We start from the raw sequence: 258207 nt of genomic DNA on the forward strand, positions 1-258207 counted from the left end.
TGCTTCAACATCGGCTGAAGTTGAGCTACTTATTCTTTCCATAGAAATAAATTACTCCATGTCTCTTAGCTTGCTTATTCTCACTTTGTCGTTGGTGTATGCAGACATATGATACTGACATAATGAGAACCTTTCTGATGGGTGTGATGCAGGTTTTATGATTCCTGCCATTTTAACTTAAAACTTTTACTATACACTCAATGAATTTAGCAACTTTTAAATAACATAATACGCTATTAGTTACTGTGAATATTAATTTATGATTATCAACCCTTTAGCTAAATCTAATCACCACATAATTACTGAAAAGAGATGTAAAATGTCTCATTTTGTAAGACTGGGAAATTAGGACTGTTTTATATCCTGGGGAAGCTTACAGCTGTGAGTCAATCAGACTCAAAATTATGAACAATAATGATATTTTGTGCCTCTTTCATCTTCTTAAATCTGGTGCATTGTAAGAAACGATTTACAACATATGAAAACCCACGAGTTTAATTTTTAACTCAATGTCATTTCATAATCATAAATAATATGACACGAAAAGAGAATTCTTTCCATCAGTACATATTATTACCATAATATTGCACATTGAGCTTCGTTAAAATGTAAGCAAATAGCCGAAGAGGGTGGCTTCCTGGCATGAATGTGTTCACCAGAGAGCGCGCGCATTCAAAGAGCATTCAGACGCAGTTCTGCGTCTGACACCTAGGCCCACAACCTGACCAGGTAAAGTGTGAAAATGTGTCGACACTGGTCGCTTCTGCTTTTCCTCCAGATACGTGCGAGTTCTTGCACAGCTGAACAAATGCCGTGTTCTAGCGACATATATTTAAACTTGCGATATGTTCTGTAAATATAATAATGCGGAAATTACGTTGAACTCCAGAGTAAACGTTGAATGTTGTGGTACAGGCGAAAGATCACCTGAGCTGTATAGCTTATTGTACGCTATCTTCACGAGCAAACCTTTTCAGTCACAGAGTTAAAGGGCTACGTGTTCTGTCAGCCAGCCTATAGCCTACATCATTTGATATTTTGTTTGCTGTTGGGTGGATGAATCTGTAAAAAGTTCATCGACAATCTTGTTGTTAGTCTGAATAATAACCGACGGTGACTTTTATTAGTCTGTCCCAAACGGTGAAATTTCATGTCAGTTCAGACGCTCATAAAAATGATTACATGGTAAGCGCTGTTTCAATTTTAAGATCAATAAATCACACACAGACCTGTGAAAACACTGAACGGGAACAAGAACCTTGTCCCAAGTCTCTCTCTCTCGCTCGCTCTCTCTCTCCCCCCCTTCTTAATTCTCGAGGCATAACAGGTACAAATGGTTATCACACACCATCTAGTGGCTACGATGGGTTAAAGAAGTCAGAGAGGACAGCTTGCACGAACCCCGCTCCCAAAACCCCATTCCCCCTCCCCTTTCCCTCTTTGTCCTTATGAAGTGGTATTGTTTCTTGGCGACTCACCGAGCAGTTTCTAAATCACATCAAGGAGATCCTCTGCCAGGTTTAATCGTCTGGGCTTAAAGAGAGACCTGAAATGCCATTTTGAAATGCACTCGGGTCACGTGGCAGAAAGGGAAAGTAACGTAACGGAAACCCTAAGACAGGAAAACAGTCGTGTCCATGTCGCCTATATGAAATCAGACAGACAATAATAATAATAATAATACCTTGCAAAATAAATAAAATAACACGTTTATTCTAGAAATGAAAATGGTATGTCTACAGGTCAATTGTCCATAAGCTATAGCCATATTCACATTTGGATTGACGCCTGGTACCTGAGCAACCGACTGTCCGTTAAGTTTTGTAGTAGGCTACAACTCACACACCCCTGATCACACTACCGCACGACATTAAACAATGCAATGCAAAAAGTATTTAATGACCGACGATTTTCTATCCATGATTTCAGAATAAGCCTGCAGTAGCATACTTTCCACGAGTATGACATATAATTTTGGCTGAAAAGGAAAATTTCCCTTTTTTCTTTTTTCCTTGCTGCGTATGAATTTTGGTCCCTGGTATCCGGCACCATAAATTACGACTCATTTGTTATATAGCATATACTGTATTCCTAACACGTCTTAGTATCTGCATTTTTCCTGATTCCAAAACCTCTCAGCTCGTCAGCGAAACACTCCAACCAGGTGAATGCCAGCGCCAGCAGGAGGTTAAGTGTTTAAGCATTTTCCCTACAAAACATAAATTGCATTTCCATTTAGAGCCGTCCCTGCCTGTGGCGCTTCCACCGCAGGGTGATTTAAAGAAAGCCGAAAACGATATTGCGCAGAGCTTCTCTCCACTGAGACCTTTCCTGGCCGCATGAAATATAACCCTGAAAAAGGTAGTTACGGCAGCCTGCATTTCCCACTGTACCGAGGAGCACATCCGAGCCGGGTCAAAGGTGTTTCTACAATGGCAGAATGGCGAGGGACTCTCCGGAACCCCATACACTGGTCTCCAATCCTTTGGTAAATATGCGCATTATTTAACAGAAAAAAACTCAAAATTAAGTTTCTTTTTTTTATAGAAATCAACTTTCTGTTTTCTCATTCATATTAATCAATATTGATTCTTGTTCACTGTATTACTGTGGGTACAGAATTTTTTGAGTTGCAAGTATGCAAGCATGTACGCATTTTTTTTATTAAATAAAAATAATAACGACAACAAAAATATTGTTATTATTATTATTATTATTATTTAGCTAAAACAGCTTTAAAAAAGAGTTTAATTTATTGCATATAAACTGTCGAAAATAAAACCAGTTGTACAGGTAAAAAAATTTTTTTTTTTTTTTTGCTTTTCACAGCTTCGACAATCTACTGCCTTGTGGCCATATTTCTTGTTAATATACTCCAAGAAGGGTACCGCATTGTAAATATATATTACATTCACGTTTTATAACGAGTAGTAAACCATTAATTCCACTGTAACTTTTCCCAAGAGCAGTCATAGATCAGATACCAATGTGTGGTCACATGACACGTGATCCATCGCAAGAAGCGATTCTAAGTGAAGTTTCACATCGGCCCTGTGAAGTGAATGTGGTCTGGGTTATTCAAGTCATGAAGATGTTAGTCTGTGTGAAGGTACCACCCTCTGAGTCCATTTATAACTTCAAGATGTGGGCCCTCGATACCTCGCATTTCACAACACCATTATCCCATTCAGAGCTGATCCCCAGTGAGCCCCATTGTGTGAGAGAAACGTCTTTTTCCCCCCCTCTCGGAGAATAAATGCACAAAATTGATCTCAGGTCTCCAAAGTGGGATGTGCTGTTTTCAGCCACAGATGGGACCGGTTAAAGTAACTTCTGGGGGCAATTTGCATTTTGAAAAATAATAATTTTCTTTCTTTCCCCCAAGAAGCTGTTGGCCAGAAGTATTCCACCTGTTCCATAACCTTGTAACACTGGAAAACTGATATTCTCTCTCTCTCTCTCTCTCTCTCTCTCTCTGCCTCTCTCTCTCAGAATTTGTGCTTTGTGTAAGTTGCTCTCGAACAGTCTGCTAACAATTCACCCCTTTCTGTCTCACAAGCACGTCATGTGGAGTGCCTGTAATATATTGTGACTGTTGCTGTCAGTGATATTTCATTCTAAAATTGGTCCTGCAATATTAAACCTCAGACATCGTGGTGTTTAAAAATGCATACATGCAGTAAGCACTTACATTATATGCAGAGTGTGATACGCTGCAGTGTTTGCCTTGATAGGTCTAACGAAACATTAAACAAAAATCTATATATTTTGTGACTCTAAATGAAAGCAGAAACAGACGTTTAATCTTAAGGTAAAGCTGAATATTGTAGTCTTAATACACTCAGGTTTTGAGAAAAAAATTTTTTCCACCAAGTGTACCTAAGTTTATAGTTATATAGTTGTGGTGTTTTGGGGGGGGGGGGGGGGCGAACCAGCATTGTTCCTAATTTACAAATGTCCATTTAAAGTCAACAGTACCGTTCCAAGTTATCTAAAACGGAATGATACGTTTATATGCTTATATAGGTCTGAAACGAACTTGTCATCATTGTACTAGTGATAATTGTTTCAAATAAATGAACCTTTTGCTGCAAGGTGCTAAAGATCTGATAGCATTTCCTGGCTGTCTTATTCAAAGGGGTGGAGCGTGGAGGGGTTATGGCAGAAATGATGCGCAGAGTGACGCAGTCACCTTTTAATATTGTAAACAAATGTGTTCTCTGTGAGACCTCACTGCTGGAGGTGAAAGACTGTTCCAGATGCGAAGTCTGTGTAGAACAGGAGGTCTCCCTGTTTTCACATTCTCAACCCAAACTACAGCTAGTGAAAGAAAGAGGCAGGAACCTCACTCGATTCTTCAATGGCAAATGTCTTATAGATCGGACATGAAGTTACCTGGTACTGTTTTACGTCAGCATGTCCCAATGTACTGCAAAGTGGAGAGATATCACGCTGAGGATAGATATCTCAAATTGGATGGGTATTTTTCTAGATATCACTGAAATTTCTGCATTCATTTTTTTGTTTGAAGGATCTACATGTCCATATTCTTATGCCGAAATATACCAAGCTTGCTATAGACACACATAGTATCTGTGATAATTCAACCAGGTTTACATATTAAATATAAGAAGGACATGCATACATATTAATTTCCTGAGAATGGGCGATATGGTAATTGTTCACATGCAGTTTATCACAGAAAGAAATACAAGCTTCAAAATGTTATGTTGCAGCAGATAATAGCGACCGTTCATGCTGTAAATGATATAGAGCAGTGCACCATAAAAAAGACAAACATCATCTGTAGCTTTACACAGTCTTTCTAAATTCATTCAGTGTGCACACACATTTCTGGGTATGTGGGTGCCCCAAGTATGCTCACTTTTTACATGTAGGAATACTGATGGGCCTAATAATGCTCAACACCTTGTCATTGTATAATAAATCAGACCAATATTTCAGTCCAATAACTATTACAGATGTGCCACTTGCAACATGCATTGCTATTCATTGAGGATTCTGTTTGTACATCTTTATCTTTGAATTCAGCTTTGTAGATGTAGTCAATGCATCTGATTCATTACATAGAACGGCATAAAACCATTTCTGTTCTTGTGAAATATTTCACCAAGCAACGTGAACAGCCCCTGGCTCTCTGACTCCAGTCAATGACCTGACTGTGGGCAGGAATTGGTGAGCAGTGGAGGGGCTGTGGAACTGGCGGGTAGTAGAATAGTGAAGGAAAGCCCAGCACTGGCTGAAATAGGCCAGTGAAATAGCCAGGTGGAATGGCCTGGTCTAATAGCCAGGTGAAATAGCCAGGTGGAATGGCCTGGTCTAATAGCCAGGTGAAATAGCCAGATGGAACAGCCAGGTGAAATAGCCTGGTGGAATAGCCCGGTGGAATAGCCAGGTGGAATGGCCAGGTGAAATAGCCAGGTGAAATAGCCCGGTGAAATAGCCAGGTGAAATAGCCCGGTGGAACAGCCAGGTGGAATGGCCTGGTGGAATAGCCCAGTGCCGCAGACAGGCAGCGCCGCTGTAAGAAAGCTGCAGTACTTTATGTGAGGTGGTAGAACCAGGGGTGGAAAATCCAGGTTCAGAAAGTAGAAGTCCTGCCCCAGTATTTTGTTCCAATCGCCTGGATTTGCTCATTAGCACAACTTTAGTCAGGAGGTAGAACTAATTAGTGAAATCAGCTGGCTGAGTTCATGGGTGGAAGAAACACATGGCAGGATTTCCACCTCTGAGTAGAAGGACCGAGCCCAGGAGCCAGGAAGGACAGGTAGCAGCAGAGTAATATAAATGTTAAAGAACCTGCAGGACCAGGTTCATAAGGCCGTGTGCCATGTAGGAGAGCTGGTCAACACTTGCTATTATAGTATTTATCATCTATCCATTTTCCTAACTGTTTATTCCTGGTCAGGGTCACTAGAGTCTATCTCAGGATGCAGTGGGCAAGAGGCAGGAATACAGCCTGGACAGGCCGCCAATCAATTGTCTGTCACTAACACATTCATACCTATGGGCAAGTTAGAGTATCCAGTTAGCCTGCTGCCTGTCTTTGGACTGTGGGAGGAAACCGGAGTACCAGTGGAAATCCATGTGGACACGGGGAGAACCTGCAAACTCCAATCAGAAAGGCCCTTGGTTGGGGTTCAAGCTTAATGCCTTCTTGCTGTCAGGTGACAGTGCTGTTCACTGCACCACCGTACCGCCCTATTATTGATAATGTTAGTAGAAATAATCCCCTAATAACACAAACAATCTTAGCTTCTTGGGAACCTGCTGTGCATAGATGTAAATACAGCATTACTCGCTGTGAACTTACGTTATTTTTTATTTTGTGGCCAATCAATGCTTGTTTCCATGGGAAAACTGGAACTACGCTCGGATCTGCTACTCCATGTGAAATCCATGCAAGCAGAAACAAAGCTACTGACAGATAATTTTCAATGTTATGGACTACTTGCATGCATGATAATGTTCAGTTGTGAATCAGAAGATTCTAGAACTCTGTGCAGATTGTATTCTTAAAAGAGGTGGAGTATTCCAGTTACATTTCCACTAATATAGGAATGCACACCAATTAAAATCATCTATAAAAAAAAACAGAAGCCTTGATTTGACAAATGACTTGACGTGTTTGTGCGTGTTCACCATGACTAAGACTGTACATACATCTTTGCCCAAATGTTGCCAACAAGCAAAGATTTTCTGCATTATTAGGGGATTATTTCTACTAACATGACAAATAATAGCAATTAATAGAAGTTGTAAAAACTGTAGGCGAACTGGGCCCCTGGGGATAATGATGCGTGTCACGCCAATTTCAGCGTTTGAATGTGTATATTACTTTATTCTTCATCTTTTTCTGCATATGCCCTGAAACTATCAATGGTGTATAACTTTCAGCGAGTATGCAAAGGGCACATAACACAAACGGATCGTTAATATAGAGATGTACTCCTTACCCGGACAACTTCACATGGACTAGCCCAAAATAAGGAATTCTGGAGCTCACCGAGTTCAGGGCAAAAGACACTGTTTAATGAACAGGGGAGAGTGACATTCCAATGTGTACAATGTCTTCCTCAGGGTCAAAAAGCCTTGGATCATTAATTGATTTGTAATTGTATAGTATAGCATTTCCTGCATATAAACATGGTCACAGTAAATCATTTCAGCCAGCAAAAGGAGTGAGGTTTCTTTCAGGAGACAAGAAAGAAGAACTGCTTCTGAAAACTGTAGCCATTGTTTAATACAGCAAAACTACACAAAACTTAATATGCTAACATGATGTAAATATATCACTGCTTCAGTACTTTTTTCAAAACTAAATAAGAACGCCCGATTTCCTTTTCTATTTTTATTCTATCTCTCCCTACTGTTTTCTTTGAAATCAAGGTTTAAAAAAAAAAAATCCATTCGAATCCAGATGACAAGTGATGCAATCCCTGCGACTGAAGCCCGAGATTCATTAGGCGCTTTTAATGTGACTGAAAGCACTTGAGCAAATAAACAGGCGGTTACTCTCGATGAAGAGGATTCCCCGGGTTCGCGCGCGTAGCGACCGCGCTCGGTTCCAGCCTCGCCATTTATCTTATTAATCTCGTGCCGTGTTGTAGTTTGCAGGTCTCTAAAAAGGCCTTATAAATTGCGTCTAATAGGCTCGGAATCAAGCGCTAATTAAAAGTGCATTAACCTTAATGAAAGGGGACGGCTGGAGATGGGAGATGTGTTTATACAAGAGCTCCGCTCCGATAATACATGACGCAACGCGGCGTCGGAGACGGCCCCTTCACTCCTAATGCAAACCTCCTGTGGGCGCCCGCGTGTCAATACGCCGCCATTAGCCTACCCTTCTCATCACCAGCCCCTTTTTTAAAGAGGGGAACTCGGCTACATTAGGGCATCTTTAGCGTCAGGAGCGCGGGCGGAGGGAGAGCTTGCCAATCAGCGTCACAGGTGCTGGTAATAGTCGAGTTAATTGCTTCATTATTTCTTTCGGGTCCCGGGCTTGTTTTTGTTGTGCGCCGCGCGCGGTTTCCAGCCCGACCCGCCCCGCGCCGGAGCCCGGCTCTCCACCGGCCTCAGAACTCTCTCCTGACTTTAACATGTATCTGCTTGTTGCCTTGATTTCCCCGGGGGGGAGCCTTTATTTATTCACAGATTCCAGCTGAAAAGCCCTTTAATGAAAATGCCCTGGGAGAGAGAGAGAGAGAGAGAGGAGAGCTCCCACTGCCTCTGACACAAGCTGTCGGCCGAGGAGAAGAGATGGAGAGAGAGAGAGGAGAGAGAGAGGGAGAGGGAGAGAAGGAGAGAGATAGAGGAGTGAAAACGCTAAAGCCACCATGTTCAAACTGCTCTTTTTACGGTGTTCCGTTTAAATCACGGCCCCAGCGAGGCTAGCGGGTACGTTAGAGTCGGTACGTTTTGAGCGCGTTGGTAGCGCGTTTAGGGTTCCGCACACGGGTGCCAGCCCGAGCGGTGCCTTCCCGCACCTGTCCCCCCTACCTCCCGTCACCTTCGCCCAGCCCACGGGAGCCTCCCGGGGGGCCTGCTGTCCTAATGAATTCTACACCACAAATTAATGAAGTGCCGCTGGAAAAACATTGTGATTCTCAGTCAGCCAAGCATCTGCAAACGTGCCAGATTGACAGAGCCTTGTTTACGACATGTTAAGGTGTCAGTTTGTTTGCCCATGACTTTTTTTTCCACCCTTGCTTTTAAGTAGCAGCATCGTCTGTGTTACCACTTAGGACATTTACAGAAGTGTTTGGTAATTCTTTGTTGTAATTGCTCACAATTGTCTATTTAATTAGTTAATTTTGAAATGAACAAGAATTAAATTCCAGCCAGTTTGCGCAATTTAAAACTGATGTATTCAGGCCAGTCGTATAGAAAATACTCTCTGAAATCTTATAGTAAATCTTTGAGGGCCTTGTGAACTCATACTTGTCCGCCCTGCTTCTACCCGTTTTTCAAAGAACAGACACACACTCATCTCACCAATGGTTTATTTACACAGACCTTGTTATTAGTATAATAATAATCTCTATCATATCTTCAGGTGTAATACCAGTGGTTTGGTTGTCATGGAAAACACAGAGAACAGGAGAAAGAAAGCTTTATGGTTGTCCTGTTTGGCCAGACTCAGAAAGAAGCAGAACACAAGTTGCATGTAATGCCTTATACAGTTTTTTTGTTTGTTTTGTATTCCATTATAAGCAAAGGCTCATATTGTCCGAGACCCTACACACACACAAAATGATTGAGAAGGTTCAGCTGAGGAACCCTGCCCAACCCTTATAATATGGGCACAGTTTCGTAAATGCTGCCTATTGCTGCAGTTGTGGCTGCTGTTCTGATGGGCAGCTGAAGTCCTGAACTCAACCACACCTGGTTGTGTTGGTTCTCTCCTTCCACACTGCATGAGCATCTAAAAGATATCTGACGTGTTAAATTTAATTTAAATTTGGGGTGTGTCAGTCATGAGTGGTAGTTTCCCCGTGTCAACACGTGTATTTCCAGAAACTTCTGCACACTCCTGGGCCACGTCTGTAATCGGGGATTTCTGAACTGGGACATTCCCTATTAATTCAGGGACTCAGCCCGCACTGAAATTTCACAGCCTGTCCTGAGACGTGGACGGGCATGTCTGGTAATTTGTGCCAAGTGTCTGGACAAGAACACCTCAAATTCATGTCCATATCTGACAGACCTGTGGTTTGTGACATTGACGCATGCCACACTCGGCTGTAAGTGTGTTTTCGGACTTGTGTCCTCCTGTAAATGCTACTTTTCGTGCAGTGCCACATGGCATCCACTGTCCTTAGATGAAATACCTTGCGTCACCCTTGCAGTACAGCATCACCCCAGTGTGCATTATATGCAAAGCAGAGTACCTGAGATGTACCTGAGGTGCACAGAGCCATCAGGTGTGCAAATGTCAACCCTGCCGTTACCCTGCAGAGTCTCTGGGACCTGAGGGTAGCCCATCAGTCTCAACATGTCACCTTTGAGAGGAAGGGAAGGCCAGTCAGCCCATCTGCCCCAATATGAAAACAAAGGCCAAATATGACAGGACAAAATAAGAAGGGGTGCGGTAATCTGTATAGACATAAATCTTGGCATGGAAGGATAATGGCTGCCAGTGTAATTTGTTTGAGAATAAAAGCCAAAAAGCCTGAGAGACAGGAAAGCATTAGAGAGAGAGTATTACAGCTCCAAGAGATGAAGTGTTACACACGGGAATGTTACCTCCCACGACCCTGACCAGGAATAAGCGGGTATAGATAATGGGTGGATGGATGGATGGGAATGCTATTGGTAGAGTTGGGGAGAGGAGAATGTTCCAGACAAAGGAATGACGCAAAGGGATGAAGGTTACAGGGAAGACAGGAATGGTGCGGAACGAGGGACGATGCGGAGATGGGTGCGCGGAGCGCCCCTTTACCCGTAAAAAGCCGGGCTCTCCCTGTCAGGCCGGGAGAGTAAACGGGGAGGGCGACCCCAGCGCGTGAGTCACCAAGGGGCGAGACGCAGATGAGAAACAGTTTGAGCCATATTGCAGACATCGGCCCCACGTTGCCAAGGCGTCGCCCACACAGACCTGATTTCCCGCAGGAGCCATTTAACGTCAGCATCCACTCCAGCGCTCACCCCTCACAGCCTCTGAAACCCCCCCCCCCCACGCCCCCACCCCGCCCGTCCTCTGGGGAGAAGCGCACGACAGTACCCAGACCCTTAACATCTGCAGAGCCGAAAATAAACCCAGCGCCCAGAGGCCTGTCTGCTTACCGTGGCCCTGTGGGGAACTGAGAGGGTTAATTAAATTACAGACTGTGTAGCCCCCGTCTTCTCCTTGGCCCTGTCAAACAATATGGAGCAAGCCCAAACACGAACGACGCACCGCGGTCTCTGCTGGTACAGGGACCGTCCTGTTCCTGCTTGCCTTCAGAGGCACAATCACAAAGGAGGCTTCCTCTTCGTACGAGGGAAAAAAAATCATAAATGTTCACTTAAGCTGAAGTGACAAGTGGTACATTACATTTGAAACATGCCATATTTAAATCAGCTCACAGATTATACTGTGAAGTCAAAGGAATGCATTAGATGACTAAAATGCCTTGATTCCTTTTAGGCTGATGTTTATATTTGTGAACAGACTTGCATTTTTTTTGTCTTGCAATCTTGGTGTGATGTAAAAAAAAAAAAAAAGCGAATGTGTGGTTGCATAGCGCAGGATACAAAACAGTCAGGATATGACAGATATGACATCCTTAGTCCTGATGTTTTTTACTGTCTCGGTATTACGTAGGTAAATATCATAGAGTCCCTCAGCAGTTAAAGAAGTTTAGTTTAATCACAAGATGGATGAAGTACAATATGGATACCTTCCAGAGTGTTTTTAGTGAGAGCATACAACTGACATCCTCTATTTTTTTTCCAGTTCACTGGTGGCCCAAACGAACACTGATTCATTTCTGACCACAGTAAAGTTCAGTGATGTGAGGACTTCCGTGACCATGGGGGGGGGGGGGTATGCGGGGGGTGGCGGGTGGCCATATAACACAATTCATTCATAAATATTACATATTTATTATCACAATATTTATTTGTAACATTCCATTCTCAGCATTGAGGGACAAAAATGGGGAATCGGTGACCCCACCCCTTTCCAGTGCCTGTTGAGCATGTGATTTGCCATTAGGAAGAAATGTAATGGATAAATAAGAAACTCACACGAGCGCTGGTGGGCCAAAGCCAATTGTCAAACTGCTGTGGATGCCCTGTCTTCGGTTTATGCAGTAAGCCCAGACCACATTGAGACCTAATAGGCCCTTCTTTTTTCAAAAAGAGGCTAATATACTTGCAGTGTTTCATTTATAGCAACAAATAAGTTAGGAATATATAAGTAAATTTTATTAAAAAGTCAGTGGATGCGTAGAGGCTGTGTTATATCGTGACACGATACTGACACTACGTTAGTCGCGATACCGGTGGAGTCACAGTCGCGCAGTGACGGAGATGAAAGCCCACAGCAGTGACATCACCGCGCGAGGCCCGCCACAGCAGTGAAGGACCCGGCCGAGCCAGAGAGAGGAGAGCTTCGGAGCGTTTCCACGGAAGCCGCCAGCGCGCGGAGCGGTCGCCCGGGTGACGTCAGCGCGTCTGAGGAGCGGGGGAGACGCCGCCGCCGCCGCCACGGGCGCCCGGCAGCTGGTGACTGACGGGAAGGGGAGGAACGCCCCGATGAGTCAGTCATTGTTAAATTGACACAGCGGATGTTTCAGCAATTAGGCCTGCCAAAGCACGCGTAATTACAGGAGAACACCTGTTCACAGGCGGCGAATGTCCCCCAGCCCTGGGCACCTCCGCACACAAAGGTTCAGAGATGACTGAGGTGTGGTCAGGGTTTTGTTGTTGTTGTTTTTTTTGCCTGTTTTTTGTTTGTTTGTTTTTTTATGGATGTTCGTTCTGCTTTTAGGTCTTCATCAATTTAAAATCATCAATTGTTCTCTTTGACTATACAGTGCATCATTAAGTTACTTCTTGTTGTCACAAACAACAGTTTCCGACTGAATATACCCGTAGCTTTCCTGTTTGTAGTACTCGTAATTATACTGATGTTCTCAATAAGTCCCCTTTAGTAAGTGTTCGCTAATTTAGTGCACATTCAACATTGCCAGGACTTCTTCGGGGATAGTTCATGAGTGACTCTCTGCTCATTTCCAGAACAGAAAATAAGATAATTTTGATGATTCATTATGGAGTCTTGTCCCCAATACACTGGAGTCCCATGATACCATGCATGGGATATGTGAGAGAGAAGTGTGAACAAACAAAATGCTAAATGCTAATTAAACATCTCATAAAATGATAGAAAGTTACATTAAAACTACATTAAAAAGAAGTGACATTGTCCCTTCTACCATTGAAGGATGGGAAGATAACATGAAAGAGTGGCAAAGAATTACTCACAGGAGTTATTTTATCAAGTCTGTAGCTAATGACAGAGCTATGAGCAACCTGAAAAGCTAAGAGGCATCAGTACCTTCATAGAAGTAAGGTTGGATGGGTTCGGATGAGAATGGTAGATAATTACATTCATTTAAAAGCAAATGTGAATTTTGTATTAGTTAACGAGATTAGACGCAATTATGCTTGCTAGTTTACAATCTTGCATCATGCAATGCCTAGCAAGCAACATAGACATACTGTATCATCATATCATAAACAGGCAATAGGCTACCTTGCAGGGCAGGACATTTAAAGTAGCCCCAAGCTATTAATCTATCACAAATGAGCAGTTTTGGCTACATTTCTTTGCTAACCGCCAGGCCAGGCCAAAGTTACTAGTTTCCATTATTTCAGTAGTTTAGTACTAAGTATGGTCATAATTAACTAATGTTAGCTAGCCAGCTAGTTTGGTTCTTGTAGCATCTAAAAATGCAACTAAATGTGATAAAGGCACAACACCAGAGTAAACTTCAGCAATTAAAGATAGTAAGTAACATAAAAGAGGACAAAAATAGTCTTTGCGCACTTGATCATGTTTGAAAAACAGGTGGCTAGTAAGATTACTAGTAAATATAAAAAATAATAACTCCCACATACTATTGCATATTTATGCTGCTAAATTTTACCACACCTCCTCCTGAAAGGGCAATTTAACAGATTATTTTGGACCGAGCCTTGTCCCACACTTCCAAATGTATAATGATATGTGTAACACTCTAAAGTACAGTCACCAGTAAGGATGTCAACCTGCATTCAGCAAAGAGGTGTCAAATTATCTTTAAAGCTGTGAAGAATGATACCTTGCACTGGCACATGTGAAAACGCTGCTAATATGTAGCTCGCGAGATAACGTGAATGTCTCGTGAGATATGCATGATAATGTGAGAAAAATAGCCACAAAGTTTTTAGGGACTTCATGTCAAAACACATGAATGATATGATTATATACTGTAGTTATCAAACTACAAATTATGCAAATCCTTGGAATGTAACATTTGGTTTTACTGTCCAAATTATTTTCTTCAGAGGATTTTTCATCAGGAAACCGTGTAAACAGGACGTGACTTCTGGGCCTTGTTCTATATAAATATATAAAGCTGTGTCATGTTGCTATCTAACCTGATTATTTTGACTGAAAAAAAAAATGGTGAAATATTTCATGTTCCTTACAGCTTGCGTGCAATACGCTTGGCAAGAACACTGCAGTTACGGAAAGTGATTTATTTTCTTAAAGCAATTAAATGCCGACTTGATCATTTTTCTGGAAAATATAAGAATGTGGCAAACAAATTAAAGGAACACTCCATGACTAAATCTATCCCTTGGATTGGGCAGGACACAAATTTCAAAACGTTTTTTCTACTTATTTATTTTTTCTTCATCTTCAACTCTTGGTTCGGAAAACAATTTTAAAATGTGTATTTATGTTCGCCGCAATTTATTAATTTCAGTTTATATAACCCCACTTACTCCCACTGTTTAATTAATGACGCCTGTTATCCGTCGTGTTTAAGCAGTAATGGACAATTGCTGAATTTTGAGTGTTTACTGCACAGCAGCAAAATCCTGCCTAACCCCTTTGTAATGCATTGCCAGTAAGCAAGAGATTAACAGTATTTGTCATTCTGCCTGCTGCTGTTTTATAATGCAAAACAAGGAGGAGAGAGAAAAAAAAAAAAGCAATAAGCATGAGATAATTTAAATGGTGACTTGAAATAGCTACCGTGGTCAGGAGAACTGGCATTGCTCTCCGTCGTCTAATCCACTCCTTAATTCTTTATCTAATTAGAGGGAGACTCCGCGCCAGTCCCGTCAGAAAGGGAGAGATTAGGGTTAAGAAAACATCATTGTGCGAACCCCCTGCAAACCCCAATCAGCCACAGACAAAAAAAACGCCCACTCCCCTCCTCCGTGGTCTGGGTGGAGGCTCCACGCTTTCCTTTGGAAGTTCGAAACTCCACAAAGCGTCCTTGAAGAGCAGCTCCCAATTTATCCAGTAAAAAAAAAAGAGAATGGTTGAGCTAGCCTAGAGTTGCAGTGCTGGGTTTAGCTTATGAATACGACTGGATATACTGAATTTGGAGAAAGTAGAGGCCTAATTCAGCTGTACCCTGTTCATGAGGCTGTACTGTTTCCACACAGTCCTGTATTCACTAAACTCTCCGCACTACACTCACCAAGTTGTCCTGTTCTCACCCTGTTCTCACCCAGTTTTTCCCACATGGGCATTTAGAGGAAGAGATTGTGAGGTTTGAATGGGCTTCTGCTGTGCACACTACACACTTACCTATTATTGTACAAAATTACAGCTAAGGCACACATACAGGTAAGACACACTTACAGGTAAGACCCCTATTCCTGCCACACATACAGGTAAGACACACTTACAGGTAAGACCCCTATTCCTGCACACACTTACAGGTAAGACCACTATTGCTGCACAAACTTACAGGTAAGACACACAGGTAAGACCCCTATTCCTGCACATACTTACAGGTAAGACCACTATTGCTGCACACACTTACGAGTAAGATCCCTATTCCTGTACACACTTACAGGTAAGGCACACTTACAGGTAAGACCACTATTCTTGAATAACACTGCTGTAAGGTTGTAGTAAGATTTGAATGACATACATAGCACATTTAATTCACGTTTTAACAAACATTTTAACATTTTTATGCCACTCCCAAACAGCTACATTATAAAATAGGTCCATATTGCGTGCATACCTTTGTCCACAGAATAGAACAGTTATGCAAATGTAACAAAGCTTTTATTTAGCTAGTCAGGAACTATCCAGAAACAATTTAAATAATAACCAGGAGCTTTCAGAAACGCTTAAGTTTCCATTGACTGTGAACATGTTCTGTGAGCATTGGAATATAAATAAACCTTTATTTAATTTTCAGAGAAGATACATCGATAATGGACCCTCATTTGCTATGATAAGAATGTTTATTGTTGATGAAGGGCCTGGTCTCATCATCAAACAAGGTTGTCTGATGTGCAGAACAGGCCCTTAATCTCAGCTGGGCTCTTTTGCTAGTGCGTATAGAGTAGCACTGCATCAAGCCTAGCGTCTACTACATCCTGGCTTTGGAAGAGGGGACCCATGGGGAGGAGATGTGGTATCAGATCCAACACTGGGAACTGCTGGTGAGAGGATGCTCTGGATTTGCTCTTTGTGAACTTGAAAATGGCCGCACTATTTTAAATCATGTGGAATTGTTTTGAGCAATAGTTGCGTATACAGTACATCCACAATGTACACCAGCCACAGAGGACAACAGGTACAGAAAATGAATGATGAACTGAAAAAAGTCATTAATTCATTTGTTCATTCATCCATTCATTCATCTGTCCACGCATCCGGCCTAATTGATTTTCAGATATCTTTATCCATAACCTGAACAGGGTGCAGAGAAAGGAGGATGTGGTGAAGAGATATGTTACTGGAATTTAGAAAGCATTGTAGACAGGGGTGTAGAAATATGGTGCTGAGACGTAGAGATATAAGGGAATAGCAGAAAGAGGGGTATGTGGCCTGAAGAGAAAAGCAAAGACTAGCAACACAAGCAATATTTCTGGAATAAGTTAAATAAGTTCCATTCAATCACCACCTTCTCCAAAATAAATGCTGACACCAACATAGATGCACAAATAAACATATTGCACATCAGTGACCAATAACTGTTCTTCATTACATCAGAGTGTTATAATATAAAACCTACTCACAAGCATGGTGCTTTCTTTATCACAAATGAAGCAAATTCAAATGGGATTGGGCTTGCTGATTTGGGCAATTTAAATACATACAGACACATTCTACAGCATATTCATGCAGATGAGAACATGAAGGATAAGGCTCCCACAGAATCGTTTCAAAGGAATTTACATAAAATGGAGCCACATTGAGATTTCACATACAACAGTGTCACACAGCCTTAGCTGTTATTTAGAGATGCATTTTGAAATGCAGTATGCATTTTTGTACACCCTATTGACAGGTCCCTGGTCTTTATTTTCATCCCCTATACTTAGTAGTTACAGCACATTAAATACAAATGAACTTGGAACTGATCGGTACTTTCAAGAGGCAGCAGAGAATCTGTGTTAAAATGGATGCCACAGTTGACGTGTAGTGCGTTCTCACGCGCAGGGATGCACGCGTTTCACTTACGTTTAGCCGCAACCGCAATTATTGTGCGACGCAGAATGAGGAATTGGAGGCCAATCAATCCCAGAATTAACATAATTCAAAGACAGAGCCGCAATAAAGAGAGGCAGGAAAAACAGGATTATTGAACGAGCTGAAAACAGTTTACTGTGGTATAATCACATTTTGACCTACTTAGCTTTAAAAAAAAACACGGGTTTTCTTTACACCATGGGCCAATCGAGCAGAAGATCAGGAGCCTTTGATGCGACCCAGTATTTCAGGATATGTACACCTGATTTAATAATGTATGTTGTTTTCCTCATGTTCCAAAATAATGTATATTAGAATTTGTAAATATAATTTTCCTCAGTAATGTTTGCATAAAACTGCATACAACTAGTGTTACTACAAAGTTACTGAAGTGGGCCAACGTTTTAGGGGTGTAACAACTTTTCTTTCCAGAATTTAAAAAGAGTTTTAAAAAATTAAGAGGATGGAGAAGCTGAGATGCACGGAGGGTTTTAAATCAATAAATTCTGTGTTTTTCGTGCATGGATTGTCCATTGTCTTTCAATAAATCACCAGACCCATTGTCATATTCAGTTGCAATTGAAACAATGTAAACCTGCAGTTTAGCACAGCAAACAGCACAAAAGACCTAAATCCCACTATATCGGGTTCTAGTTTCTAAATATTCACTTTTGGAGACAAAAAAAAAAAACCTTCATCAGTGTCCTCCTTTCTCCCAATGCCAGTAGCAGCCAATTATGACAATCAAGCAATTAATTATAAGCATTTGTCATTTCCCATAATCAGAATCTATTAAAGAGACATGCAGATTTGTGATAATGCGCTTTTTGCAGAACATTGAGCGAACTGGAACATTGTTTACAAATTCCTATGCTGAAGCTGACTGCTTTCACTTAGTGATTCACTCTGTCATCCATTTCAGATACTGAATCGCAATGAGTACAGTTACTTCTGTTTAAAGCTCCTGTGAGCACTTTCCAGAACAATTCAAACACAAGACAGTGTGCCTGTTATACCAGCCTGGCATTGCGATGACTCATTTCCCACCCCTTACACCACCAAGCTATGGCCCCGGCCCAGTCCAGTCTTAATCCCTTTAACTTTTCTGTCCAGCCCAGCGCTAATCCTGAAAGAAAAACACCACCTTATCATTTACCTGACTGCATATAGAGAAAAAAAAAAACAAGTCACAGTTCACACACTGGATGAATGTCACTGAAACAAGTGAGCAGGAAAGATCATCATCTGAGTCCGTATAGAAATAGCCTTCACACGGAGGGAAAAGCCTTCAAAAATACATAAAATACCTGTGTCTTTTTGGGGAATTAGAATCAGTGATGAAATTGGACCAAGTGATGAATTGACACATTAGCATCCAAGTTAGCAAAGTCATGTGTAAATAATCTTGTAGTACATGTAGCTAGCGCTGCAGTTAGCTAAGCTAACTGGTCGTGAGCACCCAACATCAGTCTGTTAGTCAGTGAAAAGAAGGACTAAATTGCACAAAGGCCTCCAAAGTACAATTTCGCCCTCTGACCCAGGAAGGTGAGTGCAAGGGTAGGAATGGCCTGTTGGTGAAAAGATTCGAGGATAGGCCATGCCTATTGGGCCAGGTCAGCGTGATCTCTGACCTCACTCACACTTAAACTTATAGTTCACCCAAGACTGACGTAAGCATAATGCTTTGCCTTTGAATACGATGCATTGTGCACCTGAACAGAATTTGCAAAACAAATTTCCCCCATGCTTGTTCCCTGTATCATATGTAACTGAACCAGTTTCATGTGTAACTTACTGTCCACACCATTTCCCTGTCTCTGAAAAAAGGCCTCACCATACACACCCTTTCCGAGTGACTGTTGCGTGGCAGTGAGGAAAGCAGAGAGAGAGAGAGAGAGAGAGAGAGAGAGGGAGATAGATAGAGAGAGAGAGAGAGAGAGAGAGAGAAAGAGGGAGGTAGAGAGAGATAGAGAGAGAGAGGGAGAGAGAGAGAGAGAGAGAGGGAGAGAGAGAGAGAGATAGAGACAGAGAGAGAGAGAGAGAGGGAGAGAGAAAGATAGAGACAGAGAGAGAGAGAGAGACAGAGAGAGAGAGAGAGATAGAGACGGGGAGAGAGAGAGATGTAGAGACAGAGATAGAGAGGGGGAGAGAGAGAGAGAGGGGGCTTGCTGCGTGGTCGCTAGTTTAGTTAGCGAAGAGGGGTTCTGCCGTTTGCTAACGAGCGAAAGCCACCCGCCGGCCCCAGAACGCTCAGCGAGGAAGGTGGGTCAGTCACAGCCAGGCAGACACAAAGGCTTAGTCATTGGACAAGCATATTAGCGGAAATTAGCGGGGCCGCGTCGCTGTCTCTGTCAGGATGCGGCGCAGGAAGAGGGCGGGTGGCATCTCTTTAGCCTACTTATCTGAAGGCTGTAATTACGAGGTTTATTTGATAAACAGAACAAGGAGAATCCTCAGATGCTTTGCGAAGATCCAGAGGGGATTCCTTTTTCACTCCTCGAAAAACAAATCGCTGGTGGAATCCCTTATTTTAGTCTTTAATCGCACACATTAATTAGGAGCAATAAGGGCGCTGGATACACTTGGCGTTTGAGATATTAGAGGAGGAAGGAAAAGGCAGGCATTATCCCCCCTCCAGAGGAAACAACAGCTCATGTTCTCACTCAGAATGATGACCTGTGAGAGCTTGTTCAAGAACAAACACACTCACGCACACACACATTCACACACACACATGCACACACACACGCATGCACACACACACCCGCACACACACATGCACACACACACACTCACGCGCACACACGCTCCCCTCTTCAAGCAAAGTGCCATTATAACACCTCAGAGGTTATTTTCAGATGTTTACCCAGATTAGCGCCTAAAACCCATCAGACAGGAAAGAGGAGAGAGATCAAACGTGAACAGGTGTACGTGTTTAACTGCGTGTGATCGTGTCTGTGTGTGACATGCAGGCAAGTTGCAGGGCCCTGAGCAGGGTAGAGACGAGCGAGCAGTAAGACTGGGGAGCCCAGATTAGTCACACTGTCCCTAACCTATGCAAAGCAGGTTATGCACTGTCCCACAGACCCCTGCCCATGTGACCACACTGTGCCCCGCCCCACAGACCCCTGCCCATGTGACCACACTGTGCCTCTGCCCCACAGACCCCTGCCCATGTGACCACACTGTGCCCCGCCCCACAGACCCCTGCCCATGTGACCACACTGTGCCTCTGCCCCACAGACCCCTGCCCATGTGACCACACTGTGCCTCTGCCCCACAGACCCCTGCCCATGTGACCACACTGTGCCCCGCCCCACAGACCCCTGCCCATGTGACCACACTGTGCTGCATCACCACATGGAGAAGAGGAACTGCAATGGGATGTGCTTCCATGATTAAGGTTGATTAAAGGTTTTTGTTAAAAAAAAATTTTTTGGTAGAATTTCACATTTGAAATGTGAGGTTGAGTCCTGATAGAAGAAGGGGGGTGGTGGGGGGGTACAGGTTGGAGATGATGAAGGCACATTTATTACAGGTAGTTTTCATGCAGTGGTTGATGAATGAAACAGTTCACCGGGACCCGCAGAAACATCTGGAATGTGAGGAGCAACCACTGAACTATGGCCGGGATTCAATCACCATGGGTCCTTAAAATCAGATAACAAAACAGGTTTCACAAAACAGAACAAATAAAAAGCACATTCTGAATAAAAAGGCAAACCACAGGACACATGAATCCAGGTGTGTGACAGCACAGGTTTGGTTAAAAAGAACAAACTGCAGAGAGAGGGACAGGGTTTTCTCTGTTGTGTGCACACGCTAAGACAAATACTTCTTCTCCATCTACTCAATCCATGTAAATTATAACCCAGTTTGTCTGTGGCCTTTTCCACATCAGTTCAACTTCAATTTGCTTCCCTCCCTGAATAAATCCCTGAAACTCAGTTTAGCCCACCACACAGACTCATTCAGTACACACTTAGAGGAATCTCCAGTCTTGTCCAGCTCTTTTCCCTACAGCTCTGTCTTACAGTAGGCATACAATCTATTAAGTGCTTTACTTAAAGAACATTAGCAAGCTTAAACTGTCTTCTTCACCTGCTAGTAGATAAACCCATTATGACTAATACATGTATGGCGACGCCTTCATTTATTTCACATTGAACAAATGAGAATCTTCACTTACATATGACCTTGCAAAAGTCTTTTAAAAGTTACACGAGCTGGGTTCTGGGTCTAGACCACAGGCTGTCCCATCAAACTCACACAAACCCTGAAGTGCAACTGAAGAAATGTGGCTGCCAAAATAAATCAATAAATAATTAATGATTGTACATAACGTGTGAAGGAATACACTGAATTTACCAATACATCTACATCTCTCATAGTATGTCCAGCAGGAATATGCAATATCCTGTAGTTGTACCAAACTTGAATAGAGCTACTGGAAAAATACAGCCGCTATATGCAATACAATTGAAATGTTTGCCAATGCTTAATTAACATTTCCTCATTAATCACTGTACTCATGTAGCACAGACACTGGATATATACAATCCTGGGATAGCCCTTCATAAAGTTTGTCACTGAGTAGTTTTGTAGAGACAACATTGCAGCTACGACAAATCATATTGCAGGTAGAGAGGATGACCCATATATCCAACATTATTATTTAGAACACATGAAACTTATCTGGTTTGTGCACGTGATAGAGATGTGTCTTCATGGGGTGCATGCAATTTAAAATGTTACATTTTTATGGATGGACTTATATTTCCCTTTTTTATATTCCACTTTTTCCCAAGATGCAGCAGACTAGATCAACAGGCACATGAGGTTTAATTTAAATGCTAACTAATATTGCATAATAAATTAATTACACTTGTAATTATATAAGTCCGCCATGTTTTTTATTAGTTAGTACTCGCTGGGGTATTTAAACATGCTTGGCCCCCGTAATTGCCGCTTGAAGCTATATTTTGATGATTGCATTGTTGTCTTAGCCAAAAGAGAGGCAAAAAACACTCTATGCCAGGATCTTCAGTGCATTGGTATGGCTGAACAGCAGCTGTTTAAAAAAAAGTGAAAAAAATGTCCCATTTAAACAACAGTTGAAACATTTGGCATAGCTATTTTACTAACGGCATGCCATAAGATAAATATTTATTTTAATCGGGCAAAATAAGGACAACAGGGTTTTCTGTTATTACTTCTGTTATTATTACTTTAGAGTAAAATGGATGAGAACCCAAGCTGATTAATTACATATGTTTGCATTCATTTATACACACACATAAAAAAAAACAATGAAACACAAACACTAGCTCATACAGACACACATGCACACACACACACACACGCATAAACACACACACACACACAAACACACGCGCACATACACACACACAAACACACACGCACGTGCACACACACATGCACGCACACACACACACCCACACAAACACATACACACACCCACACACACAAACACATACACACACCCACACACACACACACACACACACACACCTTTGAATGCATTTAGCCCATCCACTCCCTCTCGCTCCTGTTTTGATCTGCTTATTAAAGAGCGTCTCGTTTGTTTAAGATAATTACTACGTATCCTCCTTTCCCGTCGGCTCAGACTGCGCTTGAAAATAACCGTTCCTTCAATCAAAGGGAAGAATGAAAAAGGGAAAAGCAAAGAGGAAGGAGTGTGTATGGTGGGGGGTGGGGGGCTGGGGGGCAGTGGGGGGGGTGGGGGGTGGGGGGGGGGGGGCGCGAGACAAACAGAGCTCCCTCTCTGCATGAAAAGAAAGGGCCTGGCTCTGATTAATTAGTTGGAGTTGGTAATCAGTTTAATAAGTCTGAAGTTGACGGTGAGAGGTCCCATTTGGCGGGATCGGCTAAGCTGAGCGGGCGTCCGGGGCCCCTCATTCTTCCGCGGAGTAAACACACAGCCTCTATTTACATAAACTGCGGCTTCCTTTCTAGTGCGCGGTCGCTGGGGCCGCCGCGGAGCCGCACACCACTGCTTAAGTCACTTCCAATGAGGGAGGGCAAATTCATGAATTTTTCAGGGGATTTAAGTGCTAATTAAATCCGCACTTTCCACAAGAAACGCGCGGGCGAGGCGCGGCTGCTCAGGCCCGGCTCGACAAAGGGAGTCCAGAGCGTAGCGTATTCAGCGCCATGACATCAGCCGGCTAGAATTCGCCGCTTAAGAACCAGGAGGGAGCCCGCCCGGGACTTTGTGGGAACCGTTAGCCGCTCTCGCTGAGGAAATATTTTGAAGTCTGATTTTTTGGAGTGCCGCAAATCTGAATGAAGACTGTGTTTCGTTTCGCCACAAAGGGAGCTCTAAGACTAGACCTTAACACTTAGCCGCTAATCAGAGCGCTCGCACTGTTTATACTGTAGCTAAGAGAGCCCTGAAAGGCGCCATTAACGCTATGAGCACTCAACACTTTGTTACACAATACGCTGGAGATTTTACCCACCGTCATACTTCAGAGATGTCAATTCTTAAATAAATAAATAAATAAATAAATAAATAAATGCCATTTTGACTGTTGAGTACAGAGAGACTGACATATTTCCAATAATCCCATCAAATAATACCTGCGGTGGGGGGGTACTGCAGGGTGTTCCTGCAGTTTCATTGCTCAACTAAATTACTGCCTTTGCTGCATTTAAGAGAGACATTTCCCAGACTCGGGGCTGTGTTTTGTCCTTTTTTATGTTTGCATTCATCATTTTATTGTACGTGTCAGCGTTGAACACATCAAACCCGGGATAAAATTCTAAAACCTCCCAGTTAGTGAATTATCGCGCCCTTTGAAGATTTATCATCTCTCTGCTCACTTTATTGTCTGTCTCCGCGCCTCAGCTTAAAGCTGTAAACCTCCGAATCTAACAAGAGCTTCTTTTTTTTTTTTAAAACCACATTTTTCAGCGTCGGGGGGTGGAATCGCTAATTATCACTCTGCCGACTACTAAAAAAACAAGATAAAGGGAAACATTTTAGAATAAAAACGGCTGAATGATTGAATTATTAAAAAGGTGATGGAATCAGGTTAGGTGGCTTTATCAGCATGGCGCCCCCTGTGGCCTCGGCAAGAACAGCAGGACTCACAGGCAGCCCTTTGGAGAGGCAGGAGGGAGGCATGCGCCCTAAGCACTTCTAAAAACCCCTCTTATTGTAATATTAAACTAATTATGAAAATACCACCTCCCATATATACATATATATATATATATATATATATATATATAGTATATCAGTGGCATAAGTCATAATATACAGCTCATGTCATCATCACAAATGTGAAGAACAGGGGTTGCAGCCATGGTGCATGTTCATCAGGAGGCGTAGACGTGTGTGTTGTGTCATGTAGTTGAAGATCATTTCCACTGCTGATTTATGAATCAATAAACCGTTTTCAAATGCAACCACACATGCATTAACCCTTACACAATATAAATAAAATTAAATTCACATGTAAGCATCATATGAGCACAGAGCACTTATTCTCTAAAAGGTATATAACTATGATGCATGTGTAGCCCCAAATCTGTCCTAATATATAGCACCCCGGTAATATATTTCATACAAAATGTTCATATTCTTTTTAGCTCACAATTCCCCCATACTGTTGTCCTTAGAGAAATTAGTCTGCAGCCAGTACAAAAGGTACATTTATAATAGAAGGAATACCATGCATTAGAAATGGCCGAGGTTCTTATTCTCGGGGAAAGTTGAGGGAGTTAAAATATTTCCTTCCAGACTAAACTTGCAGGCCTCACTCAGGAGATGATAAGGGACTGCCCATAACCCCTACCGTTAATGATAGGCAACAGTTACAACACAGCGCAAGTAGCTGATAGCGCACGGAAATAATTAAAGCAGTGTTAAGTGGCCTATTGTCATTCAAATGATAAATTATGCTTGGCAGAGGTTTTAGAAAGGCTTTTACAAAGCATTGCTATTGTTTGTGCCGGGGCAAGATTTTAGGGAGCCTGAATTGAGGGAATTACTTTGGAGAGTTTGCCGAAGTTCCTCGGGGCTCGGAGACAAATTGGCTGCACACTCATCCCCCTCCCTGCCCTCAGAGCAGACCCCGGGTAGGAAAACAGAGCAGCAGAACTGGAACGGAGTTTTAAAAAACCTGCAAAATTAACGAGGGAGAGAAAAAAAAAACAGCAAATTAAAGAAAGGCATTGTATCGCCGATTTTTCCCTTGTTTCGTTTGAACTTTCTCGGTAGTTCAACGCACAGTTTCATTTGAAAAGGACGCTATATAATAGAGCATAGCACTCTAGGTAGCTCAGCAAATGTGTTTTTAGGTCCTGGATCCGTTTTTTTTGGGGGGGAGGGGGGGTTGTGTCCGTGTATGGCATTAAAATTAAGGACAAAAAAAGGGCTTATTTCGTTTTTCTTAATTAAAAATGTTGGCAGCAAATATAGCAGACAAACAAATACAGGACAAAATGTAATCAGCACAAGACAAAAAACATGGCAGAGGAGAGTGAACAAATAATAATGTATGAGATAATCAATGTGATGTCAAAACTATTTCGTCCAAACCCAAAGAATAGAATATTGAACATTAGACTATTAGACGATTTTGAGGGGGAGACAACATGACAGGGTCGCATAGTCGCTCATAGTCTCCTTTCATATACCTCAGGGTCTTCCCCACCCTCCAGCCCCCATGATGCTCCTTCCACAAAGACTCCACCACAAGTGCATGGCACCCACTGTGCTGTCATCCTGCATGGTATCTAGGCAGAGCCCCTTCACACCTGAGGACACACACTCCAGAACTTACCATTCCTTTGCCTTTTTCAGTACAGTCCTAAATGGAACCTCTCATAGAAGCATGCGCTCATGGCTCTACAGAGCTCCAGTGCACCCTTGTCTTTGTTTAGAAGGGCAATGCCACCTGCGCCCGCTCAGTAATCCTCTGTGGGTTTTATGCCTTCGTGGTTTATGGTCCCTGCATAAGATGGCTGCTTTTGCCTGATTAACGCCCACCACACCAGTCCTCTGAAGGGCTCTATCTTTTAGGGTGACTGTGAAATCTCAACCAACGTCAAGGGTTCCCCACTCCTGTCTTAGCCATTGGGGTAGCCATTTTCACATCACCATGTACAGAAGCCACCGGAAGGTTTTCCGATGAGCAGGTGACTCACCCTGTCACCACCCACTGCCTTCTCAGAAAGAGTGGTGATGGAGTTTTCCATTTACAGGGGACCATAGCCTATAAATGGAACTTGTTTCAAATAGGGACTTCTTTGATATTAAAGACCCACACAAACAGAGCATCTCTGCCAGAGCCCAATACTCATCCACTGACAGGACTGGTGCAGTTCAGCTGCTAACAGAACAGTGCTTATATGCATAACTCTTGTTTCTGGGTGACACATTGACGGAGGAATGAGACAGGAAGTGAGATGTGGAAACGGTATTGCCAACGACATCCACATGCTGTCCACTGGAGCTGCAGGAACACCAGAGGCGAAACATCGCTCACCACGAACCAAATCTATCCCTGCAGAATCAACCACAAATATACAGACAAAAACTCCAATAATACTAATACTGATACTAATGCATGTAAATATTAACTCACAACACAGACAAACTGCTCAGAGTGGCAGGACTCATCTTGTGCAACTAGAGACCAATCCGAGAGAAAAAAACACGAAGCAAGTTAGTTCCCCTCCATTTGGAATGGAAGTAGGTCTGTGGACTAGTGTACTGCTATCCTGGGCTTGTGGGCTGATCAGGAAATGCTGTGGCACAGTAAATCTGGAGCACAGTAAATCTGTGGCACAGTAAATCTGTGGCACAGTAAATCTAGAGCACAGTAAATCTGGAGCAGAGTAAATCTGTGGCACAGTAGATCTGTGGCACAGTAAATCTGGAACACAGTAAATCTGGAGCACAGTAAATCTGTGGCATAGTAGATCTGTGGCACAGTAAACCTGGAGCACAGTAAATCTGGAGCACAGTAAATCTGGGGCACAGTAAATCTGGAGCACAGTAAATCTGGAACACAGTAAATCTGGAGCACAGTAAATCTGTGGCATAGTAAATCTGGAGCACAGTAGATCTGTGGCACAGTAAATTTGTGGCATAGTAAATCTGGAGCACAGTAAATCTGGGGCACAGTAAATCTGGGGCACAGTAAATCTGTGGTGGTGAAAGGTCTGGACTCCTCTAGAATCCTTTAACTCCTCCTTTTCATCTGCTGAAGAGGAAACAGAAATGTTCCCATGTGCAGGACAAGGTGCTTCCTTTCAGTGCCCTAGCACCCCAGTCACTGGAGCTGTATAATTTATAACAATCTCTTCATTTATCTCAATATTTTCATAATCAAATCATTTAATATTACATCCTGAAAGCATTTCTGAAAGATCATATTTAAAAATGCTACACAGAGGTCAATATGAACTATCCTATATTCCTGAAAGAAAGCACTGCGATAAACTAGTCGAAAATTTACAATATATGAAAAGCATGCCTCCATAATCTTTGCTTTATACAAGTGTGCAACATGAATCATTCTTTGTCGTGTTGTTTCATAAGATCCCAATGAGCTCACAATTTTTTGTTTCCTGCTGAATAGACAGTGACTATGACCAATTGTGCACTAATGAGGTTTCTTTGCTCATTGAAGAGAGCTAGTCACAGATATTTATTTGAAGTTGGTACTGGAAAACTAATGAGGTTTTCTAATTGGTCTCACAGTAATTATGCAAGGTTCTCCAATGTAATGCTCACTTTTTTTGATGGTTAACCTTTTTCCTCAGACAATTTCTCTTCATCAAACTTTTTTTTGGTAGGAGGACATGCGTGTGCCTCTACGTTCCCATGACTACACCAACCACCAGTGGTTGTTTTTTAATCAGGCCGAGCTCCCTAATTAACTGCGCAGAGATGGGCATATTTCTCTTTTTCAGGATCGAGAGGATCGATGACAACGAGCAGCTGCTGCAGGACGTCAGGCCCACCGGACACAGGGGCTCGCCGAGGGCAGCTATCGGTCACACCAAGGCGACGTTACTCTAACGTTACTCTAACGTTAGTTTGGGTCGCCTCAGCGAACAGCCCCAGGGGGCGTGACTGCCGACTGCTGTCCATTAGTAAGATGGAGACGTTTCTCTGGCTCTCTCGCCTCTGGCTCGGGGCCTGAGTCTGCTCGTCTGGCGCAGGTGTGTTTACACAGGAAGCCGCTGCTTTACTAGGTCATTCATATCATTCCACTTGCAGGGTTGAAAAAAAAATGATGGACCATCCAAAGATGAACTCACTCGAAAAATGTAGTGGGCAGTAGACAACCCCTGCGGGTTAATTTGATGGTAAGGATACAATTAGTTGGTTTCTTTGTTCTTTAATCAGAGCATAAGATTATACAAATGTTACATCTTTTTACCCTAACCCTAGCCGAACCCAAATTTGAGCCCTAAAATCTAATTGAAGAGCTATAGGTACCTTTGAAAACATCTGATTACTCATTTATAATTGATGAAAAACAAAGTCAAGATATTGTTACCATTGACTTTCATTGATACGGGTGGCTAAAACATCTATACTTGAGCCAACCACACTGACACTGGTGCTAGTGAGCAACGACAAGACAGGACAAGGAAGTGAGCCTCGAAACCACAGCCCGGTTTTGGCTGCTTGGTCCAGAGAGATGTGGCCCGGGGGAACGGTGGAGGCGCTTAGCGGGTTCTGGCAGGGTTGTGGTGCGGCACTGCCGGGACGAGTCCAGCGAGGAGAAGCACGTCCGTTAGTCTCCGCCTGCCGTGTTTTTTGACGGCGGAGGTGAGGGCGACGCCAGAGGCCAGCGACGGCAGCATTCTGCATTGTTTAATGGGCTTGGACCGTTTTTAAACTCACTTTTTGTTTCGGTTTGGGGCTGTTTATCCTGCAGGCTGATTTGCATGCATTTTAACTTCGTAATAATAAAGATGATTTTATTTTTTTATGTCATGTCATACTTATGTCATAACTTGTTTCCACATTATGTCACCCACATAGGAAAGACATACTGTACGATCGCAATATTGTGATGCTGCGATAGTACCTATCTATCACAACTATCACAATACTGGGGTCACAATACTGAGACACAATCACTATCTGTTTGGCAATCTTGCTTTCAAGCAGTCTAACATGAATTTCTTCCCATTTTCACATTCCACAGTGACTTACATCTACCACTGCTTTCATTAGCCTCAAAGCCATACCCAAACATTCAGCTTGTCCTCTTGGGTCCATCAGACTGCAGACTTACTGATCTCATCAATACTAAAAGTACAATTATGTCATCACCAACAAAGATCACAATTCATAGGTCTTGAAAGAGAAGTCTGATCAAGGCAGGGTTGATGTTTTCTCTGGATATAAAGATGGCCAAATGTAGAATTTCTAAAAATATACGTGTTTTCAAATGAACATGGAGTATTTTCTAACAGCGAATATGTTTTTCTAAGCAATGTATAATTCAGACACTGTTTTGTTTTTTATTCCATTGAAAGCCACTTTTGAGACGGGGGTAATGCGATCCTGTATGTACAAAGCATCTTTCCACAGGATGTAACAACTTGAATTCTGGAAGAAAAACTTTTGCGCTTAGCATGGCTAATTGAAGCAGGATACATTGGGAATTTTTCCTGCCTGGTTTCAGTCAACCCGGGTATTGGAATTTATCAAGAACGCCAAACTTTAATTAAGGAAAATAAATTTGAAATGACACGCGCTCATAATTTGATGTGAAGCATTGTGGGTACTCGTGAGGCGTGCTCTCCCAGCTGAAGCGATCTGCTCACGCCCGTTTCATTTCAACAACGTAATTCATACAAGTCTCAGAATCAGGCGCATGTTACAGTGATCAGCTGTTCAACTGTCTGCAAACCCAGAACTCCATATTTACAGCCATAAATGAGGAAGCAGACGTGCGAATAAAACAATTTTTAAGTTATGAAATTATAACATCTCTAGTATGCCTACAGAATGAACAAAAACTGATACAAAATGAAAACATCAATCAGTGTATGACAAAAAGCATGAAAGAATACATGCCTTTATATACCCCTTTACATTTCCTCATAATTTGTTTTAGTCATTACGTTCATGCGGTAACAACATGCGCATCTATTTTAAACAGTGTGGGCGTGCAATGGGGACGATTTTTCCATCCAAAATATGAGCTTCAACATTCTTAGCAGAGCAAATAACACAAACGATATGGACAAACACGGTTACCTTATTCCATTATAAATACAGTCATCTACTCCCTCTGTGTCTGTCGATACGGTTGATTGTCGTGTTGGCCCAATGTTCTGTGGGACTTTCCCACACAGTGAACCGTTGGAAACGCCACTGAAAGGCTTCCATGTTCTGGACACACGTTCTCCTTTTCTTTTAACGATTGTCTCCAATTTAGCTTTGTTCACAAGCCTGGCTCACAGCTGGCACATCATTGCACATATCATGTCAAACGGGAGCACATCACACAGGCAGAGGGCAGGGCTCAATAGAAAGAGCCAGTCTTCACATGGGCATACTGCAAGATAGAACAATAGAAAAAGCCAGGTTTGACATGGGCAAACTAAAGGGAATACAAACAGACATCACACGATGAGACACCATTTAGTACGTGTGCATGGTGGATGATGCTGATGATGCTGCCGGGTGGTGCCGAGTGGTTCTGGTGGTGGTGCTAAGTGGTGTTGGTGATGGTGCTGGATGGTTCTGGGTGGTGCTGGTGTTGGTGCTGGATTGTGCTGAATGGTTCTGGTGGTGGTGGTGGTGCTGAGTGGTGTTGGTGATGGTGCTGGGTGGTGCTAGTGTTGGTGCTGGATTGTGCTGAGTGGTTCCGATGGTGGTGCTGAGTGGTGTTGGTGATGGTGCCGGGTGGAGCTTGTGATGGTGCTGGATGGTGTTGGATTGTGCTGGGGAGTGCTGGTGCTGGTACTGGGTGGTTCTGGTAATGGTGCTGGGTAGAGCTGGTGACAGTGCTGGGTAGCGCTGGTGATGGTGCTGGGTAGTGCTGGGTGATGGTGCTAGTGATGTTGCAGGGTTGTGCTGGTTGATGGTGCAGTTGACGGTGCTAGGTGGTCCAGGTGGATGTGCTGGGTGGTTCTGGGTGGTGCAGGTGGATGTGCTGGGTGGTTCTGGGTGGTGCAGGTGGATGTGCTGGGTGGTGCTGATGATGGTGCTGGGTGGTGCAGGTGGATGTGCTGGAGAAAGGGACAGAGACAATAGAAACTAATTTAACAGAAAAATACGAGCCCCTGACATAATGAAGATAATGAAAGACACAAGAAAATCTTCAGGAAGGAAAAAAAGTGCAAATTACTAAATACTGTCAGACCAGTCTTTCATTGAGGAGAGGTTAATTTAGCTTTGTAATTAATCCATTTTTTGTCTTCTAAATAATCTTTGTCTTGACACCAGTTACTATTTAATTATTGTTGCCACAGAATAAATGACATCTCTTTTTCATTATTATTCCCAGCATCTTTACAAACAAGGCATGTTAAACAACCCGGTGGCCTTTTTCAAGAGCGGTGATTACACTAATTAAAGCTGCAAAACATCTGTGAAGACCAGACGTGCCAGAATAAAACTGTTCATTAAATCAATGGTGGAGAATGTCAACATTTTCATAGGCTCCCTGTCTGTCTCTTCAAGACAGCCTTTCTTTAAAAATAAAACGCTCTTCCTCCCACAACAGACAGGAGCCCTTAGACGACGGCGTCTTCAATTTGCACACTGATCACATTGCAGCCGTGAGCGACTCGTGATTTCGAACACGGGCACCTCGTCAGTTTACGACGGCGAAAAAATGTAAAATCCACAATTAAAGTTCCTAGATCATGGAGATCAAAGAAATCAGGGACAAGAAATATAAAATGTAGGTTGTGAGAATGAAAGAGAAACATTGTAACAGGTAAAGGTATTTAAGGAAAAAAAACAGATACTTATCAGTGAAAAATTGCAAAATTGAATTAAACAGCATGCACAAAAACAGGATATAAAGCTTTTTTCATGTGTTACTAGGAATTTTTAAAAGAAAAAACTATTCAGCAAGTGTGGGTTGCACAGGTTAATTCATGAACTACCTTGGTCCTGAAATGACAATTATAATTTTCCCACGGCAGCCTGTTTCCAGAGATTAAATACCTGAGCCCTCCAGCCATCCTGCAGGTGATGAGGAGCGCCGCGAGGAAGAGCCAATCATCTCTCGGGTCGCCGCTGAGAGTCGCGTTTACGACTCTTAATTTATCACGTCAACATCTGAGTCCAGGATGCTGAGATTACGCACTCCAGGATTCAGGTTCGTGTTCATATTTCCGCGTTTCGGCGTTTTGTTCCTCTTGTTGATTACACGTGCCATTGATTCCTGATTACGAGGAGGGGGGAGGGGGGGGGGGGGGGGGGGAACACGTTCCTCTTTTCACGGCGAAAGGCGCATTTGAACGGACTGAAACCCTTTTAAAGCAGTTAACAGGATTGCGCGTGTTCTATCCTCTTCCACGGCGGTGTAAAACACGCCCTTTCCCCGCAGTGCTTCACCACGTCCTGTTACCCGCTTCTCTTTTCCGATTTACCGCGAAACAGCGGAAGGTCAGAGAGCAAGCCTGGCCCGCAGTAAGCAGCCGTGCTGAGCGGCCATTTTGAGGAGGAACGCGATGAAAGGGAATCCGTGTACTGAAGAGCGGCGTGTCCTGCGCTGGCGGCTGTCTGGGATGTTCAAAGGGACCGCGGAGAGATGCCGCGGAGAGATGCCGCAGATATGAACGAGTGAGGCTGTGTGGCTGTCTCATCACCCCAAGGCTCCTCTGAAAGACCTAGATCCTGAACGAAACACGCAGCGACATCGTTCACCGCTAAACCGACTCTGATAGATTACAGTTCACTCTGAGTAAATGTTATCCGTCTTAAACCTGCCCAACGCAGAAATGTCACATTCAGGCTTTTTAATCCAAATTTTGGAGGTCCAATCATATTCATCAGCGGTGCTCAATGCTGCAACCTCCGCTATCAGTTTGGGAGAGCTTAGAAAATCAAGTGTTTTCATCCTTAAGCACAAGATGTCTTAAGAGGCAGGTGCTTCTTACCAAACTGCAGGCTACACATCCAGGCTCACATAGGCAGTTGAAAAAAGATAGACACTACATGAGGAGTTCATCAGGTCAACCAGCAATGGTCGCTAATGTGCAGTGACATCCCAGCTGACATCTCTCCCCCAAGCGACGCTAAAGGCAGCCGTTCAGCCAAAATCGGCACTGGCATGGTGCAGCATCATAACCAGGCCTTGGGGCCCATCCATGCACTAAAGAGCGTGGGGCCCATCCATGTGCTATAAGAGTGCCTTATGTAGGCCGAGGGGCCCATCCATGCACTATAAGAGTGCCTTATGTAGGCCGAGGGGCCCATCCATGCACTATAAGAGTGCCTTATGCAGGCCGAGGGGCCCATCCATGCACTATAAGAGTGCCTTATGTAGGCCGAGGGGCCCATCCATGCACTATAAGAGTGCCTTATGCAGGCCGAGGGGCCCATCCATGCACTATAAGAGTGCCTCCTGCGCAGGATACTTTTAAATGCTGGAGAAACTGCGGCTGACAGTCTCCTTGTGGCGTCTCACATAAAGGGATTAAAAGCGCTGTCGAGCAACTTGCGGTGATTTAGCCACCAGCCTTCGATGTTAAATTAAAGCAGTAATTATTGCAGTCACAATTGCTTTCATTTACTTTCATTATTTATTAACAATGCTACCTCTACTGCTACTGATACTACTACTACTACTACTAATAATAATAATAATAATAATCAAAGTAGAAACAATAATCATAATATATTATATTTATATAACCGTTAATGATCTCAAAGCACTTTACAGTGATGGGGTAAATTCATCTTAATTTAACCAGCAATGTGTAGCACTGTCCCCTCCAGGGTGATGTATAACAGCCTTTTTATTTCAGAACGCTCACCACACATAAGCTAAGATAGAAAGGGAGAGATTATCAAACCAGTTGAACAGTTTTAAATTAAACAACATTCCCCTTTTATTGCAAAGTGTGAGACTGGCCAACAAAAGATCAAATGTTATTAAGATATTATATTAATTACATGATATTGTTATTTCATTTGCCTCCTGGTACACCCTGGCCTACACCCCCACAAAGGAAGCTGAGGTGACAATGCAAAGGAGCAACTCCCTGACTGGCACATAAAGTCAGGGCAAGAAGCAAACAAAAATTTCAGAAGCGAGGCCTCGCAGTCGATGCATATTCATAAAATAAACAATAATTTCAAAAAATGATGATTGAACAAATGAAAAGATTAACCACCCACGGAGGCTTACTCGATGCAACCCGCGAAGACGGTCTTGGCTAAAAACACCCCGTCGCTGCATGGACGCCAGGTCAGGAAGAGGCCGTCCTCCACCCCGAGCCCCGCAGGGCTGCGGTTTCATCAGGTTCCCTTGAAATCGCCAGCGCCCTCTGACCTGGGGAGGGAAGACGAGGGCCTTCCGGTCACGATTAAGATAAGTGGAGTCGGGCGGTTAAACAGGGGTGCGGACCGCACCCTCTCCGGGAGCCCCGAGCCTCCCGGGAGGGAGCGCCGCGCGATTCCGCGAGGGCGTACTACGCACCCCGGGTGTTCTCCCCGGTCCCGCCACCTGGGCTCAGTTAGGCGTCAGCGGTGCCAAGATTCCCGGCCTGTCGAGCAGGCGGTTTTTATTGCGGCGTTTATAGCTGCTTATTACCGCACCTCCTAATAAAACAGCTCTCGCTCTGGCGCTCCCTAATTACAGCTGAAGGTTATTGAGGAATGTGCGACGCGTCTCCCTCTGAGGACAAAGGAAGAAGGGCGAGCGCTGTCTGCAAGCAGCCGACTCTCACGGAGCCGAGCGAGCAATCGGCACGTTACCGTGTGCAGCCGCGTGCGGCGTCCTGCTACTGACAGAGAACATGGGTCTCTTCAGAGGGAATGTTTGACGGGGAAATGCAAAATTTAAATCCCCGTAATTATCAACGCTGATAAGTGAACACCAATGACCTCAAGCATCAAAAAACCAAGAAGTACAGTATTACAGAAAATACAGGAGGAACTAGAGTCAAGAATTATAGGTTATAAATGCAACAGGAAAGGACAACAGACAGGAACTGTAACAGGAACGGGTACCATAAAAAGAGCTAATGGCCAGAGTTTGACATGTATTAGGTTTTAAAGTTCAAACTACAATAGCCTTCAATATTCTTTTCATTCTCTTTTTGAATAACCAAAAACAAACAAAACCTAAACAGGTACAGTCACAGAGCCTGCCACAGCCAGTCACACTGAATGGTTTTTTTTTTTTTTTTTTTTAAATCTATTTAATTTAGATTTCATTCAAAGTGGCACATGCAATCCTTTTCCAACTTCAGAATTGTGAAACCACATCCGAAAGCGGTGTCAACAGGTACGGTTGAAAAAAGCTCCGTCTTCACAGGAATCCTCTCTTCGTTTGGCACGGAGCTCGCGCCGGTCCCTATCTGGCGCTCGCGTTGACGGTTATATTGCGGAGTTGAATTTACGGTAATTGATTATAGCTTGCTCAGCTTCGCTCCTTTAGTAAGCTGTCATTATAACTCGCAGGCCTCTGGATCACTTCCCTGTCTCGGGGCGAAGCTAACATGTATGCACACAGTCAGATATGACGCTAATGCTGGTAGCTGCTGTTGAAGATCTGTGTATAAAGCCTTAAAACGACTATTTGCTGGTGACTTGTCTGAGGTCTATCCCTCGGGGATTTAACGCATAAATCACAGGTATTTAAGACAGACTTTCTTACCCTACGCATCCTGTATTTCAACAACGGGCGCTGCCTCTGCGTTTTATGGAATGAGACTAACAGGTTACAAAACGCCTGTTTTTCACCGTGGCGCCCCACCAAGGGCGCTGTTCTGTCAGACTGATCCCTATAAACAGCCACACGCGGTAAACAAAAGGGCGCACACCCCAAGGCAGCGGCGCTCGTGGAGCCGTGCTGGCTGGGTTTCTGTTAGAACGCCCCTCTCATTTCACCCTGGATTGCTAAGGACAGCCACTTTACGAACCAGGAAATAAAGGAGCATCCATACAGCCATGAGAAAACTCCACTGTATGTATAAAAAGTGCTGTAATTTCCACATGGCAAAACCACAATATATCAATCAATCAATCAATCAATCAGACTTTATTTGTATAGCACTTTTCATACAAGTTAAATGTAACACAAAGAGCTTCACACAATACAACAAACCCCCCCTCCCCCCCACCCCCAATTCCATACATATCCATATATATAAAAATACCCTTTAATAAAAGCTGAGAATCTGCAACTTAACCAAATGTGAATTGTTTGATTACAAATCTAAAACTGTGGAGTACAGGACCAAATCAAAACAAAATAGTCTTCGTCCCAAACATTATGGAGCTCACTGTATCTATTTTAAAATAAATACTCCAAACCACCAGAAGGGCAACTGTTGTTCATTAAGAATTATTCACCAGAGAAAAGAACACTAGGCCACCTTTCAGTTACATTATAATGGTTAAAGATTATTTCTCTGCTCAGCACGTACTGTTTAAATGGGGTCACTGGGGGTTAGGAGGAGAAGGTTCTTTATGCAGTTAAGAGTAAGCGATGGTCATGGAAACAGCAGTTATATCATTTGTACACAGCGAGCGAAGGCAACCTTCCAAAACACTGTAGATCTGTTGAACATTTTCCATGTTAAACCACAGCTTTCCAGTAGTAAAAAGGTCCAGGTCACAACTATACCTCATTCTTAGCGAAAAATTGACTTAAGGATGTGCTTCAGGCTTTCTTTTTTAGAATGTGATAATTCTGTGCTCTTGTGATTTCGTCAGGTTGCAACCAATTATTAATATTTTAAAAAGCTAATTTCAGGTCAGACTAAAACATGTACTTCTATGTATGTCCACATACAGTTAAAAGTAATAAAAGTATCGGGACTGAACACTCCGAGCACATTGGATTTGAAATGAAACAGTGGATATGGAGTCAAAGTGCGGTTTTAGTTTGAGGATATCTATATCCATATCAAGTGTTCCATGTAGGAGTTACAGCCTTTCTAGAAATAGTACCCCATTTTAGTGGGACAAATGAACATAATTGGAATTAAAATCATATTTAGCACTTTGTTGCCAATCCTTTGCCAATTTGTTGCTTTCGATGACTGGCTGAAGTCAGCGACCCTTATACATCACCGGACACTGGGCATCAACAGACGCTGATTGTTTCTGGGTCGTTTAGTCTTAAATCTTGTCTTCAGCAAGTGAAACATGTCTTCAGTTGGATTCAGGACAGGTGATTGACTTGGCCAGATAAATACATTTCATTTTTTTTTTTCCTAAAAAACTCCTTTGGTTGCTTTAGCAGTATGTTTGAGTCCAATGAGTTTTCATGGATTTGGCTGCATCTGAGCAATTAAGATGCTTGTACACTTCAGAATCCATCTGGCTGCTGCAGTCAGCAGTTACATCATCAATGAAAACAAGCAAGCCAGTTCCAGTGGCAGCCATACATGCCCAAACCATGCTACCTCCACCATGTGTCACAGAAAGGGGAGGGGGGTTCCATGGATCATGGCCAGTTACTTTCTCCACTTTTCTCTTCCCATCACTTTGGTACTGGTCTGATAAGATAATCGTCTCATCTGCCCAGGAGAATTTTTTTTTAGCAAACTCTAATCTGGCCATTCTGTCCTTGAGCCTTACCCGTGGTTGGCACCTTGCGAGGAACCCTCAGAGGTTATTCTGGTGTAGTCTTTTCTGTATGATAGTCTTTGACGTGTCTATGCCAATATACTGGAGAGTATTCTTGATCTGTTTGACAGTTGGAAAGGGGTTTTTCTTCACAACTGAAAGAATTATTTGGTCATCCACCTACAGTAGTCTTCTGTGGTTTACCAAGTTATTTGCTATATCTGAGCTCACAAGTTCTTTCTTTCTTCCTAACAATCTATTCAACAGTTGATTTTGACACACTCAATGTTTTGCCTACGTCTCAGATTGGTTTATTCTGATCTTTCAGCCACATGATGGCCCGCTTTACTGGCATTGACACTTAATTGGTCCTCATGTTCAGAGACAACAGCAACAGACTCCAAATGCAAATTCCAAACCTAGAATCAACTCTAGACCTTTTGTTGGCTTTCTTGCAGATGAACTAATGACCCAATAAATAGTTGGCCAAGAAACAGCTGAGCAGCCAACTGTCCAATTACTTTTGATCACCTAAAATGGTGTGACCATGTATAAAATGGGCTGCAATTCCTACACATTCACCCGATGTGGAGTTAAATACCCTCAAATTAAAGCTGACAGTCGGCACTTTAACCTTCATTTCTCTTTAATTACTGTTCCATTCCAAATCCAATGTGCAGGAGCATATAGCCAAAACAACAAAAATTGTGGCACTGTCCCAATACGTTTGCATTAAACTGTATACTCCCTCCGTGGTTTGTAATGAATTCTACGTATTTTCGTTTTTATAATGCAATCTCAAGCTTGGTACTGTATTACAAAGTAAACACGATCCACAGTTCAGAAAAACACAAAAGTTAGCTCCCTGTACTGCTTAATTGGCCGGCATTTGTTCGAGACATTTGACACCTGAAATCAAAAATGCTCGGGTGACGTGCTCTAGAGTATGTGGGGCAGGCATACCAGTGGCTGTAGAGCGAAGAATCATGAGGGCTAAATCCAAATTGCCTTCCAGCGAAGTAATTATTCTTTGCTGGGACAAAATAATATGCGCTTAAGACCAATGCAAATTACCCCAAGAGCACATTTTTCTGGTAATTAGTAATTATTATAATGATTATTCCACTGCATGGGGGCCATTTGGAGACTTCTCCTACTGCTGAAAGGTAAGTCAAAGGCACCAAGTTGAGTTCAATAGTGAAAAATAAGTACCAAAAATAAAATAAAAATAGCAAACAACCACTGCCACTGCACGTGGTTCGGTTCAATAAGAGCGCAGATTCTCGGATCTTACGCTTCCCTGTGATGGCTGGAGGATCGAGAACAGTGTAGCAGGGAGCCGACTGAACCCCCACCCCCCACCCCCTTCCGATCACGCGCATTTTTTTACGACTACTCAAAACCGTTTACAGCGGCGAGAAATAGATTTTGGACCGGCAAATCCCCCTCGCAGCGTCTCCTTACATTACATTAGCTGTGTAATCTCTCCCTCCTCCGGAAGATTCTCCTCCACCAGGGAGGCACCTCCTGATTAACGAGCTTACGGAAACAAACGAGACGAGCGACGGCGAGACGTGCACCGGTTAGCATTACGCTACGTTTCACACGGCACGCTCAACGCCGTAACAGGAGCAAAGCAGCCGCAAACGCTTAACACGCCCAACAGGAAAGGGAAGTTAATGCTGCCTCAGAGTGGGGCACAAAGAGTGTTCATCCAAGTCTCCCTTTCTGATGCATTATCCAAGATCTGAGAGTGAATTTTCCCTCCAACAGGAACCATCTTTTCACCTGTTTTATTTATAGAAATGTACCAGATTTATGTGGTAACAATAAACAGTTTCAAATGATGGTATAGATTTTATTCCAGTTTCAGTAAATGTGTTTCATTGGCCCACGGTTTCTGTGTACGATGAAAGATATTAAATATTTACAGAACTTTCTGATGACCTGCTAGTTTTACAATGGCTGGTGCAGTGGCATTATTGGGTCTGTGCGGTTTAAAGCTAGGAAATAGACTTCAGGTAACTCCAAATCAGCTTTTACAGCAAAGTTATGCCTTCACAGGTCATACATATACCACCCATTAATTCTGCAAAAATAACATTTCAGTTCAAAACATTTCCTATGGTGCACACAACCTAAAAAGGAAAGAATTACCAGCACAGCATAAAAATGGATATTTACATTATTGTGAATAAATGCTATAAAATTCTGCAACTGCTTTTTGGAATTACTTGAAACATATGTTCTTGCTTTTCTCCATGAAGTATAAATGCTATACCAGACACTGTAATATTAGCTATCAGAAACTTGAGTACATATCTTTCATCCCACAGAAAATCTGGCCCAATTGAAAACACACATTAAGCATAAATATACAAAAAAATCCCCAGAAGGTGAACTATTAGTATGGACAGGCTTTTTCTGTAAAGGAGAGATGCGTCTGATGTCGTACTGTCTTCCAAGTCACATGTAGCCCATGTTGCTTTTAGTTTCCCATCGTTTCTTGGCTTCAAATCTGAAACAAAAGGAACATTCTGGCATTACGGAGCAGAAATAAGCTCAAAGATGCAAGCTAGCTTAACGTGAACAGAGCAGACAACATAAGCAGCAGTGTGTACGGTCTAATGAAATTTTAAGATACTGACATTTCAGAATGTGCTATACATTGATACGAGCAACACTAACCTTCAGTACTGTTTAACTGTGTGATTTATTGTTATAGACACAGTATAATTAAGCCGTCCTACAGGAGGTGCAGAGCGAAGGTTTGACATTGCTATAACTAATCTGAGTAAATACATTCACACAGTCTGAGCCAACCACAGTTTAGCCTTAACTGGGTGCAAAATGCATTCTTAATTTTATGCAGGGGCATAAAACTTACAGGCAATGCAAGTTAGCTATGTGTGCAGCCAGTGTCCACTAAATATTGTAAACAAACTGTAAAACGACATCAAGGGGACTGTGGGTGGAGCCTGCACTGAGGCTACGTGATTGTGGGAGGAGCTATAAATGAGGTGGCACGGCCGTGAGTGAAGCTAGCAATGAGTGTGGTAACGGTGGGCGGAGCCTGTGACGAGCCAGAGTGACAGTGGGCGGAGCCTGCAACGAGGAATGATGGGAATGTGAGTGCGGCTGAAGGCCTGTGTAATCAGCACAGAGGCTCCCTTCGGGCTTGTACGATTGGGTGAGACAGTCACATGGTTCGCTGTGAGGCGCTGCCCCTACAAGCGACACATCCCAAATCCTGACCAGGCCGCACCACCTCCTGACAAACCGAACGGGCGAGGACGGATACGTCCCCGTCCGGGAGAACTCTCCGGAAGGAGAGCGGGCTGCCGAGGCGTGCGGAAGGCGTTTTGATTTAATGAACGTGCGAGAGATAAGGAGGCGGCTGTGACAGACCCCCAGGGGAGCTGCTTCTTGCGTTTCTGGGCTTCCCGCGAGGCCTCCGCCCGCTGCCTGCTTTCCACGAAGTCACGGCAATCTGCGGCTCCCGCGATCCTCACCGCCAGCTATGCAGTGGGAGACAGAGACGAGCCCCATTAGCACATGTAAATCACCCAGCCTGGCACGAGCGTGCGAGCACACACACACACACACACACACACACACATACACACACACACACACACGCACACACATACACACACACGCACACACACACATACACACACACACACATACACACATACAGACATGCACATATACACACATACACGCACATACACGCACACACACACATACACGCACACATACACACACACGCACATACACACACACACACACACACACACACACACACAGACACACACACACACACACATACACATACACATACACATACACACACACGTACACACACACACATACACATACACACACACACACACACACACACACACACACACACACACACACACACACACACACACACACACACACACATACACACACACACACACACACACACGCGCACACACATACACACATGCACACACACACACATACACGCACACACACACACACACACACGCACACACACATACACACATGCACACACACACACGCACACACACACACATACACGCACACACACACACATACAGACATGCACACACATGCACATACACACACACATACACACATACAGACATGCACACACACACAGACACGCATACACATACACACACACACATACACGCACACATACACACATACACGTACACACACACATACACACACACACACACGCGCGCGCACACACATACGCACACACATACACACATGCACGCACACATACACACATACACGTTCACGTACACACACACACACACACGCACATACACACACACACACACTCATACATACACACATACAGACATGCACACACACATACAAATGTGTGTGACATTTTTAGTCTGATCAAGCTGGTGAAAACCTTTTCATACTTACCATCACACAAAAGATCAATCAGTCAATGATAAAATAAGATATATTCCCCCTCACAAAATATTTTGAAGAAGTTAAAAAAAATTATCTATTTTTTTAACTGGAAAAAAAACTGATTATGATTAAAATGATTACCACTCAGAATATTCTTTCATTTTTAGGGGTACAGGGTTTTGCCTTTGAAGACAATAAATGTAGAATGCAATATTTAACATGAGGGTTGACACTATACAGGAGAACAGACACAATCACACAAATCACAGCAAACTGTGTCCAGTTCCCCAGTCAGAGAGAGGGAGAGAGGGAGAGGACAGAAATGGGAGAAAGCCTTGTCAATCCACAGACCCTCCTGAGATGGGCACATTCTGAAACCCCAAAAAATTCAGATAAACGCCGAACAAAATCACCAAAAAAAAAAAACCTTTCGGTAATTCCGTACAATATTAATAATGGGGAAAGAAAAAACAGAATGGATTAATGTGCACAAAAGGGGGGAAATAGTCTTTAGGTAATGAAGAAATGTGTCACCGTTTCTCTACCGGAAAAAAAAACCCTGGAAGAAAAAAAAAAAATAAATGTTTCAATTATAATTAACTGGGATAAACTTTATTCGAAAGACATGCTGGGATTAAGCAGGTCAGAGCGAGCAGTCAGGAAAAATTAAACTCTAAAGGCTTTTTATCACCATATTTCAGGAACCAAGAGTGTAAAATGTTCTAATTTGGGATACATTAAAAGCCATAAAGGTCTTTCAGAAAGATTAATGGTACTTTGCTTGGATTTAAGATAAGGGCTTTAGCTGACTGCAAGTACTGGGCTCTGCCAGGGCCCTCTGGGCATTCATCTATACAGTCACTTGGAAGATTTGTAAAAGCGTCTGCATAACCTGAAGCTAACACATTGTGACAGTTTTTTAATTCCTTGCCATTTTTATAGGTTTAAAACCCATAAATCATGTTTTCTAGTCAAACGTTCGGAAAAAAAGCTAACTTATAATGGCCGATCATGCTCGTGTTAAGTGTAGATTTGCAAGGGAGATAAATCTCTTTTTTTTTCCTTCTTCTTCTATTTTTTTTCTTCTTTTTTTCCGCTGGAGGTTTGGGAGCGCCGTGTAAACCGGTGTAAGGTGCTAAACACGTTTTTCTTGGCAGCGGCAGACGAAGAAGAGAGAGAGAGAGAGAGAGAGAGAGAATGAACCGGGGGGTTTATTGAATTGTCGTCGATCTCGACGCGAGCCCCGCTTTTATGTCTGTCGGAAAAAATAAAATCGTCGCGAAAAAGGCGCCGTTCCGAGCGAAGATCAATTTGGAGAACGCTGAATGGTTCTTTTGAGGTTTAAGCCCGGAGATTTTTATTGTTCTACACAGGGATTACCCATATTAACCCGCTTTCCGCGCGGGGAAGATCTCCGCATGCGAAGGTCTTTAAGACATTTCATCCCAAACATTTCTTTCCCGCAACCAAAAATATAAACCCTTCAACATTTCCTCCCCTCTCTTTAAAAAAATGCAGAGTGGGAATGGCGACTGTGTTTGAAAGCGTTAAAGGTCTTTAATTTTTTATCAGTTCAGTCTACAGTCCCCTGATTGTCTTTGCCGAAGCTCAACATTAATGTCAACCAAGTTACCTAGGAGACGGAACAGATCAAAGAGACAAAAAAAAAAAAAAAAAAAAACCCTCAAAATGTCTGATTAATCAAGCCTGCAAACAGCTTATTTCTTTTAGCCGGCATGCAAGTATGAAAATGAGATTCGGGGAGCAGTACATTGTGCAGATTTGTTCATTCTTATCAGAACAAAGCCAGAGGCAGCTTATTTCATGGATCAGTGGCGCCGCCGCCGAGCGGCACAGAGCAGGTGACGGCTCCTCTTTCTGCGGCGGGAACAAAATTAGCAAAAAGTCGGCGCAAATTAGCCTCTCATATTTTCAGTAATATGACATTATTTTTCATTTACTTTTTTGATCCACTTTTCAGGATTTCCTCTCTCTCTCTCTCCCTCTCTCTCTTTCGCTCTGTCTCGTCCCCTCCTCTCACGCGCGCACCGCTTACCGCCAAATCCTTTCACATCACATAACTGGCAAGGACGGAAATGAGAGAGAGAGAGAGAGGAAAAAAAGAAAACAAAGCGAAAGAAAAAAAATTAAAATGTGAACGGCTCAAAAAAGGACTCGTGCTTTCTTTGTTCTGCGCAGTTGTCCGAGCCTGCCCCGTGTGGTTTTTTTTTTTTAGGAAGACCCGTTACCCAAGATGCTTTTTGTTCCCTCGCGTTCATTTTAAACTATAATTTGTTCTCGTGTCTGTGTCTGTCTCTGAGTGGCTCCCTGCTACAAAAGGGATTAATGCTATGACCTTTAGAAGGGCTAAAATGAGTGCGTCCGCAACACTGCGCTGCAGTGACACGGTCTGGCCACTAGGGTGACATGTCAACAATGATATTCCATTGTCACGCGGATGTCTCATGCTAAATGCTTTATTCATTCTTGGTAGACAGATATGCCGGCTTGATTCTTCAGTCACCTCTAAAGAGACAATGAACAGCCTTTCAGAGAGAAAACCGGCATATATTTATGTTTCCTATCACAAACAGCACAGGGTCCTTTAATGAAAACCAATGCCGCAACAGTAGAAAAAGTGCAATAAAGGCACACCAGTATTATCGATCTTATTCAACATAAACACCAATTTTGTGTCAATTATACAACCTCATTTAAAATATTTCAAAGATTGAAGTGGTGGAGTCATTCATTGTGAGCAACCCAATCCAAATAATTCTGCCATGATAGAGTACATGCACTGAACAATATCTGGTTGCACACAAAGTTCATCTCTGCGATCCTCTAATGCCATGCAGAAGTGTCACGTATGGACAACACCAGGTTTCAGGAATGTAAGAGTGGAATGCGCAAGACAAAGATATTGAATCATTTCATAATTTTCAACATTTATTCTTTTAGCCACACCCACTTACAACAGAGCCTTTCACATGGTAAGCAAACGCCCGGGAGCTAAAGGAAATGAGAGGTACTGTTACAATCATATGAGGGCCTAAACGCCACTTCAAGGTGCCTGCCTCAAGGCCTCAAGAGATAGCAGACAAGGAGGGCCAGCTTTATACATACACCAGCTTTGAGGGTTCACGACTTTTGAGTTACAAACGGAGGCCGAGTTCAATTCGTTTTTTTACCATTAAAAAGGCGACCTGCAGTCCACAGGAAGCCAGAAACACCGTCGCACTCTCACGCCAATGACAGCGAATTCCCATTTAGCGCAATATTGTGTTTTGCTTGAGGGCAGAGCGAGCTCCAGGACTGTGGTCCACAATCCACCGGCTCTGTCTATACTGTGCATAAACGCACTTTCAGCTCCTGGCAATAGGGCTACTTCATCTATTATCACGAGTGGCTGACAGAGTCAGAGATTACTGACTGGGAGAGGAACAAATGCAGAGGACAAAATGGCCGCTCCACTATGAGAGACACATTTCCACACAGATATTATTCAGATTTTTTCGACAAGGGCCCGTTCCATATCTAGAGCTTTCCGTACCAGAAAATTTACACTCTACTGTCAGACCCAAGCAGAACTCCACTGAAACTTTATCATGTTGTTTTTTTCCCTCTAAAATAACCTGTATCGTTGGTGACATGTTACAAGTGACACGTTGACTACATTCAAATTAACTGCTTTTAATTTCTTGTTAGTTGCTAGGCTGCAGACAAAAAAATAAAAAACCCTGTCTAGGTGGGTGATGAAGTTTGCCATGCTCATGTTACAGTATTAACAAGCTCTTCAATTTTATACCTCGAGCACTTTAACTGAACGTATTAAATGCGATTCAATTTGCATGTCGACACATTCGAATTTGACCATAATGACCAACTCCACCTCAGTTGTTTTCTACAGGGTCCTACTTTCCTTGTTCAGAAAATTCATTTTGGCTTAGACGGTGCATGGCAGTAGTACGTTTTAATACATAACTCAACGGTTTTCCCCCTAAACATCTCAGCTGCGTGACTTGTATGATAGCGGATAGCTTGTTGGTCTGATAAACACAGCACTGTGGATTTAATACGCATTCAAGGGCCTGTCCGCCATGTGAAGAACACTGATTTGATGAAGTTTAATCGAGCTACGTGATTGGTGGCTAAGTAGCTACGCCCAGAGATTGATATCCGCATTCATATTGCAGTGCCATCGATGTGTCGGTCGTGCCTTTGTTCATCCACTGTATCCGCCCATTCATTGGACAATTAGGATAAACCTGCTGACTGCTGGCACTCTGAAACTGCTGGGTTTGTCAATAACCAAAGTGTTTGCTGTAATTGTACTTTGGGCACTTGGTATCCTCATAAACTTGTGCAAAACATTCTGGACAAGCCTCCATTTTGGATTTTTTTTTTTTGTAATATATTTTTTGTAGCGGTATGCCAGCCTCTCTCTTTGTCTTACCGTTACGAGCAATAAGTCACTTTACGGGTTTGGTTTGGCGGCCAACGCCATGGCATTTACCAAACAAACGTAGCATTCAAAAATGAAAATGAAGGACAAAAGGCATTCCGTCTGTCTGAGTGAATGCGGGCCTTGGGACGGCCTTTACGGGCACGGCTCATGATTACGGAGCGCGCCGGAACGCTTCCGATGTTAATGAGGAAACGGAATTGCCTCCGACGGCTTTGGCTGCTGGCACTGGCTGGCAGAGCCGGGAGAGCCAGAGAGAGAGAGCGCGACCCCCGTCTGCCATCTGGTCCCCGGTATCACCGGCGAGCACCGCGACGTACCGCGCCGTGTGGAAGCACTCAGGAAGGGAACGCGGGCCGAGCGCCGCACAGGGGGGAGGAAGCCTCAAATCAAAACTAGCGAGCGGAAATTCTATTGAGCCTGCGAAACGATATGAAAACATCGTTTCGTAGCCTTTTCGCTAAATTCATATCTTTTCCTCACGTTACACCGATTATACAGGGCGTGGCTGCTCAGAATGGTATTCTATGATGTCTGGGTTGGTTTCAGAGGTTGAAGAATTACACCTATAGGGAAATGTTCGAAGGAGCCTGAATATTCTGGATATCCAATAAATTAACAAATAAAGCAAAATAACTAATGATAATGAATAATGTTTTTTTTTTCGTAACGAGGTACTCGTGCCTCTCAGAAACTTCATTAAAAAATTGCATGATTCTTGAAGTCATTTCTGTTTGCCCTTTACTTCAGCTCCAAAACAAACTGCAATTAGCAATACAGAATTTCAGTATCGGGAGAAAACGCCACTGAGGTTCATTCATTCTGAAAGTCAAGTGAACAAAGTACTGTAGGCAGCGCACCCCTGGGTAAAGTGTTGACATCTAGAAGTGGAAATGCTCTTCTGAGAAAGCAATAATAATAATATAAAGAGGAATAATATAATCATAATGTTGATTTCACTGTGAAAGTAAAGCTCACCTTGCGATTGCCACGTTAAGAAAATAAAGACAGTAAAAAGTAGCAGCATTGTTCTGTAGAACTATAGAACAGAGAGCACTACCTACACGTGAAATACATAACAGGTTTTAGGAAGGAAAAGGCCTTCAACTCATTCACAAATGCCCTCCTTACTGGGGAGCTGCCTGCAATTAAAACTACGAGAGGCGGATTAATGGGTTCCCAGAGCTACTGGGGCACGTTGGAGGTGTACATCATTAACGGCCAGCCTAATTCTCTTATCGCACTACCTAAACGTCTAAATAGAGTGGCCCAGGTGAACCTGGAACAGAGCAGCTTCAGAAGGACGGGACGAATATCTCATTGCGCTATTTCCGAACAGGTTCGGAGGACTGCCATTGCCCTCGGAGTAAGGAAGAGTGGAGAGGGGCTAAGTTACGGCTCGTTTTTTTAAAAATGTTTCCAAGCCGAGGGCCTACAGGGACTGGTGTTCCAGAACCCGGAGTTTACTCCCCAGTAGTGCTGAACAGATGTTAAGCAAGGCACACGGTATTACTGCAGGACTGGGTTTCCTGAAGGATTCCACCTGTAGGCCCTATAACACGACCACCCTTCGGCGGAGGAGCCTGGTCTCGGCCAAACGGCGGCTTTTTATCGAGCGGTAATTACAGTCGGCCGAACTTCAGATCGGTGTAAACGAAACGTTTGTTAATGTGGACCGTCGCAGAGAGAAACTCCGCCCGGCCTTTGGCGATCGAGCCGCAGACCGCCTCTGCCGTTGCCTCAGAACGCTGGGGAGCAGGTCCTCTCGGAACAAACCAGGGCAGAGATGGCGGTTGACCTGAAGACTGTGCCGAGCCCACAGCGGGGTGCACTGCCATCACATGACATCACACGCCAGTTGTTCCGCCCTTAAATTTTAGCGCTGTGCCCTGGGTTGCATATAGGACCCTTTGACCCGGGCCCAAGGACCCTTTCCATCCCGCGGACTTGCTATAATACAAACCACACACGGGGTACAGCGCAATGTTTTAGAGCCTGAAACCAGAGTAAAGGCAAAGTTGCTGAATAATCATTCGGATAGAAGGCACGCTACCACGAATAGCATGGGCTCAATGATTCAAAACAAAAGGGAAAACTGAAGTGATTTTCCTTACTTTTCCTCCCTCCAAAAGCATCTTCCATGTCCATTTGCCTCAAAAACACACTCGGAAATTAAACTGCGATCTGGCACGAGACATTTGAGGGAAGACGAGCCGTTTGACAGGAAAGCCGTTCGCCGCGGGTTAACTGAAGGTGTAAATCATCCCTCCTGCAGTTACCCAGGATACAGTCGCTGATCTGACTAATAGAGAGCAGCGGTGGGTTAGGAGGCAGAACACACGGCGCTTGCGTTATCTTGACGCGCTTGTGTCTAACAAACAGCATTACAGAGGCTCTGCACAAGTTCAGAGGAGCACTCGTGGGAAGTTGTAACACGCTCTAATACAACACGCCGCTCTGTTTTCCGTTTAAATAATCTGATTCTCCCAACATAAGACACGATCATCTTCAGGGAATAAAAAAAAAAGACTCTGAAAGTTGGCCCGCTTTGTGCTTGTTTCTTTATCTCGGCTCTTCTGAGTAGGCAAGGCGTATTAACAAGCTTTGAACTCACACTTACAATAATGTGCCATCAACAGTTTTATAAGCTAATTAGAAAAACAGTTTAATTAATGACTGACTGCTAATAAAATGGCAGCGATGAAAAAAAAGAGAAAGCGAGGTGCTAAGCTTCTACTACCACCAATTAAGGGCTAATTACAAACAAATTATATATGTGTTTTGCTGTGGGCTTTCATTTTAAAAAATGGCTTTAATTAAAAGAGAAAACATGCTAATTAATTAAACAGCACACACACACACAAAAAAAATCTACACTGAAAAGTATGCTTTGTCTGTCAAGTAATTAATGAAATACAATAATCCAAATTAGATTCCGCGGCATTTGATAAAGCCGAGTGTGACTCCGTTTGAAATGAACGGGCCGAACGTAAGTTGAGTCATCCGGAGATATAATGAAAGTTCACAGGGTGAGAAATCGCTTCCACAGCAGGGGGAGAAAGACAAAGAGGAGTCTTCTCTCGCTCCGTTCCTCCTGTACCCTCAGGCCTGACAGGAGGGGTGTAGGAGGAGGAGGGAGTGGGGGGGGGGGTGTAGGAGGAGGCCCCCGCGTACAGAAATATTCCAAAATCTGATAATGGCTGTTTTCCACAAACAGAAACGCTCATTAGCATTTGATTACTAACAAGCCTTGCGCGCCTGACAATGGCATTACAAACAGCCAAATACATAAATAACATGAAGCCTTCTTAGCACAGTTTCCTTTTGTCTTCCTTAACCTGCCGTGTCAGCGCACACAAAGCGCAGTCTGACACCTGTGTTTCACAGGCGTTTAGTGACGCTTCGCCGAAACGCAGGGCTTCACGGGCGGCGGCGGCGGCCCGCAAGCTCTTCAAACTTTCCCGTCTGTTGGGAAAATAAACCGGAATGCTGGAAGCCCCCGCAATCTGAAGCCGCTTTGCTCGACAAACTTTTAATATGACGCAATAGCACCGCATGTTAAATGCAACCCGATGCATAGACGTCCAACTGTATGGGATAAAAAGTGAAACGAAGCAAAGGCTTGAATCAGAACTGCTTTCTTCCCTGAGCTCCCATAAATACTGTGTAATGTACAGTTGCTAAGAGATTTGATGAAGTCGTTAAAACGGAACCAAATGACATTTAGACAAAGAGACTGGAGGGTAAATAGTGAACTCTCCAGTGAGGGCATTACACCACTGTGAATTTGTTTTTTTCTTTTTTTATATTCAGCCCCACCCCTCAGTATCTGCCATGAGAATTATAACACAGGGTTTTCACATTTGCTTTTTTCTTCATTTACGTTATTCGATTTTAAAACCTCTCTCTTCTATTGGCCTAATAACTTGCATTATCCATAAGGTCTTCGCGGATTAAGCTGTCTGCTAAATGGATGTAAAATGCACTTGTCATGCTGTAGTCAGTGTTCTCACAACAGCATCAGCTCTGTCATTTCATTAGACACGTACCACAGAAAACACCAAATCAAAAAAATATAATATATCCAGGATAAAAAAAAGATCAAATCCTATCACATCAGTCTTATTTCTTGTGAGGATGATTTATAGTATACCAAAATGTATTAAAACCCCACCCTTTGTTTAGTTGTAAGCACAAGTACTTGGTTACACTGGCAGGCTCTTGAGAGGGACCACGTTACTCATGGCCTACAGAACAGCGACTTTGCACAGTATGTTCAGAGTGTGAGTGCGATCGGCAACGCGAGGGACTATCCCCCTAGCGACAGTACATCCTCGTTCCCTAGCTGTTGTATGTCCTTGTTCCCTAGCAATCGTACATACTCGTTCCCTAGCAAGCATACATCCTCGTTCCCTAGCAAACATACATCCTCGTTCCCTAGCAAGCATACATCCTCGTTCCCTAGCAAACATACATCCTCGTTCCCTAGCAAGCATACATCCTCGTTCCCTAGCAAACATACATCCTCGTTCCCTAGCAAGCATACATCCTCGTTCCCTAGCAGTCGTACTTCCTTGTTCCCTAGCAATCGTACATCCTCGTTCCCTAGCAAGCATACATCCTCGTTCCCTAGCAAGCATACATCCTCGTTCCCTAGCAAACATACATCCTCGTTCCCTAGCAAGCATACATCCTCGTTCCCTAGCAAACATACATCCTCGTTCCCTAGTGGTTGTACGTCCTCGTTCCCTAGCAAACATACATCCTCGTTCCCTAGCAAGCATACATCCTCGTTCCCTAGCAAACATACATCCTCGTTCCCTAGTGGTTGTACGTCCTCGTTCCCTAGCAGTCGTACATCCTCCTCACTGTGTTTTGCGTTTGGATCTTTCAGTGCATCGCTCCAGTAATTTCCTTCAAGTTTGAGAAATCAGAAATTCTGAGGACCAGAAAACCCTGAAAAACTCATGCACTCCAAGAAAACATGCCACAAACTTTAAAAAAAAAAACTTGTTCTTAGTGAGAAAATAAGAAAAAAAAAACCTGTTTAATTCTTTCCTCTGATATCCAAAGAGCCCTTATTTTTAATATGTGCGGTCGGATCATATCACTCCTCATGAGACAGAAACAGAAAGCGAGAGAGTTATATATAGTAGTCACTTAATGTTATGCTAATTAGTGAAATTAATTACTCCTTATGTAACTTAAAGCTGTGTAAAATAATACCCAGTAATAAAAGAAGAGAGACTCTTGTTTCTTAATTTCAGGGCTGCCATAATTTAATCTGCTAAACCAATATGAAACAGTATCTAAGCAGCCACAAGCCATTCCCCGCGCGGAGCCACTGTTGGTCTGCTCTCTGCGTTTGAGAAACAGCGAGAAGCTCCTCCGTGAAAACTTAATAGCCTTTAACGCTGCAAATGCAGCCCTCTCCTGCTGTATCTCTCTCACGCATAATCAAAAAATTTCCAAAAATAAATACCTAAACAATTATCGGACAACTGCAAACAGTTGTTGTGTTTATTGCATATATTTTCTATTTTATACAGTATATGCAGTTATGTGTTCCTATGGTCATCAGCTAAATGAGAACAATGTGAGGTATTCTTCGGAGGTAGCAGACGACGTTCATCCTGATATAAAATGCATTTTTTAGGGATAAATGATGGTAAGATTATCACGTCATTGACCCCATTGTTTCCACAGGGTAAGCTCTTCCTTAATACATGCCACGGCTCAAACTTGTGAAATGTTTTATTCACTTATCATGAGTCATGTTTTCATCAAGTTAACTGAGAAGGTTTCCTTTTAATGTCAAGCTGATTTCAAAGTGACCAGTAAGATCCTTTCTTGCCATTTCAAAACTTGGCCGGACTAAAAAAAAACCGATACATATTGCACACTTTGTAAAGATTTTCGAAAGGTTTTACAAGGTTATTCTAATATGTATACGCAACAGAATGGAACAAAAATTAATTTGATGCATAAGCTCAAAATTCAGCAGAAACGAACAGCTTTGTTATTCCAGACTTTGAAAGCTGACTCGACATCTTTAGTGGTCTCAACGGAAGAACACCAGGCCAGTCTCTCGCTATATTAGAGATAAATGCACAGTGATGTTCTTAATGCGATACAGAGCATATGTCCCACTGTAAACCTTCAGGTACCACAGTTAGACTTGGAAGCAAACTCAGCTCTAATGCTGGGTGTTGTTGTGCTGTGCCTAACCGAAAAGCTGATAAGACAGCCTAAATCACCAAATCACTGAGGGCATATGGTGTGCATGGCTGCGTTATGATATACCACAGCGATGGCATGCGCAGCATATTACATTTCAACCCTGTTGCAATGAGGCGTTTTATTTTCCTGCGGATTCTGTGGGAAGAGCACAGATGTGTTTACCTCTCCGTCACTTCCACACCATTTACCAAACACGCGTCACTCCGCTAACTGCAGGGCTAAGCGCTAATTAACATGAGAGAGATTATAAATTAGGGCGTAAAATGCTTTACTAATACCCGCAATGTCCCCAAGGACCTTCTATAATGGCAACATTCATTTCTCTAAACTTCAATAATCTTTTGCCTCCAAACATATGGCATCTCTGTAGTTTAAAAAAAAAAAAGAAAGAAGAACAAAGCGTGACCTGACTGCGTTAGCTGGGACTGCGCTGAGGAGGCTGCTGGAGTGCTCAGGTGCGGCTCCCTGAGCGCCGTGCCGCGCTGCTGGCGGGTTTTACGCTCGCCGGCCCTGGAGTGGACACGGTCCAGCCACTCCAGCCCCTCCAGCCCCTCCAGCCCCTCCAGCCCCTCCAGCCCCTCCAGCCACTCCAGCCCCTCCAGCCCCTCCAGCCCCTCCAGCCCCTCCAGCCCCTCCAGCCCCTCCAGCCACTCCAGCCACTCCAGCCACTCCAGCCACACCAGCCCCTCCAGCCCCTCCAGCCTCGGCCATGTGCAAGACTGAGGACGGGCCTTAAAGAAGCACCGGGTGATCCCCCTCTCAATAAGCCAGCGAAAAAGCGATTATTTTTTATTTTTATTTTTTTAAATAATAATAATATAGCTGCTAGCAGCAATTACGGAGTCAATCCATATTTGTTCATATTTGGAAGTTTGTAGTGCATGACAATGTGAATACCAAGTTACACCATATTATCTTAAAATATTTGGGAATTTTGAGGATTTATGTAAAAAAGCCACACGTCTGCATGTCCATTGGCCCACCTATTATCAGAGCAACCCTGTCTTTGCAATCTTTCACCAGACAAGTCAAAAGACATGCTTCTACACACTTTCTACATTAAGCACACTTAAAATACAAACGAAGGTCTGGAATTATCCCTCTCACGACTCCAAAAGGCAGGAAGTTCTGCATGGCGGATGTTATGGGTCCTTGAGGCAAATGTGTTCTTTGTCAGGACATACATCTGTGTACCAAATTTTAGGACAAATTATTCAACGGGGCAATGCATTTAAAGGTTTCAATTTCAGATGACTACTGCAGCACCCCTTAGGGTCTGAATACCAGCATATTAGGGTGCCGGCCCTTGACACTGGAAAGGCCATTACTGTATTCATGCAAATTTCAGGAGGGTACGGTACAGTGTACTATAAGCAAGTGGGTTTTTTTTTTACTTACTGCAGGAAAGCACAAATAAACCCTCACAGTCACAACTGGGTTCCACAACCTTTGGTGTTTGGTCCCCACACAATGGTATTATTCACAATAATAACTTTAGCACTACACATCATATTATAAAGCACTTCCTGATGAAATACATAATAAAGCTACACATGAAGCTCTGAATATTACATTTCTTGGATTTCTTTTGCAGTCCTTCTTTAAAGCTTATCACAAATCCACAGATTGTGCACAAATTACTGGACCATGTTGCTTTTTGTAGGAAATCGTGGTTTTTTTGTGATTCAGATGTTTCTGTGAAATTGAGAGGCAATCTGACATTAGTTTGTAAAACTCTTCTGTCTGAGTCTCTGAAGGAGATATTGTACTGATGAGTCACAGATGCAAAGACACAATGACAGACATACAGACGCACACACGCACCAAATAATACTGGTCATGTATGCTAGGGTTGCACAGTAATATTGCGGTTATGTCGGTACTGGCTGTTAACAGCCTGAAACAAACTTAGCAGCATTGGGATAATACCAACATTATGGTCAATACAATGCAGACATTCAGGTGTAAATTCCCATTACAGAATTTACATTTCTGTGCCCCACCTCTGAGGAGAAAAGACAGGGCACAGACCCGTCCAGGTCTCACTTGGTTACTGACTTTGCTGAATCTGGGACGACTCCGCTGAATCCAGCACACTTCATCATTCAATCTGACTCAGTTCCATCCATAAAGGCTTTGCTTGTTCCACTGAAGAGACATAATCTCTCTTTTGTGTTTGCAACTTAGTATTTGTCAATTAAGCTTCACATCAGGCTTTACAATCTTACCCTGTAACCATTCCTTACAGTGTAATGCACTCATTGTAATACCCTGTAGCCATTCCTTACAGTGTAATGCACTCATTGTAATACCCTGTAGCCATTCCTTACAGTGTAATGCACTCATTGTAATACCCTGTAGCCATTCCTTACAGTGTAATGCACTCATTGTAATACCCTGTAGCCATTCCTTACAGTGTAATGCACTCATTGTAATACCCTGTAGCCATTCCTTACAGTGTAATGCACTCATTGTAATACCCTGTAGCCATTCCTTACAGTGTAATGCACTCATTGTAATACCCTGTAGCCATTCCTTACAGTGTAATGCACTCATTGTAATACCCTGTAGCCATTCCTTACAGTGTAATGCACTCATTGTAATACCCTGTAGCCATTCCTTACAGTGTAATGCTCTCACATTACTGCTCAGGCCTACCCACTCTGCTCAGATCATGAGTGCTAAGAATCACTAGGTAACTTGGTTAAGGAGATCCAACTCCATGCTTTGAAGGCACATTTGTACAGAGGCTCTATTTGACTCTTCACTGACATTTCAGACATTGTTGGAATTCCCAAATGTAACTTATTTAGGAAAGTATGACGCACGGGTGCTTTCTCGATTTCTGTTTGAAGGGTTTCCAGAGATCATTTTTGGAATGTTGAGCGGGAAAACACTTGACGACATTGAACCGACAGGACGCTGGCATTAAGTGCGGGAGTGTCAGGTTCAGGTAGCAGTCATGCTACATTCCGTAAATTAGGCTCTGCCACAATGGAGGAGTGGGAAGCATCGCTACGAGGAGAAGCACGGCTAACTGAGCACTGGCACGGGCCACAAAAAAGCCACAGACCTAAAAACATTTGTCCACTGAAGAACTTACCGGAAATTGGTACACGAGACCTTTGACTAAAAAGTTACAGGAACTTCCACGTTGGCTTCCCCCCTCCCCCCTCCCCCCTCCCCCCCCAGAGAAGTGCGCGTTTCTGCCCCAATTATGCGTGTGTGAGGGCTGCATTTCCGCTAAATTAGCTTCAAACCGCAATGCATTCAGAGTCACCCGGAGTTTCGAAACTGCAGGCAATGCATTTAGGACATGTGAACTTCAAAGGGAGCCTCTCGTACCTTGAAACTTTTAACAGTCGGCTTGAAAGCAATATACCCTTCATTAAAACAGAATCAAAGTCACTTTAGACACTGCTGAACTTCAGAAACGCAGAGGAGGAGAGGGATTTTCCATTAACTCATAAACGGCTGCAGGACTTCTACATCCTTTTTTTTTGTTTTTTTTTTTCCCCCGCACCCGTCCGTCTCCACTGGAGGAGAATAGCCGCGGACCCATCAGCGCGATTTGTCACAGCGGGAGCGCCCCGCGATGGCTTATCGTCGCTACTCACCTCTCGAGTGGCGAGTCTGTCACTCAAGTCCTCCGCTTTCCCATAATCCCCTTCAGCGATCGCGGAGTCGAGGCTTTTTTCCAGGCCCGTCTAAAAAAAAAAAAATAATAGAAGTGAATTTGGAGGGAGAGAGAGAGAGAGAGAAAGAGAGAGAGAGAAATCAAAGACGGGAGTTTAAATAAAATCCCCGGGCTATATATATTTTTAATATGATTACTTTAACTACAAATATGTAGATTTCTCCTCACAAAAGGAAACCTTTTTGATTAGATATTAAGCGCAGCATCTAGAAATGCTACAGGAGATTACCGCCCGTAAATGCGCCACTTTAATTACACATTTCCATTACAGCCGCACACAGACGTCCCGGCTGCTACAGGACGCCGCGTCTCCCCTCCCACGAAACGCCGACGTCGACCGCGCGCCGCGCGTCGCGCATCAAACGGCCCGCGCCTCGTCCTCGAAGCGGACGCCATCGCAGCCAGAGAGACGGGCGGACGCCGAAATTAAGAGCGCTTTCGCTCGACGGGGCCGGACGAGCGTGCTTCCAGCCCTTCTTTTAATTTGAGCGCAGTCGTCCTTTAAAAGTGTTTCCTCCACCTTCCTGCTCCAAATGAAGCTCTTTTTTTTGTGTGGCTTTTTTTTTAAAGTCACCACATGTAACTCCCTCTCGCTATCCTTGACGCATTTAGGCGGCAACAGTACATAACGAAGCAAAGCGGTTACTTTAAAACTTAACGTGAAACGTTAAAATAATAACAACAACACTAACAACAACACGATAAGTGAGGGAAACAATTTGATGGTCATAACTACTCGTGTCTGCAAATTAAATCTGTGACAGAAATCTCCATTCAAAGACATCTGCTCTTCAGAAGATAATGCTTTCTGTGCCATGAACGCGTTTCCATGTCCATCTCTAAAGCGCTTCTGAACTCTCCTGTCCCCCCCCCCCCCCCCCCACCCCTCACAAATTAAATTCTAATGGTACCAGGTTATTTTCTGAATATTTTATGAAGAGGGGGGGCGGGGGTTATTATAACACTCGAGCCTCATAATCGCAATGGCAATTTACAGAAAACCTAAAACCTAACATCAATGTGAAATAAACTCTAACAATGTGAACAAAACCTAATTTCCACTTCTAACTCATTTTGTCCATTTAAAATGTACAGGATAAATATATCAGAAAAAAGGGCAAAGCAACACAGTTGTGTCACCTTATTTTCACTCAGACTTGCATATATCTGACTAAAAGTTCTTATATAAATAATTAAAATATAAATGACTGCATGTTCTATTAATCTGGGCTATGCTATAAATATTTGAAATATGAAACTAATTTTCATACTGGGACATTTTAAATGAAGTTCTGTATACCCTGAATTAAGGAGATATTCAAATGTGCATTTTAAATGTAGTTAGTTTTGATAAACATGAGAACAGAGCCTTCCGTGTTTTAAATGTCCTTATTCATAATTTTGATTGAAATTGTGCAATTAATTTCTTCAAAATTTATTATTAATGTTTTCACCTCAATAATATATTGCAGACACTATTTTTGAAGACCAAGCAAAAACCAAAGAAAACTCTTAATTTTATGCTTCTCTGAGATAAATTACACTTGGAATAGCATTTTAAGAAAGCATTTGAAAAGATTGTTTTAATTGAATTACAGAATTTTTTTTCAATTTAAAAGAAATTATATTGGCTATCGTTTTCCGTACATGACAATTTACAAATTAAAATAACTGCAGACAAAACACTTTCTAGTTCTAATAAACCAAATTGATAAGTTTTATTCATGGTGTTATTGCCTAAATGGCTTCAAGTGAGAAATAAATTAGTTCTATTTACCAAGCTATGAGCTGGAGAGCTATTTTAAGAAAGCTTAATCAGACGTGTATATTGAGACTGCTCAATTTCAGTTTCTGTGTGATGGCTATTTAGTATGCAAACTCAGCTTTCACTTCTTAGTGAATACGCACTATGCATAGGCCTACGACACACTGTTCACACACACTGACCTACACACGCACACGTTAATTTGTTATTTGAGACAAAAGTAAAAAATATCACAAAGAGCCCAAAACATTTTTTAACTGTCTTGGACCTTGTAACTACTCAATATCAATGCCCAAACAGTAGGAAAACATGTTAACGCACATGCTAGGCACACAGACGATCACATACACAAATGCACAGCCAGGAATGTAAATGCACGCAAAAGCACATGCCCACACAGTATAGTATTAGTACGGGCCCCATTTAAGAGCACAAACTTGCTTGCGAATGCAGGTCCTAGCACCGATTCAACAGAGGTGCTATGTCTATGCACTATGGCACTGTAATGGCCACCATCCCATGAAGCAGCCAATGGCCAAGGAATGTCTTTAATAATCAGGTGTGACTATGCACAGGCCAATCAGAACGCTTCACACAGATCTGCTGTATCAGTGCAGTGCATAGCCTATTCTTTAAGTAATAACTGCTCATTACTTCCTAAGTGGCATTATTAAATTACCTTTAAAGTTCCTCCATTGATGAAAACTTTCTTGCAGATAATGTTGTTCATTAATGTTTAAATGAAAGCGTATGCTGAAATTAACTGATTCTCTTGCATAGCATTTCTCTGCTAATGCACATTCACTACAGCGTCTCATCCTTGTGACTGTAGCCTAGCAACTAGCTACCCAGCCCAGTGACTGTAGCCTAGCAGCTAGCTTCTCATCCCTGTGACTGTAGCTTAGCAGCTAGCATCTCAGCCCAGTGACTATAGCCTAGCAGTGAGCTTCTGATCCCAGTGACTGTAGCCTAGCAACTAGCTACCCAGCTCAGTGACTGTAGCCTAGCAACTAGCTACCCAACCCAGTGACTGTAGCCTAGCAGTTAGCTACCCAGCCCAGTGACTGCAGCCTAGCAGTTAGCTACCCAGCCCAGTGACTGCAGCCTAACAGCTAGCTTCTCGGCCCAGTGGAAGTCTGTAGAGGGGAAGGACGCTCCGCGTTCTCCAAGGTGAGCGCTCAAAGCGCACATGGCGGTTTCACGGTCCACTAGCTCGGTGGCCTGGGCGCAGCGTTGCAGAAGGGGCCTTCTGCTTTCTGACCGACAGCAGGAGTCCCCTCCTCCCTTGTCCCCTGAGCCAGGCCACCCCGGTCTGGGCAGCGCTGTGGTAGCACCCCTAGGGACTCCCAACCACAGCAGAAACCAACACAACCAGGACCTGCTTCCATACATCCCAGTATCAAGCTAAGGGAAGCCTGCAGAGAAGCCCAGCTCTGTGCTTCTGAATACATGCTAAAGGCTCCAGGCCCCCTGCATAACACCCCCATCCTGCATACATATGTCAGCAGCTCCCCATACGTCCTTTCAACACAACCAACCTAAACAGGACGCTTTCCACTCCAGGCTATGATGAGTGTGATGTAAGGGAGCTCAAAAGAACGTTTGCTTGCCCCACACCTGAAAAACACAGGTAGGGGAACAGAGAAACAAGTGCGTAACAAACGCTAGCCCAGTTAAATGCTAACCCAGCACGGACGTGCGCCCTTTGACCTGAGCAGCTGACAGCTCTGCCGTGCACTGCCTCGGTGATGTCACGCGCAGACACGCCCACAAACGGGGATCTGCACCTCGCAGTAAACCGCAACCAAACACCCGGCAGAACCATCACCCCCGCGTAGGCTACAAGGTTTCCCTGAGAAGATAATCTCATCATTAAACACAACCGCGTGTAATCACAAAAAAGGAGGAGCCCGGCAAAACCTTTCTTTTTTTTTTTCCCGGACGTGAACGGTTTTATCGTTTAAGCTGAGCCGCTTCTTCAGCTGTCCGTCAAGTTTCAGCATTCGAATGCGAATATTCCAAAACGCGCGCCACGCAGAGGAGTGGGAGGAAGACGAGGAGATCGGAGCTCTTCCTCCGCGGTGCGGCGGCTTTAAGGCGCGCTCCCAGCGGAGAGAGAGAGAGGAAGATGAGAGGGGTCCTCCTCACCTTGGGCGGGGGCCGGCCGCAGGGGGGGGTCTCGAACCGATCGTTCGCCCCGAAGTATTGCGTGAGCCCCTTCCAGTGCGCTTCGCGCTTGGCTAGGGGCTCCCTGTAAAAAAGGAACAGCGTTTCACCTCTCATTACGAGACTAGCGTAGCATCGTTACACACAAACAGCAGCACACCCATTTCTAACTGCTTTAGCAGTAGGACAGGCAAACCAATCTTTCCCTTAAAATATTTAACAAATGCTAGTTAAAATAGCTTTTTATACTATTAAATATAAGCATAGCCTAGTCTTTTTCCCTCCTCACTTCAAAGTTCTTTACAGTGATGATATGATGTGTACTTAATAGCATACAGAGCAGGCTTACTGGCCTGTTACATGTTACACAGCCACACCAGGGACGTTATTAAAATGGGATACTTGAGAGAAAATGTTTGACTTTCCTCTTTGTCACACTAGCTTCTATCATTTCCCCCTCGTCCCTGTAAGGTGGTGGCATTGGTGTCACTTCAATGGACATCTGAATGAGAGTCCAGCGGTTGGCTGAGAAATTTCAGCACACAGCACGCTAACATAATTGGAAATGTAATGAATGTAAGCTGTATGTCGCGGGAGACGGCTGTGGAAGGAATGCTGGGATAGCCTGCAGCCTGTGATGCTACCTGCAGCTTCCACAAGAACAGTGTGACTGAGCGCAGGGGCGGAAATGGCTTTCGCAGTTTGCATAGCGATGTCGCAAACAAAGCTAAATTTAAATCGCCATTCCAAATAAAACATTTTTAATTAAACAATTACCTTCAACCACAAAGCCAATAATTATACACTAATTCATATTTTTTGTGGAAATGCATGCATTTAGTTACAAAACTTTCAATTTCTTTTTTTCTACACTTATACACAGTTTCTGCAAGCTGTGTGGCTGTGTTCTGTATTTCCATTGGTTTTTTTGAGCTTCAAGCAATCTTAGTTTTTGCGCCACCAAAATAAGTCAATAAACTGAGTTATTGGATGACCAATGTTGTTCCCTTAAAAGCCTTTGGATTTATTTTTTATTTTATTTTTTATAGTTGGGGGTATTAAGTCAGCTTGCTCAACAGACTGAGATATGTGTGCAAATTACATAAAAGCGTTTTCAAGCAACTCATCCCAGCTTAAAGTGGAATAACTACCATCCTCATCAAAAGATCAGTGGGGGGAGGGTGACGTTAGGCTGACAGATGCCCAGATCAGAGCAGAGATGTACAGTAGTCAGTAGCACAAATTTCTGTAATTTCCAATGACATATTTCATATGTGCCATATCACACACCACAAGCAGTGTTCATAAGCAGTTTTCATTACACAAGACGGAGAGGTTGGGTTGGCTGTGGTACCTGTCCTCTTCTCTGGATGAGCCGGGGGTTTCATCAGCTTCTGGGAAAAACAACCACATCAGTACTGGCACAAATAAAGTCATAAAGGTCAGACAGGATAAATACAATGTCTGAACAACAAAAAAACTAAAAAAAGAAATTACTAACTGAAGTCTAACTTCAATAAAGTCAGAAAAATCACAAAACTTCAAATAATTGTCAGGCTCCAGTTATTTTAATTTTATTTATTTTAGAAGGCCCCATTTAAGAAGATGCTGTATACGCTCAAATTGAATACAATAATCCTCTGTGACTTGGGTGTACTCTATCAAGCATTAGTGGATCTACAGCTAGTAGTATGTAAGGACAGTTCATAATCTACCTAGCTAGCAGCAGTCAGTACTGTGCCACTCTTGATGATTAGCATAATCAAATATAGGCCTACATAAATCTGTTACGTTCTCTGCCAACAGTGCTAAAGATGCCCTGAACGATATGTTGAAAGAGGGAGTGGTGCTAATGCATCTAATGCTAATTTATGTGCTAATTCTTACTTTTCTTGTGTTTTTTTGGTCTTCGCCTTCTTTCCCTGCGTTCTGTCATCTTCTTCATCTCCTGGTTTTTCTTCTGGAGTTCTTTAAATTTCTGCAATTTTAAAAACAGACCCTGTCATCCAATTCATAGCCTATATGACACTCAAGAAATTTCTTTACAACAAAAACACATTCTTCTGCTGCTTTTTATTACACTGCTATAAACCCAACAAATCCCATCAACCCAGTAAAGGCAGGTAATCCCTCCCACAATTCATTTGATTGGCTGTTTACCGTTTTATTTCAACTTCAAACTCCAAAACTGCTCTCAGGCACCAAATAAAATATAATGAACAAATATTGACTACATTTCATGTTAATACAATGTTCTGACCAAATAACAATACTTTAAATCTAACAAAACATCACACTGAGGACTACGATTCCGTTCAGAACCTGTTCCATACCATACATATTTTTCTTTAAGAAAGCATAAATATCATTTTTAAACTAGCACAAGTTCCAATACACCACATTTTCCCAGCCCCAGCTGATGTTTTCAAATTTTACGACCAACGACTGGAAAATCGTTTGCCAAAAGCAATTTGCCAGTGGTTGAGTTTTCTTTAAAAAAAGCAAAAGTCTCAGTTTAAATTGTGCACTGTTTCAAGCAGAACCCAACTGTAAAATTAAATGAAGAGGAAGCACTCCACTTAATAACGTATTTAGATGGGGGCCTGTGTGGAAATTGCTTCACCGGCTGGCAATACTATCGAGAGCTGAAAAAATGTCAGATGTCTGACTAAATCTGGTAAAAATCAAAATAATTGCAATGGAAATAACTATTTATGCCCAGAAATGTCTTTCCATTTGTAAACAGTAATCCCTGCAATTCAAGCACATACTGTATGAAGATTTGTAAAATGAAAACTCAGAGCAGGTTTCACAATGCATAGGCCTATACATGTACAGACAAATTAAGACTTAGGCTATTGTGCTGGTGAGGTTGACAACGATAGGAAATAGCCTACTATGGTAATAATATTATTTATAAATCTGTCATAGATAATTAAATAGCCCTCATGATATATATGTTGCAGGATTGGATTATACAATATTTTAAAAATAAAAAACAAAATCAAAACAACTTTTTAAAATATAGGCCTAGTATAAACCAATCCTGCAACAAATATATCAAATTATTCCAATCAAAGCTCAACACAGCCCAAGCTAGTCAACACAGACTAATTAATAATCATTAGTCATTAGTTGTATCATCAGCAAATTATCCACATTTCAAAGATAAACCATCCAATCATGACAAGGATCTCCAATCAAACTGAAGAAGAACATGCATCGGTAAATCAATGAGTTAATAGTAGCACAATTCACAACCTCTATACAAACTTTAAATTGTGCTATGGAATAGACTATGCATTGCCTGTACTGACCCAAAACATCACTGATGGTGCACACAGTGCTTTGACATGTGCCACTTATTTATGAACTATTAGTAACCTTAAAGCTACTACCAATAATAATAATATAGAACGACATTTCAAAGACTAACATATCATTTAAAAAATAACGTAAACCAGTCTTAAAATAAGTATACGTCCTTTGGGGAAATTACGCCATGCTGGCCATACATCCATCCATCTAATCCTTGAATATTATGTGGTCCAGTACGACGTGCCAGTAGGACCAGTGTATTCACTCAGTCACTACAGTTTAGCATACTTCTTGGCTGGAAGTGATCACAACCACTATAGACCATGGATTTATTCACAAACCGTATAGTAGCCTAACTTCTGATGAATAAGATTAATCATTTCGTACGTCACATTTAAGATGGGAAGCAGTATGGTTTACGATCCGTGTATCACGTAGTAATAGTCCAACGTGGGCCACTAACAGTTACCAGGATAATTCAGGGGAATCCACTGAGTTTGGTTACTCGTTTCAAAAGCTTTTTATCTCAAATGAAATGTCCCTATAAAAGAAATTATTAGCAACATACTCGCCACATGGCAGGAGAAACTCCCGGCAAGCAGTCGTCGGAAGCAAGACTTTCAGTCTGGTTATCCTTTTTTTCTTCTGAATTAACTGGTGATGAGGTCTCGTCGCTCACATTACGTGTTTTTGCTACGTTATTTTCAGAAATGTCATTTTTAACAGTGTTCCCATTTTCATCAGAACTTGATTCTAAATCACTTTCGTTTAAACCCCACGTCAGCGGGTCGGCGTTATACATGGTGTAAATAAGCACAGGTAAACGAAGTTGCAGTTAATATGACTTATCGGATACGTTGCTGGCTAACGTTTGCCATAGATGCAAACATTACTTAATCAGCCTGCTAGATAGTGTAGCTAGTATAGCAAGGCACATCGACGGCTATTTATATGCGCAACGAAAATCGAAAATGCGCAGTGTGGTTTAAAAGCGGACTAAAAAGCAAACCATATAGCTAGCTTCTAATATATTTGTGTTCAATAACTATTATGTATAAAAGTAGCCTGCTATGTTGTAGTCTTCTTAAAGTTGTTTTTACTGGCAGCCATGTTTGATTTGGTCCAACAACACGTGCCCTGATTGGTAGACGTTTTTCCCATCTCCACCAGTAACGTTGTACATAATAGCTTCATCCATTACCACATGGCTAATAGGGGATCAATCGTAGGGTGTTATCAACCCACGGATTCTAATCTTAAAATGAACTTCATGAGTTTATGTAGAGTTATAGAATGTAGAGTTGTGTATGTGTTGTAAAATGAGTTTATGTAGAGTCGAGTGTAAATCCTTTTACGAATACTGAAAAAAAAGATACTACAAAACCCTACAGTGGCGTATTCTCGACTAATTTATTCTGAAGAGTATAAATTAACGGAACATTAGTATTTAGGGTTTTGACACCAATTTATGAGTATATGGAATTCAGTACTTCGAAGTGTAACAAGCTGCAGCTCTGCGTTGCATGTACTGTAGTATTATAAATGCAGAACTGCATCTCAGTCAGATCGTATAAAGGGCATAAAAAAGCTCCACTGTGAAATCTTTTAATATTATGATACACATGGGCCTACAGTACAGTATGTATGGAGCATACGGCATTTGGCGGATGGCATACCTGCCATCTCAGTAAATGTTTTTTGAATATGTGAGACCATGTTGAGTATCTAAAGCACTTGCCCCTGTAGCCCCTAATGTCATTGTTGGTGGTATCTTATGTGTCTTACAAGGGGTTGGTTGGCACAAGTTAGGTATGGTTGGCGCAATGTTAAAATGCTATAATTGTGTGTGTGTTTTTGTGTCTGTGTGTGACTGATAGGACAGTAACCACAATATTGCACACAAAGCCCCCCTCACACACTGGCATTTTGCATGACAGTATTAAACACGTCTATATCAGGATTGGTTGCCACAAACCCAAAAAATTATATTCAATTGAATTACAAAGCTGTGGGTAGTTCTTAAATTAAAGATTACAGTTGTCTGTTGTACCCTCCATCCTAACTGTAAAATTTGCAATGCTGTCCAATGTAAAAAAAGTAGAATATTACACCGTTCCGGAAACTGCTGCTTGTCCACCACCAGTTAATGTGTCAATGATGTTTGATATGCATGTTAGGTCCAGTCAGATGTGTACTAAATGTTTAAGGGATGCTTATCCAATGTGGTATTTTTTGGAATGTACCAATCAAGCAAGTGTAATTTAGGTTTAAGTTCAAGTTCACTGATGTCTTGACTGAGAAATTCATAGTAAACAAAGATAGAAGCACAAACAAGACAAACAGGATTGTAGATAGTCATTACATTTCCTGGGCAAGAATGAAATATAACCTGCAGTCATAAGCATTTACAGATGCCAGTTGAAACATATTTGATCATAGTATCTTAATGTTGTGGATTGAATACAGGATGCAGTTAATATAAGTTGAATTGTTGAATATACAGTTCAGCTAATATGAATACAGTGATGATTTCTATAAAGAACATGCTATATGATTGCCATTCACTCCAATGATACTTGCCATAAGGAGTCCAAGCACATAGTCTACTGAGTGATATACATTATATAATTGCTCAAAAATACAAGGTTCTGGAAAATCACAACATCCCGTTGGACCTTTGCAAAGGAACAGCGTTTATCTCTCCATGGGTACCACCACTCAGGCATGAAGAGTGGGAGCAGTTAAAGCAGTATTTCACCAGGGTTATTAAAACAGGGTTTAGGCAGACTGACAGATCCACACATAGATGCCAAACCAGGAGAAAGCATCTCAGTGTAAGTAAATGGAGCTGCTTAGTTCCAGTTTAATAGCAATACTTGGATACATCAGTATGCCTTCAGTGTTCCAGTATTCAACCCACAAGTTGTCAGTGCTTATATAGAGCTGACTACACACACACATATATATATATATATATATATATATATATATATATGTGTGTGTGTGTGTGTGTGTGTGTGTAAACGACAATGTTTTTGAGTATTCAAAAGTATCTTGTAATATATGTTGCTTGAATTTACTTCAGATGAGCAAATGATTGCATTTGCTATTTGTATTTATGTAGGGTAAGAACCAATACAACTTTGATTGGTTCTATTTCAATGTTAATGTGACGTTATGTCATGTGGGCGGGTGGTGGTAGTGGTCGACAGTTCTTACAGCAGGTGTTCCTTTCCACAAGGATAGGTCATCCGGTGAGAACAAATAGGAAAGGCCACACAAGGGAACTACAGAGATGCTGATTAACTGTAATCCACGACTCCATGACTAAATCATGTATTTGGAAAAGCTAAAGTAGCTAGCAGCACGTGTGATTTGGGCTTAGATCAAGGCTAGTCAGGTATGTGAATTATCCTTAGCGCTTTAGATGGACAGAACAAATGGCAGAGCTGTTGTGCTGAAGCATCGCCTTGCGTTCCACACTGTCAACAGTGCAGCACTGGCAGCAGATTTTATGTTTCATGACATCCTTGAGCTGTTGTGGGGGGTAGTTGTAGAAACTGGAATTTTAGGCATCTTAGTGTTTTATGCTGAAATAAAGGACATTGTCAGTGCTGCTTATGCCATGTTCTCGTGACGATAAGCAATTTTCAAATTTTCTTTCTTGTGAACAATGGCTCACAATTTATGCAATTGCTGAAGGCATCACATGGCCATTAAATGTATTAGCATGCTAATGTTCTTTAGCCAGAGGCAGTGTCAGATCCCACAGAATCAACAGCACAATGCTCAGCAACCTCCGAGAAGCAAACAAGAAAAAATAAAAAAGATTTACCCCAAAATCAGGTCTTTATATCAAATTATGTGTTTGTTTGTTTGTTTTTAATGGGGCTGCATTTTCATTTCATTGTAAAACCATGAATGTGTTATGCCAGATTTTCAAAATTGTTTTCTGAAAAAAAGGTTTTGTCAAATTGATAAATCATAGCAATTTTTTGAATTTGATGTAATTATTCCCATTAAAATTCTTATATGGGTGGAATGAATTGAACAACACAGCAAATGAACTATAATAATAGAACTCTCGAAACGACCATACTCACCTTACTTTCAAGTCATGAAGTATATTTTTTTTCTTCTTTTCTTTTTTAAATAACACATTTCAGCACTTATTCAATTTGGACTCAGCAGTTATGCCTCATGGGTTGATACTGTGCCAGCCATGTTCTGCACAAAGAGCACTACAGCTGAAGGATGTGCACCTCGCTGTTTTACATTTTACTGACTGCACAATACCACCAGAGAGCTAGCAGCAGGCGCAATACCACCAGAAAGCTAGCAGCAGGCGCAGTACCACCAGAGAGCTAGCAGCAGTAAGAAGTTTGGCATGTCTCTCTCAGTGATGACAACTGTTAGTCTGTGGGAACCTGGCATGTTTTCATGAGAGCACTAGCAGTTATCCAAAGGCCAATACATCCTATCACTGCTGGAACAAGGCTAATTGTGTCCTGCAGTCTTAGTCAGCTAATGACTTAGCGCAGACCTGAAACTGTGGTATCTAAAGTAGAGAATCCACCTGCACATTTGCTGAGAAGTATAGAAGCCCAGAAATGCATTTAGAATAACATTTTATACATACTTGGGGTTTCATCTACCTGGCAAAGCAATAACATTTACCCGGTATCTTGTTTTAATGTTTTGATTTAATGCACAGGAGCTTCACTCATGCTGATACTGGGACACAGTGGGCCTCATTCATGAATCTCATTTGATAGTAAACTGCGTGTAAGAATGTTTCCAAGAACATTTCAGCATTCATCATTTTTTTCTTATCTGTATTTGTTCATGGCTGTTTCCTTATGCAAATCACATGAACAGGACTAGGCATAAAATTTATTAACAGCCAGCATTCATGGACTCATAAGCCTGGGATATGCACAAAAACAAAGGTCTGCACATGTGTCATGAATCCCATATTGTTTTATTGTAGGAACATTTTTAAGAACAAAAGTAAGAATAACTTAAGTAAAGTTTTGTGAATGAGGCCCATTGGTCCTGTGAATCTTGACAGACTGGCAGACCAGTCATACATATTTAATTACATTTCAACCGTGCTCACCTGGTTGATTTGAGGGTGAGAATTAATTTTGAGTGCATGCAGCAGTGCAAATGAATTTTATAAAACACAGTCATGTTCACAGCTTCAGAATCCAGTCATTTTCAAAGCTTTGTCATAGATGTACACTGCAGCTGTGTGTTAAGCTTCATCTACATTAGCACGACATTGCATGAAGCTGCTATGTGCAATAAGCAGTGCAACCAATCAAGCTGTAATACAAACGGATGGTTTGTGGTGCCTGTGTTTAAACATACGGTTGCCGTGTGCTGAATTTGCTTCAGTAGTTTCATGTTGAGGTGGTGTTCTATAAGGGGCTGGGACATGTGATGACTTGGCCCAACCATGGTAAACCATGTTGGATAGGAAGACTTCTGTGAGAAAACATCCTTCTCACATAACTATACGTAAAACAGACAACGAATGAGGTACAGTAGTGGCCTTCATTCCTGGTCCAGGCGGGCCGCAGGGTCTGCTGGTTTTTGTTGTTACTCGACTCTTGATTGATCAGTTACAGCAGTCGATTACACAGTTCACCCGATTTCTTAGGTCTGAATCGGTGGCTGATATTAATGAGTAAAAAATCTGAAACCACCCTATGGCCCTCCAGAACCAGGAATGAAGATCACTGAGGCACAGAGTGGTCATAAAATGAACATGTGGCATTTTCAGAAATTTGAGCGACACTTCATGATCCCAAAATTATACAAGTTGATCAGTTTATGTCAAATCAGGGAATTTGCACAAATGCAATTTCAGCTGCTCAGACACATTTTTGAAATATAACTGTCATTTTAGATATGTTAAAACTTTTAATGGCATATTTGCTATTAGTGGCCATATGATCCTAATGCCACTTGCTTAGAGAATAATTACCAGCTTAATTACATGTTTGAATCCAGGTCAGATCCACAGGAGGAAGTCTTAGGGATTGGATGAACTAAAATCTGCAACTACCATGGCAGCACCGTTGTTTAGTGAACAATTAAAAAGAATGACTGGGCACAGTATTTATTTATTTATCACCTTTTGCTATCCAATGAAACAGTGTAATACAGCTGCAGTTCTGCTGATGGTCATTTAATACTCAGCTGCTGGTGACAGTTTAAGTTTAAAACTTGGAGCCCACTATTAAGTTTGGCCGTGGCGGATAAGACGCAATAACTGTGGAACGATAAACTAATCATCTTAAACCCCTAATTATAAGTATCTTAGTGTGACAGGGTGTTTATTGGAAGGGGCTGAATTGAGCCTTAAATGAGGAAAGGCCTATCTCTGGAAGTGGTAATAATTTGAAGTTGTCTTGGCCTGGCTTGGGGTGGCAGAATTCATTAGCGCAGATTAGCGCCCGACGTATAAAGTGGATGAGATATCTAAGGCGGAGGTCCAGGGACACCTAACGCGCTGCAGAATGTGAGCTGAATGCGTGATAAGCTCGGTTTCCTGATTTGTGGTCTGTGTGTGTGTGTGTGTGTGTGTGTGTTTGTGCATTCCTGCATGTAAGTGTGTATGCATGTATGCATGTGTATGGATGTATGTGTGTGTGCATACGTGCGTGCTAGAAGTCTGCATGCGTGCGTGTGTGTGTGTGTATACATGCATGCTGGATTTATGTGTGTGTGTGTGTGTGTGTGTGTGTATGTGCGTGCATGCATGCGTGTGTGATTGCATGTGTGAGTGTGAGTGTGCCTGCATGCAAGCAAGTACTCAGCCAGACAGTGTGTAACTTTTTGGAACAATCACCTCCTTGTGTGTGTGTGAAACTCATAGTGTTACCATGTCCAAGATTATGAGGGGAAGAAAAAATTCAATCTAAATCAGATTATAAGGTGTTGCCCTGACAGGCCAGCAAGCTGACTTGTTTTTGAGAGGAAATGAAGGAAGCTAATTATGTGTGTAAGGAGAAGGCTGAAAAAAATAATAAGATTACAAAGAATAATTTGCTGATATAATTACACCAAAATTGGGTACACACAATCGTCAAATACATGTATTGCTTGACCTGGGTGAGCCGGTGAAATAAATCCTTCTTCTATAGCCTTTGTTAATTTGTTTTTATCATCTCCAAGTGGTGTTTGTGCAGGCAGTGCAATTTGCATGTGTAATTCCACTGTGCAAATTGACAACAAGTAGATAATTCTGGGAAATAGGCTGGTTCGCAGGCCCTTGCTATCTCCCCTAGTCTTTTCATTTTGAGGAACTGCTGAAGCATGAAACTCATACATCAACTATTTCCTGACAATGCTCAGACTTATTGTCTACTAAAATGTCATTACAGCCATTATTTATGAAGCTAATTCATTTATTAAACTATATTTAACTCTGACAGAATTTGTAATATTCTATCCATGCCTGCGTGGAGGTGGTGAATGGTACCAAGCGACTTTTCTTGCATTTTTGGAAGGGGTTTCCTCCCCCACCTAGAATTTCTAAAACAGCTAAAGCTAATGTCCTTGCATTACAAACCCATATCAAACCACATAGCTTATATTGTGATTAAATAAAACAAGAGAAATTTTGGCTTGCAAATTTCTGTATTAACTAAATTAATAAATATAATAATAATAATAATAATAATAATAATAATAATAATAATAATAATAATAAATGTTAGTTATTCATACGTTTTTTTTTTAGCTCAATTGCAACATATAATTATCAGTTTGGGTGATTGAATCATAGGCTTGCTGTAATCCCATTTGTTTAGTTCACTGATTAAAAAACAACCATGACTTAACGGTCCTTCCAACCTTATGTCCTGTGTCATGGTCTTTTCCTCTTGGAGTGGCGATGTAGTGTAATGGTTAGGGAACTGGGTTTTGTAACTGTGAGACTTTGGGTGCGATTCCCAGGTGGGGCTCCCCCATTGTATCCTTCAGCGAAGTACTTCACCTGAATTGCTTCAGTAAATATCCAGCTGTGTAAATGGACTGTGGGTGGAAATGTATGTAAGCAGTGCGAGTTCCTCTGGATAGGAGCACTTGCCAAATGGCTGTATGTAAATGCATGCCCAATATGTCTTTTCTTGGCTAGTCAGCTATGAACGCTCACTAGCTAATGTGACAACCCAAACTCACTGGTTTCATGTGGTAGCTAGCTAGAGCTACAAAAATAGCTTAATTTAAATACAGCATCAAACTATTTAAGAATTATATCCTGCTAGCTGGATATTTCAGCCACCCCGTCCTTCATGTGGTGATAATTTTTCGATAAAAGGCTAGAATAGCTGAAGCTTCGTGTTTTTAATAATCAGGAAAACTTGACACTTTCCATGTTTCCTACATGCAGTGTCATTGGACCTCAGCTCAGTTTGGCTGTTTAAGCCAAAACTTTCTCATACATAGGGCAGTGGTACCCTACCCTGTTCCTGGAGATCTACCATCCTGTAGGCTTTCATTTCAACCCTAATTTGGCACACGTGACTCTACTAATTAGCAGCTCAATGAGATCTCTAGCTGTTGAATGAGGTGTGCTTTGGTATGGTTGGAACAAAAACCTACAAGGCAGTAGATCTCCAGGAACAGGGTTGGTTATCACTGTTTTAGGGGAACTGTCAGCTTTCAGAGCGAACCCCAGTCAATCACCAACTTGATATGTGACTTATGTGGTCACAGGGCAGACATGAATGGCATATGGTCATAATTCAAATATGCTGGAAATATTTGAACAGGAGGAAAAATGATACATAGTGCACTTTCAGTTGTGAAGGTATGACAGTGTAATGGACATACGTACTCACATGCACAATGGCACAATCACACACAGGCGCACTCTAAAATGCTTCACGGTATAGTAATGTTCAGGATTATGAAGCAGTTGAGGTGATGATTTTTCATACAGATAGACATCCAGCTGTCACCCAGGTAGAAAGTTATCTTTCCATAAGGTACTGTATATATGAATTGCCTGTCAGTGGAGATAAAGAGTTGGTTGTCATCAGGCTAACTGTGATTGGAGAAATAACAGTCCAGAGGGATCTGTGGATTCACTGCATGTGATGCTTCCTTTACCCGATTTTGGTAAAGCGAACGCGAGTCGTGTGAGTTTAGACTGTACGTCACTGAAATACTGCAGAATACATGACAGTGTGGATCATTTAGAATTGTGAGGAGGAAGTAACACAAGAGGGTCATAAATTTTAATGTTACATGTTCTCTCCGGATTAGTCCATCATGTCATTTTCATCTATTTATTTTTTTGACTCACCTGTCATCCTAAAGCATTTATTGGAGCAGTTAGGTTGAGCTCTGTTTGAACTATTTTACAATAATGATTTGGTGCGGTGACATTTTAATTAATACGGGGGGTGTTAAGAGCAGTTGGCAGCATTATTAGACTGGGTTTTGGAGAATGGAAAGCAGCCTGCTAGCTCCTGAGGACCCAGGGGAAGGGACTAAATCGCACAGGGCAGAAATACTCCGTTCCAGATCTAAGGAGAGAAAGGAAAGAAACATCTAGCAACTGCCTAGAGCTGCTGTCTCCAGAGCGGTTCATTCTGCTCAGCATTAAAATCTAATCCTGGTGTGGATTATTATGTGCTGGAGTCAGATCTAATTGCCTGATGATGATGATGATGATGATGAAGATGGTGATGATGGGGACGTGATGATGGTCTTATTGACAATGATGACGACAATGACGGTGAAGGTGATGATGGTGTCGATGATGATGATGACGGTGTCTGTGAGGATGGTGATGATGATGATGACTAGTTATTTCTTTGCCAACTATACTATGTTGAATCATTCAAAGCCAGCAACATAATTAAGTTACTCTTTCTCGCTTTGTACAGAGTGTGCAATTCAACTTTGTAACAAAAGAATACATATGACCAGTAGATCTGCCGCTTCCTTTTCAGACCTGGCATGACTTGACTTGAAAGAGATATTTTGTGACAATATTAATCATGTTTTCCTGATCCATCTTCTTTGTCATATAGGACATAAGACTAATATAATAAAACTGAAATATAAAATAGCATACAAAAAGTGCATACATATGTAAAAATAATATGTGCACACGCTCCTTCACAGTGCAATAATTAAATGAAAAAAGGACAAATAAAAGAACCTGCAGTCAGGTATTTAAAACGCTCACAATATTTCGTTAAAAAAATGAAATAAAATAGTTCATGACCCTAATTGTGTGGGTCTTAAGGCTGTAGTATCATCCCTACCGTCTGACTCTTCTGCAAGACAGAAGGGCAGAAAACCGGGGTGACTGAGGTCTTGGACCGTTTTTAAGGCCTTGCTGTGGCACATACTAAAATAAATGTATTCTATTTACCGCACGTTTATGCCAATTATCTGCTGCATTGTCCCTACAATATGAATTACCTCACGACCCTCTGCAGCCTGACTGAGGGACCTTTCAAACTCAGGCCACTTAGCAGCCACTGTTCCTACAGCACACAAAGACCGCTGAAGTTGAACTTTGCACCTGAACTAATTTATGTGTCCATAGCAAATGGTCTACATAACATACAAGTATTTAGGTATAGTATTGGATTTTCACCTTACATATAAGCTTCACATTAAACAATTAAAAAATAGAAAAACAAGTGCACCAGATTGTTTTCACAAAACTCCGCCCATACCTGACATTATCTGCCTCCACTGCTTTTCTTCACGCCAAAAAAAAACTTTTACACTTATAGTCCTTCAAATTTTTCATACTTCCAAATTATACTTGCTTTTATTTTCAATTTTTAGATTTGTCCTCTATTTCTACCTATTTCTAAACTCTTCACAAACACTTTTTACCCCTTTTCACTATATTCTCTATTTTTTTCTTTCCCTACTTTCTTTTTCTTTCCTATTACTGCAGAACCCTACTGGAAAACAGATATATAACTGAGTTGGGCCTACATTTTTAAATTATTATGTATTACTGTATATTGCACTTTCTGTTTTTAAACTTTTTTGAAAAAAAAAGATTAATTTTGCTTTTGTACTTCTGCAGTGTGGAGTAGGTTGTGTAGGTCATAAATTACGGTTACAAGTTAAAATGTTTTAAGTTCTGGCATGACAAAATGAGAAAATGTGCTAAAAATGATTAAAGCACTTGATAAAGAACAAGAGACTGCAAATAAGTAATAAATTATTGAGCTATACTGAAATATTGGAAATATTCAACTTTGCTGATTCAGGGGAGTCCACCAAGATAATACTTTTTTCAGATTATACTCCTTGTAAATATAGCACAACTAAGTCAGAGACATATAGTGTTTTCTGACATTGGTGACCATATATTTGACTGTTCAACAGACTACGGTTCAAACAACATTGTCCTTGAGTTTGACTAACAATGAAAAAAGAATACTTTTTCTTCACAATCACTAAAATTAACTGGCCAAACTGAGTTTGTGAAGACAATTAGTAAAATCTGTATATACTAGTAAGTAAAAGTTAAGGACCAATTTTGATTGGGTTCAGGCCAGAATCTTTGAAGATCCTGCGGATTCTTTGATTTGTACTTATGGAGTGTTCCCTTTCATTGAAACCACAACAGTAATGTCATGGTGGTGACTGTAGGACACCCTGACTTCACACATCCACATTCATGACTGGTGCAAACTCTTGGCTCTGCAGTGCTCAAGACTCCGGTAAGCCAAAATCTCCCATGGAGAAGAGAATGCTAAGCTCTCAGCCTTACTGAATTTATTCTTTTTAACGACATTTTATTAGAACTTGTGACTGTTTTATTCTGTTTGAACAGATAATGGCTAGTGCCGTGTTTAAAATTTCCACATTGCAGTTTCTATCGATTTCGTTAATCTAAAAAGTCAAGCACATTTTCTTGTTGAAGTCTCCAGCAGCCATGACAGGACCGTGAGTATCCATCATTTATATACACACGGACATATGGGAGGTTTTTTGTTTGCAAAGTGCTCTGCGAAGTGTTGAATGATAATAGTTCTGTCCAAAGAGCAGCACTGTGTGAACAGTTCATTGGTGTTATTTGGCTTCCCCCCCACCCCCCTTTCCCGCGCGTGCTGTTAACCGTATTCACCGAACGTTAAATACAGTTTTATCGACTGACACAGTCCTGCCTCGCTCTGAATTGAGGTGTAGTAAATCCATGCGCCGTTCCTATCCGCGTGCTTTGCAATCACTACCCTGTGAATTCCTCTGTTTCACAGTTGGATGAAGAGCAAAATGGCATCAAATGGGGAGTCGGATGTAGCGGGCCGAGCCGCACCGCCCCCCCCCCCCCCCCCTCCCCCCTGTCCCCCCCCGTCCCCCCCGTCCCCCCCGTCCCCCCCGTCCCCCCCGTGCGTGCGTCAGGCCCTTTAAGGGAGCTGCAGAGGAGACGGCCGAGCCAAGAGCCCGGCCAATCTGCAGCACTCCACTGAGCAGAGCGAGGCCAATCTGCGCCACTCCACTAAGCAGTAATCAGCTTTGTGAGCCCTGCCGGCAGAAACGCATTAAATTGATGAGATTCATCAGCACTCTTGTGGCAAATCCACCGCGCCCACGGGCTCGCCGAAGAGCACAATAAGCGGCGGTTATTGGGCCCTCCTCGCCAAAGAAACACACGGCTACCGGATCTGTGGGAAAGCACCGGTTTCGGTCCTGGTATACACGCACACTCCCCTTCCCAAAACCACACCCACACACACTCCCCTTCCCAAAACCACACCCACACACTCCCCTTCCCAAACCACATCTACGCACTCCCCTTCCCAAAACCACATCCATGCACTCCCCTTCCCAAACCCCACCCATGCACTCCCCTTCCCAAAACCACACCCACACACTCTCCTTCCCAAACCACATCTACGCACTCCCCTTCCCAAAACCACATCCATGCACTCCCCTTCCCAAACCACACCCACGCACTCCCCTTCCCAAACCACACCCATGCACTCCCCTTCCCAAACCACACCCACGCACTCCCCTTCCCAAACCACACCCATGCACTCCCCGTCCCGAATCACACCCACACACTCCCCTTCCTAAACCACACCCACGCACTCCCCTTCCCAAACCACACCCACACACTCCCCTTCCCAAACCACACCCACGCACTCCCCGTCCCGAATCACACCCACGCACTCCCCTTCCCAAACCACACCCATGCACTCCCCTTCCCAAACCACACCCATGCACTCCCCGTCCCGAATCACACCCATGCACTCCCCTTCCCAAGCCACACCCACGCACTCCCCTTCCCAAGCCACACGCACACACTCCCCTTCCCAAACCACACCCACACACTCTCCTTCCAGAACCACACCCACACACTCCCCTTCCCAAACCACACCCACACACTCCCCGTCCCAAACCACACCCACACACTCCCCTTCCCAAACCACACCCACGCACTCCCCTTCCCAAATCACACCCACGCACTCCCCTTCCCAAACCACACCCACACTCCCCTTCCCAAACCACACCCATGCACTCCCCGTCCCGAATCACACCCACGCACTCCCCTTCCCAAGCCACACCCACGCACTCCCCTTCCCAAGCCACACCCACGCACTCCCCTTCCCAAACCACACTCACGCACTCCCCTTCCCAAGCCACACCCATGCACTCTTCTTCCCAAACCACTACTTCCGTCAGACGTTCCTACGAACACAATTGGCAGTGTTCCCGGGTGGGAAGCCAGTGAGGGTATGATTCCTGATTGTTGCATTAGCGACTCCTACTGGTTGGTCAGGGCGCCTGTTCAGCAGGGAGGGGATCTGGGGGAGATAGCGTGAACCTCCGCACGTGTTACGCTCTCCCAGTGAAACTGTCAGGTGAAAAGAAGCGGCTGGTAAGTAAAGTAGTAAAAGATAACCTAGAACCTCCCACGTGTTCCCACAGCTGGAATATACGTATTTCGTTCTACACAGTTCATAGTGTTGGATAACCTATGCTTTCACATGGCCCAAGAAGATACATCAATTTCTCCGCAGCCAATGAAGATACACATCACAATGTCCAGTGTTAAATCAACTTTGGCCAGAGTGGATTCATAAAAACTGAGTTGGATTAACACTGGACATTTTACAGCGTATGTGTCACATTTCAGTGTTTTGTGTTTTGTTGCTGATGCGTGGGGTTTCTTTGCATTAACTGGCTTCACAAAACCTTGCATCTGCAATCGGGTTTAACCGGTATCATGGAGGCGGTTATCGACTCGCTCAGTGAACGCGGGCTTTGTTACTCAAGGGAAGATACACAATCCTAATTGTATTCTTTCCTAATTAATCCCACTGTTTTTCCTTGTTATTGAGGCTTTACTCAATAACTGTATTGTGGCTCAGTCCACCCCGGTGCGGTGACTGTTTTCTGTGGAAGAGTGAATAAAGGGCCTCGGGTTTGAAGACTGTGCTGTACAGTTTCTGCTTTACAATGGGATTTTCCCACCTTACAGGATTTCCCCTAAAAACATGCAGAGTATAGCAAGTTCTTCCTTTTATCTACCTGGGGTGTGAAAAGGTATTTTTATTGCAGGTGTGTGTTTATTACAGACCATCCTGTGTAAAGAGTCATACCAGTCACTCGCCAAGCCAGGGCTGCCAATTTTTGATAGTGTCTGCACCTGGTTTGAGAATATCCGCAGACTTGAAATGAATGTCATCATCTTCAGATTTGAAGGTTACCGTTGAAATAATATTTGCCGTCTGCAGGGTCAGATCAGTCACAATGTTGAATTTACACATTATCAGCTCAATGGCTTATAAAACCCTTACAAAATGCTTGCCAATCTTGCCATTACAATTTTGAGGGTTAATGGCATGATATGCAGTTAATTCTCTGCTGAAGTTTGGTACTTCATCCAGCCTGGTGTATACCTTCATACTCTTTTTTTTGAACATTTGTTTAACAGTGTGTATGGGGACATCATGAGGGAACAATGTGTGCACTGTATGGTCTTGTAAAATGGCTTCATGTGCATTGGTTACTTTACGACCATTGCAACAGACATTGTGGCTAAAAGTTTCTTCGGCGATCTACAAACGTAAAACCCATCCAAATGTAGGAAAAAGAATAAAAGATGGCTCATCACTGGGACATAATTACTAATACACTGTTACTGAGACACTGGTACTGGGACATTATTACTGGGTCCACTGCCACAGTTGTAAAAGTAACAATAATGCGTAACAATTATGATAATATTTTAGAGGTCCTGTCAAAGATTTTGGGAACAAGAACAAAGAACATGAATTCCTTGAGCACAGTTGTCTGGTGGGTCACATTGTGCATCTAGCTGATCAGATTTGTATTGAAATGTTCTGATTGAGATGATTATTGATGGGTAGTGGCTGAAACATTTCAGTGTGTGGCCATTAATGGGAAGTGATTGAAATGGTTCTGTGTACTGCTCTTAATGGGCAGTGACTGAAATGGCTCTGTGTACTGTTCTTAATGGGAAGTGAATTAAATGGTTCTGTGTACTGCTCTTAATGGGAAGTGACTGAAATGGTTTTGTGTACTGTTCTTAATGGGAAGTGACTGCAATGGCTCTGTGTACTGTTTTTAATGGGAAGTGACTGAAATGGTTTTGTGTACTGTTTTTAATGGGAAGTGACTGAAATGGTTCTGTGTACTGCTCATAATGGGAAGTGACTGAAATGGTTCTGTGTACTGTTTTTAATGGGAAGTGACTGAAATGGTTCTGTGTACTGTTCCTAATGGGAAGTGACTGAAATGGTTCCTTGTACTGCTCTTAATGGGAAGTGACTGAAATGGTTCAGTGTACTGTTCTTAATGGGAAGTGACTGAAATAGCTCTGTGTACTGTTCTTAATGGGTAGTGACTGAAATGGTTCTGTGTACTGTTCTTAATGGGAAGTGACTGAAATGGTTCTGTGTACTGTTCTTAATGGGAAGTGAATGAAATGGTTCTGTGTACTGCTGTTAATGGGAAGTGACTGAAATGGCTCTGTGTACTGTTCTTAATGGGAAGTGACTGAAATGGCTCTGTGTACTGTTCTTAATGGGAAGTGACTGAAATTGTTCAGTGTACTGTTATTAATGGGAAGTGACTGAAATGGTTTTGTGTACAGTTCTTAATGGGACTAAATTTTTTTTGGCATGCTGCCAGTGATGGGTGGTGCATTCTATGACTCAAATGACCCATGGTCATTATTTCATGATTACTTAGAATCGGTGGTAGGTTGCTGGACGATTGGAATATACTAACATGATATCCTAATCAATCTCTTTCATTTTGACTGCACTGTTATCCTTCATTTTGATTAGTCAAATGAGTCATTGGTTCTCTTAACAGATGTGTGCTGAACGTGCTGGCTCAGGACAACTGGGTCTCTCTCTTTCCCTCTCTCCCTTGTCTGATTCACAAAAGGTTTTATTTTGATGTTTTTCTTTGAAGGGAATAATTAGTGTTACATAATCTCAAAAGCTCCATCACTTTCATTGAGTGTAAGGGTACCTGTCTACACCAGTGGGAAAGCGACCATGGCTTTGTTTGTTTTGAACACTGTTTTATCCAAGTTTGGAATGCTCAGTCCCATCACTGCAACACCCTCCATCGCTTTGAGAAGGTGCAAGTGCAACCTGTGCAGGTGCTGCTCCAGAGCATAACTGACACAGGCAGCCTGCAGGTATGGCACAGGTGTGACCTGTGTGGTCCAGAGCGTAGCTGACACAGGCAGCCTGCAGGTACGGCGCAGGTGTGACCTGTGTGGTCCAGAGCGTAGCTGACACAGGCAGCCTGCAGGTACGGCGCAGGTGTGACCTGTGCCGGTGCACTGCTCCAGAGAGTAGTTGACACAGGCTGCAGGTACACAATCAACCAGCGAGTCGCCAATACACCATCGGGCAACGCGTGGGCATGTCCAGGAAGGGAAAACTCACAAAAACCAAAAAGGGGTTTTACTGATGTTAAACAAAAGCACAATTAATTACAATAATTTATACTGCACAATACAGTAATCCAGAAATTCAACGAGGAAAAAAATATTATATGACAATAAAAAAACATCACAATTATAGTTTGTAGGTCTCAGTAGCAGCACCTAAAATACATGATCCCCATACGCTACAGTAGAAACCCTTTTACCACCCTGGTGTGTTTCATTATTCTAAACCTAAGTAAAAGCACATTCAGGATTTATTATTAAATAAAAATAAAAATAGAACTCTGACGTTCATGTTGTCCCTGCCTTTTTTCAAGGAAAGCTGTGCTATAATGCTGAAAAAAAAAACATCAAAAATAATTTTAAATGCAATGGCGTTAGTATAATCCATGCTATGAGTGATAACTGGAGACGTCATGTTCTGTGTCATCGGTGTATTTCTATGAGAGGTGCAGAATGGCGCACGACTCCCCAGAAGTTACTGCAGGCTGCCGTCTGTAACATGCGCGGTGCGGTCCGAGTGAGCGTCACGATAAACGCAGGCTAATTACATTAGCCAGCGCACCGCGGGGGGGGGGGGGGGGGGGGGGGGGCGTCCTGGATCACAAGCTGGAGCTGCCAAAACGGGAAGACAATAGGCTGCTATCAGCTCGGCGAGCCCACGAACAGACACGTTCACTCACGCAAACCGAGCGAGGAACTCTGTTTTGACAGCTTCCGTCATAATCGTAGCGCATAGGTCTAAACGTTATTTCATAAAGAGCCTGTTTCGCAAGACAAAACAAAATTCTCAGTGACACTGGGGTTATACAACCCTGACCGCACGTCAGTATGTTGATGTCAACATGTGCATTTGATCAGCAAACCTGTGCCTCGTACACTATTAGCTACTTAGGCTTTTTTGGCTTACAATAGTTAAACTTTGAAAGATTAGATAACGAAACCACATACTTCTTACCTCCATGAAATGCACCTATTGACAGACCAATATACAGATGTTGGCTATGAAGCCATTTACATTAGTTATCCCTGAAATGTTAATATTATCTGCAGCCAGAAACGTGCATAATCTAATCAGTTTGAGGAGAAAATAATGCAAGGAGATGTCTTGGCCAAGAAATGAGAAATGGACTCCATTAAAAACTCACCCAGTTAGTTTCACTGTCACATCAAATTGAGACTATTGATAATTGAAATTTTAATGAAGCAAGTTCATGTCCTAAAGTAGATGGTAAAGATACTTGGCATTAGTACAGTTGAAATTCAGTTTTCTATCAAACCAAGTTTGAGTGTTAGAGTAGGATAGCAGTTAGGAAACCGGGCTTGTAACTCAGATGGTTATAGGTTTGAGTCTCATGTGGGCTGCTGCTGTTGTGCCGCTGGCATGTTATATCACCTGAATTACGTATGTGCAGGCAGTGAGCTGTGTACGATAAGAGTCTGCTAAGGCCCTGAAATATCGGATTAAAGCAGTCCGTATGAACTTGCAGACAGGACAGTGTCTGAGTCAAAAGTGCTGATTTACTTATTCTGAACTATTTCATTATTTGCTGTTTTTATTGTGCACTTGTTATCCGTAAAGTGATGTATTGATAGAGCGAATAGCGATTATGCATGCAGTTCACTGCCTCAGAATGTATTGAGTCATAATTTCAATGGCAATTTTATTCAAATAAAATTTTTATCAGACTTCTTAAAATCAGATTTGTGTCTTGTCTGGCATTAAATTGGAACTTTTGACATTCTTTTTTTTCAATTATCTTTGAATAAGAAAATGTCTGCCGTGATCAATGTCTGCTGAACAACCTTTATTCTCAAATAAAACATGTATATGAGGACCTCTGCTGGTGAGCTGTCAATGCTTCTCTTAAGTTTATACTTTATAATACCCACACACACAAAGATACACACACTCACACACAGACACACACACACAGACGCATGCACACACACACATGCACACATGCACAAATGCACGCACACACACACAGATACACACACATGCACACACACAAGGACACACACGCACACACACACACACACACACACAGACACCCATACTAATTCTAAGCCTATGGTTCTGATTTGTTTTATCTTTTATCTATATTTTTCTTCACTGAACCCATTGATCTTTGCCGCAGGTGAATGGGCATGGTCTCCAGAGATAATTACAGTCTCTCCACTTCCACTTCACAAATCCAGGGGTGCCAGGGCTGTCGGGTGAAATTCCCAGGCCTAGGACAAAACCACAACATCCCAGACCATTGCACCCCCCGCCCCCACTCCAGGGCCCAGGACAATGTACCTGATTCCCCCCGACGGTGACCCTGATGACATCCCCTATCAAACAACCCTATCATACACTTCCATCCCCCAGTATTTCCCCATGGTTTTCTAATGGAGCAAGGCTGTGATCAGTCTCTCAGTCCTAAGTCAGTAATATGGCCAATATCTGGGACTGCCCTGAACCTCAATGTACTCTAACACACGGTTAATTCGGGAGCTGGCTGGGGACCTCAGGGGTCCGTGTATCAGAGGCATTTAAAGCCGGACAGGAAACAGGAGTTTCCCAGCAGAGCGACTCTCTGACCCCCACAGTGCTGGTGGCCCTCACAGCACAGTCACCCTATGAAGAGGAGCGGGCCTCTGCCTTTTCTGACCTCTCCGGGTTGCCGTCCCCTCTTCCCTTCTGCACAGTGTGTGTGTGGACAGCTCTGATGGCTGGAGCTTTACCGGAGCTGGAGTTAGTGACTGTTTGTTGGCAGGTCCATCTTCCCCTAATCCGGAGCAGACACGTGCTGGCTTCCTCCCAGCAATGTGCGTTTTAGAACGGAGGAAAAGAGAAGAAGGCGTCGCAGAGGACGGGCTTTCCAGAAGGAAACACCGTCGTTCATTCCTTCCCATCCCTGCCACTCTTGGCTGGAGATACTTTCTTTCATTCAGAACTTGTGTGTTATTTCACAACATTTCCGCTATTGTTTGTGTTCTTTTACAGCGTTTCTGCTATTGTGTGTACAGCATCTCTACTGTTGGGGGCCAAAGAGAACATGACTGGGGTCCCTCAATACAGCTCTGACTCAACCAAGCTGAGGCCTGTAATTCAGTACATTGTACTTTGTCACTTATATTTCAGTTATGATTTTAGACATGAGATATTTTATCCTCCTGCAGCAGTTCATCTTCGGCTGTGCAGGGTATGTGATATTTGGGGCGGGTCTGCAGATTTGTGGGGCTGCTGGTGGATTTCTACCCAAACAGCCTGGAAATCACTTAGCAAGAAGACCCATCCTAGCATGCTTTGTGCACCACACAGGCAGGACCCATCTGAGCATGCTCAGTGCGCCACACAAGCATGACCCATCTGAGCATGACACTGCATTTTTCTTAGATTTTTGAGAACCGCAAAAACAATATAATAAGAGAAGATCAGATCTTGATCCATTCAAGTCTCAAGTGAAGAAAGCTATGGGATTGGCTATCAGCGAATTCTGTAATTCCTCCATTAAAGAATATCATTAAGATTTACCTCAGCTTTTGCTTATATTTGAATAGGATCTAATTTGTATTTGTTTACCTGATTGTTCTAGTTGTAGTGGTCTAACACAGCTCTTACTGGCGGAACAGACTGACCTTCTTTCTGATTTTAAGGTTTACCAATTTTTCTCACCAGCTTTAGGCCCTCTACACCTTCAAATATTCTAGTAGTTTTCCATAAGTTTTCCCAAGCCTTCCATAAAACTTATACATGCAGTACCCTTCGATCCAAACTAAACTAAAATCATTACGCATTGATGGAAAAACAGGGCTTTTTTCTTGTTTGTCTGCTGCATAGAGATAATTCAGCACTGTGTCTGGTCTCGAACATCCCACAAATCTCTGGTTCTCTATAATGTGATATTTTTTAACTTAATGTGCTGTTACCACACCTGCATGTTCTGTTACCACACATGAACGTGCTGTTACTGCTTGGACAGCATGCATATTTGTCTATTTCCTTTTCCCTGTTCAGCCTAGGCAGTACTATTTTAAACACAGTGTGTCGAACACTTGAGTTCTATATTGCAATTAGTTAATGAATTAATTAAGTAAACAATGTCTGTGGGAGTCAAGAACTGTTCATGTTATGTCTGTTACTCTCACAAAAACTTTCCAGGAATATTAGCCGTGAAGACGTAATACATTTAAGCCAAAGCGAGTTAGGCATTGGCGCACTCTAGAATGCTGTGGGACTTCTCCTGCCACATCGGGGCTGGTCTGTTGTCTTTTTCACTGGAGGCAGCCCGATCACCATGAAAGGAAGAGTTTGGATCTTCACAGACGAGCTGAGATACGATCACTGTCGGCTCAGCCTCCCCTTGCCGAGCCCGTGAATATGAAATAGCTGAATATTTATAGATTCATGCCCTTCCATGGCTGATTAAGAACTGGTAGGGTGGGGGTATGGGGCATTTCCCCCCCCCCTTCTAATGAAAATATTAAAAGATGAATTCATTATATAAACCCATTCCTTCTCATTTACAAAGGGTTGCAACATATGGACAATGAGTGAAAATCTATATCTGTGCGCTGTAAGGACAAACCCTAACCTAATTTGGCTTGGACTTGAACTCACTGAATACCGCATTTTGTGCCTCTATCCAAAGAGCCCTGGTAACTTTGAGACTCCAAAAAGAAAGTATGTGTCTTAGGTACTCACTTCAAGCCACTCTAAAAAAAAATATCATTTTCACAGCAGAAAATGTAAGTTCTGCTGCTAATTTATCGGTGTGTGCGCCGTAATTTTTTCTATTACCTTCTTTGACATAAAATTATGCCTCTGAATAATGGGAAAACATTACCTGATGAATTCATTTGGAAGATAACATCAGGAGAAAGAAGCTTAAATGCCATCTTAAATTACATGCAAGCGTTGGCAAACTTTCAACTTGTCTCATTTGCATAAGAGTGGTGCCGAGTTCTCTCTCCCGCTCTCGCATGAGAAGCTCGTGTGCCCCCTGAAAAGGCTAATTAATGAAATAATTGTAATAAATTGTAAATTGCGCAATTAGTAAGCAGAGACTTACAGAGGAAATATTATCAGCAGCTATTTAGGGAAAAAAGATAGCAGTTCTACAGATAACCACTTACAGCGCAGAAGACAAGATTTTAACCCCCTGTACGGCAAGACTGTGTCCCTTACGCAGTTTAATTTATATCGCATGCGTAGGACCAAGACTTAACCAGACGTAACGTTCTCAAGACGTCTCAAGAAAACACTCATTTTTGTTCTTAAGAAAAAATGAAGGACAATAATACTCCAACAGACATGCAATTAAAGAAAAATCCTATGGTGAACAGCTTAACTCCAACTTGTCGAAAGGGCGACAAAGGCCCTCGTTTACCTAGTGTTCTGAGAAACATCGAAAACTCTTTATTTTCCAGCAACAATTATTTCTGTCAAACGTTTCAATTATGCGGATAGGATTTATTTTCCCCCCTTTAAAATTTAATAAAGGAAAAACGCTGATTAGTTATGTGCACGGACATACACAACTCAGCCATGGCCAGGGGCAAGAATTCAGCTGCTAATACGCTGTTCTCTTTATTTCTTCGTTTATGAAAAAAAATGAGCATGTTAAAACCGAAATCAGTAGGAAAAGCGGCGATAAGTTACAGCTAAATTTTGTTTTCATTAAATTCTTTTAATTGGATTTAAAGGGAAATAATGTAAATTAGTCGGAGAAAATGGAAACTCTGAGCTAAATGAGTTGGTAGCTGATTTTCACCCTGTAATACGAAAGTATCCTGCGAAGAATTACAGTCTAAGATCCTGCCCACACAAACCTGTTCCAGAGCTCCGCTTTTGAAGGGGAACGGCGCTAGAAAATCTCCCATTTTGCTCCCCGTGCCAGGACTGACATTTTCTGTTTATGTGGTGGTCTGAGACTGTACAGTTAGCTCAGAATTACAGCCCACGGAAGCCCCGGTGATGTGACACAGAAGCAAGTCGGTTTTCCGCTCGCGCAGAAATGAATGCGAGTTTTGTCTCTCGGGGAGCTGATTAGGTTGAGGATGCATTTTCCGTCAAGATCAAAGACAGGTTGGGGAGCATGTGTTTGCGAGCAGATACACGTATACTCGGAAATCACTGTGGGAGTTTTGATTAGCGTAAATGTTTTAGTGCGGCTGGTATTTATTCCGAGGCCCGGGCTGTGTTTAATTTCTCAGTCTAATTTAGCTGGGAGATGAGCTTGTATTACCAGCCCAAAGCCTGGAGGGGAACATTTGGCCCACCTCAAAACTTGGCTTGGGCCTGTGAGGCGGAAGCAGACATGACAATTTATAGGGTTTTGTTTTTTTTTCCATCAATTTCAAAAACGTCTGCACCTTTTCTCTGCTCCTGAACATAAAATGAATAATTCAAAATTAATGTTTGAATGTAGAGCTTCACTGTTTAGGTGATTCACATTTTCACATTTTTAGACTATAGACAGTATGTTGATTATGCAGAGGCATTGTTTTTTTGTCCCACTGTACATTCTGTTTAATGGAAGATGGCTTTGGGAATGGGGGACCCTGTTGTAAACTCATCACGGCAATCTCTGTGTTACATTATCCATGTTTAAATTGTGGCAGTTTATTTTGCCTTTCCAAATGCTTTTTTTGGGAGGGTTCATTTTTAAAATGTTGTTTAAACCCCAGAAAAGCTCATTTACCACACTATATTTCAAATTATCTCTCCAAATTATATCTCTAGTTCAGGAATTAATTTATTTCATTTTATTTAAGTTATTTATAAATGCAATGTTAAAAACAGTCTGTACAAATCAAGATGGAATATAATATGGCCCCATGTCATTTATCCTAAGCATGCATTTGTGATAGTATCGTGTAAAGTATTAAGACCAGAAATCTGTGCTTTCATACACAATCCAGAGGTTTAACAAACTGCAGTATTACTGTATACAGGTATTTCACCCATACAGAGTACACATGGAATTAGAGATATTCTGTGGAAAATGACCAGAATAATCTTGCATGGTTTCTTATTATTACAGAATTATGATTTGACCTCTTTAATAATTACGACCTGTTAAATGCAACTGATATAACAACTGAACATCATCAAATGAGTTCACTTTCTACCCAAGTAATCAATCAATCAATCAATCAATCAATCAGTTAATCAATCCAAAAAGGCAGCTGATGTAAAACAATGTCTCTTCTCTGCTGTCACCCATACCAGCTCAAGATTGGCTGTCTGTCAAAGTGTGTGTGTGCATGTGCAAGTGTATTTGTGTGTGCGTGTTCATGCATATGTGCATGCGTATGCATGTGTGTCTGTGTCTGTGTGTGTGTGTGTGTTTGTGCGTGTGCGTGTGCGTGGGCATGCAACTGTGTGTGTGAGACAGAGATGCTATGGCTATAATAATAATAATAACAATATTATTATTATTATTATTATTATTATTATTATTATTATTATTATTAATAATAATAATAATAGTGCACTTATACTCCCATCATAATTAAAATGGCTTATTCCTGCACCCTGGGTAGTTTTGAATTCAGAAAAGGAATCAAAATTTGTTTTTCAGCTTCACAAAAGATCCCTGTGCTTATTTAGCCCTGTCTGCGGTAAAGAGCTCCGGTAAGCTCCTCCTTTCAGCTCAGAAAAAGCTGATTGTGTAGAAGTCTCAAGGCTTCAGAAAGAAAAAGAGAGAGGGAGGGAGAGAAAGAGAGAGAGAGAGAGAGAGAGAGAGAGAGGGAGAGAGGGAAATGCCTACCTCATTACACCCCTGTCATTCCCTCTCCATCCTCTGTACTCTTTAGTGGCATTAAGACGGGATGTAAATTTGACAGTTAATGCTGTTAGAAAATGGATAGTTCAAGAAGGGCAGGCATTAGAGATCGGCATTAGGTGCTGATAAGCTCCTTTTCCACTGCAGTGCCGGCTGCTTAACATTCATGGGAAAGTCATCATCAAACAACGTTATCAGGGTCCTGTTGACGGCTGAGGAACGCCATCACTATGATAATTTTTTTTATTGCTGTGAGCCAAAAAGCCCTCTTTTATTTCCGCTGTCTGTTAATGAGATAGGAGCTTGTTGGTATGGCCAATGCAAACTTGCCTCTCTCCTGAATTTGACTGGCTCCCCCTCCCCTTCCCCTTCCCCTAGCCTGATAGTAAACGTTGCGGGGAGCTCTTCGCGTGTTCAGTGTAAACCGGTGTGGGGAGAGGGTGCGTTGCCGTGCGTTGCCGTGCGTTGCCGTGCGCTACCGTGCGTTTCCGTGTCTACTGATCGGCTGTTTACGAGCAAAGCGGCAGCATCGGATCCATCAACCTCTTTGGTTGTCACTCAGGAGAGCTGGTGATGTGTGTGGGTATGTGTGTGGGTATGTGTCCATGTATGCACATTTGAGTGAGTGTGTGCATATGTGGTCATAATTTTTTGTATACGGGTGTCTGTGTGTGTGTGTGTGTGTGTGTACGTGTGTGTGTGTTGTGTGTGTGTGTGTGTATGTGTTGGGAAAATATGTCAAATCTTGAGATGAATGGCAAGTCTAACACATAGAATATTTATTGCCTACACAACATAAGATATATTTTAACATAACATAAGATAACAACATAGCATAGAATAGAAACTGATGGGGGGTGAAACAGCCTTAGATATGATTCTTGGGCCTGAAGATTCTCAGTGTGAAGTGAAGGCTACGTTCCTTAGATGTAGGAAAACGACAATTATTTGTCAAGGTTAAGGTGTAATGTTGTCTGTAGAATGCCCTCCATAAAGTTAGCAAAGTTGAAGAGCAGGCATTTTGCAAGTTAGGCTAAGGGGATTGGCTGAAACGTGTTCCAGAATGCCCTGTTTTTCCCAGACAGGGGCGTCAGGAATAAGAGGGTTAACCTGCTCCCCCAAAGCGGAAATGCATGGGGAAAAAAACCCGCTGATGTCCAGTTTGTTCATTAGAGGCAAAAAAGTGGGGCGCACAATGAGTCTCTGTTCTGCGAGGGAATGCACGCACTGTAGACTGTAGATACCAGAATCAGATTTAGGATTTATTACTTAGCCTTTGCGGAATGGGTTGGCACAGAGCTGGCCTTTCCCATTCCACGAGATATCTCTGGCCGGAGAAAGAATAAACCGTGTCAATTCCAAATAGTTTTAATTGGGTTTATAACTTTGTAAAAAAAAAAAAAAAAATCTCTCCCTCTCTCTCTCACACACATGCACAAACACACACAAACACTGTATTTTATGTTGTATACATAATTTAACGTCTGCAGGCGCTGTCTGGGGTGAAAAGGTCATTTAAATACCATTTTTAGTGGAAGGGTGATGCACATCCTTGCTAAATGTGCTTCAATTTAACCAGCTCTTCACAGGTTAGACTCACGTTAAATACCTTGTGAAGAGACCAGCTCTTCACAGGTTAGACTCAGGTTAAATACTTAATGGAGAGACCAGCTCTTCACAGGTTAGACTCAGGTTAAATACTTAATGGAGAGACCAGCTCTTCACAGGTTAGACTCAGGTTAAATACTTAATGGAGAGACCAGCTCTTCACAGGTTAGACTCAGGTTAAATACTTAATGGAGAGACCAGCTCTTCACAGGTTAGACTCAGGTTAAATAGTTAATGGAGAGACCAGCTCTTCACAGGTTAGACTCAGGTTAAATACTTAATGGAGAGACCATCTCTTCACAGGTTAGACTCAAGTTAAATACTGTACCTTGTGGAGAGACCAGCTCTTCACAGGTTAGACTCAAGTTAAATACTGTACCTTGTGGAGAGACCAGCTCTTCACAGGTTGAACTCAGGTTAAATACTTAATGGAGAGACCAGCTCTTCACAGGTTAAACTCAGGTTAAATACTTAATGGAGAGACCAGCTCTTCACAGGATAAAGTCAGGTTAAATACTTAATGGAGAGACCAGCTCTTCACAGGTTAAACTCAGGTTAAATACTTAATGGAGAGACCGGCTCTTCACAGGTTAACTTTGGTGAGAGAACACTGAAGGGAAAGAAGGATCACAAAAAATGGTGGTTTAAACTCTGTGAGCAGGGCTAATTTTCTACTCAATTTAAATGCAAAATAATTCATTTTACTTGAGGAAAATGCAAGAAATCATTAGATTACATGGAATTAAAAAACAACCTGGAATAATTTGAAATAGTACAACCCTGACAAGCTGACTTCCCTACACATTTATGTAATACATTATGCTTTTGAGGATGGTAAAATGTATTTTTTAGCAAATGTAAAATCAATTTGAAATTCTTTATGAAACTTCAAAATGTCATTTTATTTTGATTTGCATACTTAAATTATCATAACTGCAACAAACTAGTTCTTAAGCTGGTAATTGCAGGTGACTGATTAAATTCTACAGTTGTAATTTGCACAGTGATGCAGTGGGTGTGAATTTGGAAGGCACAGTGAAAAAGAAAATGGCCTACATATAAATGTACAGTTCAAGGCTTTTTTTATTTTGCTCTGTACTTCACAATTTTTCATTTGGTACTTTTATATATTTTGGTTTCAACATGTAGAAAATACAGCAATATATACTTTTCATACATAGCCCCCCCTCCCCGATTTAAGGGTACCATCATTTTTGGGACATATTAATGTTATGTAAATTAATGTTGTCATGTTTAATACTTTGACGTATGCAATCACTGCTGTGACCCATAGACATCACCAGGTTCTGAATACCTTCTCTGGTGATGCTCTGTCAGGTCTGTACTGCAGGCATCTTCAGCTTCTGCTTGCTTGTTTCCGGTGCTAGTTGCCTTACATTTTCTCTTCAGCATATGAAACATATATTCAGTTGGATTCATATCGGGTGAATGACTTGGTCTGGTCTGGCTTATGTCCCTGACTGTTTTTATTTTTTTATTGCTCAGCCTAATGGCTTCCTTGACCTGGTACAACTATGGTCCTCATGTTTACAAATGGCAATAACAGACTCTAGAAGCAATCAAGCCTAGAATCAAGACTAGATACTGAAAGCTCTCTTATACCTGCACGGAGGAAGCAATTGAACACACATGAGTAATCAGAAATACCTGTAAGGCCATTTGTCCCAAACATTATGGTGCCCTGAAATGGGTGAGCTATATAAAAAAAGAGCTGTTATTTCTACATGGTGACACTAAAATTTATAATAATACCCTTTAATACAAGCTGGGAATCGGCATTTTAATCACTATTTTTACTATTTTGACGATGAATCTAAAATTGTGGAGTACAGAGCCAAATCAAGAAAAACAATGTATTCGTCCCAGACATTATGGAGCTCACTGTACGAATATATATCCTTCCTATGTTTTAATTAATCAATACATTTAATATCTAACATAAATTCACGTCAAAAGAAGGAGTGGAGTCTATCTATTTGAAAATTAAACTTATATGCTTATTTATCGCAAATGAATCAAAAATGGTAAAGCATGCAAAATGCTCTCTGCTGAGGCAATGTTTATTTAATTAGAGCAATTACGGGTATGGCTTTCACCTGCACATGCGTTCAATGTTTAACCCTTTTGACCACATTAATTAACATGGGCCTTTTTTAAAGGATGGTTTAACCGCTTACTTTTTTTGTTTTGCTAACGTTAATCTTCATTTAATTCAATTGCTTTGTCACTCATAAGCAATGTTTTTCTCGACAATGCCCTTGCCAAAGAGGGAGAAATATATTCTGTATTCTGAGTTTGAAGCCTCAAACTGATTATCATTTCACACAGGGCTCAGAAACGTAATCTTTTCCGAGCTCAATAACCCTAAAAGTGCAAGTGAAGGTTTTAAACTAATGTGCTTGATAAGTGGCAATGCAATCTCTGAATATGTCCGTTATTATCTGAGGTAATTTTGCTGATCCTTGCTGCCTCACTACTAAATGAAGGCATTAATAATGAATAGAATGTGTTCTCATCTTGGTTTCACAGATTTTACATGTACGGTTATTTGATTTTAAAAAATCCATGTAATCAGAGATTTGTTACAAAGCAAGATTTTGTCAGAATGCAATAACAATATCTCTTTAGATTTATTTTATTTTTTTATTTATTGATTGGGTTAATAGATTTTGTACTCATACACTGTACTTGCACTAGAATGACATCCGATTTTATTAAGTATTTCTATCCCAATTAATTAATTAGGTAATTTGCTGTTATATAAATTGATTGAATCAGTAATGAAAATATGAATGAATAACAGGGTTCTATATGACTTTTTTCCCAAATGAGTTTATAATCACAAAATATTTTGCAAATATATCATGTTTTTGAGATATTGCTTTGTCAGTACCTGTAAGGAATATAAGGAAACCATATCTGAACACAGTGACTTCTTAAGGAAATAGGGCCAGGTCTGAACACTGTGACTAGTTTAGGAAACAGAGCCAGGTCTGCACACTGTGACTCCTTAAGGAAACAGAGCCAGGTCTGAACACTGTGACTCCTTAAGGAAACAGAGCCAGGTCTGAACACTGTGACTCCTTAAGGAAACAGAACCGGGTCTGAACACTGTGACTCCTTCAGGAACCGGATCTGAACACTGTGACTAGTTTAGGAAACAGAACCGGGTCTGATTACTGTGACTCCTTCAGGAACCGGATCTGAACACTGTGACTCCTTAAGGAAACAGAGCCGGGTCTGAACACTGTGACTCCTTCAGGAACCGGATCTGAACACTGTGACTCCTTAAGGAACCGGGTCTGAATATTGTTTGCAGTCTGAGTAATAGAGGATATAACATGCTAATTGTATTCCTTAATATTTTTATGTAGTATTGTATTGTGCTGGTTTAGCCCAGCACAACATAATAGAGTCACTGCTTACTGTGATACTGAAATATAGTACATTATACAGAAAACAAAACACCATCATGTTGTTTCAAAGTATCATTTTTCAAATAATTAAAGAAACAGACTGCTCTTCTGCCTGACAAGTAGTTTACATAAGCTCAGCTTCTCTGCTACCCCTACCTGTCTTGCTTTAGCCTAGGCTGAATTTATCAATAACACTGCTAAGCTTTAGCAAAGATGTAAGTTTGAAAAAGTATTGCACACTACTGGCCACTCACTGAATCCTACCCAAAATGCCTGGCAATGTTCGTCCTTTACAGATTGGGCTTTTCCATGGTCTATTTGAAAACCAAGCCTTTTGGCGTCTGTGAAAGGATGGCACAGCAGTATTTGGAAACAAGCAACAATTTCAGGCCCAAATAAATAAATAGAGTATACACGATAGCACCATAGTTACATAGAGCTGTGGTATTGATTTCCAGACATTTTCTGCATAGGAATTATAGCAGACAACCAAAGTGACTAATTGCAAATAACATGAGTATTGTAAATAACTTATGAAAGTATATAATCAAATAGTACTGCTTAATCATACATAGAGTTGGCTCAGACTTCTGAAATATTAGCCTGAATTGGAATTATATTCAAATTTCTATATAATTCAGATGGCTCATGGAGATCATACTGTATCACCAAAAAAATGGCAATTAAAGGAAACAGGACAGAACAGAGCTCTGGATTGATTCATTTTGTTTAATACAGACATTACCTTCTGAATAACATTTAACTTTTAACTTTTATCTTAAAATAAAAATTGTTCAAAGAACAAATTAGTGGAAGTTTTGAGTGTTCTAAATGGTCATCAACTCCTTCATGTAATGCTCCCAAAATTAGCAAAATTTAATGACTCATGACAGCTAAGTTTATAATGAGGTTTAAAGTACTTCTTTGCCACAGTTTATGCAAGACCACAAATAAATTGCTGTACTATTGCCATTTTTAATCAAAAAATAAATAGGAATTTTTGGAATCTATAATTTTTGGAAGTGGCATGTTAATAACATAAACAGTCTCGGAGAAGGTATAATGAGCTATTATACCAATAATATAAAATTAAGGAAAGTCGAATGGGGTGAAAGTCATGAGGGTTCATTGTAAAGTCAGTTGAGGAGATACATGCAGTATGTTTACCAAGTTTTTAAGGCTTTGCTACTTCTAATATTCCATTATGTCAGTGCTTTTTATTTGTGTACTTCTTATTATATATATATAAAAAAATATTTTTTTTAAGAAACAGCTGGATGAATAGATTTATGAGCAAATATTCCTGAACCTGAAGCATTGCAATGGGTCATGAGAGTATTATACAGCCTCCACAGAACACTTTATACTGCAGCACAGCCTACACAGAGCATTTTATACTGTAACACAGCCTGCACAGAACACTTTATACTGTAGCACAGCCTGCACAAAACACTTTATACTGTAGCACAGCCTGCACAGAGCACTTTATACTGCAGCACAGCCTGCACAGAGCACTTTATACTGCAGCACAGCCTGAACAGAGCACTTTATACTGCAGCACAGCCTGCAAAGAGCACTCTATACTGCAGCACAGCCTGCACAGAGCACTTTATTCTGCAGCACAGCCTGCACAGAGAACTTTATACTGCAGCACAGCCTGCACAGAGCACTTTATACTGCAGCACAGCCTGCAAAGAGCACTCTATACTGCAGCACAGCCTGCAAGAGCACTTTATTCTATAACACAGCCTGCACAGAGCACTTTATTCTGCAGCACAGCCTGCACAGAGAACTTTATACTGCAGCACAGCCTGCACAGAGTACTTTATACTGCAGCACAGCCTGCACAGAGCACTTTATTCTATAACACAGCCTGAACAGAGCACTTTATACTGTAACACAGCCTGCACAGGGCACTTTATACTGTAACACGGCCTGCACAGAGCACTTTATTCTGCAGCACAGCCTGCACAGAGCACTTTATACTGCAGCACAGCCTGCACAGAGCACTTTATACTGCAGCACAGCCTGCACAGAGCACTTTATACTGTAGCACAGCCTGCACAGAGCACTTTATTCTGCAGCACAGCCTGCACAGAGCACTTTATACTGCAGCACAGCCTGCACAGAGCACTTTATACTGCAGCACAGCCTGCACAGAGCACTTTATACTGTAGCACAGCCTGCACAGAGCACTTTATTCTGCAGCACAGCCTGCACAGAGCACTTTATACTGCAGCACAGCCTGCACAGAGCACTTTATACTGCAGCACAGCCTGCACAGAGCACTTTATACTGCAGCACAGCCTGCACAGAGCACTCTATACTGCAGCACAGCCTGCAGAGAGCTCTGCGCTATGGAAGGTGTTAACGCTCCCCCTCAGGTCTTTCCCTGCGAGAGGGGGAACAGACGCAAGATGGTTTCCATATGCCGGGTCTGGGGCCCTTACACTGCGAACATATGAAAATATTTAGATTCTGATTCCTGTCATCAAAAAGCCATCTTCATAAGTCCCGTCTCCAGCAGACGTTCGCTCTGTATTTGTTGACCTGCCGTTAACATCATTTGTGCTAATTAAATGCTGTCATTAAAATTCCCTGGAAAATGTTCATTATCAACAATGACATCATGCGATGCAATTACATCCTAAATTTAACTGACTGTGTGCAGGACTGAATCGAGCACCTCTTTCAGCAATCATCCCCCGTATCAGCTGTCCGGTCCAAATTTATTTTTGGAGATTGACCGTAGCACAGTCATTAATTTCAAATTAAATTTTGTTTCTGTAAAATGACATTTTCCAGAAGTACATAGTTAGACCAGAATGTGGCAGTAATCTTCTGTAGATCACACTCTTAAAAGACAAACTGTAACATTTAATTCCATAAGCATTTATTGCTATGACTGTACATTTTTCACTGTTGTAACACCTTATAAATACATAATATAAAGTGCTATGAATTGATGAACCATGAATTATGAACATAAGGCGCTCTTAATACAACCATCTTCTTCCTTTAATTAAGCAACACAAAAGGAGTAGGTTATAGTAACATTCATTACTTTATTGCTCATCTTTTGCATATATGATTAGAGTCCAGTGTCTGCAAAAGTGCAATCATTTACTAATAATTATAAGTTAGCAATGGCCTGCTTGTCCCTACACTTTGACAAGTGGAAGACTGTTTTATACTGGATATGAAGGGGTCACTCTTTAAGAAAGCCCCCTATCTCAATCTCAGTTCTCTCACTCTAAGTTTAGAATTTTAGCTAAATGAAGCGGTGCCTACAAGAACCTTTCAGTAGTGATCAATGACTAAATTACCACTTTATTACTACCTAATTTTTCATAACTGAATACATTTTTTTAATGCAATAAATCCTCTTTCATCATTTGATATCTGTGTGTCTACTTTCAAGTTTATCTTTAGCCTGGTTAACCAGTAGGATGTAAACAGAAAGAGTGATTTATTACTGTGATTCGAAATGTCACCTGTAATTAGGATTTTTTGACTGGTAATATAAAGTGAATTAAAATGATTAAAAGTAGAGTCACTTCATGATAAAGTAAAGACAGAGAGCCAGATTGCCCCACTTTTTGTATTAAACTCCTATTGTATTCCCATAGGTCCATGTATTTATTAATTGTATGCAAACATATATTGTACTTCACCGTACCTCATAAATACCTGTTTGCCACAATTGTGTGTGGCAGGTATAACCTCCATCGCAATTTTGAATTTAATTAATTAAATCAGTAAATTCTCTTTTAAGATCAATATCAGCAGAAAGGTGCATTTAGAGGTCATTGTGTTGGTGCCGTTTTAACTAAACTCTACTTGAAACGACTGGTTATCCAGAACACCAGAATGAAGGGAGCTACTCCAGTGAATACCGCTGGCTCAAACCTCGCTGATCCCAATTGAACTAGATGGCAATTCAACGACAAAAATCCACTCAGGTCTTTCAAATATTTTCATGTTCTTATACAAATTGTTCACAATAGTCCCCTTTGTAGCCAGGTGGAAACACTTCACTGTGTAATGCTTCAGACGATTAAGCTCTCTGTAGCCGGGGAAAACGGACCATATCAAGCAAGTAGGTCTCTCTCTCTCTCTCTCTCTCTCTCTTGCTCTCCCTCTCTCTCTCTCTCTCTCCTCTCTCTCTCTCTTACTCTCATTCTCCCTCTCTCTCTCTTTCTCTCTCTCTCTCTCTATGAAAGCTACACAGCCACCGATGGTAAAGAGTACCTGCATTGTTGTTGATACAAGTAATACAATCTGGGGTTATTATCCAAAGCTGCAGTTAATGAGACCCAAGTATGGAGGGTCTTGGTTTACAGAACTTTATTAAGGAAACATAACAAGGGTGCTTAGTGACACGGTCATGCACTGAGCACACAGGCGCATATAAGAAAATCCCTTTTTTTTTCTAGCAAAACAAGAATCTTTCTCCACAACTTGGCCCTTGTATGGACACACAAAGGAAGGAAAATGCACGTGAATCTTGCTTTAATGAGCTCTGGAATTGAATGAATGCTCCATCCAGCTTCAGTGGAGCCGCTTTACCTCATTAGGCCCGGCCGTGTAACAGACGTCTTGGCGGTTTCTCCGGTCCGAGGACAACGCGATTCAGTGGCCGAGATGAAACGCGCAGGACACACGCCCCCTAGAAACGCCCTTCAGCCATGTTAGATCCATGCTCTTCCTGTGACAGAACGGCATTCGCGTGGATCTTTTTTTCACGTTTAGTTTATTTTAAACTTGCCATCTACAATTATTATATGGATAACATTGCCATTTGGCAGATAAGCTTACTCAGTCAGGATCTCACGGTGATGTAATACAGGAAGAATGCTCTTCTCTACCTTTCAGTATTGATAGAATGTTCACTATTATTATTATTATTATTATTATTATTATTATTATTATTACTATTATTATTATTATTATTATTATTATTATTATATAGCCAGATTGGTCATATGTGTTTGAAGAGCATGTTATGGTAAAACGTTTATCAGTTGTGTGTGCTCAGAAATTACCCACAAAGTATTGGGGTGGGGGGGTATCTCGTTTCTAACCTCCAGTGCCATCTCTAATTGTAATAACATCATGGAGAAGCAGGTCCCGTGACCAGGGTCTGCCAGTGACAAATGTTTGGTTAACCTCGGAGGAACCAGCTACCCCCCCCCGCCCACCCCTAAGGGAACCCCAGAAATGGCCGAAGAAGCAACTCCGCTTATCTCCGCCTCGGGCATATTACTGTTATGGAGGGTGAGCAGCCACAAGCAAGTCACCTTCACCGCAAAAAAAAACAAACAAACAAACAAAAAATGATGAAATACAATTTCCCTTGTTTGCACTGCCCTCATGAACCGCAGAAGCGTTGTTTCAAACCCATTACCTCAAAATCGCATCGTCCAAATCCGGGACGAGGCCTCGTCCCCCGGCCCTCCGCCGCTCAGCCGTCCCGCTCTCTGCCCGTCTCTCTCCCATCCCCGCCCCGCCGCGTTGGCGTTCATATTTTCTGGAATGAATGGATTACTCAGAAATAGCTGTAACTCAGATTTGAGGTCAGCACCAAATCCATTTGGCAAAAACGAAATAATGCGGCATTATTCTCCGATCCACGGCGACCTACACAGGAAAAGCTTTTTTTTTTTTCTCTCTCCAGATTTTCATCGCACGGCTCCTTTTATAGCCGACAGCTTCCTGGCCCGTTTGTGAGAGCTAATCTGCGATACTATTTCTTCCACAATATATTTACATTATTGTGTAAAACTAAAGTAAGCACTTTGTAAGGGGGAAGCTTTGGTTGTTTAGAATGAGTTGCCTGAAGCATTGATCCCAAACAGATGTCAGAGTGAAGCAGTAATGACAGAGCCCGACAATGGAATGCTTTTGTTTCCATTTTTATTCATCTCTTTGGAAAATGTAAAATTGCAGCTGCCTCGCAATGAAAATAGCCGAATAACTATTTATGTAACCTTTGAAAAAAATTATAACAGTAGGTGCTTTCAAAAAGATTAAAGTCTAGTAGCAGCTTTCATAATTCAGCCAACTTCCATTCTAAAGAGTACTCAACTGTTCCCGTAAATACTGTCTGCTAGACTGTGAGAAACCGCAATACTGCATTCACAAAATTTGAATGCGTTTTTCATTAATGATAGTTTACTAGCAACAAAAGGGGAATATCCTTATTGCGTATTAACAGAAGAGACCTAAAAGGACTTTATCTTGGGTCTGTCAATCCAGATATACTGGGCCCAACTCCAGATCAAATTATTTTCAGTTTGCTATTACTGCTGCTGTGTACATGAATTAATATTTCTCTTTCAGTATTTATTTTATAATTCTTTTTTTAAATAATTTTGACTGTGTTTCATTTCATTCTTGCATCTACACTGGCAGCCATTCAGTTTTAAATGAGCTAGTTATATGAACAGTGTTACAAGTCAAATTCAGATAGATTCTAAATAAATAAAAATAAAATGGGTGCAAGTAAAGAAACTTCATGGCTACCAATTATGTCAGAAACATAACATGGTGTCTGGGTAATTTAAGGATTATCAGGAGAATTTCTAATATCTTTTTGAGACCCAGGAGAAAAAAAAGTATTTTAATTTTTGGACATAATACAAGTTTCTTGGATGACAAAATCATGTTGCACTGAAAGCATTTTCAAAAATAGTATTTATTTATTTTTTTATTGAATGCCCTTTTTAGTGTAGGTTTCAGAATAAAATATGGCCACAGACTGAAATTGTCAGTAGGATATTTCAAAACAGCATCAAAAATGTTATCAAAACATATGCCTGTCTGAGAATGGAACAGACAACTGTGGTCGTCATCAAGGTAGCAAGTCAACTGAACACCACCTACATGCCCTCACTGCACAAAATGGGGCGTGGCAGTTATGTCTACTAAAGCACTAAATGTATAACCATGGAATGGCATGGAATGTTGGGTAAGCCAGTGCAAGCTGACCCCTGCTGACCCCAATCAGCTGACTGCACCTGAGCGACCCCTCTGGCCGACCACGCCCCGGCAGTTTGCCCACAACAGCTGCACATTCAGCGGACTCCTCTGCTGCAACGACTGCGCAGATCAGCTGGTGGACGGGGGACGGGAAGGAATCATCACCACAGACGTGTTTTAAATGATAACAGACAGCGAGTCCATCCTGCTTATATACAGTACTTTTCCCTTTAATTAGACAGGCAGAGAGCTGGAGGGGGCGGGGGGGGGGGGCACAGATGGAGATGGCATCACAGTATAGAAAGTGCCATGGTGAGGAATTGAAACCAGTGCCATGGAGCCCCCCTCCTTGTATGTGGGGGTTGAAAGTCAGCCACCCCGATGACTCTTTCACTCAGTCTCCACTCTGCTCGCACTTTTGAGGGGAATTTGAATTTGACTCAGATACAAAAATGGAACTCATTTTGTGAAGAACAGACTATTCCCAAATACGGGTAAATATCACTCATATTTCCTTTCTGCAAATACATAAATATATATTTTAAAGAAATTTAAAAGCCCCCGTTTTATTTGTTTCGTATTTTATTTGGTGAAAGCAGCTTCCTGTCAGACTCCGTCTCGGCACTCCTGTCTGTCTGAGCCGGAATGGCGGATCCCCTGCAGTCGCACCGCCGCTCAGGAAATGCCATCACAGCCCGGCTACATGGCTAAGAGCCGCAGCGTCTCTCCGCTGAATACTAAACCCCCGCCAACACAAACGCGCCCATTGTGGACCCCCGCCCCCGCCCCCCCGAGCCCGGGACAGCCGCGCTCGCTTCGTATTTGCGGGGGTTCGATTGCCTCGGGCGATACCGGAGAGACCGGGTCAGCCCGGGCGCTTTTATTTCCAGACTGGAAGCGGTTTCAGCGATAACGTATCTGCCCAGATCGGGCCTTATCAGTCTCGGTTACTGTACTGTAAAGCTTTTACATGTAATGCCCTCGATTCAGCCCCCCAAACAATCCCTTAAAGGTATCTGTAACACCATGTTCATAATTGACTCGCTCCGTAAAAAAAAAAAAAAAATGATAAATCCACTTTTAAAGAATCTCGCAAGAACACTATACTACCGGCTAAATTCAGCGGTGTTTTTCACTGCAAAGAGCATTTGATGCCCTCTGTAACAAAAAAATAAAAAATACAAAATAAAAAAAAACTGGTAAACCCACAACAAGTTGAAAGAAATGGAGATGCTTGTGTGTGTGCTTCTTATTTTATTCTTTCTTTTTAAATTCTCAACTTCTCAGATTTAAAATGCAAAAGAAGCTAATTGGACCATATCTTATAGCTAAGACCAGGCCCAAATGTTCATGTAAAGCATTATAAAGACAATGATTATCGCAGGGATCAGAAGGCTTGTTGAGGAGAGGTGTTAGAGGTGTGAAGGTGTTTATTGTATAGTGTTATGATGTCCCTGTGATGACCCAGAGCTTTCCCATAATGCATTTCTTCTCTTTCTTTTCTTGGGTCACACAGAGTCACAGAAAGCAGGCTAATTTAAATGTCTAAGTCCTTCATTCATTCATTCGGTTTCTGGCTATGAGAACAGGGAATAACAGCAAGAAAAATTGATTTATGCTAAATTTTTATTAATCCCCCAATAATAGCATAACAATCCTTGCTTGCCTGTTTTAATGATTATCTGATTTTGGTAAGCAATGATGGTTATTAGTATGATCTCAAACAAGCCTGGTGACTTATCACTTATCTGTATAAAGATTGGCTATTTAGCATTAGTTTGGGTAGCAAGATAGCTAATTGATTGAAATTAACAATTTAACTAGACAAAATAGTTGTATGTTATGATGTTTTTGTCTCCTCTTCTAAAGGTAGAAAGTAAATAGTTTAGAAAATAAAATATAGGATGAACAAGGAACAGTGAGCTTGCTTGGTATGTTGGTAGGCTAGGTAGACTAGCTAATATAACTGGACCCAGAGCATCCACATGCACAAAGACATCTGAGTTAGCATGTAAATAATTGCTACAGATTGTGCCATCAACGCTACAGAAATAATATGAGTATAATTACCTCCATTGGTTTGAGAGCTCGGTCTTAAACTCAGCGGGTGGGTCAAATCTCGTTTTATTGAGTGTGGAAAACAAGCACTGTTGTTTAAATCCTAAGAGTTTATCTACCCCATTACACAAACAGGTGTGAGCAGCATGCCAGATATCACAAATGATTTTAAATGTATTCGATATTCCAGCGTATGCTGAGTGATCTACGGTATATTTCAATATGATCAGGCATACATAGACAAGATTTTGCTGAACTGGCAAAAATGAATAAATAAATAAATAAATAAATAAATAAATAAATAAATAAATAAATAAATGAGACACATTTTAAATTCTATCGTTCTATGGGATTTTCCCATTGAGACTGTCATGCTTGGTTCAACCAAAATAATGCAAGTTACCCTGCCTTTGAAATGCTAGAATTTCATATTTATGTTCTAAATAAATTAGTTAATAAGTGAATAAATAGTTGTGCGACTTATGTAAGATGTGTTTCAATTCCCAATTCAGATGTATGAACATCAAAATGTTTCTTACACCCAGCTGGTGCAAATGGGCCCAGGAGTGTCAGGAGACGGGGGCGGAGTTTCGGTTGGGTTTTGAGTGGGGTTTTGGGCGGAGACATGGGCGGAATCTCGGGTGGAGTTTTGATTGGAGCACAAAGAGGTGAGGACTTTCCCTCTCTTTTGTTTAGGTTCTCGCAAGATGTCACTTCCTGAGGGCAATTCTGAAGAGGGTGACAATAACATTCCTTATGAATATGTTAATATTTCTCATGAATATGTTCTTTTTCTTTTGCACCGAATAACAGTCAGTTCCAATAATGTTTTCAAGCTTTTATCGGTGATGCCCACACTTTACAGCCCACAAGTACTTCAAATACATCAGCATGTAATGCATGACTATACTCGGCATCTGTCCTACCTGCAGAATATCAGTTCTGTGAAGCAACAGCCGTGTAGAATGTAGAGCTCTCCCACGGGTACAGTCAGAACCAGCATCAGCACCAGCAACTGAGATATTAACCCTCCTGTTATGTTGCGGGTCAAATTGACCCTTTTTAAAGTTTGAAAATCAAGGAAAAATACTTAAAATTATTTTTTCAGTATGAAACTTCTTCTACTGGCCTTAATTAGTGTAATCAACATTTTAAATGAAAATGGTTCATTTCATGTATTTGCAAACCCCCCCTGTATGGGGATTGACCCGGGAACATTTTTGCTGTACCTAAAAAATGAACAGAACAGGAGGGTTAAATGGTAAATGGACTGCATTTATATAGCGCTTTTATCCAAAGCGCTTTACAATTGATGCCTCTCATTCGCCAGAGCAGTTAGGGGTTAGGTGTCTTGCTCAAGGACACTTCGACACGCCCAGGGCAGGGTTTGAACCGGCAAACCTCCGACTGCCAGACAATCGGTCTTACCTCCTGAGCTATGTCGCATGTAAGGTGTGCAAAACATTGTATGTAATTCCAGTTTTTGTAGATTGTTCAGACTAGGGCAAAGACGATTAGAAGACCGCATTGCATGATCGGCCCTATTATTGCTAAACTGAAAACTGATATTTTGCTAAACTGAAATAAATGAATTCTGTGCATACATTTTGTCATACATTTGCAAATGAGCATTATTACAATGGAAAGTGCAAAAATAAAAGTCAGACAGAGGTTTCAGAAGGAGAGAATACATGGACTTTCAGTCATAGAGCAATTCCATATGCTTTGGAATGAAATGGAAAACATTTCTGGGTCACAAAAAAAAGAAAGAATCACAATATACGGCACCAAATATAGCATATCATATAACTATATATATATATATATATATATATATATATATATATATGCATACACGCACTGTATAATGAACTAAGTGAATTAATTGAATGAATTAAGTATATAAATAAAATTTCAAATGTAAACGTGTCACATTTTCCAGAAATGACCACTTTCAAGTTGAGACATACTTGTGATGCACAGGTTCACTCAGTTTAATTTTTTAATTTCCAATTAGCAAGCTTAATGAAACTGATACTGTTTTATTAGTTATACAGTTTTAACAGAAACAAATCCAGTCATTCAGAGAACATTAAAAACTCTTCTTTAAAAGAAAAAAGCCAATAAAAACACAAAGTGCATTGAAGCTAACAGAGTGTATTACACACATATTAAAGTCATTTTCATTTCGCCTTATAGAATCGGTAAAAAAAAAAAAAAATCACTTTTAAGTTCCCATTTCGCTTTGAGGTAAATGGGGTTTTTTTCATTCCTCAACTTTGAAGTACGCTCGGAAATGTACAGGTAGAGGGGAATGGCATCAAATAATCAGCAACTTCAAAAAGCATGCTGGCACTTAGCACTCCCACAGCTAATATCCCCAAGACATTCTGAATTTAAATTATTCAAACTCATTTAGCGCCAGCAAATTGGTCTAAGTTCAATCAGAAAACAGACTGACACAGAACAAGAAGTGCTGGCTAATTGTCACTTGTTTGTCAAATGAAATTTCATTTGGGTAGATATGGAACCTTCCAGCAAATTCTTTTAAGGTGAGCTCCCAGTTGCATTATCAGCTAAATGCAGTAAAATCCATAATCATATGCTGATAATGAAAATGGAGCCAATGTTAACATTCAGGCTTTGGTTGCCAAGGGGCGTGTGGCGATAAAACTTAAGTACCGCGCTTCTCTGTGAGGCAAACTGACACCCGGGCTGCTCCTTAGCCTCCCAGTTGCTTTTTTGCATTTTAAAAAACTTTATCAAAGCACCGTCGCAATGTGGAAAATGTCAACGTGCAAAGCACTGAAGGCAAATTGAGATTTCATTAATTGTAAAATTATTGCTTTTGACTGATGTACTACTACGCTTGTTATAGGAGCGGGGAGCGGGGAGCGGGGAGCGGGGAGCGGGGAGCGGGGACCGTTCGTCTGCTGGGGCCCAATGCCTGTCCTTCCACGTCACCGGGGAAAGTTTGAGATCTTTTTAAAAAAAAAATAATAATAAATTATCAGACCACGTTTAAAGAAACACACGCACGCATTTCAGCCAAATTATGTATATTCGATGCGAGCATTTTGTTATGTTGGCACTTCAGCTTTTAGCGCTAAGAGTAGTTTAGGACTTCTTTGATATTTTTAAGGACTTTGTCAAGTAGTGGGTGACAATCGAGCTTTGTATTATGCGTGTATATATTACATAGATGTGTTTATCAATCAAAAGAATATGGCACGTTGGTCTGTTTTTTGATCACAAGGACATAACACTGATGTGTTTATCAGTCTTTATCAGTTTTTTCAGTTAATCAAAAAAGCCTGAATGCGGGAAGATTCATATAGGCTTGATGTGAAAAACACTCTTATCTCAGTCAAAGGTTTCTAAACCGACTCGAGGTATTAAAGTCCTGTTGTGAAACGAGTCCAGTAATTCAGCAAACATAAACGTGGGCCAAAAAGGTTGCCTTGATGCTTACTTATACAAGTCACAATATACATAGGAAGGCTGCAATTATTTCCAATTTCAACAATAAAAAATGTCTATATACCAAAGTAGTACAGATAAGATACAGCGCTATAGCAAGGGACATTTAGTACCCATGTCCATCATTAATGTTGGGGTCTAGCTCAGACCAGGCCAATTCCAGTCCAGTAAAGGCCTGCAGGCCTTTGAGTTTTTTCTTTCAATCAGAAATTGATTTATACCTGGAATACCGTGTGATTTGACTTTTTATCCCAATAATAACTTCCATTAAACGGTAAAAAAAAAAAGCGAGGCAGACCACAGCCCTCTCCTGGTCTACAGGTTTTTGTGCAAATGGAGGAGTCAGTCTTATTTCATTCTGGTTCAGCCTGAATCGGAGAAGATACTGAGGGAGGTTTATGTTACTCTCTGCTGGAAGTAACTGGTAATGGTGTGTGGACTGCGCAGTAAGTGCTGTCCCGTAATTGCAATCTGGAGTTCATTGTTTTTGCAGTCGGGGAAAGTCAGATTGATGACACAGACGTTTTTTCCTTACCTTATTTCCTTGCATAGACCCGCACTCCTTCTGGGCTGACTGTGGTCTCAGTATGAGAAACATGGCATTGTGCTTACAGGGACAGGCTCCATGTCCACAAAACTCAAGGGTTTCAAGATTCTTCTGATTGGACAGTCTGAGGCCGCATGTTTCTCGTCATTGTACAAGTTGCTCTTAGCCCCCGGACCACGATGATCTGATGGGTTATATAACCACAAACATAAAAAACTGGGGAAATTTAAGTGAATTTAAACCTATTTAAAAGTTGATAATATACAATTCATAACACGTTAAAAATGACATTTGAACATTCCCTGGTGAAGCAACCACTGCATCCTTTGAGGAAAATATAGCATTTTTCATTTTTATTGATGAAACAGAGCTCCTGATCAAAGGCCTAATTACATACTTTGAGTCAAATGAGCGATTTAGTCAGAAATTTGCATGAATCAAGATACGCAAAATTGTAATTTAAAAAACCTGTTTAGAGATGTTACAGTTACTTGAATGTAGTTAGGCTACTTGTCAATTAAATGTCTTTATACAGGGAAAATGAGTCGTGTTAACTGTCAGAGCAGGTTTTGTTACCTGGTCATCTGAACTATTAATATTGACATTAATTCAAAATGGTCTAAATTACACTGTCAAATACATGTCCTGATTAATTATATTATTTAAATTAATTGGATCTGAAATGAGACTTTTTACCAACTAGCTGTCACTGCAATACAATCATGTCCGTCCTGCCTCCTGAACTGTGTGCATGGGCATGGAGATAAGCAGACGATTCTCAGGGATTTTGCAGCTGAGTTCTGCCATCTTGAGGCAAGGTTGTGGTAATGCAGGCTGGAACTGGAGCTTATGTGCAAGGCCTTTCAGGGTTACCCCCTACAAGACCCATTACAGTGAGACTTCCAGAGACATCAAGAATGTGCTTCCATTGGCCATGTGTACACTTGTAAATTGCAGCTTGCATGTATGCATGTATGTATGTATGTATGTATGTATGTATGTATGAATTTATAGTGCTGATCAGAATGTGTTTGGCCAAGACATGTTTTTTCTTGATTTGGCTCTGTACTCCACAATTTTAGATTTTTTACAATTCACATATTTTCAAAGTGCAGATTCTCAGTCTGAAATATATTTCATACATTTCATACATTTCACCATGTACAAAATGTAATACATAACCACCAAAACAGGCGTGGATGTGTCAGTGACTACTGTCTGCAGAGGATTTCAGGAACAGAACTACAGAGGCTACACTGCAAGACGCAAATCTGTAGTTAGCCGCAAAAATGGGATGGCCAGGTTGGTTTACTAAAAAGTACCTGCAGAGTTCTGGAAAAAAAGGTCTTGTGGACAGATGAGACCAAGAGTCACTTGACGTGATGGCAAGAAGAATGTGTGGATGCCAAAAGGAAATGCCCCAGATTCAAAGCCCCCCCCCCCCCCAGTTTTTTGAAACATGTAGTGAGAGTGTCATGCTTTGGGCATGCACAGTGTGACTGCCACAGATACTGGTTCACTTGGCTTCTCGCTCACTTGTCTTCAGTGATGATGTAACCTCTGATAGAAGCAGAATGAATTCTAAAGTGTACAGAAACATTTTGTCTGCTCATGTTTCAGCAAATGCTTCCAAACTCATTAGACTGTGCTTCATCTTACAGCAAGATAATGATCCCAAACCTACTGCAACAAAAGAGTTTTTCAAAGCCAAAAACTGGAAGATTCTTGACTGGCCAAGTCGGTCACCCAATCTGAATCCAATTGAACATGCCTTTCATATGCTGAAGAGAAAACATTTGCCCCAAAACAAGCAGGAGCTGAAGATGACTGCAGTACAGACCTGGCAGAGTATCACCAGAGAAGATACTCAGCACCTGGTGATGTCTATGGGTCACAGAAAGTACTCAACATGACTCATTTCATTTACATAGCATTAATATGTCCCAAACATGATAGTGCTCTGAAATGGGGGAAGTATTGTACAAAACATCAGAATAATGAATGTACAGAATGAACAGTACATTCAACCATAGGCCAATTCAGGGCTTGTTAGTTATGATTCAGGTGGGCCAAGCAACCGCCTAAGCAACCTATACACAACCTTCAGCTCTCATACCAGGAGGTTGATCCGAACCGGTTGATTCTATATAGCTGGACCAGCCTTATAGGACCTGGAGCTGAGCTGTAGATCTCCAGATGTACTTCGGCACTCCAAGAGACACTGGATCAGAAATAAGCAGCAGAGCTAGAATCTGTGCTTCCTCTGGGCACATGATAGAGCATACCGCCCTTACCATCAACTTCCTCTCATGCAAATGTGTGGCAGTGTTAACCCCACTAAAGCTACACCATAATACCACGCGGTCTAAGCAAGATACTGCCCTTCCTTGTCTGGTTCTTTTAATCTTTGTAATCATCATTTTTCAGTTTCCCGTTTATTTATGAAAACGTGTGCCCTACAGAGCTCTGAAACGATAATCTCCATAGAGTGTTTGCACAGGAAACCACAACAGAATTCTTGAACAGAAACCCTCACAGACCAGTTAACAGGAGTGCTTTAATGGGAGTGAATTTGAATGCTTAAACAGAGACCACTACAGTGTATTTAAACAGGGAAGAACCAAGGAGCACTTAAACCGAAGCCATCACAGGCCACTTCACCACTTCATCACCACAGAATCAGTATGAGATAGCAGAGATGAGATGAAAAGGAACCGTGTGGGAGGAGCAAACATAACATGAAGGAAAGCCCAAACCACCCAGAGGGTTAATAACAATAGGCTGCATTAAAGCCACGCTAGATTGTAAACAAACATAATCTCTGATAATACACCTTACGGTTGTGTTTGGCAAGGTGTTATACATAAAATTTGCTCCGGAGGGGATGAGAACAATAACAGCCAAAATATCCCCCATTAGGAAAAATTAGATGATCAAGATTAATTTAAAAAAGAAAAAAACAAACAAACAATCCATTTATATATGGTATGACACCATTTACAATGAGATTTTCACACAATGGATATTCTCCAGAGGGAATAAAAAATAAATAAATAAATAAATAAATAAAAACAGAGGGCTGCTGGGTGGCTCATCCAGTTAAAGCACCATTCTACATCATGGAGGACAGGCCTCATGGTCCAGGATGGAATCCTAGCCGCGGCAGTGCCAACTGAAAGTCTGTCTGTAAAGCTGCATACGGAGCTTCTTCTTCCGACTCATCTGCGCAAGCCTGACTGCTGAGTGGTGGTATGATAAGAAGGGGTGCTTGGCATCGCGTGCTTTTCTCCCAAAACATCTGGTCCCAACTGCCACTTCTTATGACTTCAGCAGAGCGCTGAACTGATGGCAGAGGTGCCAGCTCTGAGTTTGGGTAAATGTGATTAGACATTAAAAATTAGAGAAAGGGGGGGGGGGAGTGTTAAAAAAAAGGATGAGAAAAACTGAACAGTTGTGAATGCCTCAAAAATAGTGGGAGGCAAAGATTCCATAAGACAATAATTTGTATTGAGATATTGATTGTGAACAAATATAAACAAAAGAAAAACTCTTTTAAAGAGATTTAAAAATTCATTTAAAATAAATAAATCTTCAGGTACCTTTTTTATACTGCACAAGCACATTTTGTTTCATATTCAAGACTGAACCACTCTACATTCCAACTCTGGGTGTCATTGCTAAGCATGATGAAAGTTTAAGAAAGAATATTTTTTATGGACTACTTGTTGGTTGCTAAAAACTCTATTTCACTGCAGAGACACTCCCCACAGGCTGGTATTGGATCCTGACTGTGGCAGTGCAGGAGCTAGCTGTAGCTGTTAGCATGGCAGGACACTCCCCAGAGAGAGAGGGCTTCAGTCAGAGGGGCTGTACTCTCTTCCTCATGCACAGTAAAATGTCCAGTGTTAACTCAACTCTTAACAGATAACGTTAGGTCCCACATTCCAGTGTGCGACCAAATGTTATTGGTTAAGCATTGAATTAACACGATTATAGTTGAATTAACACCGGACATTGTACTGTGCACCAGCAGCTGCACAGCTGGGCAGTCTGCCCATGGGGTAGAAGGTCACCTTGTGGCAGTCGGTCAGCGAGTGAACGTGGGGTAGCCCCATCAACCTCTGAAGGAAAATATGTTATCAAAATACTTAAAATACTGAAAGTTTTAGGTGGCTCCCATGATCAAAACAAACATACAAAACGGAGGAAAAAACCATTTGGACATTACAAAACAACTAATGATGCAAAAGAACTGAATTGTCCATTTCTTCTGAAACCTGTAAGCATTCGACACATAACGTCAATTATTTGATTGACGGGAGGTTCACATTTAACACTCAGGTCATCATAACCACGTTCGTTCATTAAGCAGGTTTACAGAGTTTGCTCTGACTTATTCGCGGTTTAATTTAGCGCGTCTGGGTGAAACGGTACGGCGGGAGGGAGAGCGCTGACGGCGCGCGGGCCCGAGGAGCGCACTCCTTCTCTAAATCTGCGGAATTGGATCACTTCTCAGCGCTTCTCTCCGGCACAGTTTTATCACTGCCTTCATTGTGCAGTCGGGCGGTTTAAGACCGAGATCACCAGTCAGTTGACCTTATTCCCCGACCCCGTCTAATTAAATACTGGATTAAGCCACAGGAGTTAGGCAGCAGAAATTTCAGGTTGATGTTGGTGAGTTCAAAGCCATTTAAAATGAGCTGACTGGTGTAATAAAGTGTAATTGAATTCAAGGAAGCTTATTTCCTCCACTAGGTACGTTACTCTGTTCCTACAACAATATCAGCATTTGAGAGGATCTGAAGTAGGCTGTAGGTAATGGTAGCAATTTCCATATCCCAACACAGTCTGAAAGAGCATTGCATAGATCTCCTAATACAGGCAAACTTTTAATCTGCTTGTGTTTTTTTTCTTGAGTGTTTTTCATTATTCCCCCACAGCAAGTTTTTTTTCAGAATGGTCCTGTATTCAGTGTAGCTGCCATTTTGAGATTGATGACCACATGCACAATTAATATCCTTGCCAAAAGAAAGCTTTGTTTGGAAAAATCCCAGAATTTCCTTTCTGTGATATCAGATGAAGGACCTATCCAGGATGTTTTGTAGCTGCAATATTTTAAAGAGTTTTTAGTTATTAATTTATTATGGTTTCTCAAAAATTATGATGTATACAGTTTTGCTTAATGATTTCCTGAAGCACATTTATACTGGGATTGAGCCCAACAAGGTACTGACAGTTCATCTGTGTAGCTCACTATCTGCCTATCTCAGAGTATTTTACATAATAGTGTGTTTCTGGAGTGAACCTGAATTTCATTAAGGCAAGTTTCATTTTCAGTATAATTAGTTGGAAAAGTAATAGAACTGAAATCTAAAAGTCCAGTTCTGTTTGTGGGTCATATTTGCAACAAAACTGTGATTCGCTTTGTTCACTGAGGCTTGGTCTTTTGTTGCTTGCTTTCACAGACTCTGTGAACACACACACACAGTTTGGGTATGTGTTTATGTACAATTTCTGCAGGATTAGCTGGCTTATTTACCCAGCGTAGGTCAATTTCCCACACTCTCTCCCTACAAGACAACTGTCATTACTAGGGCCCCCATGTGACTCCTGAAGATCTACACTTTCATTGCAATCAATATCCTCCTGGGGTCCCCATAAGCACTGGCTTCGCACAATCACCTGATTAACCCTTGTGTTGTCTTCATATTATGATTGCACCCCGTGTCCACAGGGTCAAAAATGGCCCACCCTTGCCGAACCTCCAGTGATAAACCCTCTTGAATTGAAATTGAATCCCTAAATGAATATTTTTTCATGTAGAAACAACTTGTCACTCATCAATACATCAGTTTTCCTACCTCACTGTCCAGAGAGCCTGTATTTCTTCAGTCTATACCACTCGTTTTTGCAATACAATTTTACCATACTATACCATACTTCATAAAGCTCAGCTGGATTGAGAGTAGAGAAATTAGAATACATGGCACGTACAATAAGAACGACTAAAAATACCAAACACGGGCTCAGCAGACGAACAACACAGTCAAAGCAATAAAAGGCCGATGTGCCAGTTGTGGAGAACCTGACAACATACCACATCCCCGATGCACTCCAAAAGAAACCAGCACACAAATACCTCGAGGATTTCTGACCCCGTGCAAGTCTAAATGCTTAACTTAACAAAACCCCCTCTGGACTTGATCACTGGATTTGACAAGAGCTGTTCTTCCAAACTCATCAGTTACAGATCGCTTCGCACAAGAAAAGGTGCACTGCGATGGCACTCAGGGATTTCTGGGACAGAGGAGATGAAATCTCTCCAAATACTGCAGAGAAAGCAAAAGATACTAGCACATTTAAACCAACTCCATCAGTATAGTGAGAAGCATTTATGCTAAGCATCATCAAGCAATACATCCATCCATCCATTATCTATACCCGCTTATCCTGGACAGTGTTGGGTGGGGGGGGTGGGGGGACAGTGCATTGGGCGAGAGGCAGGAATGCACCCTGGACAGGCCGCCAATCTATCGCAGGGAACACACACCATACACTCACCATTCACTCACACACTCATACTTTCCTATAAAAGTCTTTTTAAAATAATCTTTTTAAAAATTAACCATGATTAAATTCAGTCAAGTGAAAACCTTTGATTTTCATTTAATTTCAGTTAATCTGTTTTAATCTATTTCACTACCACAGCTGAAAACCATTTCATTATCATTAATATAGCCTTTTACTTTTTGTGCAGGTGGTATAACTGCACCTTAAAGTGAGTAGGCTAATTCCCACATTAAAAAAAAAAAACAGTGATATGGCACAACATAATATCTAGGCAACTGCCAGACGTGTGTGGTTCTGTTGACCTCACAGAATGCAGCACGTGACGATGGGGAAACACTGCTGTCAATCATCGCTAAGTGGCACTTGACTTATCAATGCGGATCACCGGGGAGGTGTAATATGATAATTGCCTCTCGTGTACACTCAAACAAAGGCTCTGCTGGCCTCGTGTTCAGCAATGAATAAGATGCAGGTGAAAAAAACCTCTTTGTAAACCTGGTGACCATAATTATTATAGCAAGCCATTGAAATCTGTCAATACGTTATATGCTGTCGGTCCTTCCATTTTATTCATCGTCATTGTGCGGCTTTAACTTTCGAACTAATAAGAAACATCAACTGATGGTGATGAAGTGATCATTTTTTATCAATACTACCATACATAAACACCAGTATGTTTAATTGTTTAATTAAACATTACATTCTTAGAGTAAATTTGCTTTAGTGTAAATTGATAAATTAATTTAGGTGTATATGTGTTCATTTGAGGGAACTAATGCTTACAAAGTTAAAGGGGAGACACTAACTAGATTATATTTTACAAGCTTGTGAATCAATAGCCAATAATGGAAGCACCAAGAGGGAATGAATCTGAGTTTGGCCTAATTCTTCACATGGTATTTTTATTTATTTTTTTGCATTTTTTGCAACACTGCATTTTCTTTAAAGCATTCAACTTCAGGGTTTGTGCATCTACTTCCTTCTAGCAGAAACTAACTTCTTCACTGGCTTACTGATACAGAGGCAAACAATGTATTATCAGTGAGGGAATAATGGAATTCAGGGAAGATTTGCTTCCAAAAACAAAAATGTACCATAAATCATAATCCAAGCCTTTCCACACACTCACCATAAACATGCCACCATCCATAACCCTTACCTTTCCAAACCCTCATAACTATTTAAAGCTGTCTACAGAAACACTTCACAGCGATTCCTTAAAGCTCATTTGTGCATCATCCTGAGTCTCCTCAACATGGCCCCATTCTTCACCAAAGCATTAGGCCATATTTCTTTACACCTCCATTGATTTTGGTTTAAAGACTCTGATCGTCTTAATCCAGCAAACACGCTTGATCTATCTATTTTTTTGTAGAATACTTCAATCTGTAGGCCACAGCTCTAGTCTGGGCAAAAAAGGAAGAAAAAAAAAAAGATTTAATGAGGCATCTGAACAAACTCTCCACCCGAGATGAAACAATTACCTACAGCTAGGCACACACAGGGCCGTAAATAAATAAATATATAGAATAATCTGCTGGACAGAGTGATTACTGTAGGACAAAGCTAACATCCAAATTGAGTGTCTTATCGTGTCCTGGTGGTTTGAGCGGAGCACAGACAGCAGATGAAAGCAAAATGATCTTTAAATGGCGGTTTAAGATAGCGGCCTGATAAGTTGAGCCACAACAGTTTTGATCACCGAAGCATGCATTCAATATATTGCCTATTTAGATGCTCCAGATTAGGTTAACTGGGTCTTTTAATGCTCCTTAAATTATATTACCACAAAAAGTATAAAATCGTTTTAACAACTTCATTGTATTATTCATATAACCCGGATAAGATGGAGAGGAGCCACTGGTTCCCTGAAAAATGCATAAATGGAAATAATACAAGAGAAAATAAATGTTGAATGAATTTCAGAGCTCATGTTTGTTAATGCTGCGACACAACACAGTAGAGAAACAAAGGCAAAAACATGACGTCTTTTCTTCCAAAAATACAATACAAGAGACGGGTATTATATCAGCATTAGGCAGTTATTACTATATTGGATCTCAACAAAAACTTGTTTTCAATGTACAAAAAGCCATGTGATGCACTGTCTATAAGTCATTAATTCAAACTTGCAAAATCTAGCAGTTACTAAAAGTACTAATATCAAAATTAGGCCAAGTTGCAATAAACAATGTTGGCCATCTTAGCTCACACAAATTAAACAAGCTCTATTCCACAGCAATCTCTACCCAAAAGTTTCCTAAATTATTTCATGTAACTTGGCCCTGTGTTTTTTCATCTTACCATCTAAAGAGAATGTGGTTCTTCAAACTCTGTGTCACATGAAAGTGAGTGACATGAAATTTAAATGGACTACGGTGTGTTTTTAATGGGTTATTGTATACACGATGGACCTACTAATTGTTTGTATATCGGTAGATGATCTATAGGTCTCGCCAACATTAATTTTAAAACATGGCATTAGCTAGGTAGCTACAGTAGCCTAGTTAAAAAGTAGTTAAAATACTCCTGAATTTATTTGTCTCAAAAATGAAAATTGCTCTAATTAAATATGCCTCCCTTTTACAGAATGTCAATTTAAATTAAAGCTTTTATGACATCCTTGTATTCATGTTTATTACAGTTATCAACTATTTATTACTACGATTAAACTTTATTACTTAATTTAATTATTTTCTCACATTCAAACAAATAAACATTTTTTTTTTCATTTTAGACCTGCTTCTTCACCGAACTGAATATCACAGTATTATCTGAAATAAAAATGTTAAGAGATCAAGTTAATATCTGTATGTTAGTAGTGCCATTGATTTATCCACGCACAATCATATCCACATTACACCTTTGTAATGTGTTTAACATCTGACGCTTCAGATACGCAGTATTGATTTTTTTTCTTTCCATGTTCTATGGATTAAAGAATTAAAATGTGGTTTTGGTGCAAAATGCCCACCGCACATCATCTATGTGGGTGCTACACATTGGGGTGGTTGAAAGTTTACGGATATAGTATAGCCTTGCCTCCAAAAGGGTGGTTCTGATGTTCCTTTCACTGTTTTTAGGGAAAAGACTCTCAACTCTAAAAAGAACATGAGAACATGAAGATACACAATCGTGTGAACAGACCGCTCAGCCATCTAATCTCATCATCTACTATTTACCATCGAGAGAGTATCGATCCCTGCATCCAGTCAGGACTTGAACACCCCAGGGCCTGATAAGCTGTTTCATGCCACCTGTGAATCGGATATTAGTGTAGAGTCTTCTAGTTCTGTTTACATTCATCAGCATGATCACTGTCATTCATTTCAACATATATATATACACGTATGTCTCAGTCACTTAGGCCACAAGACTGGAGTGGCTTACAGTGAATGGGCAGCTATATAACAGAATCTGTTATATGATAGAATCATGCTAAAATCCATAAATGGCAAAAGTCTGCAGTGACCAAGGTATAAATCCACTTGATGCTATATTATATACTGAATCACCAACATTGGAGAAATAACTCAACTCACCATTTAAAAAACCATACTGTCTGAAAATAAGCTATTTACGGAACAGTAATACTGAAAGCAGTTTATGTGTTGGAGAGAATAACGTAAGTCTAGAAAGACAGCTGTCATACTTGAATTTCCCTTTTCTGTCAATGAAGGACAATTTATTGGCATTCTACAACGAGAATTAATTTTCACGAGGGTGACAAATATTTTCACAATAACATTTAATTCAATTAGGTCCACATCCATTGGAAATGTGAAGAACCGGATGCATCCGTTTATTTATTTTAATCGAGATGCTTTATCGACCCTTTAATTTCGAATCATGAGTTTAGTCTAAAGTGGAGATAATGCAGGACTTGTTGTGTGTATGTGTGTGTCTGGGGGAAGGGGGGGGGGGGTGTTCAAAAATGCATTTAAATGAACAACAAATCCAACTTCCAATTTCAAGACAATGGTGTGTAAAACCCCACGCATTAACCGCGCTCCACTCCGCGGTATTTGCACTAGCGAGCCGTAAAGTGCCGGGAGTTATCTTTCGGGATAAATCGGAATGCTAATTTCCCTCTTACCAGCCCGAGCAACTCTTGTCTAAATAATAATTGGAATCTTATCCGGTTTGCTCATCATTTCCAGCCGGCTGTTTTTTGCAGACTTTAAACTCCATTTAAGTTTTTAATAACATTTTAAAATAGGTCCAGTTCAGGTAAACAGAAGCTGATTGCTTTGATGCATTGAAAATGGCGCGCTTGATGTTGCATGATTTGATTAGTTTCTTTAGGGATTATAAATGGAGCGCAGTCTCTCAGGGGAACAAGAGACAGCCTTTACACTCCTCTGTAACACAATCTCTGAATTTAGTCGAACTGAAGAAAATGTAAATGAAAGGAACAAAATAGACAAGGAATAACTTGTTTCATATTTTTAAAACTATGACATTTAGTACACCACTGAGTCACTGCACAATTTATGATGAAAGCTTGTGGTTGCTCCATTGGAATTAAAGAGGACATTTCAACAACCTCAACCGGAAAGCTAATCTTTTCAACACACATACATTTTTCTATTTTTATACTTCTCCTAATTATGAAAGACAAAGTCATATTTTATAGGGGGTGTGCAAACCAAAGTCCCTTTTCTGGAGTGATGTGAATAAGAAGCAAATGGCTTCTTTCCATTCAATTAAAAAAAACTATTTATCGTCAGGGGGCAGTTAGAAAGTAGGCATAGCATAAGTATAATACATAAATACGTAACATGACGATATACACACTACACAATACAGACAACATAAACACATCTGCAAGTAATATGCACATAAAGTGCTCTTATGATATTTGCTGCCCAACACACCCCTTTTAATCATTTTTTTTAAAAGAGACAGTTCACTTTTCTTATGCTTCTTCCCATTTTCTCCAGAGAAGGGGAAAGCAGAGAGGGTTACATAAAGCTCCACCACGGGGAATCGAACCTACGGCCACAGAAAGCACTCGTATGTGGGATGGCAATCCACTGCTCTACGGGCTACACCGCACAGTCCCCCAACATCATTTGTCCTGATTGCCCATTTAAACTGATGGATGAAGGGACGCTGCCCAACACGGCATGACAAATTGATGGATTACACGGCCGAAAGCCTTTCCCCATCACCGCAACATCGTCTGTCAATTTGGAAGAGAGAGGAGTAGCGCGCGTGTCCTCCCCAAAGCCTGTGCCCAGAAGCTGACTGTAACCCTCCTTCCCTCCGCAGTGCAATAGGAAAGCTGTATTTGGTGCTAACGCGGGGCAGAATCAGGTTCTGGACTGTGAAGATCATCATTGCATTGAGAAAAAAAGCTTTAGCTGGACACAACACTAAGAGGACCTTGGGTATTTCATAAGGCTGAGAGAGACAATCAGATCATGCAACTAGATTGTCTGGAATTGACCAATCAGTCCATAGCTAGCTAGCTTACATAATGAAGTGCAAGGCTCGGTGGACAACCAGGGCTCAACTTCTGCTGGAAAACATCGCCAGTTTTGGATATGCACTTTTCACTATGGCAGCGAAGATCATCATCTGTTTAGCTAGCTAGCTAAGTACAAAAATCCTGCTTAATCCTTAATCTTACCTCACTAGCCACAGTACAAACTGCACTGATAGACAGTGAGCATGGGTGAGTTACATTTAACATTTATGAGGTTTTTTCTCAAATTACATTTGCAGCAATTTTCCCACTTTATTTAATATTGAATTCACACATTACATTAGTAAAAACTGCTATAGCAACCATAATGATAATATGCAATTCAAGTATCTGGCTTAGCCATTGAATGCAAGTAACATTTAATTATCTTTCAAATCCACGTAGCTCTCTGGTTTATCCTCAATCATTTTCCTTTACATATACTTTATAAAGACCCTTATGAATGCCTTTAAATGTTTTGATTCTGAATCTAGATAAAATCATTTGTTATTAACGTTAGAATGATCAGGAATGTTCTAGAATTATCCTCAGGTAAAAATGTAAATGATATTGGCTGAAACACTGCCTTCATGCTTTCCTAATGCAGTGTAGCTCAAGGCGTATGTGACCTCAGGCCATGTAGTGCTTTCTGTATTTCTGTAAGAGTTCGCACAGAGGAGCTGTTTCTACCCTAATAAACCATGCATGAGTGACCCGATGCATTCTACTTGAGTGTGTCAGAAGCATTCTGCAGTTTTGCAAATGCTATCGTTCTCGTAGATTACATTTTATAAATGTATTTTCCTTTTGAGGTCCTGAGCATCTGTAGCTTCTGTTGCATTTCCCTCCACAAACACCCCCAATTTTACTGGGGAAATTGTGACGACCGTTGGCCCCTGACTTGGCCTGATGAGGTTATAGCGTTTCCTAACTGACTGAAAATTGCAAACAGAAAAAATTGGCATGCAGCCTTTCACTTTTTTTATCACCATATTATCAATGAAGACTCTATTTTCTCCAGCGGTTCTGCGTGTAACATTGACCCAGCACTTTATAGCAGTGTAATGAAGTGCAATGAAGTGGTAATTGGTCCACATTATGGCGGATCAGGTGACATTAGACTCTGTCTCGTCACAAAGGGGCCTGCTGCCGCTCTTGGCACACGGCGAGAAACCAAAGACAGAACCAGAGACGGGCAGAAATCGACGGAGTATCATCCAAACAACTTATACCTGCTCGCTCCCGTCTCCCTCTCCGGTGTATTGCGTTTCGCGTCCTGTCCTTTCGGGCAGCGAGCGCTCCCATTCCGAGTCGTCTCGTCCTCGTAAGATCCGGAATGGCGGCAGCTACAGTAGATACGAGCCGGTCGGGGTCATTGCTAATGAGCACCTGTGTGGTGTACAGTAGGACAGATGGAAACCGGAGCAGCACGGGCTCCGTGACTGCAACGTGACACCCGCCTCTAAACGGGCCTCTCCAGTCTCAGCCCCTGATCTCTGAGCCCTACGCTGCGTTTTACACACTATCCTCTACACTTTACACACTATCCTATACACTTTACACACTATTCTCTACACTTTACACACTATCCTCTACACTTTACACACTATTCTCTACACTTTACACACTATCCTCTACACTTTACACACTATCCTATACACTTTACACACTATTCTCTACACTTTACACACTATCCTATACACTTTACGCACTATTATCTACACTTTACACACTATTCTCTACACTTTACGCACTATTATCTACACTTTACAGACTATTATCTAAACTTTACGCACTACTCTCTAAACTTTATGCACTATTCTGTACACTTTACACACTATTCTGTACACCTTACACACTATTCTGTACACCTTACACAGTATTCCCTACACTTTTGCCTGACAAATTACACTTGATTCTTTACACACTACACTCTACTCTGTACTCTCTACGCTGTACACTGCTGTGCACTGTATGCTCAGTTAAAGCAGTCCTTCTGTCAGATAAAAATGCAAACTCATACCGTCAGGACAGAAAGTTTTAAAAAATCTGAATGCTGTCTGTGTGTCTCCCTTTAACCCAGAACTATACTACAGACTAGACACAAATACCAGAAATACAAAACTAAAAAATGGACAAATGTAATGGTGGATGACATTTCATTTCTGCACTATGAATGTTAAGGGAATTTTTTTTACCCTCACGGGGGCTCTAGGCCCATTCTGAGCTTATCTATCATTGAAACTCATTGTATCAAAATATCACCTTTCTGCAGTGTGATATTATACAAAACGCTGTATTTTCACAGATGATTGTGATGTTTGTTTGCTAACACTGGATGTACTATACATACACACACACAGTGTATATGTGAGTACTATGATATCATAGGGGGCAGAAATAGCAAGTGAGGATGACTCTGTTGGCTAGAACATAGAGTAACACAACCACAAGCACATAATCATATTTTCCCAAACACTCTTGATTGGTGATAAAAAATACAGTTAGTTACAGTATGGCTTCTTAAAGCAGTGTGTAAACAGGTTCTGTGGGACTTCTTTTATTTTTTATTTTTTTGGCCCCGGGTCCTGTGTCCTTTGTGACCGGGCAGTAGCCCGAGCGCATGCTTAGCGATATAAAGGTATGAAAACACAACAATCATTTTTAATTTCCCATAATGCACCCAGCTCAAAACTCAAAGCCCGGCCTGCCCTCCTTCGGAATTGCACAAGAACCGAAAATACCTTGGGACAAAACGACAGGATATTGGATAATAAGGTTAAAATACAGGAGACAATATGCTCTCAATAAGCTCGGACAGCTGCGGTTTTTCTTTGAGCCGTTTAATAGACTGGTCCAAACAAAAGGTAACAGTACGGTCAGGCTTGTACGTAAACAATGGAAGTATGGTCTTGGTAATATTTTTAAGCCTTAACTATTTCACAAATTCAGCCTCCTACAAGCATTAGTCACAAATGGACTTGGGAGGGAGCCTTCTGCGCAGATGGCTAATGGCAGAGTTGAAGGAAATTAAGGGATTTTTCACAGGAAATTATATTAACATTAGAGACAGCGGGGTCATGAATTACCCTGCCTTTTTTCGTAAAAAGTATCTTATTCTGCAAAAAAAGAAATTTCATCTGGCAGGGGCGAGCTAAAGATTTACTGGGAGAGTAAAGTTGATTGGGAGCAAGTGCGTTAAACACATTTTTCAACAAGTTACTTAAACCTTTGTTTAAGTCCAACAAACGGTTACTATTTCCGGAGGTACAAGATATGTCAAAGCAGACAAATGTGCCTGAAAATAAGTGTTTAAAAGAGAGCTGGACTTTTGCCATTTGCTGTCCAAAAACCCTTGATTCTGGATTGCCCATTAAAATGACTGATAAAATGGCACTGCTTAACAGAGTGGCAAATTGCTGGTTTATATAGCTGGTGGCTACCTCCGTTAGCTAACGTTATTTAGGCACAGCCAGGCAAGCGACCTTGCTGTTAGCAGGAAGAGGTGGGAGGAACCTGCCATAGGCCTAGAAAGGTCACATGATACTGGAACAGCTTGAGAGTGTAATTAGGGATAACTCTGAAAGCACCGCATCACACGTGAGCCACTTCAACCGGTGAACCATTTTCTCTCCCTGTGCTCCCAACGCAGAACATGCTACACACGCTTCCATGGTTTCATCAACTGGCCAGATCTTACGCCAGTGAAGTGTTGGCCAAATAATAATCTAGTACAGGGGTCACCAGCTTTGGTGAGCTACAGAGCCTGGTAGATTTTGTTTTATATGTTCAGAAATCAATTTAGACACAACATCCCAGTTGAAGTAAGTTGTCTGCACAATGAATTACTCCTGTCTGGGCAACAGTGAGAACCAGTAATACAGTATTGCATCTAAAGGTGACATGGTCTTCAGAAGTATTGGTTATTATAAGCAAAAAGATACAAAAAACATCAGCAAATGCCCATACTTAATCTTCTCCAGTGGACCAGGCTTGCCTTTGCCAAAGGAGTTTTGGTTGGGTGAATACAGCAATCACACCCCAATCAAACCTTTATTTCCATGCGGGATTGCTGTTTTACTTCAAGACAGCTGCTTCAATCAAAAAGCAGAACTGGTGAAAAGACAGAGATATGATTACGCCGTTTTAAGTTTTTGTTTTTGATGTATCTAAATTGCTTGCTCCACTGAAGCAGATAAGACTACAAAGGAACTGAAAGTAAAAGGTAAACAAAAAAATAAACAAGTAATATTATCTGTTAAATTTGTGGCTTATCGTTTTTCTCAGCAATGTTAAGGATATGTTTAGAGTCGATGTTGATCGTTGCACATGTATTATGGAGCTCTCCTTATAAAGCTCTCCTTCAAAGTGCTGTGATGTCCCTTGTAAGAAACACCTTACAGAGAATCCTTTGTAATTTCACAACAGGTGGGGGACAGCAATATGTGCGAGGTGTTTTGGAATGACGTGGCAAACAAAAGCTTCTCATTTCACCCTCAAGCTTGCCACGAAATAAATGAGCAACACATTCAAGATGCTACACGCCGGCACCGATTACGACGTCACATGCAGTTACGCTCGGAAGTGCCTTCGCCTGCAGAAGCTGCTTACGACAGGTTTGACTGACGTTTCGCTCAGTCTTTTATAACAGGCTATTCACAGAGACGTCGAACAATGACAGGTAAACCTGGTCAAATTACAGAGAGAAAAAAACAGAAAGATCATAAAAGGAAACCGGTTTCCGGGAAGTGTAAACGGATTTAAATTGACACGTGTTGTAAATGCCCGGGGAGAACTCCAAGACAAACAGCTCAGGACACGGCTTCCCCCGGGCATTACTGGCCGAGGCGCTGGGCCTCCAGCGAATTCACATGAGAGAAAAATCAATAAAGCCTCAGACTCAGATCTCCGCAATCTCGTGTTGAACCATTCAATAAATGTGTGCTGTTTAACAGAATGGACATCGTGCAGTCACGTTCTCACCAGGTCGGGTGTAGCACCATCGCTGATGGGTACGCTGAGGCACTTCCTGCTCTGCTGTTTTCCTGTTACAAGATGTGTCTACAGACAACCTAGGAGATTAGTCCAGGACAGATATTCTTAAAGATCAGAGAAGTGTGGACAGAACTATAGATTAGATCAGTATTGGTAGCCTTATCCCAGTGCTGAAATCTAACAAGCTGTGTCAGTTTTAGCGATTAAGTTATAGACAACAATCGCCAAAATCACAGACGACAATCAATAAAACAATCCCCAAAATTACTGGCATCAACAAGTGTTAGTGAACATTTGTGCATCTTGCAAAGACCATTTAAAATGTTTCTACACTGTCCCACAAATCTCAAAAGTTTCAAGTTCAACGTTCAAGATTTTGGACATGCTTATATTAATTTTGGGAGTCCAGGTTGGCTGTTGAAAGATTCACTCAAATGTCACCGTCCTATAGAAATAGGGATACTACCTTTGGTGTGGTATATAGTGTATTATGGGTGATAAACAGCTGTGACCCCATTTTCACAGGCAGGCTATATAGGGGAGAATCCTGCTTTTCTCATGCACAGTGCAGACTGTCCATCTCTGTCTGCCATACGACACTCTTAGCATGGCTAAATGCAGCCTCTCCACTCTGTGTCCTGCCCAGAACTCTGCTCTAACTCCCTATCCATGTTTCCTGTTCCTTCTCCCACTGATCTGGCACCTGTCTGAGTCCCAGGCCACTTCTGAGCTGGGTCAGGTAACAATTTCTCGGTTGATTTTGAGGTACACTTGATAGAGCCAAAATGGCCACCTAGGTCGACATTCGTCTGGATGGGTGCCAAAGAAAGGGGTAATCCACGCACTGGAATAAACATACTAAAAAATATACACACAGCCACTCTTAACATAGAGAAGATACAGTATATTCCATGCATGGTTCAGTCTATTGGTTCATGAAGTGTGTGTCTATGTCAGTATCTCACCATTTTTTATACAATGTCGCCATCTAGTGGCTTGCTGAAATATAACTCAAAGTAAGGGACTGCCATACACCCTGATGGGACTATTTTATGAAGCCTCATAGGTGTGGGGATACAATGAGCTATCGGACTGTGAACATCAGTTCAGTCTCAAAGATTAATTACTTTTAATTAATTGAAAAATTGATCCACCAAAAATCCAAAACGGAGGAATTGCAGCCACTATGAGACCCACCATGCGAACAAAACCCAATATAGGAGCAGCTAATTTATATAAGATCCATTTATACTTTTGAATGATCGCTGAAAAATATTCAGATTGATTGTAACCTTGCTCATTGGCACAATGCCAGTGCCCCATCTGGCTAATAAGATTAAAGAGGGCTGAGCCTTTGCAGACAGGCCATGGGTTTGAAGCAGGAGGGCACAGTGCTCAGGCTATAATTTTTTTTTTTTACAGTGCTGCCATCTAATGGAATATTTGAACATTGCAGTGTTTGGACAGAAACAACTGCAAGGGATTTGCATTGTGCTGGGTACATACCAGCTACAATCAAAGGAAGTACAGGGAACTCGTATGGTGAGAAAACCAGTTTAAAAAATAATAATTAGCATCGTCAGATTGTCACTTTACCTCTACTGTTTTTTAATTTCCATTAAATATGACTTTAATGCAAAGGCTTTTCAATTGTTGCTAACTACACTGTAGTCAATTTATTTACAAGAATGCATTGCTAACAAATAAATACAGTGAGATACAGCAGTAGCTCAATTCTTACTGTGTGCATGATGTTAAAATCCAGGCGTTTTGTAAATGAATTCATTTAGAAATGACTCATCTGCAGTTAGGCCTGCGTGTGACTCCACACACTTATCTTTAAAAGAAGCGGCCATTTTGATTTCCTGTCTCATAGTCCCCTGTGGTAGAACAGCTGTTTGTCTGCTGTGGCTGTCTGGAGCTCGTTTTCCAGGTCGTCTCTTTGAATCTGCAGAAGAAAAAGACAGAAAAATCAGGAACTTCTTCCTCCACAAGAGGAGTTGCACAGCTGGGGTCCAGGGACCACTGGGGATATTTAAAGAAGACCTCAGAAAAATAAAAGTACTTTCCCTTTTCATAACATTTAGTCTAATTCAATAGCTCATAAAAATTACAACTTGTGGACTTTCTTATAAAATAAACCTTGTGTGGTCTGCACATCCTTGGAGATATTAAGATGACTGTAATTCACTGCATATTTATAATGTACAAAATGTCTACATGCCTTAGATAATACATCACAAGCTTTCATGTGGTGCAGGGTATAAAGGCCACTGCACTGCAGCCTCTTGCTGGTGTGGGATGGATTTATTAAATATTACATGTCTTGAGGTGGGGGTCCTCACTCACACAATGGTCATTTAAGGGGGCCTACAAGTGAAAGTTTGGGACTGGGACCTACCAGCCAATGTCATGTGACTGCAGCAACTGTCTAGAGTACACAGCTGGCACAGCCTACCATACATAGCGAGCACAGCCTACCGTACACAGCTCTGACACAGTCTACCGTACACTGTACACAGCAGACACAGCCTCCCATCCACAGCGGACACAGCCTACTATACACAGCGAACACAGCCTACCATACACAGCGAGCACAGGCTGCCATAAACATCTGACACAGCTTACCGTACACAGCTGTGGAAAGAGACTGAAGGACAGGGGAACCATCAAACCCAGGACCAGGGCAGCGCTGATGTGCCGAACTGGTGCCACCAACAGGGAGTGCCTCTGCCCAAAGCTTGTCCTGCAACAGAAAGACGTGTTTGATTTTTGCCATTTGTCATGTGTTATTCAAAAGAGAACTGTGTGTACACTACAGTACTTTGGCCTTTCCTGTGGTGTACTGTCTAAGTATCTCATATGTGACAGACAGACAGACACAAACAGGCAGGCAGACACACAGGCACACAGATTGGCAGACAGACAGGCAGGCACACAGATTGACAAACAGAGAGACAGGCAGACAGGCAGACAGGCAGGCAGACAGACAGACAGACAGACAGACAGGCAGGCAGGCAGACAGACAGACAGACAGACAAACAGGCAGACAGGCAGACACACAGACAGACACACAGACTGGCAAAAAGACAAGCAGACAGACAGACAGACAGACAGACAGACAGACAGGCAGGCAGACAGACACAAACAGGCAGGCAGGCAGACAGACAGACCGGCAGGCAGACAGACAGACAGACAGGCAGGCAGGCTGACAGGCTGATAGGCTGACAGTCATACAGACAGACATACAGACAGGCAGACAGACAGAGCCATACCTCTTTAAGAGCACCATAAGCAGGCTGGGCAGAGTGACATACAGACAGGCAGACAGACAGAGCCATACCTCTTTAAGAGCACCATAAGCAGGCTGGGCAGAGCGACAGTGGTGCCCATCATAGCTGCTCTGGACAAGGCAGTCTCATTCACAGCCTGTCAAAGACAAAACAGCACTTTCAATCCACAGATGCATTGTGGGTATTCTGCAGTGGTAAACTCCACACTTAAGCCAATAACCAGGGGTCGGGAAAGCACTGACTACCCTTTCATGCCACATCCCAAAAATGGTGACCTTTCATATCATGCTATGAATGAATGGTGAAACAGGCAGTACAGAAAAAACACATTGTTATTAGCATAGTTACTGTACAGTCTTTTTAACAAATAAAAGTGAATTCCACACTCATACAGTAAATTCTAGACCAGATAAATGATAAATTATTTCCTCAGAAACACATGTTAATAATGTAGAATTTGAATAAAAACCCTTTGGTGACCTTTAAAAAACGGCACACAAAGTACTGAATTATGCCTGTGAATCCGTTTAACTTTTGAGTTCCTATCCAAAGTGGAAAAAGGACCGCAGCCTTCCTTCTCACCTTGGAGCCAGCCTTCTGTGAGACTCCAACACTGTTCCCGCTGGAGTCAAATACCCGGACGCCATTTTCGATCTCTTCAGCTCTCACCACCAGCACATTGAAGGCAGCAAGCAGGGCTGGAATACAGGGGACGGTGGTGACTGGGGCCCTGTTCAAAGCCCAGCACTGAGGAGCACATCACTTCCTTCACGGACGGGGGGCACTCATATATTTGGGCATGCATGTATGTGGGCGCTCGTGTGTGTGGACATGTGTGTGTGTGGTGGCGCGTGTATGTGGGCACTGGTGTGTGTGGAGGCGTGTGCATGTGGGTATGTGTGTATGTGGGGACGCGTGTATGTGAGCACTTGTGTATGTGGGGACACGTGTATTTGGGGACAACTTGTGCTCCTCCTCACAGGGATTACAGCTCTGTCAGAGCAGAGAGCAGGACTGTACTGTGCATTCATTTACTGAAAGCAAGCATGTAAGACAAGTAGGTAACACACCAATTTTCCATCCCTCCCACAAACCTGAGGTGATGGCAGATAAAGTTTGAACCTGTCAAAAATGAAATGACACTATTTGGCACATGCCCCTTCCCCACATACTGGAACCATACATAGAGTAAATACCGCCACTGTCTTCTGTGTTAAATAGCCTAGGTGTTGAATTTAATTTGCTGCTAACCACTGCCCCCGCCCCTTTTTTTTCCGGGCACTGATCATTTTCATACCCCAAAATGAGACAGGGTCACCTCCACACAGCAAAACCTCAAACAGTCACTCAACTGCTAAAGGCTCCTGCCACCTTGATGCTGACAGTACCAATTAGTTAGGGTGTGTGTGTGTGTGCGCACGCATATATGTGCGTGTGTATGTGTGCGTGCGCACGCATGCATGGACATGTATGGGCGTGTGTGTGTGTGTGCATGTTGTATTTAAACTCCCTTTTGGGCTCTCGTTTCCAGAGTAGTTACCTGTGAGTATCCCATAATACTAAATAACGTGTGGTGCAGGTGACACCTACCAGCCAATGGAACAGGCAACACCGATCTGCAAAACACCTGGACAGATGTGCTTCTCAGGCCATAGCGCGTCATTACAAACTGCGGAATCGTCTAGAAGCAAAAACGACAAAAATCAATGGCTATGCTTACGCTTGATGTTAAGGCTATGTAATCTCACTTCTCAACAGAAGCGTTGAGATTTTACACACAGACAGCACTCACCCCAGCGCATGTTGCATACGTGACTGACCCCACAATCAGAAGAGCCTGCTTCAGCGTTGTCTTGTTGTCCTAACCGCGGTGAGAGAAGGGATCATTATTGGCCGAGAAAGCCCTAGTTAAGCTCCGCCTTCACCGTCCACAATGAACATACGATCAACGGGGTGCCAGGCCTTTACCCTTATATACAAAACAGCCAAGTAAATTAACCAAAGCTTGAGTTTACAGATGTGCATTGTAACCGATTTACATAAGACGTATCGGACGGTAACTAAGCAAACTGAATCGAGGTCTTCATCTACAATCAATAACATTCAGAGAATGCTACCAGTTTAACACAGTATTTCTATCTCTATTAACATTCACGTGTGTATATATATATATATATATATATATATATATATATATATATATATATATATATATATATATATATACATCTCAAGTTTACTTGCAATAAATTAAAAAGCAGCCTCTTCGGACAAAACATTGCTAGACTGAAGAGGGTTTGTACATTACCTTGGTGGCAGTGGCATTTCTGTTGCTGAAGTTAAACCCAGCACTGTAACTCTGCAACAGAAACTAAACAGAGAAGCATTGCTAAGCCATCCTCAGAGAAAACACAGAAATGTTATGTGCAGTTAAATCAACCGAAATCACACAAAACACCAACCTGCCAAAGGAAAGCAGGCTTGACCCCTTTGTGTGGTAATAAGCTGGCGATGACCTGAAAATAATCAAGTAGGAAATCAAATCATAAATATTTTAATGCTGGCAAGAACAAGATAGCAATGACAATGAGGAGTACTGGTGAATGTTATCATTTTCAAAGCTCTATTTCAATTAACTGTTTTACTTTTAACACTGTTATAAAAACAATCAAAAAATACTTCACAAAATGTTACGTGCATTTTAAAGGAATGAAAGTGTAAAAGACATTTTTCCACAATTGCTGTTTTCCTCTCATATTGACAGCATTGTTTAAAGTTTGTATCAATGTCAAAAGATGTTCACATTTCACTTTAAAGCCAGTTTTGTTTATTGTGTCTTGTGATGGTTCTATCTCTCGTGACAAGTACAACCCGTCAGAAAGAAACTGAGCTTCACAAAAAAATGTCTTTTAATAAGTATGAAAGTACAGTGCTTCTGAATATCAAAAACACACAGCCATGCTAATGATTTTCTGCTCAGTTTTTTTACTCACCAAGGGGGCAGCAACAGGAAGGAATGCTGAGATTACACCAAAAAAAGAGAGGGAAGGGGATAGACAGTGTGTATTCTGGACATCTGAGAGAGCCCTTCTTGCAAACCACACCAAAACAATGGTTTGAATAGTTATAATTATTACAGTTTTAATGCTTAAGATTTCCACTACCTTTAAATGATAAGCTTGGATATTTCACATATCTAATAATGTTAGCATTATTAAACTGCTTCTTTAACTTATTCGAGGTCTCAATGCTAAGAAAGGTTTGCTGGGTGAGGCAGATTATAAAAATGTTAATAGTTATACTATACAGAAAGAAGCTAAGAAAGCAGATAGTATCATTCTGATATCTGATATTTACTCTTTTAAATTTTTATTAAATCTTTATTAAAATCCTGAAAGCAATATATTTTCAAATCTTGTACTGTCCATTACAGGAGGCTTTGGTATTGGTCATTTGGAGACCGTGTTTCTTGCGCAAGTAACATCACATTTGCATGTTAACTGATCAGCGGAGTGGCCGTTTATTGGGCTGCCAGTCAGTAAGCCTGAAGTGATGATATACATGTGGAACACACTGCGTCAGACCTTCAGCTGGCTCTCTTGCTTAGAAATGATATACTATACTATATATCAAAATGAAAAGGTATTACTTTCCTGTTCATAAATTTGAAATAGTACACATATTTAGCCTGTGCCTGAATGAACACACAGGGTGCAAGATAATTAAATTCACTGCAATGCATTGATACTTTGTTATAGCAGTTATATCAAATATACTACTACACTTCGCTATTGTTGTATCTGGAAACATTGACCATTTGTGTCCTTAAATTAAAAATGTGTGTGTGCCTTGATGTGTGAGTGAATGCTTCAGAGCTGTAGCCAGACAACTTGCTTTCAGTTAAAAATACATTGACCAATGGAAACTGACATATCTGAACATTTAAAATAGTTCTTCTATGTTTGTTTTCTCTTTACTCAATTGTACAAGATGTCACTTTAAATTTGTCTTGAAAATGCCTTCTAAGCACGCAAACAATTTTCTCCACACAAAACTACATCTAAGCTGAAGGTTTTTATGCCCAAGCATTTAAATGTTTATTTTTCCTTACCTGGAGGGCGGAATATAGTTGGATGTATGGTACCAGTGTCGGAGTGGACAGATGACTAAAAAAATTAAAATTGAAATAGTGTGTAAATGATCTCTTCCAAATTAAACTTTGCTGTACCGAGTAATGAATGATAGTTATCTAATAGAATACGGTCATTTAAACAACAACTATGACATTCAAGAATTTTTTTAATTCAAAATCATTTTTAAAAAGGTGTAGGCTATATTTAGTTAAACATGATTTACTGAACCCCTAATATTTTTAAGTGAACTTTCACACCTAGTTCTTTTGAATGCTCGCTTGAAATACAAGTGTGGTTCTGTTCAAAGTGAAATATGAGTGGCAGCAATGTTATTACACAGGGGAGTGCGTGACAATCAATTAACTGACAAGAAGCATTGTGAAAACTAAATTTAAAAAAACTAGCTAAAAATAAATTCTGGAAAAAGTAATACATAATCGTTTAACAAGCTGTGAAAGTGGCCCAAATCACATGGGTTAATGTAGGGCCGGATTAGTGGGCCCCAGGGCAGAACACTTATGACCTTTTTGACCTTTCTGTGTTACATGAAATTAATGCAAACTAATGGGCATGTTAAACTGTTTCCTATGTTCATATGGAGCCCCCAGACAGCCTTTGGCCCCTGGGCTCTTGCCCTCTTTGCACAGTTGGTAACCCCTGTCATGGGTTAATGAACCAATCAGATACACAACCTACCAGGCTCAGCTTCCACGCATCGTCTACCTGAAAAATATTTTTTTTAATTTTAATTGTAAATCCACAAATCACACATGAAATATACATACACCAATGATACATGTCAAATATAGATGCAGACTTGCCTCTCTCTTATTCTTCGGATCTGCGCTTCCAAGCAGAGAACGTGCTTTCTCAATTTCACCCTGCTCAAGAGAGAACATATGGCCTATTCATTAAATCTGAGATTCATAATCAAAGAAAATCCCAAATTGGGCTTCTTTTCTGTGCGTTTCTGTATCCCTTTCCAGAACAGCAGATGCAAACGCACACCACGAGATCATTTCTGGTCACATAGCTATACTCACATCAGAGGAAAGCAGGGAGACTGGATCAAGAATATTAATCCACAGGCGGAGTCTGCGCAGGAAAGACTGGGGAAAAGGAAATTATAAACAGTCACAAGGACGCCGAAAGAAGAATTTATGTTTTCGTACAGGAAACATTAATTGTTCTACCAAAACAATCACTCGCATAATTAAGATAACGTTGACAACTAAAGCTATCATTAATTCGAGTCGCGGTTAACGGAACTGAATCATTGCGTAGTCTACTTCGCGAATCCTGGATCTTGCAACTTTAGTACCATGTTCATTCAATCAGCTAACGTTCGCTAATTCACTGAGGACTGAGGACAGAGACCCTTAATATAGCTTAAGCTAGCTATACTTCAGTTAGCTTTCTGACTGTTATAACTAGTTCTTCTTAAATGTGTGACTTCATACCTGCCCTTCGCTTTTCCAGAATTGCAAGTTAATATCCATTTAGTCTGCACGTTGGCGTGGGGAACAATTTATCCAACGTTTGAGCAAAGGCTTGCATTCAAGGTGATAACTCCAGGGTTGCCAACATAAACGTGCATCACGCCATGGAGAAAATCATAGTTCAGGGGAGTGTCACAGGCTGCTGAAGGTTTTGACCCTAGAAAAAATATATCCAATCAGAAGCCTACGAACGTCACAGATCTGGACTTGTAATGCACCCGCGAAACCTCTTTACTGACTTGTCAATCTCGTTCGCCTGGTCTGCATTAGGGGATTCGCATACAATGCAGATCTATGAATCTGCGCAGGATGTTGAATCCAAGTCTTAGAAGTGCAAACTATTGTTACACATTCTGCAATTCGTGATGGTTCTGATAATAAAATTTAGAACACACACATTTAGGGAAGGATGCGTGCGTATCTTTGTGCATAACTACGCATGTTGTTGGGTCACTGTGGTGTGAAACGGTGGGAACTGTGATTGTGATTGGAGGTTACTCCTGCACCCGTGACGTAGGGTGCTGGAGTTCACGTCTGCTCTGACCACGTGAAAACAGCACTGTTCACAAATCCAAGATGGCAGCCACCTTAGGAAGACTTCTCAGAACTTCGGCAAGTTTATTTGTTATCCTGCATATTATTTCAGCCGTTATTTTACTGGTGTTGTTAATTATACTGATGGCAGACATTTTTTCCACAGTCTATACTTTGGATATTGAGAATGTTGTCAAGACAACAAGTGTTCGTGTTTAACCTTCGCAACCTGTATCTACGCAACTTAGATAACGTTAGCTGGCTAGCTCACAAGCGAACACAACCGTTTATGAAATCTATCCAGCTAATAGCTATCTTGAGATAATCTAATTAGATCTTATCTCATTCGCAATACATTGAGTTTGTTGTCATTCGTTGTGTGAGCGATGAAGTGGCGTATGCGCAAACGTTACAGGAGTTGGTGATCAGTCTACATATTCCGATAGCGCAGTTACTTAATTGGGTTGCCAGGGTGAGTTCAAAATCCCCATCCAAAGTTACATAGTCTGGGGTGACTAAGCGAATGAAATGCCAGTCGTAACTGGCCTTTAACAAAAAAAAAAAGAGTAAAGACATTGGGCCTCAATTCACGAAATATGTCTTATTTAAATCTCTTCTTCTGGTCCTAGGCCTCTGCCATTTCTGCAGCTGGCCTTAGGGTTGGCACTCCTGCTGCAGTGTCCACCAGCCGGTCGTCTAGAATTCTGCGCTGCCCTGCTGCCCAAAAAGTGTGCTTCAGCACAAGTATGTTAGCGCTTCTGCTGAGCTCTGTGTTTCTGGCCATTTATTTAGCAAGCTAGTAACCAGCCATTCCTTCATTAGGCTGAAGTGAGGACGAAGGATACGGAATCATCAACACCCATGTTTTATTGTGGTGATAAAGCTGGCATAATGGAACTGAATTATGCTTATTGGCTGCTGTGATGGTAGATCCTGTGGTCAGTGTGTGTGGGGCATCTTTGTCCTGGATGTGCCAGGTGCGTTCCCATGCAGGGAGTGTAATTGTGTCTTTGTGTGTGTGTGTGTGTGTCTGGCTGCCTGCGTGTGTGTGTGTGCGCGCGTGTCTGCCTGTGTGTGTGTGTGTGTGCGTGTGCGTGTCTGGCTGCGTGTGCGTGCGTGTGTGTGTGTGTGTGTGTGTGCACGCGTGTGTGTGTGTGTGTGTCTCTGCAGGCAGTGCACGATGGGCCCCTGTGGTCACTCAGCATGCGCCCCATTTCAAAGGCACCGCCGTTCACCACGGCGAGTTCAAGGAAATCAGTCTCGACGACTTCAAGGGCAAATACCTGGTGCTTTTCTTCTACCCTCTGGATTTGTGAGTGTTGATCATACTTTGCTTGCAGTTTATTAAATTTGCAGGCATGTGCAGAGGTGCATGCATTGAAACTGTGATTGATAGATTTTTAAAAAATGTAGATTAATCAGTTACATACTCTTTATTGCGCTTATTTATTGGACCATTTAGTTGTAGACAGGTTTTTTAAATCTGCAGTTAAGTGTCAGTTGGGAACTTCCCACTGAACTGGGTGTGGTCAAACGCTCCCGCTGCTTTCTTGAGTTGCTTACTTTATCAGCCCTGTACACTTGTGCTTTTGTCGCCGGCAATAAACTGCTTAAAATTCACATCATGCCAGCAGTTTATTGAATTAATTTGTGACTGGTTGCAGTTTATTGACCCCTTGTCCAATCAGAAAAGAGAGTAGCAAGAATTGGATGCATTTTTTCCCAAACAGAGTTGCTAATGCACTGAACAGCTTACGAGGACTTGTAGGATCAGTGGGAAACCCTTGGGTGTTGAACAGGCTCGGTCGCTTGCTCTTGCTGTTGAATGTTATGTTCTTGATGTTGTTACAGTATATTGCTTTTTGCTATGTAGCCCATTGGATTTCTTTCTGTGATAGTGTGCAGAGAGCCAAGGAGCCTTGATCACTGAGTGACAGACGGCCATTTCATTGCCCTGAATATGTGCATTCCAAGAAACTGTGCAAGATGCATGTGAAATTGAAGTTAATGCCACCTAATAATAACTGGCTGTCCTTCACTCAAAGCAGTGTTACCTGGGTAACCCAATGGTGCTTTCACTGGAGTTGAACTGTTCACTATTTCTCTGTTTTCTGGTGTGTGTTGGAGTTGAACTGCTGACTCTATTTCTCTGTATTGTGCTGTAGTGCGATGGAGTTGAACTGTTGACTCTATATCTCTGTATTTCTCTGAAGCGTGAAAGCGGACTGATGACTTTTTCTCCTCCCCCAGCACCTTCGTCTGCCCGACTGAGATCATCTCATTCAGCGACAAAGCCAGCGAATTCCACGACGTGAACTGCGAGGTGGTGGGCGTGTCCGTGGACTCTCACTTCACGCACCTGGCCTGGATCAACACCCCCCGGAAGGTGGGCCCGATCGCGCGGCTGCCACGGCAACGTGTGCTCTGGGTCACTCCCAGCTAACCTGCCGTTACTGTGGTCTTTACGTTAGGACTGTTGAGGCCTCAAAGACATTTCACGGCTGTAATTCTGTCAGATACTGGCAAAACACATTTTAAATCAATCTTAATTTATATTGTTTTTATGATTCATCAATTGTTTTTGAACTTTTATTGTTTTTGTTAAATCGCTGTACTAGCCTGTATTAGTGTGCCAGTGTTGGCATTGAGATGGATTTACAGTGGATTAGCAGCTAGCTGGGTTATTGTCAGTATTGGCAGTAATTGGCATCAATTGTAAAGCGCTTTGGATAAAAGCGCTATATAAATGCAGTCCATTTACCATTTACCATTACCATTTCGTTGGATTGCTGGTCAGCAGCATTAGCAGTGGGAGAACTTGCAGTTGGTATGGTTACTGGTGAACAGGACCAGCGGAAGCAGAGCTGGAAGTTGTTCACCTCCATGTCTCTGGGTGATTTTTCGTTTTCCAGAACGGGGGGCTGGGCCACATCAACATCCCCTTGCTGGCTGACCTCAACAAGCAGGTGTCCAGGGACTACGGAGTTCTCCTGGAGGGCCCAGGTATTGCACTGAGGTAACAAGCCTTATGTACTTGCTATTTGGGGGTTCAGGCCTGGTGTTTTACCTTATGTACTTGCTGTTTGGGGGTTCAGGTCTGGTGTTCGCTCTGTTTCTTGCCTTGCTACTCGGTAAAGCGTCTTTGCGACAGTTCTCTGTAAAAAGCGCTATACAAATAAAATTGAATTGAATTAATGAGCCAAATCCAGACAGTAAAACTCGAAAGTGGGAGAAGGCCCCGCCCACCTTGTCACTGAAATACGGGCCCCGCCCACCTTGTGACGGCCCAGCTGAACAGGCGCGCTCTCCCCCCCTCCCCAGGGGCCTGTTCATCATCGACCCCAGCGGCGTGGTCAAGCACATGAGCGTTAACGACCTGCCCGTGGGCCGCTGCGTGGAGGAGACGCTGCGCCTGGTCAAGGCCTTCCAGTACGTGGAGACCCACGGGGAGGTGTGCCCCGCCAGCTGGACCCCCGACTCCCCGACGGTAAGCCAACCAGTGGACTCCACATGCCTGAAGGGTTACAGTAATCAGCCAATCAAATTTCAGTTAGGAATTGTCACTGAGCGCATGAAAGAGACGTTCTGATAGGATGAAAATGGCACCTGTATAAGGAATACTTGGACAATCCCCAAGATAGTAAGAGTAATATTACAGTTGAATCATGAATAATTTAATGATACAGATTGTGATCTGACAAATCCTATACGGAAAAGAACCGTGACTGACATTGAAGGACTTTCAGTAGTTTGTTGAGACACATCTGTGGAAATAACGAGAAAGTAATTGAGACACGTGTTGGAAGACGACCTTTGGACCACTTCCCAGAAGTGAAATCAATGAAATGAGGGATTCTGGGATAGAGGAGTATGGAAATCAGTTGTTAAAAATTTTTTTTTAAAAGCCGTGACAGATGAATGTATACCCTCTAATAATTATTTTAATTGATAACCATCTAAAATCTTGAGACTTTGACAGAAATGTCCTGCATTTTATATTAACCCACAAGCAGTGGGGCTTTCACCAAAAACAAGAGGATGCTGAGGATTTACAGGTGGAAAAATAATGGATCCAACTGTTGAAGCATCACCCAGAAAATACCTTTGTGCCAGGCTGGCTTTGATGTCACCTGTTAACTATGAGCTGAGCTAATTCTGCTGAGGTATACGCTCCTCGTTTTGTTTACATGTGAGATGTTTACACGTGTTTTTCCCCCGTCTTGCAGATTAAGCCAACACCTGAGGGGTCAAAGGAGTATTTTGAGAAGGTGAACTAGGGCTGCGGGTTTTCATCTCTGAGCCACGAGTTGGCACAGCCGCTGGGTTACAGACGCACCATTAAATCCGCCATTCTTCTGTTAGACGAGAGCACGTTCAACGTGAAGGCCCAAAGGAAATCTAATACCGTTCTTTTCTGTCCGAGCACTTAATTGTATTTGAATTTAATAAATTAGATGTGAAATAAAAGTGTGTGAATCTCTTGTGTTGATGAATAGATGGGCTGGTCATTTTTTTCCCCCTGACTGTATCTTGCTGAAACAGATTTTCAGTGCCGATGTGAACTACAGCCGGTGTTGAATCCTGACTGAGTCAGCGCAGCCAGCAGCTCCTCAGGGCGGCGTGTGATTGGCTGCCCCGTCCTCTGGGGAAGGCGGGGTTCTGTCAGCCGTGTCCTTCCTCTGCAGGTGGCCCACAGCGACTCCAACATGGCCGCTTCTCCAAGGCAACACAGCCTGCGCGGCTCAGCTGGTGGGCCGCAGGGCGATAAGCGGCTGGGAGCACACGCTTCCCCCGAGACGTGTCCTCATTTGCACCCACTCGGTTGATTGGCTGTCGGTGGAACGATGACATGAGTCTGCAAATCCGATTGGGTACTCAGGATTAGGAGTAAAAGGGGGGGGGATGGGGAGCGAACATAGAAGGGGATTTGGAGAAAGTCTCACAAAGCAGTGCTGTAGTTGGTCCGGGGGAGATGTGCACAGAACAGAGGAGGTCTGTGCGGTGGGACTGAACAGGGTAAACGAGCGAAGGTCTGAGCTGGTGCTCCGGGAAACGCTTTGAGTCGTTATCCATCCTTTTGCACGTGCCAGGCATGGCAGCACACGGTACCGTGTTCAGCAAGCAATCACCAGAATGTCGTGTGTAAAAACGATTAAATTAACACTCAGCCTTTCGCCCAGACTGACCATAAAATTATACCATAAATCTGTGTGCCAGTGCCGCCCTGTTTGTACACAAAACCGTCTGTGTACAAAAGAATTCAAGTTATCGGGGGTCACGGAGGGATTAAGATCATCTTTTTGAGAATCCAAAATTAAGACAAAATTAATATTCCGCTTGTTTTATTAATTTTATGGCATAACATTGGAATTTTACCAAAGTTTTAAAGAATAGAAAACAGGATGCAACCAACAAGAATACTTAAATAATTCTGTACTTAATGATTGACGTGAATAGAAAATAAAACAAAAAATCAAAAGTATTGCCTTCCGTAGCTTAAAAAAAAAAGCAGAAAAATGTAAAGCACAATCTAAACCACACTCGGTACAAAAATATGAAGTAAACAGTGGGAAAAACTCATCACACCATTATCATTTTTATTCTAATGATTAAGAAATGATCATTTACAGGTTTTGTATCCCCCCCCCCCACCCCCCCAATTTTATGCACACAGAATGTTTGAAGTCGGCTTTGGGCGCAAGCCGGTTAGCCTCGAACAGCTCCGAGTAGAAACGGAATCTTTGTACAATTCGACGCTTCCGAGCGCAACGTCACCACCTTCATACAACACACCGTGTGCAATCGACACCTGTACATAAACATGAAGCTCATTTCTCTCTCTTTACTCGACAGAAAATGAGCTCTTTTTGAGCCCCGCCAGAGCACAATTGAGCCAGAATTTAGTCCAATGTGGGAACGTTGGAAACGACAAGGTATTGCCATCGGACTTTTTTTTCTTTCTTTTTTTTTTTTTTAGTTATGTACTGTATTTACATAAAAACACACATGGAAATATTTTTCGAAGCAACGTGTAACACAGTGAAAACATCCAGTTAAGTGTGCAATAGCGTCTTTTGTACAGTATGTTTGCAGAAACTAGGCACGTGCCTCGTTCCTATTGACATTCACAATTTTCTTTTCAGGTTCGAGAGAAACTAAAACCAAGACATGGGAAATGGCCTATGAGCCAAATAACGCTTTAAATCATAAAATATAAATCAGTCCGTTCGCCATCTGTTAATGTAACCATTACACCTGCAAGCAGCTCTTAGTTCAATTCAGGACATTTTATTAGGGGAAAAAGAAATCTAGAGGCTGCATACCCTGGGCAGAGGCAATCTGTTAATGTTGGGTGTAATTACGGATAAACTCAGTATAACGGGACATACATTTAGATGGTAATTCATGCAATTCCAGGCAAGATGTATCTGAGCTGACCTCCCCCGAGCAAACAAATAAAAATAAAAGGGGAAAAAATATTTTTATCTTTTATACTGAATGTTCCATTTTAAAAACTGTAGTAAATCTGTACAACCAAATACATTTGGGTTCTACATCTAAAGTTACATTATTTTAAGGTTATATACATGTTACACCCCCTATTCATATATTATCTTTACGAGAAGGACTTCATTCAAACCCAAACAATAAAAAAAGGATAAGACTAAACTGGAAAAAAAAAGGTTCACATCAAACATCCAATTTAAAACAATCCGTCACTTAAACTGTACCTCAAAATATTTCACCAAATCCTACACTTTACTGTATGTGGTCTACCTGTACAGTAAACTATCGAGGAACTAAAATTTTTGACCAAAGCCTCACTCTTTGGATGGATGGACTTTATTTTCATTGAATGACAAATGAGGGAACGTTTTTCATTTCCCCGTTAAATCTGATATATTACATGCATTAATATAGCTTTCGGTGTGTATGCGATGCACCCGCAAAACATATGCGAGGGCCCTAGTGTGACAAAGAAATGTAGAAACCGGAGATCAAGAATGACGGCACTGAGACTGACTCGGAAATTCGACAGGACTCCCAAATCAGCGCGTAAAGGCGTCCAGCTCTCCCTTTTTTACACAGCAGAACGCGCTTTCGTTAAGCTCTGTCCTCTTCACTGAAGAGAGCTGCACAGTTCATCAGTAATAAGCTCTGTTCTTTTTTTTGGGAGGTGGGAGGTTTGCATGGGGAAGTGGGGGGGGGGGGTGGTAGTTATTACTGCATACACTCCCAAGCATTTGCTCTGGAAAATAAAAAAAATTATTAATCAAAGCAGTGGACTAAAACATAACTGATTGAAGCGTTTTTCATTTTGCTTTAGTACTTTCTCGGTTCGCATTCTTGAATCCGTTCGGAAAATGGAAAACTACACTTGTACAAAGTAATATACCACAATCTCTTCCCGCAAAAAACGACGTGTGCCCGACTCTGTTGGACAAGCTGCGTGTGGATCCACTGATCCCATGGTTACTTTAGTCAATTTTCACATTGGTGTAGATCTTCCTCACGAAGGCACTTGTTCCCATATAACCAACGGCTCCTGAAGGACAAACGAACAATTTAAGATGCGTCATTTAATCTCGTCAGACAAAAATCTAAGACCAGTTCATGTACATGGACCCAGTTATCAAAGGTCATCTATAAATACAAGATGGAGGAAAGCTGAGAAAGGGTTACAGCACAACACGACCATCCCAAATGTCCATGTTCTCCTCAACCTGGAATAACCAATCGCAATAAGTCTGTGCCATTCATATCCTCTTAATTCAGGAGGGTACGCCTGCAAGCACACGCATTAAACCCCCTCCAACTGCTCAGGAATGGATCATTCCTCGGGTACTATGACATCACTCCCTGGCCAATGAGTCATTTTCACAGTGACCAGACAAGAATTCCCATGACAGAATATCAAATGACAGCAAACAGAGACAGAGAAACGTACCGCACATGATTCCCAGTGCCGTGCTGAACACAGCCATGTATCCAAAGTAAAAGGACGTCTGGAACAAGCCATACATCCTAAAAAGAGAGAGGGAAAAACACTTCAGTACTGCACGTTGGAGAAGAGACTTCAGCCGGTCAGCTAAACATCTTTTTTTCGCTTTTGCAAAATACATTACCTTTGTTTTATTTGACTGTGGACGTACGATAAGTTACTTCAGACTTTATGTTTTTAGCAAATACCGAACACACACAGTTTTGCTCATGTATTAATTTTGACACACTGTAGTGAAGGACAGAGCCTTATATACCATTTTAAAAGCTTGTAAGGTTAGCGATACAACTTACTTTGTTTTAAAGAAGTAGTAGTAGAACGAGTACATGTAAACATAAACTGCAGTGGAGGCTGCAGACAGGAAGCTCGTCCACTGCCTGAAAAAAATGAAAACACTTAAAATAAATCACTTTTCTCCAGAACACAGACAAGGGTGTTTATTAGTCTAGCATAAGACCTGATACCGACTACTAGAAGCTCAATCCGAAACCTCTTAAACCCCCCTTTACACCAAACTGCACCCTAAAATGCAGGCAATTTACCACTTCAAAATCAGAAGCTTTATCAACCCCAGCAACTGTGTGGGGAAAGAAAACATCTAATTCTTTCCATTCTCCGGCCCCTTATAAGGCTACAGGTCACGTGACACAGGTCAAAGGAGGCAAAGCGTTCAGCAGCGGCACTCAGTAAATATTGACAGAAGGTGTTCCACAAAGTCGAATAGTCCAGCGCGCTCGAGCCCTGAAAGTGGTCCCGGCGCCAGCGGCCGGCTCTCTCACCATCTGTAGTCCTCCGCGTTGAGCAGGAAGTAGGTGCAGACGATGGTGACGCAGACGGTGACGATGCACAGGATGACCAGGACCAGCATCATGAACCCGTACACGTAGTAAATCTTATAGGCCCAGAAGGAGGTGAAGATGAAGTACCTGTGCAGGTGAAGAAGAAGAAGAAGAGCAGAGATGCATGAATACAGGTGCGCTCGGGAACCTGCAGGCCTGCTTGCTGTAACGGCTGGTTATACGCTGCACCGCACGGTTTCTCCTTACATTTCAATGAATATGGAGCCGAAGGGCAGGATTCCCCCCAGGCAAACGATGACGGCCGGCTCCATGAACCTGCAGGGCAGAGAGACGCATTTCAGCTCAAATACTGACACACAGACCATTTCAGCTTCAGCTCAAATACTGACACACCCACAGCACATTTCAGCTTCAGCTCAAATACTGACACACCTACAGTGCATTTCAGCTTCAGCTCAAATACTGATACACCCACAGCACATTTCAGCTTCAGCTCAAATACTGACACATCTACGGCGCACTTCAGCTTTTTAAAAGGAAACCCCTGTCGTGGTTTTGTCAGTAAGATGATGGTTACCATTTTTTCTCGGGGATAGGCCGAGGCACTGCGTTGACGCGGCAGGGGAAGTTGGGCTGCCCAGAAAGATTTCTGCCCAGAATGGTGCCCACCAGGTTCAGGGGCAGAATGACGAAGAAACAGATACAGCAGACAGCAACCTGAAAAGCATCAAGCACACTGCTCAAGCATTTCTCAATGATCACCACCTCTACTGCAATAAAGCAATTAGACAAGTCCTCAAATGATTCAGACCCTCAAGACTTACTCAGTCTATTTGACTCAGTCAAGGCTCTCAAACAATGAAAAAAATTAATGGGTCATTTTTTCCATTAGTTGAATTAATCAGTAGATTAACTGAGAAACTTTAAACCTGTTAATTAAATATTGACACATATATTCCTTGGAAGCTATAAGACTGCTTCTAATCCCTTGTCCCCAATCATGTTAATTGGGTGTCACACCACCCTTATGTGAAACGCTCCATTTGCAACGCACACAGTGCACTTTGGTTTCTGTGGTCACCGTTCGCTCTGCATCCAGCTCATAACCCAAATGTCCATGTAAATGCGACTACTTCCTTTATCCTGGATAACAACAACTACACTGTAGATTTAAAACGTTAAAATTTCATTTTAAAGACAGATGGGTTATGCTTAATCAGTCAAGATTCTCAGCATTGTGATTGTTCAGGGGTGTTTCTTAGTGAAAGCCTCAATTTATTTCTTCTTCCTGTTGCTCACACTGCACTCCTGTGCCTATATAATGCATGTATAAATATTAAGTGTTGATCTGAATGCTTAGATACGTACTAAGGAGTTAACAACTCAAATATCGAATTTGTTTGGTGTATGGGATCAAGCTACCAAACAGGTATTGTATTTTAAATGGAATGTTCTAGTACGGCGAGAACCCGCATGCTTTTTTAGGAAACATCACAATCCTTTTCAGAGCACTGAAGGCCATTTCACACCGAGAGGTGCGTTTGTGCCCCGTGGGCCTGGTTCAGGGCTCGCTGACCCCCGCCAGGCCCGGGTTCGGGGAGCTCTGCTCACCATGGTGCCGAACGGTATCGCCCGCGAGGCGTGGTAGTACATGGCGATGAAGTTGATGAAGAAGGCGGTGCCGCACACCATGGCGGGGATCAGGAAGGCCCCGATGAACATCTGCTTGATCCATCTCCTCCCTGCGCGGTCAAAGGTCAATAAGCAGGTCGTAAGACTGCCGACTGTTGTATTTAGTTTCAGAAGAACCTGCCGCCTCGCTGGACCCTGCAGTATTAACCTGCCGCCTCGCTGGACCCTGCAGTATTAACCTGCCGCCTCGCTGGACCCTGCAGTATTGGCCAATCCAATCTCACGTGCAGCAAATTGGATAAAAAAAACTACAAATTAAATATGTTTAAAAAGGCACACTATTTCTGAATTCGTAAATAGTTCACTTTTAAACCCTTAAAACTACTTATAAAACACTTATTCATTTTCCTGCAAAACAGTGATACTCATGGTATCATACACAATAATAGGACCCCAAACTGTATATATAAAACATAAAAAAGAACACTAATGGAAGAACACTAGTTAAGCAGCCAAACCCACAATATGATCCATCAAATAATTCCAAAAATTAATCCCAAATAAAGAACTGCTACTCTATGTACATAACGTACTTGCTGCGTTATCTTAATGAAATCCTGGTGAATCCCTTAGTTTAATTGTGATCCAAGTAAAAATGTGACCATAAGCAAGGCCACTAAGGTGTACTCACCCCCTTGCTTTGCGTACAAACTCCCCCCAAAGTAGCCGTTGACCGGAGATGTAGCAGCATAGACAAAGATGGCAGTGCTTAGCATGGAGCCCCTCCTGCAAACACCAGCAGAGAAGAAACGAGCTCGTTTAGGCAGAGAATGGGACCAACGTGCTCGTTTACACAGAGAATGGGACCAACGTGCTCGTTTACACAGAGAATGGGACCAACGTGCTCGTTTACACAGAGAATGGGACCAACGTGCTCGTTTACACAGAGAATGGGACCAACGTGCTCGTTTACACAGAGAATGGGACCAACGTGCTCGTTTACACAGAGAATGGGACCAACGTGCTCATTTACACAGAGAATGGGACCAACGTGCTCGTTCAGACAGAGAATGGGACCAACGTGCTCGTTTACACAGAGAATGGGACCAACGTGCTCGTTTACACAGAGAATGGGACCAACGTGCTCGTTTACACAGAGAATGGGACCAACGTGCTCGTTTACACAGAGAATGGGACCAACGTGCTCGTTTACACAGAGAATGGGACCAACGTGCTCGTTTACACAGAGAATGGGACCAACGTGCTCGTTCAGACAGAGAATGGGACCAACGTGCTCGTTTACACAGAGAATGGGACCAACGTGCTCGTTTACACAGAGAATGGGACCAACGTGCTCGTTTACACAGAGAATGGGACCAACGTGCTCGTTTACACAGAGAACGGGACCAACGTGCTCGTTTACACAGAGAACGGGACCAACGTGCTCGTTCAGACAGAGAATGGGACAGACGTGCTCGTTTAGGCAGAGAATGAGACAGACGTGCTCGTTTAGGCAGAGCAGATCTGGTGGTATTCAGTGGCATTTTTATTCTCCACTGGCACTTTTGGTTTTCCAGATTGGTTGGGATTATTCATGGATAGTTAATGTAGACTCTGCTATTCTACCACCGTTTTTCTTTCAAATAACATTTTAAAGCAGGCATTACCCAAAAGGCGAGGTAATTAAGCTGATGTGAATGTGTGGGTGTTTACTCCAGGCCCTGCTGAGTATGATTACAGGGCATTGCCTAATTAATGAGCACACATAAAAGCAGAACATATAAACACCAGCCTGTACGCGCACACTCACACGTGTGCAAACTGGTTCAGAGAGGAATCCTAGCCTTTTCACTGAATCCTGCAACTTGTACACGGATACATCTAAGAAATATTCATTTGTGAGCACTGTCCCTGTCAAATAAACATATACATAAAAAGATTCAATCTAGGACCCATGCATAATACACAAATACACTACAGATAAATAAACTAATAATTGTAATTTCTGTGTTGCAGTCAAGTTGTAAATTACTGTATTCCATGTTTATGGAATATGAAGTGCTATTTTGCCATCTAGTGGCACTTGGTTAAACTTTATATACCTCGGCGTTTCATAACAATCTTCCGATAACTATGCTTGCTTTCAATCCAGATGCATTGTAATTGAACAGCGGTGACATGATTAAAATAAGCCAAATACTTGTATTTTAATTTCAAACAAATTTAAGAAGGACCAAGACCATTTTAAGGAAACCAGGTTTAGGGAAATTTTTCTGTCAAAAATAAAAAATGATCATCAAGTCACAGTCACTTCAAAAAGAGTGTGATGGATAAAAGCAGTGGGCACTTGCTACCGCTAGCCCCTTTGAAAGCTTCCTAAATTGCCCGCGCTCCTGTAGGGTGCAGCGGCGCCAGACTGCGGACACACGGAGTGAGAGGGAGGGGGAGAGAGGGGGCGGGAGAGGGAGAGGGGGAGAGAGAGAGGGGGAGACAGAGAGGGAGAGGGTGAGGGAGAGACAGAGGGAGAGGGGGAGGGAGAGACAGAGAGGGGGGCGGGCAGTCCGGATGGACTCACTCTGTGTACAGGTCCTCGACCATGGCCACGATGATGACGATGAAGGAGACGGAGAATATCTGGCAGCCTGAGCCAATGAGGGAGGAGAAGAGCAAGGGCTGGCTGGAGGGGCGGAACACGTCCCCGTGAACCTGCTTCCAGCCATACTCGTCCCCCAGGTCCCGGTCCTGCAGGGGAACGTGGGGACATTAATCACTTATATCATTCTATGAGTGTATGTGTGTGTGTGTGTCTGTGTGTGGGTGTCTGTATGTGCGTGTGTTTTTGTGTGTGTGCGCGTGTTTTTATGTGTGTGTGTGGTATGCGTGTGTGCGTGCGTGCGAGTGTGTGTGTGAGAGTGTGTGTGCGCATGTATGCATGTGCGCATGTATGCATGTGTGTATGCACGTGCGTGCGTCTCTTTAAGAATGCACGATAATATTGGAGTCGTATCGCTATTGGCTAATAATATGAACCCGCTGGTATCAGACTTAGGCCAAGACTATGGGCGATATGATGGGCCCATATGAAGACGTGACACGCTTGCGCCTGAAAGGCCAAGTACTTGACATTCCCCCGACGCTGTAAATTTAGTTAAAATGTCAGCTCTCTGGGACTTTTCCCAACGCAAGTGACAAAAAAAAAAAGTGCAATTTGCGATACAGGTTCAGCCACTGCCAAACACGAAGAACGGAAACATTTGTTTTTCCAAGCGAACATGCTGATTTTATTCAATTATGTTCTCTGAAACTAACCTAACGGTGTGCGATTACGTCTCCTAGACCCCTGCTCTCTGCGGAATAATAATAAGCACATTGAAAGATTTTGCTATACAAATAAAATGCGAGCAGGAGTCAGGCTTTAAAAGCCAAGCCAGAATATCATCAGTTAGACCAGCCCTTCAGGTTAATATAGCCCATATGAGTGCCAATTATGGCCGGAGTTCTGAATTGACCTTTTGTAGTACATTACCTTATCTGTCTTGCTGATATCTTCACAAATCGTACAATGACATCACAGATAATGTCAAAGCGTTTATTGATTTAAAATTTGATTTCTCCCGTCTGTCCATGATCCTTCATATCTTAGGCCATCAAAGCCTTTCAGGAGGACAGATAGATAGACAGATACACAAAGAAGCAGGCAGCATGTCACAACATCACTCACCATGTCACCACATCACTCACCATATCACAACATCACTCACCATGTCACCACATCACTCACCGTATCACATCATCAATCACCATATCACATCACTCAACACGTCACAACATCATTCACCACGTCACTCACCATAACACAACATCACTCACCGCAAAACCACATTACTCACCACATCACCCACCACGTCACTCACCCTATAACATCACTCACCATATCACAACATCACTCACCAGAACACCACATCACTCACCATGTCATCCATCTCTTCCTCTTTGCTGTATCGGGCGTAGTCTTTCCGCAACGTCCTCATCAGGATCATGGAGACCAGGCCCACCAGGAAGATCACCATCATGAACGAGTTGAAAATGGAAAACCAGTGAATCTGTCAGGGGATGAAAAGCCTTGAGTCAGCTAGCCAATAAAATAAAATAAAATAAAATCACAAATCCAGTTTACTGAGAAATCAAGTCAGTTTTCCAAGAGAATCCTCTCACTCTGTGCTGAAAGAAAGATGGATCCAGGTACTTGTCGAATCGGTCCTCAAATTTCACATCTGACTTCTTCCACTTCACCTGGCGCAGAGGAAATAAGTCAGTGTTAAATGTCACGGTTCACTGACAGGCTGACACACCCATGTACAAAGCCATGTATTCTACAGCTATGCTCCACATACCGAGCGAGTGATGAAAGATCATGTGAAGCAAAGCTTTAAAATCTCTGCGATGCAAGCAAACTTATATGGGTTCTGAGACTTCATTGTATTATATTATCACAAAATTGAATAAACTTGAACTTTCCCAAATACACCATTTTAAAATTGCCAGTCAAACCTCTTACCTTTGTAAATATGGACCAACATACAGAGCAAATCAGCATCGCAGAACGCATATTCCAAAATGTTGGAACAACAAAAATGCAAATCCTAATGAATAAATTTCACTACATGAAACAAATTATCTTAATGGTACCTGAAGCACAAAGGCTTAATCCATTAATGTTTCACCTTGAATATTAATAATTATTCCACAGTATTTATGACGTATACAGAACAAATATTAGATTCATGCTAAATGAAGACTGAACTGGGTAGACTTCAGCTCAGCTTGGCTCAAGGGAATGCCTGGTGCACAAGCCGTTATCAAAGCAAGAAAGAAAAAAACAGCAAACGTCACCGTTTTCTTCAGTAATATCATCAACCCCTCTCACCAAAACAACCATAAAAACTATGAACGCAAATGAAAACAGGATATGTTTCTGGACCGGCGAACACATACGTATTTTGCCTCGTAAATTCTAAACCAAAAAATTCGAAACTGCGGAGGCCTACCCATGATGCACCGCGATTTGCTTACTGGCCAGACATCCGCGGGCACTTACTGAGTATGACATCGCGATTCTCGTGTTCGGGACCAGCTTGACTTTCCCTTCGCTGGTCAAATTCACATCAACAATTCTGTTGTCGTGGTAACCTATCTCCAGTTTCTTGTACGTCCAAAGGTAGTGATCCTCGCCGTTCTCGTCTGCCTCTCCAACAATTCCTAAAAAATAAAAATAAAAAAATAAAAAAGGGAGTACACTCAATTAAGCAAATGGCCTAAAACGAAGGGCTTCGCTTCTGCAGAACCCCAAGTGGTTTAAACTAGTGACTCAGACGTTCTTGTATGGAGCATGAAGCCAAATCAGCAAGTAGATACAGCGAAGTGCACCACAGCCTAGAACTGTATCAAACAATATCTCGAGTCACACAGAAATGTGAATTAACAGGCAGCAGTCCCATTTAAATTCTGCCACTTCAGCAAATGAACTGAACATCAATGGAAAATCCTCATTTATGGATTGCGAGTCGATTCTTTTCCAGAACTGACTGGAATTGAAACGGAAATCCCCCCCAGCCCTGCAGGAAGCACGCGTCTCAGACGCGACTGAAACCCACGCTCCACGGAGGCAGCGCACTCACCCCATATGGGCAGGTCATCGATGTACATCTGGTACCAGTAGTGGTTCTTGATGGCGTAGACGAAGGCGTCGCGCTTGGCTTTGTCCAGCTCGATCTCGCAGTACGTCGTCTGCATCACCTCGTCTGCGGAAGTGACGCAACAAGGTCGCTTTTAGTCGCGTCAACTGGGGTCACGTTTCACTCTGAGCTGAAGCCTACCATCGGTTTTCAAAACAGTGTCTGACAGGACACATACCCAGTAAAAATGCTGATAAAACGGTGGACTTATGGGCATTAGATGTTGAAACTATCAAAACATTTGCAGGCTTTTCTTCACGAGCATGGATGACTGAGTATTTATAATTATATACAATATATAATTATATTCACGTTTCAACTGTGTTAATCCTGTGCCGTGCATACCATAACCAGTAACAAATGCCTGTTGCTCAAAAAACGCTTATTTAACAACATAACCCAACAAACAAATGTTGCCCTCCACCCAAAAAATGTTTCAAAAACTAATTTGATTTAAAACGCAATAAAACAATAACACGATCGACTAAATCATAAAATCCAAAACTATCAGGGAGCGGTAATAACTGGGTGATCCACAAAGTGGGAGGGACAAACGACCAGGGCCTGATGCGACTGGCTGTCTTCCCGTGTTCCAGGCTTACCTTTAAATTTGATGTCCAGGCCGCTGAACTCCAGCTCCACCCCCTGCAGCGCCTCCCCCAGGGTCTCGTGGTAGTGGCTGATCGTCTTCTTGGAGCCCACGCAGAACGGAAGGGAAAAGTACTTGTAGGTTTCTTGCCTGTTGTGATAGGGCCCCACCGTGTTCATCCATAACACGACTTCTTCTTTATCTACATACTGCGAGAGACAAAAAAAAAAAAGCAAACGGGTTTCAATTCCGCGACGAGGCTGTCGTTGGTTTTGAGCCGGACCCCTTGCGCCCCGTGCTTGGACTGCGGTGCTCCCGCACGTTAGAATGGCCTTGGCGGGATAATGAGGCGGAGAGAGGTAAAATCACGCCCCCCCACCAGCGTCGCGCGGCACGCGTCCGCCAACACCCGCACTCCGGAGCTCTACCGCCGTCACTGCACTTTGGCCTTTTTTTCTGTGCGTAAGCCACCGGCTCCAGGTGCTCTGCAAACAGAGCTCCGCCCTCAGCTGAGGATCAGAGAGCGAGGCTCTAGAAAAGCAACACTCATTCATTCATGAGCCACCGAGCCACTGGGAGAGGAGCAGCGATACAATACCTGCACAACTGCGGCTCAGCAATAGGCAGGGCCAAATGTCCATCCTCCATTCACAGTGACAACAGAGGAATTTTCTTTAAATACGCAATCTCTGCTCAATCAGCTTACTAAATGGATGCTTCCAAGTGCCTGTGTCACATCAGCTGATAGAAATGACCATAGCTTTAGCATTACCATTACCATTAGCTACAATGACGTAGTCTAAGCCGTGGGGCATCAAAGAGCACTCCCCCCCACCGCTTTCAATGAAGCATCAGTGGGATGCATGCGCGTTCTGGGACTTCATAACAGAATGACATGCTTTGTGTCTCAATACTGAATTCATGAATTAAAAAGTCGTAATTGTGTTCAGTTAGGCTCAGCCCTACGCTTAGTTAACAGATGTGCTTCTCAGTCATGCACTCAACAAACTGACTTGTAATTAAAGAAATGTGCAGCACTTAAATATCTATCAGATCCAAAAAGCACCTTTCTATTAGGTGACAACTGGCATTGGAGACATTACATCAGATGTACTGAGCAGACGCTTTTATCCAAAGCGACGTACAACTGTGCATGTTTCGCAGAATATTTGGTTTCTTTAGTGCAAAGGTCACTGAAGTGATTTCCAGTGATGCGAGTTCCTGTTTAATGACCCCAGTATAATACATTAGGCATAGAGAGACATTCAGCAGCTATGTGCAATGTGTTCCATTAAGTGAGGTACTGACCTGCTGGCACTTTGACAATTAAACTGGAGACAGTCTCCTTTAAATCATCCCAAATAATATGCGAATCTAAGCTTCGTACTTGAACAGCATTTGGATATTTTACTACCCCCCCCCTTTTTCGCCCAATTCGGTGGCCAGTTATACCCTAGTGCTATTAAACTCCCCCCTCCCCCATGTACAGCTGAGAATTCACCACTACACAGCCCCGTCGGTCGGCGGTAGGAAGGAGGCAGCCACGTCCCACCCGAGGCACGGCTCCTCGCGCCCCTGACCGTGATCCCGACGCCCATCGAGGCCGCTCAGCGCTCGGCGATCCTCCCCGCCGAGTTTGCCGCTCCCACAATGCACCGGTCATACTCGGATCTCGCAGGACCTGGGCTCGGCGTGCCACTGCACCGACGCCAAGGCCAGCGCTCTGACCGCTCTGCCCACGCGCTGCTATTTTTACACAGTCTTGACACCTGCGTAGCCACATACTTCCAGCAAGGACATCAACGTGCCAATAGGGTAATATGCCCTATAAATATTTATTGCCCTGTGTGTTCAACTGCCAATATGGGACAAGTGTGACGGCTGGCTTGATAACTGGTGAAAACATTTTAGACGCTACTGGAGTTTATGCACTCAAGACACCACCTTCAGGATCACTTTGCAAAACAGACAAAGCCATGTGGAGGATGTAGGGAGTTATCGTTTTGAATCCACGGACTTGTCCACAACAACAGATATGCAACGAACACAGCCTTCAGTTGCATTTTTGTGGATTATTATCGATTTCGTTGATTATTATGTACCTTTTTGTAAGAGTTTTTCGCTTTACTGTCACACAGTAGAAATTGCCCCACCATTGGCTTATCAAAAGGAAGCTTCAAGTGTGGGACTGTTGGCGTTTTCCATGACAAAAACCTGGTCATCAATGGCAAATGACATAAGATATCAACAGCCTCTCCATTTAAACAGCCTTTTCTCCTGCTCTCACTCAAGACCGGGCTGCGTTTTTGAAGCTCACTTCTTGGTCTTGTTCAGAGACATTGCTCACTAGTGCCAGTGCAGTTGGCTCCAGTATAGGCGTTTCAGCCACTCGTTTTAATGCAAGTCAATGGCAACAATACGGTCAAAATACAAAGTAAATGATTTTTTTTCCCCCACAAGAAAATATAGATTAGATTAGATTCAATTCAGGTCATTGCCTTCTAAGACAACAAAATGCATCCTCTGCATTTAACCCATCCTAATTACTTAGGAGCAGTGAGCAGCCACAGTGCGGCGCCCGGGGACCAACTCCAGTTCCGAGGCCAGTGCCTTGGTCAAGGGCAGCGGCAGGAGTACACCTAGGGGAAATTTAGACTCTCCAATTAACCTAACCTGCATGTCTTTGGACTGTGGGAGGAAACCGGAGTACCCGGAGGAAACCCACGTGGGACACGGGGAGAACATGCAAACACAGAAAGGCCCGGGCGGGGGCTCAAACCCAGGACCTTCTCGCTGTGAGGCAATGATGCTACCCACTGCGCCACCGTGCCCACCTATAGTCGCAATAGGTGTTTTTTCTTTGCCCAATGTCTCCCCATATGCCGATTTGTTAAGTTATTGTGCTATTTAGACAAGACAGTAATATTTTGTGAACAAATCGGGTACAGTTTGCATCACAACCGAGTCACTGTATCTCACACGCATAGTGGATGACCGGACTTCATGTCCCTACTACGTAGTCTCTCGCTCCAATTTGTACAACATGGCGACGCCCACAAACTACACTTCCCAGGCTTCAAAGCGCTTTTCGCCAAGCACACAGACAGTCAATGGGTGATGTCACAGTGACCATGCCCATATTTTTTCTGCAGTCTATGCTCTCACTCCCAGCTTTGTAATTTCCTTTTTTTGCTATCGCAGATTTGCAAACTGATTCTTTGTCTTCAAAAGGTATTCCCTTTGGGCACCATTTCACCAGCTCGCTCAGAGTCAAACTCTCATGCTCTCTTCACACTGTAGTCACTTGTGACAGGTTTTAACTGATTGCACTGAAACCTGCCACAACCAGTTTTAAACAAGTGCTATCCGGAGTGAGAGCACATCCACAGCCCCAGCCTGAACATAAAATACGACCAAACTGAAATGTGCAAACAAGAGATTTTGTTTCCAAAAATAATTAAAAACGAAATATAGGGTTATTGAAATATCCAATATACGGCTGGCCATAGTATCTGATACTTATGCGGATACCTCCGTTTTACACTATAGCCTAGTAGCACAAATGCAAACTCTCACTGTGGTCCCAAGTTCATGGAGATAGCCTAGATCAACACAGACTTCAATTTATGAAAGAAAACATAATAAGTTTTATTTGTATGACAATATATTTAATCTTGCTACCTTTTTGACGCAAGGAGCATGAGCCTAGCGTAAAACTACTACGTATTGCACCATCATAACAGCCATAATCTTAGTTTATCGATCAGCACCAAGAAGTTTGTTCTAAGATACTATCGGCCAATATTATCTTGCATCCCTTTGACTTTCAACCCTATTATAAGGCATTTGATAGGTGAAGGGTGTGTCCAATCGTAGGTGCCCTACATCCTGGTCAAGGAACAGGATTTAAACATGGTGGATTTGTTTCATTCATACTTTGATATACAAAGAGGTTGACAACTGAATATTCCCATGGACGACCGTTCAAAAGAATATGAGAAACAAGCTCAAGGAACTCTTGTGACCCGAAATATAAATCATCTTTTAAAAAGCAAGGATATTTCACAGAAATGTGTTGTTTAATATCCGTGACATTGGAACACAATATCAAAATGCTCTTATACGATGAGCTCCATAATGTTTGAGACAAAGACACACACATATACATACACACATGCATACATATCTTTTTTATATATTGATTTGGCTCTGCACTCCACAATTTTAAATTTGTACTCAAACAATTCACATGTGATTAAAGTGCAGACATAGGCCAAACCTTAGGCTAACCAAAATCAACTGTTGGGAACATCATTAGGAAGAAAGAGTGCACTGGTGAGCTCATTAATAGCAAAGAACCTGGTTGGCCAAGGATGATCTCTACAGTTGATGACAGAAGAATTCTCACCATAATGAACAAAACAAACCCCAAACACCTGTCTGACAGATCAGAAGCACTCTTCAGGAGGCAGGAATTGATGTGTCAGTGACTAATGTCCACATGAGACTTTACAAACAGAACTACAGTGGCTGCGCTGCAGGATGCAAACTACTAGATAACCACAAAAACTGGATGGCCAGGTTACGGTTCGCCACAAAGTGTCTAAAAGAGCCTGCAGAGTTGTGGAGAAAGGCATTTGCGGACGGATGAGACAAAGATTCACTTGTATCAGCGATGGCAAGAGCAAAAGTGTGGAGGCCAAAAGGAACTGCCCAAGATCCAAAGCACCGGCCCCCATCTGTGAAACATGCTGGTGGGGGTGTTATGGTTTGCGCATGTATGGTTGCGACAGATACTGGCTCACTTGTCTTCACTGATGATGTAAGTGCTGATATCAGCAGTAGAATGAATTTTGAAGTGTACAGAAGCATGTTCTGCATCTGCTCAAGTTCAAGCAAATGCCTCATTGGACAGCACCTCTTCCTACAGCAACATAGGAGTTCTTCAAACCAAAAACTTGACAATTCTTGACTGACAGCTAGCCCCCGAAACAAGTAGGAAATAAAGATGGCTGCGGTACTGGCCTGGCTGAGCATCCCCAGAGAAGATACTCAGCACCTGGTGATGTCTATGGGTCACAGTCTCCACGCAGTCATTGCATGCAAAGGATATGTGACAAGGTACTAAACATGACTACTTTCATTTACATACCAGTAATTCATCAGAAACCTTACAGTGCCTTGAAATTGGGGGGGGGGGGGGGGGGGGGGGGGGATAGAATGTCAGGCAAATTGTAATATGTCAAAAATCTAAATAGCAGAGCTACACATCTGTTTGTAACTGATCAGGTTCAACAGCAAACTTGTGCAGGCAGAACACAATTAGTCTGCCTTTTTTCTTGTTGACAGTGTGCTCGCTTAAGGAGTGATCGTTATAGAGGTGGTCAGTAAAAACCTAAGGACTTCAGAAGTTTGACTTTTTGTCTTTCAGTTGGACCACAAGAAACTTAACTGGAAATGATTGCAGCCTCGTAAAATCTGAGTAAAGCTGAATTGGAACAATGGTTGGGGACCAAAAATGTAACCATAAATCTTTAAATCTGTATATATCACTGTCAAATAAAAATAGAAACATAGATCATCGTATTCTCGTATTGTTCGCGGGTCACGAACAAGCTGCACAACGTGAAAAAAGAAATTATAAAATGTAGGCTCACAGTTACTAGTCACAAACTAGCTAGCTAGAAGAATCGCTTCTCGATATATGAACAGATCAACAACGATACATATGCTACATTAAGTCGTGCGTGCAACGTTATCTCAGCTTTACGGCAATATATTAACAGTGAAAGTGAGACGACAGCTAGTTAAACAAGTACTTCCAGCAGTACCGCATTCGAATTCTTAGAAGTTAGATACCATCCCAAAGCCGCGCACCTCTCCCGGCATTTCGCCCTAGCACGTAGCTAGCAAGCCAAGCTAACTTCTAATCTAGCTAGTTGACAAGAACCTATTTAACATCTATTTTGCAAACTATTAGTAGCTTTATTGCTGGGGAAACGGGGCATGTAATAGCTAACTCATAAAAACGAGTTTATGACGAGACTCATTTAAAAGAAGGTTTGGACAGGTATAGCATTAGCTATCGTGTTCTGCATAAGCAGGCCTGAACAACCGGATATGCCGTCAGTGCCACGGACATATTTACACTCTGCAGCTAACGCTCTTTAGCCATCTATATAATATGCGCCAGACAACCAACATTACGTTTTTTTAATTAATATTTGAATCGGGTATTAGCTACACTTTATAGATAGCTTAGCTACGTAGCCAATCAACATCATGTGGATTTTAAAGGTAATAGTCTATCAGACTAGCTAGCGTGCTTGCCTTAAAAAAATCAAAAGGTCGCATGTAAGCCAGCTAGCTAGAATAAACTGTTATAACCGACAAATTATAATATACAGCCTAATTCAGCTGACATGTCATCAAGCAGCATGTTGACGTTAGCTAAGATTAGCAGTGACCGAGAGCAGTATGGTTTAGGTTAACTAGATAGCCGGCTAACTTAAACTCGCAGCCTAAACAGGAGGCTAGCGAGACTGATGCTTGTTTTTTATAAGGTTGTTAGCGAGCCCGTGTTATCGGAATAAATTATTTAAATTAATCCCTTTGACTTGTTCACACCAATTTGTGTTTCCCCACAAAAAAATGTACTACACTGCCCTATGTTTTCCAACTGAGAGAATTAGCTAGCCATTAGCCGTCCATTACCGTCTACCATTATCATCCACACGCATAAAACGGTCCTATTTTCAATCCTCCAGATAAATTCTTACCGTGTGTTCGTGTTCATCCGCTCGGGCCGGCAGTAACAGTCCCACAGCAGACAGCAAGGTCACCACAGTTATCTTCCACCTGGAAAACCCCATTATTTTCTGGGTAAAGTTTTTCAGACAGAAAAGGGATTTTAGCTTTGTTAGCGCTATCCCACCTTCCTTCTTCCTGGTTGTATGTCAGTGGCAGACAGTTCAGATGCTCTCACACGCATATGGCGTAAAACATTTTCCCGGACACTAAACGATTTCTATTTTGATTGTCTAGGATCAGTCACATGGTGTACCAAAGCCAATCAAAGTCTAAAGCGTTGAGCTTATGTTGAATTTAAAAAAATCTCCCATTCACACACTCCGCTACCGTTTCTGCGATCAGCCACGTCATCCGACTGCGAAGTAAAGCAGCGGAAGCGCTTCACCTTTGTGAATGGCTATAGGTGAATAGCCTAGGTCACGATTATTTGTGATAATGTCTATGATTATGGCTACAATTTTAACGTTGTCAACAGAAAAATTAAATACAGAACTAACGTTAGTATACGTGCGACTGCCTTTGGAGCAACATGCGCCATTCTACTTGCTCAGACAGTACTATATCCCACACGAGTTGATCGATTTTGTGGCACTTTGCCATGTATGCTTTTTTAAAAACTATATTCCTCATTTTAGTAACATACTGATGGATTCGAGCATGGAGAATTAGCAGCCGATTAACTGGATGCCGAAACTTGAAAGTGGCCACTGTTTTGTTAATTTTAGCTTGCTATACAGGCGATTGAAAACTAGGAAAAGCTGCATAGCTTACCTTATCTAATTTTGTCATTGGGAAAACATTATTACTCTGTCTACAGTTAGCTCCACGTGTGTTCAAATTCGGTTGTGTTTTGATTTAGCTGGAGAACTTGCTGGATTTTCTTTTCTTCCTTTTTGGGCATGCTAGCTACAGTGTGGGTACTGTTAAAATCACCTGAAACCGAGTTTCTGGCTAGACAGTGCTGCTACCTATATGCTAGGTATAAAGGTTAGTCTGTACCAAGCTGGCCCACCTAGTAGACACGATCTTGCCAGCATGGTTACTATCTTAACCATATTGTTGCTGGCTTTACCATCTCCAAACTAGCTTAAAACCAGTTGGACCAGCTGAACCAGCTTAAAACCAGACTGGAGTCAAGCTGGAATTCCCACCAGAGAATGTAACATGAAATAATCATCAGGGGAACAGGAAAACAAGCAGACAGTTGATTGTAGTATCCATCTTCCAAAACCTTCACTGTATATCAGTAATGCATGTGTGCAACCTTGTGATGTGTTGGTGTTGGCATCACACTTAAGACATACCCCATTACAGGAGACACATAATCAGTTTGTTAACAATTGTAGATTCTGTGACCTTAGAAGTGCCCTGTGACTGCTCATATGGAATATCTCCAAAGATCAGAGAATGCCAGCCATCAGCAAATAAGGCGAAACATGAATTGTCTAAATCAATGACTACAGACAATGATTATATTAAAAAAAATGTATATATAAATAAAAATAATGATTATACCCCTCTTAGCAGGAAATAAATGCTGCAACAGAGGAAGATTTTGATCACTCAGAATCATAATATAATGGCCAGCACTGACCTTGCCATGTTAGGGGATGAGAGCACCCAAACCATGCTATTTAACAGTATAATGCTGCAGAATACACCCTGCACCATTACAGAACTCCCAAGGCCCTTCACTTTTGGAACAAAGCACTCAGGTCTATAGGCTTCTTTAGGTGTGCACCACAAGTAAACCCATCTGTTAGTTGAGAACATGGTGAAGGATGAATCTTCTGACTATATCACATTTCTCCACAGCTTGGTAGGCCATTGTCTGTGGTCTTTGTGCCACTGTCCTTGCAAACCTGCATTTCCAGAAGTAATGAGTCATTTGTACTCTGTAGTCTGCTCTAGAGTTCTTGACAGGCTAGTCTTGATGCTGTGGCCTTTAAAATTTGCTGTCAGTTGATTTAGAGTTGGTAGCACTTTGGTAGCATTGCACCTCAGACATCACAATCCAGGAGAGTATGCTTCTGACTACAGCTGGCTGTATTGATCCTATGTTTCCCTCAAAGTTCCATGCCAACATCACTTTTTTTCCTTGTGAAAAATCAGCAAGTTGAGCTGTCCTCAAAGCCACGAGGTCTCGTCTTCTCGCCGTGCTAGGGTTGCCACGCGTTCGGTTTTCGACTGGACTGTCCGGTTTTCAAATTATTTAAACAGGCCCAGCTTGTGGTCTGGGTCAGTCAATGTAATCTCCATAACTGACCGTAAATTTGTAATGAATTCACCCCAGGTCCGTCAACCGTTCTGATTGCTCTCTGTTACCAAAGTTTTTCCAGCCTTTTTTCCACTACATGTGCTTTCTGAATAAAACCCCTGTTCAGCAGTTGTCTACGATCATGAAAATGCACTTCTTGTACGTCGCTTTGGATAAAAGCGTCTGCCAAATGAATGTAATGTAAAAACCAAAGCCGTTTTCCCTATGGGCATCATCAGAAGTGACTGTCTAAAGTTGAGAAGCATTATCTTCTCAAGCAGGGCGTGACATGTATCATGCTCTGGGTGTTTGCCTTACTGCCTGCAGAGAGTAAAAATACATTTTTGGATGAACTTTTTCTTTAAGATAAAGACAGGAAACTTGTTTGGTAATGATTATTTGGTTGGCATTTCACCCAGCAGCACTCCAGGGCAGCATTTGGGTGCTGCTTGCCTGGGCGATAGGCTGGTACTGTGGCAGGTTTCAGAGTGCGCAGCTGCAAAAGCCGACAGCTAACAGGGTGCATGACATCGGGCAAGGGTGCCTCTGCTTACCTGCAAACTGTGAACACATAGATGAGAACAGATAGATAGATATACTTTATTGAACCCCGTGGGGTAATTTGTCCTCTGCATTTTGACCCATCCTAGTTACTTAGGAGCAGTGGGCAGCCACAGTGCAGCGCCCGGGGACTCAAGAGTACGCAGTGCTGCTGCAGGCAATAATTAGTCCTTTATTGTGAGCTTGTCCATTAGGTTTTTTTCACCATGTAGAAATTACAGCACTTTTTACAGATTTTTTACAGTGTGACAGATTCTTGGTAATATTTACAGTACTAAAGCTAGTAATGGATTGATTTGCTTACATTTTTAACAAGGCTATGCAGAGATAATATAAGCTACTGTACTACTTTGAGTAGCTAGATATTTAGGTGGAAGTTCTATAGATTGTCTTTTTCGAATTGGCTGGTGCACATATATGGGGACAGAATGGTTTGAAAATTGTAGAGCTAAGTGTCTTTGCAGGAGACTGATGATCAGCAGTCTTACTTCATGGCATTTCAATTTTCATTTCATAAAGAACAAAAACAGCTTAACACATCAACACAAAATTAATTGCTGTCACATTAAATCATTAAAACCTTTGCATGAGTTTGGTTTTTTTCTACTTTGTATCTCACAGAAATCTGTAAAAGGGGGATTTTGTTCGCGTTTCCTGTTGATTGGTTGAGAGCTCATAAAGGCGTGGAGAGGGAGGATGATCCGTCCTGAAATCAAGGGAAGGTCAGCACATTTTACGGCTGTAAAATGCTCTCAGGATGTATACCTTTAGAAGTAGGAACACATCCTGTTCTTTTAGAACCCGTGTTTACCCTAAAGAGTACATTATGATTCTTCAATCGATCACATATCGACTTCATCTCTACAATTGATTTTTTAATTAAATTAATTTGGAATTTATATTACTGCATTCATATGGGCACACATGTTTATAAACAATATGTTGACAAAGAAAACATTTCCTGAAAAGCAATTTCTTACAACTAAAGTCATTCATAACTTATCACAGATATGCATGCAACAATGTCACAAAATTGCAAAGTAGCCCTATTTTGATGATCATATTATCCATGTATGCATTGCACTTCATATGCTAATGAATTACAATTTGCGCAATTCATAACAAACATTGTTCTACTGAAAATGTCGACTGAGAAATAGCCACAAAAGACGCATCTTTAATTTCCTCTCAACCAGTTGGTCATGGCTGTGATACACAGTAAATGCATACGGCAATTTTATGTACAAAATAAATGGCTCCTTACCGGTGGATACTTGCTTCCACTTCCTTTACAGAGTCTACAAACAAGAGTAGACTCACTGTCTCGTTGTAGAAGCAGACACTTCAGCTAAATGAAGGCCAGTGGCAAGGTCCTGACCCTCTTCACTGCCGCTGTTATAACCACGTCCAGCAGAGACAGCACGTTGACGCTTAAAAAGCATTTAGAGCTTCTGTTCTTTTCTCCTCCTCTCACACGGATAGCCCCATCTGTCCTTCACTCTCTCGAACGCGCACACGCATTCTGTAAATAAGGCTTTCAGTTGTGGATAAACCTTGGTTACTGACCGCGTGTTGTCAAAAGGGTTCGCCTCTGGCAATAATTAATTTGACTGTGGAAATGGATGCGCAATAAAACAGAGGCGGCATCGGTATCGGCCGAAAAATAAATTCAGACAAATTTATCGGCATGAGCCGGATTCTCTGATTATGCCAATATTGACAACGCAACGTAGGACTACATGCATCAGAGGTGTCTGCGCTCATCCACTTCATCTGTGAATGCAGAAACTTTTGGTTTGCAGTCTGCGCTTGTGCTTGAATGTAAAACAGGGATGTACTGGCATTGCAGATATGGACAGAAAAATATTTGTTATTTATACTGGCCCCAGAATTTACCACTTTGTGCATCCCTAGAAAGAAACGATCCCTTCTCGGAATGAAAACTGCATGTTTTTTCCATAATTGCTGAATTCTGTTACAAATTAACTAAACGTTTTTTTTTGTATACGACTCTGGGTTCTGTGCCAGTGGTTTCCTGCTGTTTGAACCGCGGCACGGTGACAGTTTGAGCACCACAGGGGGTGATCAGAACCAGCTGTCAACTGGGTTCATTTTTCACACAAATTAATATCGCTTTCATCACATTCCGTACAACCGACTGACGCAAAATCACTTTTATTTTACAGTGCATACACAACATTGCGCAACCTTTTCTGTATTACAAACCGCTTACCCTGTCCCCTGGCCTGGGTCTAATCAGGGCCTCAAATCTGCTTTCAAATATATAATCACTGCAGTACAGCAAAGAGGAGATCAAATTTACTATGAAATTTAATTTTCAAACCCATTCTGTCTACATAATACACAAAAGCCTGGAAATCAGCATCCGCAATCCACAAAGTCAGTTTCAGTAATATCATCTGCTGGAAAATGGTTTATCAAAGAAATAATGGGCTCTTAACCTTTCCTTACCCCAGGGAGGAACCAAATAAAAAAATGTGCAGATGACAATAAATGGAGTAAGCAGCTGGAAGGATATAAACTAGAGCAGCGACACACCCCAGTGTCCCTGCGGGAGAGCACGACTGAACTCGGTTAGCAAACACAGACGTGCCTTTGAGCAATGGGGCTGTTAACCAATCAGGAGCTCCGATCCAGCGACGCTGGCTTTTTCCGTTAACGTCCGCCCAGGCTACTGCAGGCCTACACCAGCAGGGGGCAGTCGAGAGCCTGTTCAGCTGTGCAGTCTAATCCAAAGCAGGTGGGCCCAAGAACAGCTTTGCAGACAAGGCAGGCATGACCGTTCTATTCTAATTCTATTCAGGTAGCCCTTTAACACTGTTGGGTGTTAATAAACCATGTATTAACCCTTAATAGATACAAAAGAAATACAGGTGCAGATTGTTTCAAATCACTTCAACCTTAAGGCAGTTTCTCTTTACAGAGGTCGTTAGTAAATGAGAATAATTAAAAGGGAAACTCTTACATACGTGTTTGGTAAGACAATTCACTTGATTATGCTTTAACTACAGCTTGCATACAACTATTTAAGAATATGAAAAACTCTTCTAATGGTGGCTATCCATTACCTAACTTAAAAAATAAAAGTCCTGCAAAATATGCCTTTAAGGATTTTGCAGGATGCATTTTTATACTTTATATCTGTTTTTTTTTTAGACCGTTAAAATTTTTTTTTTTTTTAAACATCTCAATTTTTCAATAGCAGCCGCCATCAAGGAAAAGCAATTCCTAAGTTGAGTCTTGTTTTTTTAATGAGCCCTGTTGGCTTGTCCTTGATTTGTGATTTGCTGCACTTGTGCTTCTTCACCGCCATTGCAATAGCTAGTTAGCTACAGCCTGCTGAAACCTGACACCACCCACAAGCTCTATAGCCACACCCACCCCTCCCCACACAGAAAAGAGCCTCACGCCCAGAAACGTCCCAAACACATTTTAGAAGAAGAAACACAGGCAGAGGAGCACAAATTTGGCAAACCTGAACAAAGCTAAATATGACTGAGCATGGTTATTCTATAATATTGTCAAACTGAAAATCCTGCATAGTATTCCTTTAAAAAGACAAGTTTGTCTTCCATCTGGAAACACCAGCCAAAATAATTAGCAGCTGTCAGCTGTTCTAAACGACATCTAACAAGGTCCTAAAAGGGAGATTTTGGCAGATTTTTTTTATTAAGACAATTTTGTGGTCTTTCAAAAAATTTGAAAGTTAACTGTCAAATACTTCTCCAGCAACTGTCATTGTACATCCAGAAATCCCCCTCTATTCAAAGCTCTGTAATCGTCTGCAATTACATGCTCAGAATGAACTGCTGTCGAACCCGCTGCATTTACCAGGAGTCACTTGGGTGATTTTAGAGGCAGGTATTCAAATATCAGATGTCCTGATGTTCACATTAGTACAAATCACTGTAATCACTGAGTCTCCAAACAGAGGTTTTTTCCATAAACATATTCATATAGACGATGCTTAATGAAAAATGGCAACATCATATTATGGGAAAGGTCCAAGTGTGCAACAGGATCTTTTCAAGTTTTATACATCAGTGCGAACATACCAGAAATGCAGCCCCACAAGTATATAATGTTGGAGTGAAATACAGAACCTGTGGCTCTCTGCCTATAAGAAGTTTTCACAGTCTAAACCCCCCACAATCATTAATTAATTAATTAATTAATTAATTAATTCTTCCAAGAAAATCACTTTGACCACAATGCAAAGCTGCTGGACTACAATAGTAAAAACCATTTATTTTGTGACAGAAAATACAAGCATGTAATAAGGCTTCTCTGTGCAGGAAAGGTGTATGGGAAATGTTTGAATTTGGTTGCAAAAACCGTAGTTTTCACAAAGCAGCGACTGCAAGCTCTCATCCCGGAAGGCCACAAGTTCTGCTGGTTTCGGTTTTTGCTCCAAAACCAGCGACCGGTTTGGACCCGAGAAACCAGGCGAGGTTAACCAACTGTAATCGGCTTTTAAGAATAATCAAGCGCTTTAACTGATTAGGAGCCAAAACAGAAATCAACAGACTCTGTTGCTCTTAAAGACCCTATAACAGAAGGCTCTCAATGAAGACGTGAAACAGTAAGAGCCAGAAACCCAGGGACGTGGGGGAGAACATACGGTTGTTTGGGACGATTGGGTGGTGATTTGGGGGGGGGGGGGTTCACTCCTCTTTGTACATGCGGCTGAGGTGCTCGATCAGGGCCTCCAGCTCGGGGTTGCCCCCCAGGTCCCGGATGAGGGCGTAGGCCTTGGCCTCCAGGTCGCGCAGGGTCTGCCGGGTGTAGGCGAAGGAGCCCACCTTCTCCAGGTAGTCCACGCAGTAGCGCTTGATGTCCACGTTCTCCGTGCGCTGCCGCAGGATGTTCTGCACCTGCGTGCTCTCCGGCTGCGACCAGATGGCGTGGATGGTGGGGAAGGAGAACTTGCCCTCCGTCAGGTCCTCGCAGAAGCTCTTGTTCTCGCTGTACTCCCGCGAGTACAGGTTGGCGTAGTCGTCGCGGATCTGGAAGTAGAGGCCCAGCGCGTCCAGCAGGGGCTTGAGGTCCTGGGTCCAGCTGGAGAAGAGCTGCATGAGGCCCACGGCCAGGCCGAAGAGCCCGCCGGTCTTCTGGAGCACCATGCGCCGGTACTCGGCCTCGCTGGGGCAGGTGTAGGTGTCCCGCCAGTAGATGTCCTGGCCCTGGCCGCGGTGGAGCTCCAGCAGCTGGCGGGTGAACACGCGGACGGCCTCGGGGTGCTCCAGCGTCAGCACCTTCTCCAGGCCCAGGAAGTAGACGTAGTTGGCCGAGTTGATGACGGACGGGATGCCGTAGATGCTGTGGGCCACGGGGAAGCCCCGCCGGAGCTTGGAGTTGTCCTCGATGTCGTCGATCAGCAGGCTGGCGTTGTGGAGCATCTCCGTCACCTCGATGATCACCTGCGCACACGGGGAGAACACAGGTCAGGGGTGGCAAAGTAGTATAATGGGTAAGGAATTAGTCTTGTAACCTAAAGGTCATAGGTAAGATTCCCGGTACGGGTACAACCCCGGTAACCCTCGCCATTGTACCCTTGAGCAAAGCACTTAACCTGCATTACTTCAGTATATATCCAGCTGTATAAATGGATGCAATGTAAATGCCATGTAAAAAAGTTGTGCAAGTCGCACTAGATAAGTGCGTCTGCTAAATGCCTGTAATGTAATGTAACTGTGTTCCTGCCCAAACGTGGCTGCCTCCAGGCTCAACAGAATGCTCTTACAGGTCTGAATTATCAGGATGAAAGGGATTGTAAGGTTTCTGCCCAGTGGATACCCAGGCTAGTCATTTTCATATCAGACTCAGAGAGGAGTTGGACTGATATTCTCAGCGGAGACCCGTTGATCTGCAGTTCCCGTTACTGCCAGCAGAGGGCCTCGCTGACATGGATGGAGGATTCAGCTCAGCCCGCATGCTTCCAGCAGGAAAGCGAAAGCAACCGATAGAGTGAGTGAGTGAGAGAGAAAGAATGAGAGTGAGAGAGAGAGAGAGAGAGAGATAAAACAGAACAATGTAAGAAACCGAGAGAGAGAGAGAGAGAGAGAGAAAGCATGAAGGGGGTGACGTATTACAGGGCGGCAGAATGAAGGGCCCTGGAGCTGCAGCCTGCTGTGTGCTGTAATGGGGGCCGTAGGCATTTCCTGCTAACTGCTGCTCTAAGGCCAGAGCTCAGCTTACACAGCAGCCCCCTCCCTCCCCTGGGCCTCACAGGAAAGACTGATCCCAGATCAGGGCCCTGCAGGAGCACAGCAGCCACCGTGGCACTGGAGCTGGCCCAGGAGCAGTGCTGCTCACTCCACTCTGACTGAATCAGGCTCAGCGCTGCTCACTCCACTCTGAATCAGACAAAGCGCTGCTCACTCCACTCTGAATCAGACAAATCGCTGCTCACTCCACTCTGACTGAATCAGGCTCAGCACTGCTCACTCCACTCTGACTGAATCAGCCTCAGCACTGCTCACTCCACTCTGACTGAATCAGACTCAGCGCTGCTCACTCCACTCTGACTGAATCAGACTCAGCGCTGCTCACTCCACTCTGAATCAGCCTCAGCGCTGCTCACTCCACTCTGAAGCAACACAGCACTGCTCACTCCACTCTGACTGAATCAAGCTCAGTGCTGCTCACTCCACTCTGACTGAATCAGCCTCAGCGCTGCTCACTCCACTATGAATCAGACAAAGTGCTGCTCACTCCACTCTGAATCAGACAAAGCACTGCTCACTCCACTCTGACTGAATCAGGCTCAGCACTGCTCACTCCACTATGAATCAGACACAGAGCTGCTCACTCCACTCTGAATCAGACAAAGCGCTGCTCACTCCACTCTGAATCAGGCTCAGCGCTGCTCACTCCACTCTGAATCAGACAAAGCGCTGCTCACTCCACTCTGAATCAGACAAAGCGCTGCTCACTCCACTCTGAATCAGACTCAGCGCTGCTCACTCCACTCTGACTGAATCAGACTCAGCACTGCTCACTCCACTCTGACTGAATCAGACTCAGTGCTGCTCACTCCACTATGAATCAGACTCAGCTCTGCTCACTCCACTCTGACTGAATGAATAATCTTTCCCAAAGACGATAAAAGGTGTCAAAATGATTGGTTACCCAGTGTCAATATAGCCCATGTTGCACAAAACCATGGTGCTTCTTCAATTAATATTTGAGAAAGCAGTGGTAATACAAATGCACACATTTCGTGGAAACTGAATTTAGATAACTGTATATTGATATGGCCATCACTGTATCCACACAAGGATCGTCTAGAGGCAAATTGCGCCGTATTGCCCAATAGATATTTTGAGCACAGCTAGAAAGGGAGCCCCACAATGAACCATGTCATTTTCCCTATGGAGAATTTAACTCCACTCAGATAAGGTTAATAACACTGTTATCACGCTAATAAAAGAAGCGCCTGCCTTAGAAATGCTAGGAGGGACGATAACACACAGAATCCTTCCGAAACATAAGCGCTCAATGTTTACGCGCATTTACGTGTAAATCATTAAGATAAGCGTGGAATAAAAGAAACGCCGGCACTTTCGCCGTCCTCGGTACTGCCGGTATTTTTCGCTCCAGAGGCTGACACACACGCTGATCGCCGTGTCTCATCTGCTACAGACCGGGCGCCGGCAGACATTTCCGCCCGAACAAGACCGTCGGTCGACCACACGACTTACCCTCGATGTTGTTCTTGCATTCGTGGGAGGAGACCAGCGGCTTCTGAAAGCTAGCGCGATTGAAATTCAGCACGCGGTTCTCAGGCATCCCAGGAATTAATGCCGTATCATCGAAAATAAACAAAGCTTATTGTCGTAATCATCACTATCTTCGACAGCCACGGTTCTCCTCTCTGAAGCAGGGATGTACGTTTTGATGATTTCCATATTCAAATATTCCCTCAGGATATTTAAATTACACACTCGCACTTCTCTCTATGCAAATAATGTACTCGTTCCAAGCAATTCTCTATTCACTCACACTTTCAGAAAATATATTATTAATATTGATGAGTTACCTGTCATTTTATGCAAGGTTGCTAGGCCCTAGCTCACAAAAACTGGTAAGAAAGGAAACTCTTTTTTTTCTCGTTTTAAAGTCTGAGATAACGTAAAACCCCGTTACAGGTCTTCCTATGAGGCATCCTTGCCGCACTGGCCCAAGGTATCGCTAGGTATCACTGTGGGACTAGCGGTTGGGTTCGTTTCTGCCGATGAAGGGGAGGGAGGGGGGGTGGGGGGGAGAGCAGATTAAGATGACAGGCCAGACAGACGAGCGGCGGGGTCCGCCGGGCCTGCCTCGACGCGGGGGCCGCGGGGCGCGGGTCTGAGCGACGGGTTCGGGGAGAGTTCAGCGCCCGGCAACGGCAGCCCCGCAGCCGCCGCGGAGAGAGAGAGAGCGCGGAGGAGGAGAACGCGCGATTGGGTCTCCTGCCGCAAACGGCGCGCGGAACGCTAGGTGCCACAGCGCACCGCGCGCCGAGAACGCAATCCCAACCGGAATAACCCGGAATAACCCGCCGCCTGAACCAGCGCCTGTAACGCCTGGTTTCCCAGGGCAACCCCAACACTCTGTGTGTGCAGCAGAGGATGGTCTGAAGATGGGAGAACGTATAAGGCCATAGATTTAGCTGATGGTCTGAAGATGGGAGAACGTATAAGGCCATAGATTTAGCTGATGGTCTGAAGATGGGAGAACGTATAAGGCCATAGATTTAGCTGATGGACTGGAGATGGGAGAACGTATAAGGCCATAGATTTAGCTGATGGTCTGAAGATGGGAGAACGTATAAGGCCATAGATTTAGCTGATGGACTGGAGATGGGAGAACGTATAAGGCCATAGATTTAGCTGATGGTCTGAAGATGGGAGAACGTATAAGGCCATAGATTTAGCTGATGGACTGGAGATGGGAGAACGTATAAGGCCATAGATTTAGCTGATGGACTGGAGATGGGAGAACGTATAAGGCCATAGATTTAGCTGATGGACTGGAGATGGGAGAACGTATAAGGCCATAGATTTAGCTGATGGACTGGAGATGGGAGAACGTATAAGGCCATAGATTTAGCTGATGGTCTGAAGATGGGAGAATGTATAAGGCCATAGATTTAGCTGATGGTCTGAAGATGGGAGAACGTATAAGGCCATAGATTTAGCTGATGAACTGGAGATGGGAGAACATATAAGGCCATACATTTAGCTGATGGACTGGAGATGGGAGAACATATAAGGCCATACATTTACCTGATGGACTGGAGATGGGAGAACATATAAGACCATACATTCAGCTGATGGACTGAAGATAGGAGAACATATAAGACCACACATGTGGCTGAAGAGAGGAGAGAAAAGATAACCTGTTCAATTTCAGCTGCAAGAAGCCGTCAAGTGCAATTTACTGCGTTTACTGCACCTCGCATCGGTCACACTCCACACTTCCTGCGGCTGGCTCGGAGCAAAGCGATTCGAGCAGGCCACAGGCGTGCCCGTCAGTCCCGTTGAACACCACTCCGAAATACCCCACCCGATTGGCCAGCCCGAAGTCACGCCCCTGCCAGTCGGCGTCGGTTTCGGCATGGCGGGGACTCCGTCGGCGCTGATGAGCATTCGGGCCGATCAAAAGCGCCGAAAAAGCTTTCCACCGCCGGGGAAGCGCTGCGGTAAGAGCGGGCTTCAGGGAGGCAACCGACGGCCTTCAGAAGCCTTTATCGATCGGCGCCACCCATGAATCACGAATCTGGCGCCATGTCACTGCAGTTTAAAGAGCCCATTACAAGGCATTATGGGGGATGACAGCGGGCCCCTGACAATAAACAAAAACCACACAACTCTATAGCACAGCGCCCCGCCAGCTATCAGATACCGGCTGATGCCACATCACACGTGCCCATTTCTGCGGAGTCATTAACAGAACTGAATGGTAAATACAAACACAAGCAAAAAAATGAAAAGGTTCGACTGTAGCCGGATGCTCCGCACAGCATGGTATCTACAGTGGATCCACTTCACTGGCTCACTATACACTGCTAAAATGTGGACCCAACCCATCTTCCTTTAGCTTCTCTAAATAAAGTGTGGGGGGGGGGGTGGGGGGGGGTGGGCTATGAACGGATGGTGATTGGGTTCAGTCCCCCCCACCCCCCCAGGTGTGTAAAGGACAGTGAAAGTGGGAGCCACACCCCCTGTCCACACTGGCCAATCACGAAGCCCCCTTACGCGGCATCGCAGACTTACCACTGCACTCACCACTGCGTCAGCACGACACTTCATGCCCAGATACACACCGGACCATGAGTCAGAAGCTGGGAGCTGCTTTCTTTGCTTTTATGACGAGTAATGTGCAGTGACTCTCTCAGCACTATACAGGGACACAGGGCGGGTTTCATAAAATTAATTAATTAATTTTTTTTTAAATGCCAAAGACAAAAAGCGAAGACCTGTCGAACGACACGCTTAAAGCAGCCGGGCGGGTTCCACCTTCCCAGAAGGCCTAGCGTGAAACCACAGGGAAGACGAGTTACTGTATGCTGACTGCATCGCCGCGTTTTCACTGTCTGAAACATGGCGGCCGCCGAGCCGTCGCCAAGCGGATCTCGTTAGCCTGCCAGGCTTCTGTACGAGTCCGAGCGAACAGCAAGGCATGCTGGGACTTTGTGAAAGAGCAGTTGCAGCAGGAAGTTTAAGGCTGTTTGAAACCAGTACACCGTGGTTTTGAGGACTACAGGAGCACTGCTGCTCAGACCTCAGGGCTTAGATATGATCTCCACCTGCGCCGTTTCGGTAGGGGCACGCTAGACTCCTGATGCCTACTGCGGAGTACGGACACACGCCCGCACACTTCTGCGGTCTCCACGCGACGCCGCGCGGGCGCCCAAACGAGCGACCCGCCCCGCGGCAGGAAGAGCCGCGAGCACCACCCCGACGATAACACAGAGGGAACCTTCCAGAAGCACCCGAGAACAAATCGGATTCAAACTCTTTTAAAGATTTCAGCAATAAGACAGGAAAGGAAACACAAGCTTTATTCGGAATGAGTAAAAAAACACATCAACTGACTAAAACTCAAAAGTAATTTTGGGATCTGTGCAGCCACGCACACACACATTAAAGCTAATTTTTGTCAAAATAAATTAGGCTAATGCATACGAATTCGGTCATATTCCAAAAAGATATATGAAAGAAAGCCCACGCCCTTTTCTGCGTGACCCGGAAGTGGATCGCTCTTACCTGCAGTTTGTCTTCCGGGACATTGAGCCAGTGGTTAAATGCCTGGGACAGCTTCGTCCTGACCTGCTTCCCTGTTCAGATTCAAACAGACAAAAAATATACATATTAAAACATGATAACCACTGTGTACGAGTACGCCAGGCTCCTAATCTCTGCTGTTGGAGGAGAAGGAAGTGGTAGTTCACAGCAGACTCACACGAAGGTGGGGGAGGGGGCTGTGTTGATTACCGCCCCCCTCTCAGGAACCGTTCACAGTCACTTTCGATTTCAGCTGCAAAACATCACTCGCTCCCATTCATCTGCTGGCTGTGACAAGGGCCCCAAATGCCATCCACAATCCTTAGCTTCCCCACTCATCAAAGATCTCATCCACCATCTCAGCACACCGTTCAGCAGAATAACGGCCGTCTACAGGAATAGAAAACACCGGCACAAAAAACTTTAACGAGAAAACCAAAACGCTTGTCCTTCGGGCTTCGATAAAACTGTACAAACAAGCGGGAAAAAAAACCCCCGTAATCGTGTCCTTAAAGACGGGCTACGAGAGCGGAAAGATGGCGGGAAGCGGACGCCTGGACGCGCGGCTCGCGGGAGGACAGAGCTGAACGGCCGCAGGCGGCATCGCAGATGGGCGCGCCGTGAGCCCCTTGCGAAAGGCCGCCGCTCCTCCCCGCGTCCCGCCCCTTCCCAGAGGGCCGAGCGCTGTCCGCGGCCGGCCCACCCTCGCGCAGCCTCTGGAGCGTCCTCCCCGGACCGCCGAGAACAGGGTTATAAATATTTGAGCGGCTCGGAGACGGGCGAGCGCTCCGCCTCTGGCGCAGCTCGTTTGCATACGGCTGTTACGCGCACGCTAATCCCAGCTCAAGGCCAACAACAACAGCAGCAGCTCAGATATCACACACTTTTTATACCAATACACTGGCAGCGGCCCAGAGTCTACTCTCTGCACTGGAAAAGCTTTACTAGCGCATGCATATTTAAAGGCTGAAAGCCATGAATGAATGAATGAATGAATAATTAAACAATCTCCTTATGGACCTAAATAACCTGAAATGTTGGGTAATGTTTTTTCCACACAGATTTTGCCAGTGTCAGGGTTCTGTTGTCTTCTGTGTCTTCCCCCTGTGTTGTTTCTCTGTTGGGCCGCCAAATGGCGGTACCTCGGTTTTTTGTTCTGTTAATTGTTTTATTGGTTCCCATTATCCTATTATTAGTTGCGTTCTGTCTCGTGTTCCCCTCCCTCTCTGTGGCTTGATTGTTCATCGTGCCCTCCTGTGTCTCGTCTGTGTCTTTCTATTTAAGTCTCCCTCTCCCCGACTCAGGCGCTGGAATCTTTGCTGTGCCTTGCTTTGGTTTGGTTTGGTTTGTTTGCTTGCTACCTGTTTGTACCTGTTCCTGCTTGATTCCTGTTCACCTGTTGCTTGTCTGCCTGTGCCCTGCCTGCCCTGTTTTCCCTCGTTTTTGGGTTTTTGTGTTTTTTTGTTTTTTCTTGTGAATTTTTGAAGATTTTCGTTTGTTTGTAAGTTTCGCCCTGCGAGTCCCTTTGTTCCCTGTTCTCTGTTAATTAAAGTCTTGTTTTCCCCATTTTTGGACCCTCTGTTTTTACTCTGTGTTTGGGTCCATCCCGTACCCACTCCTGACAGCCAGAGCAAATGGCAGGTGATCATGCTTGGTTCAAACTCAGAAATGTACAGTTTTAGATTTCTACTAAAGCCTGTCTCTCGCTATGCACTGCTACATGTTGTCGTGCTAGAAGACAACTGCAAGATCAACTACAGCTAAAGTTCTGCAGCTTATTACCACTACTTCTAAATAGTAAAATTGATATCACAGTAGCATAACATTACTATTATTGTTATTATTCATATTATTATTATTGAAACAAAATATTAGTTAGCTATCCCTTTTGCTAGAAATCACACAACGTTCAGCTACGCAGTAGTCATAACGACTAGACTGAAATTATGGTGCTCCAAGGCTAAATGGGCCATTATTCAGTGCTCAGTTCTGCTGCGCTGACATCACGCAGACTCCAACTGCCACGCCTCCTCCTTCCTGTGAGCGGAATTCTTCCACCGCCCGCAAGCGCACAGCCTACTCTCAAAACAACCCGCTGGGGGCCGGGCCTAAGCCACAGGAGATCCCACACCCGAGCAAACCCAATCAAAAAGCCATTTAAAAGTGCCAATCAATCATGTTCCAACTATCCTATCAGTAACACCTATTGTAATGATGGGTGTGGCACAATTCATGAAATATGCGCAATGAAATTTCAGATTGAAAACCGTTGTTATTAATATTTTTTAGGTTTCACTGGCCTGTAAATGGTAAACGAATGACAGCGGTTTGTCAGGCTAGTCAGTGCAAGTCGCCTCATTTGGATTCACACACCGCTCGCTTGGCCAAACCAGATTATCAATTCAAGCGCTAAACCTGTCCGACGAGGCGTGGATATTCCATACGGCGGCGTCAGGAAAGAGAACGCGGAAAAATGCAACTGATCAACGATTCGTTGTGGACACAAGCTCGGTTGAATAACAGCCGACTGTGATGACACCATCTCCGTGCGCCGCTGTACCCGGATGCGATACAGAGGCTGAGTCTTTTTTCCTACTCTCACTGTTTCCACACTAAACACTAATATTGGGTATAAGCCAGCAGTGTGTGCGCGGTCTCCATCTCTGTCAGTGTCCCCCCCCCCCCCTCAGTTTTCAGCAGATACTGAGCTTTTAATGCGTGATTATCACTTGTGCCTATGCACAGGGGGTGAAGTCCTATGGTGCTAGAATGGGACAACGTCGGGGCAGATGTCATCCCGGACAGCACTACGCATCAACGGAACGCTCTGAATGGTGTCATTTGGAAGTTTGAGCCAATCAAGAGACGACGCCACAGGCGACGCAACAGAGGAAGCCTACAGCAAAACAATACCCCAAAGATCTTTAAAAATCAGGAAGGTAAAAAGAAACCAAACACAAACAGAGAGAAAAGCGGGACTTAAAGAGAAACGTGCTTCTCTTAAGGCAGATGTCTTTACTGTAATCCTAGGAACAAAAACATCTAGAAGGCCTGAGGTCCTACTGAATAGCAGTAGAGCTTACCAGGCTGGGGCACGCCTCGTTCCCCTGAACACGGCGGCTGAACACCACTGCCATTTAATACACTGAACGTACGACCGGGCATACAGAGAGACAAACATTTGCTGCGAATAAATTTTCAAAAATCTGGAAAATTCTTCGCCACCTGGCCAGACTTCTAAGCTGCCATCGGCTCCTTGATAAAAACATTACCAGCTCACTCTGAGGGCTCCACAGAAATAAGATCACGAATGTGGAGTTCATATTGGATTGACCGCTCCAAATCAACACAGAGCCCTGCATAAAACAGAAAGGGGCGCGATGAAATTTGCTCGTCGGCACACTCCGAAAACGAAAGGTCATTTCACTGGGCTGTCCCGGGTCTGGCCTCAAATCTACAGCTCGCACCCGCTCACAAAGGACAGGCCTCAGAACATCAGCTGCCAGAACTGGACGAGGGGGCCGGTCTTATACAGTACGGACGTGCTACGGATGTCCCGCCTAAAAGAGGCCAGGTGCCGCTTTACAAAAATCCTTATTAAAAAAAAAAAACAAGTGAATCACAAACACAATACCCTGTGCAAATCACAGAAGACCCTGGCAACTGTGGCGAGATTTGGCAGCGGGTGAAATGTGAGCCGGAGGTTTAGACAAACGCATGAATTATTCAGAGAGAGAGAGAGAGAATGAGAGAGATGCTGTAAATTTCACATTTCTTTTCAGAAAGAATTACTCCTGTCACAGTCTGTCCTACAGGACAGCATTCCATTGGTTAGGTGTGACAAGACTGTTCAGTCCCAGATTCATTTTCTACAGAATAAATTAGCCAAATAAACATCACAGCAGTTCCAGTGCTTTTGGGGGGGTTTTTGTGAACCCAAACCACACACCAGCTTAAAAAAATCACCAGCTTCCAGTGTACGGCCTGTGTTTTCTGGCCCTTAAAAGACACCGTACACAGCCCAGCCACAGCGGCCCTGTCAGTAACGGACCGGGCGGCCCACCACCTCAGGGAGGACACTTCAGCAGCTGAGCCGCTGAGCCGACCTTTCGCTGTTCACCTCGCTCAACCACCGTCACTGACCAGAATGATGTCATCATGCTCGGTGATGTAATATGCAGGGACTCAAAGCCATTTGAGCACAGGTGCTCATGCAGTGTGTGAAGGCTCTGTATTCAGGTAGAGCTGTTGCCTCCTTCTCCACCTTCCACTCCGAGGGACAGGCCTACTATTCCTCTTTTCCCTCCATTATTCACTTTACAACGCAAGAGTGACAGCGAAGACAACGGGTGGAACATAGTTTTAGCAGTGGATGACGTTCTCCTGCTGTCCCATAGTTTCCACAGTCCGCGGATGGCCATTTTTGCGCCAATGCGTTGCCGCGATACATCCCGTATACGTCAGTATAGCCTACGTAAAGTTAGAACGGAATACTTCACGCAGCTGTTAAAACCAACGGCCAATCATACGGCTTTTATTAAGACACGGTAATTACGACAGAGACACGGTGCCTGGCTAACAGTGAAAGGACAGCCTCTTCACATTCTGAAGCCTGTCGGTTTCCCCGTGTGGAAGGTCATATGTCAAATGCAGCATCGAGAGCAGCAGCTGCAGCAGCAACACATTTCCATCATCCCGGTTGCACAAAATGTTCTGAAAATTCTAGATGATAGTCGCTGACATTCTATCTATTGACTTTTGAAACGGATACAATATTTACTGTGGCGTATTCTCACGGGAGGGTTCGTTTGTGTATAAGACCAATATCACTATGATCAAAAGCAACACCTCAAATTGTTAAATATATATTACATAGAAGGCATCTTGTTCTTTTTTATTTTTTGCTCTGTGATCGTTCTGTCACGCTGCTGCTCAACTACTCCCAACATGAACTCCCAATCCTAATGAAGTTCATGCCGCCAGACGACCTTAGTTATGTTAAGTGATTTCTTGTATTATTTATGAACATGCGCCCTCTTGCTCCGAGACTGCTAAAACACCAGCTACAGTAGGGGGTATTCCCGACAGATGAACGCAGTGAACCGCACACGGAAAACCCGAGCCGAACTTACGAGCCTCCGCTTTAACATTTCCTTTTGAATACGTTTCAGCTGTTCAGAAACTTACACAACCAACAATGACAAAAACTGCAAAAAACATAATAATAATATACAGTCTTGAACAGACATTATTTTTATAAGAAATGAGTAGCTACGTGCAGTTCTGTTCATGCAGTTCCGGCAAATAATACCTCATTATGTGCGGTGTGCGGGAAGGCTGCTACCATACTTGTGATACATTATTTTATGCATAAAATCTCAAAATCTCTTTGCAGTTGTACAACTCAACCCCCTGGTTGAAGGAATAAAATAACATATCGGAGACGGTTATGCGGTGCTATGCCCCTGAACTGCCGCGATTCTGAATATCAATCATTCTGCTGAGCTACGCGAACAACAATAAACAGACTGAATCTCGTCTCGACTGACGAGACAGGCAGCCTGAGAGGGCTTAAATCTCTTTTTTCCGTGCTGGCTGTGTGGCTAAGGTCGGGGTGCCGCGGGAGCACGGCGGACGGAGAAACGCGCCGAGACCGCCGACGTCAGAGATGCTTACCTGGCAGCTGCAGCAGGTACTTGTACGGCTCGAGGAGGATTCGTTTGGAGGCCACGCCCTCGTCGCCGTCCATCTCTCACGATTTCCGCAAACCGACGAACCTGTCACGGGTGGGAAAAGACCAATGAGACGCAGAGTTTTCAGACAGCGAGCCTTCAGAGATAGCAATCCGATGACCTTAGATCACACTGCTGATACACACGAGAGGAATCACATGAATTGCATATACTTATGTTTTCATTTTAATAAGCACGCAGACGAGTTAAGATGACGGGCAGTCATTTTTATCCCAAAATAAACCTATGAAATTAGATGGCGCTTTGTCCTTTTGTATTATGATGACAACCGAGGATGTAAAAGAAAGAAAGAAAGAAAGAAAAAGCACCTACCAAAAAGCTCAAAACTCCTAAATAAACGCCGCAAGACATTCCCGAGCACTTCAAAAGACAAATAAACGCAAAAACAAAGGCTGCGCGATGGCTTCTCATCAGTAAGATCTGTGCGTAATATCATCCCACAAATCAAAAGCCTGTTCTGCTTACAGAAGCGATTTCCAAGATTTAGTCTAATCTGTTTCGAGCGCTGTCTTAAAAAGCGACATCTTCACAGACTTGCAAGGTTTCTGCTTGGAGACCATTTCCATTGACAAGAGTTACGACTGGGCTTTTTGCGGAAGGAACTAGGCAGTGACTAGGCAGAGGGGATTTGTGTCAACAGTATCGGGCGCGAGTGTAGGCTATCACTGTTGAAAGCTCCCGGAAACAGAGTTTATCTCGGGCAGCCCTTTGTAATCTGTCAGGAGATAAATGGAGAGTCCTGCACGACAGACTCGTCTGAAACCTCTGGAAAAAGGGTTGGATCTCGAGATGAAATGACAACACTTCCCATAAATCCCCTGGCTAACTGGCTTCCGTTACTGGTGCTTCAGTTCTCAAGAGGAAGGCAGTTACAGATGCAAGAACTCCTTTCCCGTGAAACGTCAATGAGTCACTGATATATCTTGGCATACAGGCAAATGCAATACAGTTCTTACCAAGGAGAAGGGTGCATGATTTGATACATCTGACTGATGACACAATAATTCAAAGGGTGCTGCTTGTGATGAATGATTCAAAGCAAACAGACCGATGTTCTGGAAGTCAGACAGATTAATACACGCCTGTCCATGCTGAGTGAAGAGTACTTGAGATAAACACCCAGAATCCACTGCGTGGAAGCTCCCAGGGACACAGAGAATCCGGTTACCCCAAAAATGGCACAATTACTGATCCCTAGGATAGCACATTCATGTGTGCCGGTGTGCGCGCATGCGTGTGTATGCGTGTCTGTATGTGTGCGTGTCTGTGCGCACGTGTGTTTGTGTGTCTGTGTGCGTGTCTGTATGTGTGCTTGTCTGCACGCACATGTGTGTTTGTGCGTCTGCGTCTGTATGTCTGCATGTCTGCACGCACGTGTGTGTGTGTATGTGTGTGTGCGCGCGCGCAGACACAGGCCAGAGAAGCGTCCGTGTTCAGAGGCCTGCTTTGAGAGCCCTGTGCAGTAAAGAGAGCAGAGCGCTTTAAAGAGGACACACCCCACAGAGGCGCCCGGGAGGAAGTGAAACTTCCGGAACTCTCCTACAGCGGGGCCGCTCTCCTGCAGCGGGGCTACTCTCCTCTCCTGCAAGCAGGGCTACTCTCCTGCAGCGAGGCAGGGCTACTCACCCGCAGCGAGGCTCCTCTCCCGCAAGCAGGGCTACTCTCCTACAGCGGGGCACCTCCTCTGAGCTCACAGTACAGAGACCTTCCTGAGCTCAAAATGCTGCCGGCGACAGCCAGCAAAATAAATATACAATCATCAAATAAATCCATGGACGTAATGAACAAGGAAACAACGGAATAAGTATTTTCCACGCATACTCATTGTTCAGCTTGCTCCTGTATAGGCGTAAGAAACCTGACATAAATTACATATTCTGCAGCATCGATGTTCAATCTTATAATAAAAAGGCCGGTTTTCGTTTTAGTCCAGCACAAAGACACCCGATTCTACTTATCAATGCCTTGATTGAAGACCACGGTTAGTTAATCAGCTGAATCAGGTGTTGTAGCGCTGGGCCAAAGCAAAAACCTACACCCACACCGGCCGTTTTTTGGATAAAACCAGACGTCCCCGTTTTACAAAAATCCCTGAAATAAGGGGGGCGTTAAAAGCAGCGAGCGAGAGAAACGTGTTCGCAAGCTGCTCAATGACGACTTTGATTTTAACAACCGTAGCGATGGGCCGAGTGTCATGTGTAAAGATTAACAGGTAAATTAGCCCTTTTGTGCTTCAGAAGACCGACAGCGTGTCAGCAACGCAAGCGCTGCAAACCAAGACAGAACAACTCTAATCTAAAGACCGCCGATAAATGCGACCTTTCAGGAATCTTTGTGCTCGGCATATTAATATGGGAAATTACTACGCTGGTGAAAGGCTTCTTTTTTTTTTGCTGCCTCCGCTAGTTTGCTCTGACAGCTGTAGTCGGAGACCGCATTCTTCTTTGGTCTTATTAACTTAAACTGCAGTCTGTGACATGTGCGAGTAAACATCCATCAGCGCTAAGCCCCGGAATTTACACTGTTTATTCAGCACCCGTACATCAGCGAGCAGGAGGATCTGGTCCTGAGACGCAGACAACACTAGGCTCAGGTTCAACAGCAAACCCAGGGAAGACAAAGAGTCCTGTTCACATTTAGCTGGGCTCAGATTGAAAGATACAGAATAATCGCTGACACTGCTGAACAATCATTATTTAAAATACGAGCCAAAAATCCAGCTGCCATTTCCATCAGCGAATCCATGCACAACATTATCAGACCTGACTGATTCAGAGATTGCTTCAACGTTTAAAGCACCTTCCTGTAAACAGCCAAAGAAAATAATAGCTACGTCAAACCAGAGAGACAGCTTCTCACTACATCCATCCACCAGCAACAGCTGGCACCACTATGGTTGCAAAGGGTTGTAAAATTTCTGTTAAATTCCTGGAACCTTTCCAGAATGTTTGAAAATGAAACAGTGAAGCACTAATGCATTTTAAAATCTAATTAATGTAAATATGTGGTCTCCATGTCTGTAGCCGAGCTCTTCCTAACCCACTTTTTGTGGTGTTCATCACAGGGTGATTATCCAAGTCTATGTCCAGCTCACTGCCAACCAAAAGCAATGGACATATTTTTTATAAACTCCTCTGGGCTTGAATTCCCCAAGAGTCGGAGACAGAGACCATATCTCTAAGTTCCAAAAGTGCCAAACAGACGCTTAGTTGTGACAGTCATGTGAACTGTTCAGCCAATCAGCTTCTTGCCTGAGGTCACAGCGGAGTCTGTGACAGTAACATGAACTGAATTAGTGCAATTCACCACGTCAATTTAAAGAACATGACCTTGCTGTATTTTGCTTCACAGGCATTTCCAATTAAAAGTGGATCACTGACATCCTGTTGCAGAGCTGAAATTAGCACTAAAAGATTCAACAGTGCGCAGATCTGACCGATTACAAGTGCTGTAACTTTTACACTGCACACAGATTCAACCAATTATGAGTGCTGTAACTTTTACACTGCGTACCGATCTGACCAATTACGAGTGCTGGAACTTATACACTGCACACACAGCCAATCACTTGAGAGTTGTAAACATTAAACAAGCAAATAAAACAAACATAGGAGAGCACACACAGCCTCTAAACAACTAATGCCCCAGGCAGACTCCCTAATAAGTTTCCACTTCAGCTGAGCATTTGTCCTCATCTGGGAAACACACATAACCACATACTTTTCACCATGACACATCATACATTTACACACTGCCCAACTTAAATACGCATAAAACTGAACATATATGGTCCAGGGTCAAACAAAAACAGAATTAAAAGACTAGTCCCTTAAACACTACTGTGCCCTACATGACCCTGCTTAACCAGAGTAATTATCTGCATACTTTTTTGGAGAAAACTGTCGATCAGGAGTCAACAAAACAACAGAAAAGTGAGATATTTCAAGGAGTCTAGGGCAAGTATAATGGAAGAAATTAATTTTTGGGAAAATAAATATCTAACTGACACCAAACAGCATTGTTGCAGTATTGTGGTTTTGAAGAAAATGCCCCTCAAAGTGCAAAGAGCACCTTATAGTAAAAAAAATACAATTAGTTAATGCCATTCCATGTCCAATGCCTTTAAATTCAAAACTGCTACTACACAACATTACCGACACACTAGAAGCACTGATATTCACTGGAGTATATTGCATCTAAATGCAAGACTACTCTCTAGCCCATTTAGACAGTATATAAACAAGCTCTAACGATCCTAGACAAAAGGTCAAATCGATATCATAACTGTGACATCTTAGCCAAGTATGGCCTCCTAATTCGGAAATTTTGCTGAAATGTGCAGAAGTGAGTTTAGTTCTTAACATCATCAATGGTCTTGCTCCTCCTGTGCTGTCAGTTTGTGGGGAAAAACTACAAGGAGGTCCACTAGGGCATTCACAAGAGGGGATTGCATAATACCATTATGGGGATATCGCTTTTCAGCCTTCTCTTTCAGAACATCGCATATTTGGAACACTCTGCGACCGGAGAGACTTGACGAACACTAGCACATGAGCCAGAAGTTTAAAAATCTGGTTACTGGATAGTTAGCAGTGTTAACACGACATCTAAATATGCCGCTCAGAACTGGCTTCTATGCTTTCTTACGTCCGTTGAATCAGCACTAAAATACACGTCACGCGTGTCGCATAACACTGCAGAGTCTTTGCGTGTCAGCAAGTGATTCATAGTCTTGCACTGTTTTTAAGTTTTTAATGCTGTAATGCCGTCTATATATGCGAACTGGTAACGTTAACCATAATTCGTTACCTAGAAAAGTATTCTACAGAATCACTTACTCCACATAGCTTTATCAGTGCAAACTAAAACCCAGTTGACCACATTTGGCGTACAGACAAGAATGGCATATGACATGTTGGCAGTCAATATAAACAGCCCACACTGATGCCGACGGTATTACAAGCAAAGAACCGGAAGCCATAAGCACTTAGGAAACTGTATTTTAAATGATTTGATCAATTATTTGTCCTCTGTATAGTATCAGCAAGCTGGCACTTCTACAGCAGCGTATTTTGGTCAGATGAAAATCTGCTCAATATTTAATAAAGCAGCATTGCTTCGCAAACTGCACAATGGGAGCTAATAGCAAACGATAATTTAACGTTGTTTATTTTAAATAAATGTGGAAGAATTTTTCGCAACTAATGAAGTAATGAAGCTTTACCCAGCTAGTCAGTAACTAGTAGAAACTGAGAAATGGCCAAACTGGCTAGGGAAAAACACTAAAAGCCACCACGGCTAACCACAGCAGCTAGTATTATTAGCTAGTTTATACCGATGGGAATTTGCGGTCTAATTTACGTGGTCTGAAAACCATCCAGACAGACAGGTTAAATGACGGTTATAAACACGTTACAGGGTAGAATATAACGTTAAATTGATTATATACAAAATAGTCCGGTCATTCTATTCACTAGGCTGTCGGCTGAGGAGCTTTTGAATGGAAATTTGTCGTCACCAGGGCAGGGCAGCCAACTAAGCAGTCGGCATTTAACCGAGTGTCAACCTGCTAGCAGCCAGCTAACCAGCCTCTCAATAATTGACACACTGCTACTACTACTGGAATACCATTCGTATTCGGCAAGGTCAAAATCAACTGCCAAAATGCTAGTTAACTTATCCACTACGTACGTTTTACACACGTAAATATAGTCGTAGCTCCACCCACCTTGTTGATCAGCAATTTACAATCCGGGGCACTTCTTCCACCACTTCCGCTTTAGACGCCTTTTTTTAACCAGCTACCTAGCTTGCTAATATTAGCTATGTCGCTATCTCAGTATACAATGTTCTTTATTTATTATATTCCGATCAAATAGCCAGTGAGATAATTGCAGCTTATTCCACCACCTCTTTATCAATACAATCCTTGCTAAATAAAACTAGCAAAACGTGAAAACGAGTCTTGTGATCAGCCAGCCAAGTCACCCCTCTTACTCCGCATTCACACTAACCTAAATACGCCATCGCTTCTTCACGGAGCAAGCGCACATACTGGGTGGGGGTGGGGTGTCTATGTGGGGTGCAACAGTTAGGTCTATTTTCCAACGCGCCTGTCAGACCAATCTTTATGGGATTTGTAGTTTTACTATTAGTCCATGTCCACAAAATAGGGCCGTGGAAGGGTACAATTTTATTCTTTATAAATACATCTCCCAGCTACCCTAGATTTAATGTTTCCATAGCACCGTTAAAAATAACGTCATTTTGTTTCTAAGGTCGACCAATGAAATTTGCCATGGGCGGCGATTCACATATGGCAACCAATGGGCGAACATACCTCGGAGATGGGTGGTTTTGTGTCCCGTCAGTCAGTTTCAGACGGAGAGGGCAGTGTAGAGAGAAAGAGTCCAGTAGGAAGAGCAACTGTGTCGGGTTCGCATCCTGACACAAACCCTGGATTTGCGAAAAAGATCGAAACCGTCAGCGCCTATGTTGCACTTTGATCTTTGGATGTCTAAATTATTTTGTCAACTTTAAAAAAGAAGTCAATTCCACTCACTTCATTTAATAGGTAAGATGTTGACAGAATTAGACAACGTTATTTTAGCAGCTAGTTCAAAACAGATGAACTGTTTTCAAAGACTAATATTTTAGAAATCGTAACCCAAAATAATAGGAGTGCGAGTTTGGAGTTGAAACGGCGCATTGGATAGAATAAGCACATTCATGGGGCAAGATATTTGCTTAACTGTTCGGCTGCTTGATTGTAAGCCTTCTTTCTATTTATTGTTCGTGTATTTCTTGCTTACTTGCACATATACCTAGAGCTATCGATGCTTAATCACATTTCCTTCGAGCCTGCTTTCTTACTAGTAGTTAAGTAACAGAAAGCCGAAGTGGAATTCCTAAAATGACCCGTTTAAGCAGTTGTTTGAGTTCGGCATCAAAGAAGCGATTAGGGAAAAGCCTGTCTTGGGGCAGGCTTATGTAAGGCAAAGTGAGCCGCAGAGTGGGAACGCGTTTAGATGGAGAGAGCGATCCATTTGCTAACATTAGTCTAATAAGTCTATTTAGTACTGTAACAGCCTGAATGCATTTCGAACAAATCAGGGCTTGCTTCCGCGAGGCGATCAGATCTTCCATTGCTTTTGTCCTGCAATAAAGCTACAGTCGTCTTGGCTTTTTGGCTGGCTTGGTAGTGTGTGCTCGTGTGATTGTTGTCTAGCTCACTGGCTGCATGTTAACGTTGGTGCTTAACGTTACTTTCAATCTGATTTAAATTTTTTTTTTTTTTTTTTGAAATTCGTGTTTTAAATCGCCAAAGATCTAGCTAATGTTAACTGTAAGTAATGCACTGGCTACTTCCTCAAGCTACTCTGAAGCACAGCTGCTCGCCGTTTTCAGAGAACGACACGGGGTCGAGTGGAAAGAAAATAGAACTGGTTCAGTGCTTCATAATGAGATTTCTACCTAATGTTACTTTTAAAACTCAGCAGAAACGTTTGTGAACATATTGCATGTGTGTTGACTAGCTAACCCGAAACATATTGTCATTGTTTTAGGTGCTAATAATTGTAGCTATTGGACGAGGTAGTTCAGTCGAGTCGGGTAAACGAGGGCTGGATTAGATTAGCTGGTGTGGGGTGACATTGTTGCAGTAGCCTGTACTTCGTCAAATGGATATTGCAGTTTCACTGCACTCCAAGTCTTCCCGTTTGTGAATCGGAGAGGGTGTATGTTTTACGACTGTCAGGATGTACTATTACTTTTTCCAGTTTGACCTTGTTCGTAAGGGGCTTGTCCGTTTTTATTGTTATAGCCTACCGCAACTCGATGCACTCAGTGGTTTGCAGTCCACGGGGATTTGACGGTAGCCACCGAGTTACGGTGTCCTAATGAAAATGGAATTTGATTTAACTAATGTTGGCTAACCTTGTTGCATTGGCATGAAAACAAGTTGCCACCTTTCCCATAACCCACGAGAGCCCCTCGACGCTCGCTTGAATCTGGTGCGAAGGGATCCCTGTTAAAGATCACAGCGTGTTTTCCTTCATCTGCGACAGCTCGCAATAGCGAGCACTCTAGCACTGCCGGACCTTTAAAGAGAAGACGAGCCGAATTAACCCGATTATATTGGTAGCGATAGACTCGCAACATATTACCAATTGTGAGGGTGAAAAAATAATGACACGTCTTCCCAGCCTGGCCAGAGAAAAACTGGTGACGATTTTGAGCGCATTGTGAAGGTGGTAGTTTGTCAAAGCGTTGTTTTTCTCCTGCGCTGTACTGTTGGATTGTTGAACTGTTTCTGCTGTGTGGTACAGAAATGGCGTCATCGGCTCTGCTGTAGCGCAGCGCTAGACATTCGGCAGACACAACGCTAACCTGCTCCTAACGAGTTCATTTCATGTGACATCGCTTTCTTTTCTGCTTGTACTTTTATGCCACTCTCAACTTTTCAGCTTCAATAAGACAGGCAGATTTGTTTATGCCATGCAAATTACGTGTATTGGTTGTGTTTATTTTGGTCGTGTGTCTGAGTCGTTCATCGACTGGAAAAATCACGTTGAAATTGAAGCTGGACATGATCATTACATAAAGAGCGCAAATATTTCCTAATTGAAACGACCACCCCTTGCTGTCGGCAGTTTACACGCAGGGTGTACATTCCTAGCTCTGTCAAAAACTGTTACAGCCACTGTCTTGTCCATGGCGTAATGTTGAAGGAAGATACAGAGCGAAAAAAACTGACGTAGAACACATGCAGGTACAATAACATGCCCTTTTCGTGGCCTTTGAGTTTTGAATAGTTAACAAGCTACATTTTCTCTTACCGTTGCAATTCCTTGTAGCCGCTGGGTTGAAGATGCGAGATCTTCAATGTAGCCTAATTTCATTAGGCTGTACATTTTACAATGAGTCCGAAGTACGGAGAGGACTCGCGTTTATTTTGTCGGCTGTGGTACTTGTTCAGGTAGCCTGATTATTTGTATTTTCCACTTTTTAATTTCAAATAAACGTTGCTAAACATTTTGAAAGTATAATTCCATTATTTACGCTATTATTTGTCTTTATTTCTCATTAAATTCTCGTGAACTGACTAGGCTAATGTTTTCGGTGGTATAGCCTATCACGCGTGTGCACTTTTCAAAACTTTTTTCTTCTTCTTTCTATATCTTTCAGTCGCCGAATTTTCTCTTGCTTCCTTTTCATTAGTGTCTCAGACGTGCTTAACGTGCTCGGCCAAAATACAATGTGTGCCCTTATGTATGTCAATCTCGGTGTAATTTTAAAAGATGAATAATCTCGTGCATGATAATATTGATGTGTTTTAGTGCTTATGTCAATAGAGGGCGGAAACAAAACCAACTCAGAGTTCCTCGTGTTGTGTATATTGTTCGTTTATGTAGGCTAAGTGCAAACTGTATAATACAAATGGATATATTTTTTCCAACTTTAGGATTGACGCCCGGACTGATCATAAGAAGACGAAGTTTGAACGGAAATGAAGGTAAATGTTACAAAACTTTCTCACGAGTTTGTAAACGATCAATGCTACTGAGACAATATTTGTATTTGTGTTTGAAACAGTACTTTTCCGCTTTATTTATAAAAAAAAAACAACTTAATACGAAACCAGTCCAACTGTTCATTATACGTTTTATACACGCGCACAGACAAAATAACTTCCAACTTTTTGCTTATGAAAAAACGTCAATTTGTAAATGCGTAGGACAGTGATGCTGTGCTATGTTTATTGGCAAGGCAAGTTTATTTATATAGCACATTTTATATCCAGTGACAGTTCAGTGTGCTTTGCAACAAAAACAGATGATTTGCTATCTTTACAACATGTAATATTTCAATAACTTTATTGAATTAAAAACGAGATTTTTTACTTTTTATTACATTATCTTGCACTGCAACTGCATTAATATCTTTGTTGCAAAATTATGGATTTGATCTATTTTGTGTTCTGTAATTCTCTTAATGAGAGCTATGCCTTGATCTGGCTATTCAAGTGTTTTCTGCGGTAAGAGTACAATCCATTTCGGTGAGCTTGTTCTGCAAGCTGTTAAAAAGCCATGCAAGACTTTTAGGACCACCCTTAAATTCTGTTGTAATCTACCCGTAGCTGTGGTCAGTCTGCTGAATTTGAAGCAGAGGTGCAGACATTCTTTGTGATGCGGGACTTCCAGTGCTGCTGGAAAGGATTGATTAATCGCAGTAAAGTTTGCGATCCCCTGGATGTTGTATCGTATCCATTGATCGTTGTTGCCGTGTGCATTACAAATGACCCTGGGGTTGCAGACATTCCCTGTGCGCAGTAATAGCATTGGCAGGGAGCTGTTTTTTGTCATAAAAGCAAAGTTAGAACCTCAATGCCACTACTTTATATTTGTGACAGTGTGCGCAGGTTTTGCTTTTGTTTCCATGGTAACCGGCTGCTAGGTTATTACCTGCAGGATTTGTCCTATTGGCCGTGAGACTGACATGAAAGTAGTGGGGGGAGAGGGGGGCGGTGGGGTGTGATTTATTTATATTTGGTCGTGCATGTTGGTTGCATTCAGAATTTATTTTAACCTCAATTTTTAGATAAAAAAAGAAACCTTAGGATGCATTCATTTTGAATGGTGTCTGTTTTAATGCCATGTGTCCTGAAGGGTTTTGTGATGGTCTGAGGAGGGGCAAGGTTGACTGCATCTTTTTCAAACTGGCTTTGGAAAGTATTGCACCCAGAACCCGAGAAATTGTGTTTTCCTTTGATCAAGAAGACAGGACCGAGCAGAGTCCTGAGCCAAGATTGCTAAGGTTGAAAGTTTCTCTTTTAAAAGCTCAGAGTTCTTACTGCTGAGTCATAGTTAAAATCAAACCTGTGTGAAGGTAGGCTTATGCCTCTTGTTCTGGTGGAGTGAAGTATCGTGTGTGTGTGTGTGTCTGTGTTGGGGTTGTAGTAGTGAGTTATAAGTAGGCTACCTCGCCCACCTCTGCATTAATGGACGTGCCATTAAGCTGTAGTCAGAGCCGAAGCAGACGTGCTGCAATTGCACTTAGATGTCCTCGTGAATTCAATTCTGACAAACCAAATCTTCGGTTTGTCTCCTGCTTTCTGTTTAGAATGGAACATCGCGTCAGGTTTGCGGTGTCTTTGTTTTGAACCTTCCCCCGAGACGGTCTTTACACCGGCAGAATGGCATGCCCAGCTGCTTCCTCGTCAGAACCGCATTCTACTCACTAGGAGTCCACGGCAGAAAATTTGTAGGCCAGTCCCGACAGCAGTAATCAGGCAGGTTTTACGATATAATTTCTTAACCGTTAAAAACATAAACGCACGAGAAGCGCTGCCGTGTTTATTAATGCGATCGTTCGCGGGCTAGAAAAACTGCGTGCGGCTGATGGGGCGGTCCTCATGAAAAGTATGCTGGGTGGAGAGAAGCGGTTGCTCTCTCCATTGAGTGAAATGTACTGATCATTTCTGTTTTGGAGAAGTGTGACCAGAGATAGCTAAAAAAGTTATCCTGAAAGTTATTTCAGGATTCTGGCCCGGAAAATGCCCTGTGACTGACAGAATGCAAGCGGAGGCTTTGCTAACTGGTGGGTAGTGTCCGCATGACTCAAGCAATCACGTGACCTTAAAAGGCCTTGTGTCAGAGATGCGTTTAAACAACTTGCGATTACGAAGTAGAAGTCTGGTCCCCTACCTCACGGTGTGGTGAAAGGAAGGACTTTTTTGACTGTTTAAAAAAAGATTATAATTTTTTTTGGAAGGGGGGGGTGGAAGGGTTGCTGGATTTGGGGAAACCCTTTGCCTTTGTGCCAGCAGCCCCCGCGCCCATCTCCTGACGAGGCGCTTAAGCGCTGCGGCGGTCTCCGAGACGGAAAATCCGGGCCGCGTGTGTTCTGCCTGGGGCAGTTCTCCACATCAGCCTCGCGTTTGGTCTGGTCCAAATGACGGGAGAGCCAGGACAAAGAGCCGATTCAGCGCCGGATTATTTTACAGCGTGTGACTTTGGAAACTCCCCCCCAAATAATGTCAGGCACTAGTGGATATTTTTTTCAAAAAACTGTTCAAGTGGCATTTTACATTACAGACATTTAGCAGGCACTCTTATCCAGAGCAACTTACACAACTTTTTTTTACATAGCATTTGCATTGCATCAATTTATACAGCTGAATATATACTGAAGCATTGCAAGTTAAATACATTGCTCAAGAGTACAACGTGTCATAACCGGGAATCGAACCTGTGGCCTTTAGGTTACAAGACCAGTTCATTACCCATTATACTACACTGCCGCCCCCAATCTTTTTAGCAAAGATCTCTTGGCTTTTGTGGCACTTGTTTTCAAGCACCTGAAAGGAGCTTTAGAGCACAGACTGCTGCTGCAGGATGACCCTGAGTGGGTGCGCAGAGCGGTGGTAGCGTAGCCGCGGGACGGCTGCCGGTCCCAGGGCTTCTGACTGGGGAGACTGGGGGGCCGTCGCTGAGCGGTGTCTCCACGGCGACCGCGCTCCAGCTCTGCTGGGGGGTCAGTGCCCCCCCCCCCCACCCCCGGGGGAGACCCCTGCTGAACGTTTAACTCTGGAAAAGAAATGCATGCTTAAGTAGCGGAGGATGAGCAGCTGTGATTGATTGTGCTGCGTCATGCTTTGTGTTTTTAATAAAGACAGAAAGGCTGGCTAATGTCTTTAATAACACACACACACATTCACATATACACAAACACACACACACACACACTCTCTCTCTCTCACACACACACATTCACATACACACAAAGACACACACACACACACACACACACACACTCTCTCTCTCTCTCTCACACACACACACATTCACATATACACAAACACACACACACACACACTCTCTCTCTCTCACACACACACACACATTCACATACACACAAAGACACACACACACACTCTCTCTCTCACACACACACACACACACACACATTCACATACACACAAAGACACACACACACTCTCTCTCTCTCACACACACACACATTCACATATACACAAACACACACACACACACACACACACACACTCACTTTCTGAAAATAAATGTGAAATTTACAGCATCTCTCTCTCTCTCTCTCACACACACACACACACACACACCCTGCCCGCGTCCTCCTCGCCCCATTTACCCGCCCACTCGGCTGACCCAGAATGTTCTGACCGTACGGTCCGGTCACCCCACAACCGCACAGGGCTAACCAGACTGTGACCGTGCTCTTCACGGTCCAAACGTCCCTCTCTGGAGAGCACGGACGCACACTTGGTGGTCATTAGCCGGGCACGTCGCTCCCTCTCCCTCCTGAACTGTGATCGGCTGAAGCTGATCTGTTTCAGTGGTACACAGCTGAAGCTGATTCTCTCTCTCTCTCTCTCTCTCTCTCTCTCTCTCTCACAGCTTCAATTGCTCTGAAGTGTAGTCTGTGATTATGTCCTTCTGTGCTGATTCACTGCTCCCTAAATCATGTGGATGGCTGGAGCCCATCCCTGCGTACTCCGTGCTAGCCCATCCGTACAGAGTAAAGTCTGTGAATCTGGCCTAAAGCGCACCGTCACAGGAACTCGAGCGGGCGGAGTTCTGCTGAGAAAGTCCCTAAGTTTGAGCCGCGTGTCCCACGCCCCGATCCGAGGGCCGCACCCCACAGTCGGACAGAAGCCCCCCCAAGCCCCCCGCCCCCCCTCCGGGTGCGGTCGCAGTGCTGAGAGCCGTCACAAGGGCTGCCATTGTGCGCTGGAGAGGCCCCGCTGACCGCCTGCCAGGAGGGAGGGAGGGGGGAAGGGGGGGCAGCGTTCAGACCTGAGCATGTTACACAGGCTGCTGGGAAAGGAGGGGCCTGTGTTCAGTTACACAGGCTGCTGGGAGAGGAGGGGCCTGCGTTCAGTTACACAGGCTGCTGGGAGAGGAGGGGCCTGCGTTCAGTTACACAGGCTGCTGGGAGAGGAGGGGCCTGTGTTCAGTTACACAGGCTGCTGGGAGAGGAGGGGCCTGCGTTCAGTTACACAGGCTGCTGGGAGAGGAGGGGCCTGCGTTCAGTTACACAGGCTGCTGGGAGAGGAGGGGCCTGCGTTCAGTTACACAGGCTGCTGGGAGAGGAGGGGCCTGCGTTCAGTTACACAGGCTGCTGGGAGAGGAGGGGCCTGTGTTCAGTTACACAGGCTGCTGGGAGAGGAGGGGCCTGTGTTCAGTTACACAGGCTGCTGGGAGAGGAGGGGCCTGTGTTCAGTTACACAGGCTGCTGGGAGAGGAGGGGCCTGTGTTCAGTTACACAGGCTGCTGGGAGAGGAGGGGCCTGCGTTCAGTTACACAGGCTGGTGGGAGAGGAGGGGCCTGCGTTCAGTTACACAGGCTGCTAGGAGAGGAGGGGCCTGCGTTCAGTTACACAGGCTTCTGGGAGAGGAGGGGCCTGCGTTCAGTTACACAGGCTGCTGGGAGAGGAGGGGCCTGTGTTCAGTTACACAGGCTCCTGGGAGAGGAGGGGCCTGTGTTCAGTTACACAGGCTGCTGGGAGAGGAGGGGCCTGTGTTCAGTTACACAGGCTCCTGGGAGAGGAGGGGCCTGCGTTCAGACCTGAGCACGTTACACAGGCTGTTGAGAGAGACACTCCTGCACTTATACAAACTAGTGCTCTGTACAATCTACTCCCAGTCTGAGCCTTGCCTGATTTGGCCCCGGATCAACATGGCCTTGCCACGCGGCCTTGCCGGTTCCTCGCCGGTTTCTGGACTGGCAGCTGGCCAATGGCAGCAGACCTGCTCCTGGCCTCCACGGCTTGAGCAGCGCCGCTGAGGGCGGAGCTTCCTGTCCTGGGCGTGGTCTCGCTGTGCCAACACCACTGTGCCAAAGTCAAGCGAAATGGCGTCGAACAATAGCGAGCACAGACTTTACACTCCAGCGTAGCTGAGTGCGCAGAAATTCCTGTGCCCACCTCCCTCCCCAAGTAGGCCATACAAACCACACAGTGCTGAGGTGTGATGTACTTTTATTGTTCACCAATCCAGAGTTTGATGTGAAGTCGTGAGGATTGTTGGTGGGGAAAGGTCACCCTGTCTGTCTGGCAGAGTTTTTTTTGGGAAGGGGGGAGTGTGAATAGACCCCTGGGGTTGTGTCAGGCTCACTAGCTGACACGACCCCACGCGGAGTTCCTAAAGCCGGCGACCGTACGCAGATTTCCATCGTGTGCTCGTTTGCGGACAGCAGTGGGGAACATTCCGGAATGGTCCGCGTGGCCCTCCAGAGGGCCTGGGGGGGTGAATGAGTAGAGTCTGAGACGCTCGCAGGCGAGGAGCCGCGGTGTGGCTAACACTGAAAAACCATGGGTTAGGATGGCATTGCAGGGACTCCGGCAATGGAAGCTCTCTCGCTGGGCTGGTGTTTAGGGCTGGGCTGGGGGATATCCATTACATTACAATACAGGCATTTAGCAGACGCTCTTATCTAGAGCGACTTACACAACTTTTTTACATAGCATTTTACATTGTATCCATTTATACAGCTGGATATACACTGAAGCAATTTCGGTTAAGTACCTTGCTCAAGGGTACAACGGCAGTGTCCAACCCGGGAATCGAACCTGCGACCTTTCGGTTACAAGTCTAGTTCCTTACCCACTGTGCTACACTCCGTCCTATCCGTGAACTCGTCTGTAATAGCGACTGAAGCGATGCTTTCGCTTTAGCCCCGACTGCCTGGCCTGTGCTAGGACAGCGAGTGGTACTCCTGCTTGTGCTGTAGTGTTGTGTTGAGATCACAGTAGGTAAGTATCGTGTAGGGATCGGCTGTTCAAAGCGGAATGCCAACAGTGTGCTCTGTTTAAGGAATGTTCCCCCATGTGCTCTGCTGCAGAGGGATGAATTGCAGTAGATATGTATCCTGTAGTGATGGGCTGTATAAGGCAGATTCCCCCATGTGCTCTGTTGCAGAGCGATGAAGCGCAGTAGATATGTGTCCTGCAGTGATTGGCTGTATAAAGTGAAATGTCCCCATGTGCTCTCTTGTAGAGAGATGCAGGGCACTGGCTGGCATACAGATAAAACAATGTCAAGTGCCCTGAACGGCAACAACAAACACCCTTCTTTCTCAATGAATGACTGCATGAAAGAAAAGGACAGCTCCTGCCCCCCCCCCCATATTGTGTAGGGCGGGGCTAAACTCGCCAAGATTCCAGCCGGGTTAGCTCCCCTGGCTCTGGTGATTAATTAGCCTGACAGCAGGTGGATGAACCTGTCGTTATTTCTGCATCATCAGGCCGCGCATGCCCAAATTGGGGGTCCTTAGCCTCCTTACCCCTCCACAAGCCCACCCTCACACCCCTGAGTCTGAGCAGGGTGGGGAGGAGCCTGAGGGGTGGAGCCTGAGGAGGGAGGGGAGGAGCCTGAGGGGAGCAGGGAGGAGCCTGTGGAGAGAGAGGAGTGGCCTGAGGAGAGCAGGGAGGAGCCCGAGGAGAGTTTGGAGGAGACTGATGAGAGAAGGAGGAGCCTGAGGAGAGAGGGGAGGAGCCTGAGGAGAGCAGGGAGGAGCCTGTGGACAACAGGGAGGAGACTGAGGAGAACAGGGAGGAGCCTGAGCAGAACAGGGAGGAGCCTGAGGAGAACAGGGAGGAGCCTGAGGAGAGAGGGGAGGAGCCTGAGGAGAATAGGGAGGAGCCTGAGGAAAGAGGAGAGGAGCCTGAGGAGAACAGGGAGGAGCCTGAGCAGAACAGGGAGGAGCCTGAGGAGAACAGGGAGGAGCCTGAGGAGAGAGGGGAGGAGCCTGAGGAGAACAGGGAGGAGCCTGAGGAAAGAGGAGAGGAGCCTGAGGAGAGCAGGGAGGAGCCTGAGGAGAGAGGGGAGTAGCCTGAGGAGAGCAGGGAGGAGCTGAGTGTTACAGCAGCCGCTGCTACTGTTGCCCTCAGTGGACAATCATTAAGTTCCCAGTCCGGCTGAGGCTCAGTGTAAGGAGAGGCAATCCCAGCTTCTTCCCCGATCGTGTGGTGCAGACTGAGCTCTGAGCCGACCAATCACAGGTCCTGCAGCAGAGGGTCTAGGGTTCAACTTCCTGGAAAACGCTTTTACAGGACAGACAGTATGGACCCAGGGTTTTCCCCGGATAAAAATCAGGCAAAGGTGGCATCTCAACCAAACTGGTGCGGGGATTAAGTTTCAGCCACAATTCCTTGGGCGAATGTTGTTGTCTGAGACTCATCTGAGTCATGCAGTAGACATTCTGAGGTATCTGTTCCTTCCCACTTTTACTGAGTGAGAATCACTTCGTTTTGTTTGTTAGTTTTGGTTTTGAGAAAAAGATTTTCATTGAGATTTTTACTGCCTTCTGTTCAAATGGCCCCAGTTTTCAGCTGTCCAAGTAATAATTATACCGTCGAGACAATTTGCACAACATAGCGAAACTGATTTACAAACTGGACAGTTAGAAGAGTCAGATTATCACTTTGTTAAAAGCACACAATTTTACTTTCCTGTGTTATTCTACTGGAGGTCCATAAAACATTTAAGCGTATTTGTATAAGAATTAATGGTACATGTGCTGGTTGTGTTGTGTTTGAGTTATCAAAACTATTTTGGGAAAAAATAAATTGTTTTGACACATTTGCCGTAGCAGTCGTTTAATTTAACAAGCAGTGATCCAATTCGATAAATGCAGTTTGTAAGTAGCTCCAGACTTTGAGTGGATACGCTCAGAATTTCATAAATGTAACTTGAGACATCAGCTGTGGGCAGAATTCTAATTTCTTAAGCAACCCAACAAGAATGTACTTTTGGTAAATTTATTTTGGTAAAAAAAAAAGGTTTGCAAATGCAAACAGACAGCCGAAAACCAAAATGTCTTATTGTGGTTTATTATTGCTAGCCCTGTGGTTGCTAGCTTCACTGAGATTTACAGCAGCCACGGAACCAGAACTGTTCTACACACACTGAACTGTTCTATACTCGCTCAACTGTTCTATACACACTCAACTGTTCTATACTCACTCAACTGTTCTATACACACTCAACTGTTCTATGCATACCAAACTGGTCTATACATACAGTATGCACTGTTCTATAGTATGCACACATAACTATTCTATATATACAGTATGCACACAGAACTGGTCTGTACATACAGTATGCACGCAGAACTGTTCTCTACATACAGTATGCACACACAACTGTTCTATATATACAGTATGCACACAACTGATCTATATATACAGTATGCACACACAACTGATCTATATATACAGTATGCACACAGAACTGGTCTATATATACAGTATGCACACAACTATTCTATATATACAGTATGCACACAGAACTGGTCTATACATACAGTCTGCACACAGAACTGTTCTATATATACAGTATATAACTTCTCATACAGTTTTGTGACAGCAGCACAGGAGCTTTCCCCTGTGGCCATCACTGGCTTGCGTTGGAGCAGTGCTGCCGTCGCGTGCTCAAATGATAGCAATCCGCTGAGCGCGAGGCTGTTGAAATGGGCTTTATTAATGCAGAGACCGGTCACAGTTTTGTCAAAATGGGCCCATAAAATGAGAATTCCCTATGCCGGAAATCCCTGAGACCTATCCGTGTCAGTGTTCTGCAGCTGCACACACACAGTATAGGCCTGCATAGGGCAGAGGGGTCACCAGTGTGCCGAGTGTGGGGCCAGTGACGTGGGCCGTCATTCGTTGAGCCGCTGTTTGCTGGCCCGCTGGAAGGGGGTTCCCAGATCCCCCGCTGGGCCCTGCTGAACGCTCCCTCGCGGCGCCCCGAGGCGAGCCGCTGCAGTGGCGTCGCGGTCCGCGCCGGCGCGGTGAGGAAGGCCGTCAGCGTCCGCGCGAGCTCACGGCGAAGGGCGCCGGGGCGTCAGGGGGGATCGCTAAGGCCGCGTAAACGTCTTCGGCTGGCCTGAGTAGCGCCCTTCAGCGACTCGCTCCCTTTCCTGCTGACGAGGCCCAGAGCGGGGGACTGGGCTCGTAACCGAGCAAGGCTGCTGATTCCATTCCGGAAACTTCTTCAAAGAAACATTCAGCTGGGTACATGGGAACCGTACTGTATGTGGACAAGGCAGTCGGGAGAAAGAATTAGATTTTACTGCTTTCATGTCGGTACTCATGTTCTCAGTGTTCTGTGCTGCGATGAACACCAGACGGTTCGGCGGTGTTCCACGGTCTCGGTTCGGCTGGCTTCGTTTGAGGCAGTAATCACTCCAAAGCTGTTTAATACATACGCAGTGAGCTCAGTGCCTTATGAGCCGATCATAGTTTGCTTATCGTATCAACAGCGAAGAATGCAAGGCTGCGAGAAGTTGTTTAGCTACAAGTTTACTCGAAAAGGACTCTAAAATTGGAAGTGATTTGTGGGGATTTTTCATTCTTGTCTGTGAATCGTCCCCCCAGTTTTGAAGACGCGTCCTGGGGGTTCCCGGCAACGCATTCCAGGACAACCAAACGATAACGTTCAGGAAGGGCAATCCACGAGAGTTCAGTGTTTTGAGGAGCCGTTCTATAGGCAAAACGATGCAAGGCTCATGGTTTTCGCACGGAGAGCCTTTTGAGACGCTGGAACGTGAGCTACTTTGCAGGTTAGCGCACGTAGCAATCGTAGCAATGTGCATTACTTAGTTTCGGCTGTACTGCAGTCAGTCAGTCAGCCACAAGCAAAAGCTACTGTGCGTTTGCTGGTGAGCATTTACACCACTTTTACTTTTCTCCTCACGTTTTTTTGAACTTCACATCTGAAAGTCGAGCTAGCGCGTCGGTTTAAATTCGTACATTTTTGCCAGCGGATCACTTCCTTAAGCACAGAAGGAGGGTATTCAATGCAAAAGAGCCTTATAATCAGAAGAGAAACAAATGCTCTGCTTCTGCACTGAACAAAGGTCAGGATGTGCACACCTACGTTTGAAGAAGATGAAAAGAAGGCGTTTAGCATTTATAGAAAGATGTAAACTAAAAGCTGGGGTTATTTGCGAAGACAGAAGGATCGCTGAGAGCTGTCTGGACAATCTCTGTTTTTCCCGGTAATGCTGAATACCTGCTTTTGCGCTCTGTAATTTGAAAACATTGAGAGGCAGACCTCTGCTGGAAGCAGGACACCTGTAATTGTCTGTTGATGGTGGAAAGTTAGCGAAGCTGAAACGCTGGAGGTTTGAAGCCGTTTAGATAACGAGCTGAGTGGATTTATCATTATACGTATTTTTTGAGGGCTTTTTCCCCTATTATGGCATGGTATCCCCCCCCACCCCCACCCCCCCACCCCCGGGAGACTCTCAAGCTCGGTCAGTGCCTGACCCTGGTGAGGAAGCGGTTGCCTGGGGAACGCGGGGCCTCTGGGATGCAGGAGTCCAGTGTGTGCACGGGCATTGTGGATCACTGTGAGAGCTGGCGTCCCTCTACAGTAGTAGATCAGAGCAGAATCTAATCCTGCAGCACATCAGGATTGCTGGCACTGCTGAACTGTGGAACGCCCTGGAGCTGTGACCACATCGCAGGCCTGGTGGGCTGTACCTGTGGGCTGTACCTGAGAGTAGCTGTACCTGTGAGCCGACTGTACCTGAGAGTAGCTGTAGCTGAGAGTGGAGTTCACCTGAGAGTAGCTCCACTCTCAGGTACAGTCGTACGTCGCTTTGGATAAAAGCGTCTGTCAGATAAATGCAATGTAATGTAGCCGTCAGGCAGAATATTTGCAGCTTTGGCTTGTGTCAACTTTTAACTCCCCAGGAGTGTAACGCATACATACTGCACAGTTAACCATTCACTGCTATTTCAGCCATTACCACACACACACACACGCAGGCATTGCACACACACACACACACACTCACACACTTGCTGGCTGAGGCTCTCAGTGTAAGCAGACCAGTGACATGCCCTGGTTGTAGTACGGCAGTGCTTTTACGCGTGTTTTTGGTTGCTTTGGGATCTGAATCTGTTCCCATTGCAGGCAGGTTTCAGTGCCAGCGGGTTTGGTTTTACGTTGGGGGGGAAAAAGCACCTGAAGCTCCCAGCGTATGTATGTGAGAGCCGCGTGAGGGTCACATTCCAGTGACTGTGCTCAATAAGAGTCCGCTGCCAGAGCTGGAGCCCCACAGGGCTGCTTTGGGAATTACCCAGAATTCCTTCTGTCCACAGAGCCGCTCTTTACAAGGGGCGCGGCAGGCTTCGGCCCGTCTGTCTGAGATGGGCGGGAGGAACCTCCTTGCCGTGAGGGCGCGGGGTTTTTTTTGTCAGCGCGCGACAGGCTCGCGGTCCAGCTGTGAGACCCCACCCCCCCCCCCCCCACCCCGTGTGAGACCCCACCCGGGTCTGGCAAACAGGACGCGATCGTTGCGCGGCCCTGTTTACGCTCGCGTCTCACCGAGAATCGTAGCCCGAAGACGCTGCTCCTTGCTCCAGATGTCCTTGCCTAAATATAGCCCTGTAATGTATTGTCTGGCATCGGAGAGCAGTGTTGTGAGTGACGCGTTTCTCAGGGGGGCGCGAAGCCTGGCGCTCGATATCGGCTTTAAGAACCCACAGCGTTCGGCCGTCTTTCCCGCGAGCTCGGTGACGACGCTCGCTCGTTCGCGGTTATTATTTTATTCACTTATTTCCTTGTTATGGACGACGGCGCGACCCGATGGAACGGTGTCGCTACGCTCGAAACGCGGAGCGCGTTAATGCCGTCAGACAAGCGCCTTTCTCTCCTCGCTGTCTGTGTAAATCCACCAGCAAGGGCGTTAAAAAAATGCTGCTTTATTGTCACCTTCGAGATTGCACGCTGGAAGATGATGTGGTGTTTATTCTTTATTTTTTAAACACTTGTTAGAAGCCATTTAAAACCGCAAGAAACAGTTTGACAGCCGGCAAGTTCACAGGTGACACTGAAGGCCTATTTAAATTCCAGGGGGGTCAGACTATTGGTCTGACCCCCCCCCCCCCCCCCCCCCCCACACACGCAGTCTCTGGCACTAGCAAATTCTTCCAGTTCTTTAAACTAAAAACCCATAACTGCTATAAAATCACACTTTGATACTGAACCACAATCACAATCAAGGAACTGAAGAATTTAGAAACTCACCTTCTAAGGAGGCCTTATTTCAAGGCCATTTCTTAAACTAAAAGCTGCTGGGAGCTATGGCTTCTTGCCTTCTGCCTTGTTCACGTATTTGAGGTGCTTTTACTGAATGACCCTTGACCTTTAAATTCTGTTTCCTGTCACATCTGAATTTGAGCAGCCTACATGTCTGCACAGGGAAGGTGCACTTAAGCCTTGTGTTTATTTTATTTCCTTTATTAGAAACAACATTGCCATTCATACGCCTATGGGCCAAACACAACATTGACATGGACAAAACTAGCCTATCGTTGAGGTCACTGCTAATGTCAACTTGCTTAGCTTATGAGCCAACTTTCCAAGCTATGATTATTTTTTGCTGCTACCAAATGTTTTTACGCTGATAGCTGGCATGTTTGTACTCATCACGAAATGAAAAAGTGGGGCACACTCTTGCGAAAATTGCGAGGCTGACAGGTCTTTTCTGGGTGTCAAAAGAAGACAAAATTTAGAAACGTCTTGCTCAATACCGTAGCGCGGAGTTGCAGTGTTGGCATGTGTCTTCTGTGTTCTGATCTAGCGTTCACACCGAGGACAGGCGTTTTGCCCCTGATGTGAAATGGGAGCTTTCTATAGACACATTTCGCTGCACAGGAGGGGGCCTGTGGCAGTGTTGCTTTTACCAGTCCACACACTTCTGTGCCAGTGTTGGTCTGGTAGTTTCCTTTTTTCATAAAATTATTTTATGAGACTTAGCGAATGAACAAAAACGAGCAAACAGCTACCACAGTGACAGTGTTTCCCCAGTAGAGGGAGCAGCGGGCGGTGAGCGGCGTCTGCTTGGTTGTGTTGTTACGTTTTCCTGGTGTCTGCTTGCTTGTGTTATTATGTGTGTCTGGTGTGTGCTTGCATTCAATGGGTACAGATGCGTTGGCCTAAATTAATAAGAGAAGCCGTGAGTTCACTCGCTGCTGTTTCTCAGAATGAATAGGCCTTTTTGTGTTCACTAAAAAATGTTCAAGTGCATCACTCATTTAATTGTTACTGCCAAGTATTGTTTGAGAACCGGTCTTTTCATTGCAGAGTTATTAGCATTATTGACTGTTCTGTTCTATTGACTCTCTCGCCTTTTCTCGTAGTGAATGAACAAATTAATGCTTTACTTAATGAATGCTTAATTGAACCTACTCGGAAAGAGTTATAGCCAATCCATTCTCAGTCAACAATCCGATATTACTGTGTTGGACGCAGTGTTTCGGAGAGCACTGGTGTTTGGGGGTTAGCTCACGCCCTATATCCCAGAATAGATTTGTCTCGCAGTCGGCGCAGACAGAAAATTTGACACTTTGTTCTCACGGACTGTGGCCAACGATCAGCAATCTGTTGATTATGGGTAATGTAGTTTTCTAACTGATCCATCAAAGCCTGCAAACCCACAATTTGCAGGTAAAAAAAAATGAAATTGCAGTCAAAGAAATGGTGTGATATGCAGCTTAACGGCATCCTCCTGACGCTGATGGCCACTGGCCTCTTATCTCTGATTGGTGTCTCTCAGCTTCTCTAATTGGCTAGTGGCTTTTGGAGCTGCTGTTGCTAGTGGAAATAAGTTCGGGTGAAAGAGAGAGCAATGTCGAGGGGAAAAAACAATGTCGTTGGCCTGTTCCTTTTTCCTTTTTTTATCATTTAAGCAAACTGTTGTTAATGGACATGCCTTTAAAAAACGCTAAGCAACCATAACAAACAAGCAGCGAGCCCAATATAATGCTGTCAGTGGCGTTCCACCAGACCCTCTGCAAAACATCACCGGCAGCCTCTGCCATCCAAAACCACAGCCAGGCAAAAACCGAGAAAACCTTATCGATAACAACAACGTTTAGTATTTTTGACTGAGAATACCGTTAAAGCTGTTTATTTGCATCGCTATTTTTAACATTTAACTGATAGGAATTTTCCCCACTGATGGACAAATTTTGAGCCAGAAGCATAACTGCTCTATGTAGAACGTGCCAACTTGTGGATGGAATCTTTAGATGAGTTCCTGACTCACTGTGGTCATTAAAGACCACATAGCGCTTAACACAAAGTCATGTGTGCTTGGAGCGAAACACTGTAAAAATGCAGAATTTTGGTGCATTTGTTATTTTATTTTGAGAGACATTCATCAGACTCATGAACCTTCACACCAAGGTGCATGGAATTTTGTATGCATGATCTCCAAGTTGTCCTTTATAAAGTTTGCTCACGAGAAGTTTATCGGTCAAATAATGTGGCCACTGCAGACAATCAAATTTCAGATCAAAAGTAAAATTACGAAATTTGTTGGAAGTTTTTTTTCATAAAAATTGCGTCACTGAGGTCCCTAACGTGCTGTAGATGATGTTCCAGCTCGAGGGGTCAGATGCTTTTGTTTTTGGCACTGTCCCCGCAAGTCTTATGCAACATTGACTGACTGTTTCTGGTCTGTAGATTAACTGACCGCTGTCCCCTTTGCCCCCCCCCCCCCCCCATTCAGACCCTGGAGGAGCCCCCCTACCTCACTGTGGGCACGGACGTCAGCGCCAAATACAGGGGGGCCTTCTGTGAGGCGAAGATCAAAATCGCCAAGAGACTGGTTAAAGCGAAGGTAAGACACCAATCCCCACCCCCCACCGCGCCAGCCTGGACCCCTCCCTAACTGTGACTCACGCACGTGTGAGCGCAGAGCTTCCTGGAAGTACAACACCTGTGGCTTTCTTTCTTTCTTTCAGTATACAGTTTTCAAGTATATGTGGGCATGGCTGTTAAGTTATGTTCAAGTGCCGGGTGGTAGGTAACCACCAAGGTTGCAACCACCACCAGAAGGAGACAAAACCGTCCCCTATGCCTGGATAGAGTAGAGAAATAACTCGGCAAATTATCACAAGGCAACGTCAGATATAATTATCAGAAAACAGCAGTGATTGCAGTGTTTGATTGATCAGTGAGTTCATTTAAGCCTTCCTTTATTAGGCAGGACTGTAAGTTCTCTGAAATCGAGTGGTGGTGAAGTCAGTATGGTGAAAAATAGTAAAAAAAATTAGCCAGTAAAATAACCACAAAAATGTTTTATTCAATTCAAAGTCCAAATACACACAGTCCAGAACTAATTCATCCACAGTAACCTCCAGGGTTATTATGCAGTCCAGTCCTCAGGCCAAATAAACAGCAACAGAATATACATTCATAAATAATAAATTCATAATAAAATGCACCTGGGTAAATCCACCCAGCCAGCATGCAATTTAGAGGGCAATTTAAATAAAAAATTAATAAAACCTGACCTCATGTAAAGACACATAATTCAGACACACATCAACACAGTAAAGCCTTTTCCGATTTGATCATCATAAATTTTTCAATACCACATCGATAATTCTCCCCATTGGACATTTAGATACATCTGCCAATAACAACATATGATCTTGAAAATAGTCAGCTGCAGGATACTCGGATACACAGGCAAAATGGACATATAAGGAAGTTCACATATGATGCTATAGCCTAAAGAACACGTTTTTTGCAATCACCTAATAATTATTAGCAATTATTGGACAAAAAACTATTACCTTTACAGCTGTATAATCCCATCTGCAAAACTCATTTATTATTATTTCTGAAATGCATTCTATCGTTTCACATGCAAACCCCACATAATATTGTTAGCACTACTTGGGATGGGTATCTGCAACGCAACTGTGTTGCACTGAAATTTTTATTTATTTTTAAATAGCTTTTTTTTTTTTGGTACATGGGCCTCTTTTAATCATTACACTTAAAAATAAGAAAAATTACTACACTATATGTTTGAACAGGTGTCTGAAAATTAATGACTTCCAGACAGTGCTCTGTATTTTTGAGTAATTTGCCAATTTTGTACGTTGAAAACGTGTTTTTGTTGAGACTGTGGTTAACCACGACTCGAGCTGCAGCCTGATCTGGTCCCGACGCTGTTTATCTTCCGAAGCCGCGAGCTTAGTTTCTTTGAAGGTCGTTAAACTTGTTTGTTTATTATTCGTGTATATAACATAACAAAACCTGTCCTCTGCTTTTTACAAAACAATTGGTTGCGCTCAGACACAAAAATACTTTTTTTTTTTTATCTCCCATCACTCCTCTGCAGATCAGGTAGGCAGGAAGTAAACTTTTTTTCTCGCCCACACACCTGCGGCCTCATATGAGCTGCGCACGTACGCGATGTGTGTCATAGCGGCTCGCCGCAAAGTGAGAAAGGCCGAACTCTCGCGGCTAACCTCCGGCGTCTCCGGGGAAACCCGAGCGCGGAAGCGATGTGGCTAATCCCGGCTAAACGCACAGCACTCCGCGACGAGCCGAATCGCTTTCTCAGCTAGTTTTCCTGGTAGGAGCCAATGCCTTGAGTGCCTGTCAGACTAATGAAATTGCCCAGTGGTCGCTCCCCGGTCTGGTTCTTTGAGAATCGGACGCTGTGACCGGGCGGTTGCCGTCCTCTCTGTCTCCGTGTGCAGTACGCTCCACCGCCTCTGTGTTCTGAAGTCGGGCAGCGAGCTGTGGCCGGTGACGTCATCAGGGGCGTAACCAGGACCTAAAAAATACAGGGGTCAAGAGACTCGGCTGAGTTAGGGGTGGAGTGGCGAGTTAGGCCAGGGTATGCTCTTTTTACCCCCTTTAATTTAGTTATCTAATTGGGGATGCATTTTTGGGTGTAAATGCTGTACATGTGCCTCTAGATTAGGCTTAAATTTGAGAAAATATTAAAGATCCTTCATTCCCCTCCTAAATGAATTGCAGCTGCTGTTCTCACGAAAGAATGATATTAAATATAGGTTTTGGAAATGGACATAAAATATTTTTTTAAATACGTGGCCATGGACGTGACCTCGTGTCCTCAATGGTAGTTACAGTCAGAGGTTAGCCACACTAAAGCCACGCTGCGTTTCAGCCTCTCAGAGCCTGAGTCTAATCACAGGATAACTTGTAGGCCTCAGCCCTGGATGTGCCTTGTGTTCATTCTGAGCGCGGTTTCACTGAATTCCCCTCGAGGACGGTTAGCCACCGCTGCGTCTGTGAGTGGCTGACTGAACGCCTTCTTAAGGGCTCTGTGGGTGATTTGGATTGGGTTTGTGCCTGTGTTGCAGGCTAACTCCAGCCATGTGCCCAATGACAGTGTTTTGTTTCTTGGGTGTGCTACCGCACGGTATTGCACAGCACAATGCTGCAGCCAGGCGGTATTTAGGCTAAGTCTTGGGTTACAGCTATGCGCAGTCATCTCTGGAGTTCATTCCACTTAACGGCCCCGTTGTATTAATCTCTTCTCCGTGTCCTCCTTTCCTGCGGTGCGGTATGTTACTGTACTTTCTCTGGCTCTGAAGACTAAATATGTATGCTTTGCGGTGTGGTAACATTAATTATTTTGGCTTGGGTCAGAAGGGGAACTTGTTTGGCGCGGCTGCTGTTACTGTGGAGGCGCTGAGCTTCCGTTCGACGCGCTGCACGTTTTCCCTCTGTTCGGCGGCTTCACTGAGACTCAGAAATAATCGTGTGCGTGGCCTACTCTTCTGAGAGACGCTGAACAAAAAAGTAGACGTAAAAGCTGTTGCTGTAATGTTGCAGTGTTTACTGGAGCGCATCGCAAATAACCAAACTTGGTGCACATGTTTACCTTATGGCCAGGATTTTTTTCCTGTGTGTAATTCAGAATGGCATATGTTCAACCATTCAAATTTCTCCATACATACGACCGGGTTCAGCAGGGCAGTTTTAGCTTGATAAGAAGTCCACTTACCCAAGCAAAATGTTTTGCTGTGATGAAAGGTTTCTGTGAACGCGACCCTTAAGGATGACGATGGTGTGTGTTATAATGCAGAGTGTTAGTGGAGCTTTAAGGGTACTCTGCAGGGTGTGATTCCCTCTTGATTCTCTGAGCAGGTGTTCAGTCTCCTATCTGTAGACTGATTAGGAGGGTTATCAGCGGCCACCCCCCCCCCTTCTCCCCCCAGCACAGGCTGAGAAACGGCCGTCTGAATGTCTGAGTGAGCTCACCTGAAACCCGCTCACTCCACTGCTCCTCCTGCTGTACACTGCTCCTCCTGCTCCTCTCCCTGTCCACTGCTCCTCCTGCTGCTCCTCCTGCTCCTCCCCCTGTCCACTGTCTGCCGCTCCTCCTGGGCTCCCAGGGTCCTGAGCATTTTAACCGATACCTTTTAACCTGCAGCTGATGGACACTGTTAAATGATGTGGTAGTTAGCAGTACTGGCCAATACTGTGTTCAGCACCACACAGGCACCTTTACTTTGTGTGGAATTGAACTTCTGTTAGAAACCGTTGGCTGAAATTTTTGCAGGGCTTGTGTCTGTTTACATCTTTGCTTAGAAGGAATGACAGTGGCAGTTTTCGTTTGTAGGTTGGTCCGTTCGTTCATTCATTTATTTATTTATTTGTTCATTTGTTTGTTTATTGTTTTTATTTTATGCATACATTTTTTTGTTTATGTATTTATTTTTTAAATTTATATATGTATTTTTTTCAATGGTTTTCTTTCCGGCCGTCAGTGTGCAGAGCATCAATACTGAATTTGCAGTCTGTTGCTAGGCATTTCTTCTCCCGTTGCCATCTAAATGCTATGATCTGGAATAGAGGTTGAGCCCGTACCTGTGCCAGTGTGTAAGCAGGCAGGCAGGCCGCTTGGCTTTTGCTGAGTGGCATGCTGGCCCAACAGAAGGCCTTTTTAACGCGTCAGCTGACTCCGGCCTTCCTGCGAGCCGCACGGACGCTCTGAGCTTGCGGGTCTGTCTGAGGGGGAGTGTGCTTTTCACAGAGCCGCGTTTACACCCCCCCTCACACCCCTGCCCCCCGTCCATATGGAGTGGCGACGGCCGCGGGAGGCCAGAGCAGGAAAAGGGGATCGTTTTACAGCCGTGAAGGGGGGGGGGGGGAATCTGGAGCCCGCGTCCCTGGCGCTCAACAGGCCGGGCTCTGTTCCTCCGCTGCCGTGCGAGGAGTCGGAGGGGAGAGAGAGCCGCCTCCTCACAGGAGCGGGCGAGCGAGCGAGGGGGCCCGGCGCTCTCAGAGAGGAGCGCGGGGAAGGGAGGCGCGGGGAAGGGAGGCGTGGCTCCCTCGCTCGCTCGGTCCGGGCCGAATCCAGGCGCTCTGGGACCGGATAATGAAAGCGTGAAACATTTACTACCGCGCCTGGCTAACCAGCCTAAACGCGCCGGGCGCTGCTGGCTGATTTATGTGCTCTCGACACCAGCTGAGCGCTAAAGGACGTGCTGATCGCGGACGAGCTGCTCTTCAGTCAGCGGCGGTTTTAACCGGCTGGCGGGTTTGGCGGGTCTTCAGGGCCTGGAGATGAGTGACTGCTCTGGGGGGTGGGGGGGGGGTGGGGGGGGGGTCGTTCGGTTCGGTGCCAGCGGTGGCTGCCTCTGCCTGGCCCGGCAGCCCGTTCTCTGGTGCTTTATGTTGGACGGGCCTCTAAATGCAGCCGGTGCGCCTGGACGGGCTGGAGGCTCCACCGCCGTTCCCGCCGTTCCCCCCCGGCCGGCTCCCGCGCCGGAGCATTATGGCGTTACGGTCGCGGTCGCGGCCCGGTTCCCAGCGCTCGTCAGAGCCGCGGTGGCGGGCGGGCATGCGGCGGTCGGGTTTTTTTTGCCCGCGTCCGATTGGCTGACCACGGAGGAATGCGGCGCCTCTGCAGCCCTGGGGACGGCGCACAGAGGTGCTCCTGCTGGAGCAACAGGAGCACGCGGTCCTTCTGCACTTTGTCCTGGGACGGGAGAGTGGGAGGGGAGGGGGGGACGGGGGTCCTGTTCCCTCAGCTGGGCCGAAGCGTCCGCTCTCCCTCCTCACCCTCCGAACGGCCCCAGTAACCTGACGGATTGATGTGGCTCGGCCTTTTGGAGAGGGGTGCTCCTTTGGTCCACTCACTCTTTCCTCTGTTCCTCTGCTCCCCAGGTGACCTTCAAACCCGACTGTTCCACCGGGGAGGTACATGACGAGCACATCAGAGGCCCCTTGAAGGTAAGAGCAGGGGGGGTGGGGGAGTGGTTCATCTCTGGGGCCAGCTCGCCCTCCGTAAGAAATTCAGAGTTTGCCATTGCTTTGCTGATTCTGCTTGAATAGAATGGGATCTCTGTACACTGTGTGGAGCGGTCGTGTTGGTGACCGTGTTGAACGCGCTGGTGGCAAACGCAGCCCAGCCCAGTGCAGTGGATGCTTAACCCTTTCAGGCAGGGGAGTCGGACTCCAGTCCTGGAGGGCCGCAGTGTCTGCGGGTGTTCAGTACGTTTCAGCTCCAGTGGTTCATTTAAGTCATTGATTGGCTAACAAACCTCTGTCTAACGAGGTCCACAAACATTGTTCTCAAGGCCTTAAAGGATAATACAATTGAATTTTTTTCAGTGTCGTCAACATCAAAATACCTAAACCGAAAATGCTTTCCGAATCTCAGTGTTTTTTGGGGTTTTCCTTCTCCATTTAGCCTTCACCCAGGAAAGCCATTAATTCCAGTTGTGCACTGAAGCCTTTAAATACAACTCAGAAGGACATAGTTTCAAACACGGACAGTGGAGTTTTAACCAAATTCATTTCTAAACAGAGCAAATTGCTCATTCTGTTGGGCACTATTTTTAGTATTTTGGCACCACGCCAAAGTACTTTCCTCGAAAAAGCAGTCGTTGTCACTTTATAAAGTTGTTTCAGTAAGAAGCACAAAGGCCAGGTGCTTTGTAATGGTGACTTATGCTGACTAAAACAGCAGTACTATGTCTTTGTTTTAATGCTATTTTTGGACGGGACAATGGAGTTCTATGACTTTTGGTATGTTGACGTTGGCTCGATGGACAATGATCGATGTTCGTAGGATAAATTAATTGAAAGTTGGACAGAAACATTATCGGTTTTTTGGTGAAAAAAAACTGAAAAAATGAAAATTACCGGTGTCAACCTGTAATTGGCTGCTCCAGACCTGGAGTCTAGCACTCCTGTTGTAAGGTGTGAGGTCACAAACATGTGATTGGACTCAACATGTGCTCTTAACTGAACATTCTAATGCCGACGTAACAATCACTGCTGGAAACTGAAAGCGGTGGACTTGCTGCAGGGCGATGGATTGCAGTCGCCAGGCTGCCAGTTAGAGCACGGGGTACGCCTGGCTGGCAGTCTGTCCCTCCCGTGCCCCCTCACCCCCACACAGAGCATTACAGCACGCACCACATGACTAGTTTATTATTACAGCATGCGTCTGCGAGCAAGCAAGCAGTCTCTCCTGGCCATTCCCACCATTCAAACCGCATGCGCAATGGTAAATTAATTATGACTTTTTTTGTTATTGCCATTTGTCATTATTTGTTAAAGTTAATATTCTCAGAAAGGTTCCTCTGAACAGCAGGCAGAAAATGAGCCTCGGTTTCTTCGCGGGAAGCCCAGGTCATTACCGCTGTGAAGACGGTGAATCTGTTTCTCTGGGGTTTAATAGTCATGGCGGCTCATCATTTGATGGTTATTGATCTTTTCTGCGGACTCCTGGTATAGGTGGGGGCTACGGTGGAGGCGAGAAACTCCGACGGGGTGTACCAGGAAGCCGTCATCAACAAGCTCACCGATGCCAGCTTGTACACCGTCGGTAAGTGTGCGCGATGCGTTTTGAGCAGTGCGTGAAGTTGTGTGTGCGTGCATGTTTATGAAAGGACGTGTGTGCACCAGAGACGTAGTCCCCCCCCCCCCCCCACACCGAAGTGCCATAGAAACGTGTGAAATATGTGGAAGTTGATCGTGAAGGACTAGAGCCCCCCCCCCCCCCAAACCCCTCCTGAATAAACTGAATTCCTGCTCATTGGTGAGCTTTGGGTGTGTGCTTTGTGTAACTGGCTCACTGTGCCAGTGCTGTGTGGAATCATTTCTGGGGAGAGGGTGTGCGTTTTTTGTGGGCTGTGTGTGTTCACAGGATTTGTGTGTTTGTGGGGGGTGTGTGTGTTTATGGGTGCTGTGTGTTTGTAGGGTTGTGTGCATTTGTGGGGGGGGGGGGGGTGTTTGTGTGGGCCGAGGGGGTGTTCATGTGCTGAAGGAGTGTGGGTAACACAGTGGCTTGTCTCTCTCTCTCTCTCGCTCTCTCTCTCTGTCTTTTTCTCTCTCTCTCTCTCTCTCCTCCCCACTCTCTCTCTCTCCTGCTCTCTCGCTGTCTCTCTCTCCCCCCCTCTCTCTCTCTCTCTCTCTGTCTCTTTCTCTCTCTCTCTCTCTCTCTCTCACTCTCTCTCTCTCTCTCTCAGTGTTTGATGATGGAGATGAGAAGACTCTGAGACGCTCCTCTCTCTGTCTGAAAGGAGCGCGGCACTTTGCAGAGAGTGAGGTGAGCTTCCTCCACCCTCGCCCCTCTTCTCTACGCACCCCTTTCATTCTCAGTGAGCTCTCCTCTTTACACAGACAGGCTTTTGAGAGTGGGTTTATTCAGGAGCCCCGACTACTCTATTTACCTTTGGATTTGACTTTGTATTTATTCATGTTTACTTAACTGTATACAATAATTTCCAGCTCTAGGATGTGCCACAGCTCTACGCTGACTTAAAATCCTATGAAAACAAGGTTCACCATGACTTTTAAATTAAATTCCGGTTGTTCATCTTTCCCTCACCCAACCTACGTCAGATTTTCTGTTTGTGTGCGATGAGATTATGTGCTTGTACATTGTGTAATTTGTGGAACTGCAGTATATGCATTGTGCACATACAGTAGGTTTTAGAGAAGACTACTGCAGGCATAGATGCATTCTGATGATACTGCCAACAGATACTGTTAACCTCGTTTGTATATAAAAGGTCTGGAATTGAAAAGGTTTTTCTTATTTGTTTATTTTTTAAACTGCATTTTCGATTCAAAACCTCAGCCGACTCAGTACTTGATCCTGTTCATAAGGCAACCTCTGCTCCACAGAAATATCAGAACTGTGGGAGCCGAAGGGGAAAGGGAGGAATTGTGGGTAATTGTTGAGCAGGACACTGCTTGTTTTGAAAGCAGACAGGGTTGTAGAATGCAGGATTTTCTGTGGGTATAGCTGACATTCACTGGATGGACTATTTTAAAGGCATTTCGTTTGAATTGAATTTGTGTTCTGAAGGCAATATTAAATTGCTCCCTTCACCAATTAATTAATCTGCACCTACCTCTTTTTATCATTATTTGCTTGGTAAATGTCGTTCACCATGGAAACCTGTTCTTATTAGTTTATTTTTAAATGGAAAGTGGGCGGCCTTTTTTACTTGCTTTAGACCCTCGACCGGCTCCCCCTCACCAACCCTGAACACTTCGGCACGCCGGTCATCGGGAAGAAGACCAACCGCGGCCGACGGTCCAATCCAGTGTGAGTATGGGCTCTGACCCGCCCTGCCCGGTGACTGGGGGGGGGAGGGAAGGCGCACTTCCTGGGAGTCTGACGCATTGCATTATGGGTAGGTTGTGTGAATTTGTACAGAAAATAGAATTTGTATAGAGGTCCCAGGGCCTTGGTTACATGGTGCTAAGTAAACAGTTAGACCGTCTTTGTGGAGAGGAGCGCTGAACAGTGTAAGCTAGCGTAGGCTCGTAATGCGGTCTGGCTGAACAAACCCTACTGAACGCTCAGAGCTAGTGTAGGCTCATAATACAGTCTGGCTGTACAAACCCCCTCCACACTTCTCAGTTTCTCTACTGCAGAAAGATGACATTCACCCACTGGCGTCTGGCATGCGTCGCGCGGCACAAGTCGCTATTATGAGCACTTCCTGTCCGGCCGTGCGAATGAACACTTCCTGTGTGAGCTGGAACACTTCCATCGCGAGCACTTCCTGTCTGGCCGCGCGAGTGAGATAAGCCGGCTGCCGGGCTCTTTAACAGCGCACGTGCCCGGGGGCGTGTGCGGTGGGGAGCGGAAGTCAGTCTCGTGCACTTCCTGTCCGCCCACTGCCCGGAAAGTGGCAAATATACTGTAGTGAAATATGGCGGAACGGACCCCGGGGACGCCGGCCTTCCCCCCGGGGCCCGCGTTTAGGCTCGGTTTAATCACAGGCCTTCCTCCCCGTGCTGCTGAGCACACGCACGCACACACACACACGCACACACGCCCACCCAACCCCTCCACCCTGGGGCATTCGGGATAAAGTCAATGTTTTCCTGAACATCAGAAGCAGTTTGTCTCATCTTCGGGGGTCCCGCTGATCTCTTAACAAATGGGATTCCTCAGAGTCTCTTCAAACCGCTCGGAGAGCAGCCGTTGCTGTTTTAGCTTAACAATCAATTTGGGATCAAAGAGGGACATTTTTACATCCCGCAGTTAGGAGCCATTACTTTGTGAAGTTAGAATTATACGCTTATGTACCGAAGTAAATAAACAATCATGTGGCTGATATATCCAGTGCCTACCTTTAAAGTCAAGTCAACCCTCGGGTCTCTTCAGCTGTAATGGCTTCCTAATTATAGGCACATTATTGTCGTGTGATTTCTGTAAACCGCTTTAGAGAAAATTAGCATGCACTATCCGCTAGGAAAATGATCCTGAAAAAAGATATCTTTTCACTGCTAGCCTTTGCATAATAGAGAGAGTGGTTTGCACAGGAGCCGTGGAGCTCATTTATAACACGCTGCGGTTAAGGGCAAAGGTGCTTGTTTGAACTAGACGGTAAGAAACCACCACGCTCTCTGGTGGTGGCAGGTGGACACCCACTAACTGTGGTCTCATTTTTTTAAAATTGTTTGTTTGGAAGTGCATGCCACAGCACATGCTGGCTATAGCACCAGTGGAACCCCGCACAGGCTGAACACAGAGCACAGGCTGAACACAGCGCAGGCTGAACACAGAGCACAAGCTGAACACAGCGCAGGCTGAACACAGAGCACAGGCTGAACACAGAGCACAGGCTGAACACAGCGCACAAGATGAACACAGCACAGGCTGAACACAGAGCACAAGCTGAACACAGCGCAGGCTGAACACAGAGCACAAGCTGAACACAGCACAGGCTGAACACAGAGCACAGGCTGAACACAGCACTTGAGTTGTGGGCACTTCTGCACGCCACTATTTTCAACTGTAGTTTTGGGCATTTTAAGGAGAGCTGTGTTTTGGCCAATCACATTTGAGGGGTTGTTTATGTCCCATAGAGCTGGTTTTGAAATGTTGTTTACGCTTTCACAGAGCAAAGGCAGATAAAATCATGGGGAGACACAGAGGTTCACAGTTCCCACGGTCCTTAATAAATCCTTGAAAATATTTAGATCCTGGGAAGTCATGGATAGTGACCTAATATTCCAATGTCTTTGACAAAATGGATAATTTCACAAATAATGACAGAAAATCCTATGCAGCAAGCAAAATGCATCCAGCTTACATGCTAAATCATTAATATGATGTTGGTTGCTTAGAAAACTTGCTATTTCAGTCCACTGATGGTGCTAGCTAATTGGACAACTTCCTCTTCCAATGGCAGTGTAAACAATCTTTTGTAAAGAAGGTCCTAGCATTATCCTTAAAACGACATTGAAAATCTTGGAAACTGGTATAAACCGGATTTGACCGGAACCCTGGACTGTGAAGATGGCCACACATTGCAGAGATGTCTGCAGACGTCTCTCTGGCAGTAGAGTAGAGCTGACCTCCCTGCTCCTTGCGCATTGAGAGTGGGCCGCACTGGGCTCTGACTGCACATCTGGCTGGGCTGTGGGCAGCAGTGTAGTATAACGGGTAAGGAACTGGTCTTGTAACCTAAAGGTCACTGGTTCAATTCCCATGTAGGACACTGCCATTGTAAACTTGAGCAAGGTGCTTAACCTGCATTGCTTCAGTATATATCCAGCTGTTGTGTAAGTCGCTCTGGATAAGAGCGTCCGCTAAATGCCTGTAATGTAATGACTGTGCAGAGTTAGGGTTCTCCCTGCTGGCGGCCTCATAGGCTGTTTTTCGGCTGCGCTCGCTCTTTAAAGGAAGCAGGTTTATTCAGGAGCGTCTGCATTTAAACAAATCACCAGCTCAGGAACGTGCACCTCAGGAGTTATGGCACGGGTTTGCCCCGCTGCCGTGGAAGGGCTTTTAAATAAACTTAGCCGATCGCATTTAATTGCTGGGTTACGTATTTGGAGTATCAGAGCACATTTCACACTTGTGTTATATAAAAATATTTGGAGTTGAAGTGTGGAATAGCTCGTCAGCGTCGCTGAAGGATTCGGATAGCCTGGGGTCTTTCAAGATCTAACTCGAGACGGTGATGGTGTCAGTTTCAATGCAGAGTGTGTTACTGTTAATGAGCTTTTCAGAAAACAATTTGCATATTGCTTTTGTTTGTTTGGAAATGTCTTATTTTAACCAGTCATTTTAATGCATGGAATGGACCTTATTATTATTATTATTATTATTATTATTATAATTACTACTACTACACATGGATAAACTTATGAGATCATCACAAATGCCACCTCTGTGAGTGGTAGTTATTTCCTCTCGTTTTTCAAATGGTGCCTCTCTCCTTTCAGCCAAGAGGAAGAATCGTCTTCGTCGTCAAGTGAGGAAGACGAGGGGGACCAGCAGGACAATGACGAGCTGCTGGGGAAGGTGGTGTGCGTGGAGGCGGTCGCCCCCGGCGACAGGAAGAAGAGCGCGTGGTACCCGGCACTGGTGAGGCTCGCGCGACTCCGGCGGTTCTCAGAGCGTAGCGTAGCGTAGCTTAGCGTAGCGTAGCGCGTCGCGTGGCCCTTCAGCAGAAATGGCGGCTTCCTTGAGCCGCTACAGACAAACGAGACGCAAACGAAACCAAAGAATCCTGGACTCTCCTGAACTTTAAAAAATATTTGAAGAGACAGTTGTTATCAAAACGCACAGTGGTTGGTGTTGAGCTGTTTCTTAGCATCGCTTGCAGATTTGACTTGATTTTCCGCACCGAAACATGATTTTATGTTTCAGCACAGTTCGGGCATCGCTATCTCCCTTTGATTAAAGCACAGGAACACGCTTTGGTTTCCCAGCCGAAGATGTTTGCCCGTTTGTTTTTATCGGCTTTTGTTTCGTGATCAAAGGCCTACTTTCTGCTCGTGAGCCTTTTCAAATCGAGCCAAGTTCAATGAAATCGCGTGTGCTTTGTGTGCAAAGTGCAAAGCTTTGAACGCTCATCGATAGGAGCGTCACTGTTTCCTCTGAGGGAGAATGCCGTCCCATTACCTTATTCAGAGGACCGGGATTATGTTTTTAGCTGCGTTTAAAAATGTTGCTCTGTGCGGACGCGTGAAAGCAGCGATGTTGTTTTGGAGTTATTTACATCGGCCCGTGTAGATGGGGGAGTGGATATTTGTAGTCCTGTCTCATCGGGTGTCGTGGCAGACTACCTGGCCTTTTGTGCAATTTGCCAAAGCGTGACTGTTTAGCTTCACGTCTGTCGGAGGATTTGGCTTCAGGCTGGTATCACGATTGGGCAGTCCACCAAACAAAATAAACATTTGTTTGGACAAGGTAGCGTCTGTGTTTGCGCATGGAATACATTCATCTCGGCTGTTTACCTAGCTAGGTGCCACTTGCATCTTGGAAGGCTTGTTCTGGTTGTTCGGAGAGCTCTAGGGACGAGTGGCTTAACGTTCTGCCATTCATAATTACACTTAAACCTGCGTGCTGCTGCTTTTGGGTTGTTGTTCCTGGCAGTCTCTGGACCCAGACTTTGCCTCTTCCAGGCTGCTAAAGGAGGAACTAGCAGCATTCACTGGTGGAAGCTTAACCTTTTTTTACTGAGGTGTACAACTGGCTAGCTGTCACAGTGCTGGGGTGAAATTCTGTGCGAGCTGTCTACGTGTGAGTGTGTGTACATTCTCATGCGTTCTCTTTGCTGATGGATTTTTATTTGCGTTCTTTCTTTTTTCTGTCCGTTCCGTGAAATGAAGGTGATTTCGCCAGACTGCAGCGAAGACTTGGCCACCAAGAAGGACACCGTCCTCGTCCGCTCCTTCAGGGACGGAAAGTTGTGAGTATTTTTCGATTCTTTCAGTGCTCTCGTACGTTTCACATTTTCTTCTGTCTTCGGGTTTTCAAGGGCTAAAGACTCTTTGACAAAGGCGCTTGTAGCCTCATGACAGCTGAGACTGACCATGAGGACAACAGACTATGCCGGCGATCTTGTGCTTGGAGAAGAAAAGGGTTAGAAAGCACTGGGGGGTGCATCGGTTCAAAGGGAAACAATCTGATCCAGTTGATACAGCATGCAAAAATCGATCCGTATCGTTATGAAGCATAGCAAAATACTTGAAAAAATGTCCATAATATTATGTCAGTTTGCTCTCTAGCAACACTGCTGACATCACTGTTTATGTTTCTGACTCAGTGTAGGCCTCCTCTGCTGGATGGGTGGCGGGTGAGCCTAGAGGTTTGGGTTGCCAAAAAGACTGATAAGAGGGGTGCCAGATTTTACTTTTCTTATTCTCCAGCACTGTAAAAATCCCCCCACTTGGGAGAGACCAGCCCTTTGAGCTGTTACATGCGAATATGACCTGCAGACCTTGTATTGCCTAGAAAAAAATGAGAGATTCTGGCAGCGCTGTAATGAGTTGATTTTAATTTCAGATCACATCTTGTCGACTGCGTCCTTTGACACTCTATCCCACTCGGGAAAAGTTTCTAAATAAATACATAATTATTTCTGTAATTGGCATCCTGCAACTTGAACCAGATTATCTGTGATGGATGGATTTAAAAGAGTGGGAAGAGATTCATATCCATACCGAAGAAACTGCATTGGCTTTAATCAGTTAAGTCAGTTAAATCCGTATAGCATCCAGATTTAAAGGATTGTTCCTTTTTTTTCAACCTGGATCTTATTTTTGTTTACTTCCCGTCATTCCTATCAGTTTTTTACTCAGCTGTTTCATCGTCGAGGTTTTTGGTTTTTTTTAGAGTTTTTTTTTCTCCATATCAAACTCCAGTTTATCAAAATAATTCAGTTTCATCTTGCAGAGTTGACCTGCCGTACTTACCTATTCTCTGCACACTCAAAATCTAATTTAGCTCTTCGTCTGTGTACGCCGGTTCAAATAAATATGGGTGGCCATCAAAGTGAAGACAACATTCTCATAATAGTCCTATGAATAATCAGCCATTGCAGCAGGTTTAGAATTAGGATTTTCGACGTTGGCTTATAAAGGTAAGCCGCCCACTGTTGTGAGTAATGAATTTGTGTGCAAGCAGTGTAGGTTAGTACAATGGGTCAGTGCTGCTAGTTGAGAAAGAATTACTTCAAATTTTGGAAACTAAATTTCAACTTTAACGTTTGTTTTCACTTCTAAATAAGAGGTTTGGGTAAACTGGATGTTTGAGGTGAATTGAACCTCTGTCTCGATATGCCTCATAAGACGACTCTAAAAAGCCCAAAAAATCTCAACAATGAAGCCGCTGCGTGATATACTTTCAGAACCAACAGGAAAGATGGAAAATACTATGAAAATAAGACCCAGGTTGAAATTAATAAAAGGCTCCTTTAATTGCCTCATTAAAGCACAATGTAATAATACTAGCGTTAATACTGAAAGTGTGTATAGCGGTCCTTCATTAATGTTTAATTGTTAAGTCCTCTTGACCCCCTAAGGGAAACAGTCATCTGCGCTGTGTTTAATTGGAAACTGAAATGAAATGAGGCTTGTGTTTCTGTGTGCTGTGGGCACGGAGGGAAGATTCCCCACAGGCTGCCCCTGTTAAACGCCCTTCAGTAATGACGGCACAGAAAGGACTGAGCTTTCTGAGTGACGCGTCTCCATAGTAATGCGCCCGCTGCAGCGATGTGCCTCCCGGTCCGGGACCTGAACCTGTACCGGAGCATGCCAGTGCCAGCTGTGCCAGGGGGGTCCCGCAGGCAGTGCGTTACTGGGAGGGAGGGTTATTCCCCGCCCCCCCTCTGGCTGACGGACAGCTCTGGTCTGCCTGAGGTGGGGGTGGGTGTGGTCTGCGTTGCTCCGCCCACTGTACCATGTGACCAGTCGCTCCGCTGTGTTGCAGCTGCGCGGTTCTGCGGAAGGACGTGCGCGAGATCGATGGGCAGACGGCTCCGAAACCAGACGCGGCCCTCAAGCCAGGTAAGGGGGGGTCAGCGCTGAGAGGTGGATTGTGGGAATGTGGAGGAACCACAGGGCTGGGCAGAGTTAGCTTGGCTGGACTTTTCTCCTGAGTGCAGTCTTGTGTGCCAGACTGGTTGACATTGTAAGGAGATATTAGGAGATTCCCCCATTGAACCCTGGGAACTGGCCCTTTGCTGCAGCCAATAGCTGATCCAGGATCAGCTCAGCCAGTCTGGCCAGTCTGCTCAGAGCTGTGTTTGGGGCTCAGTGTGGGGAGATCCCTGCTCTGTCTGTGCTGATCGCATGTCATTTCAGCATTCCTGCCTCACACTCATTATACACACACACACACACACTATACACCTGCAGTCCTATAGGTCTTCGTTCCTCAAAAAATCCTTCCAGAATATTTTTAAACATATAATAGTTTTTTTAAACGTTTTTTATCCCCTTGCCTTACTTCTTGCAGTCATGTTTGTAGACCTTCCCCACTCCTTCAGTGGCCTCTGTAAAGTGTGGCTTCAGTGAGCTCACACAGGATGTCACTGCGCTACACTGAACCCGCCCCTCCCCGTCCGCTTCATTCGATAAACCAACTGCCACTCACCACAGCCTGCCTCTAAACAGCCCTGCTGAAGTAGACAGCCCAATGGGGCCCGGGTAGCGGTTACTGTGAGACCGGCACGCTGTGGGCGTGGCGTTAGTGACGGTGCGCTGCCATTGGCCAGCTCTGGACGGCGCCCTGGAGTTCCTGCGCTGCGGCGGCGTGCCGAGCTCCTGGAGGACCGAGGTGAAGGACGAGACCTCCAGCAGCGAGGACGACGAAGACGAGGAGGAAGAGGAGCCAGAGGAGGACGCCAGCAGCGGAGAGGAGGAGGTAGGGCAAAAGAGTCGGTTCATTAGAATGCTCAGCTGTGTGAAGGGCTTTGCGTGTGAAAAGAATGCGATCTGCGAGCGGCTCTGGATTGGATCGTCTGTTGAATGGCTGAAGTGTAAATGCTAGCGGGCGAGTAGTTTCTCTTCGCCTGAGTAACAGGAGGCCTGGCGGGCTCTGGGTCGCCTCGAGGGCATTTGGGCGTCGCGCCGCTGCACTTAGCTCAGATTTATGGAATGAGGAACGGGTTTGGGGGGGGAGGGCAGTCGGCCGGACTGCCGAAACTGAGGCGCTCTGAGCAGGGCTGTGAGCTTCGTTTCTGCTCCTTAATCCGGCATTCTCCTCCCACCTCTGCGTGTGGAACTGGCTCTTTAGCCGGATTCGCCTCTGCCGCCGTGACAGGGTATCGGTTTTTGTTCTCGCTAGAGGCCGAGGGTTCGATAGAAACCAATAGAAAAGTCGTTCTGCGTGACCGAAGAGTCCCAGCGTCCGCTCCACCTGAACGCTCTTCGGGTGTTAGGGCCGCCGCGTTCCTCGTGTAGGGAGTGCCTTGCTCGAGGGGTGGGGTGTGGCTCAGGGAAGTGGGCGGGGCTTGCGATGATGCTCTGCCTCACGGTGGCTTCCTGTCTGCAGGAGGAAGTGGAGCCCTTTCCAGAGGAGAGAGAGAACTTCCTGCAGCAGCTCTACAAGTTCATGGAAGATCGAGGTGAGGTGTCAGTACATCAGGGATGTGAATCTTTATTTCTACCCCAAACTCTCAACTCTCTTGTGTATGCTTTATGTAAAATGGTCACACAAGGTAAAAATAACCAACTCGGACACATTACCTGTGCATTGTAGTGTTCAATGATCATCAAAAGCTGAATTACCTCATATAAACTATTCTTGATTTTTGTTTCACATGTCTGTTTCCATTTTAAACCATGCAGATTGCAACACTGTTCATGTAGCTTATGCTCAAGAAATGTGTGGTGAGAAAGCAGCAGTCATGGTTCCTCTCCTTGCAGGCACACCCATTAACAAGAGACCAGTGCTAGGCTACAGAAACCTCAACCTCTTCAAACTCTACAGGCTGGTACACAAGCTGGGAGGGTTCGATAATGTGAGTGCAAGCATGCCCATTGCTGTTTTATTAGACCACTGATGTTCCTCTGTGAGTGCAAGCATGCCCATTGCTGTTTTATTAGACCACTGATGTTCTTCTGTGAGTGCAAGCATGCCCATTGCTGTTTTATTAGACCACTGATGTTCTTCTGTGAGTGCAAGCATGCCCATTGCTGTTTTATTAGACCACTGATGTTCTTCTGTGAGTGCAAGCATGCCCATTGCTGTTTTATTAGACCACTGATGTTCTTCTGTGAGTGCAAGCATGCCCATTGCTGTTTTATTACACTGCTGATGTTAGTTTCAGTGTCTCTTGAATCCTGGCTGTCTGACTTTGACCATAACTAAGGCTGGGTGTTTGTCACGGAACAGATTGGCTAAACTCATGGAGCAGTCACAATAAAGTTGTTGAAAATAACAGAAAACAGGGTGTCAGTTTTTAAAAATATTAATGAATCTCATGCACAACAGTGGCAAACAATAGAAGCACATGTAGCAGCAGTTACAAGTGTGTGAAGTTTAAAGATAAAGTCGGGGAAGGAGTGCTGGGCATCAACACTGTTGAAATGTGGGGCCGTCACACTTCTGATTGAAACAGTCTTGATCTCTGCGCATTCCAGAACCTGAACTCATTGTCACACTTTGCTACTCACAGCATTTGCTAAAATGGTTACAATTGCCTAAAAGTCGCGGAAATGGAAAAACGTAGAAAGTCAAGGAACTGACAAAAATCATGGAATCCAAGACACCTGCGTCTTTTGTGACCAACAGCCGAACAGAACCGTAACACAGGCCTAGAGTGCTGTATGTTTGAAACTTGAGAATGTTCAGGATTTGAGCTGATCAGTTTGTACTCTAAGCCTTGGCAGAATGGGTGGTTTAGCAGGGCTAGAAAGGCCTTTCCTTATGGTCATTTTCAGAAGGATCTCTGGAGTCTGCCAGCCTGCCAATATCTGGCTCACAGCATTATCTCTCTCTCTCTCTCTCTCTCCCTCCCTCTCTCTCTCCCTCCTGGGCAGATTGACAGCGGCTCTGTGTGGAAGCAGGTCTACCAGGACCTGGGGATCCCCGTGCTCAACTCCGCTGCCGGCTACAATGTCAAATGCGCCTACAGGAAGTAAGTTACCCCCCATCCCCCCCGCGGGTCTCCCAACAGCTGCGCCTCACCCAGCCCCCCCCCCCCACCTCCACGCGTCTCGCAGGAGAGCCGGGAGTCCGCTCCGCTCGAGTGACTCCTCCTCAGAATCCCGCCGTGTTTCCACCGAAGGGAGAACGCCACACGGCACTGGTCTCCTCCCAGCCGCCGGGATTTGGGTGGGGGGTGGGGTGGGGGGGGGGGGGGGGGGGATGTGTCCACCTGAGACCAGGCTGGGAGCGCAGATCCCCGCACCTGCCGGGGGGCGGTCCGTCTGGCTGCACCCCGTACCCCCCCCCCCGGCCTGAGAGCTAAATTAAGGGGAGCCCCGCTCTTTGTTCTGTGAGCCAAGCGCAGCCGAGATGAGACCGGCCTTCAGTGTGGGGCTGCAGTGTTCTGGGCTTAAAGGGTAATTAGGCAGCTGTAACAGTGTCTGTTTCCCACCGCATTGCTGGCCAGGGCCTGTGTGTTTTTTTTTTCTCTCTCTCTCTCTCTCTTTCTCTCCCCCTGTCCCTGTCCCTCTTCCGACTTGACCGACATGGCGGCCGTCCCTTTGCAGGTACCTGTACGGGTTCGAGGAGTACTGCACCTCCACCGGGATCGCGTTCCAGATGGTCCTCCCGCACCGGGCCGAGCCGAAGGCCGAGGAGGCGTCGGGGGCCGCCGCCGCCGCCGCCGGGCCGCCCGTCGCTCCCGGCAACGGGGGCGCGTCCGAGCAGAGGGCCGTCCGCGAGGAGCAGCAGCGCTCGCGCCCGGACGGCAAACCTGCCGACCTCCAGCCTGTCCTGTGCAAGGTAGCTACCCCGGCCCGCCAACACCGGCTGCCTGAACGCGGCGTTCGGTGAACAAGGTCAGAGTTAACCCAGGACCTCTGATCAGCTGTCAGGCTAGTGAGGATTAACTACAGTATGCCCGTTTACTCAGTCCAGCGGATTCTACAGGAAGTCCTCTATTTTAGTGCCCAGCACTCTGAATACTACACACACGTGGTAGTGTTAAAACTCCTCACTTATCTAACATGTAAAATATTTCGTTTTATTTAATTTAATAATTATTATATAATATGGCAATTAACTAATAAATCGCAAAGACTGAGCATTCTGGTGGATCAACCTTGGCCTAAACATGTAACTTAATCAGGTTGAAATTAAGAGCTAGTTTATGAAACATTGTAACACCACGGTGGAGACAAAGCATCACATGACTAATCTGAAGATGTACAGTGCTGTGCAGAAGTCAGACACCACCCTTTCAATTTCCAGTCATATCAGCCATTCAAATAATTTTTTCCGCACAAAAAGTTGTTACCAGAAGTATCAATGACGTTATGTTAGAATCCTTTGCATTCTGAAGTGACTCTTAACATTCAAACACCCACGCAAACACACCTTAGCTGCCTTGGAGATTTCTTTGTCATGTACTAAATGGCTACAGGAGATAGTTCTGATGATGAGATTAGATATAATTCAACTGCATAAGGAAGGTGAAAGTCAAAGGAAATAAGTGGAAAAAACAGGGGTTTCCAAAAACGGAGTTCAAAAGATTATCGCAAGATACAGCAGACACTCTTATCTAGAGCGCATTGGGAGGACAAGTGCATAAATCAGTGTTAAGAACAACAGTGACCCAAGAGGTGGGAGATGAACACTCAGAACCCGCTAATGTGACAACCTGGGATCGACTAGTAAACAAAGTCAGGCCTGTCTGTTACATGAAAATACACGTGGGTTGCACAATTACGAAACGCAGCGAGTACAATTTAGCAAAATCGCAGTGTAAATAAAATCAATACCTAACAAACAATGCAACAGCAAAATAGAAGTGCGATCAATAGCAATTAATCACGGCCAGAGCAGGCAAGCCTTTCGCAGAAGTAAAACCTTTCAGGAGAGGAGGCGCCTTAACACCACAGATTTGTGTGTATACACAAAGGCCTCAGCAAAGTATTAATTTCCTGAGGAATCCCTGCGGATCTTTCCGGAAAGGGGAGGGAGAGAAACGGGCGATGGCCGTAGGATCCGGGCGAGTAGGGCAAGTCACTTTGCACTGTAACAGTGCAACATGGTGTAGGCTGCATGCAAACTAACCTACATCACAACGGGCATCGCAAGTTCTAAAAACTAGGCATTAGACTCAGGGCTTGGCCTGTTCTTCCTAAATGAGGTTGTCTAAAGATCCCCTGACTGAGTGAAGTTCTCAGTACTAGACTGAATTCCTGGAGACTGGGTGTCCCACATCTGCACGAGGGGGATTACCCGCACTGTGATTTGGCAACCCGTCCCTCTTTTGACTGAAATCCAGGTCCAAATAGGCCCCGAAGGGGAAGGGAGTGATTGGTTGAAACGGCACAGAGTGATGCCTAACTTATGCCCCTCCCCCAAAAGCAGGCAGAGGAGGAGGAGGAGGAGGAGGAAGCAGACACAGGCAGCGATAGACTGGAGGCCGCTCGTCAGAAGAAGGAGGAAGAAGACGAGGCCGTCAGCAGGCTGGGGCGTAGCGAGGAAGACGAGGACGCAGACGAAGAAGCCGGGGAGGAGGCCCCCAGCCCCCGCGCGGAGAGCGTGAAGCCGGAGCCCTTCGAGGAGCTACGGGACGGGGAGAAGTCAGAGTAGGTGGAGCTCGAGTCCGCGCCTCCGCAGTCGAAACTCCGCGCTCGCGGTTTCCCCGTTTCCGTTTCGGTCGCTCTGAGCTCGCAGGCGCGAGCGGGAACTCGGCCACGCGGCTGATCTGGGTACAGCCCGCAGCTCCCGCGCAGCCAGGGTGTCTGTCCTAAACAAGCCTCTGCTGCTGACCCTGGTACAGCGGACTGCCTGACCTGTGACATCACTCTCGCTCTCTCTCTCTCTCTCCCCCTTTATTTCCCCCCTGCTTTGTTTAACCATCACCAGCGCTTCTGTGCTTCTTTCTGCTCCTGCCACTAGCTTTTGTGTTCTTTTTTTTTTTTGTTTAAAAAAAAGAAAAGAAAAAAAAAACTTTTCATTTTTAGGCTTGTTTTTCCACAGTTGTATTGCGCTTCATTTAAGGGTTTGACTGTTATGAATCGGTTGAAGGTGTTGATAGCTACCATCTCTCCCAGTTGAAGTCAGGCCGCAAGTTTTTTTGGCTAATGCTGCTCAGTTGTTCCTGGGACTGGCAAACTCACCTCCTCTGTCTGTGAAGCTGTTTGTTTCTGATTGGCCCATTCAAAGTTCCATTTTAGTCTGGTCTGCTTGACCCCCCCGTGGTTTGTGGTTTGTGGTTTGGTTGAAGTTTGGCCTGGGGAGCCATCTGGCTGGTTCGTACTCGATGCGCGCAGACGATTCGTACGTTGAGTGATGTTCACGTTGTGATGTTGAGAATGCAGGTCTAATGAGCTTCAGTAGCCTGTACCTTTCTCTCAACCGTATTAGGGGTATCAGAGCAGTTTTTGTTTATTGTCTATCTAGAGGTTGATATTATTATGCAGTAGTCAGGGGACATAGCCTTCGTGGCCAGGCTACTAGTTTCTGAGGTCAGCAGCTGTTTTGGTTGTTGTGATATTTGCTGAGAGGAGCTGACATCACGCCACTGACAACAAAATGGGTGATATGAGCGCTAGCGCCATCTACTGTATGGATGTCCACAGGGTTACCGCCTGGCTGACTGTGGAGGCCGGGAGCAGTTTTGCCAGCAGGAGCAGTCTTACTGGTGCGAGTAGTCTGAGTAGTCAGAGTAGACTTATTAGCTGGTGTTGTGTACCAGAGGAGCAGTGTACCTGCAGCAGTAGTCAGGCTGTTGTCCATTGGCCGGTGTTTGAGGGGGTGTGGCCTGCGGCGGTGGCAGCTGCAGGTTGTTTGTCGGTGTCAGAGACTGCTTCGGTCGCGAGGCCTCGATCTCCGCTGCCTTCTGTGCTCTGCTTCCTAACGTCTGTGCCATGGCTGAGCTGATGTGCTGTGCTGCGCTTCGCTGTGCCAACCTGTGCCCTCTTCCCGCGGCTACGCCTGTGCTTGCGCCCAGGGCGCCTCCCCCTGCCGAGGGGTACGCCCACACTCTAAACGCCGTTCTGTGGACCGGGGACCCCATTAGCGGTACCTCGTTGTTTGGGGGTGCTGGGTCCACAGAATCAGAGCGTAGGCTCAGGTCAGGAACAGGAAACTCTACTCTTACCTGTGGGAGTGAAGTAAGTGACAGGGGATTTTATACAAGACAGTACAACCAGTCTATTACCCAGAGTGCAGTTTGATCAACATGAAACCATATGCAAGTTACACAGGTGGCACAAGTGATATTCATTAGAGTTGTACTTGAGCCTTCAGTGGGGTTTTGCAAAGCATCCAGCCTCAGGCTTTTTGTGCACACACTCAAGAAGTGAAAGGCAATTGGTTTTTAATAAAAGTGAGCAAAATGAATACAGTCCATTGATAGTGGGAGGCAGAAAAGAGTAACTGGGTGTGATTAGTCGGTAGCAGGGTGTGATTAGTGGGTGAGGGGTTGCTTGGTGTGATTTGTGGCTGAGGGGTAACTGGGTGTGATTAGTCGGTAGCAGGGTGTGATTAGTGGATGAGGAGTAGCTGGGTATGATTAGTGGGTGAGGAGTAGCTGGGTGTAATTAGTTGGTAGCTGGGTGTGATTAGTGGGTGAGGGGTTGCTTGGTGTGATTAGTGGGTATGGAGTAGCTGGGTGTGATTTGTGGGTGAGGGGTTGCTTGGTGTGATTAGTGGGTTTGGGGTAGCTGGGTATAATTAGATGGTAGCTGGGTATAGTTAATAGGTATGGGTTAGCTGAGTGTGATTAGTGGGTATGTGGTAGCTGGGTGTGATTAGTAGGTGTGGAGTAGCTGGGTGTGATTAGTGGGTATGGGGTATCTGGGTGTGATTAGCAGGTAGCTGGGTGTGATTAGTGGGTATGGGATAGCTGGGTGTGATTTGTGGGTGAGGGGTTGCTTGGTGTGATTAGTGGGTATGGGGTATCTGGGTGTGATTAGTGCATATGGGTTAGCTGGGTGTGATTAGCAGGTAGCTGGGTATGATTAGTGGTTATGGGGTAGCTGGGTGAGATTAGTGGGTATGGGGTATCTGGGTGTGATTAGTGGGTATGGGGTATCTGGGTGTGATTAGTGTCTATGGGGTAGCTGGGTGTGATTAGCAGGTAGCTGGGTGTGATTAGTTGGCAGCTGGGTGTGATTAGTAGGTATGGGGTAGCTGGGTGTGATTAGTGGGTATGGGTTAGCTGGGTGTGATTAGTGGGTATGTGGTAGCTGGGTGTGATTAGCAGGTAGCTGGGTGTGATTAGTAGATAGCTGGGTGTGATTAGTGGGTATGGGTTAGCTGGTTGTGATTAGTGGGTATGTGGTAGTTGGGTGTGATTAGCAGTTAGCTGGGTGTGATTAGAAAGTAGCTAGGTGTGATTAGTGGGTATGGGTTAGCTGTTTGTGATTAGTGGGTATGGGGTAGCTGGGTTAGATTAGTGGGTATGGGGTAGCTGGGTGTGATTAGTGGTTATGGGTTAGCTGGTTGTGATTAGTGGTTATGGGTTAGCTGGGTGTGGTTAGCAGGTAGCAGCGAGGGTACTTTGGGAGAAGAAGGGTGAGGGAGTGCTGAACTGTCTTTCTTGCAGGGATGACAGCAGTCAGGAGGGGGAAGGGGAGGAGTTTGAGAGTTACCCCGCGGGGATGAAGGTGCAGGTGAGGTATGGGCGAGGCCGCAATCAGAAGACGTACGAAGCCACTGTGAAAGAGTCTGACCTGGAGGGGGGAGAGGTGCTGTACCTGGTGCACTACTGTGGCTGGAACGTCAGGTAAGGCGGGAGTCTGGCACCTCCCCTTTCATTACCGTCCAATGGCGGGCAGCCTTTAGATGGACATGTTCGCTACCAAACTGCTGTTTCTGTCACAAGCCTCCCTCGGTTTGCCTGTGGGAAAAGTCCCAGTCCTAGTCCCGCACTGAGGTTGGATCACGCTGATGCTGTCGCCATCTAGTGGTAGAGAAAGGCAGTGGACTGAGAGATTAAAAATTAGTGTTGATGGCTTGACGTGTATCCTTTTCGGGGAAAGAAAAAAGCGGCTTCAGTTCCTGGGCGCCCCATCTGTCTCCCACATGTTTCCCATTGTAGTTAAGGCGGGACTGTGCTCTCCCCGATCGACTTCCAATGCTGACAGATGGACCAGGTTTTTTCACTGTGACATAGAACACACACGCTGTTGCTCGTGCTATAATCGGTACTGACAGACCGTTAAAAATGCCCTGTTGCGAACCCGTTACATTACATCAGGCAAAATTAACCTTAAGGCTCTCCAGCTTAGTAGATTAGTTCTGCTGTTCGCGGCTACTAGACGTGCTGAACAATGGTGATCTTGTCAGCTAGTCAGGGTTGTAATTTTTGGTGAAATAATGTTGTCTTGTGGCGTTCTCCGGAAGGATCTTGGTGAATTTGTAGATTTTTTGGCACTACCTTTTTTGGCTATTGTTTGTTTTTTGTGTGATTGTATACCCTGTCTTGAGAACCTCTACACGCGGGAAGGACTAGGCACTTGACGCACCCCATCTTCATTTATTCATTTTGTTTGTTCATTTTCTGTCCTCAGTTTGCCGTTCATTTCACGCTACACAGGTTGTTTGAGGGCTCAAAGGCGAGTCTTTTCAGGCAGTTTTCCCTGCGCTCGTGTCCTGAGCGACTGCGCGCAGCATCCGTGCTGGTTCTCATCCGCGCTGTTTTGTTTCCTGTTTTGGTCACGAGCAGAATACAGAATTTTGTGTTTGTGCCTGAGTGTTGTGTGTCTGTGTGCGCATGCGTGTGTGCGTGCGTATGTGTTTCTGTGTGCCCATGCGTTTGTGTGTGCATATGTGTGTGTGTGGGTGTGTGTACATGCGTGTGTATGTGTTTGTGTGTGTTTGTGTGCGCGTGTATGTATTGTATGTGTTTGTGTGTGCATGCATGTTTGTGCACATGCATGTTTGTGCACGTGTGTGTGCGTGTGTGTGTACATACGTACATGCGTGTGTACATGTGTGTGTGTACGTGCATATGTCTGTGCGTGTTTGTGCGAGTGTGTGTACGTACGCATGTGTGTGTGTGTGTGTGTGTTTGTATTGTGTGGCTGCCCTCCTTTCCTGCTCTTAGATGATTAATCTCAGCCCGTCTTGCCCCCCCAGGTATGACGAGTGGGTTAAAGCGGATAAGATCGTGCGGCCGGCGAATAAGAACGTCCCCAAAGTGAAGCATCGTAAGAAAATAAAGGTGAGCGCGTCCTGGCCCTGGACTCCGTGCTAATCCAGACTTTGACTTCCGAGCGCACGTCTGTTTGAAGGAGAGGAGGATGCATGTGAACAAGAGGAGGATGCATGTGAACAGAAGATGTGGCTCTAACACGACTGCATCCTGTCGAGTTTATTACACCCGTTCGATCAGCATCATGATTATTTATTTGTTTGTTTGTTTATGTTCCATTCGGCAGAACAAAACGGAAAGAGAGAAGGACAGGCTAGAGAGGCTGACGGACAGGGAGGACCTCCCCCCTTCCAAAAACCACCGAATCCACCGCTCCGCCAAGTCCGGCCCGCCCCACGACGGCTTCTCCCCGCTGGACGAGCACAACGACAAAGGGCCCAAACACGCCGCCGCCAAGTCCATCGAGATCACGTCCATTCTGAACGGCTTGCAAGGTAACCCCAGCGATCTGACCGCTGCCTCCTCCTCCCCTTCCTCCTCCTCCGTGAGGCTGATCTTGCTCTGGTTTTCAAAGCGGCTTCTTGTTCTCCTGGTGCGTGGCGTGAGACGGCCGGTTTCCCTCTGTCGATGTGCCGAGGGGCCGTCCTTTCTCCAGGACGCCGTCCCGTCAGGCAGCCTTTTGGTTTTTTTTTTGGACCAGGTGCCCCGCCCGCCACTGCTGGAGCAATTAGGGGAACAGCTCTGTAAGACCTCTTCTGTGGTTGTGCAGTCCCTCCCCCCCTCCACCAGAGTCCTCCCGCCTGATTGCATTCTGGGGGTTATTTTGTCCGGGCAGTAATCGGGGTCCGCAGGCCGGCCGGCAGGTGGAACGGTCTCCGTTTCCCTCGCGCCGATTTTGAGGCCCGAACGTTCGCAGCGTCAGCTAAAAGCCGAGCCGTCGGTCGCCGCGGGAACGCCCCGGCGATCGGGACCGCCGTCGCCGCCCGCCAACGGAAGCTCCCCGAAAAGAGCGGGCGCGTTGGCGAGCGCTTCTCCCGCGGGCCGTCGGAGGTGGAGGTGCTCTCCATCTGTCCCGGGACAGATGCGGACTCCCCAAATCCCCCCGTCCCCCCGTCCCGTCGGGCACTCGTCCCGCAAACCAACGCTGCAGAAAACGGCGAGGTGGCCGGCTCCAGACTTTTCGTAGACGTGCGTTATTTCACGCCCTCTGTCTGCTCTGAGAAGGAAAAAAAAGTTACTTCACATTTAAACTTAAAGTTAGCAGAATAGACATGATGTTTAGGACCCAGTGTGGCCAGGGAAAATTGAGATTTGGTTGTTGTGAAATTTAAGACGTTGCCTCTCAATAAAAACCTTCTGATCGTTCTCTTGTTTTGGGTTTAGAATCCATATGGTTGCAGTTAAAATAATGGGTTTAAGGGGTTCAGGCACCATTAACTGTTACAATGTTCAAGTGACGGCAACCGCTGAAACTTTCCTTTATGTTTGGAGCAGTTTGTGGAAACCCTGGCTGTTGTAGTGTAATGCAGTCTTGTGAAGAAGTATTTGCCCCCTTCCTGATTTTCTCTATTATTATCTATATTTGTCATACTGAGTGATTCACATCATTTGACAAAATGTACCCTGGCTGTTGCAGTTTTATGCTGGGCTGACCGTAAATGTACTGTGAACCCTGGCTGTTGTAATGTTAAGGTTGGGTTGGATGGAAGTATATGTAAGCCCTGTTGTGTTATGGTTGAACACATTTCTGTTTTCCAGCCTCAGAGAGCTCAACTGATGAGAGCGAACATGAGGAGGAGGATGACTGTGAAGGTGATCAGGAGGAAGATGAGCAGCTGGGTTCCCATGGTGACCGCAGGAGGGCGGGTCTGCCGGAGGGGCCCCGTGTTCCGGAGCACTGGGAGGGCAGCAGGGGCCTGCCGGGGGGGTGCAGGGGGGGACCTGGGGGGCCCGGAGGCGAGCGGGTCCTGGGGCCCGACGGCCAGGAGGGCACGGAGCCCGGGAAGCGCAGGGGCCCCCCGGAGCCCCAGGGGGAGGGGGCCAGCAGAAAGCGCAAAGCGGAGGCCCCCGGGCAGCGCCCTCCGAAGGGAGCGTCCCGGAGCAGGCCCAGGAGCGGCAGGACCGCCGACTGGCTGCCCCACGGCTCCCCCCAGAGGCCGGAGGAGAGAAGCGCGGGGCCGCGGGGGGAGACGAGCGGCAGCAGCAGCTCGGAGGACGAGGGGGAGGGGCCCGCGGAGCCCAGCCCCGAGGCGGGAGGGCGGCGCGGCAAAGCCAAGGGCACCCCCTCCAAGAAGTACAACGGGCTGAAGGAGAAGACAAAGGGGGGGCGGTCCTCGGCTTTCTGGGAGGTCCCCGAAAAGCGGCCCAAGCTGGCGCTGGGCGGGGACGAGAGGTCGGCTGGCGGCCGGGGGAAGGGCCAGAAGGACGTGTGGTCCAGCATCCAGGCCCAGTGGCCCAAAAAGACGCTCAAGGAGCTCTTCTCCGACTCCGACACGGAGGCGGCCAACTCCCCCCCGCCCGCCGTGTCTCCGGCCGAGGACCCGCGGGCGGGCGACCCGGCGCGGGACGGCGAGGCGGGCCGGGGGACCCCAGAGCCCCACAAAACCCGGGGTTCCCCCAGCAGCGGCAGCAACTCGGTCCTCAACACGCCCCCCACCACCCCCGAGTCCCCGGCCGCCCAGGCCGGCAGCCCCCGTCGGACTCTGAGCCCCGCCCCGCCCCCGGCCCCTCCCCCGCCCTCGCTGGACCCCGCCCCCGAGGCCTCCCCCCGCGTCCCGGGCCCCCCGCTGGAGGAGAGCATGGGGGGGCGCAGCGAGACGGACAGCAGCACGGTGGAGGTGGAGAGCCTGGGGGGAGAGCTCCCCCAGGAGGACAGGCCCGGGTCCCCCTCCATGGCCTTCGGCGGCAGCCTCTCCTGCAACAGCAGCTGCAGCAGCCAGCACGACGGCCAGCAGAGAGCCCGAGCCGCAGGTGGGTGTGGCCAGAGTCCCGGGGGGGGCGGAGCTGGGGGGGGGTGACGGCCCGGTCCCAGAACCCTGGCCCTGGAGAGCCACAGGTTTCGCTAAACTGTGTTACTATTTAACGCTGTGTACTCAGCTGCCTTGATTAATCATTCAGCTGGCTTCGTCTGGTTTCCTGGGGCTAAATTGGTTGCTCTTAAAGTGAAAATAAAAACCAGCAGACCCTGTGTCAGGGACCCCTTGTATAAAGAAAACAGATTGTTCAGGGATATCCATTTTCAAGGGGAGGCCTAAATGAAGGGATGTTGTTGGAGAGTTTTTGTATTGTTACATATGGATAGTTTTTGTATTGTTACATATGGATAGTTTTTGTATTATTATGTATGGAGAGTTTTTGTATTGTAACGTATAGAGACTTTTTGTATTGTAACATATAGAGAGTTTTTGTATTGTAACATATGGAGACTTTTTGTATTGTAACATATAGGGACTTTTTGTATTGATACATATGGATAGTTTTTGTATTATTATGTATGGAGAGTTTTTGTATTGTAACATATAGAGAGTTTTTGTATTGTAACATATAGAGACTTTTTGTATTGTAACATATAGAGACTTTTTGTATTGTAACGTATAGAGTTTTTGTATTATTATGTATAGAGAGTTTTTGTATTGTAACATATAGAGAGTTTTTGTATTGTAACGTATGGATAGTTCATTGCAGAAGGGAAGCTGAAGGTTCAGAGCTGAATCCCACACTGCAGCAGCTCTGTGTGAGTTCTCACAGCTGAGACGGGGTGTGTTTGTGCTGACCTGTGTTTCGCTCGCCTCTCACGCAGCGCTGGCCAATCAGAAGCAGCAGAAGGACTCCCAGGGGGGCGGAGCGTCAAAGAAACACAAACGGAGCCACAAGAACTCGGGCACCCCCCCCAAGAAGAGCCGGAAAATGGGTACGCGAGGCCGTCCCAACTCCCTCCCCCCCGGTTCCCAGTGGGGTTCCCGCTAATTCATATTCCGCCGCGTGAAGCTTCCTGCAGGCGCAATCTTAATCAGCTCCCCTCTTTGTGAGGTTTGATTTGAAACGGTCCCACGAATTTCGGTTTAAACCGGTTCCCATTCGGAACCAACGGGATTTATCGTGAGCGCATAGCATCCGGCGCTTGTTCTTCTTCGTCTGGTACGTGGCAGGAGACCACCGGGCGTCGGTTAGGAAGAGCTGCGTAATCGTGCGGAATGGTTTACAACCGCCTTATTGCTGTTCGGCCCAGGCGTCTGTCCGAGACACGTTTCTCCTCGACCGTACGCTAAGTGTGTTGAGAGCACTCTTAGACCGAGCTCTAAATCGCACGTTCGGCTTGGCCGCATGTCCGAGTTTCGGACGTAATCTAGGGTCGGGGAGAGATGCGGTCTGGGACGCGGTTGGGGTAGGGCTTGGCAGGGGCAGGGGGGGCTGTCCTGAGATGAGCATGCTGAAATGTGGTTTCTGGTTCCTGGTTCTGGTTCTGGTTCTGGTTCTTGTCTGCCCGTGTGACTCTGCGCTTCCTCCCTTTCCCGTAGCCCACAGCAGCGACAGCGAGGACCACTCCACCAGCGAGAACACTGCCAAATCCCCCGCCCCTAAGACCACCGCCGCCGCCGCCGCGCCCAAGTGCCCCGGCAGGACGCCCCCTGCTGGTCACCGGTACCACAAGCACGGGGACGCGGAGCACCAGGGTCGCACGCCGCGCGTCTACAAGTGGAGCTTTCAGATGTGTGAGTGTCCCGCTCACGCCCTCCGCACCCTCTCTCCTCGCGTCTCATCCCGCCAATCAAAAACCTTTAAACCGTACGCTGAACGTAAGGTCCAGGACCCAGTGCCCAAACCCAGCTGCAGGTCTGCAAGGTGCTCTGAGTGGAAGGAGTGCTTACATTTGGCTTGTTTACACCGCCGGCGTTGAAGGGAGAACTTGGCGAATTTTGCCAGGACGGAGTGTAGCACAGTGGGTAAGGAACTGGGCTTGTAACCGAAAGGTCGTAGGTTCGATTCCCGGGTAAGGACACTGCCGTTGTACCCTTGAGCAAGGTACTTAACCTGCATTGCTTCAGTATATATCCAGCTGTATAAATGTATACAATGTAAAATGCTATGTAAAAGTTGTGTAAGTCGCTCTGGATAAGAGCGTCTGCTAAATGCCTGTAATGTAATGTAATGAAGTTCGGAAAGCTCAGCCGCCCGCCCACACAGCTGCGTTTATCCCGCGCTCTGAACAGCTGTGCTTTAGCGTAGAGCAGCAGTGTGGTATTATGGGCAAGCAGCCGGTCTTGTAACCTAAAGGTCACCGGATCGATTCCCGAGCAGAACACCGCCGTTGCACCCTTGAGAAAGGCGCTTCACCTGCATTGCTTCAGTATATATCCAGCTGTGTAAATGGATGCAAACGTTGTGTGAGTCGCTCTGGATAAGAGCGTCTGCTAAAGGCCTGTAGTGTAACGTCTCTGACAATGTCTCGTGCCCCGCAGCCGACCTGGAGAAGATGACCAGCTTGGAGCGGATCTCCTTCCTGCAGGAGAAGCTCCAGGACATTCGCAACCACTACCTCTCGCTCAAGTCGGAGGTGGCCTCCATAGACCGCAGGCGGAAGCGCATGAAGAAAAAAGAGCGGGAAAGTGAGTCTCCCGTCCGCCGTTCCTCTTACCGCCATTTTAATTACTGCATTTCGTACTCGTATCGACCCACAATTCACTGTGTATCCAGAGTTACGCGGAGCGCAATAGGCGTGACTGGGTTTCCACTGTCCTTGAAAACCCTCGAAAATGTATTAATTTTATAAAGTCATAAAGAGAGATCAGCTATTACGTTGTCCTTGAAAAGTCAGCCAAATTTTAAAGGCCTTTAAAGTTTTTAAAGGCCAACATCTTTCTCACCAGCTCAATGTCGGTCACTATCATGGCTAGCAATAACAGTGATGGTAATGTTAACTAATTGGATTGGGTCACTGGTGTGTACATTATTTCTACAACCGAATGGCATTGGTAAATATAAAGTAAGGTGTGTATGTATCTTTAATAATGCTGCTTCAAATAATGTTTGCCTTGCCAAAGTGTCCCTGTAGCTCAAAGGAGCACTCACTATTTCACCAAAAATAAAATGGTGAAATAGTCAGTGCCAAAATTAAATCATAAATCTCTTAAATTATAAATCTGTTTTTAGAATGATATTGAAATATAATGGAAAATCTGCTTCTGATTTGAGGAGAAACCGTGTGAATAGTGGCGACGGCGGTTCACGCGGTGATGTAACTGTTTCCCTTCTCACAGGTACGGTCGCAGCGTCCTCTTCCTCCTCATCCTCCTCCTCCTCCTCCCCGTCCTCCAGCTCTCTCACAGCGGCCGTCATGCTGACCCTGGCGGAACCCACCGTCTCGGGGTCCTCTCAGAACTCTGGGGTGTCTGTGGAGTGCAGGTGACAGGACGCCCAGCGGCCCAAAGCACTCTGCACTTAGCCAGCGTCCGCGCAACCCCGCCCCCTGGCCCCTGGCTCCGCCCCCACCCTTTGCTCCCAGACCCCTGCTCCTTTTAAAGTCCAAGTCTCACCAAATATTCCTTTGAGCTGAACGCTCAGTTGACATGGTAACATAACCGAGAGGGGGGGGAGGGGCTGAAAATGAAGTGTAGCCTGTAAACCATTTTAAAAATGGGTGATATCCACCCACAGTCAGACATGCACACACTGTAGCTGAATTCCCTGTTTGTGTGATGTGTGAAATAGCTGAAAAGACAGTTTTATGTACCTAATATTTATTCAAATTCAGGAAACATTACAAATGTTGCTTATGTATTTTTAACCAGCGTTGTGACTCAGTACAGTACTTGGCTAGCGTATCTCGTCTCTGTATTTCCCTAAGCGTTGAGAAGTCGTCGTGCCCTCAGTCGTCAGACACCACCTGCGTTTACTTGTTTGCTGCACCAGCTAGCTAGTTAGCAGTATTACAGTAGGCTAACCACATCCTGCTCCAGAGCAGGGTTTGTTCACTGTGTGTGACAGATAATCAGATAAGGCTACCCTTTATTCATTGATGTTTTTTTTTTCCTTTTCCCCAAAAGGAGTTATGAAATTTTACCACTTGCTAGTATTCCAATTGAAGTTACAGCAAAATTAGATTTGTTCTTGGTCACTTAAAAATCTTCTTTTCCAAGGCAATATTTGGACATAGCCTGCTTTTGAGACTTGGACTTTAAAACACAAAATGTCTACTCTACATACTAGAGGCACAAACAAACCTGTAAGAAAAACTGAATTAAGCACTATTTTCTAATGACAACTGTTTTCTCGGCAAGCTAACTGCACTTAAGTGCACTTTTATAAATGGGGGTGTATAAAAAAAAAGTACAATGAACCTGTTATGTTGATGTTTAACGGATTTTTGAAGTTGTTTTCTTCAAGCAATAATTATTTCCAATTTGATTGCGTTCGTTTTGGGATTCAGACGGGATTGAATTCAAGTTGCCTTCAGCTTATACGGTGGGCACTTTTCTACTCACTGAAAGTACACCCCAGATGTGCTTCATGAGGGAACAGAAAATCAAATGCAGCATCGCTTCAGAAAGCAGCGTTAATGGTGACGATTCCACCCCCCCGGTCTCTCCGCTTTCCCCCGAGCCCCTCCCCTGTTGAACGGTGGTCCCTGCACACTGTGGTCGGGCCCTGTGTTTTTCTTAGACCCACAGAAACCTCGCAGCAGCAACGTTAGCGCCATTCTCTTCCTGCTCGAAGGGGCCGGTGTCCCAAGAAGCCTGTTCCTCAGAAAAAGTTTACTGACAAAAAACATTATTAAGTCGAAAGCGATACTGCAGTGCCTTGTAATTTCTCTTCGGGGCACTCTTAAATACCCACAATGCAGTGCGAGCATTTGGCCACATCTGAGCGCGTGCGGCCTAGCCCTGCCAGTCCTGCAGTTACAGAGGTTCTCTTCACTTCTTGTTTACAAAAACGCTGAACACCAGTGTGTGAAGACTGCAGAAGTGTAAAGGGCTGTTCAGATGTATTACAAAAACAGATGCTGATTTGTATTTAAACAAGTTTGAAATATTCATGCATTTATGATGAAATTGACCCTTAAAAGGGCGATTGTACAACGTAATGAGGAGAGACATGCACTTGACAATATAAAAAGAAATTTTTTTTTTTTTTTTTTTTGGTGGCCATGATCAAACGTATTTTATGAATATACCAAGAGAATCATTTTTAAATAATGAGGCAGTAGAATGTTAAAAGAGCGTCGATTAAATGTTCTGTTAGACGGCCAGTTATTTCTTCACGTCTTCTCGATGTTACAGGGTTTTTTTAGGTGAAATTTCATGAATTCCCTTGTTCAAGGTTACAGTTGGACCTGCTGTTTTATCCGTTTTTACAGCCATAACTGTCCTTCCGGAGGTCACTGCAAACCCTCACGACGGGGCGGGGTGTGCTTTTAACATCATGAAAAGGGCGTGTCTTTAAAAACAAAAAAAAAATAGCCAGCCCCCCCCCCCCCCCCCCCCACATTTATCTCCTCCAAATTCTACTGTACCCAAATGTGGCTGCAGATTTCTGTGTAACCATTCACTCGATCACAAGAAAAGCCTGTCTGTCTGTCTGTCTGTCTGTCTCCTGTAAGGGCGACATCAACCAGCACTTCCAACAAGTCCTACTGCAGAGAAGTGGCACGGTTAAGAAGTTTAGACCGGTCCTGTGCGTGCGTGCGTGCGTGCGTGCGTGCGTGCGCTTGTGCGTGTTTCACTGCGCATGCGTCAGCCCTAGTTCAGTAAACAACGGTGTTATTTTAAAGACGGCCCACAGTTCTCACAAAACACCATCTTGACTCTTGACCTCCCAGGCACCTCCTTCCCACCCCTCCTCCCGTTTCTTTTGTTCCTGTACAAAATAAAGGGTTATAATGTTGCGAATCTGCATTTATTAGAGCACAGGCGAGAAATCTCCGTGTGCTATTCTGAATGGAGCAACAGGCTCTTCTGTCTTTGTATAAACAGTTGTAAGATAAACCTGTTCTGAAGCCCTGTTCTATTCAGCACTTGTATGTAATTGTATGCCTTTGTAATACATTTGTATATTGAGAAGTGTGTTTGGGGTAAAGCTATTTAATATCTTGCACTGTTAATTCTGTACATACCGTTTTACTATTTTATCTGTAGCTTCTGTGCACATCTTCAGAAGAGCAAGTGCATGTCTTTTTTTTTCTTTCTTTTTTTTTCTCCCTGGTTTTGCTGTTTTCGTGTGGGACGGTTTTAAGTTTTCCCTTTTTCGTACTTTTTCTAGCAAAATCAGCTTCGGTTTTTGTTTGTGCTGCTTGTATGAGCAGATTTCTTTTTTTGTGTTAAACCGTTGGGTTAAAAAGTATTTACACACTTGTACATTGGGCTGTAAAGTTTTATGACTCTTTACAAAAATGTTCAGAGAGAGGGGATGGGGGGGGGGACAAAGCTTATAAAGAAAGCTCTAAAAGTATTTATTAGATTCTTCAGAGGATGGACATTGTGTAATTTATTGTACAAATGTAAGCAAAAAGAAGCCTGTTTGAAATAAATACCATAGTTTGTGAAGATTTTTTTGTCATCTTTTGATGTTCAGAAATGTGGTGTAGAATACTTGATTGTGTTAAGACCAGGGTTTAAATCATGGACTGGTGCATCACCAACAGCATCCAACATACTTGTATTCAATGTGTTTAATTAACGCTCTAGGAAAACAAGATATACCATAACATCATTTTTTGCAGTTACGCCTATTGGATTATTACTCAAATATGCTGGCTATAAGAAGCAAACTCCTATCATTTGAACATAGTGTAGTTTGGTAGTTTGCAGCATTGAAAGTTTCCCTAGCATCCATGCAATGTAGCTTGCTGAGTGTTCTGTTCGAAGCTGTGCGACAGGAACTTCTGGAGCAGGTCCTCTGCTGGACAGGAATTTGGCCCTGCAAACGGATCAATACCAGCACAGCCGGCTTGAGCTTTTTTTTCCAGTTCACTGAATAGTTAGTCCTCCTGATTTCACATGGTTTATGTGTGAATAAAGCTGACTACCAGGTTACCTTGTTTTGGTCATTATCCAAAAGTTTTTTTTTTTTTTCAGCTTTACATTACATTCATTCAGCAAATGCCCTTCTCTTACAAGTGTAACTTGCAAAAGTGTGAGGAACAGACAGATGGGGCATAAACTAAATGGGGGACTAAATAATCTAAACTATAGATGGGGACTAAATAACTTGTTCAAGTTGATTCTACTAACCAAGAATCACAACACAAACACTCACTTGTGTTGAAATGGATGGAATACTTTCTGATCGGAAACATCCAAATTTATATTTCATTTCTTTTTCAAGGCTATATAAGAGGGCAGCAGTTTTATAGTTTTCTTGAATAAACTGTTGGGGACGCAAGTTGCTGATTTCCTTTATGCCACAGTACATCATAGGTTTGGGCTCACATTAGTTTGGCTTGTGATCAGCCTGGTAGCCCTGATCCATATAAGAGACATTCCAGCAAGTGAGACGATCCTCAAATCTCGCTGCGAAACATATTCACACGAGAGGACCAAATCTATGAAATACATGGCCATATGATCTATACTAAGTTCAAATGTGTATTGTGTTTTTTAACATTGCTGTTCAGAAATGTAGTCTAATCCTAATGCGTTAGCATTTCACGACTTGCAGTAGGAACAGGAAGAAAAAAAAGACCCCTTCACTTTTTCCACATTTTGTTACGTTACAGCCTTATTCTAAAATTGATTAAATTCTTTTTTTATTCTCAGCAATCTACACACAACACCTCATAATGACAAAGCGAAAACGGGTCTTCAGAAATTTTTGCTAATTTATTAAAGATAAAAAACTGAAAGCCTAAATTTACTATATTGCTGAAGGAAACTGAATTTTACATCGTTAAAATGTCTCCATCTTTAAACAAAAAAGCAAGCACTTACTAAAATAAGTGAAGTTTGCTCAGCATACAAACTTCACTCAGACTAATGTATAGACCTGCCCTCTGGTGGCCCTTGTTGAAAAGTTGTGTGGTGGGCTGTACACATAACCAACAACCCTGATTTTAAGTTTTGTCACCGGTAAGTAGGCTACTTGTTACTTTAATTAGCTGAAAGAGGCTGAGTCAGAAACGGTGATTAATTTCACGGAAGATGATATACCTTTGTACAAATGCAGATATGCCTTGATTCAGGATCCCACATAATTTCCTCCTTTCCCCTCACGTCTTATGGTCTGAATGCACTTTCTTCTCATTGACTCGTTCTTTTTGCACGGGAGCACATAGAACTTCAGATCTGGGTTCTTGGCCTTGTCATTTCTATAGCCTACCACGCAACAACCTTTCGGCATTTTCACAATACTGTAAATTAACCCACTGCTAATAATAACTCTATGGAGAGAAGATGAGAAGGATTCGTATGCTGCAGACGGGCACTAGTAAAAGATTGTTTTCCAAAATCGTAGGCGTGGCCTTAATTATGTGACACTGTCTCTATAGCGACTGCGCGTTAACGTCTATTCTATTGCGTGCTTTCAGCTACCTGAAAGACGCCTCTCAAATGTTTAAAGAAAATGATGAATTGTAATTTATTCGCGTTTATTATTAGTACATTTCAAGGACATATTAAGATACGATGGCATAGTTTTAGGCAAGTACTATAAAATGTATTCTAGCCACCGTGTTTACCAAGTATTATCAATCAGGCGACCTGTCGGGGCAGCACAATCGGTACAAGAAGAATGGGTCCTTATTGCCAACGGAAAGGGATGTGACCACCAGGTTGGGTGTTCAGACTGGCCAGGTTACGGTAATGGAATTTCGGTTTTTTATCATTTAATGCTGTGCATTTGTTCTGATTTTTCGTAACTAGCATTCTAATTTAGGGCCACAGAAAGGCAACTTGACGCTCCCTGGATATGATGGGCGGTAAAACGAGCGCGATTGCTGCCGGGGTCTGCGGGGCTGTGTTCATCGGCTACTGCATTTACTTCGACAGGAAACGGAGGAGTGACCCGAACTTCAAAAAAAGGCTCCGGGAACGTAAGTGTTGCTGGCTTATTCTGGTGGCTGTTGAAACTAAAAGGAGGACCTTGAACTTAACTTCCTACAAGGCCGTTGTGTCTTTACCGATTACGCATGCCCCCGATGCTTTCTGGACAGGGCGTCGTCTGATGTAGCTCGGTAATGTTAGCTAAGAGCTAGATTCGGAGATGGAAAACTAAGTAACGATACGTTAGTATTCTAGCCATTTTATCAGGGTCCCGTCAATTCAGTTTAAATCCGAAAGGGCCACTTTCTATCGAGCTAGCTGAGGAAGAATTGCCTGTCACGTGTACATTCACTGACGGCAGCGAACTTGCAGTGTTCTTTCATGTAAAAAAAAAAAAAAAAAAATACTAGACTATGGGAAAGAAGTGACTCGATAGCGCTCTATGCACATTTAAAGAACAAGTTAAGTTGGCAGCTAGATATCCACAATATTTCTATCACATGGCTATCTTCTAGATAGATAGTATGCATTTTATGTAAGTTCATTACTACAGGTGTCTGCAAAGATTTATTTGATTCTCGTCGACTGCTTACCTTCAGGCAAATCTGCACCTCCCACATCACTGAGCTCGTCAGGTAGATTAATGTCGCTCCTCTTAACCTAGAAGCAGTTCCACTTCGAAATTAACTTAAATTTGAATAACACATCAGGCAACTTGGCTGAAAAGAAATATCTATGCAGATGCGATGCCGTTCCAGTCAATGGAAGAAGTTGTACACTTTCACAAATGTGCATTTATTGCTCACCAGGGAGAAGGAAGCAGAGGGCAGTCAAGGAGAAATCTGGACTGGCCAAGGTAGGAAAGATTTGATGCATTCTCTGTAAAAACAAGGGCAGAATTTACAACTTAAGAATTCTCTTCACAGCATGAGCAGTCTCTACACGTCTTAAATTTGAGATCTTAGTTCTTTTTGTAACTTATTTCATTACTGCCTTCATGTTAGGTTATCAGATGTTTCTTTATTTACTGAGATGGCATATATGTTTTCTACTTTTTTCTAAGGTAAAGTATTTCCAATTTCTAGTCCTGACTTTGATAGGTAAGGGGCTTTTACTCTTAACCCAAAACTGGTTTAGCACAGACTGGAACAGTATAGCATATTGGTGCCAGACAGAAAGTTTACCAGCCATTAAAATGAATATAGCACCTTAATGTTTGATCTCGCTGTGTATGTGGCTGTGGTCTCCAGTTCATGGTTAGCATGTGCTAACACGGTTATATGAAGCACGGTCAAAAACCCACTTGGAAAATGTACTTTGGCTGCTGGATGATATTGGACCACCAGCTCTGATTATGTTCATGTTTTAAACAGTGTGGTTTCAAAAGACCAAAGTGCAAAAACACATACCTCCTTAAGGCAAACCACCTTCTGTCAGAATCACCACAGAGGCCTTGTGTTGCTGGCGGAAGGGGCGGGGCAAGTAAAATGGACGTGGCACGTCTCGGCCCATGCAGAGTTTGTGGTTTGTTGGGTTCCAGCTGCCGGACTTGAAGGACGCTGAGGCCGTGCAGAAGTTCTTCCTGGAGGAGATTCAGCTGGGCGAGGAGCTGCTGGCACAAGGTGAGTTGCAGTCCATGTTGGCTGAGTCTTTCACCATGAGCCGTGTAGGTGCACCAGGATGGTATTGGGTCATTTCCCTTTGTCCTACAGTGGGACCTTTGACAAATTCGAGTTTGACTATGTGACTTGGAAAACAGTCTTGATTGTGCATTCTTATAAACCCCCCAGTTGCTGATCGTAGCTTCTGGGACAAGGAAGGATGCGATAACAAACCTTGAAATATCCAAAATGAAGGGTCTTGTTCAAGTGGCTCTTTGCCAATTTGTTTCTTGGACAATCGTGTTTTTCTTTATGGGGCTTGTGTGTTTCTGTGTTTTATTTCACATCAAGGTTTTCTCCCTCCATAACTCTGTTTCTGCGTGCAGACATCATACACGTTGCTTAATTATATTTTCATACTCTGATGCATTTTGTGAAGGAGAATTTTGTTTTCAGATAATTCACTCTCATTCAGTCGTAGTTCTCAATGGAAAATGGTCTGAACCTCAGAAGAGATCGAGTTCTTTGGTTGGCCGCAGGACTGAATCCGCCTCCTTTGTCCCCCTCCTCAGGCGACTTCGTGAAGGGAGTGGATCACCTGACCAACGCCATCGCGGTGTGTGGCCAGCCGCAGCAGCTGCTGCAGGTGCTGCAGCAGACCCTCCCCGCGCCCGTGTTCCAGATGCTTCTAACCAAGCTCCCCACCATCAGCCAGGTGAGCCAGAGCCCAAGGGGGGCATGTGCGAGCAGTGCTAGCCGGAGCTAGCCACTGGTATCGCCAAGGCATAACTGTTCAAGCCGTTCCAGGTCTTTCCGTTAGCACGTTAGCATGCTACCAACAGGTAGCGGTCACTCGGTGAATGAGTGATACCTATTTTATTGGTACTTCTTGGTTGCAGTTCCTGCTAATACACACCATTTCTCCCTTCAAATTCGGTGAGTCTAAAATTCAAAATTGTACTGAGGGGAATGGATAATCCCTAAGAACTCCAGAGGGTACCGGTCCGCTCAAAGGAGACTGGAGCACTTTAGAGGATTAAAGAGCCTGCTTTGACCATGTACCAGTGAAGCGGAGGCCTTAAGCTGCACAGACAGGTAGAACTGCTGGCTTCGCGTCTCCTGACCTCTTTCTTCAGAGGTACACCATTATTCAGTCATTTTGTACTTTGGAAAATTGCTAAATGGATTTTTTTTCCAATCAAGTCTGGTGACTTGCATTTAATTGACCTTGGAGCCCTGTCTGCACGATGGTAATAGAGTGGATTTTCCTGGCTGCCCTGACGTGGCAGTGCTAATAATCCCATCGCCATGGAGATTAATGCCAGCTTTTTTTATGATGTCAAGTTAATATCGGTACAGCGTGTCCTTTACGAGCTTCTCAACTTCCATCCTCCTGCAGTTTATGAACTAGAGATCTATTATAATAGGATGGAGAAAGTCATTCTTGGCTTCTTTTCCTAATACCACTGGAATCAGTCTACCGATCGCAGGCAGTATCCGTTATGTGGCCTCTGTCGTTTGATATTTTAGTTTTTTAATTTGTTAGTTTATTAGAGGCACCCGTCTCTGCGATTCTGTGGAGGGGAAGTGTGAGATTTGATGTGGCAGTGCAGTGTGTAGGCATTAAAATATTTACATTCCCTTCAAAATAATACATAGTTTAATAATGTATTCTTGTAAATTCCCTTTGTTTGCTGACCTTAGCATCTGGAAGAGGGAGTGCTATAGAAACAAACCTAGGGTTATTAAAGTTATACGAACACGCACGCGCGCGCGCACACACACACACATACATACATACACATAAGAGTAACAAGACCCTGAATTATATAAGTTGAGGGTCTTATTACAGTGGCTCTTGGAGACCCTACCTCTTGGACATTAATTGAGATTTTTTGAAAGGGTCAGTGTTGGCGGTAGTTGGCTGCTCTTCCTTCATGTCTAAGGTCTTAGTTCTTGGCATGTATAATACATGAATGAAGTTTGTGCACATCACACATGTTGTGATTATATTGTGATGTCACACACCCGTCTCTGGTTTTGCAGCGGATCGTCACTGCGCAGAGCTTGGCTGAAGACGACATCGAGTAAGAGGGCGGAGCCGGCCACTGGCTCCCAACCTTCACCGTCCACCGACTCCGCCCCTCTCCGAAGCCCCGCCCCCCCCCCATGGACTCCAGGCGTCAAAAGCCGAAAGAGAGTTTCTGAACTGTACTTCCACACGCCCATTTTCTGTCCCCTCATGCAACTGTTTTAGTCCGTCTTTGTTTATTTTGACACCACCCCCCTTCCGCTTCGTCTGAGGTTATGTCAACGATTGCTGCGTTCGTGAGTCCTTGAAGTTCATGTCCTGGAAGGGAAGGGTGTGTAATGGGCACGTCAAATGTGAAATCCTACTCGCAGATAAGCTGGAAAAAAACCGCAAACTCGTGCGCCTGTCCAAATGAGTTTCTAACCTGTCCCATATTTGGACAGAACTCCCAATTAAAGTTAAAATAAAACATTTAAAAATTGCATTTATTTCTCTATAATTTTGTGAAATGCAAACTAAATATAGTCCTCTGTGCGGTATGGCTGTGGGTGTTCTGCTGTAAGGAGAGGTTTGCACACGCTCTGCTTCCAAGGGAAAACGTGATGTTGCTGTCGACGCCCCTGGTAACGGGTGTGATGCGTGGGGGGGGGGGGGGGTTCCACTGTAAACACGGAGCTTGCACCCGAATCCGAGCACCGTGAAGGAATGAAGAATGACATCCTTTCGGTCAGCTTTCTGCATCCTTAAACTCATTCATGAAAAGGTAAGATTTACAGAGAGTATTTTGCAGAGATATTTTTATGCATTTAAAATCATACTTTTTTTTTTCTTTTTTCTTTTTTCTTATTTCTTTTTTTCTGACATTGAAAGTCTTTGATCTGTGCCATTACAATAATATGTGTATGAAACTTGTGAAGTAGGATGCAAGCCTGTTTGTGGCTTTTTGCTTTATCGTGAGATCGTAAGGGTCAGCACTTAGTACCTAGATGTTATATACAGTGCTGTGGAATAGTATTGGCATGGATGATGCATTTTTTCATTAAATTCAAATAATTTTAAAAACGTGTTTTGTGTTTACTCGGGTTCCCGTTGCCTAAAATTAATTTTTTCCTAAAGCTCTGAGACCATTCAGTGTGACAAATATGCAGTACTGGAGGAAATCAGGAAGGAGGCAAATACTTTTTCACGGCACTGTAGGCTTGATCTGAACGGCTACCTGTTTTGGAAACTTAGGGAGGCCTCATTGGCCATAGACCACAGCCTTTTACTGCGTGTTTCTGCCTGAAGGGGGAGAGGGAGCTGGAGGTGAGTCACCTCTTTTTCATTTTAAAGCGCTTTCGAGACCCACGCCTGGCTCTGCGAAGGCATTCCAGTGGAATGCAGCATGAGCGGATATTCCTCTGCCTGTTTGGACTGGACCTCGTGCCGTCGCTGTGTTGACTCTGCTGCTGACTCGTGCAAGGCGGTCTCATTCCTCACAAAGTTTCACCGGGTTCTTAGGCGTGCAGCCAGGTTCTTCTGCCCGGGTGTGGATTTTGGCGTGCATGCATGCGTGTGAGTGTGAGGCTGAGATTCCTGCCAGCTCGTTGGGCCTCATTCACAAAGCTTTTCTTAAATTACTCTTACTTTCGTTCTCCTTGGAAAAACCGAAATGGTGTTCATGACACGTGCAGACCTTCATGCACGTTTTTGTGCACGATTGCTGACTAGATTTTATACGCAATCCTGTTCTTGTGATTGGAAAAGAGCAAATACAAATAAGAAAGAGAAAAAAAAAGATGAATGCTGAAATGTTCCTTGAAACGCTCTTACACGCAGTTTATGATCAAATGTGATTTTACCCATTTTGTGAATGAGACTCATTGATCTGGGAACATCAACCCATTGCTGTGTTTGCACACCATATCTGCCTGTCCATACACTCCTTTTCTGAGCTTTTTTGTGGTGTGGGCTGAAATGTGGTACTATGCAAGACTCTGTACCTGACTTTTATCACAGCAGGGCATGATGCTAAAAGGTTTGTTTTCTGTACTGTTCAGTGTATGCCTTAAAGCCCAACACGTGACTTTCAGTAACGCTGATGGGAATTGAGTCATTAAAGCACGCAGAGCACATGACATGACCGTTTTATTGATATTGACTAAAAAGTACCTTTTATGTAACATGAGTGTAGTATTTACATTCGTAAAATGAAAGTTTAAAAAAAATAAGTCCAATTCTGTACATGTAGAATAGGGTGTTAAATATCACAATAGCACGTGATAGAGACTATGAACGACATTTGAATGCGGTCTAATTTGATTTGTCATTTTCCCAATTAGCTGTTTACATGCTGTATGAAACGGAGAGGCAGCTGATATTCCTGCATATACAGTAATCACAGAATCATAATGAAGCCCTTCAGGACGTGCAAGGACTTTCCGACTCATTAAATTATAATTAGGAACAGCAGTTCATCTACAACTAGGGCACATGACCCGAAATCACTGTGCAGTACCATCTGAATCCTCTCGGGGTCACTGTAGGCATTAGACTGTGGCGATCACCTGACTAAACTGATCCCTCGTGAAAGCGATTGGCTGCTGTAATGGCCTAGGCTGGACGAGAGGAAGGAATCTGCAGCATGCGACAGTGCTGGAATATTACTGTCGGTCATTATCTGCCAGACAGTGCAGACGCTACACAGAAAGGCTCTCGGTCAGGACTCCAACTCGGTGCCTTCTTGCTGCGAGGCGACAGCGTTATTCGCTGCATTACCATGCCGCACTTGGTTTTGAGCTTTAGATTTTTATTTATTTTTTTGTACTAATCTGATTAGACTTCATCATCCATTTTTTTTTTTGGAAATTTGTCTCCTTGTGAGGACATACATTCTAGACATAAATAACATCCGAGACGTAATACATAATTCAGGACATCTGTAAAATACTTTGCAACACTGGAGCAATCCTTCATTGGGAATAATCTGCATGTGTGCCACATCACCACCAGATGGCAGTAGAGATATATGGAAAATGTTTTAGAACTAGAGGATACCAGATTATTGCAAGTGAACAAAAAATTGAAACCAATACACAGTCAGTAGACCAGAGTATTAGGCCACCACACGTGGCCAGTACTGCTTGTATGGTTCAGGACGTAGGGGCAACCAGCATGTGGAACTCTTCTGGAGCTGACACCACTCTTCCAGGCGAAAGTCACTCAACTCCTGCTACTGGAAATCATATGCTCAGCCAGGTTTAGGTTTCATATCTACATATGTATGTCAACCTCCTCACCCCATTGAGAAACTCATGCTCTGTGGATGGGGGTATTGTTACCTTGGATGATCACTTTTCAGGAAATAAATACTTTAACATTGGGTGAAGATGAAGAACTACTAATGCTGCGTTCACACGGATCACGGTAGATGGCAAACCGTAGTGGACAAGTATAACGGTGAGGGGCATGATTAGGGGCAAGGAATGCCGTCCATGGCAGCGGCAGACGGTACTTGTCGTTGACGTTAATTTCTCGTTTTCCATGTGTTGTGTTGTGTCATATCCGGCTTGGAATTCCATTGAATATCGTGGTAAAAAGTTAAATAATTTTTCACTTCAACGGCAAATGCCCTAGCTGCCGTCGACAACATTCTTTGTTGTCCTGATCAGGTTTTACTTTGTGCTCGCGTCTGTCCCCAGGGGCCACACCTGGTAGAATCTGCAGTTCTGAGCTCAGGTGATGCATTATGTCCGAAATCAGGGCACGAAACATCTGGAAGCGCTTCCTCCGGCCGGTACCTCACTGTATTGTAAATTTTAGACCGGTTCCATGGACTTTTTTTGGCAGGCGGGGCCAGCCCCGCATGCGTTAGCAATCAGGCGAAGTGGGAGTCGCTCGTCCGCCTCGCTCACCTCCAGCCCAAACGCACGGGAGCAGCGGACGGCCGCGCGCCAGAGCGCGTTCCAGGAGCCCCCGCGGCGGGTCCCGCTGACAAGCGCTCTCTGGGTTCTCCGCCGCTGTTGCTAGCCGGGGTTTCTGGCCAGAGCGGCGCACCGGAGACAGGCTCGGCGTAGCTGCGTAGCCGTTCCACTGGAAATAAACAAAAACCGGACTCCGGGCCCGCCGACAGCTCTCGGCTCAATTTTTTCGTCGAACGGGACCATCAGCCGTCCCGCGCCCGGGAGCCAGCGCTGCTTGGTTTGGCGCGGAAACGTGCTGTGTGGCAGTTTCGTCTGCGCCCTCATTTTTCCAGGCCTTTCAGTTCAAGTGCGAGTTCAACAAGACCTGGAACTTACAAATCATCGCTAACCACCACATTTTTTTAACAGAATGAGGATTATTCTCATTTTTTAACGTTTCAGGCAGCGGTTGTAAAACAACTATTGTGTGCTGAAATTGGTATCTAAAGGATTATTTGTGTTTACGTCTGCTACATTCTTTTATTTATTTTTTATTTTTTTTTGCATTTGGCCTGGAGAGGAACGGCTTGAATGTACAATGTTTACCACAAGCAGGGCTGTGCCAGGTTTATACACTTTAGTTATCTTAGAGGCTGGGGACAAGCCTGCAGTGGTTACCTGCCTTTAATTAGCCTTTATTTAGCACCCAGGTGAAGGCTCTGTCTTAAGCTCCTCCCACCACGGCACCCAGGCGAAGGCTCTGTCTCAAGCTCCTCCCACCTCGGCCACTCTTCTCAAAGCCTTGGGCAGCTGTGTGGATAGAGGACCGGGCTCTGAGCAGAGCAAAGAGAGTCAGTGAGTCTTAGTGGCAAGTCGGAAATCCTGCATTAGCTTAGCCGCAACTGGGACACAGGTGCAGAGATAAAGCTGCTAGCTAAAGATAAAGAGTTAGCTGGGCAATGGCACCAAGTAAAACCTCGGAAACCTTCCCAAATCTCGAACATGGACCGAAGTTTTAAGAGCTGTTCCGGGTTTTTCTCAGCGCAGTTATCCAGCTAACTCAGTGACCCTGCTTCGTGAAATACTACCCTGTTCTGCTATGGGAAGATCTGACCTGGCATTTAAAAAGAATCAGCTGTGACAGCTGACTGTGGGCTACACGCACATGCCCCACTGTGTCCTCCTTCCCCAAACTTTGGAGTCACTTCAAAATACAGAGAAGAAAATCCTGTCCCCACATTCCTGACTACAATTCGACAAGGGTCTCTGGTTTTCGGTGCTGACTGGACAAAAGATTTAAAAATATATATATTCTCTGGCATATCTTTGGAATGCATCAGTGTATATGCATTAAAATGGCCTTATTATTATTATTGTTGTTGTAAAAATTTGCCAGTTGTTCAAAATAATATTCCATATGCTACAGTATTTACAAATAATTGGAGTAAGAAATACTTCTAACAATAAACCTGTCAGAAACATGTTTTTTTCTTCTTAGGTCATAAAATAAGAAAGATTGTTATTGATATTGCCAATTGTGTTTAGATATTTTCAGAAGTATTTGTCCAAGTGAGTACAAGAGGCTTAGCTAAACGGTGTTTGAGCCTCGGAGATACTTGTGAAGTACTTGCAAAAGCACGAACTTGAACTGCAGTTTGAGTGCGATTCATACTATGCTCACAGTTTTGGCAAAAGATTTGAGTCGTTTAACACATGAGCTTCAGCTTTTAATCGTTATGTCTGGAGGACCTGTTCCTGTGTATAAACAGTTGAGGAAAACCGTGAAGGCCTCCAGAATTAGATCTCTGCATGTGGTCTGGGGTTTGCAATGGGGCAGCTGCGTTTTGTTTTAAAAGCCGAGCCGAGTGGAATGGGAGTCTTTCCCCGGTGGAGGAACAGACAATCAGTATTAAGAGACAGGACTGGGAAATTCAGTTATCAGCCACAAACGCTCTTAAATTGCCAGCACATTAGTCTGGCATACTCGTGTTCCACGGAAAACCAACCTGTGTCTGTTTAAAGATAGCACACCTAGCATATCGTGGCCTATATATTGGATCTTTAGCGTGCAACCTCCCCAGATCACAACACTGCATTCACAGCTCGCAGGATATGATTCCCTGCATTGTCTGCTGACTGTGCATCGTTTCCGCAAACCAGCATGGTGACGTGCCGTCTGCTACCCCCCCCCCCCCCCGCAGTCACTGCGGCTCACTCGTAGCTTCCCCCTAGGATTCCGCAGGCACGGTTGCCATGGTTTCGAGCCAACGAAGGACACCATGGCAACGTCCCTGGCATCCATCCCTGGAGTGAGACGGGCGCATGCGGAGTGCACTGTCGAGCGTGCCCTGGCTTTGGAGCAGATCAGCCATGCGACGGAGTCTCCGTAGCGTAAGCCACTCCTCGTACATGTGAGGAGTATGAGGTGTGACCTGGAAGTAAATAAGAGCAGGAGGGTACGCTGAAGAAGTCATGTGCTGCAGAACAGCCCTGCACTGGGGTAGGACTGCAGGCTTCCTACTGGAAAACAGATGAAGGGTTGGGTCATTTGTATCCCTGCATGCAGCCTTTTTTTTTTGGCGGGGAGGGGGTGTGGTGGGAGATGTCTGGGGGGCAGTGTTTGGGTCTGACACTGGGGCTGCCAGGACACAGGAACTGGAAAGTATTTTCTGCAACGGGAATAAACCATAAAGATGAAGTGAACTGGGGCCCAGAAGAGTGTCGAATGGAAGCAAAACAGCAGACGGTATTTTCCATGAACTCACGCGCTCCTTCCACTGCTCCTTAGTCAGTACTGCTCTGTTCTTTCCGTCTTTCTTCTCTTTTCCCCCGAGAAACACGTTGTGGAGGCCGCTGTGGTTCACAGGGATTGGGATCCACAGGGTGCTGCATGAAAGGGGGCATGAAAAAAGGGGGGGGGGGGGCTGAGTTCGGGTCAGGCAGAGGCCTCTGCTCGCTGCTCGGAGCTGTCCCTTCGTCAGGACCCAAACTGCACGCCTCTGGTGAATAATGCCCCCTTGTTCAGGTCGCTCACTGTCTCACCCCCCCCCCCCTCCTCCCCACCCCTTCTGCAGCTGCACACACTCAAAAACACACTTATGACTTTGGGGTCACTGTAGGCCACTGACTGAGACTGACCATGCAGCAATCAATCAGAAGTCCTCACAGTGCTACAGCAATGGAATCTCACAACCGTCAGCCACATAACATCTCTACCTACAGCTACATAACTCCACAGAACACAGCCAATGAAATCTCTCTACCTTCAGCCACATAACTCCACAGCCAATGCAATCCCTCTACCTTCAGCCACGTAACTCCACAGCCAATGAAATCTCTCTACCTTCAGCCACATAACTCCACAGCCAATGCAATCCCTCTACTTTCAGCCACGTAACTCCACAGCCAATGAAATCTCTCTACGTACAGCTACATAACTCCACAGAACACAGCCAATGAAATATCTCTACCTTCAGCCACATAACTCCACAGCCAATGCAATCCCTCTACGTACAGCTACATAACTCCACAGAACACAGCCAATTAAATATCTCTACCTTCAGCCACGTAACTCTACAGCCGATGAAATCTCTCCACTTTTAGCCACAACTCCACAGCCAATGAAATCTCACTGCTGCCAGCTTATTGGTTGCCTCTCAGAACTAATGCAACAACTAGCCGGGAAATAAGCCTTGGTAGCATGGTATCAATGAGGGAAATGAGAGATAAGACAATGAATGCATTCATGAGGAATGATGAGTGAGTCATAGCCACCTGATGTAGTTGTTATGTGTGCTATGTTTACCAGCCCATATACCTGTCTGAACAATAGAATGAAACAGAGACTGCTTTGATATCAGAATTGAGTTTGAGCCAGTTTACAGCATGACAGCAAGACAGGTTTTACATATATATATATATATATATATATATATATATATATATATATATATATATATATAATAAATATGATATATATTTATTTTATTACAAGCGGAACAGCACATTAAGAGGCTGTTCCCTGAGGCAGCAGAGATGATTGAAACATTAGCAGAAGGGAAATAATCGATGTTTCTGTACTAGAAAAACTGAGCTCAAGGTAACATGCTACCTGTTGCCAAGGAAACCAAGCGTCTGGAGCCCCCACTGAATCACTGAACTCTCAGATATTTTGGAAAGTGCTTCAACCGTACCGTACACGATGCACCTCGCAAGACTGGAAAAGGGCCCCAGCTGTGGGCGGGAGGTACGGATTAAGCCACGGGGTTCCAGCCAAATTCCCTCCATCCGCTGATGACTGGAGGAGAGTGGGGACGTTGGCCGGGCCAGCCTGCAATCTCGCTGTTTTCCATTTGGGGGAGCTCTGGTGCCATTATGCGGTGCAGAGCGCAGGAGTCCGCTCTTTCTCAAGACACACTGTTGTGAACCTAACAGTGTAGAGTCACCGGGAACAAGGACAACATTTCACAAAAGAGCGATCAGAACACCACAGGAGGTTTTGCATTCCGTTTGAACCCGAAACGGACTCTCCCGGACGTGGTCTGTGGTAAATAGGTTTTCTCTTTTAGTTGCACCTGCCAATTTCAGTTTGTTGTTTGTTGTGTAACCAGGTGAAATATCTAACACAGGGATTTGATTCCAAGGTAACATCAGTGTACAACAGTACCGCGAATCATACGTGCAAAGGGCCAATCACTTTGTGAAAGCTGAAATTATGCTGCTGTATATTTAGCTGTTGGGTCCAATGTTATTCATGACAGATGACTCATGCGGTTCGTCTACCGTTGGAAAGAAAAACAGTCAAACCAGCAATGGTATGTCGCTGCTGCCTTACGTGGCTCAAACTCATGCTCTGCACTGTAGTCCACCGTAGGGCTTTTAAACACTAGCTCTGGTGCATATAATGGTCATTAAATCCACGCTGTTAGCAATTAGCCTGTGCAGCTGGTATTGGTTTAGCAGTGCTCGGCAGAGGTCAGAGCTACTTTGAGAAAATGGAATTAAAAAAAGACTCCCACCGCCCACCAACACCAGCTACAATATTTACAAGTCGAGTAAATAAAGGGTTAACATGCTTTTATCTATATCAAGGTTGCATTTTACCGGTTATATAAAATGGTGCATTCTGTCCTATTCAGCATTGCTTGTTATTTCCTTGCCGATAAAGGGCTGGTTGAGTAACCGTGTGAGTCAGGCATCAGTACAGGCATCAAAAGGAGTATGCCGCTGGACAGTGGGAAAATGACTTTTTGTCCGAATGACACACAAACATGGTTGCATAGTTCCTCTGGGAGGGGATTAAGGATTGCTGTGAATATTATGTTTTATTAGTACAGTGTTTACTTTGTCAGCAGGTGTACTTTCTCTGCCAGAATAAAGACTCTAGTTGGATCTAGCCTGAAGTGTTTTCTTGACTGGATTCACTGTTGATTACAAGACAGTGGTGAATTTTTCCTTCTCAACCCAACACAGGTGTGTAGGCCATGGTGCTTTCCTGTCTTGGAGTGTTCATTGGGGAACTCAGTGTGGTTTGTCTTTATGAAATTCAGAGTCTCTTTATGGCCTTCAGATTTGATAAGCGAACAAAAATACTGAAGTGATAAGTCTGGAAAGTCTGCTGCTCAGTGGTAAGTTCTGTACCAACACTGGGAGAAGAAGAGGCCATCATGTATGCTGATGCCAGGGTTATATACTGATGCCAGGGTTGTATGGTCATGCCAGGGTTATATGCTGATGCCAGGGTTGTAGTCAAGATATTTAATTTCTTACACAATCTGAGACCATTGCATGAGTTGCAAAAAAAATGATAAAAGAAAGTCACAGCACAGCCTAAAAATAAAGTTGTCTGAGCGCACCCAGCTTAACAAACTTTGTGCAGATGACCCATTTAACTTTTTCAAAAGAATCTGAGCAATGGAGGAGGAGGGGGGGGGGGGGAAGTTCCCCTCAACCCCAAAGCCATCACGTACAGGTCCAGCAGGAGTCTGCTGCACTTGTGATGTGCTGTAACTCAGAAACATCCATTTACCATTTACCGTTTAGCATTTACCATTCTCTGCTGTGACTCGGCCTGCTGTATCATCTGCTTCCCCTGTAACCCCCCGCACCATAACGTGCTCACTCCCAGCCCCGCCCCCTTTGCCCATCTCCCACGGTGACGCCGCCATTCCAGAAGGCCGGCCCACCTCTTCTCCCCCGGGCCACGCCCCCCCCCCCCCCCCCCCCCCCCCAGCCCTCGGCTTGCTCCTGCAAAACAACCACACGCCGTTAACCCCTTCCCGCAGACAGACCCCCCCGTGGGACTTGCATAACCGAAAAAACATTCAGTGTTGCGAGTAGCCCCCTCCATTCGCTGTTGTTTTTCTTCTTTTTCCGTATCAGATTGATAACTGCGCCCTGTCAGGTTGCCACGTCGCCATGGTTTCCGAGTCGGCGCTGCCCGGAGAGGGGGAAAGAGGACGAGGCGCGCCTCGGCGTTTTCTCTCCCGCTGGAACAATGATGAAACCGAAGTCAGCTGCTGTGGTGTTTTGCCAAGTCATCAGTACAGCATGTGCTTTATCGGGGACGGAAAAACACGGCCATGCTGGGCTTTAAAAACAAAACAGTCAAAAATACAGGACTGGGGAGGGGGGGTGTGTCGTCCTGGGACGCTGGGAGCAGAGGATGGACGTGAATAAAGGAGAGATCTGCTGCTCTGAGCAGCGGCCTGCCTGCCTGCTTTGCAGACTCTCTGAGCAGCGGCCTGCCTGCGTTACAGACTCTCTGAGCAGCGGCCTGCCTGCTTTACAGACTCTCTGAGCAGCGGCCTGCCTGCTTTACAGACTCTCTGAGCAGCGGCCTGCCTGCTTTACAGACTCTCTGAGCAGCGGCCTGCCTGCGTTACAGACCCTCTGAGCAGCGGCCTGCCTGCTTTGCAGACTCTCTGAGCAGCGGCCTGCCTGCTTTGCAGACTCTCTGAGCAGCGGCCTGCCTGCTTTGCAGACTCTCTGAGCAGCGGCCTGCCTGCTTTGCAGACTCTCTGAGCAGCGGCCTGCCTGCTTTGCAGACTCTCTGAGCAGCGGCCTGCCTGCGTTACAGACCCTCTGAGCAGCGGCCTGCCTGCTTTGCAGACTCTCTGAGCAGCGGCCTGCCTGCTTTGCAGACTCTCTGAGCAGCGGCCTGCCTGCGTTACAGACTCTCTGAGCAGCGGCCTGCCTGCTTTGCAGACTCTCTGAGCAGCGGCCTGCCTGCTTTACAGACTCTCTGAGCAGTGGCCTGCCTGCTTTACAGACTCTCTGAGCAGCGGCCTGCCTGCTTTACAGACTCTCTGAGCAGTGGCCTGCCTGCTTTACAGACTCTCTGAGCAGCGGCCTGCCTGCTTTACAGACTCTCTGAGCAGTGGCCTGCCTGCTTTACAGACTCTCTGAGCAGCGGCCTGCCTGCTTTACAGACTCTCTGAGCAGCGGCCTGCCTGCTTTACAGACTCTCTGAGCATCGGCCTGCCTGCTTTACAGACTCTTTGAGCAGCGGCCTGCCTGCTTTACAGACTCTCTGAGCAGCGGCCTGCCTGCGTTACAGACTCTCTGAGCAGCGGCCTGCCTGCTTTACAGACTCTCTGAGCAGCGGCCTGCCTGCTTTACAGACCCTCTGAGCAGCGGCCTGCCTGCTTTACAGACTCTCTGAGCAGCGGCCTGCCTGCGTTACAGACCCTCTGAGCAGCGGCCTGCCTGCTTTACAGACCCTCTGAGCAGCGGCCTGCCTGCGTTACAGACCCTCTGAGCAGCGGCCTGCCTGCTTTACAGACTCTCTGAGCAGCGGCCTGCCTGCGTTACAGACTCTCTGAGCAGCGGCCTGCCTGCTTTACAGACTCTCTGAGCAGTGGCCTGCCTGCCTGCGTTACAGACTCTCTGAGCAGCGGCCTGCCTGCTTTACAGACTCTCTGAGCAGCGGCCTGCCTGCTTTACAGACTCTCTGAGCAGCGGCCTGCCTGCTTTACAGACTCTCTGAGCAGCGGCCTGCCTGCTTTACAGACTCTCTGAGCAGCGGCCTGCCTGCTTTACAGACTCTCTGAGCAGTGGCCTGCCTGCTTTACAGACTCTCTGAGCAGCGGCCTGCCTGCTTTACAGACTCTCTGAGCAGCGGCCTGCCTGCTTTACAGACTCTCTGAGCATCGGCCTGCCTGCTTTACAGACTCTCTGAGCAGCGGCCTGCCTGCTTTACAGACTCTCTGAGCAGCGGCCTGCCTGCCTGCTTTACAGACTCTCTGAGCAGCGGCCTGCCTGCTTTACAGACCCTCTGAGCAGCGGCCTGCCTGCTTTACAGACTCTCTGAGCAGCGGCCTGCCTGCGTTACAGACCCTCTGAGCAGCGGCCTGCCTGCTTTACAGACCCTCTGAGCAGCGGCCTGCCTGCGTTACAGACCCTCTGAGCAGCGGCCTGCCTGCTTTACAGACTCTCTGAGCAGCGGCCTGCCTGCGTTACAGACTCTCTGAGCAGCGGCCTGCCTGCTTTACAGACTCTCTGAGCAGTGGCCTGCCTGCCTGCGTTACAGACTCTCTGAGCAGCGGCCTGCCTGCTTTACAGACTCTCTGAGCAGCGGCCTGCCTGCTTTACAGACTCTCTGAGCAGCGGCCTGCCTGCTTTACAGACTCTCTGAGCAGCGGCCTGCCTGCACTGAACGGGCGTGGCCCGCAGGGCCGTGCTGCTCGCTGCACTTCTCGTCACCTGGCTCGTCAGCCAGGCCTCCAGGGGCTTCACTCAGCCAAGACCCAGACATATTTTCTTAAAGCTATTTTTAAAAAGCTATTTTTCCTGGGTCGTTATTTCCCCTCGGTCTGATTCTCAGAGAGAGGGAATAAATATGGAGTCAGTAGTGGGTAAGCAGCAGACCGGAGAGGCAGGGCTGGCCAGGTGCGGAGGGTGTGGAGTGGAGGAGATTCTTACACTGTGGGGAGAGGGGAGCAAACATAGCGGCACCAAGGTAAAGGCTAATATCCTGTTTAAGACCCTCCCACCCACCGCATATTCCACCTAAACTCCTCTCTTGTTAATCCCTGAGTAAGACCCGGCGGGGAGGCAGCCACGCCCAAACCCGTCACGTGTCAGGAACCTAAACCTGCCTGACGGGGGTGACTGGACCAGACCAGCAGGAGGGGGGGGCGGTGACCCCGAGCGCATGTGACGACAGACAGGCGACCGTGGCCTTCGGGCCCCGCTCTGCTCGCGAGCAGCAAAGCATCGTGGGAAAAGGATTGGCGCTTTTGCGTCGCTGTTCGTCACAGAGTGAAATACCAGACGGGCTCATCCCCTGAGTGTGACCGCTCGCAGGCGTCGTGTGTGCCAGTTCACACATTTTAAAGACGCTTTACATTTCTGGCGTGAAAGAGGAGGCGTGTGGAACACGTGAAGCGCTGAGCGTAAACAGTTTTTTTCAAAGGAACTTTCACCCAGCATGCAGCGGTCCATGAATATCTCCAAATCAGGGCAAAGTCCTGCGGGGGGAAATGGAAGGAACATATTTCCTGTGGATAATTAGACTCTGGAATGGTAAATGAAAGACGCTGCCCCCCCACCCCCCCGCCACCTCCCACCCCCCCCCCCCTCCTTTTAACGTGCACTCGTTTTTTTTTTCTCCTTTCCTGTTTTGCAATGTGGCCAGAAGCAGGGGTAGCCCTCAGATGATGCAATCCCTCCTCGGCCCCACCCCCCACACCCCCCCCCCCACACACACACACACACACATCCAGGCTCCATGCAGCACAGAGAAACATGTACCCAGGAGCTCATGCCCACATTTCATTTCTCTCTCCCCCCCTTCCTCGCCCCCCCCCCCCCCCCCCCCATTTATTTTGAGTGACGCAGTGAGGCGGGGTCCTGGCCTTCGGAGGGCCGAGAGAAGTGCCCGCGTGATCGCAGAAACGAAAACATCTGCCCCGAACGCCCTCGCTCCCCTCTCCTTCTCCCCGCCCCTGCTCCCCTCTCCTTCTCCCCGCCCCCGCCCCACCGTCCCCCGCCCCCCCCGCCGCCGGCCCGCCACAGGCCAGCTGGGTCCCCACTCCCCCCCCCGCCTTCCTGCGCCCTTACGCAGGCTTTAAAAAGAACAAGGGAGGGGAAAAAAGGAGAAGGCAAAAAAGCCTCCCTTCATATCTATTTTTAAAGCCCTTGATCACAGGATCAAACCCCGCTGGTAAAATGTCATCTTTTATAGTGCAGCCCACTCATGCTCAGTAGCTCAGCTGCAACAGGAAATACAGGGGGTTTACTCCCCCAGCGCCCTGCGTGACGTTACCCCCCCACGGGCAGCGCTAAATGGGGGTGCAGTCACCTGAGCGGATGGATTATTGGGAGGGGGTGCAGGGGTGTGTGCACATAAATCAGTGTTTATGCAGAAGGTAAATCAGTTGTGGCTCTTAGGAGTGGTCTGCTGTGTTGTACGTATAGATAACTCTTTGGCTGCGGCCAGCTTGGGTGTAGCTGTGTTAAAGTTGACGGGTTTTAACCAAAGAAGGAACTGGGACCGCCCCACCTTACGGTCAGCCTTGCAGTTGCTGTATGTTTCCATTTGAAGACCGACGCGAGTTGACCTCTGATTGCTGAACACAGCCGTGTCTAGTTGTGTACACGAACACACACCTCCGATTTATTGTTGAATCTGTTTGTACAGCCAATCGCACAACAGCTCTTTCCCATTTGAGATGTTTTTTGTGTTGTCGCGGCATTCAAACTGAAAGCTAACGCTGCCACTCAGTGGTCTTCCTGCCACTCAGTGGGCGTAACCGCAGTGACTTCCGCTTGCTGTGACGTCATGTGCACTCCCTCTATTCTGACCTGCCTTGCTAAGGTCAAGGCTCGATCGCACGATTCGACTGGTCTGTGCACCTAGGGACTCAAATGACCTGGAATTAATGGAATTTATTTTTGCTTTTTAATTCCCAGGCGAGCTTATGATTTTCCTGAAACTAAGCTCTCTCTATCCTCTCCGGCCTCTCTCTCTCCCTCTCTCTCTCCCTCCCTCCCTCCCTCCCTCCATTTTGTCATCCTCCGAAATGAAAATCAATCCACCGCTAAAAATGGCTTTTCGCGGATTTTGGCGTATCCCAGAGCGGCCTGCGTCACGGCTGCCCCTCCCAACAGCGCTGCTGGGCCCTGGCGTCCCAACATGGTGTCCGGTGCTCTCTCCATGGTGTCTCCATGGCACCGGCATCCGTGACCCAACTGCCCTGAACTCTACATGATAGTTCATCTCCTAGCAATGAGAACACAACAAACAGCGCTTGCTATTTGGGGTTTCTGGCCATTTAGCTCCGTTTCTTGCCCTTGTTCTGCTTTCTTTGTGACAGTTCTCTGTAAAACAAAATACCCTACACAAATAAAACTGATTTGATTTGATTTGTTTGGATTGCAGAATTCCTCAGTTACTGGAAATGTTTTTTTTTTCTTGGACTCCTTGTGGTGCAGTGACTGTGTGACTCCTTGATTACAGATAGGGGGAATTACTCTAACGGGCTCAAATAGCTCAAGTGGTTATCATCTGGGGCTCACGCATCAGTTCAT

The 258207-nt window shown here is 44.3% G+C and overlaps 7 protein-coding genes, 1 long non-coding RNA gene and 1 other non-coding gene across 14 annotated transcripts in view; 5 read left to right on the plus strand and 4 right to left on the minus strand.

The window, feature by feature from the left end:
• Positions 1 to 39787: 39787 nt before the first annotated feature.
• On the minus strand, positions 39788 to 65252 carry fam204a (family with sequence similarity 204 member A). 2 transcript variants are annotated; one of them, XM_035400828.1, is made up of 7 exons: positions 64678 to 65252; positions 62679 to 62769; positions 62146 to 62182; positions 60774 to 60876; positions 56781 to 56870; positions 41418 to 41527; positions 39788 to 40527 (listed from the first exon to the last, which is right to left on the minus strand). In XM_035400828.1, exons 1-7 carry the CDS (start codon positions 64909 to 64911, stop codon positions 40476 to 40478), a joined length of 717 nt encoding a protein of 238 aa, XP_035256719.1. In that variant the 5' UTR covers positions 64912 to 65252; the 3' UTR covers positions 39788 to 40475. The 2 variants fall into 2 exon arrangements, with proteins under 2 accessions (XP_035256719.1, XP_035256718.1); XM_035400827.1 differs by having other exon boundaries at positions 62146 to 62185; positions 64678 to 65251.
• Positions 65253 to 125268: 60016 nt separating this feature from the next.
• Positions 125269 to 133063, minus strand: sfxn4 (sideroflexin 4). Its single transcript, XM_035400594.1, has 14 exons — positions 132859 to 133063; positions 132442 to 132507; positions 132220 to 132279; positions 132095 to 132121; positions 131377 to 131431; positions 130259 to 130284; positions 129728 to 129781; positions 129574 to 129636; positions 129058 to 129126; positions 128856 to 128946; positions 127848 to 127963; positions 127316 to 127401; positions 126601 to 126718; positions 125269 to 125920 (listed from the first exon to the last, which is right to left on the minus strand). Exons 1-14 carry the CDS (start codon positions 132895 to 132897, stop codon positions 125843 to 125845), a joined length of 948 nt encoding a protein of 315 aa, XP_035256485.1. The 5' UTR covers positions 132898 to 133063; the 3' UTR covers positions 125269 to 125842.
• Positions 133064 to 133369: 306 nt separating this feature from the next.
• On the plus strand, positions 133370 to 137896 carry prdx3 (peroxiredoxin 3). Its single transcript, XM_035400595.1, has 7 exons — positions 133370 to 133509; positions 134061 to 134175; positions 134602 to 134743; positions 135682 to 135817; positions 136344 to 136447; positions 136753 to 136918; positions 137658 to 137896. Exons 1-7 carry the CDS (start codon positions 133474 to 133476, stop codon positions 137706 to 137708), a joined length of 750 nt encoding a protein of 249 aa, XP_035256486.1. The 5' UTR covers positions 133370 to 133473; the 3' UTR covers positions 137709 to 137896.
• An 860-nt stretch (positions 137897 to 138756) lies between these two features.
• Positions 138757 to 157195, minus strand: tm9sf3 (transmembrane 9 superfamily member 3). Its single transcript, XM_035400626.1, has 15 exons — positions 156969 to 157195; positions 150203 to 150398; positions 149544 to 149666; positions 148964 to 149124; positions 148081 to 148158; positions 147837 to 147968; positions 146441 to 146607; positions 144557 to 144651; positions 143845 to 143975; positions 142811 to 142950; positions 142480 to 142548; positions 142213 to 142359; positions 141727 to 141810; positions 141380 to 141456; positions 138757 to 140977 (listed from the first exon to the last, which is right to left on the minus strand). Exons 1-15 carry the CDS (start codon positions 157059 to 157061, stop codon positions 140910 to 140912), a joined length of 1761 nt encoding a protein of 586 aa, XP_035256517.1. The 5' UTR covers positions 157062 to 157195; the 3' UTR covers positions 138757 to 140909.
• A 3484-nt stretch (positions 157196 to 160679) lies between these two features.
• On the minus strand, positions 160680 to 182924 carry ggps1 (geranylgeranyl diphosphate synthase 1). The gene is made up of 4 exons (XM_035400642.1): positions 182590 to 182924; positions 176785 to 176885; positions 171091 to 171161; positions 160680 to 165258 (listed from the first exon to the last, which is right to left on the minus strand). Exons 2-4 carry the CDS (start codon positions 176855 to 176857, stop codon positions 164503 to 164505), a joined length of 900 nt encoding a protein of 299 aa, XP_035256533.1. The 5' UTR covers positions 176858 to 176885; positions 182590 to 182924; the 3' UTR covers positions 160680 to 164502.
• Positions 182925 to 183220: 296 nt separating this feature from the next.
• arid4b (AT-rich interaction domain 4B) lies at positions 183221 to 235660 on the plus strand. Of its 4 annotated transcripts, none has more exons than XM_035400035.1 (24): positions 183222 to 183435; positions 186325 to 186375; positions 201425 to 201535; positions 206860 to 206925; positions 208438 to 208528; positions 209172 to 209251; positions 210168 to 210259; positions 213400 to 213541; positions 214792 to 214871; positions 216893 to 216969; positions 217680 to 217828; positions 218459 to 218531; positions 218833 to 218927; positions 219949 to 220046; positions 220624 to 220858; positions 222449 to 222672; positions 225639 to 225818; positions 227174 to 227258; positions 227476 to 227683; positions 228948 to 230159; positions 230989 to 231099; positions 231707 to 231901; positions 232649 to 232795; positions 233447 to 235660. In XM_035400035.1, exons 2-24 carry the CDS (start codon positions 186370 to 186372, stop codon positions 233593 to 233595), a joined length of 3906 nt encoding a protein of 1301 aa, XP_035255926.1. In that variant the 5' UTR covers positions 183222 to 183435; positions 186325 to 186369; the 3' UTR covers positions 233596 to 235660. The 4 variants fall into 4 exon arrangements, with proteins under 4 accessions (XP_035255929.1, XP_035255926.1, XP_035255928.1 ...); XM_035400037.1 differs by having other exon boundaries at positions 222452 to 222672; XM_035400036.1 differs by lacking the exon at positions 183222 to 183435 and adding an exon at positions 184386 to 185631.
• A 3199-nt stretch (positions 235661 to 238859) lies between these two features.
• LOC118217878 (mitochondrial import receptor subunit TOM20 homolog) lies at positions 238860 to 243278 on the plus strand. Its single transcript, XM_035400039.1, has 6 exons — positions 238860 to 238978; positions 239055 to 239211; positions 239971 to 240017; positions 240702 to 240783; positions 241335 to 241477; positions 242809 to 243278. The coding sequence occupies exons 2-6, from the start codon at positions 239088 to 239090 to the stop codon at positions 242851 to 242853; spliced, it is 441 nt and encodes a 146-aa protein (XP_035255930.1). The 5' UTR covers positions 238860 to 238978; positions 239055 to 239087; the 3' UTR covers positions 242854 to 243278.
• On the plus strand, positions 240929 to 241062 carry LOC118218619. The gene has a single exon (XR_004763499.1). It is a non-coding gene; the product is annotated as a small nucleolar RNA SNORA14 (small nucleolar RNA).
• A 7488-nt stretch (positions 243279 to 250766) lies between the features above and the next one.
• The window catches only part of LOC118217882, a 41974-nt gene continuing 34533 nt past the window's right edge, over positions 250767 to 258207 (plus strand). The window contains exon 1 of one of the 2 annotated variants that reach the window (XR_004763331.1): positions 250767 to 251221. This is a non-coding gene — a long non-coding RNA (uncharacterized LOC118217882). The remainder of the gene's footprint in view (positions 251222 to 258207) is intronic. The other variant, XR_004763330.1, reaches the window with a different exon arrangement.

This window comes from Anguilla anguilla, chromosome 18, assembly GCF_013347855.1.
Source record: "Anguilla anguilla isolate fAngAng1 chromosome 18, fAngAng1.pri, whole genome shotgun sequence".
Lineage (NCBI taxonomy): Eukaryota > Metazoa > Chordata > Actinopteri > Anguilliformes > Anguillidae > Anguilla > Anguilla anguilla.

What these genes read in the sequence shown, in the direction of transcription:
- fam204a (XM_035400827.1), bottom strand. Translation starts at nt 64,911, where the DNA reads ATGTATAACGCCGACCCGCTGACGTGGGGTTTAAACGAAAGTGATTTA. An exon ending in ACCAAAAAAACACAAGAAAA is followed by an intron (nt 62,186 to 62,678) that starts GTAAGAATTAGC and finishes TGTTTTTCCCAG; the next exon opens with AAGCTGATGAAACCCCCGGC. An exon ending in GCGGCCGGCCCCCGCCCAAG is followed by an intron (nt 56,871 to 60,773) that starts GTGAGGAGGACC and finishes TTTTTTTTTTAG; the next exon opens with ACGGGCCTGGAAAAAAGCCT.
- sfxn4 (XM_035400594.1), bottom strand. Translation starts at nt 132,897, where the DNA reads ATGGATATTAACTTGCAATTCTGGAAAAGCGAAGGGCAG. An exon ending in AGCCTGCTTTCCTTTGGCAG is followed by an intron (nt 129,637 to 129,727) that starts GTTGGTGTTTTG and finishes TTCTCTGTTTAG; the next exon opens with TTTCTGTTGCAGAGTTACAG. An exon ending in GTTGCCTGTTCCATTGGCTG is followed by an intron (nt 127,964 to 128,855) that starts GTAGGTGTCACC and finishes CCTGTATTCCAG; the next exon opens with CCCTGCTTGCTGCCTTCAAT.
- prdx3 (XM_035400595.1), top strand. Translation starts at nt 133,474, where the DNA reads ATGGCAGCCACCTTAGGAAGACTTCTCAGAACTTCG. An exon ending in GAAGACTTCTCAGAACTTCG is followed by an intron (nt 133,510 to 134,060) that starts GCAAGTTTATTT and finishes TTCTGGTCCTAG; the next exon opens with GCCTCTGCCATTTCTGCAGC. An exon ending in TTCTTCTACCCTCTGGATTT is followed by an intron (nt 134,744 to 135,681) that starts GTGAGTGTTGAT and finishes CTCCTCCCCCAG; the next exon opens with CACCTTCGTCTGCCCGACTG.
- tm9sf3 (XM_035400626.1), bottom strand. Translation starts at nt 157,061, where the DNA reads ATGGGGTTTTCCAGGTGGAAGATAACTGTGGTGACCTTGCTGTCTGCT. An exon ending in CATCTTTCTTTCAGCACAGA is followed by an intron (nt 147,969 to 148,080) that starts GTGAGAGGATTC and finishes ATCCCCTGACAG; the next exon opens with ATTCACTGGTTTTCCATTTT. An exon ending in TTTGTACGCAAAGCAAGGGG is followed by an intron (nt 143,976 to 144,556) that starts GTGAGTACACCT and finishes TTGACCGCGCAG; the next exon opens with GGAGGAGATGGATCAAGCAG.
- ggps1 (XM_035400642.1), bottom strand. Translation starts at nt 176,857, where the DNA reads ATGGACGGCGACGAGGGCGTGGCCTCCAAACGAATCCTCCTCGAGCCG. An exon ending in GTACCTGCTGCAGCTGCCAG is followed by an intron (nt 171,162 to 176,784) that starts GTAAGCATCTCT and finishes GAATCTGAACAG; the next exon opens with GGAAGCAGGTCAGGACGAAG. An exon ending in TCCCGGAAGACAAACTGCAG is followed by an intron (nt 165,259 to 171,090) that starts GTAAGAGCGATC and finishes CCGTGTGCGCAG; the next exon opens with GTGATCATCGAGGTGACGGA.
- arid4b (XM_035400035.1), top strand. An exon ending in AGACGCGGCCCTCAAGCCAG is followed by an intron (nt 216,970 to 217,679) that starts GTAAGGGGGGGT and finishes GCCATTGGCCAG; the next exon opens with CTCTGGACGGCGCCCTGGAG. An exon ending in AGCATCGTAAGAAAATAAAG is followed by an intron (nt 227,259 to 227,475) that starts GTGAGCGCGTCC and finishes TCCATTCGGCAG; the next exon opens with AACAAAACGGAAAGAGAGAA.
- LOC118217878 (XM_035400039.1), top strand. Translation starts at nt 239,088, where the DNA reads ATGATGGGCGGTAAAACGAGCGCGATTGCTGCCGGGGTCTGCGGGGCT. An exon ending in CAAAAAAAGGCTCCGGGAAC is followed by an intron (nt 239,212 to 239,970) that starts GTAAGTGTTGCT and finishes ATTGCTCACCAG; the next exon opens with GGAGAAGGAAGCAGAGGGCA. An exon ending in AGAAATCTGGACTGGCCAAG is followed by an intron (nt 240,018 to 240,701) that starts GTAGGAAAGATT and finishes GTTGGGTTCCAG; the next exon opens with CTGCCGGACTTGAAGGACGC.